Raw genomic sequence first — 271,453 nt, 5'->3', positions numbered from 1 at the left:
TGATAAGTGCGATCATAGCATTGTGGTTAAGTTTAAAAAAGTTTTGCTTTCTTCTAAAAATAAAAAGTGGAAGAAAAATGACGTGATGTTCTCTGATTTTCTTTAAAAAAAAAACTCAGAAAAAAAAAAAACCTCAGTGAGTAGTCATTGGATCAGACAAGAATAGATGCTAAATGACTGAAAATTTGATAAGCAATAGGATATTTACGGAATCTCAGAGTACCTCCCCACAAAATACATAAAAATTACGAAGAAGGAAATAGTAACTTTCAAGAGAACTTTGGCAAATGCCACCAAGTGATCAAAGTTAACGTTGCCAGTGATGGAACTGATTGAGAAAAAACACATTACTTCTGTGGTATTTCTGCCAAAAATGCATAACCTGAGTTTAATCATGAGGAAACATGAGAAAAACTCAACTGGAAGGACATTCTGCCAAGTAACTGATCTATATTTTTCAAAAATGTCAAGGTCACGAAAGACAATGAAAGGTTCAGAAACTGTTCCAATTGAAGGAAACTAAAAAGACAACTGAATGCAACAAGTGATCTGGGATATTCTTTTGCTCTAAAGGTCAGTAATAGGACAATTGGTGAAATCTGATTAAAGTTTATAGATTCCTGATTTTGATAATTTTACTAAGGTTATAGAAGAGAATGCCTTGTTCTTAGGAAACATAGTGAAGCATTTAGGTAGGTAGGTGGAGGGATGGATGGATGGATGGATGGCGGGAAGGGGAGAGAAAGAGAGAGAGAGAGATCAAGGTACATGGGATAGGAGTCAGGACCCTTGATAAGTGGGCATCTGTCCTTATCCAGGACCAATTTCTCTGAACCCTTTTATATGAGGGAAATCAATTTCCCTCTCTTAAGTTACTATTATTCTGTGTTTTCTTTCATCTGCAGCTGAGTCTAATCTTGGTATCATAATTAAAAGAAACATTCCAAAAATCATGAAATAATAAGTGAAAGCTACAATGTCATTCACAGTAATAATGGTGGTAAGACTTACAAATTCTTGTTGAGGGATCCCTGGGTGGCGCAGCGGTTTGGCGCCTGCCTTTGGCCCAGGGCGCGATCCTGGAGACCCGGGATCGAATCCCACGTCAGGCTCCCGGTGCATGGAGCCTGCTTCTCCCTCTGCCTATGTCTCTGCCCCTCTCTCTCTCTCTCTGTATGACTATCATAAATAAAAAAAATAAAAAAAAAAATAAAAAAAAAAAAACCAAATTCTTGTTGAAATGATGGCATCATACCAAGAGGGTTCAGTGGCTCAGAGGCTGTGGAAACTAGATCCAGAATCTAGAATTGTGCTGTTGGTAGTGTAGCCAATGGTGACACGTGGCCATTTACTTTTAAATTAATTAAAATTAAGATTCAGCTCCTGGGGATCCCTGGGTGGCGCAGCGGTTTGGCGCCTGCCTTTGGCCCAGGGCGCGATCCTGGAGACCCAGGATCGAATCCCACGTCGGGCTCCCGGTGCATGGAGCCTGCTTCTCCCTCTGCCTGTGTCTCTGCCTCTCTCTCTCTCTCACTGTGTGCCTATCATAAATAAATAAAATAAAATTAAAAATTAAAAAAAAAAGATTCAGCTCCTGTATCACACTAGCCACATTTTGCGTGCTAGAAGCTTGAGGGCCTGCATTTCACCAGGTTACTCTAGGTGATTCCAATGCTTCCTAATGGCCAACAGTCTTCATAGGGAAAAAGGAGGTCAAAGTCCTCTTGCATCCCTGTGGTTTGGTCTGTTCTGTTCTAGGCTCCAAAATTTGAGAGATGTGAGTAAATTAGACCTTCAGGCCAGGATATTGAGGAGGATCAGATGCGACTACAGTTTTCTTTTCTTTTTTGTTTTTTCTTTTGTTGTTGTTTTTTTTTTTTTTTTTTTCCGACTACAGTTTTCAACCAAGGACTTCCTGGGTTCAAATCCCCATCCCGCCACGCATGTGCTATGTGACCTTGGTTAGATTACTTGACCTCTCTGGTGACTCAGTGTTTTGTTTTATTTTTACCTGTCAGAGTGCTAGTAATAGAGTCTACAGGGTACTCCAAACTGGTGCTTTTTCTATTTTCTTCACAGGAAACAAACTTAATACTCACTGAAATGACCAGCTTTGCTTTTGCTTTAATTCACTCACAAGCACTTACTGAGCACCTACTATGTCCTCACCACTGTTCTGAGTCCTGGGGCCAAGCAGCGAACAAGACAGACACAAACCACCTCCAACCCTGCAGTCAAAGAACTGGCATTCTGAAGGGGGAGGTAGAAAATCAGCAGGATATGGGACACCTGGGTGGCTCAGCGGTTGAGCGTCTGGCTTTGGTTCAGGGCATGATCCTATGATCCCGGATCGAGCCCCACATCAGGCTCCTTGCGGGAAGCCTGCTTCTCCTTCTGCCTGCGTCTCTGCCTCTCTCTGTGTCTCTGTCTCTCATGAATAAATAAATAAAATCTTTAAAAAAAAAAAAGGGATCCCTGGGTAGCGCAGAGGTTTGGCGCCTGCCTTTGGCCCAGGGCGCGATCCTGGAGACCCGGGATCGAATCCCACGTTGGGCTCCCGGTGCATGGAGCCTGCTTCTCCCTCTGCCTGTGTCTCTGCCTCTCTCTCTCTCTCTCTCTCTGTGACTATCATAAATAAATAAAAATTAAAAAAAAAAAAGAAAGAAGCAGGATGAAGAAGCAAAATGTCTTGCATCTAAGAGAGTAAGTAGCAAGGTACGCAGATAGGACCAGACATGTACACATGGCCAGGCCTCACCCACAGTGATATTTTATCGTAGGCCCAAAGTGTGAGAGAGGATCGAGGCACAGGCATATGTGGAGGAAGATCACCCAGGCAGAGGGAACAGCAGGTGCAAAGGCCCTGCAGTGGGAACACGCCGAGTCCTATTTAAGATGCTAGAGCCACAGTGGTAAAACAGATGCCGTCCTGGGACACCTGGGTGACTCAGCGGTTGAGCGTCTGCCTTAGGCTCAGGTCGTGATCCTGGGATTCAGGATCGAGTCCCACATGGGGCTCCTGCGAAGAGCCTGCTTCTCCCTCTGCTTGTCTCTGCCTCTCTCTCTCTCTCTCTATCTCTCATGAATAAATAAATAAGTCTTAAAAAAAATAGATGCCATCCTATCTTCAAGGCGCTCACATTTTAATGGGGGTAGGAGACAGATTAGCTGATCTATAATGTCCTCCCAGGTGATAAGCAGGAGGGGGACTCATAGAGAAGGTGGTCAGGGCAGGCCTCTCTGAGGAGGTGGTATTTAAGCAGAGGCTGGAAGGAGGAGGTACAGAAAGCAGGTGTGTATCTGGGGGAAATTTACTGACTCTGGCCTGACCGGTGCCTCTTCCTCCCGTTCCTTCCACTCAACTGGAGCTCGGGTTTCCAAACAGAGGTTGTCTGTGAACTACTGGAGGGGAATTCTGATGGGGAGTGCAGACCTCTCAGCCTCTGGCTGCTGTGTGCCCCACTCCTTCTCTTACTGGCTGCTCCAATATTTGCGTTGGTGTGTTGGGTGGGGTTCTAGCTTAGGGAACTGACTTCCCCATTAAAGCTCCAAATCTGTCTTCAAAGGAGCCGCTGAGCCCTTTGCCTCTGGGCAGAAGGGAGTGTCATCCTGGAGCTGAGCTAGGAACCCACCCCCCAGCTGTGTCCCATCTGGGTTTCTCCTGATTCAGAGTGGGTCTGGCAGCGCATGCTCCCCACTCCTCCCATGGCAAAGAGGGGGTGGAGGATACTCTCTCTGGCCCAGTGGCGGAGCTGGCAGGATCCAGAGTCAGCCCAGCGAGATGTTGAAATTACTTGTACCGGGTTGTAAATTGTTGTAAATTGAACTGCCTGAGTTCACATCCAGACAAAGGCTTGCTCCAACTAGCTGTGTGACCCTGAGCAGCTCACTTACCTTCTCTGAACCCGCATCTCCTCCATAGCTCATAGTAACTCCCACCTTCTGAGGATTCACGTCTTGGGAGGTGCTTGACAAAAGTTATCCATTCCTTTGGGGAATACTGAGCCCTGGAGGGTTATCTGGAGCCCATGTCCCCCAAGACCATCTCCCAGGGAGGAACATGCATGTGAGATGAAGTAGGGAGCCTCCCCACACCCGCTGGGCTATCTTTGAAGGGAGGCAGGGAGGCCTGGAGTCTAATTAATCACTGGGAAGGGCCAGACAGATGCCCTAGGGGAAAGGTCAGCATTTACCCTGGTCTTCTCAGAAGTCACTGCAATCCTAGCTTGGGCGGGACTTGGGGTTGGGGCACAAAATAGGAAGGCTGGCAAAGTATGAGTGGCCTGGGCAGCAGCCACCCTCCCCATCCCATCCACCCTCCAGCCACCGGGTGTTGTTAGGGGAACAGTTAGTTAGGGGAACTGCTGCCTTAAAGGCTCAAAACACAACCACCACCAGAATGAGAGATTGAACCGTTTATTGGCCTGGGCCCAGGTCTCAGGCACGGGGGGCATCTGGGGAGCTGTATGGGGGAGACAAACCCCCGACTGGCTCCTTGCCCCCCAAGACCCCCTCCCCCAGCCTTTGCATTCACAAGAAATCACTTTGAGGCGTGAGGTTTCCGTCCCCAAGAGCTGTACCCCAGCTCCCAAGGGGGAAGATGAGCCAGCAATTACAAAGGGGGCCTGTGCAGGGACCAGACCCCTCTTTGGCAGCTTCAACACACATGTGAGACCACAATAGCATCCATTCTGGGGGAGCATGGTGGGGAGAGGGGATCACACACATCACTGACACACACACATGCACACAGACACACATAAATATTCATTTGTACCGCAACGTCCCTTCCATCTATCCATGGAATTTAGCAAAGTCCTTCTGGGGCAGCTGAGGGGAGAGTACCCCACAAGTGTCCTTGGCACCCCCACCCCCATGCTCCTCCATACAATACAACTAGAAAGGAGATACAGCGGGCTCAGCTGGGCTCGAGGTGGAAGTATCTTGGGGAGGGGGGTTAGGAGTGGGGATCCTGTGCAAACAGCTCCCCTAGAACCTTCTCAAGTTTCACCCTTTCCCACCAGGAGGCCCAGAGTCCTACTCGGCCCCCCAGGCCAGTTTTTCCAGCCCTTGGTGATGCTTCAGTGCCCCCAAATAGTGCAATTGGACAGTGAGGTCTGAGAATGCCATCCAGCGCCGCCTCCACCCTGTGGTTCCCCAGCATCTCGTGGAGAGAGAGAGGAAAGGGAAGAAGTAGCCAAAGTGGCAGCTGGTGAAATTTAAGGAAGCTGTGGATTTGGGCCTTGCAACTGTGAGCCAGAGCCACCCAGAACAGTCAGGGAGGAGGCCTCCAGCGCCTGGGGACAGTGGTTCTGGGGAAGTGGCCTAAGGTTGCCAGAAGGTGACAGGGGGTCTAGACTCGGAGAGGGAAGTTTTGTACAGGGCGAAGGGCCAGAGAGTGGTGAAATGTTGAAATCCCTTGGACCAGATTGTAAATTTTTCCTGCCCTGAGTTCCCCCTGAGTGCTTGTCTGCTGTGCCACCTGAGTGTCTGCCTGCTGTAACCCAGGCCCTTTCCAGGTCCTCCAAGCCTCCCCACGATCCAGTTCTAAGGTGTCACAACAGTTACCGCACTAGCCTCTGACCCTGATGCAGCTCTGCCCGGTGTGAAATATTTTCAATATCACCCAGGTCTGCGGAGTGGGGGCATCTTGCTTGGCAGCCCCACATCTCTGTCCAAGGTCCCCTGTGCCTCCCCACAGAGTCCTCTGCCATGGTCTGGTGGCCCACTTGCCCCTCAGACTATCGTGTTGTCCTCCAGAAACATGGGCGACGTGGGCATGTGCGTGCCCCTCTCCAGTGAGCTGGAGCTGCGGAGAGGCAGGAGCTGATGGCCTGGGGTCCCACCCCGCCGTCCTTGAACCCCTGCCGCCTGCTTGCAGCACTGCAGTGGTCGCAGTACCTCCCGCCGCAGGTCCCGGCTGCGCCATGTGTAGATGACAGGGTTAAGCAATGAGTTCAGGGTGGCGAAGGCAAAGAAGTAGTGGGCCTTGTAGAGGATGGGGCAGGACCGGACAGGACAGGCATAGTCCAGGAGCAGGATGCTAAAGGCAGGCAGCCAGCAGACGATGAAGACCCCCAGCACAATGGTGACCGTCTTGAGCAGGGCCAGCGTCTGTGGGCCAGCCACATCGGCCTGGCTGGAGCGGACCACACAGTAGATTCGGACATACAGAGCGACGATGGCCAATAAGATGACGGAGAAGATGGTTACCACGCAGAGCACATAGTGCTTGGTATAAAGCGGCAGAACAGTGGAACAGGCCTCGAGATGGCCCAGGCAGTTCCAGCCGAGGATGGGCAAGCCCCCGAGAGCAACCGAGATGAGCCACGAGGCTCCGATAAGCAGCAGCATGCGGCAGCTCTTGTCGCTGCCGTAGAGCTTGACCTTGGCAATGGCCACGTGCCGCTCAATGGCAATGGCCAAGAGGCTGAAGACGGAGGCGGAGAGTGTGATGAAGGCGGAGCCCTCTCGGGCAAACCACTGTATGGGTGTCAGCCCCAGTGTGACCGGACCCGAGAGCAAAGTATTAGCTACGAAGGCCACTCCAGTCAGCATGTCCGAGGCAGCCAGGTTGCCCAGAAACAGGTACATGGCTGAGTGGAACTTGCTGTTGCGAGCAACTGCAATCAGCACCAGCAGGTTCTCTACTACGATGGCAAAGCAGAGGATGATGATGATGACCAATGCCGCCTGGCGGGAGGCCGTCTCCTGAGTGTCCAGCGTCTCCTTGGTGTAATTATAGTGTTCCCGGACCTTGTTGGGGCTTAGGTACTCTGAGTACAGGTTGCCCATGGTGGGGCTCAGTGGCCGGCCAGGGCCATGGGGCTGTCAGAGCTGCAGAGAGGAAAGAGAGACAGACAGACAGGTCAGTGCTGTGGCTGCTTCCCTGGGATGTGACTCTGGATGGCTGTGGTTTGAATCCCAGCTCCCTCACTTCGCACGGAGTAGCCACATGAAGTCAGAAGTATTATCGTCCCTAGTTTACCAATGGGAAACTCAGAGAGGTCAATTCACTTACTCTAAGTCTTACAGCTAGAAAGTGGCAGAGCCAGAGAACCACTCCAAAGCCTCTATAACCTCTAAGCTGCACAGTCTTTCAAAAGAACATAAGCTCCCCCCAAATAGTATGAGGGACACAAAGTAAACTCCCAGAACTCTTGCTCACCTACCCAGACCCTTGGACAGTGCCTGGAGGGCTCGTCTCCCTTCTGGAATACACTAGAGCCTGGGACCTCATGCCACCTGCCAACCTGGGTCAGCAAGATGCTGGCTGCTGATAGAACCATCCCCTGCTCATTACCACCCACTGCCCTGGGTTTCAGGCTGGGTCTAAGCCTTGCGGCCAAGAGTGCTCCCAAGATAAGGTCTTGGGGAGACACCAAGGTGGCCCTGAGGTTTAAACATTTCAGAGGTCAAGCACCTTCAAGGACAAAGACCTTGGAGGCAACCCAGGGTTCAACCCTCACTCCTCCTGACATGCTGTGGGACCTTGGGGAAGTCACTCAACACTCGGCCTCTCGGCCCCAATGTCCTCATTTGTGCAATGGGGAAAAGGCCAGTCTATGGGGTAATGGGAAAATCCTGTTGAATGGTCCATGAGGTACCCTTAGCACATAGCAAGCACTCAATAAATACTAGCTAATGTATTAGCTCCCCTCTTTCTGCCACACACACGCACCTAGGGACTAAGTGCCCTCCATTCAGTCTCTGAGGAGGGGATGCAGACTGAGCTAGGCAGGCAAGACTCCCAACATCCTGTTCTCATCAGCATCATCTAGCCCTGCCCTGAGACAGAGGGTCCCAGCGGGGTGGGCAGGGCGCTGGCACCCCCCTCCCTCCCCAGCCAGGATGAAATCCAGATGTGAGGCCCCTGGAACAAACAGGGTGGAGTCCTCACTTCCCGGTCACATCCGGTGTGGGAAGGGCTGGGAAGGGGTGATGGGCTGGGGGAGCCACAGGAGACCAGTCTGGGAGGTCCTGGCTGGGAGGGATGGGGCAGCTGCTGCAGCGCTGAAGTCATGTGAGCCAAAGAGGGGGCGAGCCGCACCGCGGGGGAGGGGGTTGAGGGGAGGAGGGGGGACGGCATTTGTTTCCATGAAAGACTGAGTCACCCCCCTCTCAAGGAAAACTGAGCCGTGGGGGGAGGGGGCGGGAAGCAGCGTGGGCAGAGAGGCCAAAAGGCCAACATCACGGCCCCTTCTTCCCGGCCTGGTGGTGGTGGGTGTCTCAGAGGAGCTGGTGCAGGGTCTGTCTTTCCCGAGGGGAGCCCGGAGGAAGCCCCAGCCTCTAGCTAGAGGGGGGAGGGCGCGGGAAGCCCTCCCTCCCCAGGTCCCTGGAAACATGCCTGGCAGGGACCACGTGCGCTCCAGGAGTATCGTGTGGTTCCAGCAAAGGCTGGTTAGGCCGGTTCCTAGTGAGCCTGGGAATTATGGGGGGCTTCCGGGGTCACCCAGCCATGTCAGTCCCCGGACGCCCCCTCCGAGGGGCGCCCTGGCCCCGGGCCTGACAGAGCCAGCTGCTCCCCTCGGGTGAAGGGGCATCCGTCCTAGTTTGGAAACAGAGAAAGGCTTGTGCGCATCCCTGGAGACTGCCGCCCCGCCCAGATCGCCACACAGAGGCCCCTTGTTCCCCTGCCGGGCCGGGCTCTGGACGCCCCGATGCCCTCTGCCCGACGCAGGCTGCAGCCGGCCGGGAGCTCGCCTGGCCCTGGCCTCGGCCTCACCCGACCGGCCTTCGGGCAGAAACAGCCCGCGCCCTGATTGGCTTATTTTCAATCCCCGGCCTTGAGCGATTCGCCCATTGGCCGGACCGTTGCATCCTCCACCTTTGATTGGCCCGCTTGGGGGCGCTCTAAGGAAAGCGCTAGGGCCCCGTCCTTCACAGGCCGGCCACTTCTTTCAGAGAACAGAGTTAGGGCTGTGTGGATGTCCCTGGGGAGAGTATGAACCGCGGCCTGACCGCCGGGTCACGCAGACCAGACGCCCCCAGGCTGCCCTGGCCTACTGGGCCCCTTTTGGGGTTCATGACTGCGAATCAAGGGCCCCTTGCAGGCCTGGGAAGCATCGTTGCTGGTGGGCTAAAAGCCCAGGGTGTGTCCGGTGGTGACCCCCTTCACCCCTCCCTCACATGGGGCCACCAGCCTTCTGGCCTGGCAGCCCAGAGTAAGATTTATGGATGCTTCCCGGAGACATAAAAATTGAGTTCGGTCCTCATACCCCAGAAACCCACGGAAAAGTCTGTCTACTTGGGGGAGGGAGGGGGTGCAGCGGAGGAGGGGGGGTGGAGGAAGCCCACCCGCTCACTTTCTGCAGCCCTCAGCCCTTGGAGGTTGATCCTCAGAAGGAGAGGTAGCTCAGCTAGTTAGAGAGGGAGAAACTGAAGCCCACACTGCCCCCTCCTCTCATCCTCCCCAGGAGGATTTTGCTGAAGATAGAATTTAAGGCAGATTCATGCTTCCCAGAAAGAGGAAGCGGGGCCTGGATGGAGACTGACAAAAGAGGCACACTCCCAGGCAGAGACAGGCCTTGGTGGCTTCCCCTCCCTGTGTCGGCCTCCCAGACCTGGCTAAACACAGGGCCTGTCTCCTGCTCACCTTCACCAAGGCCATCCTAACTTCTTCCCAGAGGCTCAGTAAGAGGTCACTGGGCTCAGAAACCGGGAATGGCTAGGCCTGAAATGGAATGAGAGGGAAAAGTGACAGGGTTTGGAGGGAAGGGAAGATACACCAAGACTGTGCAGGAGGAAGATTAGAAGAGAGGAAGGACAGAGGAAGCCTCAGCGGCTTCCAAGAGCCCTACTCCGAGTTCCACTGAGGCAGGCCCTGTGTTTACAGACCCATGGCCACTCACTGATCCGCTCCACTTACGCTAGTGCAGCGCCTCCACCCTTTCTTTTGGTTTCCCTTCGGGGGTCAGGCCCACCCTTCGCTGCCATTCTCCATGCAGCGGCCAGGGGGAGCCATATAATTCACAATTCCAACAGCGCGTCACTCCTTGAGCTCCAAATCCATCCATGGCTCCCCACTGCCCAAAATGACCTGGCCCCTGCCGGGCTAGCCCCCTCTCCCCAGGGCCTCTCAACTCTAACCACACTGGCCTCCTAGGTTGCCACCTCCATCCCTACCTCGGAGACTTTGCTCTGGCTGTCCTTCCACCTGGCATGCCGTTCCCTCACATCAGGGAATGACTGTCTCCTCCTCTTTCGGGTTTCGGTTTTAGGATCACTGGCTCGGAGGGGCGGGGGGTCTCCTCTGACCCTCAGTCTATCACAGCCACTTTCTCCACGGTCTATTACAGCAGCCTGCTTTAGTATCTTCACACAACCCGCCAGCCTCGGAGATTATTGCTGTATTTTTTGCTTTCTGTCTGGCTTCCGTAGAATAAATGAGTGTTGGGGGCCAGCGACCAAGTCCGTTTTCAGCCCCTTGGGCATGATGCCTGTCATTCAGAAGGTGCTCAGAAAACTTGTGTGATGGATGGATGGATGAATGGATGGATGGATGGATGGACAGACGGACGAAACAAACGAAGCCCCGTGGGCCCCCAAGGGTCGAGGCACCTAAACTCGGCCTAGCCCCCAAACAACAGCCAAGGCTGGAGACCCCTCTGGTGGCCGGCAGCCCTCGGCCAGGCGAAGCCCAGCGCGTCTCCGTGGAGACAGCGGCAGGGCCCGCCCCCGCCCTCGGCTGCAGTCTAGGCCTCCTTATCTGGCGGTGGAATGCGCGGTATCCGCACTCGCTCCCGCTGGGGCCGCGCCTCCTCTCTCGCGACAGCCACACGCGAGGAACCCCTACGTCTCCCGTGGGGGCTGGGGACGCCTCTGCGGCCCGCCAGGGGCTTCTCCGGGTATTCCCGAAGGACTTAGCGGCGGGAGTGTGTGTGTGTGTGTGGGGGGGGTGATCCCAGCAGCAGCCGCACCGCCAATACGAAACCCGCCGTCGCGCCACGCGGGGGGACCGTGGGCTCAGCGCGTGGCGCCCGGGGCATCTGACTGCGGCAGAGTCGGGGAGGGCATGGAAATCCCCGGGTGAGTCAACTCGTGCCGGAGGAGGGGGCGAGGTTCCGACGCTCTGCTGGGCAGGAGACCACACGGGGTCCGCGCCACGGGTGACTGCACCCCCGCCCTGTCCCTGGGCCCCAGGTGAAAGGAGAGGCGCGGGACTCACGCACTCACGTGCCCTTTCCTTCCAGAACAAAGCCACGCCCCCGAGGGGGTGACTGAAGACCAACTACTCGGGGAAACTGAGGCACGGAGACCGACCTGCAGGCGGTGGGCAGACTGCCCTCCCTGGGGACCCCGCCCCTTGGCTTAGAAGCCTGGCGGCGCGCGGCACCTTTCGCTCTCTCGCAGCCGGAGTCGGCCAGGGGGAGGGCCCTGCCCCTCGGACACCCTCCCCCCGAGCCCCCCGGCCCGGACCACGGCGTTCTGCCGCTCGGTCTCCGGCCGAAAACGTTCGGATTCCGCCTTCTCTTCGGCGCCAACTTCCTGCCGCCGGGGAAGGCGGGGAGCTCAGTCTCGGGGTTCGCTGCCGAGGCTGGAGGGGCCGCCTGGAGTCGTGGGGAGGGCGCGCGGTGACCACTCCCTCCGTGCAGCAGGAGCGCGGGCGGCGCGTGCGCGCCCCGCTGCGCCCCCGACCCCTGGCCTGGCCCCCGCAGCTCCGATCCTGCGACTCGGAGAACCCCCGGGCCCGTCCTTTCTGCCTCCCCCGTCGCCCGGCACACTCACCTGGCTGGGCCGGCCCGGGTCCCTGCCCTGGCCGGAGGAGCTTTGGTGGCGGCGTCCCCGGGACGGCATCGGCAGGGGCTGGGGCTGCCCGCCGAGCTGGGACTGCGTCCCGGGGATCGGGACCGGGGACGGAGGGGGCGGGGAGAGACACCGCCTAGGCCCCCCACTCGCCCCGCCCTCCTCTCCTCCCCTTTCCGGGCGGCTGAGGCAATGAATTCCAGATGTGGCGGGTCGGGCCGGAGCGCGCGCTGCTACGGCGGGGGAGGCGCGGGGTCCCTTTGTCCGCCCCCCCCACCCCTCGCCCTGTCCCTCCCAGCCCCCACTCGTGAGAACCTGCCGGCGAGTGACGTCACGCGGCTCCGTGACGTCGCGTCTCTCCTAGCCAGGTGGCCTCCACCTGAAACAACTGTCTTTGTATATCTTTGTAGATATACCCTTGGCCCATCCCTGGGACCCTGGAATTGGAGGAGAGCATAAGATCCCCTTTATTTACTCAACAAGGAGCCACCGAAGCACCTATGTGTCAACGCAGCAAATAAGTATGAAGCGCCTACTCTGAGTTCCTTCCAACAAATAATCAAGTTCCTACCATGTGCCACGCCCTGTCCCAAAGACAGGATTCGTTTTTTGCCTTGATAAGACCTCAGAATTCAGAAAAGACCCCTACAAAACTGGGAGCACCCAAAAGTCTACCCTGCCTCTACTGATGGATGACTGTCCCGCCCTTGCTGCAGTCAACCAGACAAGAAGGCCCAGTTTTATCCTGCCTTCCAACCTGGGGCCCCATCTTCTCTACAATTCTTTGGTTTCCCTCTCTTTTCTTCATTCAGCTTCTCCTAGGCATCTCTGTGTGCCTAGCTGCTAGGATGGAAGGACACCTTCATTTACTGATGCACATACATGTGTGTGTGGTGAGAAATTTGTGGCTGGACAACATGATAGGAGAACCTTTCATTCCTTCAACAAATATTTTTGGTATACCTACTGGGCACAGCAGGGAACCAAATTGGAAAAAAAGTTCTCACCCATGGAGCTTATGTTCAGGTGCAAGAGACAGCCTTTTAGGAGGGTACTATTTGTGAAAATGCATACATAACCTTCTTATATGTCTACCAGGTACATTAAGCACCTACTATGTGCCAGAGAGTATCCTAAAAGGCTGGAGGTAGATCCGGAACAAAACAGAAAAAACCCCTGTCCTTATGGAGCTGTGGTTCTACCACATGAGCTCAAAATATCCAGAATATTGCAGGAAGAAAAACTAGTGAATTCCCTAGGAGATGAAGTCAAAGAAACAAGGCATGGGAGGGAGGCCGCTTTCATTCTAAGCACACTCTCCTGCCTCGTGATTTTTGTAACATGTGCATGTGTGTCCTATACCAATAATAAATTAAATAAAAAATTAACTGCTGGAGGGGAGCCTGGGTGGTTTGGCCGGTTAAGTGTCTCCCATTGGCTCAGTTCATGATCTCTGGGTCCTGAGATTGAGCCCCGCATTGGACTTCCTGATCAGTGGGGAGTCTGCTTCTCTCTCCTTTTTTTTTTAATTAATTTTTTTTCTTTCTTTCTTTCTTTTTTTTTTTTTTTTTTTGGAGAGAGAGCATGAGAACACGAGCTGGGTGAGGGGCAGAGGGAAAAGCAGACTCCCTGCTGAGCAAGGAGCCTGATGCAGGGCTCAATCTCAGGACCCTGGGGTCACGACCTGAGCCGAAGGCAGCTGCTTGACCAACTGAGCCACCCAGGTGCCTCGTCTCTCTCTCTCCCTCTCCTCTGCCTCTCCCTCTCCTGCACTGCTCATTCTCTCTCTCAAATAAGTTAATAAAATCTTTAAAAAATTATTAAAAAAAGAAAATGTGATACACACACAATGAAATATTATTCAGCCACGAGAAAGAAGACAATCCTGCCATTTTCAACAGTGTGGATGCACCTGGAGAGATTATACAAAATGAAATAAGCCAAGCAGAGAAAGACAAATACTGTTTGGTATCACTTATGTGTGGAATCTAAGCAAAACAAAACAAGGTCAAACTCAGAGAAACAGAGAGTAAGGAAAGTGGCGGGGGAGGTGGGGTGGGTTGCCAGAGACTGGGGTGGGTAGGTAAAAGGGAGAGTTTGGTAAAAGGGGACAAACTTGCAGCTGTAAGATGAATAAAGTCTGAGGATCTAATGTAAAATGTGGCAACTGTACTTGCTGACACTGTATTATATAATTGAAATTTGCTAGGAGAGTAGAACTTTAATATTTTCACACACAAAAAACATAAACATGTGAGATGACGAACGTGTTAATTAATTAGCTTGTGAGCCCTTTCGCAATGTGTACATATATCAAATCAGCATGGTGTACACTTTAAATGTCTCACAGTTTTATTTGTCAACAATACCTCAGGAAAACTAAAATTAAAAAATAAAAAAACAAGGTGTCTTGCTACCAATGAAACCAATAGAAGAGAGAGGTTTGTTGCACTCTTCTGTATGTATATTATATTTCATAAAGAGTGTTGAAAAGCAAAATTATACAAAAAGAAATTAAAATTGATCCATTTATGCCTATTAAAAAGTAAAAATGGGTTAGTCTTGATGTGAAACTGTCTTCAAAGTGTTAAGGTGAAAATAAGCATGATGTAGATCAGTTTGCATTGCTTGCCTGCATTTCTGAGTGTATTTTTAAGGGCTGTATAAATACACACACATTTGCCTGTGGGCTCACAGACCATCTCCGGGAGATGGCACAAGATACCAGTCACAGCGGTTACCCTCTGGGAGGGGAACTGGGGACAGGGGAACAGGTGACAGGGGGCCAGATTTTTATGGTGTACCCTGGGGGACTGTTTTTGAGTTCATATTCCCAATTTTAAAAATTGACAAAGATATGAAAAATTAAATAATAGGTAACAAATCATCAGACTTCTAGTCATAAAATTGTTCTTATAATAAAAATAATAACAGGGAACCCTGGGTGGCGCAGCGGTTTGGCGCCTGCCTTTGGCCCAGGGCGCGATCCTGGAGACCCGGGATCGAATCCCACGTCGGGCTCCCGGTGCATGGAGCCTGCTTCTCCCTCTGCCTGTGTCTCTGCCTCTCTCTCTCTCTGTGTGATTTATTTATCATAATAAATAAAAATTTAAAAAAATAAAAAAAATAATAACAAACATCAGTAATATCAACAATAACATGACTAATAAACATATAAGTATTATTTAACATGTTGCTATTAAATAAATTGATGTTAATAATAAACATACTATTAAAAAGAATAAACAGGGACACCTGGGTGGCTCAGTGGTTGAGCATCTGCCTTCAGCTCAGGGCGTGATCTCGAGGTCCTGCAATCAAGTCCCGCATCAGGGTCCCTGCAGGGAGCCTGCTTCTCTCTCTGCCTGTGTCTCTGCCTCTCTGTGTGTATGTCTCTCATGAATAAATAAATAAAATCCTAAAAAAATAAAAATAATAAACATATTTAAGTTATTCATAAAGAAATGAACATTAAGAATCAATATATTCGCACACCTGCCTAGCTCAGCGGGTACAATTCTTGATCTCAGGGCCATGAGTTCAAGCCCTGCATTGGGCACAGGGCCTACCTAAAAAGGAAAGAAAAGAAAAGAAAAGAATCAATATATTAATGCTACCTATAGGTACACAGCACATATATTCATGTATTACTCGGTGCTAGCTCTGGTTATGTCTCACTGGTTTCTGTCATCCGAAAGTGACTGTCTGACGGAAGAGAGAAGAAATGAGATCATTCTAACATAGGTAGCAGGGCTCCGATGGGGAGATAAGAAAAGTCAGATAATGACTGCTCTTTTTCCGGAGCCAGATTATAGAGTCCACTTAGTTCCAGGCCAGATCTTGGGGTCCAATTGGACCTACAGAAAACCTTTGCTGAATCCTCTGCCAAGTGAAGCGTGTTGTCTGGACAACCTCTACAAACCAGGTGTTCAAACCACAGAGTACAAAGCAAAAGAAAATTGTGTCCTCCCCTCACCAGGGAGCTATCAAGCGGAAATCTCAGCCTTCTGTGGGGACCTGAAGGCTGGGGAGGAAGTGACCCCCCCCCAACTCGCCCTGGCTGGCTCAGCAGTTTACCATCCCTCCAGAGAACTGGGGCAGCATGGAGGTGACAGCAAGGGCACAGACATATCCGGGCTGTCTGTAGGGGGACCAGGGCTCTTAGACAAAGGTGATGTCCCCAGGGGCACACAAATACACCAACAGACGACTTCCGTCTCCCCCCACCCCCAACCCCCCCACCGCCTACTTTTGGGTCAACACAAGGTCTTGGCGGTCAGCTGAGGGAACGGGTTCTAAAAATTGGAAAACACTGCAGGCCTAGACTTCCTGATGGTGTGGGAGGTCAAGGGAAAAGCTTAGCCCTGCCAAAGAGGGCCCCTGAGTGAGAGAACATTGGAAGAAGGAAAAATGGCCCTTTGCTTGAGGAGCTCCCAGGCAGAAGAGGAGAAGGTAGGGCCTTCACTAATTACAGGGCCACTGACAATAATGGCTAACGCTCACACAACACAAGGGCCGGGGCTGGGTGCGGCTCTACCATTCTTCACAACTTTGGGGCGGGGGTCATTATTATTATCATCATCCCATTATTTTTAATAGACTTTGGGTTTTTTTTTTTAAGATTTTTAAAAATTTATTTATTCATGAGAGACACAGAGAGAGAGAGAGAGAGAGAGGCAGAGACACAGGCAGGCGGGGAAGCAGGCTCTATGCAGGAAGCCCTATGTGGGACTCCATCCCAGGTGTCCAGGATCACACCCTGGGCTGAAGGCGGCACTAAACTGCTGAGCCACTGGGGCTGCCCTAGACCTTAGTTTTTAGAACAGTTTTAGGTTCACAGCAAAACTGAGGGGAAAGGACCGAGATCTCCCACATACCTTCTGCTCCCACACAGGCACAACCTCCCTACTATCAAATTCCCAGCAGAGGGGTGCATTTGTTCCAACGGATGACCACCCGGGTACCCAGAGCCCATAGCATACGTTGGAGTTCACTCTCAGTGTGCATTCTGTGGGTTTAGACGAATGTATAATGAATGATCCACCATTATGGTATCACCCAGAGTAGTTTCACTGCCCTAAAAATCCTCTGTGCTCCAGCAATTCAGCCCTCCCTCCCTGTTTCTCCCCACTGGCACCACTTATCCGTTTACTCTCTCCAGAGTTTTGCCTTCTCCTCATCACCTCATTTTATTTTCTTTAATATTTTGTTTATTTATTCATGAGAGACACACAGAGAGAGGCAGAGAGAGAAGCAGGAGCCCGATGTGGGACTCAACCCCAGGAACCCAGGATCACACCCTGAACCAAAGGCAGATGCTCAACCACTGAGCCTCCCAGGTGTCCCATCCTCATCACCCCATTTTAAAGATGAGGAAACCCAGCACATAGTGGTGGTGGTGAGATCTGAACTAGAACTCTTTGCCTTGTTGTTCATCCTGAGTCCCCATCCTGGTCGGGAGGCGGTGGCCTCCATCCCTGCCCAGTGGGTCGGAACAGGAGGGCAGTGCTTACCACTCAGGACCCCATCCATCCCTGGTGAAATGTGGAACATTCTTCTCCTTAATCCCTCCATCCTCCCTGGGCCTCCACTGTCCTCCCCAACCCCCAGCTCTTGGCTTTTGGCAGGAGGAACTGCACGAGCAGAAGTGTCTGAGACAGGTCCCAAGTTTCTCTTCATCATCGCAGCACTGGGGGAAGGGGCCCCAGCTGCAGAGAAGCTTTCCAGATGCTGATCTTGGCAGGCAGTGGAGCTGCAGCCGCCTCGTCTCGCCCGCAGGCTCGGGGCCCACTCTCAGCTTCAGGGACGGGGCAAGAAGGCTCCTGGTGGAGGCCGTTCCCTGACACATCTGCAGCAGATATAGTCTTGGCCCTTCCAGCCTAGGAAGGGTGAGCTTTCTCTGGATGAGGGAGGCACGCAGTCGGGGGAGCAGGACACATCGGAGGCCCACTTCTCAGCAAGCCCACTCCAGCACAAATAATAACAGTTGACATATATGTAAAGTGCTGGTTACTGGCATAAAGCTCCCAGAGGTTCCCTCAACTAGAGAATGGGTAGACAAACTGCAGGCCATCCTTACACAGACCACTCAAGGATGGAGTATTTGTAATCCCTAGTTCCGAAAGTAAGGAACTAGTGACATGTAACAACATGGATGAAATCTCCAATGCATTATAAGGAAGGAAAGTAGCCAGGCCGAAAAGGTGACTTAATGAGTGACTCCATTTCTATGACATTCTAAAACAGGCCAAACTACAGGGATGGTGAACAGACCAGTGGTTGGGGGGAGGGGGCTGGGGACAGAGGGAGGGACTGACTAGGAAAAACAGAGCGGTAGAGTTTTGGTGATGAAACAATTCTGTATCTTGATTGTGGTGGCAGTTACGTGACTATATATGTTTGTGAGAGCTTGCAGAACTGTACGCTGAAAAGGGAAGACTTTATTTTACCTAAATTGTAGCCTTTATTTAAAAAAATATTTTATTTATTTATTCATGAGGGACACAGAGAGAGGCAGAGACACAGGCAGAGGGAGAAGCAGGCTCCATGCATCGGGAGGAGCCCGATGCAGGATTCGATCCCAGGACCCCGGGATCACGTCCGAGCTGAAGGCAGATGATCAACCACTGAGCCCCCCCGGGTGCCCTAACCTAAATTGTGCCCTAAAAAAATAAAATCAAACAACCCAAACACAAATGCCTCACAGCTGCTTTACATCAGTCAGGGTCTACAGGGAAGATAGACACATCCCCGACAGAGGGCATTCAGCACAGGGGTTGGTTACAGAGATGAGAAACTAGAGTTGGGGAAGGGGTTAGACTATTTAGAAATTAGCAAATAGAGACCATGCTCAGTGGGAGAGGCCGCCAGAAGCAGATGGGGAGAGATACCCTGGCCCCTTCTACCCTCCAGCCCTCAGTCAGCCCTCAGTGGCTGCCATTGGCTAAATTTGGGCAGAAGCCAGTGGGCAAGGAGGTGGCCTATGCAAGGGTCAGCCCCTCACCGCGGGGCAAGGCGGAGCAGGGAATGGATGGCCCCACCATTACCATGTGAGGGCAGGATAATTATACTCCCATTTTACAAAAGAGGAAACTGAGGCCTGGAGAGTCCAGGTGCCCTGCCCCAAGGGGTTCAAGCCCTTTTTTTCTGCTCTACTTCCCATCTGGGCCGACCTGAAGGGAAGTCAAAGGGAATAGAAATGTCTATGCAAATCAGGCCCATCCCCAGGGGCTCTGAGGGGTGCTGCGATGGGAGACTCCTCGTCCTCACGTGTGGCGGTCACCCACAAACAGAGCTGCAAACAAACATGCAGCAGATGTTTTGGTAGCGATGAGGGAGCAGCTCTCCCCAGGAGGTCAGTGGCCCCTGGTCAAGCCTGCACCTGTGCCCTGTACCTCCTCTCCAAGGGCTGCCCCCAATATTCCATCCTTGACCTGTGGCCTTTGTGAAAACCCTTGCACAGTGATGGGGGACAAGAAAAGACCAGATGTTGGAGGTCTTCCAGCTCCTGATGTGTGCTTCCTACGTGGTCAGCAGAGATCTTCTCTGGGCTGCAAAGCTGACATTTGCCACATGCCATGGGGACAAAGGTCACCTGCAATTGAGCCTTTGATCCACAGGAGTGGGCTAGACACATCAACCTTTGACCTCCACCCTGCCTTGGGCCAAAATGGTCAAAGTTTGAGCCTTGCAGTATGCAGGTCTCAAGGTTCTTACTGCCCTTTCATTAAGGCTCACTCACAATCAATACGCCAGTAGAGTACTCCCGTGCAAACCTCTTTCTCTACATCCCATTGGTTCAATTACTGTATACTAAGAACCTATTAGGTGCCTGGCACCTTTCTTTTTTCCTTCCTTCCTTCCTTCCTTCCTTCCTTCCTTCCTTCCTTCCTTCCTTCCGTCCTTCCTTTCATATGAGCAGGGAGCCTGATGTGGGGCTCAATCCCAGGACCCCAGGACCATGACCTGAACTGAAGGCTGGCACCTTTCTTAGCAAGGAAGCTCAGCAAGAAATAAAGACCCCCTTCTCCAGGAGCTGACATTCTAATGAAAGAGACAGTCAAGAGTCAAGATAAATAAGAATGACATCATCTGTTAGAATGCGGTAAAAGCACCGGAAACAATGACTGGGAAGGCCTATGAAGGAAGGAAGAGTGACTCTAGACCCAGTGCCACCCGGGGAAGGTAACATTTGAGTAAAAACCTGAAGGAGGTGAGAAAGTGAGTCATGCAGATATTTAAGGGACAGAGGTCCAAGCAGAAGGGAAGCTCCAGTGCAAAGGCCCTGAGGCTAGCATGGGATTGACCAGTTTCTGGTGAGAAGACCAGTGTGGCTTAAACCACAGAGTGATAAAGGGGGAGGGTCGGAGGACATGAGGCCAGGTCCTGCAAGGCTTTGCAGCCTGCAGTGAGGGCTTTGGCTTTTGTTAAAAGTGAAATGAGAGGTGTGGAGTGTTCTGAGCAAGGGAGGGATGTGATCTGACTCCGGTGTTTGCAGGCTCCTTCTGTGGAGGGAGAATGACTATGGAGGGGGGGGTGCGTGGTGGAGAACTTGTGTCCGTGTGAGTACAGCGTCATTGGGTAAAAAAAAATCCCTTTTTAGTACCTTATGTGCCCATGACATCAGGGGGGTAAAGACTTACGACTCAGGAGACAAAGGGACAGCTTTCTGTTTCAGGATGATGACCAAAGAAATCCACTCAAGAAACAGGTATTGAATCTCTACTGTATTATAGCCACTATCCTGGGTGCTAGATCTACAGCAGGGAAGGAAACTGAGCAAAATTTTTGTCCTGGGCGAGTTTATATTCTAATATGGGAGACAACAAAAAGCATTAAAAAACACAAAATTACATAGGATATTAGAAGATGAATACTGAGTACTGATGGGGAAAAAAAAAGTCTAAGGGCATCAGAAGGGCCAGGAGTGGGGATTGCAATTTTATTTTATTTTATTTTTTTGAAAGATTTTATTTATTTATTCATGAGAGACACAGAGAGAAAGAGGCAGAGACACAGGCAGAGGGAGAAGCAGGCTCCATGCAGGGAGCCCGACGTGGGACTCGATCCCAGGTCTCCAGGATCATGCCCTGGCTGAAGGCGGCACTAAACCACTGAGCCACCCAGGCTGCCCGGGATTGCAATTTTAAATAGGGTGGTCAAGACAGGCTTCTTGGAAGAGGTGCCATTTGAGCAAAGAACTGAAAGAGGTGAGAGAGAGAGCCATGTGGAGCTCTGGGAAAAGTATGTTCCAGGCAGAAAAAACAGTGCAAGTGCAAAGGCCCTGAGGTGGGTCAACTTAAATGAATGAGATGCCATCAGGAAGGCCCAGCCATGTGCTTGCTTCAGCAGCACACACTAAAATTGAAACGATACAAAAATAAATTATAAATAAATAAATAAATAAACAAATAAATAAATAAATAGAAACGATACAGAGATTAGCAGGAAGGCCCAGCCACCCCTGACTCCTGCCGCTCTCTCCCCACTTCTGGCCTTTGCAACCCCATTCTTTCCATCTGGAATAGTTTTTCTTCTCTGGACAAACTCCTGATGGACCCTCAAAACCTGAACTCTCAGGTACAGCTTCAGGAAAGTCCCCTCTGAGGCCCCTGCCCCCAGGGGTTAAGAGTTCTTCCCCTGGGCTCCCCCAGACCCTATATACCTCCTTTCCCCTATTCTGATTCCTCAGAATTCCTATTCTGATTCTGCACTGCACTGAGTATCTCAATGTTATCTGCTGGAATTCCCTATGCAGTACATAGTAGGTGCCTAATAAATCATTAAGCAAGTGCTATTCCACCATTTGTTACATAAACCCCAAACTTCCTGGCACAGGACAAACTTGCAAATCTGCCTATAAAATCATAAACTGGGGATCCCTGGGTGGCGCAGCGGTTTGGCGCCTGCCTTTGGCCCAGGGCGCGATCCTGGAGACCCGGGATCGAATCCCACATCGGGCTCCCGGTGCTTGGAGCCTGCTTCTCTCTCTGCCTCTCTCTCTCTCTCCGTGTGACTATCATGAATAAATAAATTTAAAAAGAAAAAAAAATTAAAAAAAAAATCATAAACTGGGGCAGCCCCAGTGGCGCAGCGGTTTGGCGCCGCCTGCAGCCTGGGGTGTGATTCTGGAGACCCGGGATCGAATCCCACGTCGGGCTCCCTGCATGGAGCCTGCTTCTCCTTCTGCCTGTGTCTCTGCCTCTCTCTCTGTGTCTATAAATAAATAAAATCTTTAAAAAAAATAAAATAAAATCATAAACTGGTTCTGGGAGGAGACATATAACTGGTTGTGGTGGTAGCTTTTAGAGAATGGAACCAGGGAGGGGCAGAGTCAGAGACTACAGGAGACATTTAACTCCAGCTATACTTTTGTAGTTGTTGACATTTTCTTTACCCGGGTGTGTGAATTACCTATGCAAACATAAAATGAATAAATAGAATGCTACAACATAAAGAATTGAAAGACCTTTCTAAATTGCAAAGTGGGTGGAGTTTTAAATAGGCATCCACAATTATTCTAGCAGGGATAGAATACACAATGAAATACATCATAAATTTTTATTAATACTACACAAAAAATACATGTTATACATCAGATACGAACACACACAAAAAAAGTGCCCACATCTTTAGTGCAGTATTAAAGTCCTTCAAGGTTCACTCCATCCCTGCTTTGGCTCTTGACTTTTTTAAAAATTTAATTAATTAGGGCAGCCCTGGTGGCTCAGTGGTTTAGCGCGGCCTTCACCCCGGGGCCGGATCCTGGAGACCCCGGATCGAGTCCCACGTCGGGCTCCCTGCATGGAGCCTGCTTCCTCCTCTGCCTGTGTCTCTGCCTCTCTCTCCCTCTCTGTCTGTCATAAATAAATAAAATCTTTAAAAAAAATTTTAATTAATTAATTTATTCATAAGAGACACACAAAGAGAGACAGAGACAGAGGCAGAGGGAAAAGCAGGCTCCCCGTGGGGATGAGGGGCTTGATCCCAGGACCCCGGGATCATGACCTGGACAGAAGGCAGACACTCAACCACTGAGACACCCAGGTGTCCTTTTTGACTTGTTCTCTTTTTTAAAATATTTTATTTTATTATTTATTCACGAAAGACAGAGAGAGAGGGAGAGAGAGAGAGGCAGAGACACAGGCAGAGGGCAGGCTCCATGCAGGAAGCCTGACATGGGACTCGATCCTGGGACCCCAGGACCACACCCTGGGCCAAAGTCAGGCGCTCAACTGCTGAGCAACCCAGGGATCCCCTTTGACTTGTTCTAAAGCTAAAACTCACCCTCAATAAAAATAAAAATAAAAAATAATAATAATAATACCATTACATTAAGTGTTCACTTTGTGCTATGCATGACTTCATCGCATTGAAGTCTCACGACCTCTCCATTTTCCAGATGAGGAAACTGAAGTTGGCTTCCAGACCACGATCTAGGTGGCTGAGCTCCTCCTGGTCCAGGCCAATGAGTGGGGTGGGGGTGGGAGAGTTGTCAGGCTCTGGAGGCAGCGAAGGCTGCTATGCGTTCATGCCGCCCTCTGGAGGCCACGCGGGGAACGTGGCAAAAAAACAAAAAACGAATATTTGGACGTCAGTTGTAAGGATGCGCAATGAGGGAGGCGATCCAGGGTCTGCGGTCTCCCCAGCTTGCTCTGTGCTCGGAGAGCGGTCTAAGCGCGGACAGGACCGTGCCTCGGAGGTGGAGAAGACCCAGACCCCTCTGTGGTTCCAGGGGAACACGGCCCTCTGCTTTGGGGGATCTGAGACGCACGGTCCCATAGACTCGATCCTAAGGGCTTTCCGCGGGAGATGAGGCCCTCCACGTAAACACACACACAAAGCCACTTTATTGGAAACCGAAAAACCACCGCGGAGGGTTTAGGGGAGCTAGACGGGGGCGGGGGACGGGGCCTGGAGGGCGTGACCGCCACCCAAAGCGTAACCGCGGGGGGTCCTAGTGTCTTAGGTCCCGCCCCCGAACCGCCCCAGCCATAGGCGGGGCCGCTTTTCCACACTTAACGCTCATTGGCTGGACGAGGAGCGTAACCTTCGGCAGGGAGGCCTTATTGGCTGAATTCCTGCACAGGCGCTTCGGGGGCGGGGCCCAAGAAACGCGGGGCCTACGCTAGGAGCGCGCCTTTTTGCTGCGAGGTCGCGTTTCCAGGTGCTGCTGAGGGTCCCTGCGGCCAGGCGTGAGGGTCGGGGGCTGGAGGTTGTTAGTCTTGGGCGGAGATGGGGGCACCCTGGGCCAGGCCCCGCCGTCTTCGCTCTCGCACGCTCAGCTTTCCCGCGCGGATCCGAACGGGGTGGGCGGTGTCGCGGGCGTGATGTCATCGCTAGGCGACGCGCGCAGCCCGAGGCAGCCGTGACCTCTCCGCGTGGGGAGCTGCGCGACGATGCTGCGGCTAGTCCGGCCGCGGCGCGGGCCTGGCGCCGGCCCACGGGCTGCCGGGTGAGGCCGGAGGCTGGGGACGGGGTCTGAGGACAAAGGTTGGCGGTTCCGGGGGTCGACGCTCACTCTCGGCCGCCGTTTACAGGGCTTGAACGCGGTGGCGGAAGAGGCGGTGCCGCAGGCGGCCAAGCCGGAGGCCGTAGGGAGCGCGGGTGAGGCTGCCGGGGTCGCCCTAGGAGGGACGGCGACCGGGAGCCCAGACGCGCGGCCCTGACCGACGACCTCCCAATCGCTTCAGGTCCCCAGGAGCCCGTGCTGCGCAGGTGCGAGCTCCCGGTACCGGCGCCCCGGCGTCCGGTGCAGGCCTGGGTGGAGTCCCTTCGGGGCTACGAGCAGGAGCGCGTGGGTCTGGCCGAGCTGCACCCCGAAGTTTTCTCCACAGCGCCCAGGTGAGTGGGAGTGAAACGGTGAACCGAGTGCCGGAGGGACGAGAAGCGGGGCTTCAGGGATCAGGATGACCTGGGCTTGAGCCTCACTTTCTCCACCTGCCAAACGGGGATGATGGTTTTCCCTCCTGCAGAGTTGTGTGAGGTTGAGGTCCCCCAAGAGTTAAGGACGCAGAACTCTGGAGCCTGAGTGACTGAGTTCAAATCCTGCCTTCCCTCTTCTTGTGTTCCAGTGTCCCCCATTGTGTCAAACCTCAAGAGGTTGCTGTGATGGTGACATGAGTTAATTGTGGCACGTGATTGATTCTGTAGATATGTTGATTATGATTGCTGTTACCGGGTTTTGCGAAAATAAGCACTTACAATGGTTAAGCCCTTACTGAGTGCCTAGCATAGCCTATTTACATTTTGGTTAAGTAGATCCTTATGGCAACCCTAGGATAGGATCCAGGGTTGCGGGGGGTTGTTTGTTTGTTTGTTTGTTTGTTTTGCTTTGCTTTGTAGATAAAGAAACTCCGCACAGGGCACCTGGGTGGTTCAGCGGTTGAGCATCTACCTTTGGCTCAGGTGGTGGTCCCAGGGTCCTCGGATGTAGTCCTGCATTGGGCTCCCTGCATGGAGCCTGCTTCTCCCTGTGCCTGTGTCTCTGCCTCTCTCTGTATGTCTCTCGTGAATAAATAAATAAATTTAAAAAAAAAAAGAAGAGAAAAGAAAAGAAACTGAGCACAGACAGGTTAAGGAATTTGCTCAAAGTCACACAGCTTCTAAGCTTTAGAGCCAGGATCTCAACCTTATGTGGGCCAACTCCTTGGGCTGGCTTATTGCTCGCTTGCCAAGGCATATGATGCCCCTCAAGTGCATTGTATCTGGCACTTAATAAGTGCTGTTAGTTCATTACTATCACTACTCAGTAGCCCTCTCATTAGTCCCCTGCTTTTACAGAGTCTCAATCTAGTGGAGTGACAAAAGAAATTAAAGACAGGATCCCTGGGTGGCTCAGTGGTTTAGCGCTGCCTTCAGCTCAGGGTGTGATCCTAGAGTCCCGGGATCGAGTCCCATGTCGGGCTCCCTGCATGGAGCCTGCTTCTCCCTCTGCCTGTGTCTCTGCCTCTCTCTGTGTCTCTCATGAATAAATAAATAAAATCTTTCAAAAAAAATTAAAGACAACATATACAGAGTCCCAATCTAGTGCAGGATGACAAAATAAATTAAAAACAACATATTTTGTGTATTTGGTAAATACTTAAAAAGCATCTGCTATGTGCCAAATTCCATTCTAGGTGTTGGGACTACAGCAGTGAGTGAGCACCAAGGTTGCTGATGTTGCTTATAGTTAAGAGCGAGGGTCTGCAAGCTTTTTCTGTAAAGGGCCGGATAGTAAATATTTGCGGCTTTGCAGGGTATAATGTAGCCATGGCAACTCCTCATCTCTGCTGATGTAGTGCAATAGCAGCTATAGACAGTTTGTAAGCAGAAGCATGGCTGTGTTCCAGTAAAACATATTTACAGATACAGGCAGCAGGCCAGATTTGGCCTACTAGCCATAGCAGTTTGCCAACCCCTGGCAAGCTACCCTGGAGTCATGTCCAACATAGCCACATAATGTGAATCACGTGTATAATTTAAATTTTGCTAGTAGCCACATTTAAAGAAAAATAGGAAGAAACAATCTATTTTATTTAAACTGATATATCTAAAATATTGTCATTTCAACATGTAACACTGGCCACATTTCAGTTGTTCAGTAGCCACATGTGTGGCCAATGTCTACTGAATGGGATACTGCAGGGCTAGAGAAGCAAACCAGTCCATAAAGGAGGTGGCAATAAGTAAGTTGTAAGAATAGAAAGAGAGTAAGATACTGTGAGAAGGAGGATGAAGTGGCTATCGTCTTAGCAAGGAGGCTCCTCTCGGAGTTGTTGTTTGGGCTGAGAAGGAACCAGCCAGGGGAAGAGCATTTCGGGCAGAGGGAACAGTGAGCACAAAGGCATTTCACAGAATGGAAATGGAATGGGACTGGAGGTGGTATGAGATGGGGCAGCGAGGGGCAGGGACAGATCACATAGGGCCCTGGAACAAGAATGGGGGAGCCCCTGTTTTCATGTGGTGCGGTGGGAAGGGCTTTAACTGGAGGTAGGCCTTTCACGTCCTCTTCTTTCTCCATAGGTTGGATATCTTGCACCAGGTTGCCATCTGGCAGAGGAACTTTAAGAGAATTGTGAGTGCCCGAATTGGGTGACGTTGGTGGAAGGAGGCAGGGAGGGCTCCTCAGTTTGTCTTCCCTGGACTGCTAGCCTCAGGCCTTATCTTCTCTCTTCTGAACTATTCACTGATGGGTGATTTGCCAGGTGTTCATTAGGCATTGTGCTGTGGACAAGACCGGCAAGATCCCTGCCCTTCTTGAAGTTCAGAGTCTAGTTAGCTGAACATGAATCAAGTAGTCATGCCTGTAAAAATATGATGAGGGAAGTTGTGCCAGGAAAGGGGATAGTTATCCTCAGGTGTGTAGGAGGTGCTGACTTAGGTAAAGGGGATAGTGGCGTGAGGGTAGAGGTAATGGGAATAGCACATGCAAAGGTCCTGCAGCAGGGACGACAGGGAGCCAGGTATGGCCACACAGATCAGCAGGAACAGTGGTGAGTAGTTTGGATTTTTTGCCAAGTGCATTGAAGAAGCCAGTATCGGTCATGTCTCTTTTGCTTTCCATCTGCTTACCTCACGTCCAGGGAGTCCTCCCCCTGCTCACACCCTCCCTGGCTCACCATGGTGCTAGGAACGAAGTCTTCAGCCTGACATTGGAAGTCCCTCGTCACGTCCCCACCTGTCCCTGATTTTCTTCACTCTCTACACACGTTTCCCCATGCCACACCTTCCTTTCAGTCGCCACCGTATGAAAATCACTCAAAAAATACTGAGTGCCTACTGTGTGCCAGGCAGCAGCGCCCCTGCCTTTCTGAGGCTGTGAGTGAACGAGGGAACTCTCGATTTCTTCAGCCTTCTCTCCCTCCCCAAGTGCTGTGTGCTTGTCCCGATGGAGCCCTAATCTCTGTGCCTCTTGTCAGGCTCCCCAGTGGCAAGGGTTCCCAGGCCTGGGGCCTTTCGGCCGTGACCATGTCTGCCTCGGGAACCTGACCGTCTCCTGCCTTTGCACCTGCAGAGCTACGCCAAGACCAAGACCAGGGCGGAGGTGCAGGGTGGAGGCCGGAAGCCTTGGCCACAGAAAGGCAGTGGGCGCTCTAGGCATGGCAGCATCCGTTCCCCCATCTGGCGAGGAGGTGAGTGGGGGGCGTCTGGGTGTTTAATCGCACATACACACCTACGTCTGTTGTGATGCCTCGTCAGTCCCATTCCTTCTACTTGGGCAGGGGCAGCAGGACTCAAGCCCAGAGACCTCACTGGCCATGTGCGAGTCAGAAAGTTGTCTACTTTCCCAGCCCCCACCAGCCCTGGCTCTAGCCTGCACTCCCCCATCCCCACCCCTTTTTAAAAAATATTTTCTTTAGTTGAGAGAAGAGAGACAACAAGCAGGGGGAATGGCAGAGGAAGAGGAAGAAGCAGGCCACCTGCTGAGCTGGGAGCCCAATGCGGGGCTCAATCCCAGGACCCTGGGATCACGGCCTGAGCCGAAGGCAGATGCTTAACTGACTGAACCCCCCAGGCGCTCTCTCTGTGTGGCCACAGCCCCTTTTGACCCTGACTCCTGTCTCAACTCTCCTGGACCAGACTTCCTGCTTTTCCTAAACCGCCCAGCTCCCCACCTTTTTGGGAAGTCTGAGCTCCTTACCTTGGCCTTCCAGGCAGTGGAGCCTACAGGCTGCACCCCCCACCTGTTCCTCTACATCCTCTCTGACCAGACACCTCTCCCATTTGCCTGGCTGACTCTTTCCATCCTTAGGATGTGTTTGGCCTGTGCCTCTTCCAGGAAGCCCTCCCTGACCTCCTTTGGCTGTGCTGCCCCCAAGAAGACAGCCCTCATTCCCTGGTTCCTGTGTCTGAATACGAATGACATGAGGGCATTCATCTTGTTCTGTGTTGCACCCCCAGGGCCCAGCAGAGGATGGACACAATAGGTAGATGGTCCTCACTCAGGGTTTGACAGCTGAGAAAACAGGCTCAGTGAGGCAAAGTCATCTATTGCAGGTGATGCTGGACCTGAGGCCCTACCTCTTTGCTGATTCTGTTTGGTGCCTCTCTACACCAGCCACTGTGACAAATTTCTGACCTCTATGCCCAGCTGGGGTCTTTACCTGTTCACACCTCTGTCTCTGCAGGAGGCATTGCCCACGGCCCCCGCGGCCCCACCAGCTACTACTATATGCTGCCCATGAAAGTGCGGGTGCAGGGCCTCAAGGTGGCGCTGACGGTCAAGCTGGCCCAGGTACAGCCCTGATCCCACCAGGAGCTGCTGGGGTCCTGGGGCCTGGGCTGTGGGGGCTGGAGAATTCAGGCGGCTCCCGGGAGGCCTTCACGGGCTCAGACTGCCCTTTCTTCCCAATAGGATGACCTGCACATTGTAGACTCCCTGGAGCTGCCGACCTCGGACCCCCAGTACCTGACAGAACTGGCCCGCTACCGCCACTGGGGTGACTCTGTGCTCCTTGTGGACCTGTGAGGGTGCGGGACAGAGCAGGGGTGGGGGTGCTGGGTGCCAGGCCCTGGCCTCTGCAGCTGCAGCATTCCCCTCCTGGCCTCGGTTTCAGAGCATACGAGAACATGCCTCAGAACATCGTGGCAGCCACCACTGGGCTCAAGACCTTCAACCTAATCCCAGCTGTCGGTGAGCAGAGGGCCCCGCTTCTCCCCAGGTCCCCAACAGCCCACGGGCCAGTTCCACTTGTACACCTGCCACTCTGTGCCCTCATCAACCCAGCCCTCAGCTTGGCCGAACAGGGCATCGGGAAATGCCATCCTTAAAGGCTTTGTGCGACCTCTGGTCTCGGTGCTGGGCACGGAGTGATTGCGCGGGCTGCCAACTATCCTCATCTGGCTCCTCGCTCAGACAGGCGGAGCTGTGGGGTCCTGTCTGGCTGGGCCAGGTCTCAGCCATCACCACATTGATTCATCCCTAAGGCTCTCTCTCCTGACTGCGTGACTGGCTGCTTCTCCGACAGCTGCACCTGGGGTTCTCAGGAGCACCTTGTCCTATAAGTACTCGGAATTCCACCTGTTGTACCCCCCAGCGCCCCCCTCTCCTTGGCGGCCCCGTCCCCGGGTTCCTGTTCTCTTCTGCAGCCTGTTGTCCCCACCACGGCCACCAGAGGGCGCCTGTGAGCCCCGGAGCCCCAGCGCTCCCCTCTGCCCACAGCCTGGGGGGTTCCCACTTCCCTCTTTTCAAAGCCCAAATACTCCTGAGGCCCACAAGATCCTGCACAACTTGCCCCATCCTCTCCTTCCGGTGTGTCTGTCCCACTGGAGTGTGAGGTGGGAATCACAGCCGCAGCGCAGGGCAGAGCCAGGCTCACAGGAGGCTCTCCATCTGCGGCTGACTGGAGGGTAGTCGCTTGCCCAGGGTCTTGCCGTCAGTGAGCAGCTGAGCCCAGGTTTGAACCTAGCCTGCAAGATCTGGGACCCCATGCCAGGCCATGTGTCTCTATAGGAGGGGAATGTGGGGAGGGGTTTGCTCCCTCCAGGAGGAAAGGGGGCTCCAGATGTGGTAGGCAGCCCAGCCTGGACTGCTTCTCTACCCCCACCCCCAGGCCTGAACGTGTACAGCATGCTCAAACACCAGACCCTGGTTCTGACCCTGCAGACCTTGGCCTTCCTGGAGGAGAAGCTGCTCTGGCATGACTCGCGCTACACACCCCTCTACCCCTTCCGCCTACCCTACCGCGACTTCCCCTGAACCCGGATCCTGTGCACTCTGGGGCCCCATCAGGCACCCTCTTCCTGGACCACTCCATGCCAGGTGCCTGCTGTGAGCCAGCCTGAGCCCCTGGCAGGCTTGGGAACCATGTGCCCACGCAACCCACTCATCCCAACAGGAAGCGAATTCCACAACACACAGTAGCCAGGCAGGCATCACTACCAGGAAGGGGCAACGCAGCAAGAAAGCTGGACTGAACTCTGGCCCCAATTTTCTCTTAAATTTTGAAGATAGATTTTATTTTTTAATCAAGGAAGAGAAACAGAACAGCTCATTCCCATTTTGTAAATACTTCTACTTGGCAAGTCCAGCTCTCCTCAGTGCTAGGTGCTTCTGGGTACCTCTCTCAAGGGACAACCTCAGGGCTGTTTATAGCAATGACCCCACCATCAGCTTTCCCAGGATGAGTCCAACTCCAGTAGTGTGCAGAGGAGTGTGGGCACTGCTGTCCCTAGGAACCCATTCCCAAGCCCTGTCACCGAGAATTCACCTCCCTGATGGTGTCTCGGGTGCCCTTGATTATGGTCCTTCAGGCCAAGCAGTGGGTTTGATTCTACAAATAGGAAGTGTAAGCCTGGGCTTTCACCATGATTTTCCCCTAAGCAGAGTGTGAAGCTACGTCAATACACGAGGAAATAAACACATTTGTAAAAGCACCTACCTGGATATCCTCATTTTTTTTTAAGATTTTTTATTTATTTATTCATGAGAGACACAGAGAGGGAGAGGCACAGGCACAGGCAAAGGGAGAAGCAGGCTCCATGCAGGGAGCCTGATGTGGGACTCGATCCCCGGTCTCCAGGATCAGGCTCTGGGCTGAAGGCGGCGCTAAACCACTGAGCCACCCAGGCTGCCCGGGTATCCTCATTCTTAAGTCTGCTGATGTTTGCTCACCATGTTCATTTTTTTCGGTAATAGTCATAACTCAGATTATAATGCAGTCAGTTTCTTTAAAGTCATCCAGACCTGACATCTGCATGTGTAGGCCCAGCCAGGCCAGGCAGCCACAGTGACCACCCATGGCTAGGCTGCCCCTTCCTTGACAGAAACATCTCTGGAATGCGTCTCCAGGGAGTGCCTTCAGAGCTTGCAACACATTCTTTGAAAATCCTCAAAGATATCCTTAAAGCACCAGATTCAACTAAGTAAAAAAGCCATTTGGAGCCAGTAGTAAGAAGGGGAGCAGAGGGTAGGTAGGAAATGGGGCTGGGGCTGAAGCCAAATGTCCCAGTCTCGCTTGTGCCTCTCACCGGCCCCACGGACACGAGTGAGACCCAGCTGTTCTGACGGCGCCCACACCAGTCTAGGTTTGGCTCCGAGTACCGCTGCTTAGTGGTCCACTTCACGGCGGACGGGAAACCAAGCCCAACACCGCCCTCGCCGCCAGACTTTCCAAAGAAATGTGTCAGAACCTGCTCCACCGTCCTGGAAACCCTCAGCCAGACTAAGGACGCAAAAAAGCATTAGGAAAAAAATGATCTGAGGGCACCTGGAGGGCTCAGTTGGTTGAGCATCTGACTCAGTTTTGGCTCAGGTCGTGATCTCAAGGTCATGGGGTTGAGCCCCCTCCCCCCACAGCTCTGCGCCCAGCCGGGAGGCTGCTGGAGAGTCCCCCTCCTGCTCTTCCCCCCCATTCGGGCTCTCTCTGTCTCTCAAATCTTTAGGGCATCTGGGTGGCTCAATGGGTTAAGCATCTGCCTTTGGCTCCAGTCATGATCCCCGGGTCCTGGGATCAAGCACCCCTGCTCAGCAGGGAGCCTGCTTCTCTCTCTCCCTCCGCCCCTCCCCCCGCTCATGCACACGGCTCTCTCCATCTCTCTCACACACAAAAAAAAAATCTTAAAAAGAAAAAGATAAAAATAAGTCTTAAGAAAAGATCTGGGACGCCTGGGTGGCTCAGCAGTTGAGCATCTGTCTTCAGCTCAGGGCGTGATCCCGGAGTCCCGGAATCAAGTCCCACATTGGGCTCCCTGCATGGAGCCTGCTTCTCCCTCTGCCTGTGTCTCTGCCTCTCTCTTTGTCTTGAATAAATAAAAATTTTTTTTAAAGATCTGATAACTAGAATGTGCTTCCAAATAATCAGGAGGCAGTGTGTGTATTAGTTTCCTAGGGCTGCCTTAACCGAGTACCACTGGCTGGGGCGCTAAAAGAACAGAAATGCATTGTCTCACGGTTCAAGAAGCTAGAAATCCGAGATCAAGGTGTCGGCGAGTTGGTTCCTTCTGAGGCTCTGACGGAGACGTCCCATCCCTCTCCCCTGGCTTCTGGTGGTTTGCTGGCAATCCTTGGCATTACTTGGCTCGTAATCACCCAAGGTCTTCCCTCACCTTCGAATGGCCATGTTCCTGGGTATGTGCCTGTGTCCAGATTTCCCCTTTTTATAAGGACACGGGTCATATTGGGTTAGCCCTTGCCCGGATAACTTCATCTTACTCATTTACAACTACTAGGGTTAGCACTTTTTTTTTTCTCTTGCTGGGAAGAGCAACAGTTGATCCCATGACGCGGTGTAAGGTGAGATCTGGAAAAAGAATCAGCTGTGAGAGGGGTGCCTGGGGCGCTTGGCTGGTTAAGTGTCTGCCTTTGACTCAGGTCCTGATCCTAGGGTCCTGGAATCGAGTCCCACATCAGGCTCCCTGCTGATCAGGGAGTCTGCTTCTCCCTCTGACTCTACTGCTCACTCATACTCCCTTTCTCTCTCTCTCTCTCTCTCTCTCTCTCTCTCAAATAAATAGATAAAATCTTTAAAAAAATCATTAAAAAAAAAAAAAAGCATAGGGATCCCTGGGTGGTGCAACGGTTTGGCGCCTGCCTTTGGCCCAGGGCGCGATCCTGGAGACCCAGATCGAATCCCACGTCGGGCTCCCGGTGCATGGAGCCTGCTTCTCCCTCTGCCTGTGTCTCTGCCTCTCTCTCTCTCTCTCTGTGTGACTATCATAAATAAAAATTAAAAAAAAAATCAGCCATCAGACCTGTGGAAGCTGGCACATGTGGCTTCATCATGTATCCTCTGCTATTGTCTGTGTTTGAAATTCTCTATAATAAACCTTAGTTTTTATGTTTTTTAAGATTTTATTAAAATCTTAATAGGACTGGGATCAGACTCCCAGAGAACAGGGCGGGGTGGGGGGTGGGGGGCGAGAGGCAGGTGGCTCTGATGGTGGAGCCAGGGTGTCTGCTTCTTGGTGGTCAGCATGGAGGCCCCCTGGGTGGAGCTGAGACAAGAGTCCCAACCCAGACCAATGATGCCCCCACTCTGGCAAAGGGGTCTCTAGGAAAGAAAGCCTCAGAGTCCCCCATATACCCCCCAAATCCACCAGGGGTGCCACTTGAACACACTGCCAGGCCATCCAAGAGGGCAAAGCCACCAGCCCAGGAAAAACTGCCCTGTCCCCCATCCTCTCCTTCCTGCACGTGGGCAGGAGGGACCCAAAGGCTAGTGAGATGGGCGACGCAGATAGAAAGGTCAAGCAGAGGGACCAGGCCCTTCTTCCTCACTGAGGCCTCCAGCCAGGCAGGGTCTGACCCAGGGCTTTCATTCAACATCAAGTCAAGGTCAGAGATCTGAGTGTGATACTGACTTCGGCCGAGTCCTGCGCGCAATTCTCAGCAAGGGGTGGGGCGAGATTCCACCACAGAATAAGGGGATGGAAGGAGAAGCAGACTCGTGTTTCGCCTGGCACGTAAACAACCTGGATTGCTTTACCCACCCCTCCCCCGCAGGGTTGCTAGGATGAACTGTGATGTCAGGATGAACCAGATCTGTAGGAAGCATGTATTTCTGCCTGGGAAATTTGAGGGGGGTATTCTCAGAGCTGGGTCCTGAGAAACAGGACAAATAGTGAGAACGACGATTCCTGCCTGCCCTCGCTCTGCGCTTGCCAAGCCCCGCACACCCACTATGTTAGTGGAATCTCACACCCAGCCTTGGAGGTGTGTGTCACCATCCCATTCTACAGCTGAGGCCATTAAGACGCCACCTGCGAGAAGTGTCTGGCTCATGGCCGCGGCTCTCAGCATCCTTGACACCTGCTGTCTCACACACAGCCCCCACCAGCTGCCAATGCTGCAGGACCATCCTGGGCTCATCTGCTAGACAGATCAGAAGGACTGGGGAACCACAATGGCACACCACCCACTAGGATGGCAATAACAGGAATAATAATAAAACAGAAAATTGGTATTGACGAGGATGTGGAGATATCGGAAGTCTTGAATGTTGGCGCATTGCTGGTGAGAATGTCAAAAGGTACAGCTGCTGTTCCTCCAAAACAGTCCACTTTTCCTTCGAAAGTTCCACCTGGAATTACCATATGACCCAGCAATTGCACTTCTGAGTGTATTCCCAAAAGAACTGAAAAAAATGTTCATGCCAAAGCTTGGACGTGAATGCACAGAGCAAGATGATTCACGACAGCCAAAAAGAGAGAAACAACCCAGATGTCCATCAACTGATGGACGGATCGACAAAATGTCATATCTACATGCAATGGATTAGTATCCTTCTATTAAAAAAAATGAGGCATGCCAAAAATAATTGAAAACAGGGACTGGAGCAGATATTTGTATGCCAGTGTTCATGGCGGCATTATTCACGATAGCCAAAAGGTGGCAAATGACTCACATGACTGTCAGTTGATGAATGGATCAACAAAATGTGATATACCATTGCAGTGGAATATTATTTGGCCATAAAAAGGAAAAAGTACTGAGAGTTGCTACAACATGGATGAACCTTTATGCTAAACATTTTGAACATTATGCTAAGGGAAAGAAGCCAGACACAAAAGGCCAGAGTGTGGGATTCCATTTACAGGAAATGTCCAGAATATGCAAAGCCATGAAGACAGTTTATCAGTGGTTGCCAGGGCCCAAGGGGATTGGAGGGGGGTACCAGGTTTCTGGGGAGGGTGATGGAAATATTCCAGAATCGAATAGCGGTGATGGGTGCAAGATTGTGAACATACTAGAAAAATGTAAAAAGGCAAAAATGTAAATTTTACATTACGTGAATTTGTCTCAATTAAACATTTATATATATATAAATGTGGCCCAACCTCTGGATATTTATCTGAAGGAAACAAAGTCAGTATCTTGAAAAGGCGTCTACACCTCCATGGTACCGCAGCATTATTTACAATACTCAAGACAGAGAAACAACCTAACTGTCCATTAGTGGAATGGATATATATACACACAATGGAATGCCATTTGGCCATTAAAAAAAAAAAAAAAAAAGGTAAGTTGGGACACCTGTGTGGCTCAGTTGGTTAAGCATTTGATTCTTTTTAAGATTTTATTTATTTATTCATGAGAGACACAGAAAGAGAGAGGCAGAGATACAGGCAGAGGGAGCAGCAGGCTCCATCCAGGGAGCTCGATGGGGCACTTGATCCCCGGACTCCAGGATCATGACCTGAGTCAAAGGGAGATGTTCAACCACTGAGCCACCCAGGCGTTCTAGCATTCGACTCTTGATCTCAGCTCCAGTCTTGATCTCACCGTTTTGAGTTCAAGCCCCGTGTTGGTCTCCACACTAGGTGTGGAGCCTACTTAAAAAAATAAAAAAAATAACTAAAAAAGGGACTCCTGGGTGGCTCAGGAGTTGAGCGTCTGCCTTTGCTCCGAGTGTGATCCCGGGGTTCCGGGATTGAGTCCCACATCAGGCTTCCTACAGGGAGCCTGCTTCTCCCTCTGCCTGTATCTCTGCCTCTTTCTCTATGTCTCTCATGAATAAATAAATAAAATCTTTAAAAAAATTTCAAATAAGTAAGTATAAATAAATGAAGTAATGAACTAGAGGGAGCTGAGATTCCTGGAGCAGAGTCTACCTATGCCAATCCTGTGCCTGGCATTAGACTGAACCTCAGTGACCCCAAAGGTAACTCCATTCATGCACACCTTTCCTGACTCCTTCCATCCCAGGTGTTTCTTGAGATCGCCTCCCAGATAAACTGCCTGAATACCAAGTTTTGTTTCGGGGGTTACTTTTGGAGGAGAATTTACACGAAAATAGCCGGTGAGTTTCAGAGCCTGGATTCAAATCCCAGTCTGCTCCTAATCCTGTTAGAAGTTTGTGGATGAGATGCTCTAAGAGCCTTTTGTAAAAATGGTAGGAAAGAAATTCTGGGCCAGGGGAACAGCATGTTCAGAATGCTCAGAGACAAAAGAAGCAGTCAGGATGGGCCATGTGGCCACGCCAGAGCGCAGACTGAAGAGAGGGCAGGCCCAATGCCACAGAGTGAGGTGTGGATACTTCTGCTCTGTGTCCACAGCCTCTGGCCTGCAGTGACCATTGATTGGCCTGCCCGAGACTGCCTGGCACCCTGGAGGAAGCCCTGCCCTTCCTGGCAACTTCAGTGAAGGCTTGAGAAGGATCTGTTTTCCTTTTCCTCAAGGAAACACAAAGGGAGGGTAAGACCAGGAGATGGATGCTCCTCTTGGCAACCTGTCCCCCATTACCACCCCATCTTCGTCTCAGGAAATGTCTCTCCATCCCTCCAGGGGCTCATATCAGGACCAACAAGCCCTCCTTGAGTATTCTGTCCTTATGTCCCAGCAAGTGCAGTTGACCCTGCCACCGAAACGGAAGCCAAATCTGACCACTTCTCCAGGGCCACTGCCCAGGGGAGGCCCCATCGTTACTCAGAAGGACCATCTCCTCTCCCGCCTCCCAGCTTCCACACTGTCTTCCCTGCTCCCAGAACATAGATCCTGCAGTCACAGGGAGGTGCCTGTAAACATTTGAGTCAGGGCTGTCCCTCCTCTACTCAGAACTCTCCATGACTCCCACTTCACTGGGAGGAAAAGCCAAAGTTCCCTGCAGGCTGACAAAGGTCCCCTGCACCACCTCCTCCCTGCCCTCCTTTCCTCGTCCCTTCCTTACTTCACTCCAGCCACACTGGCCTCCTGGCTCTCTGTACCTCAGGGCCTTTGCACATTCAGTACTGTCTGGTATACTCCCTCCCGGATACTGTCACAGCACCCTTCTCACCTCCTGTGGTCTTTGCTTAACTGTCACCTCCTCAGTCTTTCTCAGAGTACTCTACTTAAAACTTCATCAACCCTCACATTGCCTATTCCCTCTCGTTTTATTTCTCCTCAGCACTAATCACAAGCTAACACCCCATATATTTTATTTTTGCTTCTTGTCTGTCCCCACGCCCCCACCTTATAAAACCATCTCTGCACAATGGCGAAATTTTTGTCTCTTCTTTTTTTTTTTAAGATTTTATTTACTTATTCATGAGAGACACACAGAGAGAGACAGAGACACAGGCAGAGGGAGAAGCAGGCTCCCCCCTGGGAGCCTGATGCGGGACTCGATACCGGGACCCCCGGGATCACGACCTGAGCCAAAAGCAGAGGCTCAACCACTGAGCCACCCAGGCGCCCCAATTTTTGTCTTTTCTGATCCTTGTTGTGTCGCTAGCACACCTGGAAGGATTCCTGGTATACAGCAGGCGCTCAGTAAAACACTGCACAGCAGGTAGGGAGAGAGGAGAGAGATTGGCCCCTTTTCTGGCTGCAAGGAAGACTTGGGCCGCGCGGAGGAGCTCGAGGCCCGCGCACTTCGGCCCGGGGTCCAGGGACCCACCGAGGAGAGGCCGAGAAAAATCCCCCGGAAAATACTCCCCGACCCCACCCCGCACAGGATTTTCCCAGGCCCGTCGAGGCGCAGCGCGGCCCGGTTCCCCCTGCGCTCCGCTGCCCAAGTAGTCCGGGCGGGAATTCAGCACCCGCCACACCCCGCGGAGAAAGATCCCCGTGGAAATTCCTTAGGAACGATCGGGGCGGGGGGAGGGACGCGTTCCTGGCTGTCCAGTGACTCGCAGCCCATCCTCCGGAGGAAGGGCCCGAACGTCCCGGGGCCCCCTCCCTTCCCCTTCTGCTGCGCGACCTCCCTGGCCCCGCGGAGGTCTCCATGGCGACGCGGCGCGCGCCCCACAACAGGAAGCCTTAGGCGGCGCGGCCCGGCGTGGGAGACCCCAGGGCCCCCAGCCTCGCGGCGGCAGGTGCCAAGGCCAGGGGCGGGGCGCGCGCAGGCGGACCGGGCGGGCGCAGGGCTCCGCACGCGGGCAGCGCGGGCGCCCGGGCTCCGGGTTCCCCAGCCGCGCGCCGCGCTGGGGGTTTGCCGGCCTCCTCTCCCCGCCCCAGCGGGGCCCGGGAGCTGTTTCCCTGCGGCAGGCAAGGGTCCGAGCGCCCCGTCTGCATTTCAGGTCTGCTGCCTGCGTCCCCCCGAGGAGCCCGTGGACTCCGCGCGTCGGGACCACGCGGCTTCCTTCCTTTTTCTGGAAGCGGTCAAGACGCCCCGCAGCGGAGACCAAAAGGGGAAGCGAGGCCGCGGGGGTGGAAGCACCCATCGGAGGGGGCTGCAGGGCCCCGGACGTGATGACGCGGCTAGTCCTCACCCCCAGGGCTCGCGGCCGCCAGAATACGCCCGGGCCTGTTCCTGCCGCTTCTCGGGGAAATCAGCTGATGCGGCGGGGGCCGTGTCCCTTGGGGAGGGGCACCCTTGATCGAGACCGCCCAGACGGGATTCCTGGGCCCGCGCCCAAGCCGGGGCCCCTCCACTGGGCTAAAGAGGCCTGCGTGCGGCGGGGCGTCACACTTGGCCCCTCGCACCTCGGAGCCTCAGTTTACCGCTCTGTGGAACGGGCACAGCCACTGGCCCTACCGTCCAGGGTGAGTCTGCGGCCCTCAGTAAAGCTCTTAGCGCCGCGTCAACGCAGAACCCCGGGCAGCCCGGCCCCGACGCGAGCCCCAGCGCCGGGAGCTGTCCCCGGGGCGCGCTGGCAGCCGCGGCCCTCGTTGCTTCAATTCGGAAATTCCAACCCTCGAGCGGCCGGCTAGGGGTACCACACGACCTGGGCCCCCAACCCTCTCCGTCCGGAAACGCCAGAGCCCTCCTTCCGGAGGGGAAGCCGCGAGGTTTCCGGGAAATTGGCCCCGCCCCCTGTCCCCCCCAGCCGGGCCACTATAAAAGGTCCCGCGCGCGCCGGGAGCGCAGACCGCGCCGCCCGCCTCCGCCCGCCCGCGATGGCTCCCGGCCCCGCCGCGCCCGCGCTGCCCGCGCTCCTGGCCCTCCTCGGGGCTCTGCTCCCAGGTGAGTCGCGGGGGGGCTGCCGTCGCGCCGACTCCCGGGGTCCAGGCTGCGCCCTGGGCGCACCGGGAGGACCGAGTCCGGGCCGGCGCGGGAGAAGCCGGGATCGCACTCAGGGAGCGGTTTACGGGCCGCTGCGGGACAGCGGCGGTGGGTTCGGATCCAGGCCCTGCGTCGCGCCTCGCTCGGTGGCCTCAAGCTCGGCGTTGAGCCTCCCAGAGCCTCAGTTTCTCAGCTGTAGAAAGGAGAACGCAAGAGCGGCCTCCCCGGCAAGGTTGCGTGGTGGCTCGACGCCCCGTCTGGCTCCGGGACGGTCAGACGGCAGAGGGGTGGGTCTGCGCCAGGCTGAGTAGGCTGGGGACAGCACCCACCCCCCAACACATGCACATTCTGTTCCCCATCCCCTGCCCCTGGGGAAGTCCGGGACTGCTTCTGCTCAGGGGAATTCCAGGGCTGTCTTGCCCAGGGACCAGAGGCTGAGAGCAGGACCCCTCCACTGACTCCAGGCGAGAGGGAAGGGACAAAGGAGAGGGTGGGTCACTCCTGGTGGCCGGGTGCTGGGAAGCGCCGTCCTAGAAAAGGGCCCCCTGTGGTTCCCAGCTGGACAAAGGGTTCTAGTCCCGATGCTGTCTGGATATCTGGATTCTACTGCTTTTTAGGTGAGTCACCTTCCCTCTCCCAGCCTTACCGTTTCTGTGAAATGGGAACCATCACATTACTTTTGGAGAACTCACAGAGCCGCTGATTTCCCTGGGCCTCCGCCCCACCCAAAGCAGTGGACAGGAATCTTAGGAGGACGGATAGAAGGGATGGGCCCAGACAGACTTTTTTTCAGCTTCGGAGGCCCCCGGGTCTGAGGAAGCTAACCACTCCAGCTGCCCTTCTTCCCTGCAGCCCCTCACTGTGTGCCCTGTGCTATAAGTCGGTTGCATTAGCAGGGGCTGGGATGACTGTATTCATCCACTTTACAGATGGGGATATTGAGGCCTGGAGAGGGGTGACCACTTGGCGGAGGGAGTAGGGAGCCAGCTGAGTTGGAACCTCTCCCCTCCCGGAGGGCTAGCGCCCTTCTATCTCACATCTTGGAAGGGAGAAGAACTCTGACTCCATTCTCCTCCTCTGCTGAAGACCTACATGGCTTCCCATGGCCCTGGAGATGAAGAACAAGTCCTTGGCATGGCCTGTCCTGCCCACATGGTCTTCCTGACCTCATTTCTCCCAGCTCTTCCCCCTCACTCACTCTGTTCCAGCTACCCTGTCTCAGGGCTTTTGCACTTGTTCCTTATGCCTGGAACTAATTTCTCTGTTCTCTGAATGGCCAGCCCCTTCTCATCACTCACATGTTATCCTGTTGCCAAGGCACTGTCCGTTCTGTCACCCTGTTTTGTTTTTGTCAAAGTTCATATTAACATCAGTTATTAATTATCTTGTTTGCCTATGAATTTTTCTGTCTCCCACACCAAAGGCAGAGTTTTGTCTTGCTTAAGGCTCTGTGCCCCGCCCCCAGCACGGGCTGAGTACCCAGTGATCGGTGATCAGTTGATGAACCCAGTGTCTAATGCCTGGCTCCTCTTCCACCTTTTGTTCTAGGACTTGGAGGTGCCCAGACGTCCGTGGACCCAGCAGAAGCCATCATACTCCGAGGAGGCTCTGTGCAGGTGAACTGTAGTACCTCATGCAACCAGACCTCCATCTTCGGCCTGGAGACTCTGTTGACTAAGACGGAAGTGACCTCTGGGGACAACTGGGTGCTCTTTGAACTGACTGATGTGCAAGAAGATAGCAAGCTGATATGTTTCTCAAACTGTCATGAGCAGACCATGGCTCCGATGCACCTCACCGTATACTGTGAGTGGCTGGGTCCAGGGGCTGGATTAGGCAGGCTGGGTGGCAGAGGTGGGCACCTGGGGGTCCCTGCAGGCTGGGACAGCCCTTGTTGCTTGGTGGTGGGGCCAGAGCCGACTCACCTAAGAACTGGTGGGCCCGTCTTGAGAAAGCCTCATTGTCATTTGAAAGCCCTTCTGGAATTTTCTGGGGTGCATTTAGCACGTATTACAGAGATTCAGTACATCCCAAGCACCTCTAGGCCTCTTTAAACGTGTGACAGAGCATAGATGTGATTCTTTATTTTTTTTAAAGAAGGTACTTATTTATTCACGAGAGACAGAGAGAGAAAGGGAAAGACATGGGCAGAGGGAGAAGCAGGAGCCTGATGCGGGACTCAACCCCAGGACCCCAGGATCACCACCTGAGCCGAAGGCAGACGCTCAACCACTGAGCCACCCAGGCGTCCCTAGATATGATTCTTTAAAAGGAGAGGCAATTTAAAAGTAGCCCGGAGATGGCATTTTGTCACATATTGGCAACAATCAAAAGAATTGCTAACAGCTGTGCTGGCAAGACTGTGGGGAAGCAGGCGGTCCTGAGACATTGCTGACGGCGTGGGAGGATCAGGAAGCGTAACCCTGAGCGGAGAAGTGGGTGTCAGTTCTCTAAATGACGTACGTGTGCGTGCTTTGACATAGAAATCCCACTCCTGGGAATCGGGCTTCCGTGGGTCCCCATCCACGAGGGTACTGAGGGGGGTGCAGGATGTGCTTTTTCACTGTGGTTTTATTAAGGGCAGATGTTTGCAAGCCACTCAGGTGCAGGGAGCTGGGGAGACCAACTGTAGTTTGACGGTGTGATGGAATAGTATGCAGCTATGCAAAAATAAGAAAAAATAAGAAAATAAGATAAATAAAATAAAATAAAATAGAATGAGGAAGCTACTGTGTCCCAAAAAAAAAGAATGAGCTCCAAGGGTGTACTCCAAGGAGAAGAAGGGAGGTACGCCCAGAATGAGTGGCATGCCATCCTGGGTGTTAAGGAGCAGCACCGTGGGGTGAGGGGTGCCAGTGTTGACACATGAAGGAGTCGTGGGAGGAAATGCAAGAAATGACAATATTAGCTGGCCGTGAGGACAGAAGCTGAGGGAGGGCTGCTCTGGGAGAGGGCAGAGGGTGAGTCGTCTCGATGTGCCTTCTTTGACTCTGGGCATTTTGCACCGTGAGACTTACTGTCACCATCAGCCATAAATAAGTTCAGATGAAAAAAAAACAAAGCAAACAAGGAAGAAAAAAAAAAAAGGAAGAGCTGGTCGATTGGTTTTGGGATTAGCCAGCCTCCGGTTCCAATCCCTGCATGGCCCTAACTAACTGGGTGACTGTGGGGGACATGCCTTGTTGAGTGACTTTCCCCTGAGACCTCCTTGCATGGGTATAATTTTGCTGTGAAGGCAAAAAGGACATTCCACCTTCATGGTGCCTGGGCAAAGGAAGCCTTTGGGAAAGTAGCAGCTTTGCTTGTGACTTAGAGCATGCTTGGGCAGCTCCTGGCCAGGTGAGGGGAGTCCCCAAACATTCCAGGTGGCCTGTGAAACCCCAGGCAAACCTCCCCGAAGGACTTCTCCATTTCGGCCTGATAGCGGAGAGCCCAGTGCTCCGAGTGTGAGTCCTGTCTCTGCCACATTTCTCCCTGTGACTCTGGATACCAGACTCTGCCTTAGTTCCCAGCTCTGCCAAATGGAACAGATGTTACGCAGTAGGGGGGTCCCCCAGGAGACACTCCATCTAGCTTGACCTTGCCCCCCCCCCCCCCAGTGTAAAGATGAGGCAAGATCCCCAGGGTGGCTGAGCTTTCTCTGGAAAGAATAAAGGTGTTAACTCCTCTAGGACGTGACCTCTAACTGGGCCTCAAGGGTGAGTAGGAGTCCATAGACACACAGGACAGAGGGAACAGCCTAGACAAAGGTTTGAGTGGGAAAACATGCTGGGGGCAGGGGAGGGGGGCATTAGGAGGAGCTGATTACCAGCAGATTGGTGTGGCTAGAGCGGAGGTGAGCAGGACCTCAAATGCCAGGTTGAGGATCTGGGACCCTCTCAGGGTGATAGGGAGCCATGGAGGGTGTGTGAGCAGGCCAGGGATCTCGATAGTGGAAGGCTGATCTTATGGGAGGCCAGACAGCAGTTGGCCTGGACGTCGTCCAGACCACATGTGTGGGCAGTGGCTGGGTACAGGAAGGGAGGGCAGACAAATATTTGAAGAGTGAAGTAACCAGGACCGAAGGTTGGGGATCAGGGAAGGGTACCAGCAGGACAGACCTCCTCCCCCAGTCTGGCCTTAAGAGGCAAAGAGCTGGGCTCAAAGAAGTGAGTTTCATTTTGGGCCTGGGGGGTGGGGATAGGCCGAGGTTTGAGGTTTACCGCAGTTCTACAAACTCATTTTCGCAGCAGGTGCTTAGAGGTAAGCGCTGGACGTCTGAGGGGTTTCTCACCCTTTTATTTCTTCAAACAGCTTTACTGAGATGTCATATACACAGCATCAAAGTCTGCCCTTTGAAGTGTACGATTCAACACATTTTAACATATTTATAGAGTTGTACAAGCATCATCACAATCTTAGAACATTTCCATCACCCTAAAAAGAAACCTCATGCCCATTTATAGTCATTCTTTCTACCTCTTAAATGGATCCATACAAGTCTTACCTCCAATAACCCATTTTACAGCTCAGGAAACGGAGGCTCGATTTCTAAAACTATTCCAGAGGCGAAGTCACTCGCGTACAGCTCATGGCACCAAGGCCCCAAAACTAGGACTCAAACACAGACCCCGGACACCTTAACAGCCTTGCCATGAGACACTGTGGGGGCTCTTGGGACAGGAATGGTGGACTTTCCCAACTTTCACCAGCAGCCCAGGCTTGAGATTTTCTTACCTCACTGGGAGCAGAGACCCTGGCGTGCAAAACCTGAGCCCACGTGTTGTGTTTTCAGGGGATATTCAGAGTTTCATTTTGAGTGCCTGTGGGTTATTCTTGCCTTTTTTTTTTTTTTTTTTTTTTGACATTTCCAGGGTTCACATGGCACATTCAGGAACTTCTTTCCCTTTATATTTTTTAAGATGTTATTTATTCATTCATGAGAGACACAGAGAGAGAGAGAGGCAGAGACACAGGTAGAGGGGGAAGCAGGCTCCATGCAGGGAGCCCGACGCGGAACTCGATCCCGGGTCCCCAGGATCACACCCTGGGCTGAAAGCAGCACTAAACCGCTGAGCCACCGAGCTGCCCCTTCTTTCCCTTTAAAGGGGGCTTCTGAAAGGCCTCGAATCTGTGTGGGCAGGTCAGACTTATTCTTTCTGTAAATGTAGAGAGCTGCTCTGCAAAGCAAAGACCCCCACCCTCCTGGGCTGACAGGCCTCCTGGGGGGTGGGGCATAGGAGGGTAACAGGTTGAGTAGCTATGTCACCTGCAGATGTCAGCTGGTGCTGGAGGTGAGAGGAAGGGGGAGCAGGGGACTTTAAAAAAAAAAAAAATCTTTACTGGACAAGGAAGCTTACATTTTCTGATTTATTTGTCGGGACTCCTGGCCATAGATTTTGAGTTTCTTTTCCACTTCTCACTCTCAGATGCTGCAGTGGATAAAGAAATGTTTTGCCCCCTTCCCAGCCACCTGGGGACTTCCCACGGGTTTATCCTGAAGCTCTTAACATTCCTGTCTGGCTTAGGTGGTTTGGGGAGTGTTTGTGAAGAGAGGAGAGTGGCGGGGCTCCCGGAACAGGTGCAGCCGGCGCCCCAGCGCCCCCTGCAGCAGGCAGCTGTCCAGCTCACACCCCCCACCCTTGCCCCCTCAACACCCAGGGTTCCCGGAGCGAGTGGAGCTGGCACCCCTACCCCGCTGGCAGCCCGTGGGTGAGAACCTCACCATGACCTGCCAGGTGGCAGGCGGGGCGCCCCGGACCAACTTCACGGTGGTGCTGCTCCGCGGGGAGGAGGAGCTGAGCCGGCAACCGGCCGTCGGGGAGCCCGCCGAGGTCACGTTCACGGTGGCGGTGGGCAGAGAGGACCACCTCGCCAACTTCTCGTGCCGCACGGACCTGGACCTGAGGCACCGAGGGTTGGGATTGTTCCAGAACAGCTCGGCGCCCAGGCAGCTCCAAACCTTTGGTGAGGCCCTGGGGAGCTGCCAGCAAGGATGGGCTCAGGGGATGTTCCTGCTTGGGGTGTGGGGGAGAGAGGCCTCTGGTCGTGGGGGCGCCAAGGTGGTGACCTAGATTACAAAGCCTTCTGGGAAGAGCATATACTTGGCCACTGGGGTGGGGTGGTCTGGGATGGGGTGCCCCAGCTGCAGGATCTTCTGAGAAGGCTGGAACCAGCATGTGTGCCAGGATAGGGGTGACCCAGGCCAGAGTCTTCTGGCAAGAGGATGTCCCAGAAAAGGGCTTCAGCTTGCCTGTCCCCTGTGTTCATACCCACCCTCTCTCTCCAGTCCTGCCAGAGACCCCCCCACGCCTTGCTACCCCCCCGATTGTGGAAGTGGGCACACAGTGGTCTGTGGACTGCACTCTGGATGGGGTGTTCCCAGCTTCGGAGGCCCAAGTCCACCTGGCGTTAGCAGAAGAGAGGCTGCACTCCACAGTCCTGTACAAAAAGGACTCCCTCTTGGCCACGGCAAATGTCAAAGCAAACCCAGAAGACGAGGGTACCCAGCAGCTATGGTGTGAGGTGACACTGGGAGACGAGAATCGGAGGTGGCAGGAGAATGTGACCTTCTATAGTAAGTAAAGACAGACAGGGCGGGGCTTCCACGGGGTGGGACCAGTCCTAGGGGTCGTGCTCACTGTATGCCTGTCCCCAGGCTTCCCGGCACCCAACCTGACCCTGAGTGAGCCAGAGGTCTCAGAATGGACTACGGTGACTGTGGAGTGTGAGGCCCCTGCTGGAGTCGTGGTGTCGCTGAGCGGGCTCCCTTCGGGGCTTGCAGTACCCAGGGCACAGTTCCAACTAAATGCCAGCGCTGCCGACAACAGGCGCAGCTTCTCCTGCTCTGCTGCCCTGGAGGTGGCTGGGCACATGCTGCAAAAGAACCAGACCCGGGAGCTCCACGTCCTGTGTGAGTGAGGCCACTGGACAATGATCCTTAGGGGTTACCCTAAGACTCCATGAGCTCCTGCCCTCTGAGGGCCCCCCCAGCCCTCTCCCTGGATTCCTGAGTCCTCCAGCTGTAGGTGGCAAAGGGTGTCCTGGTCCCTCACCCATCCTTTATCTTGCTGTATTTCTTTAGATGGTCCCCGACTAGACCAGAGGGATTGTCCGGGAAACTGGACGTGGGAGGAAGGCTCCCATCAGACCCTGAAGTGCCAAGCTTGGGGGAACCCGGTTCCTGAGCTGAAATGTCACCGGAAGGGGGATGATGCTTTGCTCCCCATCGGGGACCTGAGACCTGTCAAGCGGGAGGTTGCTGGCACTTACCTGTGTCAGGCCCGGAGCCCCCGTGGTGAGATCACCCGAGAAGTGGTCATCAACGTGATCTGTGAGTGTGCGGGTGTTTGGGGCTGGGCGGAGCAGGGGTTAGTGAGCCCAGCTCAACCCTCTGTGTCTTCCCTACAGACCACCAGAACAACATTCTTATCATCATCCTGGTGACAACCATTGTCATCTTAGGAACTGTGAGTGTAGCCGCTTACCTCTATAACCGCCAGCGGAAGATCCAGAAATACAAGCTTCAGAAGGCCCAGGAGGCAGCTGCCATGAAGCTGAACACACCGGCCACGCCCCCCTGAACCTGGGCCAGGACCCAGCCTCCTCCTCTGCCCCCGACTCGGTGGCAGCAGTGTCACACTGGCAGCGGTGCCATAATGAATGGTGGTCACAAGCCACTCACCTTCCCAGGATGCCTGAGGACAGGGTAGAGGCCTCAGGATACAGACAGCATTTGGGGTCCTGGCACCTGCACATTAAGGGTCCTCAAGCCTCACACCTGACCTGAAGCCTCAGGACTGAGCCACAAGGAAGGGGCAGGACTTGGGGCATGACTCTGATGGACGTCTAAGCCTGACCTGTGTAGAGGGGGTGTAGCGGAACACTCAGCATGGGATGCCCAACTGGGAAACCCCGAAACTTCACCCTTACTGCATGTGCTGAGGCCCTACAGTCCTAAGAAGTGGCCTGCACACACAGAAATAGCACAGAAACATATATCCCTATACTTCCTCTGATCCATGCCCTGCTGTCCACTGACTGTCCTCAACTTTTGATAATGACATATTTATTAATTTGTTCTTTTACCAGCTATTTATTGAGTGCCTTTTATGTGGGCTAGAACGGTAAAGGAAGAGGAACGTAGGTTCCTGTCCTCAGGGAGCTCTCAGTCTAACCTAATTCAGGGTTGCCAGGTACAGTTGTACTAGTTGTGCACTGCACAGGAGTGCCTGGCAAAAAGATCAAGCAGAGCTGGAATTTCCCATTCCATTGGCTAAGCTGCTTTCCTCCAGAGGAGGACTGGCAATGGTGATACAGTTTAGTTGGCGACATGCCCAGGGACAACCCACTGAGCCCATACTCCTCCCCCGTCACTGACACTGACCTCTGTTAGCCGTCTCTCTCCCCATACGCATCTCTGCTAGTGCTCACGATGACATCGCGGCATGCCTGAACACGAATGACCACTCACTGGCAGCTAAACTGTGGAGTCCCATGAAACTGCCCAACCCCTATGTGTCCCTGCCTGGTCCTGTTTCCATCTCGGTGGCACCATACAAGGACACAGCACTCTGGCAGCCCCAAATTCCTGCAGAGACGAGGGCCCTGCAGGCAGTTGGCAGAAGAGGCCGGCGAGGATTCCTGTCCCAGCTCCGGAAGCTTCTCTCTTGTAGTAATAAAGCTTGTCTGTGGGCGCTTGTCTTGTGTGAGTGGAGGGGAGGTGTCATGTCCAGTTGGGAGTTCTTTCCAGCCACAACCTCCCACTTCCTCCCCCAAGAAAAGGCTGCCGGTTCAAGGCCCACCCCTGAGGCTCTAATCCAAATTTGGGGCTTGTTAGGACCTTTTGAGACTCCAGCGAAAATTAAAGATCCCTCTCTCCAGAAAACTCTCTGACGTTTGCTTTTACAAAGGTCTGGAATCCCGTTCTTGAGCTGAGGGAGGGGCTGGGGGGCTCACACGCCGCGGGCTCCTAGGCCCTGGGGGGCGGGGGGGCCTCTGTCTCTGGGTGGAGCCGCGGAGGCGGGGCTGCAGGCCTGCTTATCTCCAGAGCCAGCCTTGGCTCCCTGGCGCGGGGCCCCTCAGTCTGGGCCCTTTGCCATGGGGTCTCTGCTCCCCCTGTCGCTGCTGCTTTTGCTGGCGGCCGCCGACCCGGGAGGCGGGAGCGCGCGGCGGCGCCGGGCTGCGGCGGCGCCAGGCCCGGGAGGCAGCTCCCCGGCGCCCTCGGGGACCTCCGCGCCGTTCTGGGTGCGCATAAGCCCCAAGTTCAAGGCCGTGCCGCCGGGGGGCTCAGTGTGGCTCAACTGCAGCAGCAGCTGCCCCTTGCCGGAGGATTCCGGCCTCAGCACTCGGCTGCGGCGGGGCGGAACGCTCCGGGGGCCCGGCTGGGTATCCTACCAGCTGCTGGACGTGAGGGCCTGGAGCTCCGAGGTGCACTGCTTCGTCACCTGCGCAGGACAGACGCGGGGGGCCACCGCCACGATCACCGCCTACAGTGAGGGACCGGGCTTCCGGCCCGGCTGGGGCGAGGGGAGGGGAGCGGAGGGGGGCACTTACCAGTTGCGCTAGGGGGCGCACGCGGACCTGGCTCAGAGGCCCCCTCTTGCTCTAGAACGGCCGCAAAGAGTGATCCTGGAGCCGCCGGTCTTAGCGGGCAGCGAGTACACGCTGCGCTGCCACCTGACGCACGTATTCCCCGTGGGCTTCCTGGTGGTGACTCTGAGGCTTGGCGGCCGGGTCATCTACTCTGAGAACCTGAAGCGCCACACCAGCCCTGATCTGGCCAACGTGACGCTGACTTACAAGTTACCCGCCAGGCGCCGAGACTTCAGGCAGACGGTGACCTGCCACGCACGCTTCAATCTTGACGGCCTGGTGGTCCGCAGCAGCTCGGCACCCATGACGCTCCCAGTCCTCGGTGAGGCCCGTTTGTGATCCTGGACACCCGAGGAGGGGTGGGGCAGGGTGTGACGCCAGTGGGGCGGTCGAGCCACGCACGATCTCCAGGCGGGCGGGGGGGGGTCATACCTCCATGTGCCCCGTTCCTAATTCTCATCTCCTGTCCCCAGCTTGGAGCCCTGCGCCCAAAGCCTTGGCCTCCACCTCCATCGCAGCCCTGGTGGGGATCCTTCTCGTCGTGGGGGCCACCTACTGCCGAAAATGGCTATTGATGCAGTCCCGGGGTGCGTAGGCGGGTGGTGCAGGCCAGCCGAGCCGGAGGAAAGAGGAACCTGAGACAATCTGGAGAGCCCTGACTGATTCAATAAAGCCCTCCTCAGGGGGCATCTGGGTGGCTCAGGGGTTGAGCAGCTGCCCGGGATCCTGGGATCGAGTTCCGCATGGGACTCCCCGCAGGGAGCCTGCTTCTCCCTCTGCCTATGTCTCTGCCTCTGTGTGTGTGTCTCTCATGATAAATAAATAGAAATCTTTAAAAAAAAATTAAGCCCTCCTCAGTTAGCCTCTATCCCACGGCCTAAAGGTTCCCCCACTAGTAGGAAGTGGCCTTCGTTTTGGCCTTGCCTCGATCACCTTCTCCAGGTCCCTCGTTGTCATCCACCTGGGGACCCGGGCGTCCCGGTCCCTCGGCATCCCAGCCCAGTGTGGTAGCGTGCGTCCCCTGCGGTCATTATCAGTGGGGTGCAAATGGGCCTGGCTGGTGCCCTGGAGGGCTTCGGGCTGGGCGAGGGTTGGCTCTCCGCAGGGTTTTTCCCGATTGGCTCCGCCGCCGCCACGCAGCAGCTCTGATTGGATATGAAGTTTCCTTTCCCATCCCCCGCCCCCCCCTTCAGACCCAGCACTTTCCTGGAGGACAAGGGTGGAGCGACAACTGACCCCCACAGTTCACCATTAGCGCAGGCGGTGGGAGCGCCATTGGACGGGGTCGCATGACACCCTGGGGGACGTAGATGCGAAGAAAAGGTGCCCCTGTGCTGACTGCGGGGAAGGAATAACCCACGTGGGGTGTCACAGACTCGCGTCCCCGCAACGTCTTGACAGTCACCGGGCCTGGTGGGCACTTGCGGGGGGTGTCGAAGCTTGGGGCCCGGATGCAGGGGTCGAAATGTCATCGCTGGTCTCTCGGTCTCGCGTGGACACAGAAGCCGGGCCTGCACTGCCTTTCTGGGAGGGCTGGTGCGGTCCGGAGCCCCGCCCACCGCGCGGAAGGCGGGTTCAGGGGCGCTCCTCCGCGGCCTGCGTTCACACACGCCGCGTAGACACGTGCCCGCTGCACGCTGGGTAAATACAGACCCAGAGCAGAGCCGACCCTAATTTAGACGCCCGCGAACGCTGCGCGCACGCACACGTGTTCCCGACTCGCTGACACTTTCGTCCCCACCCCCTCTGTCGCGTGCGGGGGCGGAGCCGGAGGGGGACCAGGGGCGTGGCTATAACCCTCGGCTCTCCGGGTCAAAAGGAGAAGGATCGGCGAGGGAGGCATCCCCACACCCTTCCCTAGAATTGTGCCTTCCCCCATCGGGCTCTGCAGATCTCTCCTAGCGCACAAACCAATCCCCTGCCCGAGGGGCGCGGGGGAGGGGAGGCAGGGGGTGGAGGAAACTAACTATGGGGGCGGAGCTCTGAGTCCAGCTCATTACCACAGCATCCAAGCCCGGGGTAGGGTGGGGGGTTGAGAAGGGCCACCCAGCATCCCCCGACCTCGGCTTCGCCGCCGAGGATGACGCGGGAGCGCGCGGCCGCCCCCAGAAGGCTCCGGGCGATGGGGCGGGCCTCGGCGTAGACCCCGGGGGTCGCTCGCTGCTGCCAGCACGCCTTCGCCAAGGCCGGGAGCCTGGAGCACGCTCGCCCTCCCGCCCCCCAGCCGCCTCTGCCGCCGCCCCCTCCTTGGAAACCAAGTTACCAACGTTAAACCAATCCCCGAACGCAACTCTGCCTCCTCCACAACCCACCCGCCGCGCCGTCCTCTCGCCCAGCTCCGCGCTCGCGCTCTCCTCGCCTCCTGCGCTCCCCCCGCGGCGGCGATGCCGGGGCCCTCGCCGGGGCTGTGCCGGGCGTCGCTCGGCCTCTGGGCTGCCCTGGGCCTGGGGCTCCTCGGCCTCTCAGGTAAGAGCCCGGTCCCGACTCGGGGTGGACAGGGCGGGGGCGGAGTTCCCGGACCAGCTAAGCGGCCGCAAGCCCCTCCCGGCTCCGCCCTCGCCTCGCTCCACTCCCACGCCCCTGCCCACCTTGCGCCCAGGCCTCTCCCTCCATCCCTCTTGCCACCAACACACACTGGAGACCCAGCTGCCAGACACCTCGCTCGCCCAGGTCTCTATCCTACCCTCTTCGAGATCCTGGGTGCTCTTCCGCACCCATCTCATGCCCCGGAGACCCCGTGTCTCCCTTGTCCCCTTCCGGGGTGCCCCTCCACGCTCCGTTGTGCTCCATGGTCCACGGACTGACATCCTCTTCAGTCGTGGTCTGGAAAGACCCGATCTCCCCAACTGCTGTGACTCAGAGGCGCTATTCCCGCTCCATCCGGAGCCCTGGCAACCGAGTCCCTCAGCTGTTACCGCGGTTCCTTCCAAGAGTCCAGCCTCGAGTCTTCTTTCCGTGCTCTTCTCCCGGGTTCGGGGTCCTCACTTATCCTTGACCCAGCCTCATCTCTTCTTTGCCCTCGCCTCAACCTGTCTCCCCCTCCCTGGCTAAAGCCTTGAGAACCAGTTCGTTTTCCTCCCTCCACGCGAGGTCCCCTCCTCCCATCATTGCTGTGTGCGTCAAAGACCCCGTCTTACATCTCATCCCCCCTCCCCCTATGGTTTCCCAATACTCCATCGGCACCTTGGAGATCAGGGCTCTCTGCTGCCATGTCCCAGAGATGCCCTCGAGGTATGAACCCGGGGAGCGCGCCTCCGAACCTGGGGTAGGACGCGGGACTCCCGAGTTCTTCCTTGGCTGTGGCCTCCGCTAATTAATTCCCCAGTAATCCCTGATTCGACATAGGGGCACTAAGATCCCAGGAAGGTGGCTCCCCAGGCTGAGCCCACGTTTCCCTGGGCAGCGGTCGCGCAGGAGCCCTTTTGGGCGGACCTGCAGCCCCGCGTGGCGCTCGTGGAGCGCGGGGGATCTTTGTGGCTGAATTGCAGCACCAACTGCCCACGACCTGAGCGCGGTGGCCTGGAGACGTCGCTGCGCCGGAATGGGACCCAGAGGGGCTTGCGCTGGCTGGCGCGGCAGCTGGTGGACATCCGCGAGCCGGAGACCCAGCCGGTCTGCTTCTTCCGCTGCGCGCGGCGCACACTGCAGGCGCGTGGGCTCATTCGCACTTTCCGTGAGTTCTCAGCTGCCAAGTTCTCACTCTACTATTTCCCTTCCTTCCAAGCCCCGCCCCCTGGGTCACAGGGTCCTCCCCTTCTGGCTCCACCCCCTGAATCCCCACGCTCTCCGCCTCTGGGCCCCTGGGTTCCACGCCACCTCGGTGCGAGCCCTGGCATTTCCAAGAGCGGTGGTTCCCCCCTTGCAGAGCGACCGGATCGTGTAGAGCTGGTACCGCTACCTGCCTGGCAGCCTGTGGGCGAGAACTTCACCCTGAGCTGTAGGGTCCCAGGAGCTGGACCTCGTGGGAGCCTCACATTGACCCTGTTGCGGGGCGCGCAGGAGCTCATCCGCCGCAGCTTCGCGGGGGAGCCTCCCCGAGCACGGGGCGCGGTGCTCACAGCTACCGTACTGGCGCGAAGGGAGGACCATGGGGCCAATTTCTCCTGCCGCGCGGAGCTGGACCTGCGGCCGCACGGCTTGGGGCTGTTTGAAAACAGCTCTGCCCCTAGAGAGCTCCGTACGTTCGGTGAGTGGGTGTAGGAAGCAGAAGGGCACGAAAAGGGGTCGGGCGAATGTTTAAGTTTGGAGGCAGAGAAATCAGAATTCCGGTTCTCACTCCAACATACAGCAGCTGTAAGTTGTTTTCCTCTCTATGCCTTGAGGCTAATACGATAAGACGGTGCCTGTAAAGCATTTAGGACTTTTCTGGTGTTAGCGCATATGCTCAAGCTCTGTTCTTCGACTCCCAGCCCTGTCTCCGGACCCCCCGCGCCTCGCCGCCCCCCGGCTCTTGGAAGTGGGCTCAGAAAGACCCGTGAGCTGCACCTTGGACGAGCTGTTTCCAGCCTCGGAGGCTGGGGTCTACCTGGCGCTGGGGGACCACAGGCTGAGTCCCGAGATCACGCTGGAGGGGGACGCGCTCGTGGCCACCGCCACGGCCACAGCTAACGCAGAACAGGAGGGCGCCAGGCAGTTGGTCTGCAGAGTGACCCTGGGGGGCGAGAGCCGCGAGACGCGGGAGAACGTGACCGTCTACAGTAAGAGCGAGTGAAGCGCGGCCGCCGCGGCTCAGGGGTGGAGCGGGAGGGGCGGGGAGGCGGGGCAAAGAGTAGGCGGGGCTTAGTGTGGGAGTCGCCGGGTCCGAGAGTCCCCAAGGGGTGCGAAAGTTGGAGGACCCCGGTTGAATAGCTGTAGAGGCGGAGTCTGAGCCGCTGGAAGGGGGAGGTCGCAAACCCAGCGAGGACCCCGGGAAGAGGTGGCCCGGACACCTCAAGGGGGCGGGGCGAGCAGGGGGCGGAGCTTTAGGCAGCCGAGCCCGGAGGGTTCAGGCGGATCCCGGGCAGCCTGGACCCGCAGGAGGAGCGTGTCAGCGGACGCCTGGCCCCCTGCCCGGTCCCCAGGCTTTCCCGCGCCGGTCCTGACCCTGAGCGAGCCCAGCGCCCCCGAGGGGAAGGTGGTGACAGTGACTTGCGCGGCTGGGGCCGGAGCCCTGGTCACGCTGGACGGAATTCCAGCGGAGGTCCCGGGGCAGCCCGCCCAGCTTCAGCTGAACGCCACCGAGGACGACGACGAGCGCAGCTTCTTCTGCGACGCCGTCCTCGAGGTGGCAGGGGAGACTCTAAGCAAGAACAAGAGCGCCGAACTCCGCGTCCTATGTGAGTTGCCCTTTAACCTCGTGACTTCCAAGGGCCTGTCGGATCCCTGGTCGGGGCCCTCCCTTGACGACCGCGTCTAGCTTCTCAGTATCCCACGCCCCTGCCTGCAGACGCCCCTCGGCTGGATGATTCGGACTGTCCCAGGAGCTGGACGTGGCCCGAGGGCCCAGAGCAGACGCTGCGCTGCGAGGCCCGGGGAAACCCCACGCCCTCCGTGCACTGCGAGCGGCCTGACAGCGGGGCGGTGCTGGCGCTGGGCCTGCTGGGTCCGGTCACTCGCGCTCTCGCCGGCACTTACCGCTGCACTGCGGCCAACGTCCAGGGCCAGGCAGTCAAGGATGTGACGCTGACTGTGGAGTGTGAGTGGGGGTGGACAAGGCGCATGTCTGTTTCTCAGGGTCTGGGGGAAACTAGCCTACCGGGAAGAGTGGGAACAGGGTGGGAAGTGAATCTTTGGGCAGGATTTTGAGAAAGGGAAGAGGCTGGTGAATGGGATTAGGGGAAGATCTTGGAAAGGGAGGGACGGGGAGGGATAGACGTGTCCATAAGGGTCTGGGGTGTGGCGTTTGGACAGAATCTTGGGAAGATGGGCTTTGCAAGCCGTCTAAGAATTTTTAGGCCAAGGACTTGGGGCCGATCGTGTGGCCACTTTGTGGGAATGAGAAAAAAGGGTTCAAAACAGCTCACCCCTCCACCAGTGTAAAACCACTTTGGGTCAGCATTGTCTGTGAAAGGCACAGCCTGCCCAATCCTCTGTGGCCGCCCTCATACAGAAAGAGGATCTAGGGACATTAGGCCAGTCCCCAAACCTTAAACCCATCAACACTTCCTCATCCAGATGCCCCAGTGCTGGACAGCGTGGGCTGCCCAGAACACATTACATGGCTGGAAGGAACAGAGGTCTCGCTGAGCTGTGTGGCACATGGGGTCCCTCCACCCAACGTGAGCTGTGTGCGCTCTGGGGAGGCCAGGGTCCTCGAGGGCCTGCTGCATGTGGGCCGGGAGCATGCAGGAACCTACCGCTGTGAAGCCACCAATCCTCAAGGCTCTGCAGCCAAAAATGTGGCTGTGACGGTGGAATGTGAGTGAGGACACAGGGCAAGGTGGGGTGTGTCATGATAACCCTGGCCTGATTTCTAGTCCCTGTGTGACCTTCTGCTCCCCAGATGGCCCCAGTTTTGAGGAGCCGAGCTGCCCCAGCAACTGGACATGGGTGGAAGGATCTGGGCAGCTGTTTTCTTGTGAGGTGGATGGAAAGCCAGAGCCAAGCGTGGAGTGCATCGGCTCAGAGGGCACGAGTGAGGGGATGCTGCTGCCGCTGGCATCCTCAGACTCCAATCCCAGAGTCCCCAGCATCTCTAGTGACCTGGCTCCTGGTATCTACATCTGCAATGCCACCAACCGGCATGGCTCCACGGTCAAGGCAGTCGCCGTGAGCACGGAGTGTGAGCGGGGCCGAGGCTGGCGGGAAGGAGGGGTGCCTCAGGGTCCGGGCCCCTCCCTGACGTCCCCCGTGGCTGCTTTGCAGCGCCGCCGCAAATGGATGAGTCCACCTGCCCAAGTCACCAGACGTGGCTGGAAGGGGCGTTGGCTGCTGCGCTGGCCTGCGACGCCCGGGGTCGCCCCTCCCCACAAGTGCGCTGCTCCCGGGAGGGCGTGCCCAGGCCTCAGCGGCTGCGCGTGTCTCGAGAGGATGCGGGTACCTACCATTGCTTGGCCACCAACATGCATGGCACGGACACACGGACTGTCACCGTGGGCGTGGAATGTGAGTGGGAGCAGCACCAGATGGAGGGCACTCGGTTCCCCAGTGACTTGCGCGGTGGGATTGCCCAGGGCAGGTCAAGGGCACCTCCCTCAGCCCCCTTCCTGGGGACAAGGATTCCCGCTCTAAACCTGAGTGAAGGCTCTAGGGAACAAGAGCCCGGCCCCCTCAAACTCTCGGTCAAAGGGGTAGATAGATGTCCCCGCTTCCTCTTCGTCAGTGAAACAGGGTACAGGATTTTAGCGCAGACGGCAGCCCGATTTGTAGGGGGAGGTGGCTCTGATGGGGGCCGGATCCTTGCCTGCCCATCGGAGGAACGGTGCCCGATTGCCGTGGGTGGAAGGGCACTTGGTCCGTGGCTGGACCGGCTCTGAGGGGCCCCCCAACCTCCTGTCCGCTGCAGACCGGCCGGTGGTGGCCGAGTTGGCAGCCTCGCCCCCCGGAGGCGTGCGGCCCGGCGGGAACTTCACGTTGACCTGCCGCGCAGAGGCCTGGCCCCCCGCGCAGATCAGCTGGCGCGCGCCCCCCGGGGCGCTCAACATCGGCCTGTCGAGCAACAACAGCACGCTGAGCGTGGCGGGCGCCATGGGCAGCCACGGCGGCGAGTACGAGTGCGCAGCCACCAACGCGCATGGGCGCCACGCGCGACGCATCACGGTGCGCGTGGCTGGTAAGTGGCCGCGGGGGCGGGGCCAGGGAGCTGCGGGGGCGGGGCCTGCGCCTTGGGCACCGCCCCCCAGGCCTTGCTTCCCTCTCCCTCCCTGCGGAGGAGACTGAGGTGGTCCAGGGCCGAAGTCAGGGGCGCCCTGAGGAGGGGGCTGTGATGGCGGGTTGGGGGTGGAAGGTGGAGGAAGAGGGGAGGGGCTGGAGCTCAAGGGGGAGGGACCCCCCGGGGCTGTGCCGGCTGTGGGAGGGGCCTATTGACTTGGAGCTGGTTGGGTGTGGTGGAGACTTGATCCAACTCAGCCATCACTGTGGCGCCGTGGAGGAGGGGTGTCGGAGAGGGACCTAGGGCAGAGGATGGGGTGAGGAGGCCCTACCAGTCTCCCCATCCCTCCCCTCTCCCCGCTTCGTGTATCTCTGGGGTTTTCCGGGGTGAAGGGATGACTCGATTCCCCCTACCTTCATCCTTTTGGGGGTGAAGACTTTTGGTTGAGCTGTGGGTATCCCTGGGGCCGGGGGCTTCTATCCTCATGCAGGGGTGACGTGTAAAGTGGGTCCGGGGTCGCACCAGGGCTGGGGTAGCCTTTGGAGGCTTTCTCCTCCCCCACCCCCCCACCCCATCCCCCCGCGCAGGGAGTTCCCCGAGGTTCCCCGCCAGGCGGCTGAGCGCTCATCTCGTGCCTGTGGGGAGGGAACCCAGGTGGCCGGCTGGGGGGCCTTGAGCTGCCCCACTCTGAGGGTGTCCGCCCCGCAGGGCCGTGGCTGTGGGTCGCCGTGGGCGGCGCGGCCGGGGGCGCGGCCCTGCTGGCCGCGGGGGCCGGCCTGGCCTTCTACGTGCAGTCCACCGCTTGCAAGAAGGGCGAGTACAACGTGCAGGAGGCCGAAAGCTCGGGCGAGGCCGTGTGTCTCAACGGCGCGGGCGGCGGCGCCGGCGGGGGCTCGGGCGCCGAAGGTGGAACCGAGGCTGCGGGCACCGCCGAGGAGCAGGCGGGGGGCGAGGTCTTCGCCTATCCAGCTGACGTCAGCGTGAGCCGGTTCCCCAATCCCCGCGGGCCGGGGGACGCCCCCCAGAGGCACACGGGGGCTTACTTATTGTTCTATTTATTTATGTATGTATTTATTTATTTATTCATTTATTCAATTCCAGGGGCGTCACCCCATTTTCTACCCCCCCCCAATAAAGTTTTTATAAAGGACTCTGGGTCCGTCCACTTCAGTCTCTGTGATGTGGAAGCAGCCGAAGGTTCCAATACCCATCCCGCGGGTTATTCAGACACAAACTATTTTTCCTTGTTTTTGAGGGCCTACTACGGGTGGGCCGCGGTCCAGGCCGCCCTCACGCGGTGTGACCTGGAGAATGATCTCTCTTCCCGTCCAGCTTCCTGCTCTCAGCCAACCCTTGGGCTGGGGTGGGGACCATGCTCCTTCCTCCTGTTCCCTACCCCTTATCTCTTCCGCCCAGCCTTGCCTTCTAGCCTGGCTAACTCTTGGGGGTGGGAGCTAGGTGTTTCCCCCAGGCCTGGTTCCAGGCAGAGCTGAGGTTGCCTTCCCAGGGTGGGTGGAGACCCCTCCCCGGGGTCTGGGCACTGAGCCCCTCGCCAGCAGGAATAAATGCAGTTCTGAGCGTCAGTCTTCAAGACGCTCTCCTGTTAAAGGGTGCATCCCTGCCCCACCTTCAATGCCTCCTCCATCCTATGGAGGACTTTACCCCCAACCTGCCTTTTGACTGCCTCTCACGATTCAGAAGAGACAGTATCAGCAGCAACCCCCTCGGCAGGCGACCCGTCTCCCTCGCCCCCTACAGCATAAGGAGAGAACAGCTGGACCTCCCCCCACCCTGGCAGTCTCTGCCTCCCTCAAAAGCAGGAACAGAGCCTGAGGGGAGGAGGCAGTCCTGGACAGCTCCCACTCCATCAGCTGCCCTAAGCAAATATTTCCTGAGCTAAGGTAAGAGCAGGAAACAGGGGTTGGTGGGGGGTTGGGGTGGGGAGGAGTAGCCCCTCCTGTCACACCCTTAACCACCTCTCTCCACCAGCCTCCTCGAGATTCCTTGGGTCCCACAAAGTCCAGACTGCCATGAGGCCTTTGCTTTTGCCATTCTCTCTGCCTGGACTATCTATTCCTCAAAGTCCCATAGCTGGTTCCTTACCCTCAGGTCTCTCTACAAAGAACCATCACTAAGGTAGCCCTCCAACCCCTTATCTCCTTGCAGACTTTATTTTCTCTGTAGCATCAATCATTACTTGACATTCTATTAGATAATCATTTTTTTAAAGATTTTATTTGAAAGAGAACACAAGCAGGGGGCCAGCAAACAGAGGGAGAGGGAGGCAGAGGGAAAAGCAGGCTCCCTGCTGAGCAGAGAGCTTGAGGACACAGGGCTCAATCCCAGGACCCCAGGATCATGACCTGACCTGAAGGCTGATGCTTAACCGACTAAGCCACCCAGGCACCCCTCTATTAGATATTTAATTGAATATTTGTTTACTGTCACTTTAGAATATTGGCTTCACTTGAGCAGGGATCTTTGTTCTATTCACCGTAAATGTCCCCATTGGGGCCTGGCACACAGTAGTTGCTCAATAAATGCTGAATAGTGGTAAAAACAGCTGTGAGTGACACCTGGGTGGCTCAGTGGTTGAGCGTCTACCTTTGGCTCAGGGCGCAATCCCCATTCCGGGATGGAGTCCCACATCAGGCTCCCTGTGTGGAGCCTGCTTCTCCCTCTGCCTGTGTCTCTGCCTCTCTCTGTGTGTCTCTCATGAATAAATAAATAAAATCTTAAAAAAAAAAAAAACAGCCATGAGTTCACAGGGACACAGTCTGAGACTTGCACATGCAAGTCTTAATGTGTATCCCCCAAAGAACTTCATGTTGGGCACTGGGGTGGCCTCTTAGGGTCAGGGACACAGTTGTGGCCTTGGATCTCGGAAGTTATGGTCCAGGTGGGAAGATGAACATGAATGAAATAACCTCAGAGCAATAGAGAGACGACTTTTTTTTTTTTTTTTTTTAAGATTTTACTTATTTGAGAGAGAGACCATGAGTGGGGTGGAGAGGCAGAGGGAGAAGCAGACTCCCCGCAGAACAGGGAGCCTAACATGGAATCCCAGGAACCTGAGATCATGACCTGAGCTGAAGGCTGCTGCTTATCTGAGCCATCAGGTGCTCCCGAATTCTGGTAGGTTCTAAGAGGGAGACCAGTGAAGAGCTGAACTCGAGCCTGACATAGCAAGGGAGTGAGGTATCTACTTTAGACTGGGTGGTTAAGGCAGGCTGCGCTGAATATGTGGTGTGGGGCTGTTCCCCTCCCCCCACCAAAGAATGAGAAGGCAGCAGCTATGAGAGACATGGGGGAGGGTGTTCTGAGCTGAGGAATACTGGAAGTAAGTGGGTCAGGGATCTGAAGGCTGAGAAATCTGGACCCAGGCCTTCCCCACAGGCTCACCCAAGAGAGATGAAGGGGGCTTCCCAGGGGCTCACCCTCTGGCGTAGGTGGCCAGGCAGGTCTCACTCAGGGCCATGGGAGACCAACCCCACCCTGGCTGCATCCCACCAGTCCTCCCAGTAAGCACTGGTACCCTGTGTGTTCTGGTGACAGTGGCAGAGCTGAGCTCTGGCCAGGACCTCCTTCTCCCATGTGGCTTTTGGCTTCAGGCTACGCACACCTTTTGGTGGGGTTAGAGAGATCTTGAAAGAGGGGGAGCGGGACACAGAAAGGACTGATATGCATGAAGATGGAGGAAGGTGACATTTTGCAGGCAGGGGTGGAGCTGACAAAGGGACCAGTGTGTGTGTGTGTGTGTGTGTGTGTGTGTATCCCTGTGTGCCAACATGTATTACCTAGGTGTGTTTCCTGTGCGTTGACATATGGATCTGTACCATACACGTGTATCCGTCATGCGTCCATTGACACACATGTCTATCAGATGTGTGTCCGTGAGCGCATGTTTCTGGCTAGTGTGTGGTCTGTGTGTCTCCTGTGTCAGCACATGAGAGTTCGTCAATGTGTCTTGCATGGATGTAAATGTGTGTCAGCTCACACATGTGTATCTGTTTTGTGTCTTTTAAGATTTTTTTTAAAGATTTAATTATTTACTTGAGAGCTAGAGAGCACAAGCGCGGGGTTGGGGAGCTGAGGGAGCGGGAGAAGCAGGCACCCCACAGAGCTGGATCCCCGATCCCCCGGAGCCTGGGATCATGACCTGAGCGGAAGGCAGATGCTTAACCGACTGAGCTATCCAGATTTTATTTTTTTAAGTAATCTCTACACCCAAGGTGGGGCTCAAACCTACACCCTGAGATCAAAAGTTGCCCACTGTACTGACCTAGCGAGCCAGGCACTCTGGGTGTCAGTCTTACCTGTTATTTGTCCCCACCTGTCCCCAGCTGTTGCCCTGTACCGGCTGCGGTGAACATGGCTAACATGGCTAACTCTCTGCAGGGAGAGGGCCGGTCCCTGTGCATGTCCCACATGCAGTCGCATGTGTGTCCCTTGGAATCCTAGTGAGAAGACACCTGCCCTCATGTTCCTGGCGCCGGGGAGAGGGGTCTAAGTGTGCATGAGGTGGAATCCCCAAGTCACAGCGCTCTTTCTCACAGTTTTGTTCTTTATTGTTACTGCTGTTCACAATATGAGTGTCATTGCTGAGGACGTTTTCTGAGGGGAGGCTCAGCCAACCCTGATTGGCCCAGGGCCCAGGGAGGGGGACAGTGGCCCCCTGAGATGGGGACTCTGGAGCCTGATGCCTGGGTCTTCCACCTGGGATCCCTGAAAGGGAGGGGGCAGAGAAGAGGCAGGCTGGACCCCCGAAGACCCCAGCTTCATCTTCACTCCTCCCGGAAGGGCTTCTGCCCATCTCCCCCCTGGAGAAACTGAGTCAGGACAGGCTCAGCTGGGTGAGGAAGGGCTGGCTTACCCTTCCTGAGTTGGGCCTTGGTGGGGGCCCAGGGACACCCCACATCTGCCACATAACTTCTTGGGCTGGACACTTTTCCTGGGTACTAGCCAGCAGCTGGAGCAGCGGGTGCCGTACTTCTTGTACCTGGGGTGGGGGTACGAGAAACCGACATCAGAATGCAGCAGAGGCCCAGAAATGACCACACGGGAAGCCACTTTCCCCAAGGGTGCGGGCTTCCCCACCCTGGCTAAGCATCCAAACTCCTCCCTCCATCCTGAGGACCTGATACCACAGGCATTGCAGAGAGGGGTCCCATCTTCTGCATCTCTCCAGAGTGGGGTCCTCTGGGTTCTACAGGAAGCACAGCACCGTGGCCCTGAAGGGGGGAGAGGTGAAAGGGTAAGGGGGCAGAGGCCCAGGGTCTGGGCTCAGGAGGCCTGTGCACGTGGGGCATTTTGCTGGCATCTCTGGGAAGGCCCCGCCTGGCTCTGGGCCGGCCCTGGGTATTAGCAGAGCTAAGACGGAGGAAAAGCCAGCAAGGGAGACAGATGGCAAAGCTAAGCAGAGGAGGAAACCGGGGGTGGGGGTGACTCAGCCCGAGTGGAGGGAGGGAGGTGCACCATGACTCCTTCTGGATGGGTCTAAATGGGGAAGCAGGATGGGAAGAAAGAGAGAATGGGAAACTGCCCCCCCTTCCCCAAATATTTATAGCTCTTCAGTCACCAGGACTCACCCAGGGCCTCGGCGCCTCCTGAGTTGACCTCAGGGCCCCCGGCAGGGCCTGTAGAGGGAGCCTGAGCGCGGCTACCGCAGGCCAGGCTGGAGAGTAGACAGGAGTTAGCATTGGGGGATCTGTATTGGTCCCAGGCAGTGGCCCCTTGGTGGTGATTTACTGTCAGGATCTGGAGCATTCCCCCCCCCCCCCCCAAGGAGGCATCTGACATCTGAAAGGCCTGGCCTTGCCTCTTGTTAGGAATGATAACAATGGTTATCACGTGAAGAGGTGGGAAGTCTGGGCCAGCCTGACGGTTTGAGATCCTATTTCTCCCAAGTCCTCGCTGTGTGACTCTGACCTGGGCCGGTTCACCCCTCCTTAGGCAACCTGGTAGTCCCCCGCTCCCAGGAGGTCACCATATTGATGCCGAACTTAGTGCGGACACCCGATCGGCATAGCGCACTACAGCCCAGAACTCCTGGGGTCAAGCGATCCTCCTGCCTCAGCCTCCCGAGTAGCTGGGACTACAGGCGCGCGCCACCGCGCCCGGCTCACTGTGTGACTCTGGACAAGCCATCTCCTCCTCTGCACCTCAGCTTCCGAATCTGCAAAATGGGCTTCACAAGGCTTCAGTGAGCCCAGATATATCCAGTGCTACCTGTTACCTCTCAGTTGTTCCTGACAGATGGTGGTCATTATCATTACTGGGAAAAATAACAGTGGCGGCAGCCCTCTGCATGTATGATCAGGCCCATCTCATAAAGAGGACCTACGCCCAGACCAGGACGTTGTTGGGTCATGGCAGCAGGGCTGGGGCCGGCACCAGCCTGAGGGATTGCTCAGAGACGGGGTGCTACTAGTGAGCAGATGCCTGGAGGCCCCGGGGGACCCAGGCCCCTGCCCCCACCATTATCACTGTAACTTGCAAAAGGGCACCCTCCTCTGGGCCAGCCCCTACCTGTAGCTGGGTATGATCTGTAGGCTGGAATCCGGCTTTATCTGGAACTTCAGGGTCACCCCCTCGAACCGGGGGTCCACTTTCTCAGCGCCCTGGTGGGGCTTTGACTGCTTCCGGGGTCTCCTCCGGGGTAGGGCTGCGGGGGCTGGGGGAGCCTCCGGGGACCCCAAGCTGCAGCTCGGCTGGCTGACTGGGGTCAGCATGTTCTTGGCATCCCTTGCCAGAGGCGAGGGTCCCAGAGTCTCCAAGGCCTTCAGCTCCCAGCAGGGCCCCAGGGTGTGGGTGTCCCAGGCAGGGGTCTGGACCAGCCCCTCTGCTGTTTCTTGGAGGAAACGCAGGGCAGTGACCGAGTCCTGGCGTGCAGGCCAGAAGGACCTGGGGATAAGGGACAGTGTGGTCACCCCCTTCCCAGGGCAGCACCTACGTAGTCCTCAAAGACCTGGGCTGAGGGGAATTGCGTGGCCTCTGAACCCCAGCTGACCCCACGGACCTCTGAGGACCAGAACTTCTTCTTTTTAAGTACCAGAAACTAACACTGTGACCCCTGGATAACCCCAGGAACCAGGGCCCATGACCCTTTGACCACTGGGTCAGGTTCGGGGAAGGGGCCGCTCCTTAACGCACCTGCCATTGGTTCTGGGGCATCCTGGGGTCCTTGGTGCCTGCTGAGCGGGGGACGCCCCCCGGGGCGACTTAGGGTCCAGACACGGCGGCGCCAGCAGCTCTTGCAGCTTCGAGAAGTCTGAGACGGGCGCGGCCTCCATCGCGCCCGGCCCAGCCCCACTTCCCTAACTGCGCCGGCCCCGCCCACCCCAGCCCACCGATGAGCCCCACCTGAGTGCAGCGGGCGTGCCTGGTGGGGGCGCTCGGGCCGAGGCCGCGACGAGCCCCACCTGGGCGGGGCGAGTGGGGTTGGGCGTCCGGGTCCCGGCCCCCACCCTCCGGCGGCCTGGCTCCCACTCTGGCAGCCTTCGCACCCCGGCGGGCCAGCCCGGATCCCTCCAAATCCCTCCGCCGGGGGGGCGGGGCCAGGGCTGCACGTGCGCTCCGCTCGGCTCCCACGGCCTCTCCTCCCGGGAGGCGCCGGGTGTGCGCCCGAGGCGAGGCGTCCTCCCCCCACCCCCGCGGCCCCGTCGCTCCTTGGGAGGGGAGAGTTGGGGGTGCAGGAGACGCAGGGCCTGCCCCCCGCCCCCCCAGGACAGTCGAGATACTGGAGGTGTGCGAGAGTTTTATTGTCTTTCCGGGCAGATTCCACCCTTCTCTACATACTGATTCTCAGGAGTGTGGGGGAGGCTGCCCCAGCACGGCTGGGTCCCCCCACCCAACCGGCGCCGGGGCACGGGGTCTCTCTGAGGCAGGGGCTTTGGTCTTCTGGTTGCTTCCAGCATCTCTGGGGCCTGTCCACGCCCTGGGCTGCGCTGGCCCCGTGGCTATTCCTCCAGTCCTGGCCCTGGGGCCGCGGGCGTCGGGGTGGCCCGGCTGCCCGCGTCAGTGGGGCTTGGGGACGTGGCCGTCCACGTAGAAGTTCCTGGTGATCTTGGGCAGGGTGAATTCGGCCCCCTCCAGCTCGGGCGTCAGCACGATTTGGCAGCCCAGCCGGGAGTTCTCCTGAAGAAGGGGTGCCATGTCCAGCATGTCCTCCTCCCTGGAGCAAGGAGAAGGGCGGTTCCGGGGTGGGGGACGAGCGAGCACGGAGGGGGCACCCCTTGGGCCAGCGCCGCCGCCAGCAGCTGCAAGGGGGAGAGAGGCTGCTGGCAAGCCCTGCCGCCCAGAGCCCTCGGAGCCGGGAGGGGCCGCCCTGCTCACCTCTCCTCGGGAGGAGCCAGAAGGTCCAGGTGGTCCTCGCTCACGTACACGTGGCAGGTAGAGCACGCCAGGGAAGCTTCACAGGCCCCTGGGGGCAGCAAGTGAGGAGGTGCCAGTGAGGGGGGTCAGAGACAGGGAGAGGAGGCCCTCGCCTTCCCCAGCGCCCCGGCTCTCCTCCCAGGCCCACGCCTCTACCCTGTCATGGACTCGGCTAGCTGTTCCCGGGCACCTCTGAGGTTTGCAAAGGGACGTCCAGGGTGCTCAGTCTCCCAAGGACCCCCCAGCAGACTGTGGACCAGACTGTGTACATGGAACTTGAACGTGGGCTTGACTTTGGTGTAGCTGAGAGGGGGAAAGTCAGGCAGGGTCCCTGTAGGCCCTTGCCGGGACCCTGTCGCTGTGCAGGGCAAATATGTTCCTGTCTCCCTGTTGCTCCTGAAGATGGCACCCGCTTCCTCCAGACTAGTGTGGCAGCGGCGGAGGTCAGAAAGTACGGGTTGAAAGACACAGGAGCTGTGGCTTCCTGCTTTTCCCCGCATGCATCCCCACACTTTGGATTGCTCCAAGACCTGTGCTTTGGGGGATAATGTCCCTCCTGGTCTAAAACCTTCCAAGGGGTTTTCACAGCCAGAATAAAACCAAACTCTTCCACTCAATCCTTGAGATCCTCCCGACCTCCCTCATTGCATTTCAGCCACACCGACCCCTCTGCTCACCTCAACGCACCAAGCTCGTCCCCACCACGGACCTCTGCACTTGCTGTACTCTGTGCCCTGGAATGCTCTTCTCTCTACTCTCACTGTGGCTAGATCTTTCTTGTCTTCAGGGACTGGAATCAACTGTCTTCCAGTTCCCCCATCTCCTTTTCCTTATCCTCTCCCCACTCCCCAACTCCTTACCTGGTCTTGGTATCTCTAATTTCTGCACGGCATTTACGGTAATCTCAAATTACCATCTGAATCTCTGGGTTTACCTGTGCTCCATCAACCTGGCCTCCTCTCTCTTATTGGCACTGAGCCTGGCATGTAGGTGCTCAAGAGACATGTGTTATAAGTGAATGGGACAGAATTCTCTCCTACACATGTTGGATAATGATGAAGCAGCAAGGTAGCCTCCTGACCCAGAAGAACCTCCCCATCTCCTGGGGATAAAATGCCTGGACCTTGAAGCCCTGTTTCCCACCTCATTAGCATCCTCATCCCATGAGATAGAGATTATCTAGCACAACAGTCCCACTAGGCACTGCACACTAACCATGTGCCACACATTAAACCATCTGTTTAATCCTCCATGGCAACCCAATGAGATAGCAGCTGAATTATCTATCCATTTTATAGATGAGGAATCAGGCGCAGAGATGTAAAGTACCTTGCTCAGGGTCATACGGCTGGTAAGAGGCAAAATCTGAACAGAAGCCACTTGCCTCTAAAACTCACATTCCAATCTCTGCCCTGGACTCCTGGTGATTGGATTCCAGAACAGAACTTGAGGTAGGCCTGCCATGACCAGCCCCCCAACATCCCCACCCTCAATAATGATTAAATCAGGCTCTGTATTATATTTACCCAACAAATAATCCTGTACATTTTTTTTTGACTGCCCTTTCCAGCTGCTCATGATATAATTACATGATCCCCATTAAGTTGAAATTGACATGAAATGACAGGGGCCGGGAGGTCTGGGTGGCTCAGCGGTTGAGCGTCTGCCTTTGGCTCAGGGTGTGATCCCAGCATATCGGGATCGAATCCCACATCTCCCTGCATGGAGCCTGCTTCTCCCTCTGCCTGTGTCTCTGCCTCTCTCTCCCTGTGTCTCTAATGAATAAATAAATAAAATCTTAAAAAAAAAAAAAAAGAAATGACAGGGGCCTTATCTGTTTTGTACAATGCTGCCTGGCACACAGTAGGTGTCTGATACACATGGAAAGGAGCACAGATTAGTAGTGAGAATAAGCTGGCTTTGAATCTAGTTTTGTCACTTATTTGACCTTGGATCCTGTCAACTTAACCTGGGGCTGTTTCCTCACCTATAAAATGAGACAATGATCTCCCCTAGCACATAAGCTTGTTATGAAGATTCAATCAGTCAATAGGTATTTAATGCACTCAAAGTAACATCTGCTTTTATTATCTTTCATTTAACAAATACCGATTTAATACGTGTTACATCTAAATACCATGGCAGGCAACCGTAAGTAGCAACAGGCTTTCTGATCTCCTTCTCAGGACAGATGACAAAAAGAAAACAAGACACTGAGAAGTGCTATGAGGACAATACAGCACACTGAGATGGCAGAGAGGCCAGGGATGGGGGCTTTAGCTGGGCCGAGGGGAGGGGATTGTCAGGAAGATGACATTTACACTGAGACCTGAAGGATGAGATGGAGCCAGAAGATCTGGTGGTAAAGTACTTGAGATATCCAGAGCAGCACATGCAAAAGCCCCGAGGCAGGTATGCACTTGGCTTTTTGTTTGAGGAACAGCAAGAAGGCCAGTGTGTCTAGACTAGAGAGAGGAAGGAGGGAGAGAATACAAGCTCCTGGAGGGCAGGAATTTTAATAACCTATATAAATGCTCACTATATAATTGCTGAATGAATGAAGGTTTAGAGCCGGTCGGAGTTTGAGATATTGGAAAGGAGTCTGGATTTTAGCCACGGTTTATGGGAAGCCATGGGAGGAGTTAAGTGACAGAGAATCATATCGGATTTACGGGGTCTTTTAAACAATGAATAAGGGCGTCCCCAGTTCCCAGTGCAGGGTTCCCACCTTCCAGGTCTATTCCATGGCGCTGGGCCAGGTGGAGAACATTGTCCCCCACTCTGCCGCTCACCGGAATCCGCTGGCCTGACCGGTCTACGAACACCACATTCACCCTGGGGACAGAGGAGGGTGCAGATGCCAAACCTGATGATGGGCGCGGTGGCCAGGTCACATCTAGGTTTAGGAGGCTTTGATGGCAGGGGAATAGGACGGTGTCGAAGGGGGACACAGGGCAAGGCGGGGACCAGAGAAACCTCGTGGGATAAAGAATAGGGGGCTTGGCCCCTGCACTCACACGTCCCCAGGCCGCTCGGGGCCGCCAGCTTCTTCCTCCCCCGCCGGCCGCGAGCCTGGAAAACACGGTTGGGTGAGCGGCCGCGCGGCGCCCTGAGGGGTCCGACGGACCAACGCTGTCCCCCAAGGCGTCCCAGGTACCTGTCGCTCGGAATCTTCTAGCTGTCGCTGGCGCCGCCGCCTCCCCAGACCCCCAAACGCCCCCAGGCCGACTCCACCAGGCTCCCCTGGCCGCCCGCAGGAGAAACCCGGCACTCACGCCTCCCCGGGCCACGGAGGCGGCCATGACAGGCGTCACGTGACCCGGGCCTGGGCATGCCCAGTGGCAGCCACGCGACCCGCGGGCTCGTAGCTGCCCGAGTATAAGCACCGTCGTCCGAGCTGGGCGCGCCAGGGGCAAGACCCCAGGAAGGGGCTGCTGGAGTGGGAGGGGGCCTGGCAGGCTCACCCCCACACACCTGCGGGGCCATCCCGGACCTCCCACCCAGGCCCGCTGTGTCCCAAGAACCAGCCAGCTCTGCTTTCTTTAAAACCATTTACTTACAAACTTTAATTCAGCAAAGGAAGGTCTGTGAGAGAGGACTGGGGAGACGACACCCCCCTGGAGTGGATGTGGACCCCCCCACCCAGAGTCAGAGGAGGGAAGCTGGTGGCCCAGCCGGCCAGGGGGAGGGCCCAGGATCTCCTCAGGCCGACAGGTCCCGCTGGTGGGCAGGGGGCAGAGCTTATCTGCATGAAGTTGCTGGACTGGGCACTGGGCCAACAGGCGGCCAGGAGGCCAGCTCCAGGTTATGTAGCCTGGGGATGGAGAGGCAGAGCTCATCTTCAACACGGGGGCGGGGTGGGGAGACAGCAGAGGCTCAGTGAGATGCACAATACCTGACTCCCACACACTGACATGACAGCCGGACTGGTTTAAGCTGGCAGAGAAAACCTGTCTCTGCACCTAGGCCTGGGCAGGAAGGATGATGGGGCTTGTTTGCCAAGACCAAGGCTTTGGCCTTCTACTGTCCTTAGAGTGGGGACCCTGGGTGGAGGTGCCCAATCCCCAGGCCAGAGCCATTTGGTCCTGAGTCAAGCTTCCGGAGCTCGGCATCTAAGAGGCTCTGACCACAGGGCCTGGGACCTGGCTTTAAGGCATCAGAAGGCGAGGGAACTGTGGCAGGGGGCTGGGGACCCCAAACTGGACTACAGGCCAGAGTGGGCAGGCAGGGGCAGGACACAGCCATGCCTGCGGCAGACACGAGAGAGAAAAAGGGCTGAGCCATTTCAAACCCAAGAGTGTGGAATGAAGGCCCAGACATGCTGGACCCTGAAGGAATCAGAGCTGGGGGTCGTCCTGGATTATTTAAAAAATAATACAAATTAGAAAAGGAAACAAAAGTCAATTGTCAAAGTTAAAAAAAGGGGGACAGTCTCTGATCCTCACGGGAGGTCAGGGGAACCTCCAAGGCACTCGAAAGGCCAAGATACAGGAGTGATGAGGCAGGAGAGGACTCCCAGAGAGACAGACACAGGCGGGTACAGGGTGGGGAACAGAGAGCAGGCCAGGGCCCCTCTCTCTTAAGGCTGTAGTTTCCATGCCGGGAGCAGGCCGGAGGTACACAGTGGCCCCCAGATGCCCCCACACTCCTTGGGTTCCGGCTGGTTGGTCAACGAAGTCTTTCAGAGATCTATTACTGAAAGGGGGGGAAAACACAAACAGAACACCAGAAAACCCAAAAGCGATTTGGTGCAGGCCCTTGAGCATCTCTGGCACTGGCCCCTTAGAAAATCCTCTTGCGCTTCAGGTAGGAATCTGCGTAGTGGCCGCCCAGGCCCTGGGAGTGCTGGCCCACGTAGCTGCCTTCTGGGCTGGGCTCAGGTGAGGGCAGCAGGTGGGCAAAGCTGCGTTTCTGGCCACCCAGTGGGGTCTAGAGACAGAGGGGACGGGGTGGCAAGTCAGAGGCCATCCAGGGGCCACCGCTCCCCAGTCCTGTGTGGTCCTGCGGCCCCCCATCCACTCACCCACTACGTACCTTCAGCAGGTGGCTGTGGCCATTGGGCCCAGGGCCGAGGCCCAGGAGCCCTTCTCCAGAGCCCAGTGGAGAGGAGCCAACCGCCTGGGAGACATGGGCGAGAGATGGAATGGGAGAGAAAGCAGCCCCCGGGGCAAAGGCAAGGGGTTTCAGGCTGGAATCCTGCCTCTGCTACTCATCAGCTAGGAGACTGGGGGGAAGATGATTTCTCTTCTCTGAACCATTTCCTCATCTGTCAACTGGGGCTGATCTCACCCACACTGTGGGCTACTGGGGAGGGAGTAAAGGTGGCCAGGAAAGCTGGGCAACATGAGGTGCAAGAGATGTAGGCATGGGGAGGGCAGTCTGTTTCAGTTCAGCCCTGAGCAGAGCTGGACGCCCACTCTGCCACCACTCCAGCCTTGGCCCAGGCACCAAGGGCCACAGGGGCTCCTGCATCCTGGCTGTCCCTGGGGAATGGTCCTCAGCTGGGGAAGCTCCTCACCTTGTTAAGGTGGCTCTGCTTGAGGCCAGCCTGCAGGCCACTGGTGAAGTAGGAAGTGGGCGAGCCCGAATAGAAGTGGGAGAGGGGCCCCCCACCGCCTCCACCACTCCGTTCTCCAAAACCACTGGGCGGGGGTGACATCTGCAAAGAGGGGGTGGGCTGAGTAAGACAGATTATGAAGAACCCAACCCCTTTTATAGACCCTCCCAAAGGCACCCCTCCACTCTGCCAGGGGCTTTGTCACATGATTAGCTTTGGCCAACGGGATAGCATGACAACAAATAAAGGCAGATGTGCCTGCCCTCCCTTCTTCCTGCTGGGAACCCTGGAACCACCTGGGGCCACCACATGCAGGACAGCATCACAGGGTGGTCTGCTGGAGAATGAGCTCCATGTGCAAGAGGTAAATTGTCCCAGCTGAGGCCCCTTCACCTGCTTAATAAGTGCCAGGTCATAAGTGCTAGAACCACTGCAGACTACTGAGCCCCAGCCGGGCCGCCTGGGTGACTGCAGGGAATCACCACCCACCTGCCACCTCGAAGATTGGTGAGAAATAAAATATTTGCTGTTCTAAGCTACAAAGTGGTGGGGCTGCTTGTTATGCAACAAAAGCTAACTGATTCGCCCAGGAGATGATGCAAAGGTCGGGCAGCTCTTACTTTGTGTCGGCTGGGTCTGTGAGGCCCTAGAGCTGGTTCCCGGGGGTGGGAGAAGAGCCGCCGAGGTCCCACATCCTGAATGAAAGTGGGAGAGGCATATTGGGTTAGAGGTAGCACCAGCCTCACCCCCGGCTAAATTCCAGGACACGGCTGTTACCGAGGAAGCCTGCCCCCTCCAGCAGAGGGCACACTACTGTGTGGAGGCAACTTTCAAGTGCAGGGTGGGGCAGCTGAGATGACAGTGTTTGCCCTGTGGCAGGGAGTGGTTATACCTTGGCCCCAGAGACAGCTGCCATGAAGGCACGTGGCCCCTGTGGGGTCGGGTGTTCACAGAGTTTCAAGGCCAGCTTGGCATCTGGGTTGTGTGAACTCTTCTGTGTGTTAGTATTGACATTTATTTCAGTTGTAATTTTTTTTTTTAACCCAGTGTGGGCTGAACAGAACACAGGGGGCCTGTTGGCGGCCTGGCTCCAACATCGGCTCTGGGGGAGGTTGGAATCACAGGAGTAGCTCTCCAGGCACAGAGACAGGAGTCAGAGAAGAACAGAGACCAACAGGACACCAAGCCTTGTCTCTGAGAGGGAGAAGCACAGCCTAAAACCTCTTGGGAGATAGAGACAGGAAGCAGCTCTGATGTGCAGAGACAAGCAGACATGAGATTTAGGGTAGGGACTGTGTCTGGCACCTTCCCCGCTATCTCCCTAGCATCTGCCTGGCAATCAGTACTAGAAGAACAATGGTTTGAAGAATGATCTGCTCTAGGGAGGTCACCGGGTCACAGCAGCAGCCCTCGGGAGGGCTGACCACATGGCAGTGAGGTACTCACCGAGGGGTAGTCGAAACCATAGCTGTCAGGCAGCCCTGGTTCAGGGGGCAGGCGGGTGCTGGCGAGAGGGCTGAGCAGGCGGGACTTGAGCTGGAAGGCTTTGCTGCTGCCACCACCTCCACCACCAGCTCCAGGGGCTGGGGGGTTAGGCAGGTGGCTCTCAGCTGGGCGGCGGCTTCTCCCTGTGCCTCCCCAGCCCCGAGCCTCCTTACCCGCCAGGTTGCTGGCTGGGAGTAGGCTGTGTAGGTTCAGGTAGGGATTCAGGGGGATCCGGAAGTCCTTTGGGGGTTCCCCCAGCAGCGAGACCTGTGGTGGGAGGGCTGGATTCGTGAGGACCCCTGGCAGGCAGGACCGTGCAGGGCAGAAGGCTGGGATGGTACTGGGTGCAGAGAGGAGCCTTACCCCAGAGGGTGCTGGTAGAGGCCCGCTGTCTTTCTGGAGGCTCCTAAGGCCAGTGCCTCGGAGTCCCACTGGGGCAGGGGGTGGAGTGAGCTGGGCTGCTGGGGGACCCAGGCCTATGGCTTCCCGGTCACCCCCAGAGGGGCCAAGCAGTGGCGGCAGCAGAGGTGGTGGCTTCCCTCGCCGGGGTGGCAGCTCCGGGGGCAAGGCCCCCCCTACAGAGAGAAGGAGGTGTTGGTGTCCAACCACATAGGACCTGTCTTCCTGGGGCCCCGAGCCTCTGCTTGAACCAGGACCAGGAGGTATGTGGTAGATACTGAGCAGAGCCCTTTAAGCACATTAACTCCCAGGATGCTCCCGGCCACCCTAGGGGTAGGGGCCCACTGACAGATGGAGCCACTGAGACCCAGAGAGGTTAGGTCATGTGCCCATGCCCAATAAGCAAAGAGGCTCAGAAAGAGGAAGTGGGAAGGGGTCCAGGAAGATGAGGAGGGGTGGGGTCTGTGTTACCTGCAGAGAGCTCCCCAAGAAGGGGGTTGGCCGGCTGGGCCCCAGGCTGAAGGGTGCCCAGGGGAGAGTCTCCCAGGATCCCTGGCTTCTGGAGACAGAGCACAATCAGCTGGAGATGGGCCAGTGTGGCCTGGACAGCAGACAGGGGTCACCACACCCAGTACACCCAGACTCCAGGCCACAGCCAGTCATGGGCAGACAGGAGTGTTCCCCAGTGTCTATAACACCCTACCCATCACCCATCCGGCCACCCAATGGTGACAGAGGGCCTCCTGCATCCCAGGGCTCATCTGAGGCCCTGAGGAAACCCAGGGGACATGTCACCATATGATCAGCATGTCAGGACCCCATACTGCTAATTGCTGTCAGACATACACAGAATGACCGTCCTTCCTACGCACACCCAGCCCCCTTGCTGATTATCATGGAAGCACAGTGTCCAACACAGTGTAAGAGCCACACATGGATCCAGTCACTTTTAGCCACACAGAGGTGCAAGCCCCTAATTCCATCAGCTACTGTCAGACATACCATGTCACTGACTTGGCCCTAATGACCTATCCAAACCGGATAGGTCAGTGGTGTGTGCGTGTGTGATTTATCTACTTCTATGTGTGTTGTACCTATTTGTGTGTGTGTTCATATGTGTGTGTCTTGGTCTGTACGGGTCTCCACGTATGTGCGCTGAGGTGAGGGCGAGAGACTACACTACTCCTCTGTGAAGCCTGGACTTTCTCTTCCAGACTGAATCACTACCTGAGTCCTAAGCACCTGTGACAGACCAGGACGTGTACTGAGCCCCACAGACATAACCAGATGTCCCATAACCCCACCAACGGCAAGCCACTGGCAGATGCAAGTGGGGTGTGAAATGGCCAAATGAGGGGCTGGGGAGTACATGTGGATGCGGAGGTCTCGGGGGCCCAGGGCCAGGCAGTTACCTTCTGACTCTGGGTCTGCAGGGCGAGCTGCAGCAGCGCCGTGGATAGCGCAGGCCCGTTGAGCAGCGGCATGGCTGGAGGTGCACCCAGGAGGCCTGGGGGGGTACCAGGAAATGAGCAGTGGACCCTGGATGGAAGCACCTGCCCTAATTAAGCACAACCCTGGGCCCAAAAGCTCCCAGAAAGCAAGTATGCCCCCAAAAGAAGGCCCAGGAAGGGTCTGCTGCAGGGAGGGACAGTCCCTTTCCATTACCCCGCTTCACTGCAGGCAGCTCTGCTCCCCCACTGAGGGGGGCTCAGGGCACCAGCTCCCTCTGGTGACTGCCACACTCATCCCAGCCCCTGCTTGCAGGCTCAAGTCACCTACAGCTTACATGGGAAAACCAGGGAAGCGCTGGCTTCTGAGAGTGCTGGGGACCCTGGCTGCCACTTTGCCTGGCCCCACCTTACCCTGCTTGCCCCCTGCATTGCCGTGGAGCAGGGGGTTCAACAGCAGCTGGAGGGAGGCAGAGGGCCCCAGGTTGTTGAGTAGCTGCAGGATGTTAGGCTCCGGCAAGAGCCCTTTGCCCCGATTGAGGGCCTGCAGAGAGAAATGGAAGAGTGGCTTAGAGCCCCACTAGGCCACAGGGATGTGGGCTTACCCTCCCTCACCCCCAGAATCCAGTGGGCACTGTGACTTTTCAAGAGAAGAGGGCCTGGCCCCTAGTTCCCCCACCCCCATCCCCGGGAGCACACCTCCCAGGCACTCACCGTGGCCTGGGCAGCGATGAGCGCGGCCAGCATGCTGCGGCCAGGGGGCCCTGGGGCACAGAAGGAGACGCGCAAGTGGCTGCCCCCCAGGGCCAGGCCGTCCGCCCGCTGCTGCGCCTCTTCCGCCATCTCTGCTGTCTCGTACTCCAGCACAGCGAAGCCCTTCAGCTGCCCATCCTGGCCATATGCTAGCTGGCATGGGGGTGGGGGGAGGCAGACATGAGCACCCAAGTGGCAGGGGCTGCCCTCACATGGCGGTCACAACAGTGACCAGACTCTGATCCTGATGATGACAGTGAACTCCCAGAGAGGGTGGGTTTTTAGCCCTACACCCTTCTGAGCCCAGTTCTTGCATTAGCTCATCGAATCTTGTCAATGGTTCTAGGAGGCTGCATCCTATCCATTTTTCAGAGTGAACAGCTGAGGTTTGGAGAGGTCAACATGCCCAAGATCACACAGCTGGTAGGAGTGCAAAGCTGGGACCCACCTCGCATGGGTCAAATCCCCAGGGCTTCCTGCCAGCACCACTTTGGGACTCTGATGGGGGCTGCCGAGCACACAAAGGGGCAGGGAGGTAGAGTGGCACACTCAAGCTAGAGAGCTGGGAAGAGGAGGCGCTGGTGGGAGACGAGATGGGTGGCTCTGAGGCACTGCTCAACGGAACCTCAGGCTGAAGACACAGCAGCCAGGGCTGGGAAGGACACAGCTTGGGAGTGAGACAGGTGGCCTCCAAGCTGGGGTTCACGGCTGCAAGTGCCAGTTAGGAGGGAAGTCACATAGCCAGTGAGGCCCCTCTGTGTCCCCTGACCCTGGGGCCAGATGTGTTCCAGGATTGAGACGTTTTGGAGAAAGGGAGGATGCCAGGTGTCAAGTCGGGTCAGGCTCTGCCACCAACTCAGGAAACTAATTTCTTGGTTTTCAGGGTGGTGTTGCTGCTGGAATTGTGGGTGGGTGCTGTCCCAGGGCACCCCAGATCTTGGGAGAGCGCCCAGCTGGACCTGCGTGCTCATAGGCTCACAGGAGTTATTTCACTGTTATCGCAGAGCCAGGCACACTCAGCGTATCCACTCGGCAGGGGAGGACAGGCTCAGAGAAGGGTGGTCCTTTGCCCAGGCCACAGAGCTGAAGCTGGAGCTGGGAGCAGACAAGGCTGCGCTGATGCCCTTAAAGAAGCTAGTCACCTCCATGTGGCTATGGCTGTTTCAAGAACCAATGATGCTTCTCCTGGTCCCCGGTGACACACAGTATGTTTTGGAATCAAGACAATGTCCACCCATGAGGACAGCAGAGTCCATGAAATGGAATATGGTGCAGTCACAACAGGACTGAAAAAGCTCTGGTGTCTGAGCACGAAGATATGCCCAAGACAGGGTGGAAGAACCAAACCGAAGCAGGCACGGCATATCTGGGTCAGGAGAAGGGGAATGCAAGGACATACACACACGTCTGGTTAAAAGGCATAATAAGATCTTGCTGGAAAGAGACACCACAACCTGGTTTGAGCAGGGGCTGCAGGCAAAGGCATGGGAGGGGGAGGGGGCTTCACTGCTGACCTTTCCACACCTGCTGAATTCCCAAACAGAGCTGGATAGCCCATTCACAAAAATATATAAAAAGAAAAGGTTTCTTAAAACACACAAGGCCTTGTGATACCTGTTTTATTCGTGCCCACATCATCAAGATATTATGAAAACTGGCCTGTGAGTAAATGGCAAAGCTCACCAGAGCGAGCTGCCATGGCCTTTCCCGGATGTTCTCATCTCGGTGATGCTGAAAATAACATTCCCCACCACGACAGCCAATTCCCAGCTCGGCCTCCAACCTTCTTGGAAGGTGAGATTGCTGACTTAAGAGTGCAGGCCCCCAGGGTCAGCTGCCTGACCTTGACTCCCAGCCCCCTTACTGGCAGCCTGGTGTGGGCACATCACTCACATGCGCAGCCTGGGGCTTGTTTTCCTCACCTGTAAGGTGGGGCGAGCAAATGAACCCACCTCAAAGGGTGGTTGTGGGGATTCAATGAGAATCCAGTGAGAGTTCTGTAGGTGTGCACCTGCTCGGGGTGCCCAGGTAGGTGGCTCCAGCCGTCATCCCACCTCTACCGCACACTTCCCCTTCGCCTGACAAAGGCCCTGGTGCAAGTCTCCCACAATGTGCTCCATCTCACAGATGAAGAGCAGAGGAGTCAAAGGGCAACCAAGGCTTCACAGCCCCCACCTAGGGAGATGAAGGCTCAAACCTCAACCTGCCTGACTTCCTGAGCCCGGCCTCCATTCAAGCAGGGTAAGCAGAAGAATGAACAAGTAGCTACTCACAATAACCCAAACAAAAAGCGCTGCTAGCCTCATTTCCAGATTGGGAAACCAAGGCTCAGAGCGAGAACTTATAGTTGGTCACGGCCCTGCTGTCCTACCTCTACAAGATAGGATGTGGCTGCCAAGCTGAGGCATCTGTGTCCTGAGTACCCCCACCTGGGGCCTAGCACATGGTCGGTACACCACGGAAGGCAGCAGTATGACCAAATGCAAAGTGAGTGTGGCGCAGGGTTCGTAAGATGTTGGAGGCCCCAGGTCCTGGCATGCTGTTTGCACAAGGGAAGCAGGACCCACCCATGGCCACAGAACTGGGGTCAGAGCCCATCTACCAGCCTCGGTCAGGCTGGCCTGGGGCCCTGGAGCCAGGCTGCAGCGTTCCCATTCCAGCCCTGCCATGCCCTGGCTGTACAGCCCTGGGCAAGGCACTTGGACTCTGTGCCCCATGAAAATGGGGTATTACTTGCCTCTCTGGGCTGTTATAGGATGAAGGGATTCTAAGTAATGTGCTCAAAGGGTGCTGAAGGAATGTCCAGCCTGTAGGTAAGACTACCTGGGGGCTGAGGACTGGGTCTGGCCTGTTCTGACCCCACTGTGCCTGTCACAGGGCTATGCACGTACACAGAAGTATGTGATAAACGTGACCTGAATAAACCAGACTGTCTTGCCAACCCAGTGTGTGAGTGTTAAATCCCTTTTTGTCGAGGAGGAAAACCAAGATTCAGAGAGTGAGTGACTTGCCCAGAGTCACAGAGCAGGGCTGGAATCCAGCCAAGCCCACTTCCTGACCTCAAGGCTTAAATGGACTGTGGGTTCTCTGGACAGCCTCCTTAACACCAGGCCTAGGGACAGAGGGCCACTCAGCAAACATCTGATGAACACAGAAGCGGGAGCAAGAGGTGAGCAAGCCTTGCACCGAGCTTTTACAAAGGCAGTCTCACCTGAGTTTTATAGGAGGACCAAGGCTACCGAGGTTAAACAAGTCGCTAAAGGGTGTACAGGGATCTGAACCCCGGCCATCTGGCTCCTAGCTGGGCTGTCACCCATAATACCACGTGGCCTTCCTAACAAGAACCCCATTCAAAGTGGCATTGCGGCTGCTTCCCTAAAAAGGGACCCAGGAGATTAGAAAAAGCAGGTGACTCCAAAGGGCCCCTCTGAGGTGCTCTGGCCCTGGCACCCGCTCCGCCAGGCTTCTGCACCAGGCACAGGGCTCACCTGGCAGAAGGTGGGTGTGTGGACCGCCGACAGTGCCCGGCGCAGGGCGTCCACGTCGCTGAAGCCGGGTGGCAGGTGGTCAACGCAGAGGCAGCGGGAGTGGAGCAGGACGGGGGTCAGCTGCCCAGCATCTGTCCAGTGCACGTAGAGGGTGCGAGGGCCCAGCGGTTTGCCCAGCAGGTCCGACTTGGCCCGGGCGGCCGAGTCCTTCTTCATGTACTCAGCGAAGCCGTAGCCCTTGGAGTGGCCGGTGCGCTCGCTGTAGACCAGAAAGCAGCGCTCCAGGCTGCCGAAGGGCCGCACCAGCTCCTCGAACTGCTGCTGTGTGAAGCTGGGAGGCAGGTTGGCCACGCAGAGCAGGGCGTCCGTGGGCTGCAGCTGCACGGACAGCTCGCGCTCCCGCAGGCGGCTCTGGTGGAAGGCGCCGATGGCCGCCTCGGCCTGCTCCCCGTTCAGCAGAGTCACAAAGGCTGCGGCAGGAGGGGGCGCAGGGTCAGTGGGGACCCAGAGGGCCCCGCCCTTCACCCCAGGCCGCCCACCACCTCCCTCGAAACCTTGCGTGACCTCAGAATACCCAACCACCTGGACATCTCAGGTAGTGGCCGAGTGAACGGCTGCCGGCCTTGAGCCACTGCTGCGGGCAGGCGTCTCCCCCCTCCGTGAGCCCCGCTCCCCACCCACAGCAGCGCTCACCTACTGCTGAGTCCCAAATGTGACTAACTAGGTGACGCATGGCAGTGGTGAAGCTTGTGGTCACTGGAGCCTGAATTTCAATTCTAGCCCCTGAATGGCTCTGGGGTCTCAGTTTCTTCACGTGAAATGAGATTAACACACTCCTCACAACCCCTATGTTGCCAGCAAAGAAACAGATCCAGAGCAGCACCCTCTGTCCCCTGCCTCCGTGGAGAAGCCTGGACTTGAACCCAGGCAGGCAAGCCCAGTGCCTTGCTTTGCACCCCTTCTGCTCCCCTCCTTTCCAGGCCACCCACTCCTCTCATATCCAGGCCCACAGCCACTCCCGGAGCCTTCCCAAAGGCTAATCAGACTGTGCCAGTCCTTGACTAGGGGTTTCTCATGATGAGGGCCAGTGGATCTTGTGTGGCTTGGCTGACCTCCTCTTGCATCTCTTGCTGCTACTTCCTGGACTGTGCCGGACACACTCCACCTCAGGCCTTTGCGCCTGCTTTTCCCGGAGCGTGGAACCCTGACCTCCATGCTGCTTTACCTGGTTAACCCCCACCCACCCTTTAAGCTGCCTACAAACATCACATCCCCCAGAAAGCCTCCCTTGGCTTCTCCTGTCTCAGATCCCAGCTCTGTGCTCTCACAGGGCTCTGGAGCTTCTGGCCTAATGCGTGTAGGGTACAAACTTCCATGTCTGCACCTGTCTGAATAACATCCTTCTCCGCAGATTAGACTGTCTTAGCTTGGTTAACAGTTATGTACCCAATACCCAGCACACAACATTCAATAAACATTGTTGGAAGACTATATGAATCAGAGTGTCAGTTAACCTCTGGATCCTCCATGCCTGGCACATACGCACACTAGGTGCTCAGTAAATACTTCTGATTCGCTGCCCCTGCCAACATTTACTAAGTACCTACTAGCACTTTACATACCACAGCTTTTTAGGTTTTTAATTTTTTTTTTTTTGCTTTTTAGGTATTTTAATGTGTTCGGCCTCATGGCTAACCCAAGCAGGTCATGCTTAATATGCTGGTGAGAAAACTGAGGCTCTGGAGGGTAAATCATTTGCCTGTGGTCACAGAGTGAGGAGAGACCAGGACTTGAACCCAGGTCCATTTGCCTCCAGAGCCCAAGATCTTAAACACCCTAACCCATCAAGTAGGTCTCGAGGGGTTACCTGTCTTTAGCTTCTTCTCATCCATCTTACAGATTGCAAGAAAAGGCCCTAGAAGATTTAATCTGGCACAAATCAATGCCTGGCAAGTGTAGACAGCCGTAGAGAGCTTCCCATGCCAGGGGTTGGGGAGTGCCAAGGCTGAGAAGACCCATCCCTGTTCTCACAGAGCCAGCCACTCAGTGCAGGAGGCTGGTGAGTGAGAGACCGACCATAGCCCCGGGTGACAGTGCTATGATGGGTGGGGCTGCCTGATGCCACCTGGACGGCATAGTGGACAACTACGGGCACCGGCAGAGGGAAGAACCTGGAACCTTATGGGGGCCCGAGGGGACAGGAAGGCTGGGCCACATCCCTGCAAGATAGTATCAGGAGGAGCCTCAGAGAGTTTTGGAGAGAGAAAATAATGAAGGTTAGGGCCAGATTTGATCAGATTTGTGACTGGATCAGAGCTGGCTACTGGGGGGAGAGCAAGCAGGGGCGTGAAATCCAGGAGGCAGATAAGCCAGAGGGAGGCTGCTACTTTGGAAGAGATATAGGGGGCATGGATCAGATGGAAGTTGAGGGAATGGAGGGGCACCAATTATTCTGGAGGACTTGAAGGAGAACACCAGACAGGCCTGGGTGGCTGGCTGGCTGGGGGAAATGGTGAGGGAGGTGGGGAGCCCAATGCCCAGGTATCTGGCTGGGCAGCCCTGGGGAGGAGCACCAAGCCCTCCCACGATGCCCATTCCCATGATGGGCACCCAGGATGAGACAGAGTGGGAAAACAATCTGTCCTGCATGGCCTAGGGGACGATGCTGGGCCCCAAGTTCAGGAGAGGAAACACCGGGCCTGGACCCTCCCAGTTTCACGGACTATCACCTCCTGCCACTAGCCCAACCCACAGCCCCACAAACCTGTCCCTTTGTATTTGTCCACAAAACAGTACTTGAGCTCATAGTCGCTGAGCAGGTCGTGCACTTCCTGCGGAGATAGAAGCCAAAGGACACGGAGTCACCAGGGGCTGAAGGGAGCAGCCCAGTGCCACCTCCACATGGACCAGCTACGGAGGCAAATCAATTAGTATCCTCCTTTTACAAATGAGGAAATACACGCAGAACTGGGGTTCAGAGCCCAGCTGCAGACTCCAAGATTTGAAATAACCCAACACGCCCAAGAGTCAGATGGGTCTGAGTTCAAGTCCCAGCTCTGCTGAATGCCCTTAGGGAAGTAATTTCAACCCGTCTGAACCTATTTGCAAGTCTGACTCTTTCCAACATCCCAACAAATCAGGTATTAACCCATTTTGTAGATGAAGAAACTGAGGCTCAGAGAGACAAGGAAACATGTCCAAGGTCATGCAGTTGGCTAGGGCAGCAGAGGGAATGCCACCCAGGGGGTACCTGACTGGGGACCCTGTGTACTTAATAAGCCCACATTGCATGGCTTCATGTGCCTCCTAATTCCCTCCTGCTGACAGAGCTGGCCTTCTGGTAAGCTAGCTTGGAAGGCCAACTCTGGGGCCCCCTATAGCCAGACACACCGTGCCCCGTGAAAGAGAGTTCCCAGCTAAGAGATGGTAGGCACTAGGAGAGGCAGCCCTACAAAAAAAACAGATGGTGCTTAGTGGCATCTGCCTCAGGTCTGTCCCCAAGTCTGCCCCTCCCAACAGTTTGAGACCCCCCCCCCCCCCCCACACACACACACAGCTATGTGCCTATTTATGGGCAGGGAGAGTCAGTGGCAGATGTGTGGGTGGGTCAGAGAGCAGAGATTTTTCAGCAGCAGGGAAAAAGAACCCATCCCACTGTGGCAGGGCAGGGCAGACTAGATGCAATCTCCCTGGGTCCAAAGAGCACCGGGAAGCCCTGCCCCATGTAGGCCCCAAAAGAAGGGCACCCCTGGCCAGATCAGAAAAAGGAGAGAGCACAGAATAGTGCCCCCCCCCCCTTTTCTGCAGGTCTGTGAACTGGGGGCAGGAGACTCCATTTTTCCAAGTTAATCCAGAGGCACTGGGGGAAGAAAGACCTCGGGAGCTACCACAACTTCCGGATCTCGCAGAGGAATAGATAAACGCGTGCTATGGAAAGGCATACTCTAGTCAACCCTGAAACTTCTGGACACAAGGTCCCGCCACCCCAGGGTAGAGGGGGTGGGGAAAGACACTATCAGAGCAGGGAGCAACTGGCATCCCTACTTCCACAGTCCCAATATAGCAGCCCATTCACAATCCCCCAACAAGGCCAAAGTTGCCCGCCCCCTCCCAGTTCCCCGCCCCTTTCAATCACTTGGTTTCGTCCAAGCCTGTGGTCGCCCCTAGCAACGTCCTCCCTCAGCCCAAGGTTGGTTTCTCCCTCCATCACTGCCCAGCCCCCCCCCAAATCCTGCTCTTGGTTTCTCCCGATCCCGCACTGATCCCGCGCTTGGACTCTCCCGCCGACGCCCCCCAGCGCGGGCCAGCGTTGGTGTCGCCCGGTTCCCCCCGCGCACGCGCAGGGTGGTATTTCCCGCCGTGCCCCCCCCCCCATACCTGGTTGGTCACGTCCCCCGGGAGGCCCCGGATCAGTATCTTGCGGCGGTTACGGAACTGGCGCTCGGTATGTTCTAGGCGTTTCTGGATCTCTTCTGGATCTAGGGGCGGGAGTTCTTCTTCGGGCGCCCGGCGCTCCGCGGCATCCTCAGTTTCAACCTCGGCCTCAGCCTCCGGGCTCAGCGGGGGCCGGTGAGTAACGGACACGTCGGCCGCCATCTTGGGGAACCCGGCGCCTTCTGGGACCAGCGAGCCTGGGCGGAGCGGCATAGAGCGGCAACGAGTGCGCGCCCGCCGATTGGTCAGAAGAAGCCCCACCTCCTTCTCCACCCCCTCAGCCCATTGGCTAAGGCCCAGCCCGCCTCTCAGAGTTCAAGCCGCGTCTGGGGGCCGCAGGCTCCTCCCCTTTCTGCCACAGAGATGTCACTCAAAGGACGTGAAGCGCCGCGGGTGAACTCGGCGCGTTTGGAAACAAGCCACAGACTCCGGGGTTTGAGGGCTTTATTGGTGTGGAACCCCGGGATACAGCCAAACCCCCATCCTCCCAGCTGGAAGCTCAGGATGGATTCTCCCCCACAGCCTCTTCGGGCTGCCTAGACGTCAGGGGTAACCAAGTGCTCCCCTGGTTCACACGGTAGGTGTCACTCCGCTTCTGCACCCCGAAGACGTGCAGTAAGGCTGCGACGGTAGTCACCACGCCCAAGATCGCTAACACCCCCAGGACGATGTTGACAGCGCGGAGGTTCCGATCTATGCAGAGAAGCAAAGAATAAATACACACGTTCTGCCGCCCCACCCCCGCCCTGGCTTTCCCATCTAGACCAGCCCCGTCTTGGCTCACCCTGAACGTTCATCACCACAGTCACAGTGTGTACGCCTCGTGAGCTGGACGCCTTGCAGGCATAGGTACCAGTATAGTTTAACCTGACGAAGAATGGGACCCCGATAGGCAGCTCGACGTGGGAGCCTTCGTGAAAACAGTGCATCTGGGGGTCCGGGTTGCCCCGAGCCTGGCACTGCAGGACATGGGTAGTTTTCTCTTTCCACGTCAAGCGCTGGGGACATTTGGCTTGGTCAATCTTGGGACCGTCTGTGGATCGGTCAAATGATTAGACACACTCGAGGCACCATGGCGCAAAGGGAGCAAGGGTTTAAAGATCATAGGGACCCACTCACACAGGACACGCAACTGGACGCTGCTGTTCCTGTGTAAGGTCTCCCCATCCACCTCGAGGGTGGCATTGCAGAAGAAGCTGCGCCTGTCGTCCATCTCGGTGGCGTTTAGCTGAAACTGGGCAGGCTGTCCAGGGGCCGCGGCCGGAAGTCCCTCCAGCATGACCTGGACGCGGGCTCCGGCCGCGCAAGTCACAGTCACTGCAGTCCCCTCGGAGGCGTTGGGTTCACTCAGGTTTATGGTGGGCCCCCAGAAGCCTAAAGAGGGGGCATTGTTCTGGAGCTTACTGACCACTCCCTTCACATGCGTCAGACCTCACCCTTCCATCTGCCTTTTTCCTCTGGGGGTATCCGACCCATGCCTTTACGCTACTCGGCACCACCCTCAGGTCCCACTCCAATTTGGGATACTCTAGCTACACCCTTCGGGTAATTTAGGCCCCTCCCACACGACAATCCCTGCAGTCGCAGTCCCTCTCTGCAGGCTCACGCCCCACCTCTCGTTTAGTCCCCGCCCACATGTCCCCAGGGACACCGAAGCCCCGCCCCTTGCCCTCCGGGTCTGCCTCTTGGCTCCGCCCCCTCTTACTGTAGACAGTCAATTTTTCGCGGGCCTCCCGGCCGTCGTTCCCCAACGTTATGTTGCAGACTATCTCCTGTGCGCCCTCCTGCTCCGCTCTCGCTACGGCTGTGGCTGTGGCACTGATCGTGTCCCCGTGGCTCTCGACTGTAGAGTTCAGCGTCTGGTTCCCCAGCGCCAAGTGGACTTGGGCCTCGGAGGCCGGGAACAATCCTTCCAGGATGCAGTTCACCGACCGAGTCGTTCCCACCTCCAAGATCCGAGGGACAACGAGGTGCGGAGCCGTGATGGGCAGTGCTGGGGAGAAGGGTAGGCGTGAGCAGGAAGAGGTCCCAGAGCCGTCGGCGCCCCTTTACCGCCTGAGACGTTCGCAGCCCCGAGCCAGGCTTCTGCCTTCCCAGGACACCTGTTCCTAGGACGCACCTGCTCAGGCTTCTTGTCAGCTACCGCGGCCGCGAGGCTCCCAACTGAGGCTGCACCGGCCTCAGGGGCCAAGGGCACGCCTTCCCCGGAGCCGCTGAGGGTCCAGTCCACTCCATTGTCAAGAAACCTCCCGGCCAGGGCGCCCCTGCGCTGGCTCAGCTCATCACCTACCCTCTGCAGTCCCGTGCCTCACCAAAGGTTCGGAGCTGCCTGGGCGCCGAGCTGTTCTGGAACAATCCCAGCCCTCGGGGCCTCAGGTCCAGGTCCGTGCGGCACGAGAAGTTGGCGAGGTGGTCCTCCCTGCCCGCCGCCACCGTGAACGTGACCTCGGCTGGCTCCCCGACGGCCGGTTGCCGGCTCAGCTCCTCCTCCCCGCGGAGCAGCACCACCGTGAGGTTGGTCCGGGGCGCCCCGCCTGCCACCTGGCAGGTCATGGTGAGGTTCTCACCCACGGGCTGCCAGCGGGGTAGGGGTGCCAGCTCCACTCGCTCCGGGAACCCTGGGGCGGGGGTAGGGAGGGGAGAAGTGTACTTATCAGCCGGCCCTGCAACTCCTACCCCCACAGAACAGGGAGGAGGCTGAGGGTGACCCGGTGCAGAACTGAACTTTGGGTTAATCAACTCGAAGGGCTTAATACTGTGTCTGGAGAAGTGTTTGCTATTGTCATTAGTATTATGATTGCTATTTCCTGTTTTGTGGGATACTCTGCCAGACTCTGAAATAAGTCAGATTTTCTGTTCCTGAGAAAATCACAGTTAAAAAAAAAAAAAAAAAAAAAGGAAGGAAGGAAGAGGACTAAATTGGAACTACTTACAATGTTATTAGTACTCATAAAAGTTCCTGTTTATTTAGAGTTTTCCTTAGACTTTCCAAATGTCATTCACCTTCGTTCACACAGCAACCAAGTGAAATCTCTATTATTCTTCTCCTTTATAGATGAAGAAACTGAGGCCCAGAGAGGTGGGGTTGAGGTGATCCACCCAAGAACAGACACGTAGCCAGAAAGAAGCCCTGCTGGGGTTAGAAGGTGAGTCACCCAGACTCCAGACCAGTGTGTACACCTGCCTCCTTGATGTCACATCCAGGGACTCCAATGGCCCCTCTCCCAGCCTCTGTCCTGGACTCTGCCTTTGGCCTCCTCTGTCAATCCCAGGCGCCTGAGACTCTTACAGGGAAGCCTCTCAGGGTGCTCAGGCACAGTCTTGAGGGACTCCACACTGCCAGGCTGGATCTGCTCCCAGCTGCAGCTACAGTGCCCCTCCCAGGCATGTATACCAAACCCTGGGCCTCCTTTGGGAAGCATCGTATACCCTCAACAACTCAAACCTTGATCTCAACTATGACCCTGGCTACTATGAAAAATCTTTAACATCTTACTGTAGGAATCCCCTGCTTTCCAAAAATACCATTACACCACTTCATTTTTATGAAAGACCTACATTAATTGTTAGTACCTGTTCTCACTAAGTAAAAGAAATGCAAAGAGGATTTTTGCTTTTAAGAAAAAATGACAAAGGGTGCCTTGGCATAATTGGTTAGGCCTCTGACCCTTGGTTTCAGCTCAGGTCATGATCTCAGGGTCATGAGATCAAGCCCTGTATTGGGCACTGCGCTCAGCTCAGAGTCAGCTTGAGATTCTCTCTCCCTCTCCCTCTGCCCCTTCTGCTTATGCTCTCTCTCAAATAAATAAATAAACCTTTAAAAAAAAATTTGGTGAGAAGCAAAGATAGCACTCAGCATTGGATTTGCAATGAGGAGTTACAAAGACAGCAGGCACCCTGTGCAGTGACAATGGCGGTCAAGCTCCTTCACCAGGATCACACTCAGCGTCTCTAGCAGCAGATGAGCTTTGACTTGTGTCTGCGAGCATCGGTGCTTTAGCTCCATTTATTTGGTACATCCATCAGCAAGATGTATCCTATGGTACCAGAAAAGCCTAGGAGAGGTTAGTTTTTGGGTCTGAGAATACTCAAGGTTTTTTCGATATAAATTAATTACTTCTTCACTTTACATCATTTTGTTTTTTAACAATTTTATTTATTTATTCATGACAAACACACAGAGAGAGGCAGAGACATAGGCAGAGGGAGAAGCAGGCTCCCTGCAGAGACCCTGATGCGGGACTTGATCCCAGGACCCCGGGATCATGACCTGAGCCAAAGGTAGACACTCAGCCTCGAACCATCCAGGTGCCCCTACATCATTTTGACTTACAAAGGTTTTATAGGACTGCTTTACTTTGGGATAGTTGGAGAAACCTGTATTTATAATTTCAGAGTACTTAACAAAGAGGCCCCCATCTCAGTCTCAGGCACCACTGGTCAGAGATGATGATGTGCTGGCAAATGCTACTAATGCTCAGGAACTAGGGGATGGGGTGTGGTGGGATAGCCCCAACCTGGAGGACTTGCCAATCTCTAAAGTGTACATAACTCCCACTCTGGCTGCTTTTTTTTTTTTTTTTTTTTTTTTCCTGGCTGCTTTTAAGCTACAATGTGGCCCAGGGTTTGGAAGAGATGAGTACCATTGGCTCCTGTGAGCCAGAACCATGTCCTGACACACCCACATCCAAATCGACTCACACACAGACACCTATTGACACAGAAACAGGCACTCACACACAGTCCTGGATCCTGACATCAACGTACTCACTTTCACATTCACGCACACACACAGAGACTCATAGACACCCACACAGGCACACACAAATAGGCAGACAGATGCTCATGCATCTGTAGGTACACATGTACACTCCTACAGACATACATAGACTCACAGACACACACACAGGTACACAGACAAACACAGATGCTGGCCCGCAGCAGGAGCATACACATGGTCACATCCGTATACCACACTTATCTATGGAGGCTTCACGAAACAGTAAGAACCATGAGTGACATACTCTATTTTCTGATCATCATATTCCTTTAAATGCAAAGAAACTCTGGCAGGAACCATAAGAAACTGGTAGCAATGGGAGCTGGGGAGATAGACTCATCTGTTAGGAGCAAGGACTTGAGAGCCAGATGACTGGCTTCTCCACTCATGGACTGTGAGCCCTGCCAAGTGACTTTACCCCACTAAGTTCTGTGGTCCTCATCTGTGGAGGGAGGCTCCTAAGTGTACCTCCCCAGCCTGGAGCTTTTTAAGGATTGGATGAGCACCTAGTGCCCACACTGAAACAGTGAGCACTCCCAGCCAGCACTAGGAAATGAGGAAATGGAGGTTGACTTTTATGCCTTGTTATAACTTTTGATTTTGGAACCACATGCATGAATTATTACCTGCCATAAGAATAAAATAAATAGGGGCACCTGGGGGGCTCAGTTGCTTAAGCATCTGCCTTCAGCTCAGGTCATGATCCCAGGGTCCTGGGATTGAGCCCCGCATCAGGCTCCCTGCTCATCAGGGAGTCTGCTTCTCCCTCTGTCCCTCACCCTGCTCGTGTTCTCTCTCTCTCTCTCTTGCTCTCTTCCTCTTTCAAATAAATAAAATCTTTTTAGAAAAAAGAATAAAATAAATAACAGACATGAGACATCTTTGAAAAAATGCTTGTTGGGACCAAGTAAATTGATCTCACAGCTGTTGCCTTGGCATATGGTTGAGATGCATCTCTCTCTCTCTCTCTCTCTCTCTCACACACACACACACACACACACACATTCAGGTTCAGACTCTGGGTCAGAGGACTGGTCCATCTCTGCAAACTCGGGGTTCCCTGCTCCCCCTGCACCACTGGTCATCTACCCCCACTACTGCCCAAGGCCAGTCCCAACTCTAGGTGCCATCACTCACGGTATACTGTGATCTCAGAGGAGCCTACCATCTGGATGTCATTGCAGAAGCCGGAGCAGAGGACCTGGCTGTCACTAGTCACATTGCTTAGCAGGAAGGCTGCCCAGCCCAGGCCGTTGCCCACTGGCTTCTTGGCTAGGGATGTCTCTAGAATGATGAGTCGAGGATTGGGGCAGTCTGTACTGCAGTTTACCAAGAAGGACCCTCCAGCAGGCACCAGAGTGTTCTCGACCTCCAGCCTCATTTGGTATTGCTGTGCCCGGGCACCTGTGGAAACAGAGGGACACTCTGCTGATTGTTCGGGTACCCCTACTTACCCACCTGCAGGCCCCACCTTTCAACATGACCTCGCTGCCTTCACGGTGCCTCAGTCGAGTGGGGAAGACAGATGATGGATCAGGAACTGGGGGAAAGCCCAGAGAAAGACTAGGGGAGACCCTGATGCAGCCCGTGAGCCCTCCTTCCAGAAGAAGGAGACAAAGCCAGTTTTGAAGGGAAAGTAGAAGTTATCTGAGTGAAAGAAAAGTGATCCTGGCAGAGGGAAGAGTAGCGACAGAGGTCCAAAGGGATTCTGTGTTGGGGTGGGAGACAAGTCACATGCAGGAACTAGTCCTCGGGGAGCCCCAAAGGCTGAGGTGAAGAGCCAGAACTTTCTATTGAGGCCACTGGAGAGTCCCTGTTGATGTGAGTTTAAGGAAGTGTCACTGCAGCCAGGGCAGCAGGGGGGTGCTCTTCCCTGCCTACTCCCCCAGCCTCTACCAGCCCCCCATCTCCAGCCCTCTCCAGCCTGACTTGCCTCACCTGAGGGCGGCAGACAGCAGACCAGAAGCAGGGAGATGAGTGAGTTCCCGTAGGCCCCCAGCAGCAGCCCCGAGGGCAACATGGTGACCAAGCTGCAAAAGGAAGTTGCCTTAATGAGGGCAGGGGGAAGCAGGCAGAGCACTCGGGGACGGAACCACAGTCACTGTCGAAATTGCAGAAGTTCAGGGGTTACTTTTTTGCCCAGAGCTGGGGAGGGCAGGAGAGATATTCTGTGGCCCAGGGGGTCCAGAGTAGGGCACCCGGCCAGCTGGACGTGGTGGCTGGTGAGTCTTGGACAGGGAAGGCCTGACTTCAACTGCTGAGCCTCCAAATGAACCAACAGGAAATGTTCACGCGGTTATCTTTGTTCTCTGAACTAGGAAGACTGGGGTGAGGTGGAGGAGGTGAGACACCTCCTTCCTGCTGAACTTGGGTAAAAGAGGGGTGTTCTGTTTCAGAGAGGAAGTTAGCAGGGGATCTCCAGACCGGGACTGTCGTTGAGGTGATAAGGTGGGATTTCAAGGCAACGTTTCAGGAGGACAAGGAGGGGACGTCTATGCGGGGTGTAAAGGCATCAGCATGAGCTCTCCATATTCCTGGGATGAGGCAAATAAGAGGTGTGGGGGCGATGAGGGACCCCTAAGATGAGTGAAGACATGGAAATGAGCAGAGTCCACATCGATTGGGCCCTTGTGCCTGGCTCTGTGTTGACCTGTCTGCATGGCTGCTATGGGGCCCTTTACCTTTGAAGATCTCCAACGGTCTCCCCCATTCCCTGTGGTCCATGCTGAGGTGGGGTGTTTGGAGCACAGCTGAATCCCGAACCACTGACTGTCGAAGATGCCCCTTATAACTGGCCCTCAGCACCGTCCTTATGACCTCCTTGCATGCTACTCCAGGCAGCTGGCTTCTCCACACCCCAAAAATGGACTGGGGGGCCAGATGGTTACACCAATTTCCACTTGCTCCATCTCTCGAGTTTTGACCTTCCTTTGTGCCTCTGATCCGAGCTCCAGAAAGAAACCTCGTTGAGGTCCCCGATGGCACCCAGCATCCAACCATCTCCCCATCCTAAGGCCATGCCCCCTCCTCTCTGAACTGGACCATCCCCCCATCCCATGTGGCCTCTCCCCTGCTGCCCCTCCCAACCACCCATCTCCCACAATATCCTGAGAGAGTGACCAAAACCCAAATCAAAACTATTTGTAAATAATACTGGTCTCCCTCACTTTTCTAAAGTTCCGTTACGCCACTTCACTGTTATGAAAGCCCTCCATCAGTACCTCTTTTTTGTTAGCCAAAAGAAAGGTGATGATAATTTTCCCTTTTATGAGAAAAGATGAAAGCAAAAATAGTATTCAACACTGGTTTTACAGTGGACATTATAGAGGAAGTGCCCCCCGGGAAGAGTGGCGCCACCAAGGCTTCTCCACCAGTCTATTGGTTTTTTTAAAAAGAGTTTATTTATTCATGAGAGACACACAGAGACAGAGACACAGGCAGAGGGAGAAGCAAGCTCCACGCAGGGAGCCTGATGTGGGACCCGATCCTGGGACCGAGGGATCACATCCCGAGCCAAAGGCAGATGCCCGACTGCTGAGCCACCCAGACGTCCCACTTTATTTAGGCTGTTTTGACTTACGAAAGATTTCATAGGAACGCTTTACCCACGCGTGGCTGGGGAAACCTGTATATCTGTCAAGGGCTTATCTCCAGGTTATAGAAATTCTTGGAAGTTACAGAGGAAGTTAACAGGGGATCTCCAGCACTGTCCTTGAGGTGATAAGGTGGATTTCCTTTTTTTTTTCTCTAAAGATTTTATTTATTTATTCATGAGACACACACACACACACAGAGGGAGAGAGAGAGAGAGGCAGAGACACAGGCAGAGGGAGAAGCAGGCTCCATGCAGGGAGCCCGATGCGGGACTCAATCCTGGGTCTCCAGGATCACACCCTGGGCTGAAGGTGGCGCTAAACCGCTGAGCCACCTGGCTGCCCCCAAGGTAGGATTTCAAGGCAACATTTCAAGAGGATACTTGGGGGGACTTCTAGGAAGGGTCTAAAGGCATTAGCACAAGAGCTCGATATTCTTGGGGGTGGGGGAGACACAAATACAAGACCACAACTCAACAGCAAACAATAAATAAAATAAAATAATGGGCAAAGGACTTGAATAGACATTTCTTCAAAGACACTATATAAATGGCCCATAAGCACACACAAAAAAAGATGCTGAAGATTACTAGTCTTTAGGGAAATGCAAATCAAAACCAGAATGCAATAGCACTTCACAACTATTAGGATGGCTATCATCAAAAAAATAAACCAAAAAACCCTGCAGAAAACAATTGTCAACAAGGATGTGTAGGAGTTGGAACTCCCCTACTCTGCTGGTGGGAATATAAAATGGTGCAGGCACTGGGGAAACCAGTTGAGCGGCTCTCTTCAAAAAGTTAAACATAGAGTTATAAAACAAACCAACAAAAATGTAGAATTATATTACCCAGCAAACCAACAAAAATGTAGAATTATATGACCACTCCTAGGTAGGTATATCCTAAAGGGACTCAAACAAATACATATATGTACACCGATGTCCACAGCAGCACTCTTCACAAAAGCTGAAAGGTAGAAGCAACCTGAGTGTCCATCAGCAGATGAATGGATAAAAAAAAAATATATGGTATATACATATGCATATACATAGAGTCAAATATTATTCAGCCCTACAAAGAAAAAGTTCTAACATGTTACAGCATGGCTGAACCTCAAAAACAGTACACCAAGTGAAATAAGCCAGGCACAAAAGGACAGATAGTCCACTCATGAGGTAGGTACCTAGAACAGACAAATTCGTAGAGAAAGTAGAATGGTGGGACACTAGGGGGCCTCAGCGGTTGAGTGTCTGCCTTCAGCTCAGGGCATGATCCCAGGATCTGGGATCGAGTCCCATATTGGGCTCCCTGCGGATAGCCTGCTTCTCCTTCTGCCTATGTCTCTGCTTCTCTCTCTCTCTCTCTCTCTCTCTCTCTCTCATGAATAAATGGATAAATCTTTAAAAAAAAAAAAAGTAGAGTGGTGGTTACCAGGGGCTGAGGGAGGAGTGGAATGGGGAGTCCGTGTTAATGGAAACAGCTTGGGAAGATGAAAAAGTTCTGTACACAGTGCTGTTGGTTACACAACATTGTGAATACATTTAATGCCACTGAACCATACACCTAAAAAATGGTTAAAATGGTAAGATTTATATTTCGTTGGGTTTTTTTTTGTGTGTGTGTGCTTTTAAAGATTTTGTTTATTTGAGAGAGAGCAGGAGTGAGAGTAGGGAGGGGCAGAGAGAGAGGGAGAACCAGGCTCCGTGGTGAGCAGGGAGCCTGATATGGGGGTCAATCCCAGGACCCTGGGATCATGACCTGAAGCTGAAGGCAGGCTCTTTTTTTTTTTAAGATTTTATTTGTTTATTCATGAGAGACAGAGAGAGAGGCAGAGACACAGGCAGAGGGAGAAGCAGGCTCCAGGCCGGGAGCCCAACACAGGACTCGATCCCAGGTCTCCAGGATCATACCCTGGGCCAAAGGTGGCACTAAACTGCTGAGCCACCTGGGCTGCCCTGAAGGCAGGCTCTTAACCAACTGAGCCACCCAAGCACCCCAAGAGTTATATTTTGTTTATTTTACCACAGAAAAATAAAAGACATATGCTTATTTTGATTTGTATCCAAGACATGAGATGGATTGCTGGATGAATAGAGGAATGGATAGATCCAGTATGATCAAGCACATTTAAGCAGGTAAATTTGGCAATTCAGGTAATTATGGAAGCTAAAGGTATTCACTGTATTGCTCTTCTAACTTTTTATTTTAAGGTTTTATTTATTTAAGAGCGAGCAACAAGTGCATGCGCACATGAGTGGAAGGGAGGAGCAGAGGGAGATGGACAAGTAAGCTCAACACTCAGTGTGGAGCTGGACATGGGGCTCCATCTCATGACCCTGAGATCATGACCTGAGCTGAAATCGAGTCAGATGCTTAACTGACTGAACCACCCAGGCGCCCCTTAACAATGCTTCAGTACAAAAATGTTGGAAAATAAAAACTGGATCCTTGATGGATCTGAGTGGCTGCTTGAGTCTCAAAAGGAGCGACAAGCTGACTTCGAGTGCCTCCTGCTGAGAAGGCACAATGCCTTTTGTAAAAGTCTACCCAAGAAATGGAAACTGAACCTGACCATTGGTTGGTCAAGGTGAGGACAGAGGAACATGTTAAACTACACCACAGGGGTGACATGGGACTGAGAATCCCTACAGGACGAACAATCCAGTATCTTTTTTTTTGTTTTTAATTTATTTATTTATGATAGTCACAGAGAGAGAGAGAGAAAGAGGCAGAGGCACAGGCAGAGGGAGAAGCAGGCTCCATGCACCGGGAGCCCGATGTGGGATTCGATCCCTGGTCTCCAGGATCGCGTCCTGGGCCAAAGGCAGGCGCCAAACCGCTGCGCCATCCAGGGATGTATTGCAAGGGGGAAAAAAAGAAAAGAGGAGCCTAGAACTTCAAGGAGGGTGCCCTTAATCCACTGCAGGACCATGGGCCTTGTTTGCATTTTTATTGGAACCAACTGTAAACAAACACTAAATATTTAAGAAATCATTGGGGGAATCCAAACACCTACAGGCTACACAAAAATATTGAGGAATTATTTTGAAGCTTTTTAGGTGTGATAATGACAGTACTGTTTGTGGTCTGTCTCTTCAAGATGCATACAGGTGAAATGATGTCTGCGATTTGCTTCAAAAGTCTCCAGTGGCTGGGGTAGGGATGGGGTAGAGCTGAAACTAGACTGGCAATGGGTATCAGAAACTGCTCGTGTTGGCTGTTAAGTTCAGGTTTGTTACATTATAATTCCCTGTTTTGCATATGCTGTAAATGGTCCATATATATTTTTAAATAAGTAGCTACACAAGAATAAGCATGATCATTTCTTAAAAAAAAAGGTGTTATTATTTATTAATGAGAGACAGAGACATAGGCAGAGGAAGAAGCAGGCTTCCTGTGGGGAACCTGATGCAGGACTCAAACCCAGGACCCTGGGATCACAACCTGAGCCAGAGGAAGATGCTCAACCACTGAACCACTCAGGCGCCCAGCAAGAGCATATATATTTTTTAAGATTTTATTTATTCATGAGAGACACAGAGAGAGGCAGAAACATAGGAAGAAGGAGGAGAAGCAGGCTCCCTGCAAGGAGCATGATGTGGGACTCAATCCCAGGACCTTGGGATCACACCCTGAGCCAAAGGCAGACGCTCAACCATTGAGCCATCCAGGCATCCCAAGATCATTTTTTAAAAAGATTTATTTAGGGGGATCCCTGGGTGGCTCAGCGGTTTAGCGCCTGCCTTTGGCCCAGGGCGTGATCCTGGAGTCCCGAGATCGAGTCCCACATCAGGCTCCCTGCATGGAGCCTGCTTCTGCCTCTGCTTGTATCTCTGCTTCTCTCTCTCTCTCTCTCTCTCTGTATCTCTCATGAAGAAATAAATAAAATCTTAAAAAAAAAGATTTATTTATTTGAGAAAGAGAGAGAGTAAGGGGAGGGGCAGAGGGAGAGGGTCTTCATGCAGATACCCCACTGAGCACAGAGCCTGAAGTGGGGCTTGATCTGACAACCCTGAGATATCATGACCCTGAGATTCTGAACTGAGCCACAACTAAGAGTCAGATGCTTAATGGACTGAGCCCCCCGCAGCGCCGCAAGAATAAGCAGGATAATTTTGGAAAGAGACTGCCCTATCCAATATCAAAATATATTCTTGGGGCAACATCTTTTACCAGGTGGGCAATTACCAGGCCTGTTCCTGCAAGCATCTATTCCCATTGAGAATTTGTGCTACAGATACTCTTGAACCTGGGTAAACCACCATATACTAGAACAAGGAAACACTATAGGCCTGGATATGTGAGACCATCTCAAAATTACCTGTCAGATGAGGAAGAGTTCTGTATAGTGGCACATGGTGCTATTAAAAAAAAAAAAAAGTTTAAGTAGGTTCTATGCCACGTGGGGCTGAATTCATAACCTCAAGATTAAGAGCCACATATCCCGCCTACTGAGCTAGCCAGGTGCTCCACATGCTACTATTTTTGCAAAAGATGAGAAAATATAGGGATCCCTGGGTGGCGCAGCGGTTTGGCGCCTGCCTTTGCCCCAGGGCGCGATCCTGGAGACCCGGGATCGAATCCCACGTCGGGCTCCCGGTGCATGGAGCCTGCTTCTCCCTCTGCCTGTGTCTCTGCCTCTCTCTCTCTCTGTGACTATCATAAAAAAAAAAAAAAAAGATGAGAAAATATAGTATGTTTACAGATTTCCTTATATCTGGATGAGGTGTCTCTGGAAGCAAAAACAGGAAACCGGTGACATTCGTTGCCTTCAGGGAGATAACAGTAGTGGCTAATAAGATATTTCACTGCTTATGTCAATATTACCCACCCTCCACCAGTTTATAATTATAATGCATATTTAATATGAGAACTGTTCTAAAAAGTAAATAGGCAGCCCCGGTGGCGCAGCAGTTTAGCGCCGCCTGCAGCTCAGGGCGTGATCCTGGAGACCCTGGATCCAGTCCCACGTCAGGCTCTCTGTATGATGCCTGCTTCTCCCTCTGCCTGTGTCTCTGCCTCTCTCTCTCTCTCTCTCTGTCTCTATGAATAAATAAATAAAATCTTTAAAAAAAAGTAAATAGCAGGGATGCCTGGGTGGCTCAGTGGTTGAGCACCTGCCTTCGGCCCAGGGTGTGATCCCGGGGTCCTGGAATCGAGTCCCACATCAGGCTCCCTGCATGGAGCCTGCTTCTCCCTCTGCCTGTGCCTCTCTGTGTGTGTGTGTCTCTCATGAATAAATAAATAAAATCTTAAAAAAATAAAAAGTAGGGATCCCTGGGTGGCGCGGCGGTTTGGCGCCTGCCTTTGGCCCAGGGCGCGATCCTGGAGACCCGGGATCGAATCCCACGTCGGGCTCCCTGCATGGAGCCTGCTTCTCCCTCTGCCTGTGTCTCTGCCTCTCTCTCTCTCTCTGAATCTCTATGAATAAATAAATAAAATATTTTAAAAAAATAAAAAAATAAAAAATAAATAAAAAGTAAATAGCAAATACATCAGTGTGGAATTATCTAGATAAAGGGAGCTGCAATGCACAAGGTCTTGAGAAATCCAAAGAGAAAGAAAAATATTTCACTGCCTTTCACAATGTGGCTGACACACATCCTGCCTCCACGACACCTATTTAGTAAAAGCGGTTTGACAGGGGCACCTGGGTGGTGCAGTGAGTTCAGTCTGACTCTTGGTTTCGGCCCAGGTCCTGATCTCAGGGTCTCGAAATCAAGCCCCATGTCGGGCTCCATGTGGGATCCACTTGGGATTCTCTCTCCCTCTGCCTCTGCCCTTCCTTCCTCCCTCCCTCAAATAAATAAATCTTAAGAATAAAAGCAAAAATTAAATCATTTCCTTTAAAAAAAAAAAAAACGCTTTGGCAAATACCGGATTAACAATAGTATAAAATGTTTACTAAGTACATTGTTTGCATGTCTTCCTGCTAAGCTTCGCACAAAGGCCCTCTTGAGCTATTTACATTAGTCCTCTGAGGTAGCAAGCATGACCACTTCATAGTTGAGAACTAAGGTGTGGGAAAGCCATTGGCTTGAAGTCACACAGGGAGGAAAGGGTGAACCTGGCAAGATTCAGTCACTACGTGGTGTCCCCCTGCCCAAGTCCTCCATCCTTCGTTGAGGAAGTAGTCACTGAGAGTCTTCTGGTACTGGCCCGCTAGCTGGTGATTCAGGGGTGAGCAAAGGTTGAAGAGTTCAGCCTGGCTTCTTCTGCAGTATCTTGCTCTAGGTGCTATCCCCAGGAAAGCAAACGCTTGCTGAACAGGATCACAGCCCCCAGCGGAGAAAATATGAGTTTATTACCAGCTAATGGAAATGGTGGGCCCTACGGGTAGGAGCTGGAGGGGGAGGCAGAAAGATGGGATTAAAGGGCCTGATTAGGTCCTTGCTTATCTTGGGCCTCTCAGGCTCATATTGTGGAAGGCACTACAGTTTGAAGGTTTGCATCCCTTCAAAGTTCTTTTTTTTTTTTTAGATTTTATTTATTTATTTGAGGGAGAGAGGGGGAGAGAATGAGGAGGGGGAGGGGCAGAGGGAGACAGAGAGGGAGAAGCAGACTCCCTGCTGAGCAAGGAGCCTGATGCAGAGCCAATCCCAGGATCCTGGGATCATGACCTGAGCTGAATGCAGACACTTAACCGACTGAGCCCCACAGGTGCCCTTCTGCTCAAAAATTCCTCCACTGAAATCCTAATACCTGATGTGATGGTATTAGGAGGTGGGCCTTTGGCAGGTGCTAGATCATGAGGGTGGAGCCTTCATAAGTGTCTGTATAAAAGGACTCCAGAAAGATCCCCAGCCCCCTCCCACCCTGGGAGGACACGGCCAGAAGGTGTGGGCTATGAACCAAGAAGACAGCCTTCACCAACACGTGACTACGCTGGCGCCTTGCTCTTGGTCTTCCCAGCCTCCAGAACCGTGAGAAATAAATTTCTGTCTATAAGCCACCCCATCTGTCGTATTGTTATGGCAACCCAAGGGGACGAAGACAGGAGGAAAGTCAGTTCACAGATGTGGGGTCTCCAGACTGAAGGCACGGGGAGTGGTGAGGCCCAGCATCTCCCTCTTGGTTCCTTGGGGGATGAGGAGGCCCTCGGGGCAGGGGAGGGGGGCATCCTGCTCCAGTCCCCCTGGGAGCTGCAGGTAGGCTTCAGCAGACATTGAACACTGAGGCGGCCTGGCCTTGGTATTTCTCCTGGACCGTCTTGAGAATGGGTATGAGGTTCTGGAAGGTGGGGCGGAATGAAGCTTCTGCCTCCCAGCAGTTCTTCATGAGGAGATAGATCTGGGCAGGAAGACACTGGAACTGTGGTGGCTGCTCTCTCTGCAGTCCAACAGCGGGGAGATGAAAAGGGGGAGGGAGGTCTCACCTCATAAGGACATTTCTCTGGCCGGGGCAGCCTCTCCCCTCGTTCCAGCAGCTCTGTGAGCCTCAGCACCGTCATCTGCCCCTGGGTGAGGCCTATGAGCTCGATGAATTTCTACATAAAAACAAGACAAGCTCTTTTCAGGAGGCAGGTCTACCTGGGTAGAGGTCAGGAACCTGCAGGAACAAGGGGTTTTGGTCCTGTCTCTACCACTTCTTGGTGCATAACTTTAGATTTATGGGACTCCTGGTTGGCTCAGTGGTTGAGCATCTGCCTTCTGCTCAGGCTATAATCCTGGGGTCCTGGGATCGAGTCCTGCATTGGGTTCCCCATGGGGAGCCTGCTTCTCACTCTGCCTGTGTCTCTGCCTCTCTCTGTGTGTGTCTCTCATGAATAATCTTTTGAAGAAAAAAAAAAAAGAACTTTAGATTTATGACTTAATCTCTGTGGGCCTCGGTTTACTCACCTGTAAAATGGGGTAGCAACACCTACCACGGAGTTACTGTGAAGCTGGGTAACTAATATTCATAGAGTAAGTCTGAAACTGGGGTTTGCTATTAAAGCCTCTCAACAAACCGTTTTTATCGGTCCAGAAACCTTTCCCACCAACTCCCCCACCCCTCCACACCTTATGCTCTGATTTGCTCTGGAAAATAAACCTCCAGGGATCCCTGGGTGGCGCAGCGGTTTGGCGCCTGCCTTTGGCCCAGGGCCCGATCCTGGAGACCAGGGATCGAATCCCACGTCGGGCTCCCGGTGCATGGAGCCTGCTTCTCCCTCTGCCTGTGTCTCTGCCTCATTCTCTCTCTCTCTCTCTCTATGACTATCATAAATAAAAATTAAAAAAAATAAAAAAAATAAAAAAAAATAAAAAAGAAAATAAACCTCCAGCCTAGCCTTGGCTCCTCCCCCAGCCCTGGCTTGGCCAACGAGCGTGGCTCATGGCTACCCAGTGATTGGCTCCGTGACGGACACAGGCGGCAAGCTGGCCAATCAGAATGCCCTCAATCATGCGTGGGTGGGGTGGGGGAGAAAAGAGACCCCCTCAGCTGGGAGCCGGTGCGCCTGAACCGCTAGGGAACCGCGTTCCCACAAGGGGCGGGGCTGAGAGATGCTGCCACAGAGCACAGCTGAGCGGGGATGGAGAAGAATGGGTCTCCTGGTGACATCTGAGGATCGAAGTCAAGCTGTGCCTCCCAGTCTGCAGCAGTTGAACAAGCTGTTTCTATTTGAGTGGCTTCTATACAATCAAAGCCCCCTACCCTGCAAGTGGGCAGTTTACATACCGGGGCCAGGAGGCCCAGGCGGATCAAGCACTCGCTACAGTGGGAGGGCTGGGAATCCACTGCATGGCTAACTCCTCCGAATGGGGTGGGGCTGAGGGCCTGCGTCTCACCGAGGGGGGGCTCTGGCTGGAGTCACAGTAGGTCAGTAGCTCGTACAGGGTGACCCCGAAGGACCAGACGTCCGATGCATAGTAGAATTTACACTCTTTCAGGCACTCTGGAGCATACCTGGGGGGATGGGGCACTCAGGCTTCACGCCAGACCAGACTGGAGTCCTTACCTGGGGCTTAGGGGCTCTCTGGTCCCAGTTAGGGCCCCACCCTGGGGGGGGGCAGTCTCACTGGGACCAGGCCCTGACATCTGAGACCCCAGTATCTATCTCCTTCACCCTGTCTGCTCCACATGACCCGGACACCCCACTCCAGCTGGGTCCTGTCTGGTCACCAGAACACGGGGCTGTCCCCATCTTCGCGCACGCGGTAGTACTCGTGGCCTTCGGGCACAGCCTTGGCTAGGCCAAAGTCCCCGATTTTGACCAGTCTGTCGTTGTCCAGCAGCACGTTGCGGGCAGCCAGGTCTCGATGCACGTAATGCTGTGCGTGAAGGTAGGCCATGCCCTAGGGGAGGGGGCGAGTCAGGATCAGTGGGGCAGGATGGAGGCTGGGGAGTGCTCCTAACCAGGATTGGAAGGTGGGGGGTTGGGGGGGCAGGCAGGTTAGGACTGTGGGGACCAGGCAGGCGCAGGTACTGGCAGGATGGCAGGTGGCCCAGCAAAAGGGAGGGTGGGGATTGGGAGGGACTGGGCTGTTGGGCATGGAAACAGGCTGGGTGGAAACAGGCTGGGTTGGGGAGCCGGCCCAAGAGTGGGGAGCGGTGAGCAGACTGTGTGGGACCACCAGGCCCGCTGGCCCACCTCACAGATCTGCTGAGCGAAGAGAAGCAGCTGGGCCAGTCCGACGCTGTGCCGGGGCAGGTAGTCTCGTAGGCTTCCCAGGGGCACGTACTCCATGACGAGCTGCACCGACTTCTCTCCTGATGCAGGAGAGGGGTGGCCCAAGCGGGCAGTGGAGGCAGGGGCTAGAGGCTTCTCCCGATTCCCCAGGGTGGGGCTCTGACCCGCCCCCTCCCACAGTAAGTCCAGTTCTCAAGCGGAGCAGCCCATCCTCAAAGCTGACCCCACGTGCCCAGGTGAGGGAGTTGACTGTCCGTCCCAGTTATCCTGGCCCCAGCAGAGGCCAAGGAGCGGGAGGGGAGGGAGGAGGCAGCCCTGGCACCCCCATACTCGTGTGCCCCCCAGCCTGCAGCTCTAGCCAGAAGTTCCAATGGGGCCCTGGGCTCCGCGCACCTTGGTCCTCACAGCAGCCCTTGTATTTGACGATGTGCTTGTGATGGAGCGTCCGCAGGATGTCTATCTCCCTCCTCCAGCAGGTGCGGAGCTGGGGGCCGCAGCCGGCCTTGATGGCCTTCACCGCCACCATCTCGCCAGTGCCGTCGTTAGTTGGGTCGTAGCAATACAGACTGACCTTGCCGAAATGGCCCTGGCCCCGGGACATGCAGGAGGGTTGGCCCTACCAGGGCTCCCCAGGCCCCACCTCCAGTGGGGTCTGTTTGGAAAGTCCTAGGCCCCACCTACTCTGTGTTAGTGGGTCCCCCTGGGGGCTGGGACTCCCGTTCAAATACTTAGGGCCTCCCTTGAGTGGAGGGTCTTCTAGGCCAGGCCCCACTCATGTTTCTAGAATTAAACTCAGACCCCAAGTATTTAGCAGGCGGGCCTTCTGACAGCCCAGGGCCTGCCCCAGACCCTTAGGGCCCTCACCTCGCCCAGATCCCGGATCTTTTTCAAATAGCGCTTGTGGAAGACGGTGGGGTCTGATGCAGGTGAGTCGGGGTTCACAGCCAAGACGTCAGCAAGATCTAGGAGGGCCACAGTGGGTGTCACTGGACCCCTGCCTCTTTCCCAGCAGGCCCACGCTTGGGGACCTGGAGAGGGGGCCACTGCTCCCCCAGCATCTGATCTCAAATATAAGGAAACTGTTTTTGTTTTTGTTTTGCAACAGCTGGAAAATTCTACTTGTCCAAAATGCAGAATGGGCTGCATCAAAACCGACATCTGGGGTGTTTAGGTTGGGTAAGGGTGTTTCATCCCAAGAGAAAACAAAAGCCAAAAAAAAAAAGAAAAAAATCACAAGGGCCTAATTTGTCCAAGGAAGTTGTGGCTCTTGCCAAATAAAACATTAAGAAGAGCACAGGCGGGCAGCCCTGGTGGCTCGGCGGTTTGGCGCCGCCTTCAGCCCGGGGCGTGATCCTGAAGGCCTGGGATCGGTCCTGCATCGGGCTCCCTGTGTGGAGCCTGCTTCTCCCTCTGCCTGTGTCTGTGTCTGCCTCTCTCTCTCTCTGTGTCTCTCATGAATAAATAAATAAAATCTTTAAAAAAAAAAAGGAGCATAGGCATCTGCACGCCCTTAAGGGAATCAGAAACTGACACACATGACATGAGTCACTGTGCAAAACCGAAGGGGCACCATGCTGGCACTAGCAGGGGTCCCAGTGATGGTGGTGGGGGTGTGGGGGGAGCTCACTCTGGGGCTGCAGCTGAGTGAGGTCACGCAGGATGGTGCGGAAGGAGGGCCGCTGAGCTGGTTCGTAGGTCAGGCACTGGCTGATGAGTGTGGCCAGCTCCGGGCAGGAGGGCTGAGGAAGCAGGTGCTGCTTCTGGTAGAAGCACTCTTTCTGCCAGGGAGGGAACCCACAGGAGTCAGGGCTCTCCCCCTCCCCCAGTCCCCTTCTCCAAAACACAGTCAAGCTCCCTGAGCAGGCTAGGTCCCCATTCTAGTCGTTCCCATTTTACAGATGACACAACAGGCTTGGCGTAGGGAAGTGGCCTTGGCCACCCCCGCAGAGCCAGGGCTCCATCCCAGGTCCAGTTGACTCTTGCTGTGCTCCTGGCAGCTCACACTAGCCCTCCCCTCCCCTGCCCTGGCTCCTCCTCTCTCTGCCTCCAGGAACCTCCAGCAGCAACCTGAATGGACCGGAGCCTCAGGACCTTTGTACGTGCTGTGACCTCCGCCTAGGGTGCACTTCCTAGCTTGGGTCACTGCAGCATTTCTGTACTTTAAAACCTCCTCTGGGAAGCCTTGCCTAAGCCCTCAACTGGTTCAGGGGAGGCCTCTGGTCCTCCCACGCCCCCACAGGCTGTGGTTCTCCCATTGTGGCCCTGGTCGCTCTGCTGAAAACCAAAGCATATCACCTATTTGCTATGTGTCACAGACACCTTATGAGGTGGGGACTGTTACCAGAACTGACAGATAACCGGATGGAGCCCCAGAGAGCTGAGGCCACATATATACATGAGGTCACACAGCCAGAGGGGAGGGGAGGCAGCTCCGGATCCTGAATGTGCCCCCTAGACTCCTTGGAGGTGTCAATCCCCTTTGTCGGAAGGGCCCAGGGATGCCCTAGACATACCTCGGAGGGGCCACGGCCCTGCAGGGGGGCCTCCCCGTCGAAGCAGATCTCCAGGAGGGTAGCACCGAAGCCCCATTTATCGGCAGCAGTGGTTAGGCTGTTGGCTCCGCCAGTCAGGCACTCGGGGGCTATCCAGGGGATCCGCTCGATCCGCTCTGGGGACCGGGGTCAGAAGTCCTTGAGGGTGAAAAGAGTGGGGGGAAGCCTGGCCCTACCCCCAGCCCTGCCTGGGACCTCACCCTCTCTGGAAAGGGCACCCAAGCCCACACCGGGGTCACTCAGCTTGATGAAGGGGCTGGTGCCCTCCTCCAGCCCCAGCCGCGCCAGCAGGATGTTCCGACCACACACATTACCGTGAACCAGGCTCTTGTCTTCCTGTGGTGGGGTGGAGAGTGGGGGGCGTGACCACCGGAGGGGCTGTACATGCTGCCCCCCACTCCCATCCCACATGGCCTCCAAAGGGACAGCTCATGTGAAAAAATATAATCACGGCCAAATAAAACAAAACCAATCATGGGGATCCAAATACATTGTCATTGTGACCGGGCAGCACTGGGTACCCAGTAGGTCCTTCCTGACCTCCCAGAGCTGGTGGCCAAAGCTCTCAGTCAGGTCTGACTGCTGTCCTCAAACCATGCCTGGCAAGCTCCTTCCTCGGGGCCTTTGCACTGGCTATTCCCTCTGCCTGGGATGTACTTCCCTAGATGCCTCCGGCTCCTTCCCCCCCTCTAGGTCACCTTAGCGGGGCCTTCCCTCACCCATCTATTTAAAACTTCACCTCTTCCCCAGGCTGTAGCAACTCCTTATCTCCACCCCTGCTTTTCTCCCATACTTGTCACTATTTTCTAAAATTCTATGTAGTGTAGTTCTTATTTGCTTGCCCCTCCCAACTAAAATGCCCGCTCCCCAACAACAGAGACTTTGGTTTTGTTCTCTAGTGTGTCCTCAGGCCTAGGACAGAGCCTGGCACACAGAGGTGCTCTGGAAACTGGGGTGAAGGGACCAGGAGGAGCTGGAACGAATGGCAAGCCAGAGTGACAGAGGAGCTGAGGTCAGGCCCCCTGCGACCTCAGACACTACATGGAGGGGTGAGGTGTCCTCTTGAGGGCGATGGGAGCCACAGCGGTATATAAGCAGAAGAGGTTCGTGGAAAGATCCCCGGTGCCAGCGTCTAGATTAATGTGTTGAGGCCTCCACACCCCATGCTGAGGCCAGCCTGGCGCTCCCCACCCACCCAGGCCCCACCTGCAGGCCACGCACCAGGTAGCTGAGGGCGCTGGCCAGCTGTTGGGCCACTGCCACCTTCCAGGCCACGGGCACATGGCCCTTCTCTCGCCGCAGCCACACGTCCAGGGGCCCGTGCTCCACGTACTCTGTCACCATGATGTCTGCAAAGGCCCAGCCACTGCAGAGGCTGCCCACCTGCCTCTGCCCTCCAGGACACCAGGGACAGGACATGGGGCTGGAGACTGTGGGTGGGGAAGGTGCTGGGGCAGAGATGTGGGGGGCAGCTTGCAAGTGACCCTGGGGTGAAAGGAAATGCAGGACAGAGTGTAGGCAAGGTGGGTGCAGAGTGAGGCAGAGGTGTATGCTGGCATTTGAGTCCAGGCTAGGGCTGGAGAAAGCTGACATGTACATGACAAAGGGGAAGATGCGACGGGGGAACTAGGGGTGGGTGGAGACAGTGGAGGTGCGGAGCTTGAGGCTGGGACATAAGTGGTGAGAGGATCCCACAGGCTTTGGGTGCTCCTGCGGTGTAGACCAGTGCTGGAGGGAAAGCAAGAGGTGGACACGGGATTGAGGACCTGAGGACTACTGGTGGGGGTCACCTGGGACAAGAAGTTTTGAGGTACATGCAGAGTAAGCATAGAGCAGTAAAGTGAAGCAGGGGCTGAGATCTGGGAGGACTGGGGTGCCCAACAGCCCTAGCATGCCAGTGGGGGTCAGAGGGTAGACAGAGGATGGGTAGTAGAGGTGTTAGGTGGTCGATGGAGAGAAGGAGACAGCCAAGAGTCAGGGTGTAGGTCAAGGGTTAGGGTGGAGGTTAAGAGTCAAGGTGTATTCAGGTAGGGACGCAAGGTGGGTGTTGGAATACAATCAGCGGTTGGGGTATAGGTTGAAGGTCAAGGAGTCAGAGATCGAGGTGTGTAGTCAGGGATCATGGTATAGGTCAAGGTGGAGCATGCAGTCCGGGATGAGGACACAGGCTGAGGGTTGGGGTACCACCCGGGTGTGGGTATAAGTGGGGGGTGGTCTGCAAACGGGGGTGGGCGTGGTGGGGCTCACTCACTCTCAGAGCCATACACGCAGATGCCGTGTACGAAGGCCAGGTGCACATGGGAGACCTGGCTCATGAGGCTGGCTGTCTCGTAGAAGGCCTGTGGGGATGGGGCAGGTCAGGTGGCCACGGCCCCCGGCCCCCCCCCCGTCCTTCCACCTGGCCCCTGGCTGTGCTCACTCACCAGGGCGATGTCGTGGTGACTAGGGTCTAGCACCTTGAGTACCACTCGGAGCTCCAGCCCAGAGTCCTCACTGGGTGTGGGGGGGTCCTCACCGTCCGCCGCGCCCTCCTTGGGGGCTCTTGCCCCCACTCGTAACACGCCCTCATACACATTGGTCCTCGTGCCTTGGCCCAGGTGGGACAGCTGGAGGACCAGAGCACGGAGCGTCTCTGGACGAGCCCTCAGAGCTGCCCCCGCCCCCGTTGCGCCCCTTCCCTGCCCCCCCCCCCCCCCCCCCCCGGGCCCAGAGAACACACCTGGGTGACATCAGCCTGGCAGATCCGGTGGAAGCTGAGCTGGCTGACGTTGGGTGGACTTGTGACAGCCCGGGGCCCCCGCATAATGATGAGGTTGGAGATCTCTGGGGATTGAAGTAACATCCCTGGGGCTGGCAGAGGGGTGGGGCGGGGGAGGTGCCGCCCCCAGCCTCGGCCCCCGTGGCCTACCTCCGGGCCGAGGCAGGCAGCAGCGGCGCAGGGAGAAGCAGTCATCCCCGGCGCGCAGGGAGCAGCCCTGCAGGGCGGCTCGCAGCTCCCGCACGCTGGGGAAGGACCGGTCCCAGCCCTCCAGCCTGAAGACCCCGGCCTGCAGCTCAATGGGGAATTTACGCAGGTGCAAGCGCTGTGTGCCCGGGCTCTGGAGGGTGGCAGGGCAGGGGGGCGGTGAGCAGGGGTCCAGGCAGGGAGCACGGCCAGCCCCAGCCCAGGACCCCCGCCCCAGGCCCACCTGGTCCCGCTGGGCCACCGTCAGGATGAGGCGGTTGAGGTGGCTGGTGCTCCAGTGGATGAGGTAGAGGCCATCCTCAGACCGCAGCTTGGCCAGCACAAAGGGCTCCCTGTAGGGGACAAGGGGGCGCTGTCGGGGAAGCTGGGGGTCCCACTGGACCCACGCCTGGCAACCAGGAAGGACACACAAAACCTGCCCGTAGGGGAGCACTCCTAGCTGCAACATGTGTCAGACCCAGGCATTTACGTGGTGACACTGGGTGTGAACACACACACACACACACACACACCAATGTAACACCGTCGTGCACAGAAAAATGCAGAGGAGGGAAGAGGCACATGCTCGCATGTGACAACGGTCAGGCAGCGCCACCAACAAGGTAACGTGCACACAGGGACAGGAAACGGCCATCAGATACGGGACGGGAGCACACCTGGCCAGCTGCTCTGACACACAGCTACTGGACAACAATCACAGACACGGCCGCTCACCCAGTGTAACACGGCGGCAGAGGGGGAGCGATGTCCCAGGCCCTGAGGTGACAACCATCATGGGCACAGACAGGCACTGCACGTGATACAGCCACCCGGGCCCAGACACCTACACGTGTGGGGGGTCACGTGCAGCCATCGGCCAAACGTCTGGGTCTCCCCAGAGTTCCTGTGCCGAAACCTAATGGCCAACGTGCTGGAACGAGGAAGCGACTGAGTCAAGAGGGTGGAAGCCCCGTGAGTAGGATCAGTGCCCTTATATAAAGGACTGCGGAGAGCTCGCTCGCTCCTCCCGTGTGAGGACCAGCCGGGGGCCGGCCGTCTGCAGACCCGGAGGTGGGGCTCTCAACCAAACCCTGGACCTGTCTGCCCCTTGAACTTAGACTTCCAGCCTCCAGAATGAGGAGAATTCACTGTCCGCTGTTTCTACATCACCAGCCAATGGTGATGGGCGTCCGGACACATCAGGACTCGGGTGGATGGGGCCTGCAGACCCCTGCCCGGGTGGCCCCCACCTAGCTGTGATGTGGCACCACCACAGCTCCCGAGAGGAGGAATGGCCACTGTACCCTCCTCTAGCGTGGAGACGGGCCAGACCTCGATGCCCGGTCCCGGTGTCACAGGTAGGACAGGGGACAGCCAGGCACAGGTATAATGGCCACACAAGCTAAGTCACATGTCCTGACCCTGCAGCATGCAGGATGGCCACACACACATCTGGGGACCCCTGAAGCCGTGACACTGCACATTCTTAGCTCCACGTGTCTGCACGGAATTGCACAGACCTATAGTGACCAGGACAGACACACACCTGCAGGAGTGCAAACAGGTGTACGTGCGAATGGCCACCAGCCTTTGTGCGACATATGGCACCACAAAAATCACCCATCCCATAGCAGCAAACACAGACAAGGACAGTTGTAAACGCAATCACAATACACAGTCACACGCCATGGGGCTGGTAAACATGCAGACATGCACGGTGACCATCCCAAACCCAGGTACCGTCAGGACATGGCCCACACCACCGCAGACACCCTCTCTCCCCCTACAGCCCCTGGGGTGCATGTCTGCATGCATGTACATGCAAGTACATGCATTCCCACACATGCACACACACAGGTGAACACACGCACACACACAAGTGCGTGCACTCCCACACGGGCACACACTGACATAAATGCACACATACGGAGTGTGAGTGAATACTCACATCCGTGTGTGTATAAACACATGTACACCCCAGCCACACATGCTTGTACACACATGTGCTCACATAGGCACACACACCTATACTCATACATGCAGGCACGCACTCATGAGCACACACGCAGGCATGAATGCTTGCACACATGTGTATACTCTCACACACGGGTGAACACACACACCGTGAATGCACACAAAGATATGAATACACACAAACACACGCACACACCTCTCTCCAGCCTCACCGTCCCTAGAGCTCACAGTCTAGCTGGCAGCCACCCCCTCGCCCCATGTCACCTGTGTGCCTTTCCTAGCACTCACATCAAGGGTCCATGGATACCGTCCTGGATGCTCATCACTAGCCGTGGAGGGGCCACCTCATGGCACAGGTAGTGGCTTGAGTCGGCTGTCAGGCGGAAGTAGCCGTCCACCAGCGACACCCAGGACAGGGCCATAGCCCGGGAAGGCAGGGTCAGCTCCTGCAGGCCGGGGGGACATCAGGCAGGCATCGCGGGCTACAGGTGCCCCCAGCCCCTGCTAGGCCCCCAGCCCCAGGCCCCACCAGGCTCTTGTTGTCCTGACAGTGGATGCTGATGTGGCGTTCCTTGAGCACCACGTGGGTGATATCCTGGAAGTCACAGAAGTAGACCCATGGCTCTTCCTGAGGCCTGTCCACTGGCTGGTCGCCCACCTCTCCGGCCTTGGTTTTCTTCCTAAATGGGTCAGCATGGCGATTCCTGCTGCTGCTGTCGCCTCTGGGACTCTGGAAACCCAGCACATAGGGCAGATGGATGAAGCGGGGTTATGCCTATTTATTTTTATTTTCTTTTAAAGATTTTATTGGGATGCCTGGGTGGCTCAGCGGTTGAGCATCTGCCTTCGGCTCAGGGCGTGATCCCAGGATCAGAGATCGAGTCCCACGTCAGGTTCCCCGCAGGGAGCCTGCTTCTCCCTCTGCCTGTGTCTCTGCCTCTCTCTCTCTCTCTCTCTCTCTCTCTCTCTCATAGATAAAATCTTTTTATTTTATTATTTTTTTATTTTTAAAGATTTTATCTATTTATGCATGAGAGACACAGAGAAAGAGAGGCAGAGACACAGGCAGAGGGAGAAGCAGGCTCCCTGCGGGGAACCCGACATGGGACTCGATCCCACGACCTCAGGATCACGCCCTGGGCTGAAGGCAGACGCTCAACCGCTGAGCCACCCAGGCATCCCAAGGTTCTGCCTGTTTAGTCTCCTACACATTCTCTCTGCGGGGAGAGGCAGGAGCCGGAGAGGCCAGGGATACCCCTCAGGCACCCTCCTTTGAGCACCAGTATCATAGATGGAATGGGGACCCTCCCCCAAGGGATACACATGCCAGAAGCCAGAACCTCAGGGAGAAAGAGAGGAAGAGCCGGACCCTCACACCTCGATACAGACCCTCACACCTCGATACCAGACAGGGGATCCTCACAGGTACAGACCCCAGAAATGAGGTCCCCAGGGGGTAGACAGAGCCGGAGGGCACTCCCCAGAAAACCATCCCAGGGGATAGACAGACACACCCCAGAGCCATGCGGGGGAAGGGTGCACGGCAGCCACCCTCGGAGGCCAAGGCGGAGGTAGAGCAGGAGCCCCAGCCCAACCTGGACGCCCAGGTGCACCCTGCTCACCTCTGCCTGTACCGGCCGCCACTGGATGCCACCAGTGCCTGTCACCAGCACCTCATGAGTGGGGGGTCCGGTGGCCAGCTCAGGCTCTGGAGGGGCCTGCCCGCTGTCCCGGATGTAGCAGGACTCCCCCACGGCCTGGGCCAGGAGCTCCAGGTGGCACACAGGCACGCGCTCCGTGCCGAAGCGGGGCGCCAGCTGCTCGAGCGTGGCCAGGTATTTGACCATGATGACCTGCTGCGAGATGTGGCCCGGCTGGAAGGCCCGCACGAACCTGCGGAAGATGCTCCGCAGACGCAGCCGGGTCAACGCATTGTGCCGCCGGATCTGCAGCCGGAAGGAGCGTGGAATGCAGTCCTTGAAGCTGGGGGGCAACCAGGAAGGGCTGGTCAGGAGCCCGGGTTGCAGGCCCAGCTGGGTGACACTGGGCAAGTGGCTTAACCTCTCCGAACCCCAGCTGCCTCGTCTAGCAAACAGGCAGGCTGTCACGCAGGTGGAAAGAGAACACGATAAAGGTCTGGCATAGGGAGGCTGGGTGGGGTCAGAAATCCGGAGGAGACAGGGTGGCTAAAATTCCAGCTGTGGGACAACTTCCTGAGGCTCTAAAGGGCCCTGTCTTCTCACCTGCAAGGTGGGATCAGAGAGGGCGCACCTCCAGGGCTGAGATAATCAGGGCTGCCGACTGGCAGGACTACGTGACCGTCGGGGGCTGTTATTGCTGGAGAAGTCACTGTTGCTTTTATCACCAGTGTTAGGATTATCTACAAAAGGCCCCTCTGCCCCTCACAAAGCCCTGGCCCTCACCCCTTTTCTCTCTGCCTGTCTGGCATCTGACCGCCAGGATATCTCGCTCAGAGAACAGATTTCTCCCGGTCCCAAGCCCTCTCTCCTACCCCTTGACCAGAGGGATCCTAAAACTCAAGGTATTACCTGCCTCTTAACCCCACTTCCAATTTTCCTTGGGCTCCCTACAGCCCCCTGACTAGAGCCTGGTCGACTCTGGCTCTCCGGCCCTGGTATTCCAAATTCAGGTCCCCCCAAAAACGTAGTCTCCATCTGGATAAAGCTGACTCAACCTTCAGGTCTTAGCAGAAATGTCACCTCCCCAGGAAGCATTCTCTGACATCCAGGCTAGAGAGGGTACCAGCACCCTGGACTTGACTGTCCCAGCCCGAGTCTTTCAGAGTATAACACATCAGGGATGCTTTAAGGAGAACTGCTGGTCCTCAAAGATCCGTTTCTCCCACTGCCTCCTGCAGGCAGTGTACCCTGATTGCCATGCCCTCACAGCAATGGCGGTGCACACAGCTGGCTCCCAGCTCCCCATACTCCTGTGTCCTTCCCTCCCTAGAATCCTGTGGAATTTTCCAAGCTCACTCTGCTCTAGCCACACATCCTTCCACACATCAGGCCTCAGGACCTTTGCACTGGCTGTCCCCTATATCTGGAATGCTCTTCTCCCAGACACTCAGAAGCCTCCCACCTTCATTTCCTTCACACCTTTGAATTTGAATGCTATCTCAGTGAGGAAATCCCAGACTGCCCCGTTTTAAACTGTACACCCCTCACTCTCTGACATGCTCCTTCTTCCTTTCCTGTTTAATGCTCCCCCTTCTCATTTATCACCGTCAGAAACACTGAACCTTTCACTTTTGTATTCTGTTTAATGCCTGTCTCCTTCACCAGATGTGAGCTCCAGACGGGCTGTGATTTTTGTCTGGCTTGTTCACCGTTGTGGCCTCAACGCCAGCATACAGCAGGTACTGGCTAAGTGCTGAAGGAAGATATGGCAGTAGGGGAGGCCTCCCGTGGCTCCCAGGTACCTGTCCCCGCCCCATCCCCAGACACCTGATCTTCTTGGCCACCTTCTCCAGGGGGATGCCATGGGAGAGAGCAAGGTGGCAGAGGTGCAGAAAGGCCATGCCCAGACTCTCGTTCTTAAAATGGTGGATCTCCTCCTCGCTCGACAGATCCCACAGTGACGCCACGTCATTCACAAACTCATGCTTGCCCTGGGGAGGGGGGAATCAGGCAGAAAGGGCGGCATGAGAACCCGTTCACTCCCCAGCTCTGTCCTCTTGGGGGAGGGGAGGGAACCCCCATTTTCACGTGTGCCTCCTATGTCCAACCCTCGGCCTGTGGCAGACATCACTAATTGATCATAGCACTCTCTCCCCCACAATCCTGTGTCTCAGAATCCTCTGGTTCAGGCAGCCAAAGGATCAGAGATGGCATGAGTTGAAATCTGTTTACCTTAGTGAACTGGGGAGAGGTGTGGGGCTCCTCAACTAAGTCCCTCACAAATTGTCCCGCTTCCCCCGCCCTACACACACCTGCTCAAAGAGGTATTCAAAGGAGGCTGGGTCCAGTAGCTGCACCCCCTGCTCTGCTTGTTCTGAGGAGGACTTGGTCCCTGTGGGCCCACAGCGGTACACAGCCGGCTCCTGAGAATTTGTGCCATGCCAGTTCCGGAAATAAAACCTGCAAGAGGGGAGGCAGAGGTCACAGCTGGGGCTTCGCATGGACTCAGACCAGCTCCAGGAAGGTGGGGTGCAGGGGAGCAAGGGGACAGAATAAAAGTGGACAAGGCGGGGATCCCTGGGTGGCTCAGTGGTTTGGCGCCTGCCTTTGGCCCAGGTTGTGATCCTGGAGACCCGGGATTGAGTCCTGCGTCGGGCTCCTTGCATGGAGCCTGCTTCTCCCTCTGCCTGTGTCGATCTCTCTCTCTCTCTCTCTCTCTCTGTCTCTCATGAATAAATGAATAAAATCTTAAAAAAAAAAAAAAAGCGGACAAGGCTTCCAAGGGGCCATGACCCACCTCATGCGGAAGTACAGGGTCAGGTTCATGTCTCCGGAGACCTCCAAGATGTGGTTTGGAGGCAGCCAGACCTGGGCCTCGGCATCGAAGAGAGCAAAGAGATTGAAGCAGGATGGAGTAATGCCTGGAACAGGGGAGAAAGGTCAGGAGGCTGCATCTGCTGCCATCTGCCTTGTCGACCCCCAGACCTGCTGTTTCCCCTCCCAGGTCCTCCCTCCCTTTGCAGCTGGGAGGGGGCCATAGACTGGTTTCTGGCCAATGGGATGTTGGCAAAAGGGGTATGCAGATTTCTGGGCCTGGAAATAAACTCTCCTGCAATCTCCTCTGCCTCCCGGATGTTGGAGACGCCATGTGCCAAAGCCACAAGACAGAGGTGAATCATCTGACCTGCATTAGATTTTAGGTAAGCCTTCATTGTCTCGACCCAAGAAAATTTGGGAGGCTGCTTGTTACTGCAGCAAGAACCTACCTTAGACCAACCAACCCAAGTCTACAGACTGCTGGCAGGTGCCTAGTCTCTCTCTGAACTCCAATCCTGGAGGAATATCCAACCCTCCTGGCTGTCTCCCCCTGGACATCACAGCCCCCTTAGACGTGCCTTGTTCCAAAGAGACCTCATCCCATGTTCCCAAACCTGCCACTTGCCTGCTTGGTTCTTTAAGCTATGACTTGGTTCTTGTCCTCAACTTCACCCAAAACCCCATCAATTCAGTCACTAGGCCTGCTCTTCCTGCTCCTCCATCTCTGGGATCCTTCAGATCCAAAGCCCAATCCTAATCCAGCCTCCAGACTTGCTGTCATTCCCTATACCGGCCACCCAAGGCATCCTTTTTATGCAAATCACTTGAAAATTTTATCTAAGATAGTTCATTCAGAATAATTTATCATTGGGGCACCTGAGTAGCTCAGTGGTTGAGCATCTGCCTTTGGCTCAGGTTGTGATCCCGGGGTTCTGGGATCAAGTCCCACAGGGAGCCTGCTTCTCCCTCTGCCTAGATCTCTGCCTCTTTCTGTGTCATTCATGAATAAATAAATAAATAAAATCTTAAAAAAAAAAAGAATAATTTATCATCACCAAAGTACAAACTTGACCTTGCCGACATCCTCCTCCTCTTCCTTCCCACAAAGAGGTAACCATACTCCTGAATGAGACTTTATTCCCATATCCTCTAGTTTCAATGTTATGAACTCTAAATGCAGTATTACACAATAAGTGTCCTTCTACAGTTTCTTTTTTCATGTTACAACAGGTTTTAAAACTTCACACACAAGGGATACCTGGCTGGCTCAGTTGGTAGAGCATGTGACTCTTGATCTTAGGGTTGTGAGTTCAAGCCCCACGTTTAAAGTAGAGATTACTGGGATCCCTGGGTGGCGCAGCGGTTTAGCGCCTGTCTTTGGCCCAGGGCACGATCCTGGAGACCCGGGATCAAATCCCACATCGGGCTCCCGGTACATGGAGCCTGCTTCTCCTGCCTGTGTCTCTGCCTCTCTCTCTCTCTCTCTCTCTCTCTCTCTCTCTCTGTGTGTGTATGTGTGACTATCATAAATAAATAAAAATTTTAAAAAATTTATTAGAGATTATTATTTTTTAAAGATTTTATTTATTCATGAGAGAAAGAGAGAGAGAGGCAGAGACACAGGCAGGGGGAGAAGCAGACTCCATGTAGGGAGCCTGATGCAGGACTTGATCCCAGGACCCCAGGATCACGCCCTGGGCCAAAGGCAGGCACCAAGCTTCTGAGCCACCCAGGGATCCCCAAAAGTAGAGATTACTGTAAAAAAAAAAAGTTAAAATTGGGACGCCTGGGTGGCTCAGCACCTGCCTGCCTCAGCTCAGCTCCCTGCATGGAGCCTACCATGAATAAATAAATAAATATATAAATTTATATATGTGTGTCTCTCATGAATAAATATATAAAATCTTTTTTTTTTTAAGATTTTATTTACTTATTCATGAGAGAGAGAGAGAGGCAGAGACACAGGCAGAGGGAGAAGCAGGCTCCATGCAGGGAGCCTGATGAGGGACTCGATCCCGGGACTCCAGGATCATGCCCTGGGCCAAGGCAGGCACTGAACCACTGAGCCACCCAGGGATCCCCTAAATATATAAAATCTTAAAAAAAAAAAGTTAAAATTAAAAAACACAAAGCTTCATACAATATGGGTAACTTCAGTGAAATTCCTTTTTTCCTGACTATATAGCTTTCCAGCATTCACCCTTACTGTAATTTGTGCATTCTCCTGTAGAGTACTTTGAGATGGTCTCCCGTTTTTCACTAAGATAAATGAAGCAGGGGCAACTGGGCGACTCAGTAGGTTGAGCGTCTGCTTTTGGTTCAGGTCATGATCTCCAGGTCCTGGGATTGAGCCCCACATCATCATCATCATCATCATCATCATCATCGAGCTTCCTGCTCAGCAGGGAGTCTGCTTCTCTCTCTCTCTCTCCCCCTCTACCCATTCCTTACTTGTTTTCCTCTCTCTCTCTCTCAAATAAATTAAAATCTTTTATTGATTTTTTAAAATATTTTATTTATTTATTCATAGAGACAGAGAGAGAGGCAGAGACACAGGCAGAGGGAGAAGCAGGCTCCATGCAGGGAGCCCGACGTGGGACTCGATCCAGGGTCTCCAGGATCATGCCCTGGGCTGCAGGCGGCGCTAAACCGCTGCGCCATCGGGTCTGCCCCAAATTAAAATCTTTTAAAGACAAACAAACAAAAACTAAGATACATGAAGCAGCTCTGAACATTCTTGATGGTGTCTCCTAGAACACATGAGCTGAGTGTCCAGTGCATATCTAGGTCTGGAACTGTGAACTGTGGGGCCTCAGGGAATGTATGTTTCAACTCTATTGGATGATGCCAATCACTTTCCAAAGTTGCTGTGTCCAAGTGTACTGCCTCCCAGAGAAGGAGAATGCCTCCTTGAGAGACAACTTCCTAAAGGACCAATCTACCTGTTTCACTCTGGCTTAAACATTCCATGGTTCCCTACGGCCCCATGAGAAAGCCCAACCCCCTCAGCACACAATAACTATGACCTGGGGGCGCCTGGGTGGCTCAGTCCTTTAAACATGTGACTCTTGATTTAGGCTCAGGTCACAATCTCAGGGTCCTGAGATGCAGCCCCATGTCAGACTTTGCGCTCAGCGGGGCATCTGCTTGGGATCCTCTCTCTCCCCCTGCCCCTCCCCCTTCACTAAAATAAATACATCTTTAAAAGAACAAAACAAAAAAAAAGTGTAACTATGCCTTGGGCCTCTGGCAATTATGCTCCACTTTCAATTGCTACTTCCCTTTTCAAATTCTTGAAACCGACACTCCAGTTAGTTTTCAAGTCTTTTGCTTCCTCAAACAGATTAGGCTGTCTGGGACCTTTGCACACACTGCTCCTTCTGCTGGACACCTGTCTGAGCTCCTGAAGAATCAGCTACCAATGGGAAAGTACAAGGTGTGGTAGCAATCCACCATGAGGCCTCCATCCAGTTGTGGGGAAGGCGGCCTGAGAGGATTTCCTGGGGGAAGGGGCATATAAGCAATATCCAGTCGGACACACCTTCTCCTCCTCTGGAAGAAGAAACTATACTTTTGGAACCTCTACTACAGCCTCTCTCAGCCATTCCATAGTTCTTACTGGTCTCAGGAGAAAGCATAAACTCCTCTTTGGCATTGAAGGCACCGTAAGATCTGGCCCTGGCTGACCTTCCCTGCAACTCCTACCTGGAGGTCACTGCCACCCGGGTCTCCTGCTCCCACCCTCACCCACCACAGTCTCTTCCCCGCACAGCAACCAGACAGCATCAGTGATGCCTGAGTCCAGTCACATCCATCCTTTGCTCACAGTCCTCTGTGGCTCCCACCTGACTGGGGAGTAAAATCCCAAGTCCTCCCTGAGGTCCTGCTCAACCTGCCCCATCGCCTCCCTGCTCTCACTTACTCCTGTCTCCCCTTCACTCACTCTGCTCCAGCCACCTGGACCTCCTTGCTATGCCTGGGCAACTTCCCCCCCTTAGGGCTTTGCACCTGCTGTTCCCTCTGCTAGGTATCATCTCACCCCAGATATCCCTGTGGCTCTCCCCCTTATCTCCTGAATTCTTTTTTAAGCAATCTCTACATCCAACATGGGGCTTGAACTCATGACCCTGAGATCGAGTCACATGCCCTACCAACTGGGCCAGCCAGGTGCCCCTCTCCTGAATGCTTAATTTTTCTCCATTATCTATCTCTGCTCTCCCACATAGTTTTCTTCTTCTTTTTTAAGATTTTATTTATTCATGAGAGACACAGAGATAGAGAGGCAGAGACACAGGCAGAGGGTCCATGCAGGAAGCCCGATGTGTGACTCGATCCCAGGAATCTGATCATGACCTGAGCCAAAGGCAGATGCTCAACCACTGAGCCACCCAGCCGTCCCTCTCTCCTGAATTTTTAATTTTTCTCCATCATCTACCTCTGCTCTCCCACAGAGTTTTCTTCTTCTTCTTCTTTAAGATTTTATTTATTTATTTAAGAAAGAGCAAGTGAGTGAGCACAAGTTGGGGGCAGAGGGAGAAGCAGACTTCCCACTGAGCAGGGAGCCTGATGTGGGGCTTGATCCCAAGACCCCGGGATCATGACCTGAGCCGAAGGCAGACACCCAACTGACTGAGCCACCCAGGTGCCCCTGCCACAGTTTTCTTATTTATTGTGTTTCTTGCTGATTTTCCTACTGGAATATAAGCTCTACAAAGGCAGCAATTTGGGACTGGCGCACTGTAGTTGTTCACTCGATGTCTGCTGAATGAACAGGCGGACAGACGGACAGATAGATGGGCAGGCCCAGCTGCTGTCAGCACCTCCACCCCTGCCATGGGGCTGATGCCCCAGACTCACCGACTTTGTGTGCAATGTGGATGCAGACATCCTCTGCGGTCAGTGTGGCCTCGCTGAAGGTGACCCATGGGTCCCCGCCACCAGGGCCAGCCCAGTGCAGAAGGACCTTCAGGCCTCCCCTGGTGGCCAGGGGCTGAGCTTCATCGCCATCAGGCCTGCTGTCCCTGGTGGTGGCACCCGAATGGCACAGAGGCATGCTTTTGACAGCTGGCTTGGCTGGGAAAAGATAGGCCATCAGCCCCCAGGTGTTAGGCCTGAGGGGAAGATTCTAGAAACTCCTCACTGTGTGACCTTAGGCACCCAATTCCCTTCCCTGAGCCTGTTTCTACATGTTTGATGGAGTTAGGATACAATCCACACCTGTTAGATCTGTCATGAATGACACTGAACCCCTTTACTCGACAAAGCTGCACCAATAGTAAAACCTGCTTTGAACCCACCTTCCCCAAACCACCAGGCAGGCACGTGTGGTCAGACAGACCAGGGGACGAATCTTGGCTCTCCCCGTGTCAACTCAGGCAAGTCACTTAGCCGCACTGGGCCTCAGTTTCCCCGTTGGAAAATGAAGATGCTGAGAGCATTGCCACGCAAAGAAGGCTGTGACATCCCCACAGCACAGCCCTTAATGCAGGCATGAAAAAAATAACAAATATGACAAAAACAAAAATAAAATCATCACTATCGATTCCATTGTCCTGATGGTCTTTCTCTTGCAGGGCAAGATTCCTGCCTCCCACATCTTCCCCAACGAGTGACCCCAGGCCCTGCTGACTCACCCGCGCCTAGGAGGGGTTGTGTTTCCACTCTCCCCTCAATCCAGCTGTGGGACTTTTCCAGAGCCAGGCCCAGGGCTCAGGCCTCCATGATCTCCAGTTTTAAGATAAACAGTGATGGGAAGAAGAGAATGTCGTCATGCACAAGGTCAGATTCCTCAGGAATCAGCTCCCCTCTGAGTGTTTCCTCGTCTGGAAAGTAGGCGTATAGCAAGCAGTCTCTCCCTCAAAGGGGCGTTGGGAGGATTCAGTAAGACGAGGCAGGGAGAGCGCTCAGCTCGGGTCTGGCGTGCAGTAGCTACTTTGTTAGGTTTTCGCTATTTTTATATGTTAGCATTTGAGAAAATACTGTGGGGATGGGATTGGGGTGGTGCCCATTTCCTCCTTCCTTCTCCGCTGGGTGCAGAGCCAGCTTTGCAGTTGCAGTAGGAGCGACGTCTGCACCCAGGAGGCCAGCACCAACCCCACCCGAAACACCCCCCCAAAACCTCGAAACCTCGCTCGCAGGGGGGCAGGAGCGGCAGCCGCGAGGCGCACCCACCAGGCATCGACCAGTCACGAGGCAGCGGGTGTTCCTATCCACCCCTGCCAAGCGCACCTCCCGCCGGCCGCTTCCCTCCAGGGGACTTCCCGGGGGTTCCAGGCTCACCCTTTTCCCCCCGGGCCTCTGGCTCGAACCTGGGACCCCGCCCCGCAGTCGCGGGCAGCCACCGCCAAATCGCCGCCGTGACGCCGCCTCCCATTGGCCGCCTGAAGAAGCCCTGTCGCCCGAAACCATTGGGCCTTTCGTTACAATAGCGGCGCTCCCATTGGTTCTCAGCTTCATTTTTTCCTGTGCTCAACCGCGATCGGCTGGGTCGGAGCCCGGATGCGCCGCAGCGTCAGCGATTGGCTGCTGGCGGCAGCGGGCGGGGATGCGGGGTTCGTCCGTGAGGTTCAAGAGTGCGGCCTAGGAACGGCGCGGCGGCCTCGATTCTTTACGCTGGCGCCGGGCCCAAGTGAGCCTTTCGGCCCTGGTGCGGGCTTCTTGTCCTCACTCCGGCGATCAAGGCTGCAACCAGGCGCCCTTCAGTCTTCCAACCCCCAAGCCATGTGACTCCATTCCGTCCTGCCCCCCTTCCCTGGTTTTGCCTGGCCAGCTCCATGTGGCCGGATGAAGACTCCCCCTCCCACCTCGCTGGATGAAGACACCCCCTCCCACCTCGCTGGATGAAGACACTCCCTCCCACCTCGCTGGATGAAGACACCCCCTCCCACCCAGCCAGATGAAGACACCCCCTCCCACCTCGCTGGATGAAGACACCCCCTCCCACCTCGCTGGATGAAGACACCCCCTCCCACCTCGCTGGATGAAGACACCCCCTCCCACCCAGCCAGATGAAGACACCCCCTCGGACACTGGGGAGGCATTTGCGGCCCAACTGCTCAGATCCTTTTCCTGATCACCTCCAGCCCAGTCCTCTGAGGCCAGCAAAGTAGCAGCTTGGACATCTCACCTGACCTGAGTTCTAATCAACATACAGCAAGTCGCTGTCATTTACTGAGAAGGCTACGCACTGAATGTTTTCATGCATTATCTCATTTGATCCTGGCAGCAGTCCTCTGGAGGCTTATATTGTCCCCAGTTTTCAGAGCAAGAAACTGAGGCAGAGAGGTGACAAAGACTCTCTCCTTGACTAAAGTAGTCTGAGCCTACTTGACTAGCACTCAACCTTGGCCTGAGCCTATTTTTAGCCTGCTCATCCATCTGAGTAAAGAATCCTTTGTCATCCTTATATCACCGCACCTTTGATATCTGATCACATTCCTCCCAGTTGGTGTCCACAGAAAACCAGAGTTGTTCCGTGTGGAAAACCCACGTATTGGATATCAGAAGTGTTGTAGGTAGGGAAAGTTTTCCTTTACCATGCTTTAAAGAAAGCTTTTGTGGGCTTCTCCTGTGGGCCCAGTTTTGAAGAACAACCGCAACAAACTACTCAGGCCAAGATATAAACCCTCACCGCTCCCCAGAAGTACCTAGATCTAAATCAGCAAACCCATCTTTTTCTCTTTGCCTGCTCTGTTTTTTTTTGCAGTCTTTATGACAATCTGACATTTCATTGGAAGTTTCTTTGAGCACTGAGTTTAATGCCTCTCTTCCGCTCTAGAATGTCTGTGTGGTTCTCCACTGTATCCCCAATACCTGGAATTATACTTGGCATCCACTAGCTGCCTAAGAAGCTGGTGGGGGGACATCTGGGTGGCTCAGTAGTTAAGCGTCTGCCTTTGGCTCAGGGCGTGATCCTGGAGTCCCATATTGGGCTCCCTGCGGGGAGCCTGCTTCTCCCTCTGCCTATGTCTCTGCCTCTCTGTGTCTCTCATGAATAAATAAATTAATAAAAATCTGAAGAAGAAAAAGAATTTTTAAAAATGAAAAATCTGAAGAAGAAGAAGAAGAAGAAGAAGAAGAAGAAGAAGAAGAAGAAGAAGAAGCGGCTGGTGGGTGCATGACCTGAGGAGACTTATGGGCCCTAGCTGCTGTCCTTGCTGCAGAAGGGTTGACCACGGCCTTCCGGCCTTGGCTTCCTCTCCGCCCCCAGAGGCATAGCTGCAGGAAACCAAAGGTGCCAGATTCTTCAACAGCCAGCTGGGTGAGATGGGGCAGCCTCCAATGGATATGGAGGCTGGACCACAGAGCATGGGGTGAGCCTGGGACTGGGTGTCCAGAATCCCAGGGGCAGGGGGTGCGGGGACGGGAAATGGCAAGTGACTATCATGACTAATAATATTAATGATGGTAATAACCTCTGTAATGAGAATATAATAATAACTCAGAGTGTCCCAGACTAGATGCCAGGCCCAGGATTGGGTGCTTAGAATTCACTGAGGTTCTCTCACGTTCTTCTTTTTTTTTTTTCTTCTTTTTTTTAAGTTTTATTTATTTATTAACTTATTTGAGAGAAAGAGAGAGTGAATGAGTGAAGGGGGCGGGCAGAGGCAGAAGGAGAGGGAGAAGCAGACTCCTTGCTGAGCAGAGAGCCCAACATGGGGCTCAGTTCCAGGACCCTGAGATCACGACCTGAGCCCAAGGCAGACTCTGAACCAATGGAGTCACCCAGGCACCCCTTTCAGGTTCTTTTAAAGTGAGACCAACACCCCCACCTGACAGCTAAAGAAAAAAGAGACCAGAGAGGCTGCTGGTGAGGCTAATGTCCTGCCTCCAGGGCACAAGTCCTCCTTTGCAAACTCCTCCATCACAGACCAGATGGTACCAGCAGGGAGGCTCCAGCTCACCCCACCGACTGTCCAGCGTCTTGTCGAGCATTGAGCATTGTGCGTGGTCGTCGTGCGTGGTCGTCGGGGTTTGCCCAAGATTGAGGGAGATTCCCAGAGGGGACTTTCAGGGTTACAATTGGGACAGTCCTGAGCAAACTGGGACAATTGGCCATCAGTCCCTAGTTGGTTTTCAGGAGGAAGCTGAAATTGGGGGGTTCCCCTAACCCTGCAGGGAGGGGCCTCCTAGAGCTCCCACCAGACCAGGCAAAAGCCAAGGGTGGGTAAATTAAAAACAAAATCCCTTTGTGCTCTTTTAAATTGGAAAGTTCATGGAACAGTCAGCCCCTTCCTCCAAACAGCCATGAGTTTGGTCAGTTTTCTGGGAATCTTTCCAAGAAAGGGCAATACACTGTTGAGCACATGTAAATACATGCTTCCAGGAAATTCCTAAGAGCAGCCTCAAACTGGATACTCTATGCTGGTCTCAGGAGGAAATAGAGGAGTTACACGAAGGCGGGAACCAGAAGGTCTGGGTTCAAATCCTAGCTCTGCCACTGTGTGATACTGGGCAAATGCTTAACTTCCCCATGCTCAGTTTCTTCCTCTGGAGAATGTGGCTAATTGGAGTCCCAAGCTCAAGATGTGTCAGGAACCTCAAATGAGCTAATACATGTAAGAACTTGGAACCAGGTGCAGAGTGAGTGCTATTATCTTTTTTATTTCTTTTTATTTTTAATTTTTATTTTTTTTAAGATTTTATTCATTTATTCATGAGAAACACACACACAGAGGCAGAGACACAGGCAGAGAGAAGCAGGCTCCATGCAGGGAACCCAATGCGAGACTCGATCCCAGGATTCTGGGATCATGCCCTGAGTCAAAGGGAGACACTCAACTGCTGAGCCACTCAAGGATCCCTCTTTTTATTTTTTTTAAAGATTTTATTTATTTATTTATTCATGAGAGAGAGAGAGAGAGAGAGGCAAAGAATAGGCAGAGGGAGAAGCAGGCTCCCTGCAGGGAGCCTGATGCAGAATTCGATCCCAGGACCCCAGGATCACGATGGGAGCCAAAGGCAGATGCTCAACCACTGAGCCACCCAAGAGTCCCTATTTTTTCATTTAATGATATTTTTTGGTGATCTTTCCTTTCCACTGCATCTAGTTCTCTTTTGCAGAATCGTTTGACTAGGACATATTTCAGGCACTCGAAAAGGGGTTGGAAATACATTAAAAAATCAGCTAGGCAAAAGGTGGGAACAACCCAGGTGTCCATCAATAGGTGAATGGATAACAAAATGTAGTATAGCCATAAAATGGAATATTCAATCATAACAAGGAATGAAGCTCTGACACATGCCACAATCAACCTTAAAACATTATGTTAAGTGCAAGAAACCATATATGAAAGTAGATTATTCCAATTTATATGAGGTCCCTAGAGGAGTCAGATTTATGGAGAAGAAAAGTAGATGATGGGGGCCAGAGGCTGGGGGAAAGGGGACGGGGAATTAGAATTTAATGGGGCAGAGTTTCAATTTGGGAAGAAAAAGGAATTCTGGAGATGGATGGTGGGGATGGTTGCACAACAATGTGAATGTCCCTAGTGCCCTTGAACTATGCACTTAAAAGTGGTTAAAATGGAAGTTTTACACTGTGTTTATTTTATTTTTATTTATTTTAAAAAGATTTATTAATTTATTCATGAGAGACAGAGAGAGAGAGGCAGAGACACAGGCAGAGGCTCTCCACAGGGAACCCAATGCGGGACTCAATCCCAGGATCACGCCCTGAGCCAAAGGTAGATGCTCAACTGCTGAGCTACCCAGGTGTCCCTACACTATGTTAATTTTAACATGATTAAAAAAAGAAAACAAATCCACTCAGGAAAATAAAACAGCATAAATACAGTGGAGAATCTATGCTTTCACTCCCTGCTCTTAACCTGGGAAGGAGCAGCTGCTGTCCAGAGGTGCCATCCACTCCTGCCGCCTAAGCAGTGAAGAAGGCTGCTTTCCATTTACACAACACATATCTCTCAAGCATCTGTGGTGGATTTGGCCCTGCTCTAGATCTCAAGGAACATCGCAGAGAGGAGAACAAATAAAATTTCCTGCCCTTGGGATGCCTGGTGGCACAGTCCGTTAAGCATCTGACTCTTGGTTTCACCTCAGGTCCTGATCTCAGGGTCATGGGATCGAGCCCCAGGTCTGGCTCCTCCCCCAGTGGGAGTCAGCTTGAGATTCTCTCTCCCTCTGCCTTTGCCCCTCTCACTCATTCTTTCTCTCTCTCTAATAAATATATCTTTTAAACAAAATTAAAGTCTGGGCACCTGGGTGACTCAGTGGTTGAGCATCGGCCTTTGGCTCAGGTTGTGATCCCGGGGTTCTAGGATCAAGTCCCCGCATCAGGCTCCCTGCAGGGAGCCTGCTTCTCCCTCTACCTATGTCTCTGCCTCTCTCTATGTCTCTCATGTATAAACAAACAAACAAACAAACAAAATTTAAAATTCTTTTAAAAAATTCTCTGCCCCTGTGGCATGGATATTCTAGGTGAGAAGATAGCAGAGAAGAAGGATAAATAGGTAAAATATGCAGTGTGGCTGATGGTGACATGATACGGACAAAGCAAAGCAGGGAGTTAAAATTTGAAATTGGGTGGGAATGGGGGTCTGCAACCCCTTTTCTGACCTGAGGGAGCTGGGGTGGAGCCATAGTGATATCCAGGGAAACATATACCAGGCAGGGAACAGCCAAGGCCAAGACCTAGGGAGAAAGCCTGTCCTTGACCTTTATGAAAATTCTATCCATATGCTGGACTCTGTAACTTGCTTGCATATATATTCCATATACATATATATTAGTATATATAATTTAATTTTTGTAATTTTGATATTATACTGACCACACAGTTCTGTTTTTTATGTAGTTAATGCTTTCATTAGCATTTTCTCATGCTATTAGAAATTCTCCGTAAGCATGAAGGTAAAAAATGTAGGTCATTACAAGAAAATAGGGGTGAATTTGTCTTTTTTCTTTTTTCTTTTTTCTTTTTTTGAGAGGCAGGGAGGGGCAGAGTGAGAAGGAGAGAAAGAATTTCAAGCAGACTCCACGCCCAGCATTCAGCCTGCTGCCAGGCTTGATGCAGTGGGGCTCCACCTCATGACTCTGAGATCATGACCTGAGCCAAAATCAAGAATCATACACTTACCAAGTGAGATAACTTTGTTGAATAAAGACCTTTATCCCCAAGGTTAAAAAAAAAAAAAAAAAAAAGTCATATGCTTAACTGACTGAGTCACCTCTTTTTATTTTTTTAAATGGAGATATGGGGCAGCCCGGGTGGCTCAGCGGTTTAGCGCCACCTTCAGCCCGGCCATGATCCTGGAGTCCCAAGATAGAGTCCCACGTCGGGCTTCCTGCATGGAGCTTGCTTCTCCCTCTGCCTGTGTCTCTGCCTCTCTGTGTGTGTCTCTCATGATTAGATAAATAAAATCTTAAAAAAAAAATAAATGGAGATATGCCATCTATATTTCTGTTCATAAATTTCACCCACGTTGTGGGGGGCACTCTATTTCTCTTGGCTTCACTGCTCTATCCATGCAACATTTGCACATTAATAGGCTACAATTTATCTGTCTCTTCTCCCATGGATGGACAATTATGTGGTTTCCAAGTGGTGCCAAGAAACATTCCTATACTGTCATTCTTCCTTTTTATAGAGTTACTTCTTTTAAGTAGTGATTCATTCACATGGTTCCAAGTTGAAAAGACACAAAAGGATTTTGAGGACAAGTTCTTACTCTCCTTCTGGGCCCCTGACATTGGATTACTGAATTCAAAATATGTTTATGCTTCAGTGGTTCCGAAAGTTAAATGCAGATTACCATACAATCCAGCAACTCCACATCTAAGTGTACATGCAAAAGAAAGCAGGACTCAGAGAGATTTGCACACCCATGTTCACAGCAGTATTATTCACAGTGATGAAGAAGTGGAAGCAATTCAAGTATCCACTGATGGATGAATGGTAAACAAAATATGGTATATCCTACAAAGGAATACTTTTCAATTCTAAAATAAATGAAACTGATACATGCCACCGCATGGATGAACCTTGAAAACATTATGCTAATCGAAATAAGCCAGTCATGAAATTACAGATATTTTATGAATGGGGGGGTTAAGTGTTTTAACGGGAATAGTTTCTTATACTTAAAGCCACTGAATCACACGCCCCAAAACAGTTAAAATGGTAATTTTATGGCACGTACATTTTACCACAATTTAAAAACACACACTTATAGAGCACCTACTGTGGCTGTGCTCTAGGACATGAGGATTTAGCCATGAACAAAACACCAGGATCCCTGCCTCCAGGGAGTGGACATAAACCAGATAAATACGAATAAGCAGGTTTTATGATATATTGGGAGATGGTCAGTGGTAAAGAAGTTAAAAGTTGGGCAGGTAAGGGGCTTCAGGGGGCTGGAGTAACTTCTAGATTCTGTCCCCAGCATCCAGTATATTTGTTGCCTATGAGCAGCTTTGTATTTTTAAAAAAGATTTTATCTATTTATTCATGAGAGACACAGAGAGAGGCAGAGACATAGGCAGAGGGAGAAGCAGGCTCCATGCAGGGAGCCCAATGTGGGACTTGATACTGGGAGTCCAGGATCACAACCTAAGCTGAAGGCAGATGCTCAACCGCTGAGCCACCAAGGCAGCCCGAGGAGCTGTGTGTATTGAAGCTTCCTCCTGTGGCCACAAGAAAAAGTGCTTTACCCAGCTTCCACATCCCTGGCTTCAGGTGGGTACTTTTGATGGGGAAGCCTGGCCAGAGACCAGAAGTGGGAGACCCAGGAGGGGTTATCTATTCCACTACTCCCTCCCTGCTGGCTACATTTTGGGTAGTGGCTGTATCTGTGACCACATATTCTGCAAGGAGTGTCTCCCTCATGAGTTCTGCTAATTCTGTGTCCTGCCCATGCACCTGAGCCCTGGATGTGGCTCCTCCCTGTGGTAGGCAGAGTAACAGACATCCCCCCCACACACACACATGGCCATGTATGAACTAATCCCTGGAATCTGTGAATATAGGATTCATTAGGGATCCTTAAAAGTGGAAGTTGAGGGATCCCTGGGTGGCGCAGCGGTTTGGCGCCTGCCTTTGGCCCAGGGCGCGATCCTGGAGACCCGGGATCGAATCCCACGTCGGGCTCCCGGTGCATGGAGCCTGCTTCTCCCTCTGCCTGTGTCTCTGCCTCTCTCTCTCTCTGTGACTATCATGAATAAATAAATAAAATCTTAAAAAAAAAAAAAAGTGGAAGTTGGGTGGGGGGACGCCTGGGTGGCTCAGTCGGTTGAGCCAGCACCAACTCTTGGTTTTGGCTCAGGTCATGATCTCATGGTTGTGAGATTGAGTCCTATATTAGGCTCGCACTGAACGTGGAGTCTGCTTCAGATTCTCTCTCCCTCTCCTTCTGGCCCTTTTCCCACTCTCTCTTAAAAACAAAACTAAAAATCTTAATTAAAAAAAAAAGTAGAAGGGGGGGCAGAAAAAGAAATCAGAGCGATGTGATATGAGAGCGACTTATCTTTGCCATTTTTGAAGATAGAACAGCCATGAGCCAAGGAATGTGAGCAGGCTATAGAAGCTGGTCATGGCAAAGAAATGGATCCCACCCAGAGCTTCCAGATTGCAGCTCTCCCAATGTCCCGATTTTAACCCAGTGAGACTCGGGTCAGGCTGCTGAGCTGCAGAAGTGTAAGACGATAAATTGGTGTGGAAGGCACTAAGTTTGTGGTTATTTGTTATAACAGCTGTAGAAGATGGATACACTCAACACACATTCGTTGGTTCTCCAACCCCACTCAATTGATGACATCAATCCTTTCATTACAATTTGCTCAGTTAAACCCTTTTGATTTGAATTCTGTTTCTCAAACTTAAGACCCAGCAATCCTGTCTCTGGGAATTTTTCCTACAGGTAGGATGCCTGCACTCATGGGAAGCGGTGCACAGGGCTTTTTCTGGCTTGAAGAAACAGAAACTGGAACCCCCCCCCCAATGAAACCAATGCTGAGATAGGCACCCCAAGGAGCTTTCCACACAGGATAGAAAGAATGAGGAAGTGCTGATGGAACGATAAAGGAAGGTCTGCAGGTCCTAATGGCTCAGCAGAAAAAAAGCAAGATGCATTTCAGACTGTAAAACGAGCTAAGTTTTAGGCAAAGAAGAGAGGCAATAAGAACACATTCAATTTTACAAAAAAAAAAAAAAAAAACACCTTGGAAGGAGTCACGAGAAACCGTGGACAGTGGGTTCCCGTGGATTCCCATGACTGGGGGCAGGGAACCACTTGAGTGGAGGATGAGCAGTCAGAGCTACTCCTGCTAGTATCTGATGTTTTAAATCCTTAGGACAACCGACACTAGGGTAAGAGAAGTGAGGCATGAAAGCAAAGAGGGCGCCAAAAAAGCTCAGTAACCAAGATAAATACTTTAATGCAATATTTTTTAAAAAGCACAATTAATGTGGGAAAAAAAAAACCATGAACAAAATATTGAAATTTTAAGAATCAGTAACAGTGTTGTTACATTGGAGCCTGAGGCAAAAGGAAAAACCAGTAATATGGATTCTATCTTTGAAAGTTTTCACAGTAAATAATGAAGTTGCCAATCCTGGATGGATCCTGGATGGGCGAGGTTTATCCAGGACTAAGGATGCCTTCCTCCTCCCCAAGCCCTCCAGATCAGATCCCTGCCTGCCATTACCATCACATAAAAGCTTGAGGTGATGCCACCAGGGTTTGCAGCTCACCACTGCCCCCTGGTGGCAATCAGTTTGGACACAACAGCATCTGGGGGTGCTTTGCTTTAGATGTTCGGAGCCCTCACCACGGAATGCAAAGATCCCCTGAGGGCACTGTTGAATACTGCAGGACCAAAGACTGTGCCCTGCTGGTGCTCACAGCACAAGGGAGAGGACTACGCAGGGTGGCAAAGCTTGGCACACATCAGGTGAGGCAAGCTGCCTTGGCTGGGTGTGCAGGGCAATTCAGGTGGGTCAAGGAGGGCCCTGGGGGAAGAGGGGGCACTGAGCTCTAGTCTGAGTGACAAGCAGCTGCCTGGGGTGGGGTCTCCTGGGATTTTGGGCAGAGGGCTTCACTGCTTCATCTTAAACCCATGTCCTTGTGCATCTTATTCTTTAGGCCCTTTTGCCCCCAATATTTTGTTACTTAAAGGAGCCCCCAAGGGCTGCAGGCAAGGGTGTTTGGGTAGAGGAACAGGTATACACCAAGGCCCACATTTTGAGAATCTACGTGCCAGGTGCCCTGCTTGTCTGTGGCATGATCTCATTTCAGCACTACCCCAGGAGAAAGGCACTAACATTACTCACTGTGCGGGGAGGGGGGGCACAGAGACAGTCAGTTGCCCAAGGTCACACTGATAAAGAGAAATTTAAAGTGCTCCAGAACCCGCAAGGAGGGAAGGCAGACAGGTGGATGTGAGATCAGGGCAGAGAGAAGACTGGGCAGACGGTGCAGGCCTTTATGAGCTACAGAGGACTTTGGGCTTCTGCTGTCGGGGGGGAGAATGATGTGCCTTGACTCACATGTTTATGGCTACCCTCTGGCCACTGCCTGTTGAGGTCTGATGTGGAACGGGGGTGGGAGACAAGAAGCTGGGGCAGGCTGCAGGCCAGAGGTGTGAAGATCTGGACCAGGGTGGAGGCCATGGATGCAAAGGGCAGTGACCAGAGATAGGGGATCCTCCTGAATGGGTGATGGCAGGGGACTTGGGGGGCCAGCCAAAGAGTAGGGGATTGGGGACAAGAAGAACTCTGATGTAAAGGAATCCCAGGGATGAATGTTCTAGGCAGTGGAATAGCATGTTCAAGAGCCTGGAATCAGAATAGAGGGAGCTGCCCAGACAGCTGGAGGATAAAGCCTGAGGCATCACAGGTCAGGCCTCTCAACACTCACTGGGTTTCCCTCCCATTCCAAGAGAAGAGCTGTGTCAACAGCCCTTGAGACGCCCCCCTGAGCATCTGAAATCCTTTATTGGAAGATCATTGCTGTTTACCATATAGAAGACTCACAGCAGATGAACAATGAGAACAGAGCCCAGAGTGACCAGAGCAGGCCTCTGGGCTGGGGACCCTCCCCACCCCACCCCATGGACCAGCCTAGCGACCTCCGCCCCTCCCTGGACCCCCAGGCCTTTGGCATAATGCTGATTGGGGGGAGGGAGAAGGAAGTAGCAGCCTGCAGGCAGTGAAGCCCCTTGACTCAAAGCAGACTTGAATGAGCAATGGAGGTGGGGGCAGTGGGGGTGGGGATAGGCCCTTTCCTAGCCGCAGGCTGGGCGGGAGCAGTGAAACTGGAAGAAGCCAGGAGCTGGGGAGATGGCATCTATTTTTGTATTCTGAAAAGGGGCACACAGGGGCCTGCAGGCAGGAGGGCAGCAGCTGGGGCGAGTCAGGCGCTGACATCCTTCTTGTCGCCTGCCTTGGGGCCAGCTTCCAGCAAGGGGTCCCCAGGGCCCGCCTCCTCCCCATCCTTGGCCTCGCTGGACTTGGAGTTGGGGACCCAGAGGCCGGAGTCGATGCAGCGCTGCATGTGGTACTTCGCATCCTGTGGGGAGAAGGGTGGCGAGTGAGGCCAGGACTGCCACCCCTGGTGGCGCGTCCTTAAACCACGTCCTTAACCTTGCTTACTACTCATTCTAGATCAGAGCTGTCCAAAGGACTCTGCAATCATGGGAATTGTCTGTAATCTGCAGTGTCTAACATGGTAGCCACCAGCCATGCGTGGCTGCCAAGCACTTCAAATGTGGTTAGTTCAAGTGATGAACAGAACTTCACATTTTACTTAACTTGAACTCAAATTTAAATAGTGTACACCCAGAATAAAAGCTGCATGCCAATAAAACTGATAAACACAGGAGTGAGCTTATAAACCATAGTGTGAAGACTCTAGGTCTAGATATCCATTCTCATGGAAGCTTCTAGAAATCCAAGGCCAGGTCCTGTGACTAGACTTGTTTCACAGATGAGGAAACTAGTGTGGCCGACCAGTGAGCCAAACAGCAGGAATGGGGGCGAACCAAGGTCTGTAAAGACACAAAGTCCCATCTACCAGCACCCTTGCTGTTCCTAGTCACAACAGCTAGGGCCACCTGGCTGGCTCAATCAGTAGAGCATGTGACTTTTGATCTCGGGGTCATGAGTTCAAGGCCCACACTGGGTAGAGGCTTACTTTAAAATACATGCACACATACAAACAACAGCTGACATTTACCATGTGCTTAGCACCCCCTCACTCCCAGATTTTCCAAGTTAGTATCCAGAGAAAACTGGGTAACCAAGGCTGGGGAGGAGCACTCTTTCCTTGGACAAAGGTAGGATCAACCTGGTGTGCCCATTATGCTCATAAATGGCCCACGGGGGCAGTGACAGTGGCAGGGGATATGCTCAAAGTTCCAAGTTCACTGCTGGATGTAATCACACGGTAGATCCTCCATAGGCTGGCTCATGTGCTGGCCACACGGTTGACATGACCTCCCTTATTGCTCCGTGAAGCCCACAAGGGACACTTCTACCAGCGATGTGGGGAGCAGGGCTGGAGGGGGGGCAGGGGACATATCATTTGCCCCCGCCACTCAGCTGGGCTGGTGGGTGGGCCTGGGGAGTGGTTACTCACGGTAGGGTCCATCTTGCTGATGGCATCTTGGAGCATCTGCACATCCTTCACGTCAAAGCATTTCTGGAGTTCCTGCGGGTACAGATGGGCCGGGGTCAGGGCCTCATTTCCTGGGGGTCCTGCCTGCTGCCCACCCAGGGCCGGGGAGCCACACCTCAGGTAGAGACTCATAGACTTCAACAGGGTCCAGGCCACCAGGACCCAGCCGCTTCTTGCGCTCCTCCTCCTCGTACTCCTTCATGGCCTTCTCGATGCGCAGCTTGGCGCGGCCCCGTACGCGCTCCTTGAAGGCCTCGAGTTCATCGTTGAAGCCCTCCATGTACTGGCGGTCAGCTGTCTGCAGGGTTGGAGGGCCGAGATCTCTTCAGAGGCTCGGTCCGTCTCTCCCATGGGCCCGCCCCCGAAGGCTGGTTTTACTGCTGACGTGCTAATGACCACGTGCCTGCCTTGAGTCACAGACCTGTGAATGCTCACCTCACCTATGTCTTCACCCAAGCTCTGATCGCTCCCCGCAGGCTGCCCTGCCCTCAGCCTCCCAGGCCTCATCATGGGCAGCTCTGTGCTTCCAGGTGCTCAGGTGAGGGAACCCTAAGGCATCCTTGACTCTGTCCCTCACCCCACGTCGGGACTGTCCACACACCCCGTCTTTCAAACCGGGGGCTGACTACTGGCCCCTCCATGTCTCCAGCCTCCCCTGATCGAACAGGTTCTGATCCCACGGCCCCAAGTCTGAATGGACCTTTGTATATACCCCCTGTAGATGGAGGCTGGTGCCTTGAAGAGGCCCACACCCCACCCGACCCTGGCTCCTCGGGGACACTACCTTGATCTTAGTGAAGAACTGCCGGAAGCAGGCACGGGGATCCACCTTCAGGCTCTTAGCCAGCTCCAGGATGAACTGCATGACAATGGTCTGGTGGGCCACTTGCTCCATGAGTGCACATTTCTGCCAAGGGAGAAGAGGTAGGATGTCACCAAGTGGTGGCCTCAGGGCAGGGCTTTCCCCTAGTCCCGGGGTAGACTCCACTCACCTCCTCCACCTCTAGGTCAATGCACCAGATGACCAGGTAGTTGGCTGTCTCCTCGCACACCAGGTGGACATTGTCTGATAGGTACTTCTGGCTGTCATCCCAGCGGCGGAGCATGCCTACGAGAAGGTGTTGGCAAGGTGCTGAGGGGCCCCAGAGGCAGAGGACCAGCCCCTGTCCTGTGTAACCTCCTAACCTTAGCCTGCCGGCCCCCTCCAACGGCCCAACTCACCAAAGTGCTTGATCTGTTTCTCGTACTTCTCCACGAAGGTTTTGTGTTTCTGCTCCCTCACCTCCTCCGACTCCTCCTCCGCCTGCTCTGGTTTGGTATTGACCATGCTCTGTGATGGGGCGAGAGGGGGAGTGGGCTGGGGCGAGGCCGCAGAGCGCCTCCAGCACGGCCGGGTGGGCCGAGGCCGCAGCGCCCATCCCTTCCACGGCGGAGGTGGTGACGGCGCCATGAGCATCAGTGTGGCGGGAGCGTGGGTGTGGCAGGTGTGGCCTCGAACTAGGGCCTTCGGGCAGATCAGAGGGGGGTACCAGTGGGGTGCTTCATCCACCCAGCCCCACACCTGTCCCTCCACCCTCTCCATGCCAGGGCGTCCCTCCCTTGAGCTGTCCAGGCCTTACCCCCACCTACCCCACCAGCCCCTGCATGGGGGGAACCCTGCTGGCCCCCTCCCACCTTGCTGAAACCGTCCTTGCTGAGCGTGTCCACGTTCCAGGGCATGCTCTTCTCCTTCTTGCGCATCTCCTCCAGCTTCTGCTCCCAGCTCCGCTCCTCCTTGCGCAGCTGCTGAGCCTCGGCCTGCAGCCGTTCCAGCTCCACCTTGCTGCCCTCGCCCTCGGCCACCTCCAGCTCCTTCAGCTTCCGCTGGCACTCAGCCACCTTGCGCCTGCACTCGCGGCAGCCCCTGTCCAGCTCCTCCTTCTCCTTCTGGAACTGCTCCATGCGCTCCACCCGGGCCTGCGGGCAGACACAAGCCCTGCACTCCGGGGAAAGGCTGGTCCCTTGACCTCGGCCCTGCCCCACCCAGGGCTCCCACCCCCTGCACCTGGGATGGCCTCAGGGAATGTGTGCACCACCCTCTGTGCCCCCCTGGGGGGGCAGCTTCCATCCCACCAGGATACCTGCACACACCTTACTTTGTGTGTGTCCACCCCCAACCCTGCTCAGAAGGCTCTGTGGCATCCATGTCACTCAGAGCAGAAAACCAAGTCCTATCTATGACCTACAAGGCCCTGCACAATCTGCCCCCTCCCTCCAGTCACAGTAGCTGCTTTGTCTTTTCTTGAACCCACTTCTAAACTCAGGGCCTTTGCACTAGCTGTTGCCCCAGCCTGGAAAGTTCTCTCTCCAGACTCCCCCCACTGGCACCCAAACCAGCTTACTCCCTCACATCCTTGCCATCTTGGCTCAAACATCACTTTACAGATGAGGCCCTTCCCTGACCACCCTGCTGAATGAAGATGGCAACCTCCCCTTACTTGTGCCCTGTTTCACCTTCCTCCTCAGCACTCATTACCTGCTAGCATCTGGTGGCAACCTGGTGACAATTATTTACTGTTCTCAACACTGTCCCTCTCTGAGGAGTGGGGTCCCTAGAGATGGGGGATCTGCTCACTTGTGTCTCACACACAAGTGCACAGTCAAGGCTCAGGAGACACTTGTTGGATGAATAAAGTAAGGAAATACTGGATGGGGGTCTCAGGCCACTCGTCCACCCCGGAGCCGCCCTCAGTGACACTCAGGTGCCCTCCCTTGCCCAACAACCTCCGATGCCCCCCACTGAGGCCTGTTCACTGGTCCTGTCCTTTCCTCCCTCTTTCCTACCCAGTCCTGACAGCTTTCGCTTCTAGAAGTCTCTCCAATTTGGTCCACCCAGAGAACTACTCCTGGATGGCTGCCCAAGGCCCCATCAGCTATGTCTCCGGGCCAGCACACCCACCCTGAGCCTTAGCTCGGTGCCCACCGGCCTCCTGTCCCCCCTACCCCAGCTGTTGCTCCCCAGACCTCCTCTGCTGTTGCACCCCAAGTTCAGATGGTGCCCTCGTTCCCCCTCTCGCTCCGGTCCCCACAAGACTCTCTACAACATGACATGGCCCTGTCTGTCCTCCACCCTTGCTTTGCTCCATCATCTCCCCCAGCTCTCAGCAGTGCCTGCTCAATCCAAAGCCCCTGACTGAGCCCTGAGAGGTGCCACCACCTTCCACAGCTGTTCCAAGCTAGACTGCCAGTCTTGGAAACTCGCACATCTGTCTGCAGCCCTTCTTGCCACCCCAACCTGGAGCGTCTACGCTCAGATGGGATCCCAAAGCCTTACTCCAAGCTGCCCAAGTGGCACCAAGGCCCCAGGGGGCCAGGGTCCCATTCTCCTTTCCCAATTCTAGGTTGCAGGCAGATCCCAAATGCACCAGCTCGCTCTTGACTCTTGGACTCTGCAAAGGCTGCTCCTTCTACCTGGAACTCTCTTCCTCTCACTCCATGTCCTTTGGCCCCAGGTCTCAGCTTCTACAGAGCCTTCCCCAAGGGCCCCCCATTCCCCATCACTGTGCCTCAAAGCCCCCTTTAAGATCATCAGACAGCATGATAAGACACTGGAGAACAGCCTCAGGGCCCCAGATGTGGAGTCATAAGCCGTGGCTACTGAGTATAGGCTGGGGTCCTTGGGTCAATCCCCTGACCTCTAGGGACCTCCGTTTCCTCATCTGTCAAAGGCAGACAACAGTACCGACCTCACCGAGCGGCACCAGGAGAAGCAAAGGAGATTTAAGTCAAAGTAGACAGTCCAGAGCCATGCTGGATGCTCGGCAAGCACCATTCCCGTGGTGGCGACTGCCATTACTATCCAAGGGGACAATCTCTCTCTCTCTCTTGACCATTCTGGGGCTCAAACAAGAAAGCATACTTCGAGTGTTTCCATCAATTTCCAACCCAGAGCACATGCTCAATACCTGGGAGTGGTTGTTACCGCACTGTCACATCACCCAGCTCCACCGCGTACTGGTGACGTGACCTTGGCTAAGACACTTAAACACTTCTAGCCTTGGAGTTAGTTCCTCTTTGGGAAAAACGCAGCATCAAAGGAGTTACTCCCAGGAAACTGCACGCAGTCCTACGTAATGAACACATTCCGCTGTTAGCGTCACCATCCTGGCCACTGGCCCCAGAGTGGTTCACTCACTCACTTCTGGGCCTTCTCTGAGGCTGTATCTCCAAGTTTGAGCAGAGTCAGGCACGCAGTAGGTGAGAATGGGGAAGCCTTGAGCCTTCTCTAACTTAGCCCCACAGGACTGCTGACAGTCCAGAGTCTCACTTTCCCCAGCTGTGTCAAGGCCGAAAGGGCCCTTGCCTCCTGGAAGAGTAAGAGAGAGGCCTGGGGCTCTGCCATTTTCCCCTCTGGGGCCTGGGGTGCCCTGGGGGCTTCCTGCTGCGGGGCTCTCTGGGGTTGGCATTCTAGCTGGCCTCGGGTGGCAGCAGGAGCCTACCACCCTGCTGGCTTCTGCTGGGTGGCCACTGAGCTCTTCTCGATGTCCTCTGAGTGGCCGCCAGGGAGACTGGAGCTAAATAAAGGCCTCCTGGAGCTGGTGGGGGCGGCAGCCTGCCCAGCACGGGCTTTCCACCTCTGGGAGGGGCTGTGGCAGCCTGGGTGTGACAGGGGCCACAGCAGGAAGCTGGGACCTGCAGGTGTCACCACCTTCCAGCCTTACAAAGAACCTGACGCTCACAGAATCACAGCGCCATAGTTTGATGAAAGGAGTCCCAAGAAACTAGTTTAACAGTAGCTGTATCTGGACAAGGGAGGTGGGGCTGGGACACTCCCTTGTCTCTTTCTGGCACCTCTGGAATCTTTCTTTCCCGGAGCACGGATTACCTAAACAATAACAATGACGGTAACTGCTAAAGTTTACAGAGAGCTTATCACGTGCCACGTGCTATCCTTAAGGACATCACACGTACTCAATAGAGTAACCTCTCATAACAACCCTATCGGGTGGATACCCTTAATATTCCCAACTGGGGAAACCAAGGCACAAAGAGATCAAACAACTTGCTGGAGGTCATGCAGTAAGTCAGTGATTCAGGAGCCAGGACTGGAACCCAGTTGTGCAGGCCTGTGCTCAGAAGTGCAGCAGGCTACCTTTTTCCTAATCTTGCCTCCCCCTCCTATATGCTTACTCCCTCCCAGGCCCGGAGCCAAGTTCTTGTCAGGCCTAATCTCATTTCATTCTTCGGATGGTCTCTAGGGGCAGGAAAAGTAAAGCAGTAAGTGGTAGGGCTGGGATTAGAACCCAAACTTGCCTGTCACTGAAGCTGGGGCTAGAGATGCTTCTCTCCCCTCCCCCCCGCCCCACCCCCACCTGATTCCACTACAGCCATAGGGTCCTCAGCAGGACAAGAAAAGGTTCTGTTCCAGGAGGGAGGAAGGCAGGGTCGGGAGAACTCTGCAGGAGAGGGGGCACTGGTTTCCCACCCAGCAGGACCAAAATGCTCTCCACATAGCTGTATAGATTAACCTCTTTATGTGACAAAAGTAGGTACTCCCAAGAACAGTCTTTAGAGCTCTGTGTTGAGTCTTAAGCATTTCATAATAAAATGTTACACATGGCAAAAAATGGAAGTGCTAGAACTTTCTTCTTACATTCTCCGTGGCTTGCCTGGTAGGTATGTTACCCAAGAGTGCTGCTTTAAGGTAAGGGTTGGAAATGGTACTGGAGACCAGATGTAGGGACTAAAGACACCACAGGATGGGGAAGGGCCCTTCTAGGAGGTTCTGGATAAATGACTGGGAGTTGCCATATGCGAGGGTGGAGTGAGGAATTCCTAACTGGAAGGTTCTGAGAGGTATACGCCCTCAAAGTGAGAGTATAACACGCACAAGTATGTGGGTGTAGAAGCTCCGATTTGGGGGAGCAAGAGATTAGAATATTAAGTCTTATGAGAGCTGCTCTGTTGTCCTGTGAGCACTGCTGGGCAGGGAGATGGGACAACAAGCAGACAGGATTCTGGGATCTGGATTTGGGGGCAAACAGACAAAAAAAGAAGGGGCAGTAAATCTGGAATCAAATTGGGAGGGTCCTTAGAGCAGGCACATGTGGGTGTCTGAGAGCAACAGACCAAGCTGGGGTCAGGAGGAAGGTTGGGTGGGTTTGGGTGCTGGACTTGAGTTGGTAGAAGGCATTCCAAGGCTGCCAGAGGCTTCTACAGGAAACTGTTGGGGGTGGGTGGTGCCTGGGCCTGCAATACCAAGGAGGAGCAGGGGCTCTGGAGGGGCCGGAAGCCCTGTGGGGCAGGGTTTCCTGGTATAATGAGAAACAGGGTCCACAGTAGGTGACGCTAAAGAGTGGCTGGAATTCGAGACTCCATCAGGGGGACCTGGTGGTCCGGTTTGGGCAAGCGGGTTCCAAAACTCCATCCTAGATGAGACCGAAGGCCCTGGTGGAGCATCCAGCTACGTTCTACAGAAGGGGTCCGGGTATGGGTTGGACTCTCAAGCCAAGAGCAGAAACCTCAGGGGAGGGCAGGGTTCCTTGTTCTGTTTGGAGAAGGAATGGGAATCCCTGTCAGGAACCAGGGAGGAAGATCTCCGAATAAATTCAAAGCACCGAAGACTCTAGGATTTGGGGAGGGGCAGATGGTACATCCAAGATCAGAAATGTCTCCCGGAACAGGATCAAGAGTCCAGCTCCGAGGCAGAGTTTTGCGTGTTAAGTGGAAGGTCCCAGAAAGGATTGGGGGGACACCCCCAAAGCTTCTCTTAGCAGTTTAGACTCGGAGGAAGGTGCTCTAAGGGTCAACTGGGAGCTCCACGCAGAAATCGGAGGGGAGGCCGGGGACCTCTGGTAGGGACTCAGCGCCCTGGCAATTCTGAGGTCTGGAGTCGAATCGAAGAACCCCAAGCGGTACTGAAAGCCCAGACTATGCGCTGGGAATCCCAGGTGTCAATGGCGGGGTCCCTGGCAGTACTAGGGGTCAGAACTCTGGAGCGGAGTCCCGGGCGGGGGGGAGGGGGGAAGGGGACGGGCGCGCGCACCCTACCTGGTGCCGCCAGCGGAAGAGGCTGGCCGTGTCGATATTGGGGTGCGTCTCGTCCTCATCGTCAGACACCTCGATGTGGTCCCACACGCTGTAGTCCACCATCTTGCCTCGGCGGCTCAGCCCGCTCCGGCTCCGGGTCCGACTCTGGCGGCGGCAGCGCTGGAGACTCGGCCTGCGGAGCCCCGCCCCTTCCGCTTCCGCCCTGGCGCGCACGTCCCCGCCCGCGCATGACGTTACATCCCTAGTAACCGCGGTGGCGGCTGTGGAGACCCGGCTTGCCTTAAAGGGTCCCGCGCACGTGTTCCGGCCCCCGGGAATCCCGGCAAAGACCCCGCCTCATTGGGCACCTCGTGAGGGTATACGGGCTGGCGTTCCAACCTCGAGCCCCCCTCATCTCCAGCTGTCCCCCCGGTGCGCGTTTGCGGCGGCCTCGGGAGGCGGGGCCGATGGCGAGACTGTAGCAGAGGATTGTCCCCTTAGCCACGCCGCAGTGACGTCAGCCGGAGCCCACTGCAGGGGCGGGCTTCGGCGCGAAGACCTGTCCCTCTGCCCCTGGAGAAGAGGACCTAACCCTGTGCTGGGGAGGGGTGTCTGATGAGAGCACTTTCCCAGTCCTGGGGTACAGAGCCCTTCCCAGGAAAGTTCTAAGTGGAGGAGGGACGTGGCTCCGCCCTTGGGGGGTCGGCTGTGGGGGCGATGTGGCCCTGCCTTGGGAGCTGGTGTTTCCCTAGCTCGGACCATTCTCCCCCTCGCGTCCCCGGCCTGTGACATTCCTGAGCCGGGATTCGCGCACACACGCCCCCTCTAAAATCACCCAGATCCACCCCGGCTCCTCCCTACCCGCCCCCGCCCGAGTCAACGGATCTCGGACTCCTGTCCGAGGCGTCTCCCCGTGCGGCCGCTGGGTGTCACTAATGTCTAGCCAAAGGGGGCCTTTGCTCCTGGCCCCGCGCAGCCGGGGGGCTGGAAGGGGATCGTGGAGGTGCGGATGGAGGCTTTCCTCGTGGTGGTACTCTAGAATCGTTCGTAGCCCCTCCCCTTTGGTCTGGAGCCCCCTTACTCCGCCGGGACTCTAAAGACTCCATTACTGTGAGCTTGGGTGACCCCAGCTGCACACTTGCGTGCATCCCCACCCTCGTTTTGATACTGGGATAAAAGGCCGTGTTGCAGCCTAGGGCCAGGATTATCTCAGATTAAAGGGCGTTCCGTGGGGGCGGGTGGGATGGGAGGAGCTCCAGCCTCTCGGATGAGGGGCGTTTTTCCCAGACTACCCCCCAGAAGGTGTTTGCAGAGAGCGGGCTGGAGGGAATGGATTAAAGGGCTCAAAATGGGGGGATTCCCCAGCCCAGGGAAGGGGAGGGGCCTTCCGGACAAAAGCGCCCGCCCGCTGCCTCCCCTCCCCCTCGAGCATCTTTCAAACCCGCGAGTGGGCGGGCGGGGGCGGGGGAGTCCCCCCTCCTCCCCCCCTCCCCCTTGAGCCCAGGCAGTCCAGCATCTCTGCGGCCGTCAAGGCCCGGGCGCGCGCGCGCACGGACCCACACCCCAGCGGGTCTCACAATCGCGCACACACACATACACACACAACAGCAAACAAAGGGTCTGGACACCCCTGTCCCCTCCTGCCCTCAGGCCGGAGAGGGCGGGGCATTCCCTCCCCAGCCCCTCTCTGCAAGGTAAGCTTCGCGGCTGCGAGCTGCGGTGGGGAAGGGGACCCGGCACCCCGGAGGGAGGGGACCAGGACGCTGTGGGGTTTCCCGCTCCCCGAGAAAGCCGAGGCCCTGCGGTACGCCCTTTGGGGCCGGCCTCCCGGCTGTGGATGTGTGAAGAGGACCCCAGATGCTAGAGATTCCCGGGTTTCCGCGGAGCTCTTTCCGTGGCTTCCGAGACTGGAGCCGACCGGCCCCAGTGAAACGGGGTCCCAGGAGCCCTCCAGCTCCTAGAATTGGGGACAGGGCGCCGGAGGCTTCCCCATCAGCGCCAAGACTTTCCTAATCTGCCAGCACAGCATGTCCAGCTGGATACAGAGACAGAGCCCTCTGAGTTGCTTTGCACTGCCACTGGGTTTCTCACAGCACCTCCATCAGCGCATCTTCCGCCGTCTCTCTCTCGTACCTGCGAGGTGGGGGTGGGCGACTGGTAGTGGTCCTGTGGACTATCCAAGCTTTCTCTGCTGCATCCCACAGCCACACACTACTTAGCAGGGGTGGGACCCCGGCATCGGCTCTGCCTCCCTGAGCCTCGATTTCCCTCATCTGCTAAGTGGGTAATGACACCGAGGATTCCGTGAGGTCATGCATGGGAGCCTGCCTTTGCTCAGTCATTGATTTCTCTTAGCTCATTTGACACATATTTCCCAAGTGCCTACTACGTGCCACAGCACTGTAGCCAGGTGGTGGGGCTGTAGCAACCAATAAAAACAGCCAGCATTTGCTGTGCTTATATTCAAGGCTGAATGAGGGAGCAAGATCTGTGTGTAAAGAGAAGACTACCCACTGGTGAATTCAGAATCAGAATAAAGTCTAAAATTTCATAGGGCATAGAAAGGGACTGGAAGTAAGGGTGCTCCTGATGAAATGAGATTTCTGGCTGATACCTGTCTTCCTCATTCACTTAAGCTCCTCATATGAGGGCAGGGCCAGGTCCAGAACAGTGCCTGGCACACAGTGGGTGCTCAATAAAAGACTATTTCATAGTGCCTTAGGTCAGGAAGGAGGCTTATCATGAACCAATCCATCCTCCTTCCCATTTTACAGATGGTAGGTGAGTAGGTGAGTTCCTAAGACCCAGAAAAGGGGAAAGAGCTTGTCAAAGGCAATACAGGCAGTTGATGGAGTATCATCATTCCCATAAAGTGAGTGTGGCTGAGGGAATGGGAAAGAAAGAAAGTCAAGACCAGGTTTGAGCACAGGACCCTCCAGGAACCCATGATCCCCAGCCAGCTTCCACCTCTTTATACCCACAGACACAGCCATACTGTGATGAATAGCTACTCAACAAGCATTTATTCAGCACCTATGACTATATGCCAGGTGCTGGGGACACAGCAGGAAACAGAACAAAACTCTCTGTGCCCACAGGGGTGACATTTAATGGAGAAGCCAGAAAAAGAAACAACACAAACAAATATATAACAACAAATTCTGATTGGGACTGTGATAGAAATAGAAGGCTGTGTCAAAAGAGAAAAATGGAAGGGCCCACTTCAGGTTGGGTATCCAGGAAGGCCTCCTGGAATTGTTGAATTACTCTTCAAACATACGCACTTAAATCCAGACAGATAAAAATCATACTAACACCATATTTGGGCTGGAGCCAACATAGCTAAATAATGTGCCTGAGGCCACATAGCTAGTGAGTGACTGAGTAAACACTTGAACCCAGAACCTGCATTTCTAACTACTGTGAAATTCTGCTTCCCACTGCATCCACATGTGTGTATTCCCCACCCCCTCTTTCCCCACATATGCATTCATACCATGATGACACAGAGGCACATCCAGTCTCATTCCTACGTAGGCTGATGTAGCTTCGCCCTGTCACTACATACACTGCTGCAGGTATGCTCTGGTTTCAGCTCTGCGACACACACACTCATAGAAAGTTCCACTTGCTCAGCTGTAAACTCTCATGCACCCACACATGCATACACATACACATGCCTGGGGCCCCTGACAATCCTTCCTGGCCCTGCTTTATAGCTCCAGGAATAGAGCTGGTTAGTAACTATTCCTTCTCAGGCCTGAATGCTCTGGGCCAAGATGTGGATAAGGGGGCATTTGTCCTCACTTCCTTCCCTCTTGTTGGCCATCCATCCCTGCATCCTTCTCCCAAGGATGGTGGGCTTGGGCTTGGGTGAAGCCAGTGCTTTACTGTCAAGCGAGGCCAGGGGCTCCCAGGCTGGGCCACTAGCTGATTGTGCTGACAAGCTGGGATAAGGGAAGCAAGCCTCTCCCAGCCTGAGCCTGGTGCCAGCTGCCCAGAGCAACCTGCTCTGCCATCTGGACCCCCGTCCCCAGCCGGCCTGCTACCCAGGGGAGGGGAAGGCAGGCTTAGAGGCACCCCTCTACCTTGGGGACTCAGCCAGTTTGTGATGCCCTGCCTTCCATGCCTGGGGTTCTTCCAAGACTGGTTTCTGCAAACATGCACTGGTGTCCGGATAGCGGTGGTGTGTCTCTGCCCCTCTTCCCTGCACTTCAGGGCTCTGCTGGCCATCCACTCCTTCATTCTTTCCTTTATTCTGCAAATCCATGTGCTGTTCTAGGCCCTGGGGATCTGGCTACAGAATTTGAAGAGCCAAGGGCAAGGGGAAAATGCAAGGCTCCTGGTCAAAGTAATGAAGCATTTCAAGACAACAAGGGTGGTGCATTAAACCTAAGCGTGGGGCTGTGAGTGACTGCACAGGTCACATGTTTGTGAAGTTGGTTCTCGCTATAGATAAAACAAGACCGAAAAATCCCCTGCCCTCGTGGAAATCAGCCTGAGGACAGAAGAAATGTAAATATATGATATGCCAGGGATGACAGCTGAGAAGAAAGATAAAGCTGAGTGAGGGCGAAGGGGTGGAGGGAGGCATTTATGTCAGGGAAGCCCTTTGGAATGAAGTACCTTTGAGCAGAGGCCTGAGGAGGTAAAGGCATCAACTGGTTATTCAAGAGATATATGTGGAGCACCTACTGTATGCCAGCATTGTCCTGGGACTGCAGATCCAGCTGGAGACAGAACAGGCCAACAGCCTGACCTCAGGTCCTAATCCAAGGAAGGGCAACAGCTGATAAAAATAGTAGGTAAATTCTTTATCTTGTTAGAATGTTATAAGTCTAAAAGTAAAAGAAACAAACAAAATGAAAGCAGAGTCAAGGAGATGAGGAAGTGAGAGGAACACAGGATATCCGAACCTGGTTTTCTGGGTCAAGAGAACTGCAAATACAAAGGCCCTGAGGTCTGAATATGTTTGAAGTCTTTGAGGAACAGTGAGTCAGCTGGTAGGTTTAGGGGGTGGTTGGGGGGAAGTGAGGCTGCTGTCTTCCATGTCTGTCTATAGCTCCATGCAAACCAACAACAATGATGATCATTGTTATTATTACTAGGAAAGCGGGTACTGTTTTGTGAGCATCCACTGTGAACCAGGCACTGTGCTCAGAACCTTACATGCATTGCTTCACTTCATCCTCACAACAGTGCCCTCAGATAGGTATGGATATTATTCTCATTTTACAGATACGGGAACTGAGGCTCAGAGAGGCTGGGTGACTTGCCCGAGGACATACAGCTAATAAATGGCAGAGCTAGGATTTGAATGGAAGCCTGCCAGTGTAAATTTTTTTTTTAAGATTTTATTTATTTATTCACGAGAGACACGGAGAGAGAGAGATAGAGGCAGAGACACAGGCAGAGGGAGAAGCAGGCCCCATGCACGGAGCCTGACGTGGGACTCGATCCCCGGTCTCCGGGATCACACCCCGGGCTGAAGGCGGCGCTAAACCGCTGAGCCACCAGGGCTGCCCTAAATTTTTTTTTTTTTTAAGAAAGAGGGAGCACCCATGCTGCTTGGGGGTGGGGGTGGAGGAGAGGGAGTGAGAGAATCTTTTTTTTTTTTTTTTTTTGGGAGTGAGAGAATCTTAAGCAGGCTCTATGCCCAGTGTAGGGCTCGATCTCAAGATCCAGAGATCATGACCTGAGCCAAAAGCAAGAGTCGGGTGCTTAACCGACTGAGCCACGTAGGCACACCTGTCAGTGTAATTTTGGAGGCTGGCCCTTACTACATGGCCCTTTCTCTGTCTGAATGCATGTATCTGACTTCATACAGAGAGAGGGAGTGCCTATTTTTCCCTGTGTCTATCTTATTCATTCCTTTATTCGTTCACCATTCATTGAGACCGTGTGTGGGGGACCATGATGAATGGGTACCATTTTTTTTTAATTTTTATTTATTTATGATAGTCACAGAGAGAGAGAGAGAGAGAGAGGCAGAGACACAGGCAGAGGGAGAAGCAGGCTCCATGCACCGGGAGCCCGACATGGGATTCGATCCCAGGTCTCCAGGATCGCGCCCTGGGCCAAAGGCAGGCGCCAAATCGCTGCGCCACCCAGGGATCCCGAATGGGTACCATTTATACAGATAATTACAACTCAGAATGATGAACACTTTAAAGGGGACAGAATAAGCAGCAGTGGGAGCTCAGAACACGGACTGGCTCATTGGGCTGAGACGTGGAGGTGACCTTTAAGCTATTTTTATACATTCATCCATTTGCTCAACAACTGTCTGTCATAGGCTTGCCTAGGTTGGTGAGACAGTGTTTACACTCATTTCTACTAGTTGACACTGAACTAAAGTGAAGGATAGTGCAATAAGGCAAGAAAAAGAAAGAAGAGCCAAAGTAGGGGGTAAAGTAGCTAGTCTGTAGTGGATCTCACTAGGAACTTTATAATTATGCTATTATGTCCTCAAAATAATAACCAGACATTGAACAAATACTAAGAGCCTACTATGTTCCAGATTCAGTTCTAGGCACTGGAGATATGGTAATGAATAAGATAGATAAAATATTCTTGCCCTCCTGCAGCTGATATTCTAATGTGGGAAGAGACAATTAATGTAATAGATAAATTATATAGTACATTATGAAGTGATAAGACCTGTTAAAGGGGCACCTGGATGGCTCAGTGGTTGATCCTCTGCCTTCAGCTCAGGTTGAGATCCTGGGGGTCCTGGGATCAAGTTCCACATCAGGCTCCCCACAGAGAGCCTGCTTCTCCCTCCGCCTATGTCTCTGCCTCTCTCTGTGTGTCTCATGAGTAAATACATAAAAATCTCAATTAAAAAAAGAAAGACCTGGGACGCCTAGGTGGCCGCAGCGGTTGGGCGTCCGCCTTTGGCTCAGGGTGTGATCCCGGGGTCCCAGGATCAAGTCGTGCATCAGGCTCCCTGCATGGAGCCTGCTTCTCCCTCTGCCTGTGTCTCTGCCTCTCTCTCTGTCTCTCATGAATAAATAAAATCTTAAAAAAAAAAAAAGACCTGTTAAAAATAGAGCCAGATAAGTTAGGAGTCCTGAGGGGCTAGCAACTTTGAACAGGGATGAGATGGAGAGGCAACTCCAGGAGAAATGCCTGAAAAGGTGAGATAGGCGCAAAGACCTAAAGAATGTGAGGAGCCTGTGGATATCAAAGGGAAGAGTTCCAGGCAGAACCAGCAGGTGCAAAGGCCCTGAGGTTAGAGCGTGCCTGGTTTGTCTAGAAACAGCCAAGAGACCAGTGTGGATAGAGCAGAGGCTCAGAGGGAGTGGTAAGAGGTGAGGACAGCGAGATGACTGGGCATATCATTCAGGACTGTGTGGGCCTCCTCTGGACGACTTTGACTTTTCCTCTGAGTGAGGTAAAAGCCATGGAGGGCTCTGACCAGAGGAGGGACATGATCTGACTTGGGTTCTAACACCCTCTCTCAGGCTCAGATGTTGGTAGTATTAAGCACTTACTGAGTGCCAGAAGCTGACCTGTGCGCATTCAGCATGGTCTGGTCTCATGTCATTCTCACATGGACCCTGTAGGGATCGTCATTCCATTTCACAGAGGAGGAACTGAGGCTCAGAGAGTTTGTCATTGACCCATGGCCACACAGCAATAAATTCGCCGCACCTGGGGGCGAAGGTGAAGTGAGCCAGCCCCCCCCCCCCCCCCCGCAGGCTTTTAGACCAGGATCGCCGGCAGCAGAGCGCGCTCATCCTCGGGAGCTGCGTCTGTGTCCCTGTCTGTCTGTTTCTATTTCCACGCGTCCCTGTCTGTCTCCGCGCGCCTCTGCTTGTGCGTCCCCCATCTGTGCCCAAGCCGCCGTCTCGCTGCGCCCGGCCCCCGCACCTCGCAGCTATTTCGGGTTTAGGCATAAAAGCCCAACAGCTCGGAGGAGACGCTTCCTCCGGCCCCCGGCTCGGACCACGCGCCACACGCGGCCGCCTCTGGGAGCTCCCGGTCTTCTCCGAGGGATCCCCAGGCCGGGGGAAGCCCCCGCGGGAGGGCGGGGTGGGGGCTGGGGCGACCCGGTCCCGAGGCTCCCGGCCCCCCAGTGGCCAACCGGGGCACTGACGCCGTCCAGACCCCAGCCGTGCGTCAGCTGTCGCTCTGGCAACGGGCGGGAGACGTCACCGGACGGGCAGTGCGTCAGCCACCTGCTGACGTCACGCCTCGGGAGAGCAAACTAGCGGGGGGGGGCAGGATTCAGGCTCAGCCGGCAGGGGGAGCCCCAGGGCACTAATGGCGAATGCCTTCGGCTTGGTCCTTCAGGAGGCGCTGGCCCGGGCGGATATGACCCCCGCAGCCGCAGCAGCGCGCTAGGTTGGCGGGATGAAGAGGAGTCGCAGTGTCCTGTCGGTGGCTGGAACCGGGGACGAGGTGCGAGAGGCGGGGCCCGGGCTGGGGGCGGGGCTTGGGCCGCAGGGGACACGGGCGCCCTCTGTGTGGCTCACCAGGTGTGGCTTCACAGCCTCAAATCTGGGGAGGGTCCTCTCCTTGGCCTCAGTTTACTCCCTTGATTCCGTTATTTTCCTGCTGCCTGGATTAAGAGGTTCTCAGGCCAGCGACAGAAGGCGGGAGCTTCCAAGGGGCTGCCCAGGTGGGGAGAGGATTGTAGGGTGAGGAGGGGTGCTGGGGGTAAGGTCTTGAGGGCCTGGGGGGAGGGGCACAGGCCATAAGGCCAGGAGGGGCCTCCTAGACGTGCAGGGTGACAATGTGTTAGAGGGTTCCACAGTGAGGCACAGACTGTACAGGCATGAGGGCCCAGAGCCCCAGGGCCAGAACATCAAAAGGGAGCCCTATAAGAATTAATGGCTGAGAAGGGACACCCCTCAGATGTAAGGGATGAAAAGCGCCCCTTGTGGGAGGGATCACCGAGTGGCTAAGATGTGAAGGGAACACAAGGAGGTTATATCCCCATCAGTCACTTTCTCAAGTGGCTAAGAAAGGGTGTTACTGGAGGGAGGGCCTCAGGGCCGCCTGGTCAGGCCATGCCCCCATCCAGTCCTTGGTCCTTGTCCCTCCTCAGAGGCCGTGGGAGACCCCCGAGCCCACCAGTGCCAACATGCTGGGGGCTGACCTCCGACGCCCTCGTCGTCGCCTTTCCACGGGGCCCGGGCTGGGCTGGGCGGACACGGAGCCCTCGGACCCTGGGGTCCCTCTGCCGCCAAGGCCCACCACGCTGCCACTGCTGGTCCCTCCTCGGATTTCCATCACCAAAGCAGACAGGTAGGCAGGAGGGGACGAGGCTCGGGGGTGGGGTGGAGATTCAGGGCCAGCGGGGATTGTGTCCAGCCACCAGCCCTTTCCGCGCTCCAGGCCCCTGGCCTTTCCCAAAAACCAGCCGAAACTTCTGGAGCCTTGTGGGTCAAGCTGTAACATCCCTTCCCCCAGGCTCCCCTTGCAGCCTCTAGGAATCCCTTCTTCCATTTTGCAGCCTCCTGAGTCAGCAAGAGGCAGGATTGTGGAAAGGGTTTCAGCCCTACAGTCCCCTGCCATGTCCTCACAATCAGACAGCTGGGACAGGTTAGGGAGTCGGTCTCCTACCAGGCAGCTGTGTGCCTCTATCTCCCCTCCTGGGAAGATCCACTTCCTCCCCCACCTTAGAGGGGATGGTGAGACCCTACAGGAGAGCTGGACTGGCAATTTTCTTTCTCTTGGGGGTAGATGGAAGAGATACGTGGGGGCTCCAGCTTGGCACACTTTCTTGCTCTTTCTCATTTGGGGTCCTCTGAGCCCCCATCTTGGTCGGAGGGTGAGTTCGAAAGCTGGACAGCTGAGCTTGCCCTGGCTGCTGGCCAGGCTCCTGCCCGCACTGCCCTCCTCAGGTCCCTGCTCTATGCAGCCTCAATCTTCCTCTCCCCTCACCTACTCAATTGGAGGTCTCCAGGGTCTCTGCTTGGGTCTTGGGATAATGCTTCATTTCCAGATGGGGAAAGGAAGTGACTGCCATTCCCCCCTCCCTCGGTCTAATGTATCTCCCTCCAACTCCCCCTCCCCCCAAATCCTTCTACCCTCTTCCAGGTTCAGGTCCAGCCTGGCCTATCCCGGATTCAGACCAGAGTTCCAAACACCAGCCCTAGCCCACAGCCTTGCGGCCTTCTTCTGCAAACCGCCCCACCCCCACCCCGCTGTGGTCCACCCCTCTCTCCTCCGCCCCCCCATCCCTTGTTACCCACCCTGAGCTGCGGCCAATCCTATAGTCTCCACCTTCCCCCAGGAATTTGGTCCAGTCCAGGACCCTCAAATGATCTGGGTGGGCGGGGGGGGGGGGGGAATCGCAGTCCTTGCCAATCCCCTAGAAACCGTTTTGAGTCTATACTGCGGGGGGAGGCAGAGGGTCCCCGAGAGAAGTGGGAGACACAGCTCTGGCTTCTGGGATACCCCGCGGCTGCTAATGCGGGGCCGGTTCTTGCTCCGCGTTCGCCCACGCCCGGAGCCCCCTCGGGCGGGGAGAAAAGCGGCTGTGGGGGTTGGAAACGGCCGCTTTTTTTTTTTTTTTTTTTTTATAACAACAGTGCTGGGGGTGCGGGAGGGAGGAGGGCGGTGGCAGACGGCACGGCCTGCCCTGGGGAGTCCGTGGAGGGGGCGCGCGGGGGCGGGGACCTGGTTCCGGGGACGCGCATCAGAGCCGTTTAGAGTCCGAGCGCGCGTCGGCCCCGGGGGTGGGGCGCCCCGGCGATCGCGCTCCCAAAGCCCGGCCACCGCCAGGGCTCCGTCGCGGCCGGGGCGGCAGAGATGGGGGGAGGGTGGCGCTCGGATCCCGCTCGCTCTCCGCTCGCTCGCTCGGCGCGGCGCTGGGGGAGGCGGGAGCGTGAGTCACGGCGACTCCCGATTTAGGTGCCGGAAGGGGGGCTCTGCTGGCGGGGGCCGCGGGGAGGAGGCGCGGCTGTTTACTCGCCTGAAAAGGGCATGGGGGTGCATCCCGCGGCTGCCGGAGACCTGCCTCAGTTTACCTCCTGCGGAAGCGCTCTGCAAGAGGCAGCGACGCACAGAGCGGTGGGCGGCAGCCGCGGTGTCCTCCTGGAGCCACACGGGAACCAAAGGGACACACCCCAGAAACACCCCAAAGCGGCCCTCAAGCCGACCACACACACACACACACACACACACACACACCAACACATACAGACTCCCTCAGACACCACAGTCAAACAGCCAAATTGCCTGCACAACTCCGCAAGCGCGGACCGACCACAATACACACCCAAACGCGTGGGTACACATGCACAGCCCCAGGCCGCCAGAACAGACCCCACAGCGGCGCACACCCTCCAAACAAGCAGCACACGTGCGCACACATCCTTCACCCACAGACACACAGATACACACACAGCGAAATCCAGAGAAACAGGCAGACCGCAGCAGCCAACCACGTGCGCGCACACACTTCCAGCCGACACCAAAAACACAGACAACCCTCGGAAGGGGCCACGTGCGCGCACATCCCGCCCTGGGCACGCGCCATCACCACCCTCCGACCCACCAACAGGAGAATCCCCGAACGTCGCCGCTGCCAGCCGCAGAGCCCGCGTCGGCGGCCCCGGGACCACTCCCCACGCGCTCCCCCCGGCCTGAGGCAGCCGCGAGGACACGCCAGCATCGGGCTCCGCCCCCGCCATGATGGACGGACTGACTGACACACCGGCAACCAGTCGGGTGTCTCCTTCCTGATCGGATTAACCGTTTAACTCCTTCTTTCCCGTGCACGCCGCGGCTAGGCAGGGCGCTCCGGAGAGAGCCGAGTTCCGGCGCCCCCTCCCCTCCGGGAGCGGGGCTCTGCGTGGGCGGGAGGGCCCCCCTCCTTGGGTGGCTGCCCCCCACTGGCCCGGACGGAGGAGGAGGAGGGGGGCGGCGCTGACAGAGCGGCGGGCGGGGGGCGGGGAGGGGCGGGACGGGGCGGGGGAGCCGGGGCTGGCGCGGAGCGGGGTGCCGAGCGCGGAGAGCGCTGCCGGGCGCCGAGCGGAGCGCCAGCCGCCGACAGAAAGCCGCGGCGCCCGGCCCCGGGGGCGATCGGCCCGTAGCGCCCCCGGGTCTGTCCCCGGGGCGCCATGGCCCCACCGAGGCCGGGCGCACCCGCGGGCCCTCGGGCGCGTCGGCTAGCGCGCCGCTGAGCAGGGTGAAGCTCGGAGAGGCCGGGGCCCCCCGGGGCGCAGGAGGGGGTCGGCGCCATGGAGCCCCCGGCCGCCCCCTCGGAGAGGAGCCTGTCTCTGTCTCTGCCTGGGCCCCGGGAGGGCCAGGCCACCCTGAAGCCGCCCCCCCAGCACCTGTGGCGGCAGCCGCGGACCCCCATTCGTATCCAGCAGCGCGGCTACTCCGACAGCGCGGAGCGCGCAGAGCCCGAGCGGCCGCCACACCGGCCCATAGAGCGCGCCGACGCCGTGGACACCGGCGACCGGCCCGGCCTGCGCACTTCCCGCATGTCCTGGCCCTCGTCCTTCCACGGTACCGGCACCGGCAGCGGCGGCGCGAGCGGAGGCAGCTGCAGGCGGTAAGACTCCGGGCTGCAGACGCGCGTGGAGCGGATAGGCGCGCAGAGAGGACGCAACTCGCCCCGCTGACCGCAGGGGGCGCTGCGCTGCGGGTGGAGTCCGAGTGACTGGCGGGGGTGTGGAGGTGGGGGGAGTTCTACCGTGGGGGCGTCCGGGACGCGACCCTGGTGGCTCCTTGTGTACGAGCACCCTTCCCACTGAAGCTGGTCCTGGGATCAACTTAGGGGGCGCCATGCTGCGTGTTGTATTAACGGCGGCTTGGTTGAGGGCTGCGGCTTTGGGAGTCTGTACCATAGTTGTTGACAGCGCAGGGTACTTGAAGGGACTTTCCCGGGGGCACTGTACTGGCAGCTGGATTCACTATGTTTGTCGACGACCTCGAGGGCACTGTCGGTGGTGCCTCCTAGGTTCACGATGTTTCCTCCAGGCCGAAGGGCTCTTGGAGTTCTTCTAGGGAAAGGAGGACTGTATGGGGGGGGGGGGGGGGATGGAAGACTCACGCTTGAGCAGCTCGGGTCAGAAATCTAGGGGGAGCCTCTTCAGGGAGCACTGAGGTCTGTGTGCTGGGTTGGGGCTCCCTCTGTGGGCAGGAGTGTTAGGGTTCAGTAGCTGCCCAGAGGGAGGTAACAGTGCCCAGAGGGTGCACAGTCCTCACACAGGGTAAGGGAATCCCTGCCTCTAGGAGCAGACAGTGTTAGTGAGGGGTGGTGTTGGACTGGCTCTGATGGCATCCTCTCACTGACCTGGGTTGGCTCCCGCTGTTGGGGTAGACTAGCTGTGTCTGCCTTAGCTACATGCTCTGCCTGGGTTTCTGGGGTCCTGTGACTGTGACATGGGATTATGTGTGCTCCAGGGACAGTGATTATGGCAGTGGAACCATATGTGCTTCTGAGACAGTGATTGTGGCAGCATGACTGTGTGCTTCAGGACAGTGTAGTTGTGACACAGTGTAGGCTTCCAGGACAGTAATCATGACAATATGACTTGTGTATTGAAGGGCCACAGGAATTGTGACAATATGACCATGTGAGCACCCAGCACCATGATTATGTGACTGTGCTTCCGGGACAACGATTGTGACAGTGACTGCGTGTGCTCTTGAGGCACTGATTGTGACAGTATGTACTCCTGGAAGGCAGTGATGGTGGCTCTGTGATGTGTACATTCTGGGACAGTGGTCATGTCAGCGGTACTGTCTGTGCTCCCAGGGATGCTGATAGAGACACTGGCGTGCTCTCAGCTGCCTCTGTTCCCTGTATCCGGGAGTCGTCTGACTTCTGGGGTGTGCTCCTGGCTGCCTGGTGTACTGTCCTCTAACCACCCCATGTTTCTCGTTACAGATCTGCTCCAGTGTTGCTTGGGGGTCTGTGTGTGCTCTGGTGACATGTGTGACTGAGAGCTTTGACTTTGTGCTTTGTCTGACCCCCATGGGTGCCCCTCTGCTTGGGATGTCGCTAAGACGATCAGATTCCGGCCTCTCACTCCCGGAGTTCCCCCTCTAGGCTGTGATCCTACAGTCCTTGCTCTCTCTAGGGGTTTCTAGCCAGCCCTACGACCTCACAAACCACTCCCACCCACTCCCCAGCTCCAGCCTCAGCCCCCAGGCAGGAAGCATGTGCCGGGGCCCAAAACACACGGCCTGCTATCTCCCAGAGGGAACTGGAGAGAAGCTGAAGAAAAACAAAAGCTGGAATCAACAGGAAATGCCAAGACCGGGGGCTGCGCCAAACTGGCTCAGGTCACTGTCCTAAGAGACCAATGAAGGAGTGGGGTACTGCAGGGAGGAGCTGGGCCCGCTTCCTTTTAAAGGCCTCAGGGACTCCCCCTGCCTTGGTCTCTGGGGTGCTGACTCCCTGGGGACAGTGGCTGAGTGGTAATAATCATCATTATCTTAGTGGTATCCATCTTCTAATGGCTCACTCTCAGGCTCCCCTCATCTTGGGTTTCCAGTGCCTCAGGAGGTATTCCTGTTGGACAGACTGGGGCCCAGAGGAGCAAGACACCCCTCCTTCATGCCCAAGCTCACACAAGCAGGAGATGGCAAAGCTGAGATCCCAACACCCGGCTATCTGATGCCTGGGGTCCTGGCACATGTCTTGCCCTCTCCTTGCCTCAGTTTCCCCATCTGTAAAGTGGGGCTGTTGGCACTGCTCTGTTGCCCGCAGCAGAGGTGGTGGTGGTGGTGGTGGTGGTGGTGTGTGTGTTTGTGAGTTCTGTGAGATTGGGGATGTGTGTAAAGGGCTTAACACAGTGAGTGCTCAGTAGATAGTCACTCAGGGACCTGGACTCAGGAGAGGAGGTGGGGCTTGCATAGACCCTGCTCCTCCACGGTGGGAAGAAAAAAACGGAACCTCAACCACATCCCTTCAGGGCTCAGGTTTCTGTTTCACTGTGGGCCTGTGTAGCCTCCAGGGGCTTCGTCGGGAGGGAAGGCATGGGTGCCAGCGTCCTCCCCCCACCCTTAGACAGAAGGAGGAAGGGGGAACTGAGAGGCCTCCAGTGGGAACCTTGCTGCTTAGAATGGGCTTTCTGCCAGCCTGTTTCTCCAGAAAGGGGGTTCTCTGAGTGCACACAGGGCGTTCCAATGCTACCCACGTTGCAGTTCCTGCAGCCACCAAAAAGGGGATCCAGACAGCCCTAGACTTGAGTCACAGGAACCCCCAGAGAGAGGGCACTGCCCTCCATCTGAGATGGCATCCACAACCCCCCTCCAGACCTGGGGATGTATGAGCCTGTGCTCCTGGCGCCCTGCGGGGCTGAGTCACGGCACCACAACGATCTGTCAAGAGGCAGATGGAGCTGGAGGAAGAGAAAGAGTGCGATGGTAGTGGGGGCGGGGGGGGGGGGGCTTGCCTGAATTGGGGGCGGGGCCAACGTACCAGCCTCTACCCCCCACCCCCAACCCCGCCCCGTGCCCCTCTGTCTCCGCAAAGTCTTCCCGCCCGGGGAGGCGCCGCGGGACCCCAGGAAGGGGCGGAGGCCGCCGAACTGGGGTCTGTCTCTGGCCGGTGGCCTGTGTCTCCACTCGGGTCCGCGCCTCCCCTCCTCTCTGGCTCTCGCGTATCCCTGGCCTTGCTTGCCCTGGGAGCGGGTCCCTCCGCGCGCCCCTCCCTCCGCGCGCCCTCTGCTGGGGGACGAGAAAGGCACAGGCTGTGTGCGCCTTCCGAGTGCGGACCCGCCTGGGCGGGACTCCAGTCCCCGAGCGGGGCACAGTCGCCGCCGCCACTGCCGGGCGCCCCGGGTTATTATTTCCTGCTTATCGAGCGCCTCGGAGAGTGGGCGCCAGGCCGGCCGGCCGCAGGCTGCGGGGGAGGCCCCGGCCCTCCCCGGGCGGGACCAGGCGGCTCTCCCCGTCCAGCCGAGCGCAGTGGAGACGGCCGCCTGGCGGACGCAGAGCAGCTTGGCGGAGAAGTTGCGCACGCGGAGTTCCCGGCTCACCTCCGCGCTCCTGGCTGCCGCTGCCCCTGTCCCTGCCAGGGCCTCGCAACACCGACCCGCGTGCTCACCCCCAGCGTCTCTGGCTCGCTATTCCTGCCGAGGAAACAGAAGTGACTTGCCCAAGGTCGCACAGCGAGTTGGGGTTAAAACCCAGGTCTCCTGGACTCCAGATGGGTGGGTGAGAATCAGGTTGTAGCCCTGCCCCCTGACTCGCTGTGGGACTAGGAGCCCACCATCATGCCCCCCTGGGCCTCAGTGTTCTTACTAAACCCGCGTGCATAAGATCTGCCCGCCCCCCGGGCTGTGGTAAGGCTCAGATGGCTGACGTTGGGGCCGGGCAGCCAGGAGCTGGTGTTTGGAGAACTGCGCTTCTGCAAAGTGCATCTCTCTGACGTCGTCGGCAGACAAAAGGGGGGTGTCCTCCAAACCACAATCCTGGGCTCTGGCTGCCAGGGCACACCCCTCCTTCCTTCACTAGTCACAGATTGACTGGCAGGCTCCTCTGAGTTGGAGGTAGGGCTTTGGTGCTGGGGGACAGGGTGAGGACAGAGTTTGGGGGGGCATCTGAGCCCACTATCTTCACTCCTGAGTAAGAGCTCCAATCCAGCCTTGGCCCTTGACTTGCTGTGGGCCCTGAGGAAAGGATTTGCCTACCTGAGCCTTTGATTTTGATTCCACGGGCAGTGATTGAGCCTCTTCAGGCTGTGGCAAGGAATGAGACAGACCCACAGTCCCTGCTGTCCTGGAGTTCTCAAGCTAGTAGATGAGGAAGAAATAACAAGTAAAGGCATGTGATAATTCTGGTGACACATGGGACAGGAAGAAAAGAGGGACCCTGAGGTCAAGGAAGGGCTCTCTGAAGAGGTGAAATTTTAGTACAGACCTAAATGAAGTAACATCAGATGCGAAGTGAGCCTAAGGGAAGACGGTGACAAGCAGAGGGAACAGCCAGTTCAAAGGTCCTGGGGTAGGAGCCAATCTGTTATGTTAGGGGAAAAGCAGAGGGGCGGCAAGTGTGGCAGAGGCAGAGTGAGCAAGAGATGAGTGGAAGGAAATGAGGCAGGGAAGTAACAGGGCACTCGCGTAGGGCCTTACAGGCTATGGTCAGCATTGGCTTTAGGCCTTAGGTTATCTCTGCCTTTTTAGGAAAGGACAAAAGTCACTGAGCTGGGAGGAGACTGAACCATGAAGGGCCTGTGTAGCCTAGTGGCTAAAATCCCAGTCTCGGGATCCCTGGGTGGCGCAGCGGTTTAGTGCCTGCCTTTGGCCCAGAGCGCGATCCTGGAGACCTAGGATCGAATCCCACATCGGGCTCCCGGTGCATGGAGCCTGCTTCTCCCTCTGCCTATGTCTCTGCCTCTCTTTCTCTCTCTGTGTGTGTGACTATCATAAATAAATAAAAAAAGATTTAACGATTAAAAAAAAAAAATCCCAGTCTCTGGAGTCAGAGAACTGGACTCATCATCTAGCTCTGCTTTTTCCAGTTTGGGTGACCCTGGCCATGTCATTTCCCCTTCCTGGGCCTCAGGTACCCTGTCTCTGAAACAGGTCAATTCAGAACCTTATTTCCAAATTCTGTCCTGAGGAGTCAGCGAAACAATGGAAGGGAGCCTAAGGGCAGGTAAACAAGAATGCTCTTCCTTTCTGTTTTGTACCTGGACCTAGGGGTCCCAGTGGCCAGTGCAAGGGTCTTAGTGCTTTTAGACCAGGAATTTTCACTTGAAAGTGATTCTGGCCTCCAGGGACATGTGTGACACAATGCCTGAAGACATTTTTTTTGAGAGGATTTTATTTATTTATTTGACACAGAGAGTGAGAGAGCACAAGCAGGGGGGAGCAGCAGAAGGAGATGGAGAAACAGGCTCCCCACTGAGCAGGGGCCCGATGTGCGGCTCCATGTGAGGCTCAATGTGGGGCTCTGTCCCGGGACCCTGGGATCATGACCTAAACCCAAGGCAGACGCTTAACCAACTGAGCCACCCAGGTGCCTCGGCTGGAGACATTTTAATGATTGAGGGGGGGTGCTACTGGCTACTACTGGACAGGATTATCTGGCCTTAAATGTCAGTAGTGCCAAGATTGGGAAACCCTGCATTCCCAACAAGGTGTTATCACCACAAAGGGGCGAAAATTGGTTCTTGGGTGGATGTATGTAGGAAAAATAAAACAACTTACATTTATCTATAAAGCCCCAAATACAAGCAGATATGCAGTACAGGCATACCTCGCCTCTTTACACTTCACAGATTCTGCATTTTTTACAAATTGAAGGCTTGTGGCAACTCTGCGTTGAACAAGTCCATTGGTGCATTTTCCCAATAGCATTTGCTCACTTTGTTTCTGTAGGTCACATTTTGATCATTCTTGCAAGTTTCAAACTTTTTCATCGTTATATTTATTGTGGTCATGTGTGATCAATTTGATGTTACTAGTGTAGTCATTTGGGGGTACCATGAACTGAGCCCATAGCAGTCGGCAAACTAAATAGATGCGTGTCGTTGTGTGTGTGTGTGTGTGTGTGTGTGTGTGTGTTTTGACTGCTCCACCATCCAGCTGCTTCCCAGGTCTCCCTTTCCTTGCGCCTGAGACGCGGCAATATTGAAATTAGGCCAATTAATCACCCTGATGGCCTCTAAGTGTTCAAGTGAAAGGAAGAGTCACACAAGTGTCTCGATTCCAATCAAAAGCCAGATATGATTAAGCTTAATGAAGAAGGTATATTGGAAGCTGAGACAGACCAGAAGCTAGGCCTCTGGTACGTACGGGTTAGCCAGGTTGTGAATGCAAAGGAGAAGTCTTGAAAGAAAATAAGGGTGCCGCTCCAGGGAACACAAGGATGTTAAGAAAGCAAAACAGCGTTATTGCTGATTTGGAGAAAGTTCAAGTGGTCTCGATAGATCAAATGAGCCACAACACTCCCTTAAGCCAAAGCCTAATCCAGAGCAAGGCCCTCACTCTCTTCAGTTCTGTGGAGGCTGAGGGAGGCGAGGAAGCTGCAAACCAGTTTGAAGCTACCGGAGGGTTGATTCGTGAGGTTTAAGGAAAGAAGCCATTTCTATTATATAAAAGCAAAGGTGCTGATGCAGCAGCTGCAGCAAGTTATCCAGAAGCCTGGGCTAAGATAATTAGCGAAGGTGGCTGCCCTAAACACTTTTCAATGTAGTCAAAGCAGCCTTCTATTGGAAGATGCCATCCAGGACTTTCATAGCTAGAGAGGAGAAGTCAGTACCTGGCTTCAGAGCCTCAAAGGACAGGGTTAATGCGGTTAGTGACTTCAAGTTAAAGCTAATGTTCAGTTACCATCCTGAAAATCCCAGGGCCCTTAAGAATTATGCTAAACCTCTCCTGTCTGCTTTGAAAATGGAACAACAGGGCAGCCCTGTTGGCTCAGTGGTTTAGTGCTGCCTTCAGCCCAGGGTGTGATCCTGGAGACCCCGGGATCCAGTCCCACATTGGGCTCCCTGCATGGAGCCTGCTTCTCCCTCTGCCTGTGTCTCTGCCTGTCTCTGTGTCTCTCATGAATAGATAAAATCTTAAAAAAAAAAAAAAAGTAAATGGAACAACAAAGCCTGGATGACAGCACCTCTGTGTTTTGGGTTTTTTAAAAAAAATTTTAAAAGATTTTAAATTGATTTATTCACGAGACACACAGAGAGAAAGGCCGAGACACAGGCAGAGGGAGAAGCAGGCTCCCTGCAAGGAGCCTGACGTGGGACTCAATCCCGGACCCCGGAATCACACCCTGAGCCAAGGGCAGCCACCGCTGAGCCACCCAGGTGTCCCAGCACCTCTGTTTAAAACATGGTTTACTGAGTATTTTGAACCCACTATCGAGACTGATTGCTAAGAAAAGAAAGGAAGAAAGAAAGAAAGAAAGAAAGAAAGAAAGAAAGAAAGAAAGAAAGAAAAGAAAAAGAAAGAAAGAAAAAAGAAAGAAAGAAAAGGAAGGAAGGAAGGAAGGAAGGAAGGAAGGAAGAAGAAAGAAAGAAAGAAAGAAAGAAAGAAAGAAAGAAAGAAAGAAAGAAAGAAAGGTTCCTTTCAAAATATTACTGCTCACTGATAATACACCTGGCCACTGATGAGCTCTGACAGAGATGTAGTGAGATTAATGTTGTTTTCATGCCTGCTGACACAACATTCATTCTCCAGCCCACGGATTAAGGAGTAATTTTTGACTTTCAAGTCCTATTATTTGAGAAATACATTTCATAAAGCTATAGCTGCTGTGGACAGTGACTCCTCTGATGGATCTGAGCAAAAGGGATCAAACACCTTCCGGAAAGGATTCACCATCCTAAATGCCGTTATGAACATTCTGACTCATGGGAAGAGGTCAAAATGTTGACAAGTACAGGAGTTTGGAAGAAGTGGATCCCAACCCTCATGGATGACTTTGAGGGGTCCCAGACTTCAGGGGAGGAAGCAACTGCACGTGTGGTGGGAACAGCAAGAGGAGTAGAATTACGAGGTGAGCCTGAAGATGGGTCCCCATTGCTGCAATCTCATGATCAAACTGGAACGGAAGACGAGTGGCTTCTTATGGATGAACCAAGCCTGAGGTTTCTCCAGGTGGAATCTGCTTCTGGTGAAGATGCTGTGAAGATTGTTGAATGATAAGATTTTAGAATATTACATATAGTTGATAAAGCAGTGGCAGAATTTAAGAAGATTCACTTCAATTTTGAAAGAAGTTCCACTGTGGGTAAAATGCTATAGAACAGCATCATACACTATAGAGACCCTGCAAATGCTCCTAAAAGCAAAACTCAATCCATGTGGCAAACTTTATTGTTTTCTTATTTTAAGAGATTACCACAATCACCCTGATCGGTCAGCAACCATCAACATTGGGGCAAGACCCTGCACCAGCAGAGATTATGACTCGCTGAAAGCTCAGATGATGGTCAGCATTTTTTAACAATAAAGTATTTTTAAATTAAGGTATGTACACATTTTTAGACGTAGGGCTATTGCACACTTAGTGTAGACACCAGTGTAGTATAAACATGACTTTTATATGCACTGGGAAACCACAAAATTCATCTGGCTCGCTTAGTTGTGATGTTCACTTTATTGGAATGGTCTGGAGCCAAACCTGCAATATTTCTGAGGTATACCTGTGTATGAGTGGCTGTGACATTTCATAAAGAAGGCTATTTCATAGAGAAGGGACTGTCCAAGCAGGCTATTCCTTGGGGCAGTGTTGGGGATAATGAAATAAAGGGTGGCAAACACTGGTGTAGAGCCTGACTCAGACACTCATTGGCTGTGTGACCTTGAGCAGCTTGTTTCTCTCCAAGACTCAGTTTTCCCATCTGTAAAATGGGGACAACAACATATCACTTTGCAGGTATTTTATGAGGAATAAATGAGATCAGAACTAGAGGTGCTGAATGTCCAGGAGGCATTCTGAAGGCTAGTTGCTGTCATCACCACCATCGTCATCATCTTCCTCATCATCATCATCATCTGTACCCTGTGGCGAGTACAGTGGCTTGCACATTACAAGCTCTCCAAAAAAATGTTTTGTCAGGTAATCATAGCTAACATTCAGTGAATGCTTTACTATCCCCAAATGCTTTGTGAGCCTTTTTTTTTTTCTTTTTTACATGTCCACCCATGAGATGCATAGTATCATTATGCCAATTTTACAGGTGGGAAAACTGAGGCTTAGTGAAATAACTGGCCCAAAGTCAAATGGCTAAGAAGTGCTGGAGGCCTGACTCAAACCTAGGCCAGCTAATTCTGGAGCCCAAGACAAGGGAGCCAACAGGTAGAGAAAGAAAGGTATTTACAGAGGTAGGGCCCTAAAATAGAGATTTGCTCCAATTTTCTTATCTAAAACAAGTTTCTCCCCCTTCCTAACCCCAAAGAGCCACAGGTAGGTTGGGGTAGTCTCTGAAATTATAACCAGCTGGCTAGCTTTGTTCTAGAATCTTCAACTCCTCAGTCTCATTCTTCATCTGTGAAAGGCGGTAATGTGCCCCTCACAGAGTCACACTGGCTGGGTATGCAGTGCCACCCCAGGAGCCCCAGAAAGTCCCTATCGGCCTGTACTGCTCTGCTGAGGGGAGGTCAGCTTCTTGGGGCCACCTCATGAGCTGAGGAGGGCCCCAATTCTAAGATGCCTCAGAGACTAAGGAGTGGCAGGACTGGGGGAACCTTAGGAGTGTCTAGGGGCTGTGAGCACCCTCAGCTTCTAGCGGTGTCTCTGAGTTATAAGGTATGTTTCAGAAGCTGTGAGGGGCATTCTGGAGGTATCCCCAAGAATTGTGGGTTCATCTTGGTTTTGGAAGGTAGCCTAGGAACTGCGGAGGGATCTAGTTGTGCCCTTGGTGCCTATGGGGTATCCTAGGATTTGGGGGGCAGCTACATAGTTATGGGAACAGTCCTTGAGTCCAAAGAACCCCTGAGGTTATTTCAGTGTCTTTGAACTTATGGGGGCACCTCAGGAATACTGTGGAGCCATTTAAGGATTGGGGGACATCCAAGGGATTGTGGAAACGTTCTTAGGATCTGTGAGGGATCCTAGAATTTGGGGGGCACAATTTATGGTCTGCAGGAATACTCTGTGGCTGTGGGAAATTCTTTTTTTTTTTTATAAATTTTTTTTTAATTTTTTTTTTATTTATTTATGATAGTCACAGAGAGAGAGAGAGGCAGAGACACAGGCAGAGGGAGAAGCAGGCTCCATGCACCGGGAGCCCGACGTGGGATTCGATCCCGGGTCTCCAGGATCGCGCCCTGGGCCAAAGGCAGGCGCCAAACCGCTGCGCCACCCAGGGATCCGGGCTGTGGGAAATTCTTAGGGGTGCTTTGGGGGTCTCTGCCTGACTCTGGGATGGTGGGGGTGCTCTAGGAGATTTGGGGGACATCTGAAGAAACCTGATGATCCTGGGATCTGAAGGAGTTTCATTTGTGGGTGCATCCTGAGATTCTCGGGGTGACCCTGGGGTTTGTGGGGATATATCAGTAACAATGAGGACACTAGTAGGGGACATTTGGGGGGCTAAGGGATTGTCCCAGAGTCCATGGGGCCTCTCAGAGCACCTCTAGCTTTTGAGGGAAACTCAGGGATTTGGGGTACCTTGGGGTTCTGTGGGGACACCTCAGGGATAGTTGGGACAGTCTCTGGAATCGTGGGGACATCTGAGGGACTTTGGGGACGACACTGAGGTTTGGGAGAGCCACAGCGGTTTGTAAGAGCACCCCAGGGATTTGGGGGACATCCCAGATGTTTGTAGAGACGCTTCCGACGACTGTAGGGACCTCAAGGGGACTGCGGGTGCCCCTGCGGTCATTGGGGCCATTGGGGCGTCCCGCCGCAGCCGCGTGGCGCCCCGGCCCGCTCCGCCCCGGGGGCGGCCCCAGAGCGAAGCCGGAAGGGCCGAGGCGGCCGGCGGGGTGGGGCCCGCGGGCCCCGGGGCTGGGCGGCCGGCCTGCGTGGGCTGCGCGGGGCTGGCGGGCGGCGCTGCTCCCCAGCGCCCGCCGAGGGGGGCCGCGCCCCCTGTGGCCATGGCGCGGCCGCACGGCCTGGGCCGCATCCCCGAACTGCAGCTGGCGGCCTTCCCGGCGGCGGCGGCCGCCGAGGACGAGGCGTTCCTGCCTGAACCCCCGGTCCCGCGCGCACCCCGCCGCCTGCGTTCGCCGCCCTCCTCGCCAGTCTTCTTCGCCATCCCGTCCCCAACTTTCCGCAGGCGTCTTCGGCTTCTCCGCAGCTTCCAGGATTTCGGCCGCCAGGCGTGGGCCGGGTAAGTGCGCGCCCGTGGCGGTGGGTTCGAGTCCCCCCTGACCAGCTGGCACGGGCCGGGGCTGGGGTTCCTCGCTGGCTCTCCCCAGCCTGACTTCCCCTCCTCCGTCACAGGACGGCGATAAAAATCATCCCTGCCCTCCAGGGTTGCCGTGGAGACATCTGATAGGGCATGCAGTAGGCACTCAATAAACGTTAGGTTCCTCCCACTTCCTGTGCAGACCTGAGGCTGCAGTCAGGCTCTGGAGGGGTGAGGCCAACCTGCCATCCAGGGTGATCTGGGGTCGTGTGTTCAGGTCTGCCGGCCTCAGGCTAACGGCCTGTGAAATGGGGCCAGCGCTGCCACCCCGGGGTTGCCTTGCCAGGAGGCTCGGTGACGTTACTGGGCGCACCGGGCACGGAGGGCAAATGGACTTTCTCTTCCTGGCCAGACCCGGGGTGGGGTGCGGGGGGCTGGAAGCTTGGAGACCACACCCCGTCTCGCTTGGAGACGGAGATCGGAGATCGACAGCCGGGAGGTGGGAGCCGGCCGGGTCTGGGGGCTTCTCCAGGACCAGGGGACGATCCTCTGCTTACCCCCTTAACCCCAACTCTCCGCACGCACTTGTTTGGAACCTGAGTCCAAAGACGTGCCGGGGGAGGGCACTGCGGGGACAGGCTCAGCGTCTGGACCCGGGAAGAGCCTGGGAAGGGGAGAGAAGATGGGGAGGGGTCGGGAGCCCCGCGTGGCCTCGGGGACGGGGTGTGTGTGTGGGGGAATCAGTCCCTCCCAAGTTGCTCCCTGTGTCTCTGTCTCCACTTCTGTCTTTCTTGTCTCTGCCCCTCCCCCTTCCCCGCATCCGTCGTCCCTCCCCCGGGTTTTTGTCACCGGACCCCGAACTAGGCCCCCGCGGGCCAGGCTCTTCCCCCAGGGGCGCGCGGCTCAGAGGGCTCCAGCGGCTCCAGCGGGCCCAGGTTGGCGTCAGAGTGGGGAGGGGGGAGGGCGGGCCCAGAGGCAAGGCGCGGCGGGAGCGGGGGAGAGGGGGGCCGGGGCCAGAGCCCGGGAATCGGGAGCCCGGGGCACACCCCTCCCCGCGCCCCAGGCCCGGAGGGAGGGGGGCAAGCGGGAAGTGTGCTCAGAGTTCCGCAGGAGGCAGGCGCTGGGGACACGGAGACGCCCGAACGCCCGGGGCCGTCCCTGGGGGGGTCACCGGGAGGGCGGGTGTGGAGGCGGCGCTGCCAGTGGCCACAGACACCTCGGGCCTGCGAGCAGCGCGCGCCACACAGCGTGCCGCTGTCCCCATGCTCGCCCCGACGGTCCTTGGCACCCATGCGCTCGGGTACAGCGCCCCGGGCTCGGCCCCGGCCCCCTGACCTGACACTGCCCCCGGCGGGCCCCGAGTCCCTGGTCCACTTCTCCTTCAGCGACGAGGACACCTGTTGGCACCCTCCAGGCAGATCTGTCAGGTGGGTGGCCTGTGGCCAATTCCCTCCTTTGCCATGGAGGGCTCTGGCTGGGGGGAGAGGGTGCCCAGTCTGCCTTGGGGAGTCCCCCGAGTGGCTTCCAGGGTCCGCCTGGAGCCCCACCCCCTTCCCTGGCCCTAACATTCTTGGTGCTGCTGGGGGCTTCCTGCAGGTGATAGCCCTCAAAAGGAGTGCTAGGTCCTGCCCCCTTCTTATTTAAGATGGGATCCCTTCATCCACTTTGTGCCCCTAAACCTGGGTTTCTGGCACTCATCCTGGCAGCAAATATGGGTGTCCAGCGTCACCTGGGCTCCACTCCCAGGCCACCGGCCTGGAGCCAGGTCCCTCTGGCCCTGCTTGTGACTCCAGTCCTACCCACCCCCTCCTGGCTAGTGCTGCCAGGCTGAAAACCAAGCTGGGGTGGAGGAGGGAGGGTAGGTTGGAACTGCTGGAACTCCTGGAGGTTATTTAGAATCAGCTGGACAGTGCTGGAGAAGAAGAGTTCTCAGAATTCTCAGGGTACTCCAGCCTTGTTCCTGCTTCCCTCCACCAGCCCCTTCAGACACCTGGACACACACATAACACAGACACGGACACACACACACGCTACATCCACAGCTACACATGACCGAAACACGGACACACCCACACACAGGGTATTTGGGGTCACCTGGTGTTTACTATGTAAGGCATGGTTCTCTTCGCCGGTAGGGACACAAAGAGAATCTCACAGTTGACTCATGGGTGCAGTGACACACAAGCCACAGAAATGCTGGTTTCACACAGCATCATACACGACACTGCCTGCAGGAACACACTTTCACCTCGGCACACACCCAGGCCTGGTTCCCACCCACACATAGCCACACACAGGAACACACCTCATGCCCACTCAGGAGTCAGGGACGGTCACAGCATATATGCATGGCACACAGGAACACTCTTACAAGGTCGCACAGATTTCACAGACATAGATAGAGACACACAGATCCACGCAGGCACTCATGAACACCCAGACCCCACTGACATACTCGGATGTACAAATCCACACGGAGAGCTATATACACACAGGTACCCCTGAGCACACATATACTCTGACTCACACATACACAGACCCTCTGTGCACACCCAGCCCTACAAACAGCCATGTCACCTGGCACCACGCGCCTGCCTGGCAGACACACACCAGCGCCCGCCCTCAACCTCTGCATGACCTTCACAAAGCAAATGCCAGGCCTTTCCATAAAGGCTGCCTGGCACCTCCTACGAAGGAGTCAGGTGGAGTGGGGCAGGGAGCCCAGGGAGATGCCGGGCCTGCCTGGGGAGAGATAGACACCCGTGATTTAGTGTCCAGGTTTGTAGTCTGGCTGCCCAGGTTTTAAATGCTCCTTCTGATAGTTGATAGTCAAGTTGTTCGTCCTGTCTGTACCTCAGTTTATTTCTCTCGAAAATGGGGCATTAGTACATGTCCAGACACAGCACAGTGTCTAGCATGTGGCATTTAATAGCAGTTGACTACTTTCATTGTTGTTATGATTTTTACCAACCAGGACGTCTCCTTTCCTTTCTGCTCCCCTCCCAACTTGTTTGTTGCCCATTGGCCCCTGCAGCAGAACTCTCTGAAGCCTTGATCTGCTCCTGGGCTGCACAGCCCTCCAGAGGCCCAATTTGATGCTTAAAGAGCCCAAGTGGGCAGGCCTAGGGGCCCTGGGGGGATGGGGGGGGCGGGTGGAGGCAGGTAGCAACTTCACTTGATGATGCCACCAAGTGGTCAGCCTCTCTGAAGGGGACCCTTGAGCAGATTATTTCCCTTATGAGGAAGTGTCTGGCTATGTGGCTGTGATGTCAAGGCCTTTTGGCTGCCCTTGACTCCACTTTATGGCCTTGGGTCCCGTTGGGACATTAATGGAGCAGCCTCCAGCCTGACTTTGTTTCACCCTGAGCAGTGGCAGGCCAGGGAAGGGTGACTCCACATAGTTCCAGGGTACAATTCTGGAGGGTAGCTTAGACTCCCCACAACATACACACACACATACACACATTCTCAGTCTGTACAGCAGGCCTAATCCCCTTTCCTCTGCCATTCCAAAGCCCAGAGGACAGCAGCTCCTGGAAGCGCAAGCAAACAGCAGGGCCCCCGGGAGCCTCTTCGCATCCTGGCCTCTGGGCTCCTGCTTACGTGAGCTGAGTCCCCTGGGGCTGCAGTATCTGCCAGCCATGCTAGTTGGCGGCCCTCTGGGACTTGGGTCTCATCTTCCCTAAACTGGCTTCTGTGTCTGGGGCGAGGGTGGGGTCCTGAGTATGTAGGTATGCTCCTCTGTCCTCCCCAGTGGCACTCAGCAGAGCCACAAAATCCAAGCTGTGCCTTGGGAAACAGGACATAGTTCTCAGGTGATGAGGCCTCCAACCCCTGGCCATCGCTCTATGCCTTACTCTCCTTGTTGAACTGGGATGTTAGCACAACTCACAGAGTTGGTGGGAGACATAACTGTGTTTGTGTGCCCTTTGACAATGCCAGACACGGCAAATATTCAGTAAGTATCTTGTTATTATTGCTCCATACTGAAAAGGATCTAACCTGGCACCCGGTACACAGCAGGTGCTCAGTAAATGGACATTATCATCAAAGGCCCAGCTCATGATCTAAAAATATTCCATCTTAAGAGTTATTGTTGTTGTTGTTAACTAGGCTGTATACCCAGCATGGAGCCCAACATGGGGCTTGAACTCACAACCCTGAGATCAAGACCTGAGCTGATATCAAGCGTAGAGGCTTAATTGACTGAGCCACCCAGGTGTCCCTTAAGAGTTTTTAAACTTACTTTTAAAAATTAACATACAGTAAAAATTTACCTGTTTTAGTATATACTATATGAGGGTTTTTTAGTGTAGTAAAATATGCATAACATACAGTTACCCATTTTAATCACTTTTGGAGTGTACAATTCAGCATCATTAAGTATACTCACATTGTTGTGCAACTATTACCACCATCCATCTCTGATCTTCCCACACTGCAACTCCGTCCTCCTTTTTTTTTTTTTTTTAAAGATTTTATTTATTTATTCATGAGAGACAGAGAGAGAGAGAGAGGCAGAGACACAGGCAGAGGGAGAAGCAGGCTCCATGCAGGGAACCTGATGTGGGACTCGATCCTGGGTCTCCAGGATCACACCCTGGGCTGCAGGCGGTGCTAAACCGCTGCACCACCGTGGCTGCCCAACTCCGTCCTCCTTAAGGGCTAATTCCCTGCATCCCCTTTCCCAACCCTTGACACCCACCATTCTACTTTGTCTCTATGAAAATGACTGTTGTAGGGACCTCATGTAAGTGAAATTTTACAGTACTTGTCCTCTTGTGTCTAGCTTAGTTCATTTAGTGTGTTTTCAGAGTTCATCCATGTTGTGGCATGTGTCAGGATTTCAATTTCTTTTTAAGACTGAATAATATTGGGATCCCTGGGTGGCGCAGCGGTTTGGCGCCTGCCTTTGGCCCAGGGTGCGATCCTGGAGACCCGGGATCGAATCCCACGTCGGGCTCCCAGTGCATGGAGCCTGCTTCTCCCTCTGCCTGTGTCTCTGCCTCTGTGTGTGTGTGTGTGTGTGTGTGTGTGACTGTCATAAAAAAATTTAAAAAAAAAGACTGAATAATATTCCATCGGCAATATATGCTACATTTTCTTTTTCTGTTCACCGGTTAATGGACACTTGAGCTTTTTCCAGCTTTTGGCTATTGTGAATAATGCTGCTATGAACATTTTGAGTCTTGCTTGCAACTCTTTAGTATTTAGAACTTCATTTTTTAAAATGTTTTATTTATTTTTATTTTGAGAGAGAGAGAGAGAGAGAGCAGAGTTAGGGGCAGAGGGAGAGGGAGAAGCAGACTCCCCGCCAAGCAGGGAGCCTGGCTGAGGGGCTCCATCCCAGGACCCTGAGAATCATGACTTGAGCTGCAGGCAGACGCTTAACCAAGTAAGCCATCCAGGTGCCCCAGTACCAAGTAAGCCACCCAGGTGCTCCAGTATCTAGTATTTCAATTCTTTGTATCTACCTAGAAGGAAAATTGCTGTCGTAATTCTATACTTAAGTTTCTGAGGAGCTGCCAAACTATTTTCCACAGTGACCACACATTTTACATCCCACCAGCACTGCACACGTATTCTAGTTTCTCCACATCCTCACTTGTTATTTAACCTTTTTTTTTTTTTTAAAGGATTTTATTGGGATCCCTGGGTGGTGCAGCGGTTTGGCCCAGGGCATGATCCTGGAGTCCTGGGATCGAGTCCCACATCAGGCTCCCTGCATGGAGCCTGCTTCTCCCTCTGCCTGTGTCTCTGCCTCTCTGTCTCTGTGTCTCTCATGAATAAGTAAATAAAATCTTTAAAAATATAAAAATAAAAAGGATTTTATTTATTTGAGAGAGAGCGAGAGAGAGAGCACGAGCAAGAGAGAGCAGGAGTGGGGAGGAGAGAGATAAGCAGTCTCTCCGCTGAGCAGAGAGCCCAACACGGGCTCGATCGCAGGACCCCTGAGATCATGACCTAAGCTGAATGCAAACACTTAACCAACTGAGCCACCCAGGCGTCCTTTTACCTTTTTTTTTTTTTTTTTTAAAGATTTTATTTATTTATTCATGATAGTCACAGAGAGAGAGAGAGAGGCAGAGACACAGGCAGAGGGAGAAGCAGGCTCCATGCACCGGGAGCCCGACGTGGGATTCGATCCCGGGTCTCCAGGATCGCGCCCTGGGCCAAAGGCAGGCGCCAAACCGCTGCGCCACCCAGGGATCCCCTCCTTTTACCTTTTTTAAATAAATATTTTATTTTCATTTTTATTAATTTTTTAAAGTTTTTAAAAATTAAAAAAATTAATTTTTAAAAAGATTTTATTTATTTATTCATGAGAGAACAGAGACAGAGGCAGAGACACAGGCAGAGGGGGAAGCCTAATGTGGGACTTGATCCAGGACCCCGGGATCACAACCTGAGCCAAAGGCAGATGCTCAACCATTGAGCCACCTAGGTGCCCCAATATTTTTATTTTTAAGTAATCTTTATGCCCAACATGGGGCTCAAACTCATGACCCCTGAGATCAAGATTCACACAGTCTACTAACTGGGCCAGCCAGGTGCCCCTTAAGATTTTATTTTTAAGTAATCTCTACATACAACGTAGGGCTCAAATTTATAACCCCAAGATGAAGAGTCACATGTTCTGGGGCCCCTGGGTGGCTCAGTAGGAGCATCTGCCTTTGGCTCAGGGCATGATCCCAGGGTCCTGAGATCGAGTTCTGTATTGAGCTCCCCACGGGGAGCTTGCTTCTCCCTCTGCCTGTGTCTCTGCCTTTTTCTGTGTCTCTCATGAATAAATAAAGAAAATCTAAAAAAAAAAAAAAAAAAAAAAAAGAATTGCTGTGTTCTACTGACTCAGCCAGCCAAGAGCCCCTCTTTAAAAAAGAAAAAAGGGACACCTGGGTGGCTGGCTCAGCGGTTGAGCATCTGCCTTTGGCTCAGGTGTGATCCCGGGATCTGGGATCTGGGATCAAGTCCCACATCAGGCTCCCTGCAAGGAGCCTGGTTCTCCTTCTGCCTGTGTCTCTGGCTCTCTCTGTGTTTCTCATGAATAAATAAATAAAATAAAATCTTTAAAAATAAATAAATAAATAAATAAATAAATAGATAGATAGATAGATAGATAGATAAAAGAAAATAGCCATTCTAGTGAGTGTGCGGTGATATCTCATTGCACCTTTGATACGCATTTCCCTAATGACTAATGGTGTTGAACATCATCTCATGTGCTGATTGTCCATCCGTATGCACACATACTTTATTTATTGTGCTTTGCTTTATTGTGCCTCACAAATATTGTGGTTTTTACAAATTGAAGGTTTGTAGCAAACCTGCATCAAGCAAGTCTATCCATCAGTATCATTTTCCCAGTAGCATTTGCTCATTTCGTGTCTCTGTGTCACATTTTGCTAATGCTTGCAATATTTCACTTTTTCATTATTATATTTGTTATGGCAAACTGACCAGTGACTCACTGAAAGCTCTGATGATAGCATTTTTTAGCAGTATTTTTCAATTAAGATGAACTTTTTAGACATAATGCTACTGCACACTTAACAGATCACAGTGTAGTGTAAACATAACCTTTATATGTATGGGAAAAAGAAAACATCTGGGGATCCCTGGGTGGCGCAGCGGTTTGGCGCCTGCCTTTGGCCCAGGGCGCGATCCTGGAGACCCGGGATCGAATCCCACGTCGGGCTCCCGGTGCATGGAGCCTGCTTCTTCCTCTGCCTGTGTCTCTGCCTCTCTCTCTCTCTCTGTGACTGTCATGAATAAATAAATAAAAAATCTTAAAAAAAAAAAAAAAAGAAAACATCTATCTGACACTCTTTATTACAGTGGTCTAGAACCAAGCCTGCAATATCTCTGAAGTATGCCCATAACCTCTCTGGAGAAATGTTTATTTAAGTCCTTTGCCCACTTTTTAATTGGGTTGTTTGTATTTTGTTGTTGGTTGAGTTTTAGCTCTTTATATATTCTAGGTATTACTCTCTTATCAGATATGTGATTTGCAAAAATTTTCTCCCATTCTGCGGATTGCCTTTTACTCTTTGGATAGTGCCCTCTGATGCAAAAAACTTTTAATTTTGATGAGGTGCTGCTTATTTTGTCTTTTGTTGCCTGTGCTTTTGGTGTCATATCCAAGGAATCCTTGCCAAGTCCAATTTCATGAAGCTCCTAAGAGTTTTATAGTTTTTAGTTCTTACATTTAGGTCTTTGATCCATTTTGGGTTACTTTTGTGTATGGTGTGAGGTAAGAATCCACCTTTATCCTTTATCCTTTTTTTTTTTTTTTTTTTTTGTTTTTTTTTTTTTTTAAATTATTTATTTATTTATGATAGTCATACAGAGAGAGAGAGGCAGAGACACAGGCAGAGGGAGAAGCAGGCTCCATGCACCGGGAGCCCGACGTGGGATTCGATTCCGGGTCTCCGGGATCGCGCCCTGGGCCAAAGGCAGGCGCCCAACCGCTGCGCCACCCAGGGATCCCTCCTTTATCCTTTTGCATATGGATAACCGGTTTTGCCAGCACCATTTGTTCAAGAGACTGTCTGTTGCCTATTGAATGGTCTTAGTGCCCTTGTTGAAAATCATTTGACAATATACGTGAGGGTTTATTTTGGGGCTCTTTACTCTATCTCATTGGTCTGTGACTCTGTCTTTATGCCACCACCACACTGTTTTGATTACTGTAGCTTTGTAGTAAGTTTTGAAATTAGGAAGTGTGAATCTTCCAACTTTGTTCTTCCCTTTCAAGATTCTTTTTTTTTTGTTTTTAAGATTTTATTTATTTATTCATGAGAGACACAGAGAGAGAGAGAGGCAGAGACTTAGGCAGAAGGAGGAGCAGGCTCCATGCAGGGAGCCTGATATGGGACTTGATCCTGGGACTGTGGAATCATATCCCGAGTCAAGGGCAGACACTCAACCACTGAGCCACCCAGGCGTCCTGTCTTCTCATTCTTGAATACAGGATGTCTTTTAATTTATTTGTTCCTTCTTTAATTTCATCCGGCAACATTTTTGTTTTCCATGCACTTATTTAAAAAAGATTTTATTGGGATCCCTGGGTGGCGCAGCGGTTTGGCGCCTGCCTTTGGCCCAGGGCGCGATCCTGGAGACCCGGGATCGAATCCCACGTCGGGCTCCCGGTGCATGGAGCCTGCTTCTTCCTCTGCCTGTGTCTCTGCCTCTCTCTCTCTCTCTGTGACTATCATAAATAAATAAAAATTAAAAAAAAGATTTTATTTATTCATGAGACAGAGAGAGGGAGAGGGAGAGAGAGGCTCTCTCTCCTGCGGGGAGCCAGGTGTAGGACTTGATCCCAGGTCCCCGAGATCACGCCCTGAGCTAAATGCAGATGCTCAACCCCTGAGCCACCCAGGCATTCCTGTTTTTCATGAACTTTTGTTCCCTTGGTTGAGTTTATTCCTAAGCATCTTATTCGTTTTGATGCTATTGTACCTGAAATTGTTTTCCTAATATTCTTTTGGGATTGTTCATTGTTAGTGTACAGAAGGAAAAACAACCAATTTTTGTGACTTTGTATCTTGCAACCATGCTAGATTCATTTATTAGTCAGTTCTGTGTTTTGACACAGGTAATCCCCACTGCTGGCTTTCTCTTCCCAAAATTCATCCGAGACTCACTCAAGTTGTTTTGTGCATCAGTAGTTAAAAAGGAAACTGCTGTTTCTTTCCGTTCTTGCTGACTCTTCATTTCTGATACCAAATGCATGTGGTTTCCCAGCCTTCCGCGCGCCCCCCCTTCCCTGCAACAACTCTTTGTGACACCAGCTGGGTGAACTACATCCTGATTCAGTTCTGACACTAACTGCCTGGATTTAGTATAGATCCCCCAGGTTAAGGGCTCAGTCCCGTAAGACTGCCCCGACTTTAGATTAAGTCTCAAGTCTAGAGTGTTACCTGTGCTTCTGACCAACCAGCTATACCTCAAGGTTCTAAGGACTCCTGCCTCAGGTTCAGCTGATTTCCTAGAGCTGGTCACAGAACTTAGGAGTACAGTGCACTTACTAGGTGACTGGTTCATTGGGTGCCTGGGTGGCTCAGTTGGTTGGGCATCTGCCTTTGGCTCAGGTCGTGGTCCTGGGGTCCTGGGATTGAGCCCCACATGGCTCAGGCCCACTCAGAGCCTGCTTCACTGTCACTGCCTGCAGCTCCACCCTGCTTGTGTTCTCTGTGTCAAATAAATAAATAAATAATCTTTAAAAAAAGATTATTGGTTTATTATAAAGATACAACTCAGAAACAGCCATATGGAAGAAATGCATAGAGCAAGGTCTAAGGGGAGGCGCATGGGGCTTCATGCCGCTCCCCAGGTGCACCACCCTCCCACCACCCACAGCACCTGATGTGTTAGCAACCAGGAACTTTCAGAGATGTTGACAGAGGCTCCATTTAGTAGGCACATCTGATTAAATCATTGGCCATTCCATTGGTGATTAACTCAACCTACAGCTCTGTTCCCTTCTGGTCGGGGGGCGGGGGGGGGCATTGCAAGTTCCAATGCCCTAATCCTATGGTTGGCTCCCCAGGCAAGCAGTCCCCCCCCATCTTGAGGCTCTCCAGGTGTCCCCCGCAGATAGTCATCTCTTAGCATACAAAGACACTTTTTACTGCAGAGGTTCCTAGGGTTTTAGGGAACTGTGTGACAGGAAACCAGGGCAGAGACCAAATATATATTTCTTATTATTTCACAGTAGTTCAAAAAAAATTTTTTTTAAGTAGGCTCCATGCCCAGCACTGGGCTCAACGTGGGGGGCCTGATCTCACAACCTCAAGATCAAGACCTGAACTGAGATCAAGAGTTGGATGCTTAACCAACTGAGCCACCCAGGTGCCCCTCCCCCCATTTTAAAAATTGCTGGATAGTATTCCATGGTATGGATCTGCCACAAATTATCCATTCACCAGTTGATGCTCATTTGTTTTGGTTGTTTCCAGTATTTGGTGATTATGAGCAGAACTTAAATATTATAAATATTTGTCTGCAGGTTTGTTTTTTTTTTTAAGATTTTATTTATTTGAGAGAGAGAGTGAGAGAGCATGAATGGTGGGAAGGGGCAGAGGGAGAGAAGCAGACTCCCTGCCAAGAGGAGAGCTCAATGCAGGGCTCGACCCCAGGACCCTGAGATCGTGAGCTGAACCAAAGGCAAATGCTTAACTGACTGACCCACCCAGGCACCCCATATCTGCAGGTTTTTGAATGAGCATATACAGTTGACCCTTTGACAACATAACTTTGAACTGTGTGGGTCCACTTAGATGCAGACTTTTCTCGATATATATAGAACATGACTGGAAATGAATTTTCTTTATGATTTTCTTTTTTGAAAAATATTTTATGTATTTGAGAGAGAGACCGAGAGAGCCCAAGTGGTGGGGAGCGGCAGAGGGAGAGGAATAAGCCGACTCTATATAAAATAGGGAGCCTGATGCGGGGCTTGATCCCAGAAACCTGAGATCATGACCTGAGCCGAAGTCAGTTACTCAACCAACTGAGCCACACAGGTGCCCCCCCATATGATTTTCTAAATAACAGTTTCTCTAGTTTACTTTATTGTAAGAATACCGTATGTAATACTTATGCAAAATATGTGTTAATCGACTGTTTATGTTATTAGTAAGGTTTCTGGTCAAAAGTAGGCTGTTAGTAGTCAAGTTTTGGGGGGGAGTCCACAAAGTTATCTGCGGATGTTCAACTTCATGGGGGGGAGCATCCCTAACCCATTTGTTCAAGGGTCAACCGTATTTTCACTTATCTTGGGTGTAAACATAGGAGTGGATTTTGGATCACACAGTAAGTGTATGGTTCATTTCTTAAGAAACTGACCAAATGCTTTCCAGAGTGGCTGTACCACTTGGCGTTCCCTCCAGCAATGAATGAGGGGAGTTCCAGTTGCTCTAAATCCTTGTCACCACTTGCCAGGATTGCCAGTTCTTGTTTGTTTCTTTGTTTGAACCATGCTGATAGGGATGAAGGGATGGTTCCTGGTTTTAATTTGAATTTCCCTAAAGAGCAATGGTGTTTCCTATGCTTATTTGCCATCTGTATATCTTCTCTGGCAAACTGTCCAGACCTTTGCTCATTTTTTTAAAGACTTTATTTATTCATGAGAGTCACAGAGAGAGAGGCAGAGACACAGAGAGAGAAGCAGGCTCCCCACGGGGAGCCCAATGTGGGACCTGATCCCAGGACCCCGGGACCACGACCTGAGCCAAAGGTGGACGCTCAACCACTGAGCCACCGAGGCGCCCAGCCTGTGCTCATTTTTAAATTAAATTGCTTGTCTTCTTTTTTTTTTTTTTTTTTTTTTTGCTTGTCTTCTTTTTATTGAGTTTTGAGAGTTCTTTATATAGTCTGGATACAGATCCTTTGTCATGTATTTTTTCCTAGCATGAAGCTTGTCTTTTTATTCTTTTGACAGTGTCTTTTGCAGAGCAGAAGTTTTCAGTTTTTAAGATTTTTTTTGATGTTTGTTTTTAAAAGAAGTTTGGATTTTTGTTTAAAATTTCTGATTTCTCAGGAGCCTGGGTGGCCCAATCAGTTAAGCATCCAACTCTTGAACTCAGCTCAGGTCTTTTTTTTTTTTTTTTTTTGAATGTCTTTTCTTCTTTTTTAATTTTTTTATGATAGTCACACAGAGAGAGAGGCAGAGACACAGGCAGAGGGAGAAGCAGGCTCCATGCACCGGGAGCCCGACGTGGGATTCGATCCCGGGTCTCCAGAATCGCGCCCTGGACCAAAGGCGGGCGCCAAACCGCTGTGCCACCCAGGGATCCCTCAGCTCAGGTCTTGATCTCAGAGTCATGAGTTCAAGCCCGGGTTGGACTCCACTTTGGGCATGGAGCCTACTTAAAAAATAATAATGATAATAAAATTTCTGACTTCTTTCCTAAAATTGGAATAGCTGGTTGCTCAGGGCCCCCAGCACCAACCTACCTGTGGTGTCAGCTGCCTGGCCCCTGGGGACATTTGCTTTGATGGCAGGAATGTTCTCAAACAGGGCTCAAGCAGGCAAAAGGCACCAGTTCACATTTTGGTCTGAGGAGTTCCAGGACTTGAGTTTGAATTCTGACCGCACCATGCTCTTGCTATGTGACCCAGAGCTAATCATTCTCCTCTCTGACCTTAGTTTCTTCATCTGTAAAATGGAATCAGCACAGTGTCTTCCTGCACCCCTACCCCCAGGCTGGTCCAGAAAAAAAGGCTAATATATGGATCCTGGTTTGGCTATCCCACTCTTAGAGATTTTAGACTTAGTCATTAGCAGAGGACCATTCAGATAAAATCTTATACTGACTCTCTGTAGGTAGGATTGGAAAGGGGAGGATTCCATTTCATTCCCATACCCTCTTGCACCCACCAGAGCATATCCTGAAGTCAACTGACCACTCTAACTCCCGTCACTGTAACAACAGGGTAACAGACCAGAGAGGGCAGTGGCCTTCCCAAGGCCACACAGTATGCTGCAGGCACATAGCTCCCCACACCCATCCTCGGTTCTCCATATTGATTGCCTTGCTGATTCCACTGCCTGAGTGGCATGTATGGGGCTGATTGACTTACAGTTGCCAGTGTTTCCTGAGCTCTGTGCTAGGCACCACCCTGAGTGTCCCCAGGCCAGGGTTCCTCCATCCTCCCCTCTCTCTCTAGCTGTGTCTCCATTACAGTCTGTTTGTATTTCCACTCTAGCCACATCTCAAACAAAACCCAAATCCTGCCACAGGGCTTTTACACTTGCTGCCCACCCCCCCCACCCCCACCCCCAGGAGTGTTTTCTCCTACCTCCTGATTAGTGGTCTGCTCCTTCTCATCTTTCAGACCCTGCTCAAATGTCACCTCCTCAAAGTGGCCTGGCTCAACTACAGTAGCTAAAATCACCTGTCCAGTAACTTTCATCTACCCACTTGTTTTTTTTTTTAATATTTTATTTATTTATTCATGAGAGACAGAGAGAGAGGCAGAGACACAGGCAGAGGGAGAAGCAGGCTCCATGCAGGAGCCCAATATGGGACTCGATCCCAAAACCCTGGGATCATGCCCTGAGTCAAAGGCAGATGCTCAACCACTGAGCCACCCAGGCGTCCCAATACCCACTTGGTTTTAATTCTGTGCATGGCACAATCCAATTTGTATATTTATTCATTACATTTTATGATTTATCCAGTAAACATCTATTGGGTATCCACTGTGTGCCAGGCCATGTTCTTGGCTCAAGGGACAGAGCAGTGAACAAAGCAGACAATCCTTGCTCTGCATAGCTAAGTTGTAGAAAGGAGGGCAAATAGTAAAGAAGTAAAACATAGAATATGTCAGATAAGTACTATTTCTTTTTTTTTTTAAGGAAGGGAAATAGGGCAGCCCAGGTGGTTCAGCAGTTTAGCGCCGCCTTCAGCCCGGGGTGTGATCCTGGAGACTTGGGATCGGGTCCCATGTCGGGCTCTCTGCATGGAGCCTGCTTCTCCCTCTATGTGTGTCTCTGCCTCTCTCTCTCTCTCTCTCTCTCTCTCTCTCTCTCTGAATAAATAAAATCTTAAAAAAAATAAAGGAAGGGAAATATAAATTATTAGGGCAGAGATTCAGATCTTAGATGTGTTGGTCAGATGAGGCCTCCTAAGAAGATGGCATTTGAGCTGAGGCCTGAAGGAAGTGGAGGAGGAGCCAGTGGGGATTTGGGCAGGGGAAATAGCCTTGCAAAGGCCTGAGGCAGGAATGTATCTGGAATATTTAGGAAACAGCAAGAAGGCCATTGTGGCTGGGGTAGCGTGAGTGAGGGGTAGACTGGGAGGCCATTGGGCAGGGCCTTGTGGGCCACAGTGAGGACTTTGCCTTTGCTCTGGGTAAGCTGGGAGCTATAGAAAGATCTGAGCAGAAGGATGTAGCCTGATGGAGGTGTTCACAGCCTCCCTCTGGCCACAGTGGAGGGCAACAGACTGAGGGGCAAAGGCAGGAGCCTGGGACCAGGACAGAGGCAAGCAATGGTGAGGGGGTGGGGGGCTGACCAAGGAGGAGGTGAGAAGTGGACAGATTCTGAATAGACTTGGGCATCGAGAAAAGTAGAGTCAAGAAGGCCACCACACTTTTGGGGTGTGCACTGCTGCTAGGTTAACCTGTTTATAATCCGGTCCTCCCCATGCCATCTCTGTGAGGGATAGATGGTGGTTACTCTTGGTCACTGCTGTGTCCCCGGCACCTCAACAGAGCCTGGCTCACAAAGGTGCCCAATAGTTGTTTGATCTCTGCAACTCCCTATCTCCCATCTCTTTTGGGGGTAACTGTCTCTCTTTAATGTCTTCCATCTGCCCCGCATCTGTGCCAGGAATTTCCTTGGCACCTTACTCCTCTTGACCTCCCCAGGGTCATCTCAGCCCCCCTGACCCCTCTTCCGCCCATCCCCTTACAGCTTCGAGGCAGAGAATGGGCCCACACCATCTCCTGGCCGCAGCCCCCTGGACTCGCAGGCGAGCCCGGGCCTCGTGCTGCATGCTGGGGCCGCTGCCAGCCAGCGCCGGGAGTCCTTCCTGTACCGTTCGGACAGCGACTACGACATGTCCCCCAAAACCATGTCACGGAACTCGTCAGTCACCAGCGAGGCGTGAGCACCCCATTCTCACCCTCCAGGCCTGCTCCCAACACAAGCTGCCCTTACCAGGAGGGAGTGGGGACACTGCCCAAGCCCCGGGCCACCTCTCCTTCCCAGTGAAAAGTAAACAGCCTCCTTGCCCACATCAAGGGCTCAGTCCCTATCTAGCATGTCCACCCTGTGATGTTTGAGTGTGCACCCCATCTCTGCTCCCTACCTAGCTACACCGGGCCCCTGCTCAGGCCCAGCCTCCACCCATCCCTGCAATCCTGCCCATCCAACCTGCCCAAGCCCACTTCTATCCACTGGTAACTGGGGCTTGGCCCCACCTGAGGCCCTCCCTGCTGCCACTTCTTCCCACAGATTGTCCACTTTGGCTCAGCCCCCCTTCCATCCCCTCCCCCAGATTTCCCTAAGCTAGCCCCCCTTGTCACGACCACCTGTTGAGATCTGAGCACCCCCAGACCTGCTCAGCCCCCTCCCCTCTCAATGGATCCTCCAGCCCTTCGCCCTGCCCATCCACCTCACTCCCCTAACTTCTTCCTGCTGCCCCTCCTAGCCACTGCTCCCACCAAGCTCAGCCTTGGCCATATATTTATGACAGGCCCCTTTGTCTCTGCACACCCCTCACTAACACCCACTTGAGCTCCTCTCCCTGCCCATCATTTCCTTCGGGACCAGCCCCTGCAGGGGGTCTACCCTTGGGAGGTATAAGTTCCCTCTCCCCTGACTTATTGGAGCCTCCCCTCCCAGCCCACCAGCCCCCACAGAGGGTCCATTCTAGAGAATTGCTTCTCTGGCACCCTAGCCCCTCTTCACCCAGGCCTGTGAGCGTCCTGACCTGCCCCTGTCCTTGATTGCAGGCACGCTGAGGACCTCATTGTGACACCTTTCGCCCAGGTAAGACCCCTCTCCTAAGGAGGGAAGGGACTCCAACACTTCCCAACCCTTGGGGACAGGGACCTAGCCCCAGCCGCCTGTCCTCACAGCTGCACCCTCTTCCAGGTGCTGGCCAGCCTCCGAAGTGTTCGCAGCAACTTCTCACTCCTGACCAATGTGCCCATTCCCAGCAACAAGTAAGTCAAGGCTGGGCCCCAACACTTATAATCACAAGGCAAAGCACACCTGGGTTCAGCTCTTAGCTCTGCTGTGTGACTTCAGGCAGGAACTTCACCTCTCTGAGCCTCGGTTTAGGCCACAGCTCCCTCTGAGCCAGTAAACCATTGCAATTTGAATGCCTAAGACAGAAACTTTTAAAAACAAAGACCAAGGGGTCTAGACACACAGTGGTGAGACCAAGGGTAGCTGGTCATCCCAGCCTTGGGGTCACTCCTGGCCCTGACACCAACTTTCTGGGCAAATGGCATCTTGTGGTACCTTTGCACCCCCTCCATAAAATGGGAATTTAATAGCACCTCCATTATATGCTGCTGTGGGGAGTCTGGCAGATGATACCTAGAAAGTGTGAGAACATTGCCCAGCACATAGTTAAGAGCTCACTAAATAGCATTGGTTATTATGCGGTAGCAGGAGCATGGCTGAGAACTACTGGCCCTTCTGGGAGTTAGGGGAGAGATGGTCAAGGAAGCAGGAACTTTGGATACGAAGGACCAGTCCCTACCGCTGATCAGCGGCCTCACTTCTTTGAGCCCATTTCCTCATCTATAAAATGGATTCTTACGAGGCTTTCTGAGGGGCTGCAGGCTGAGTACATGGGACACACTGAGCGCTCAGAAAAAGGAAAACTGGCATTATTCATGCAAAGGGGGAGGCAGGAATCTTGGGCACACAGGCTGATGTTGGAGCCCCATTTCTTTGCAGACGGTCCCCACTGGGCGGCCCAACCCCTGTCTGCAAGGCCACGCTGTCAGGTAACAAAGCCCAGGGGGTGGGAATGGGCCCCTCTTGGTGCTCCAGTGTGTGTGTGTGTTTGGGGGGGAGCCCCTCACCTGGGGGTGGCTGTCTTAACCTTTCCCAGCACCCCTCTCACCTGGTGCAGCCTCAACATCACAGGCTGCGGCCCCTGGCTAACCACCCGTGCTGCCCCTTCCCTAGAAGAGACATGTCAGCAATTGGCCCGGGAGACATTGGAGGAGCTGGACTGGTGTCTGGAGCAGCTGGAGACCATGCAGACCTACCGTTCCGTGAGCGAGATGGCTTCTCACAAGGTGAGACTGTGTCTGGCCCTAGGCCGGGCCTGAGGATGGGGTGGCCACCCATGTTGGGTGAGACCATCCATGGGGTGGGGCCAGTCTCTGGGGCCCCTGGGGTGGGACTAACTTCTGGGTGGGGCCTGGGGTGGAGCTAGTGGGGGCAGAGCCAGTTTGCAGATGGGGCCAACGGGGTGGGAGTCCATCCCTAGGTGGGGCCAACCCCCTAGGCTGCCTATTCCTGTGGATTTTGACTTCTCCCAGGGGTGGGGCTAGCTGGGTGTATGGGTGGGTGTGGGTGTCTGTACATCTGTATGAAGGCAACCATCTCAGGGGGAGGTTGTCCTATGCTAGAGTCTACAAGCATATATGTGACTAGGTCTGTATGGCCGTCAATTTGTTGGCTACACATTTGGAACACAAGGTGGGGTGTGAGGGGATGTTTCAGGCGGGCACATCAGGTCAGGAGTGATGTGCAGATGTGTACCTATGGAAGATGTATGGGTGTGCACAGGCAGTTATACTGGGCTGTAAGTGTGTGGGCTTGTGCCAGAGGAATATGTATATTTACAAGTGTGAGTCGGTGTGGGTATGAATCTGAGTGTGTATCTCCATGTTTGTGACTGTGTGTGTGTGTGTGCGCGTGTGCTTGCAGGGCTGCAGGGGAGGGTACAAGGCTTCTGTGTACAGCTGTGTAGATTGTATACTGCACAACTCCAGAGGGCACCATTCAGAAAGCGGGCACTATGAATGATGTTTCCTGGAGTTGCGCAGCACAGTGGTAGCCCTCGTGGGAGGATGTCTATCAGGAAATGAGTATGCAGGTGGAGGTGTCTGTGTTGGGGGGGTGCATACACCTGTGGGTGGAGATTTGTCTGGGAACATTCGAGTCTGAGGATGATTGTGTCTCTGAGGGTGTGTTGAGCATCTGAGAATGTGACTGTCTCTAAATGTGGGCCTGCAGGTGTGTTGCTGAGATGGTGTGTGTGTGTATTTGTGGGTGTGAGTATGAGCATGCCCTTGTGGATTTCTGGGGGTATGCTTGTGCATATTTGTGTTTGTTTGAAAGTATGTCTGTGGGTGTGTTGAGTGTATGTGAAGTATGTCCAGCATATCTGGGTGTTTGTTCCTAGGTGTGTGTCTCCACGTCTGGGTGTGAGTCTGTGTTCTTGAAAGGGGTGTGTCTGAAAGTGTGTATATCCTGTGAGCTCAACTGTATACCTATAAATGTGTTGGACATCAGAGTTGTGACTGTGTGATGTGTGTTTGTGTGTGTGTGTTGGTGTGGAAGGTGTGTCTCAGAGTGTTTGTGCGTCTGTGAATGTGTAGAGTGTCTGGGTGTGGGTCTTTGTCTCTGGGTGTGTCCATGGAGGGTGTGCATGCCTCCCTGCCCATCCCTGGCAGCCCCCACTGGATCCTGGCTTAGGCCCGTGGGCACTGATGCCCCTTTAATGCCCCCCCACCCCCGGCACCACCTGACGTCGCATGCAGCCTGCCAGTGCTGCAGTGAGCACGCACACGCACACACAGGCGCACACACGGAGCCGAGAGCCTCCGAAGCCACCTCCCGGGACCCTCGCCCTGCCCCCTCATGGGCAGGGGTCCCAGGCCGCCTCCAGCCGCTGCCGCGGGGGGGCCCACCAGGGCCGGGGGCTGGCAGACCATGTAACCAGGGCTGCTGTCGGGAGCGCGGAGGGGAGGGGAGCCCCCAGCCCTGCTGGGCCGGCCCAGGCCCCTCCGCGGCTCCCCCTTGCACTGCCCACCTGCCCAGAACCCCCCCACCCCCACCCACAGTGGCTGTTAACCCCGGGACTCCCCAAGCCCAGCCTCTCTGTGCGGCAGCCCCGAGCGGGGCTAAGATTCCAAGATGCCCTTGGTGGATTTCTTCTGTGAGACCTGCTCCAAGCCGTGGCTGGTGGGCTGGTGGGACCAGGTAGGGGAACTCGGAGTGGAGGATGGGCAGGAGACTGGGCCCTGGCCCTCCCACTCTGGATCCTCCAGCCCCCGGTCTGGGCTGGTGTGTGCAGCTGTGCACGTGTGTGGCCTGGACATGAAACCTTGTGACTGTCTCTGTGTGTGGCCCAGGGCTGGGCGGGGATAGTGGATGGCTGGGGATGTGGGTCTCTTGCTGGGTGTGACTGTCAGTACTCGCCGGTGTGTGTGTCTGCAGTGGTGTGGGGCTGTCTGACCATATGCTGATTTGCCTGGGTCATGATGTGGCCCTCTCTGAGATCAATCATATGGCTCTGATTGTGGTGGTGTGTGTTGGGACATGTTGTGAGCGCAGGGCTGTGTGATTTTTCTGGGGCATGTGACTCCAAGTGTCGGTGACTGCCTTATTGTCTGTGCCCTTTGATTTACGTGTCTGTGGCTGTGTGGAACTGTGTAAGATGGTAGTCTGTGACTCTGTGTGTGGTTGTGTGACTTTGTGGGTCCATCTTATGTGTGGTTGTGTATCTTTCTGTGCAACTGGGGTCTCTGGCAGCACTGGGAGGAGTAAGTGCCCCATCCTGGTGTGGGCTGTGTGAGCTCACCCTTCCTGTCCAGTGTCCCTCCTGCCTTTCTGGACAGAGTCTGCTCCTGCTTTGGGGGTGCTCTGGTGGAGCTTGGGGGCGGGGAACCAATGCCCTTTCTCCTGCATGCACAATGTCACAGCAGACGCTTGTGTGAAGTGGCACAGGGGGACCAGGAGGGACCTCTAAGCCTGGCTCTGGGTATACTCCATTCGTCTGTGCATCCATCCAGCCCTCTGAGGTTGAGGGAGAGGGGGCTATGATGGGAACCCCTCTCCCCTGGGTGACCCAACAAGGTTTCCTCAGCTCACTATTCGCTCCTGCCCCTGCCAAACCTTCTCTTCACCCAGAACTTGCATGCTCTCCTGTAAAGGAAACACTGTATTCTCTCCTTCCAAACTGGGCGGTTGGGAGCTGGGGGCCAGGATGCCTTGGAAGTGGGGTCTCTATCTGGGAAGACTTGGGCCAGGGTAGCTCTGGGAAGGCAAGGGTTAAGGGGCCTGCGGCCTGCCCCCTTTTCCCCCAGCTCAGCAGCTGGTTGGAGGGGGAGTTGCTAAGGAGACTCCCATCACCATGGCGACGGGATTCTCCTGACACCCAATTGGTTCACTGGCAGGCAGGAGCCCCTCCCTTCCACAGGTGCCCCTCTGGCTCCTCCTTTGGGCCCTGGGGAGGAGGAAGTCTCGGGAGGGGTGCCCCCCCTTCCTTAAGAAGGAGGAGTATGCTAGCTGAGTCCTGACTTCTAAGCCTGGGGTCCCCCTCCAGACCTGGGAGGAGAGGAAAGGCTGACCCCTCCCCTCCAGCAGCTTGCTGAGGGCTCTGTTGGCTAAATAGCAAAGTAGGAGGGACTCATGGGGTCTTTAGAAGTTTCTTGGGAGGGGCTGACCTCCCCCACCCTCTGATGCCCTGTCTCCCCATCATTCCTTCCTTCTTGCCTCTTTCACTTTAGTTCAAGAGGATGTTAAACCGTGAACTTACACACCTGTCAGAGATGAGCAGGTCAGGAAACCAGGTCTCTGAGTACATCTCCACCACATTCCTGGGTGAGTGAGGGGCAGCACTTTGTGGGGAGGCTGTGTGCCAGGACTGGAGGGGGACTGCCCCAGACCACAGGTCCTACTGCTGACATCTGCCCAAGGGACTCTGCCCCTTAATTCCTCAAAGATCAAGGTTACCATGCTCTAGATACTCTTGATGCCCCCACGCTCAGAGGGATGTCAACTTTTATTGAACCTCCACATAAAAATATCTCTCCAAGCAGAAAAGCCCCTCTACACTCAGTGGAACCTCAATGGAACTCTCAAATTCAAGACCTCAAGAAACCCACAAACTAAAATAGAACTCTTAAACTTTAAATGCCTCCAGGCTGAAGCCTTCCCCAATTCAGCAGAATGTCCAGACTCAGATTTCCCTCCCACAAACTCAAGAGAGACGCTTACACTCAGTAAGTTCTCAGACTTGGGAGAACCGTTGAGATGCCTACACTCAGTAGGGTTCTCAAACTTTTTTTTTTTTTTTTTTTTTTTTTTTAGGGTTCTCAAACTTAAGAGAACTGCTGTCCTTAAGAGCCCAGAAAAGTCCCCCAAACTTTAAAAACCCTCCAGGCTGAACAGTCTCCCAAACTCAGTAGAATCCCCCACCTTGATATGACCCCCAAATTCAGTAGAGCCCTCCTCCAGACTTTCCCATACCAACACAGTTATATGGAACACCTCAAATTCATTACAAACCTCAAGCTCGTGGGGAGCTCCAGCTCATCCTAATCTCTGAACCCAAGAGCCCAAGCTGAGACTATCCCCCACGAACTCAGGGTAATTTCATCCTCTCAGTTGATCACCAGAGGTTTCCAAATTCTAGAGACCAGCCCTGCTCCCGAGCTCAAGAGAAGGGTTCAGAGTTTCAAATGGTCCCGCCGGTGGGGGTGTGGCCATGGAGAGTTCTGAGATCCAGCCAATGGGAGCATGGCATGCAAATAACCCCTATTAGGCCTTCTTGGGGACTGGCAGGGCCCCAGGTCACAATGGGTGGCCCGGGCTGGGCTCTGGAAGCCCTTGAAAGCTCAGGAAGAGGGCTCCTGGGGCTGGCCCCCAGGCAGGCTGGTGGCAGAGGGGTGGGCTGGTGGGGGGAGTTCATGGAGCCAGAGACTACCCTTCCCTCCCTCCTCCCAGTGCTCTCCACCCCCACCAGCGCTCTTGGGCACCACGAGGGTGTCTCCCCTGCCCGACAAGTTTCCCTGCCTACACAGAACAGGCAGCGACTCTCTCTAGCATCCCCACCCCGCTTCCTGGCTTCCCATGGCACCCCCCTGCCAAACCTGGCGATTCGACTGGGGCCACCCCATAGCTCCGGACCAGCTCCAGGGTCCCCACTCCAGCCCACCACCTCTCAGAAGAATTCATCCCTTCCTTCTGGCTTCCAGCTTATAAGTAACACACAGCATGACCCAAAGGGGTCTGCCCTCCCCAGTGAGGCTTCCCAGGGCATTGGTGGGGAGCAGGGGAGGGGAATTGAGGGCCAGATGAGGGGGTCTCTGCGGGCTACTCATGCTTGCCTCTCCTCCATCTTCTGCAGACAAGCAGAACGAAGTGGAGATTCCATCACCCACAATGAAGGATCGAGAAAAACAGCCAGCCCCACGTCAGAGACCCTCCCAGCAGCCCCCGCCCCCTGGGCCGCAGTTCCAGCCCATGTCTCAGATCACAGGGGTGAAGAAACTGATGCACAGCAGCAGCCTGAATGATTCCAGCATCCCCCGCTTTGGGGTGAAGACAGATCAAGAGGAGCTCCTGGCCCAAGTGAGTGGCGGCTCAGCAGGGGCTGCACTGGAGAGGGACAGGACAGGCCCAAACCATGGCTGGGCACTGGGTCAGTCTGAAATGAAGATTCAGGTATCCTGGTTTATGAGACTCCAAGGAGAGAGGAGAGTAGAGGAAGCAGGATGGGAAGGAGCTAAGTAATAAGACAGTGTCAGCTAGAGTCTGGCCTGAGCCTGACCCCATGAGGAGCTCTGGAGCATGCACAGCGCCACAGAATTGAGCCCACCTTGAGGCAAGAGTGCTGTGTCAGTCATTGGTGGTGGGCTGCCCCCAGAGCGGACAGCATTGCCTCCTCCGTGTAGCTCCTGTGGGGAGGGGCAAGAGCAGTTTTCTGGAGAACGGAGCAGCATGAGTCTTGCTAAGCAACAGTCCCAGCAGGTGGGGAAGCATACTCTGGTCAGCGAAGGGGATCTCGGCAGATGCCCCATAGCATCCACTACAGGCCAGATCTGGGTTCAGCCCCTGGCTCTTCCATGATACCTAAAGCCAAGAGGCTCTCACACTGGTTCGTATGGCAGGACGTGGTGCACTCTTCTTGTTGGCTCCCTCAGCTGACATCTATTGTAACGTGCAAGCCAGCAGTAGCCAGTGCCACATTCACTCACCCAGTGCTTATTGAGCACCTACTACATGCTGGCACTGTTCTGGGTTCTAGGGAGACATGGAAAACCAGCCCATGTTTCTTTCCCCCTGAGCAGTTTAGCTCAGAGGTTAAACTGTGCTTTGGGACCAGCCAAGCTGAGTGCACGTTTCAGCTTTGCCACTGAGATGCAGGGTCTTGGGTAAGTCTCCTTGTTCCTATGAGCTTTAGGTCTCAAACCAAGTGAATGAGATCAAGCAGTGTAATGCTTGGCAGATAATCATCACTCAGTCCACAGTTGCTGTGGTTGCTTTGTTATCTTCTGGCCCAGTAGGACATGGACAGTAACTTCTGTGCTGCTGAGCATGTCACCCACTGGGTGAGCAATAATGGTGCTCTTTTCAGACCAGTGCTCTGAATTTCTAGGAAAGAGTCAAGAGGGGTGAAGATCACCCAAGTGGGTAGGGGCTTGGCCCTGGGTCTTGTGACCTCTGGCCTCCGATTCCACCAGGAACTGGAGAACCTGAACAAGTGGGGCCTGAACATCTTCTGCGTCTCAGAATATGCTGGAGGCCGTTCACTCAGCTGCATCATGTACACGATATTTCAGGTAAGATGGGCTGAGTGGAGCAGAGCATGAGGGAGGGGGCAGGGTGGGGAGCAGAGAGCCAGCAGGAATCACTGCCCCCCCCCCCATACCTACTTACCCTCAGGAACGGGACCTGCTAAAGAAGTTCCGCATCCCAGTGGACACCATGGTGACTTATATGCTGACCCTGGAGGACCACTACCATCCCGATGTGGCTTACCACAACAGCTTGCACGCGGCCGATGTGCTGCAGTCTACCCATGTGCTGCTGGCAACACCCGCGCTAGATGTGAGCACGGCCTGGCCCCCGAGTCCCTCCCCACTCCATCTCCCATGTCCTGTTTGTCTGTCTGGCCCCCGAGTCTCCCCAACCCCATCTCCCATATCTTGTTTGTCTATCTGGCCTTAGGTCTTTGACCTCCATCCCTCTCTGATCCTGTTCCTCTTTCTGATCCTTATTTCACTCTCCTGATCCCCCCTTTGTGACACCCCCATCTCTCTCTTATCCTGTCTCTCAGACCCCTCCCTAATCTTTCTAACCCATCTCTCTCCGACCCCCACTCTCTGCCCCTAGGCTGTGTTCACGGACCTGGAGATTCTTGCCGCCCTCTTCGCGGCTGCCATTCATGATGTGGACCATCCTGGGGTCTCCAACCAGTTCCTCATCAACACCAGTGAGTGGCCCCCCCACGGGGGTGGGGCCTGCCGGGTTGGAGGCGGGGCCTTCGCTGCCCCACCCCACAAGGCTCCCGGTTGGCTCCTGCCCTCCCCTGACCCCCTGCCTGGGCCTGGGCTGCAGATTCGGAGCTGGCGCTCATGTACAACGATGAGTCGGTGCTGGAGAACCACCACCTGGCCGTGGGCTTCAAGCTGCTGCAGGAAGACAACTGTGACATCTTCCAGAACCTCAGCAAGCGCCAGCGGCAGAGCCTGCGCAAGATGGTCATCGACATGGTGGGCGGGGCCGGGGGAGGGGACGATGCCTTTGAGGCTTGGGGAGCCGCAGGGTCTGAGTACAGAACTGGTTGCCCCAAGGAGAGGCATCCCTTGGTGGGGGAGGAGGACTGTGGCGGCTGCAGATGGGTTGTGTAGAGTGAAAACTTGAGAGGCACAGGGCTTCGGCAGCCCCTGTGACACCCCCAAACCCGCAGGTGCTGGCCACGGACATGTCCAAACACATGACCCTCCTGGCAGACCTGAAGACCATGGTGGAGACCAAGAAAGTGACCAGCTCGGGGGTCCTCCTGCTGGACAACTACTCTGACCGTATCCAGGTGCTCGCCCACACACCATAGAAGGAGTCTAGGCCTCCTCTCTTCCTCTCTGCTCTTTGGGTCTGGGTGGCTTCCCTCCCTCAGCCTCTGGCTCCCCTGTTGCCCATCTTCCTGTCTCTTTCTTTTCTCTCTCCCTCCCATCTCTCCCTCACAACCACCATCTCCTGCCATCCCTCCTCATTTCTTCTTCCCTTCCTTCATTAACCGTTTCCTGTCTCCTCCTCCCCCAACGCAGCCTTCTTTCCTCTCCCCCTACCTTTCTGTCTCCTTTCTTCATTTCCCCTCCCTCCCTCCATATCCCCACTACCCCTTCACACTCTCCCCATAAAGGGGGTGGTAAGGGAGCATGAGCCCCCACACTGGAATAGGGGCATGGCCTCTGAAGGCCCCCCACCTCATGCAGGTCCTTCGGAACATGGTGCACTGTGCAGACCTCAGCAACCCCACCAAGCCACTGGAGCTGTACCGCCAGTGGACTGACCGCATCATGGCCGAGTTCTTTCAGCAGGGTGACCGTGAACGTGAGCGGGGCATGGAGATCAGCCCCATGTGCGACAAGCACACAGCCTCGGTAGAGAAGTCTCAGGTACAGTTCTGTAGCCCCTATGGAAGGCAGCAGGGTGGCCCTTCCCTGCCCATGCTGGCCAGGAGCTTCAAGGCCTAGAAGCTCCTCCTGCCCTGCCTCTCTACAAAGTCAAGTTTTTCCATTTGCTTTTTTCCTTTTCATCTTGATGGGAAATTTGTAGCATGTTCTCTCCTACAGAACAAGCAAACTGTGGACTCACAACTTGGAGACCTGAGTCACACAGATCGAACTCATTTGTAGCCACCAAATAGCATTAATGATAATACTTACCCAGTTCTTAGTTACAGATCTTACATCAATGCAGCCTCTCAGCTTCCCTGTAACCTGGTCACTGATCTTGTCCTCGATTTTTGGTGGTTGTTTTTGTTTTTGTTTTTAACACGTATTTATTTATTTGAGAGAGTTAGCACCAGTGGAGGGCTGGGCAGTAGGGGTGTTGGGGGGAGGGACAGAGGAAGAGGGAGAAGCAGACTCCCCACTGAGCAGGGAGTCCCATGAGGGGCTCAATCCCAGGACCCTGGGATCATGACCTGAGCCGAAGGCAGATGCTTATCCTTGATTTTTGGTGGATTTTGAAATGAGATGCAATGATTCGTCATCGTGTGCTATTTAACTTAACAAGAGGTACAGAAACACAATCTTGTTTGTAAAGTGTGAACGTGAAAGTTTCTCACCCTCCCTACTTCCGGTCTCTTCCCTGGTGAGACCTATTTTTCCCTAGTTCACTGCGCATGCCTTTCCAGACCAGCGTTTACCCAGTGTTGGTACTGTAGACATTTGGGGCCTGCATCGTTCTCTGTCCCAGGGGCTGTCCTGTGCATGGTAGGGTGTAGAGCAGCATCCCTGGTCTCCATCCTCCCCTTCCAGTTATAGCAACCCAAAATATCTCTAGATGCTTCCAAATATCCCCTGAGCATGCAGATCACCCCCATCCTCCAGCTCCTGGGAAAACCAATTTCATACATTTTATGATAGAGTTCTGTTTGTGCAACTTAATAGTAATAAGTTTTGCTTTTTTTTTTAAGATTTTTTATTTATTTATCAGAGACACAGAGAGAGAGAGACAGACAGACAGAGACAGAGAGAGAGAGAGAGAGAGAGAGACAGGTAGAGGGAGAAGCAGGCTCTATGCTGGGACCCTGATGTGGGACTCGATCCCTGGTCTCCAGGATCACTCCTGGGCTGAAGGCAGCGCTAAACTGCTAAGCCACCAGGACTGCCCTGCTTTTTTTTTAAATATGAATTTTAGGGGATCCCTGAGTGGCTCTACAGTTTAGCGCCTGCCTTTGGCCCAGGGCGCGATCCTGGAGTCCTGGGATCGAGTCCCACATCGGGCTCCCTGCATGGAGCCTGCTTCTCCCTCTGCCTGTGTCTCTGCCTCTCTTTCTCTCTCTCTGTCTATGAATAAGTAATAAATAAGATCTTAAAATAAAATAAAATAAAATAAAATAAAATAAAATAAAATAAAATGAATTTTATCAACATATACTTATTTTTTTGCAGCTTGCCTTTTTTCCAAGCAATGACTTGGAGATCTAAGTTTCTACACATAGATTTAGCTCATCCTTTAAAAAAAAAAAAAGATTTATTTATTTGAAAAAGAGAGAGAGTATGCACATGGGGGGAGGGGTACAGGAAGAGGAAGAAACAGACTCCCCGCTGAGCAGGAAGCTTGATGCAGGGCTCAATCCCAGGACCCTGAGATCAAGACCTGAGCCAAAGGCAAGCACTTAACCTACTGAGCCACCCAGGAACCCCTAGCTCATTCTTTTTTTTTTTTTTAGATTTTATTTACTTATTCATGAGAGATACACAGAGGCAGAGACATAGGCAGAGGGAGAAGCAGACTCCCTGTGGGGAGCCCGATGCAGCACTCGATCCCAGGACCCTGGGATCACACTCTGAGCTGAAGTCTGGTGGTAGCAAACACTCAATAAACGTTTGCTTTGTAAGTGTAACCATTCCCGCTAGCAATCTTCTTTATACTACTGTTACTTAAAAAGTTTTGTTTTCATAGATCACACAAAGATAAACGTCCCTCTTGCCTCTGGCCCAGTGATCACAAGTGCTAAATTTAAAAAAAAATATTTTATTTATTTACTCATGAGAGAGAGACACAGAGAGAGGCGGAGACACAGGCAGAGAGGGAAGCAGACTCCCTGTGGGGAGCCCGATGCGGGACTCAAACCCAGGACCCCGGGATCACCCCTTGAGCCGAAGGTAGATGCTCAACCACTGAGCCACCCAGGCATCCCCTAACTCACTCTTTTTGACTATTGTATGGTATTCTCACAGATATGGATAGGTAGTGGTTTCTGGGAAGACATGGTTTTTCTCCTGTGGCTGGACATTGAGGTGTTGAGGAGTTAAAATTCACAGTGACTCAAACAAGATAAGCCTTCATTTTTTTTCCCTCTTATGTAAAAAGGCCTAGAGAAAGAATTTAGCTCCCTTTGGCTCCATGAAATTGTCAGGTACCTAGGAGACTTCTATCATCCGAAGCGTGGGGCCTCTGTCCCCAGAGATCCGTCTCATGGTCACAGATGCTGTTGAAGCTGTAGCCATTCTGGCTACGTAGCAGGGAGGAAAGGTCTCTGCCAGCTGAGGCAGCACCCCTACCCTCTACTCCCACCCCAGCTCCCATCTTCCATCTACCTGTGGTCACATTGCCACCCCTTTATTTTTTTTTTGCAAAAGTGGCTGGGAAATGTAGTTTTCAGCTGTATGGGGGGAAGCATTGCCTCCACCAAGAAAAATCAAGATTCTGTTAACAAGGAGGAAAGGTAATATCACAGTGAGTTAACCAATACTTTGCCGTGGAGTTAAATTTCTAGTTTTTCTTCATTGTAAAAAAATGTCATTATTACTATCTGTGGGGTACCACAATTTTTTAAAACTAATTGCCAGCCAACCAATATCTGAAGGTTTCCAGTATTTGTTTGCATCTCATGTGTAAAGTTTTTTTTTTTTTTTCTTATCAGTGCAAGAGTTTTTCCAGGGTGGATCTGGAGAAGCAAGACTGCTAGGCTAAATGCTGTCAACATCTTGCAAATTTTACTAGATCCCACAGCATGGCAGGACAATCTGCACCAGCGGACCACCAGTTTTTATCTTTGTTCCTTCTCTTCCAGGTGGGTTTCATCGACTATATTGTACACCCACTGTGGGAGACGTGGGCTGACCTGGTCCATCCAGATGCACAGGAGATCCTGGACACATTGGAGGACAACCGGGACTGGTACTACAGTGCCATTAGGCAGAGCCCGTCACCACCTCCAGAAGAGGAGCCAAGAAGGCCAGGCCACCCACCCCCACCTGATAAGTTCCAATTTGAGCTGACACTGGAGGAGGAAGAGGAGGAGGAGGTGTCTACTGCCCCAGGTGCATTCGAAGTACAGGGATTGTCCATGGCTCAGGATCCGTCCCCAGCCGAGGACCTGTTGGAGGCTGATGGCCAGGATATGCCCATGGAGGTGAAGGTAGAGGAACCGTGCTTCACACAGCAAGCAGACTCAGCAGATAGTGTGGCTGCAGGCAAGGACAAGGCCAGGTCCCCAGATGCATCCGTGGATGCTGTGGGCTGTGGTGGCCCCCTGGCCCTGTCTGTCAAGAGCCCCCCTCTGCCTGCTTTGAGGACCCTGCCCCCTCCAGAGGAAGCCCCGGGCCTCCCGGGCCTCCCCTCCATGGCGGCCGAGGTGGGGGCCCAAAAAGAGCAGGCTGCCAAGAGGGCGTGCAGTGCGTGCACGGGAACATCTGGCGAGGACCCCCCGACCCCCCCAGCTCCTGGCGGGTGGGGATCAGCCGGAGGTCCTACCTGAGTCCCAGGCCCTACTCCCTGTTGCTCTCCCTGCCTCCCTCCACCACCACCATCACCCCCCGACCACCTCCGCCACTGCCTCAAAGACTCTTGGGCCTCCCAAGAAAAAAGAAAACAGAAAAGTGGGTTTTTTTCTCTTTTCTTTTTTTCCTCTTTCCCCCCACCCCCACCCATGGGGCCTCTTTTTGGAGGTGGGGGCTGGGGAATAAGGGGCGGAGGTCCCGGAAGGGATTTTATTTTTGGAATTTTAATTGTTACATTTTTAGAAAAAGAAAAAAAAAAAAAACCAGGATAAAACACAGCCACTGTAGACGCTCCTGTTCCCCCCACCGACTACACCCCTTGTGTCCCTCCCAGTGCGTCCCCCCCTCCCCAGGTCCCAGGCTCAGTCTTCCGGCCTCCTAGGGCTCCCTGCCTGGGCCCAAGCAGGCATCACGCCTCCCTCCAGGTTTTTCTTCTGAATTTTGGAGGGTCCCTGGAACCCCACCAGGAATAGCCATTCTGGGCAGGGTGCTCAGAGGGGGCTGTCACCGTGGGAGGCCCCAGCTCCAGCCCCTCTCTGGTTCACCGCCCACCCCACTCCCCCAAAGTCTTCCACCTCATTTTGCACAAACCTGGCAATACTAACTTGGGGGACAGGGGAAGCTGTGTGCTTTAAGATGTAGCAGAGGGGGGTGTTGGAGGGACGTTCACACCACCAACCTGGGGTCTGAGGTTTGAGGAGAGCCTGATCCCCCCCTTGGCTTGCCATCCCTTTCCCCTTCCACTTTGGGTTCTGTTTGAGTTTTCTCCATTTTGGGGGGGTGGCTCTGAACCACACCCCTCCTTCCAGCTGCTTCTCCTCTTGTTTCTGCCTTAATGATGCCCATGGCTGTAGGAGAGGGGTTTGCAGTAGCTCCCACCTTCACGTTGTGTGGGGTGCGGCCAGGCCCAGAGCCCCCCTCCTGGGCACCCCCCCCTCCAGCATCCTCCTGACCCCCTTCATGACCCTTTGCCCTAGGAGGAAGCAATAACAGTGTACATGCACATCCCCTTTCTGGGCAGCCCTTCCCACCCTGGCACCAACCAAAGTCATTTCTCCTTCACCCCCACCTGGCCACACTACCCCACCACCCTTAGCTATTCCTGGAGCAATACAACAGACAGATGCAAGGCTACTCTTCTCCAAGCCATGGGGGACTGTTTGGAAGGAAAGACCCCCCCTCCCTCCCCATCTTCCTCCTCTTTTATGCCCCCCCAGCCCAATTCTGCAGCTGGGCAAGGCAGGGCCTCTCTCTCATTCCCCCGCCCCCAATTCTGAGCACACGGTACTGTAGCCCCCAGCCGCCCCCAGCCTTCCATCTGTCTGTCCGTCCCCGTGGGATGTACCACCCACCCCCACTCCCACAATGCTGTACAGGGTTCATTTTTGTAGCAAAAGTAGTTTCTGTCCCAGCCAGTGACTGGAGTGGGACTTCTTTGGGTTTTCTTTCTTTTCTCTCTCTCTCTCTCTCTTTTTTTTTTTTTTGTACATATTGTATGGTTGGTTTGTAAATTATTCTACAGAGGCAAAAAGGGAAAATAAACTTGCCCTTCCCCAGCTGACCCAGTCAGGGGAAGGAGGGGTGGGGTCTCCCAGAGAAAGAGTACCCACTCCCACTGTATTATACAAACTGTACCATAGACCCCAAATGGGTGGATTCGGCGCTGCCGCTTGATGGGAAGTCGTGTCATTGTAGGGGGCGAGGGCTGAGCAGAGCCTGCCCCTTCCCCCTTACCCAGGTGTGACTGGTGAGATGGAACCCCACCCCCAATCAGGGCTCCTCTCCCCAGCGGGGGCACGGGACCCCCGCCCTGTGCTGCTCTTGTGTTGTCCACTTTGACGATCAATCAGTCGGTCCGTTGATCGATAATCAATCCTTTGATCTTGTCTCCAATTAAACCGAGGCTTTCACTGATCTTCCTGTCTTATGTGACTTCCTTTCCCACCCTGTTTTTGGTGGGTGCACCTCTCCTGCGCTGTCTGCCTGGGGTGGGGATAAGGCAAAAGGAAGGTTCTGTCCCCATCTCACCCCAAGCAGATAGAACTTGAACGGAGTGCATTGTGTGGCGGGGGGCAGACCCCCCCCAGGCCTGGGCCAGGTGCTGCCTCAGGGACTCCAGGTGAGGTTCAAACCAGTCTTCAGAGGCCAACAGACGTAGGTAAACCCTACTTCCCCTACACAGCGTATCTGACATAACTCTTGGGTACTTCTGGAATCTCAGAGTCATTCCTGGAAACCTCAAGGGGGCCTGATTGATAATGCCTCCACCATCTGGCTGCCAGGCCATGATAAAAGGTTCTCTGGTCAAATTCTGCCGTGCAGACATTAAACTTGATAAACTGGCACAAGAGAATTTATTTACCTCTATGAGTTCTATGAATTCCCAGTTTCCTGGCCATTTTTTTTTAAGATTTTATGTATTTATTCATGAGACACAAAGACACATAGAAGCAGAGGGAGAGGTAGGCTCCCTGTGGGGAGCCTGATGCAAGACTGGATCCCAGTATCCTGGGATCATGACCTGAGCCAAAGGCAGATGCCCAACCGACTGAGCCACCCAGGCGCCCCAAGATTTTATTATTATTTTTCTTTTTTAAGATTCCATTCATGAGAGACACACAGAGAGAGGCAGAGGGAGAAGTAGGCTCCATGCAGGGAGCCCGATGTGGGACTCGATCCCGGGTCTCCAGGATCAGGCCCTGGGCTAAAGGCGGCACTAAACCGCTAAGCCACCCGGGCTGACCACTCACAGTCATTTGATCAAGAGTGGTATGATCAGCTCTATTGGCTGAGCCAGACAAGTGCCCCCAAACCTGAACATCTTAAGGGCAGGGCTCTGTGTTGCTTTGAGCCTGTAAGTCTTGTGATTGGTATCAGGAGAGCCGAATCCTCCCAAATTTACCCACCAGACTGCCTTGGGATGGAAGCTGTTCTACTTGCATGTTCATTCAAGGTTGGGGAGTGAGTGACTTTCAGATATTTTAACCAATCCGCATATTTGAATACTGTTAATTCCGCTCAAGGGATCCTGTTTTTTCCAACCTTTATCAGCCTAATTGACAAACCCTTGATCTCACCGATGTTTCTGACATTCATTTATGCTAATGAGAATTTCCCAAGGGGATAAAGATATGGCTAACAGAATCATTTGTGATTTGAGCTTTTGGTTTAGAATCCTGGCTGCCTCTGCGGTGTGATAAATTGAGATCCACACATACACAGCACTTAAGTGGTTAAGTGCAGTGCGGTCAAAAGATATATATATTCACAGCATGTGTGTTTTGAAACAAATTGAGGGCAGCTTCCTTGGATCTAAGAAGAGGTTGGCTTGCCTACTCTACTATTCCTGTCTAGTTATCAGGGAGTACTTTAGATCCCAGCTCCAGCTGTGTGACCTTGGGCATGATCTCTGACCTTCCATTGTCTCATCTATAAAGTTAGGATAACAAAAATCCCAGTCTAGAGCAGAGCTGTCCAGTGAAACCTAAGATGATGGGAATGTTCTATCTGTGCTATCCAATGTGGTGGCGACTAGCCACAAGTGGCCGTTAAGCACTTGAAATGTGGCTAGTGCAACTGAGGAGCTGGAGTTTTCATTTTCCTTTTACCTTAAGTACCAACATGCAGCCAATGACTCCCATCTGAGACTGTACAGTTCTGGAACTCTAGAGGGCGAATGTATAGGATTTAGCAGGTACAAAGATTTGCAGGCTTCACTGTGGTTTGAAGACATTATAGTATGTAGATATCCTGACCCAGAAGAGTGGGGTCCAGCCTGCACCCAGAAAGGGGAGAAAAAAAAAAGGCTGGAAAACTAGGTAGAAGTTTCCAGGGAATCTGAACTTTGTGCAAGAAGTAAAGAAGAGACAGACGTTTTCCCGAGAGTGTTTCAAAGGGAGGCAGAGTCGGGGAAAGGGTGTCGGGCTGAGGGTCAGGAGGCGACAGCACCAATCTCAGGCTTCAGGGGAGGGCTGATGAGTCTTCTTGCTCTGGACCTCGGTTACCCTAAGTGTAAGCATGATGTCCCAAATGCCTCCTCCGTTGGGACACTGTGACAATCTGAGAATGTGAGTCAGAGGGCAGAAGTGGGCATGTGACCACCAGCTGGCTCTTTAAAATCCTCGTGGTGGGGAGTTCATCTCTCCTCAGGCGAAGGTGGCCTAGGGCAGTGAGGCACAGCACCAAGGCCTTGTAATCTGAAGAAGACAGGGAAACCTGGGGAAGGGGTGGAGTCAGATCAAATTAAAGTTGACATCAGCCACCTCCAAACAAGCTATGTGGTCTGGGACAAACGGTTCTGGCTCTTCCAGCCTTTAGAGGGTCGTGCCCTGTGCCAAACTCATTAGGTGGATTGTCTTATTGGCCCTCCAGCAGTCCTGGAGATATATACTATTATAGGAAACTGAGGCCTGGAAGTGATCTAACGCCATTGAGGGAAGGCAGAGACCTCACTTCACCTATTGTCTGTTCCACAATGATAACTACTAGATAATGACCTGATACTTTCATTATCATCGCTCCTTTTTTTTTTTTAGCCCAACATGGGGCTTGAACTCCCCACCCCGAGATCAAGCATCACATGTTCCACCAAGCCAGCCCGCTGCTCCTATTATTGCTACTTTATTCCACCTGCACAAAATCCTGAGACAGATAATATTTCTCCCTCTTTCACGGAATAAAAATATAAAGATGTACAAATTAAAACACTTGTTTTTATTTTTAAAATTTATTTAGTTTTGGGGATCCCTGGGTGGCTCAGCGGTTTAGCGCCTGCCTTCTGCCCACGGCATGATCCTGGATTCCTGGGATCAAGTCCCACATCAGGCTCCCTGTGTCTCCCTCTGCCTGTGTGTCTGCCTGTCTCTCATGAATGAATAAATAAAATCTTAAAAAATAATAAAAAATAATAAATAAATAAATAATAAAAATAAAAATTATTTAGTTTTAAGTAAGCTCTAGGTCCAAAGTGAGGTACCAACTCAAAACACCAAGATCAAGAGTCATATGATCCACTGACTGAGACAGCCAGGGGCCTGTAAGTAGATTATATATATATATTTTTTTTGCCAGTATATTATATATATTATATATTTATAATTATATATATTATATATACATATACAATATACTGGCAAATAATGAAAAAAAAATGGACCATCCTGGGGTGGGCAAAGAACTTTCATAGCTCGTTAGTGTTGGTAGAAGTTGGCACATAAAGCTTTCCAAGAATGGTCTGACAATACTTATCAAAAATGTAACTGCATGCATTTTGACCTAGCCATTGCAGTTTTTTAAATATTTACTGGGTGATCAGGGAGCCCACTTCTCCCTCTCTTCCCTGCTCAAGCTCTCTCTCTCAAATAAATAAAATCTTTAAAAAATTGTTAAAATATTCATCTGATAGAAACAGTTGGATAAAAACCTAAAGGCACAAAATGCCCATTCCAGTATTGGTTAGAAAAGTAAAGAATGGGGATCCTTGGGTGGCTCAGCGGTTTAGCGCCTGCCTTCCACCCAGGGCATGATCCTGGATTCCTGGGATCAAGTCCCACATCAAGCTGCCTGTGTGGAGCCTGCTTCTCCCTCTGCCTGTGTCTCTGCCTCTCTCTCTCTCTCTCTCTCTCTCTAATGAATAAATAAAATCTTTTTAAAAAAGAAAAGAAAAGTAAAGAACTATTAAAAATGTCCAACATGGGCACCTAGGTGGCTCAGTCCGTTGGGTGTCTGCCTTAGGCTCAGGTCATGATCCCAACGTCCTGGGATCCAGCCCGGCATCAGGCTCCCTGCTTGGTGGGGAGCCTGTCTTCTCCCTCTCCCTCTGCTGCTCCCCCAGCTGGTGCTCGTTCTCTCTCTCCGTCAAATAAATAAATAAATAAATAAATAAATAAATAAATTCTTTTAAAAATCCTTAAAAAAATACATTTCCTCCCTTAAAAAAATGTTCAACATTAGAGGTCACTAAATTATACTTTCTCTGAACAGTGGAAGAACATGCAGCCATTAAAAACAATGAAGTAGGTCTACATTTATTGAAATGACAACATATTTACAATGAGAAGAGCAGATTTCAAAATGTTCTGCATTAAAAAAAAAAATGTTCTGCATTACATGATCCTACTAAAAGATTAAGTGCATAGAAAAGGCAGTTTGTCCATAAAAATATTAACAATGTCTCCAATGGTAGGATTCGGAGAGATCTGTGTTTTCCGTTCCGTAGACTTTGATTTCTGAACTTTAGCAGTGAGCAGGTATTAATTTTATAATCAAGGGTAAAGTTATTTTATAATCAGGGTAAAGAAATACCCGGTGTTTGTTATCTGGGAGGCACAAAGCATGGTAGATAAGCACACAGAGTCTGGGTTCAGCTTGCCTGGAGTCTAGCTCCCACGCCTCCAGTTAATGACTGAGTTCCTGGGAGCAGGTTATTTACTTGTTCCGTGCCTCAGTTTCCCCCGCTGTAGAATGCAAATAATAACTGCCCAGGTTACGAGGTGCCAGACGCTGTTTGTTTTACGTAAGTTATTGCACTGGATTCTCACAACAGCCTTACGAAGTATTCTACTGTAAATGGGTCACGGGCTGGGGAGAGCGGACGCGGAGCTCCAGCCCTCAAGCGCCACCCAGAGCCGAGCTGGGGAACTGCAGCGGGTTCGGAAATGCACGCACGCGCAGACCGAGACGAAGGCGTGGCGAGGGCACGCGGGAGATTTCCTCCTGCGCTACGATTGGCTGTCGTGGCTGTCATTAGCCGAGCAGGCCGCCAATGAGGGGCGCGGCCGCTTCGCCTTGGGAGCCCCAGGGCTGAGCGAGCTGAGGCGCTCGGGCGGCTGCAGGTGCTCGAACCTCCAGGTGGGTGAGGGGACCTGGCGTCACTCTCTGAGAGTGACCTCGTGCGTCGTGGTTCCCACTTGTTAAGGGGACCCCAGCGTCAGCCTCCCTTCCTGAGAGAACTCTGGCGTCGTTTGCACCCCTTTTCCCGGAGCCATCAACCCTTTTACCCAAGAGGGACCCCTGAGATGTCCCCTCTTCCTGAGGAGGACCCCGGCGTCGTCTTTCCTTCTGGAGGTGAACCTTAGCATCGTCCCTTCCTCCTGAGAAGGACGCCAGAGCCATTCATACTTCCTTAGGTGGACTCCCAGCTTCATCAGCCCTTCCTGAGGGAACCCGGTGTCAGTCCCCTTCCCTGAGGGGCCCCAGCATCGTCTTTCCTAAGGGACCCAGGCGTCACCCTTTCGTCGAGAGGTCCCCTCTCCTGCCATTCCCCCCTCCGCAAGTGTCCCCAGTGTTCCTTGCCGACAGAGGGCCTGGGGTCACGCCCCCTTGGCTGAGGGTTTCCTGTCACTGCCGTCCCCACAGCCCCAAGGAGCATTATCCGGCTTTTCTCTGCAATTTGAGCCGTCCCACCCCGTGCTTTCCTGCCCGCAGCTTTGGAGAGGGACGGGGGAGACTCAGCTGGCCCGCAGTGTGTGGGCCTTCACAGGGAGAGAGAGAGAGAGAGAGAGAGAGACTGGCTGACACAGGCACTTACTGTGTCCCCTGAGAAGTTCTTTAAGGAACTGGGGCTGTTTCTCCCAAAATGGAAGCCGCAGGAAAGATCTAAAGCTGCCTTAAAATATCAGGGGCTTCTCATGGTTCCTGACATGGTCAGCAGGCACTTAATTGAGTCACCGGGTATGTGTAGGACCGTTGCCTGGAAGAGGAATTACTCTGGCCCATGAAGTCCCAAGAGATCTGATGGTGAGGGTTAGACGGAGGTCAAGAGGGCTTCCTGGTGTTGAACTGAAATCCTGAAAGACTGAGCACAGAGTTGGCAAAATCTGCAGCCTGGAAGAGCTGGCCAATTCCATTCAATCCCACAGCGCTTCAGCGCCCCCGCCACGGAGGTCAAGAATTGTCTCGTCCATATTCAAATACGTGTGACATTCCTGTTGTGTTCATCAAGTGGTGAACAAGATGGAAGAATAGAGGAATAATTCTGAATACGAGGCCCACAAATACTGTGCTTCTGAGTTCTGCAGGCTACTTTTTCCTCAGGGTTTGTGGTGGTTCATCAGGGAACAAAAAGTCTGTCTCCTGCCTGGTTGACTACAAGCTGCAGGAGGACAGAAACTGCCTGCTCCTAGTCATCTCTACCCAGTGCCTGGGACAAGGTAGGCACCGAAGTATTTGTTGGCCCTGCCCTGACTCTTCACTTGGTGAATCCTTAGTTGGATTGAGAGATGACCAGGGAGATATGATGCATAACGACAAGACGTGCAGTAGACATGAAAGAGATGTACCTGCCATAACTGAGATTTAAACACCACCTCCTTGGCTAATGAGATTCATCTTTCCTGACCCTGAAGCTAAGAGAAAGTGAAGGCAAAGAGGCAGCTGAAAGCAGCATTGGGCAACTCGGTTTAAAATCTCCCACCAGTGCTTGCTTCGGCAGCACATATAAAATCTCCCACCAAAGTTATTATCAGCTGATTTAATTAGGGCAGATCCTGGAATGTGTAGTCTGAAAGATGCTCCTGAGTGCCCTGCGTAAGGTGTGGCCTTAGAAAATCAAAGTTATGGCCCTGAGGTGTGGATGTGGTGCTGGGGCTCATAGGAGAGTTCTTTAAATAGGGGGAGCTTCCTGAGGCATTTGCAGTTGTTTCATTTACTATAAATATAATTTACCCAGAAGTTTTGAAGAATGCTAATTTTAAAAAATAGGAACAAGCCAAGGTCAGGTAATTTTGCACCCTGGGCCCCTCCAATCTTGTTCCTTTTCTAGCTCTCCGTCTCTGGCAATACTTCCTCTTTCCGCCTGGAAGCCCACAAGAGGGTGCTGCCTTCCTTTTCGACCACGCCTCCCGAATTAGCTCAGAGAGTTATGGGGAGCTACAAAACCATCACAAAATAAGGCAGATGGGTTGGTGGAAGCACTGAGTTTTCACGGGTTACAAGAGCCACTGAGGGATTTTAAGTAAAACACGTGAAGTGCTCTGAGGTCATTAAATGTTATACCATTAGCATGGTAATGGTAACAACCTCGATAATCCTGATGAATGTTAGCATTTCAGATTTCCAGTACTTACCTCATTCCCTTCTGTGAGACTACACTTATTGTATCTTACTGTGTGCCAGGTGCTAGGTGGTTATTATCCCCATTTTACAGACGAGGAAAGCCAGGCACAGAGAGGATTTGCACCAAGTTGAAGTGCCAGATATGGGTCTCAAGGCTAATCTGTTGATTCTAGTGTATTCCCCCCCCTTAAGTTCTATCTTCTGCAATATTTAGTTCCACTAACACTTATTTTTTAAAACCAGAATGCACACCCAAGGGAGAAGATATTCATTGAATCGAAGGCATGTTGTATTGCACAAAGCAAGGGGCTCTAAGCATCCAGTACTACAGTGCCCTTCACAGAGCTAAAAGTTACCTTAGACACTGTCCACTTGATTGAGAGCAGGAAGTTATTTTTACCATCACTATGAATCCACCCTCTTTCACCTTCATCTTTGATAATCTTTCTATATGGAAACTTCCCCTCGGCTTATAAACAGGCTCTGTCTTTCAAATCTCAAAAACAAAACCCCAAACCCACCCTGAACTCTTTGTTCTGCTGTAGCTTTTTTTTTTTTTTTTTTAAGATTTTACTTATTTATTCATGATAGTCACACAGAGAGAGACAGAGAGGCAGAGACACAGGCAGAGGGAGAAGCAGGCTCCATGCAGGGAGCACGACGTAGGACTCGATCCCGGGTCTCCAGGATCAAGCCCCGGGCCCAAGGCAGGCGCCAAACCGCTGTGCCACCCAGGGATCCCTTTTTTTTTTTTTTTTGCTGTAGCTTTTCATCCAGTTTTTTTCGCCTCTTCTCATCCTAATGCCTCAGAAGAGATATTCATATTCCCTTCCTCAGTTTCCTGCACTGATTCAGTGTTGTCTTCTCAGCAACAGTACCTGTTGCAAGGAGGCACTCCATAACCATTTACTGAAGGAATCTGCTGCTCTACTTTCATTATTCTACCAAAAAGGTTCTCAGTTAACTTTCCAGTCACCAGATCCAGTGGGCATTTGAAGGGTTCTTTCTGAAGTCCTTTGTGCCTCATAGCATTGTTCCTTAAATTTTTTGTGCTAGGGCAGCCCCGGTGGTGCAGCGGTTTAACGCCACCAGCAGCCCAGGGCGTGATCCTGGAGACCCTGGATTGAGTCCCACATCGGGCTCTCTGTATGATGCCTGCTTCTCCCTCTGCCTCTCTCTCTCTCTCTCTCTCTATGAATAAATAAATAAAATCTTTAAAAAAAAAGGGGGGGGGATATTCCCTAATATTAAAAAAAATTTTGTGCTAGATTTTTTCTCCACTTATCTTTTGTGACACTATACTTTTCTTCATTTCTCTCATGCTTTTCTGCTGCTGCTGTTTGTTGGGGCTTTTCTTCCATTTACTCTTTAAATGTTTCTCAGAATGTGTCTTTAACCCACTGTTCTTGTTCTACACCAGTAAGTCTTCCAGTGTGGTCCCTGGATGAGTAGTAACAGCATCAACTGGGAATGTAAGAAATGCAATTTCTTGGGACCCACCTATTGAATGAGAGACTTCTGGAAAATTCAACACCCACTTATGATTAAAAACAAACAAACGAACAACAACAACAAAAACCCCAAACACCACATAGCAAACTAGTCATAGAAGAAGAACTTGAAAAAAGTTCCAGCAAATCTTAAAGTATAGCTTACAGAAAATCTTTTGGCAAATATCAGACTTAATGGTAGCACGTTAGAAGCACTCACCTTATTATTGGGAATAAGACAACTATTCCCATTATTCCCACAACTAACCAACATTTTGACAGAGGGTCTTAGCTAATGCTATAAGGCAAGAAAAATAAATGAGTGGTATAACTACTGGAAAAGATGACATTCCACTACTATTTGCAGATGATTTAACTATCTGCTAAAACAAAACAAAACTAGAAAGAGGCTGGTGGAAGATTGGGATATCTGTATCAACAACTTTCCCATATACCAGAAATACTTTTTTTTTTTTTTTCAGAAATACCAATTGTAAAGGATTGAGAAGTAAAGATCTCATTGACAACAGCAACCAGACCAATAAAACCCCCATGAATAAACCTTTTGCAAGGCCTATGTGGAGAAGTTATAAAGCTTTCCTGAGCCAGCAAAGACGACTTCATTAAATAGATACATAAAGTTCATGAATGGAGAGACTTATTATTGTAAAAATATTATTACTCCCCAACTCGACAATTTTAATGCAACCCAATTAAAATTTTCATTTTTCATGGAATTTCATCCATGAAGCAAAGAATAAATATACAGTAACAGTTCAAGGTTTTGTTTTGTTGTTTTTTTTTTTTTTGTTTTTTTTTTTGGAAGAAAAGGGAGAAGGAACTTATTCTGATACTAAGACATGTTATAAAACTGTAGTACTTGAAATGATGAAATTGCTGCAAAAATGGATATTTAGGTAAAACAGCAGAAAGCCAAACAGAATTGAGATCCTGTGCATTCATGAGAAGTTTGTATGTGATTGGGATAGCATTTCAGAACCATAGGTAAAGAATTAGTCAAGAAATGGTTTGAAAAATAAATGGTCGAGCAGCAATACCTATCCATACAAAAAAATTAAATTCCTACTTGATACCATACATATAAACAAATTCCTGTTGGATTTTAAAACAGTACAAAAACAAAACTTAATAATATCTGAAGAAAAAAGATATTACAAAAATTTATTGATGTCAGGATTAGTCAGGATTAGTCTATTAGTCAGGATTCTTGGTTTCAACAGAACCATCAAAACTCAAGTCTGGTTAACCTCAGCAGAAACAGCGTACGGCCAGGAGATAACTTCACAAATGGGTAGGAAGCTGAGGAAAATGGCAAGAGCCAAAAGTCCTTCTTAAATATGACATAAAAGAGAAGAAACATGAAGGAAGAGTGATAAATTTGACTGTGTTAAATTTATAAAGAACTTCTAAAAGCAGTAAGAACATGGTTTGTTAACAACCACTTTGGAGGGCGATCTGGAAGCATCTAAGGAAAGCTGTGCTTACCTAAGATCTAGTAAGTTGCACGTCTTAGTATTCCCCTGGAGAACTATACACATTTGTGCCCGAGGAGACATGGTTAAAGTAGGCATTTCACCCTTATCTGTAATTCTGAGAAATGAGAAGACCTAAATGTCTGTCAGTACTGGAAGAGATAAAACAGAACATGGGTAATTGGCAAAAGGAATGTGATGTCACAAATAGAAAGATCTAGAAGTCGGGGGGGGGGAGCAAGTTGGAGAATAATATGGGCAAAATTACGCCATTTTTGTAAGGAAATACATAGAACATTATTGCAGTCTGATTTAAATTGAGAGGGGGCTGGAATGAAGAGATAGTAAGATTTCAGCTTTATCTATAATGTTCTTGTTTTTCTTTTTAAGCTAATACTTAGGTACTTAACAGAGAGAAATGAGCATGGTCCACAGGGCTTCTTCTGACCCCATGTTCCTCCTCCCTCTCAGCTTCATCTAGATTGTTCCCCAGTACCACTGGACCTTTGAATGTGATGCTTCTGTCCAGAAACTTGCCCCTCCTTTCCTCACCTAGTTTACTCTATCAGTTCCTTTTGGTTTCTGTGAGAAGACCACCTCCTCAACAATGCTTTCTCAGGGCCTCTGACCTTGGTCAACCTCCTGGCCTTCAGAGGACTTACCTTTGAACTTAATTACATATGCATCTTGTGATCCTTCACTCTAGCTCTACTGTTTCATGCCTGTTCCTCACTGTGTCTGAACACTTCCCTTCGGGTCTGGTAAAATAGTCATTCCAGAACTACTTGTGGAAGCATTAAAGCCTGAAGGCTAGAAAAATGACTGTGCACACTCCTAGAACAATTGTATCTCGAGGCCTCAAACCAGACACACCCCCAAACATTGTCACTTTCCTTCTATACCTGCAGCCTCCTCAAAGCTTCTCTACCCCCAGGGTGTTCCCCCCTCTTCCCCCCCGGCCCCAGGCTGTTTTAAGGTTGAAGCCACCCAGGAACATTCCTAATTCTCTGCCCTTTTGTCTCATCAGTCTCTTCACCTGTAAATTTGACCTCTCTCCATTCCCACAGCCTAATCCAAAGGGCCATCCTCTCTCACCTGGCTGATGCAACAGCTGCTTCTCCTTTCCCAACGCACCCCAATCTGCAACCAAGCCACGTCCACATAGCTTCCAGAGCCACGGACTTTCAAGGGGGTATTTAACCATGACCCTCAGCAGCCTGTCACTCAGCACACTTTTAATATTGTTTCACCATCAGGCTTACCTGTAGAGTTGGCCTGGTTTACTCCAGGTCTGAGGGGTTCTGGGGTGCCAGACTTTTCATTGTTCAAATTGGGAATTTCCTGGGCAAACCAGGACAGGCTGGTCATTCTACTCCGTGAGGCTGTAATTTCCACAAGGGCTCATTTGGGGTCCGTTCACTAGCACAGTGAGGTCTTTTTTAAAGTTGTCTTTGCAGAATTAGAAAGTGAATGTAAATACTCACCTTGCTTGGTCCAGCAGCTTACATGGGGCCTAATGCCCAGTCAGTGCCCAAGTACCATTTTTGCAGATAAGAAACTTCACAGGGCCGATACCCAAACTGCTTTACTGAATTGGCTGAAAACTGACCTCAAGACCAGGGTTCTAACCCTTGTAGAAGGAAACATCACTCTGGGCTAGAATGTGTGGCTTCTGGCAACCGAATTACCTGCAAATTCCTCGACTCTAGATAAGATCCCTGTTTCCGGAATGTTCACTGATATACACACTGACCCCATGAGACCTCCTTGTATCCCCTTCTCACAAACATAGTGGCAGAGCGTGTTGTGGCTTCTTTGGTGTCCGCTGCAGTTGAACCTGAAACCTACCACTTGGTGGCCACGTGACCGTGGGCAAGTCATTTCTCTGAACCTCCATCTTTACAGAATGCAGGCTTGCCCTTCCTAGCTCCCAGCACTCTTGAGGATCAAATAATGTGCAAAGACACTGCAAGTGCTAAAATGGCTATCCAGATATTGTGCTTCCAACTCCTAGTCTTCCCCCTGTCCATTTCATGCAGCCAAGGCAGATTTATTTTCTTGTTCCAGTAAAAACCTTGAGAAGAGGACCAAGGAAACAGGACAATTATGACAAGCTTCAGGTGAACTGAGTGAATGAAGCTGTGGGGATGGGAGGTAAGGTTTTCCCTGGAAGGGAAGGAGTCAAATATTTCCTCTCTAAGCTACTTGGGAGAACCTATGACAGGCCGGATAGTTGAGACCATCTTCATTCCTCTTTGCTCTACTCTCCCAATACAAGTAAGAGTTAATTGGCCTAAAAAGAGATCCAGGCCATATACTGCCTTCACATGAATTGTTCAGAAGAGGGCAGGTTATACTGAGCCCTTTGCCTGAGAAAATCCCCAAGGACCCCTTTATCCTTTAATACCCAGGCCCCTAGATAAAAGGCTCAGTTTGTGTTATTGAAGCGCAGAAAAATGACTGGATAGATTTTCACCGATTTGGAAGGCATGTTGGGGATGGTTTGCCTTAAAATAGAACTCCGGGGAGCCCTAAGAGAGGCGTCAAGGAGTTAGGTCATTGTCTTCAAAGCAGCCACAAGTGACAAAGTGAGCCCTGTGTGGTTTGCCTATGGGGAGAAAGATGCCCTACATGTTAAGATGCGATGGGCAGAGAAAACGAACTGGTTTCAAATTCAAACTCGAAATCAAAGACTTGAGTACGTTTCAGAAGAGTCCTTTCTGTCTCCAGGTTCGAGACCTCCAGCTGAGAGCCCGGGTGGAAGACACTAGTTAGTTTGTTCTTTATTTTCATTGGAAAGTTATATGGTTACTTATCGACAAAAAGACTGTCCAGGGCAGAGATATCCAGTGGTTTCTATGTACAGGCCCATCCCTGGGGTCCACACCTCCATGGGAGCCTCACCCTCGAGGCCTCAGCTGGCTCCTTCCCAGGCCTCCAGGAACCAATCACAAAGACACAAGGAACAAAAACCGGCCTGACCTCGGCATCTGCTTTTGCCCCAAAGGGAGGTGGCGGCTGCTGGGAGGGGACCCAGGCCTATTGTCAGGATGGCGGGTGCAGGGGCTCTCTCCTTCATACACCCCCCTCCCAGGAAGGGACTACTCTGACAGGCTCATGGGTTCCCACTCTGGCCTTCTTTTCCTTCTAGTTGTCATTTTAACACCGAGGCATCTCAGCCTCCCGTCTTGGAGGGTAAGCATTTGCTCTGTCGCCTTTTCTTTTGTCCCTGTTTTTGTACAAAAACAACAATACTCTCAATCAGACCATTTTTTTGCCCAAGAAACAAAAGTGGCTCAACAGGTACAGTTCTGCTGGTCGATCTGCTTCCGGCAGGGTTCCATGGTGACAGCGACACCCACCCCGCTCCGGCCGGATGTCATGTGGGTCACCTCACTCCAGGTGTCTGTGTCTGGGTCATAACACTCCACACTGTCCAGGAATGTGTGGCCATCGTAGCCTCCTGCAGGGAGAGCAGAGTCACCCCCTTTGAGGGCAGGAGAAAGAAAGAGGGAGAAGGAACCCCAAGAAGCCTTCCTACTGGAATTTGAGCCCAATCCCCCAAAGATGGGGTTAAACAGTGCTCTCCACCCAGATCCCCACTCCCAGGGCCTCACCCAGAACGTAGATTCTTCCCTGGTGCACAGTAATCCCTAGGGCACTTCGCCGATGCTTCATGGGAGCTACAAAAGTCCACGTTTCCGTCTCTACATCATAGCGCTCCACGCTGTTCAGCTGGTCCTGACCATCATAGCCCCCCGCAGCATAGATACAGTTGTGCAGGACACAGACTCCTAAACCGTACCATGCAAACAGAGTGATTCCAGGGCCTGGTGTTGAGAGCCCCAGCCACCACCTTCTTGGGGGCACCCTCCCCTTCTCCCTCTCCTGGGGGACCCTTTAGAAACAAAGCCAGAAGAGAAGAGCTTGGACTTTCGGAATCTAGCTCTCCCGTGTGTGCCTCAGGGTTTAAGACCAAAACAGGAAGCCTCCCCCAGGCTTTGCTAAGTTTCACTCCCAGGGGTGGGACAGTGTTCCTCCTCACTCCCCTCCTGGCAGCCCCCATACCCACCTGCCCCACTTCGGATGGTGTTCATGGGTGTGATCATTCGCCACTCATTTCTCTCGGGGTAGTAACACTCTGCTGAGCTGAGGCGGTTTGTTCCATCAAAGCCCCCGACGGCATAGAGCAAACGGTTGAGGACAGCCACTCCCACCCCGATCCTTCGAGTCAGCATGGGAGCCACCAAGTGCCACTCATCCCGTTCTGGCTCATACCTGCAAGGGCATAGTAACGGTAACAATGGCAATCACAGCTGACCTGTGTGGAACACTTACTATGACCCAATATGCTGCTAATTCTTTATGCACCTGAACTCTTTACTCCTCAGAGCTTTTCTCTGAGGAAACAGGTTCACAGCCATCATCTGCTCAAGGTTACACACGCACCTGTTGGACGCTGGTGGTGGCTCCACCATATAGCACTGCCAGGCCCTGTGCTGTGTTGTATGTTAGCTCAGCAAAACCCACTTTGACCATTGGGCAGGTAGTCCTTACTATCATCTCCCACTTCCCCCATCATCTTTAGATAACAAGATAGAAGCACGGAGGGATGAAATGGCAAGACCAGGGTCACCAAGGAGCTGGAGGTTTGACCCAGCCTTCTAGGACACAAGAATCTGGGCAGCCCGGTGGCGCAGCGGTGTAGCACCGCCTGAAGCCCGGGGTGTGATCCTGGAGACCCGGGATCGAGTCCACGTCAGGCTCCCTGCCTGGAGCCTGCTTCTCCCTCTCCCTCTGCCTGTGTCTCTGCCTCTCTCTCTCTGTGTGTCTCTCATGAATAAATAAATAAATAATTCTTAAAAAAAAAAAAAAAAAAAAAAGACACAAGAATCTTAATTCTAACAACTAGGCTGCCACCCAGGATGGTTTTCGTACAAGTGTGCTGTTTGGTTATAATTCCCATTCCCCAGCCTCGCTCCAAACCCACCAGTACCAGATCTCCAGCAGTGGGCTAGGGAGTTTAACAAGTTCTCCAGCTGAGAACTGTATCCTGGATCAAGCTTCTGAAAGAGGAGAAGGCAGAGAGGACTGTCTGGCAAAAGTCAAAAGCCAAAATTGCTTAGGCTCTAAACACAGGGTCATCATGCAGTTCTGCATGTTGTACACTGCACAAGAGTCCCACATCCAAGGGGGCACCTTCCACACAGAAGACCTCATACATCAGTTTATTACAGCAATTTTGGGGCAGATGGCAGTGAGGTGTCATGTCTTAATAAAATTAGCATTTTATAACAACTTCCAACTGATAGAACTCTTTCCAAATCTGCAGAAGTTGTATGGGTTTGGGACAGCCCTGTAAGCAATTCCCAGGCCCAGACACATCATCCAAGGTCACTGACCATAAATCCCCCATGAATTCAGCTTCACCTGAGGCTTCCCCTCCCTAAAGCCAGGACAGAGACAAGCACTCAACAACAGGGGGAATCCCCAAATTCCAATGGCTTGGGGCCTGTCAGCAATGGGAACCTCCGAGCCCATCCCTCCAGGCCCTGCCACTCACCTCTCCACACTGTTGTGGTGGATGCAGCCGTGGGAGCCACCGACAGCATAGATGTGCCCATCAATGACCCCAACCCCAATCCGATTGCGTGGTACACTCATGGAGGCACAGGGCGACCACTGGTTGGTCATGGGGTTATAGCAGTCCAGGGCGCTGGAGTCGGTGTTGCCGTCTGGCGAGTTGTTCCGGCCGCCCACAGCATACAGCAGCCCACCCACTACGCAGCCCGCCAGGCCACTACGAGGCACCTGCAGGTCTGCCAATCGGAGCCAAGTGCCATCACTGGGGTTGTAGGCCTCTAGGTAGCTGAGTGACTGGCGGAAGTAGCCACCAGCGGTGTAGATGAGCCGGCCCACTTTGGGCGCCCGACAGGGCATCACCTGCGTGGGCTTATGCAAGGTCAGCTCCTGGAAGATCTTGACCAGGTAGTCCTTGCAGCGGGAGTCCGACTGCAAGATCTCACACTTCTGCAGCTGCATCTGCAGGAAGTGGGGTGTGAGCGAGTGACATCGCACAGCCCGGAGCAATGCCTGGACATAGAAGCGCCGCTGCTCACAATCATACTTGACCCAGTTGATACAGGCGTGGAAGACCTCGGACTCGCAGCGCACATTCAGATCGTCTCGGCTGATGAGAGTCACCAGCTGGCAATGGGACAAGTTGAAGAACTCCTCTTGCTTGGCCACCTGCAGAGGGCATTACTGTGACAGGCTGACTCCCCTCAACGGCGGTATGATCACGGCCAAGTCACTCAACCTGCCTCTGACAATCTCAGTTTCCTATTTTGTAAAACGAGGATTCGAATAGTGTGAACTTCATAGGTTGTGAAGAAGATTAAATGAGTTAATGCTACAGGCATATGGTACCTAAGTACTCAGGTAGATGGGTGAAGGCACTACTATGTACCTTTTTGTATCATTGTGTGCTTGAACTACAAGATTGTTACCTCTATTTTCAACAAAATTACTTTTTCAAAAGGGTAGATGGACCAAAAAGGAAAAAGTAATGGGGACAGAATATTCTAGAAAAAGTGTAGGCTCTAAAGAAAGAAGGCTGAGCTGCAACTTGGCCCACTACTTTCTAACTAGGTGATCTTGGGCAAATATCTCTAACACTCCATGCCTTGTTTTTCCTCCTCTGTAAGAGCAATTGTATTAGTAGCTACCTCAGAGCCGGGGCTACTCCTCGGGTGTACAGGGTCCTGGGCAAATATTTCTTGTCAGGCACTAGTCTATATAAATAACTCAATTACCAATATTGGTAGGTCACAAATGTCCTGGTACCTCAAGCCCACACGGTCCCTTTAAAGAAACACTGCAGGCCTGTGGGAAAGCCCTGCTCACAGACCACCCTCACCTTCCAGGAAGCCATGGGCCTTAGGACAAACGCCAGCGCTCCTCAGGGCATCTGGTCGACCCCAATGTGGGGGAGAGGGAAGGAGAACATCCACCCCTTAAGAAAAGAGATGGAAACCAGGGCAGTATCTACCCTAGCTGATCCCAGCCACTGGAAGAGGACTTTTAGAATTTCCAGGAAGGCACACTAAAGCACAGAACTCCCTAAAGCGTGGGGCCTGGGGTACAGCCCTGTTGGGCCAGGCCTAAGGGTGGTACTTCCTCAAAGGATAGTGGGGGAAAATCCAATGATTTAAAGAATGGAAATCACTTAGAACAGGGGGTGGCCCACAGCAAATGTTCAACAAACACTTATTATTATCATCATCCCAGGGGCACAACCTCTAGTAGCTGCTACCCAAGAATTTGGGCTCATCATTGTGATTTACAAGGCATCTGTTATTTTCTGCTCACAACTTCCTCCACTTAAAACCGAAAATGAAACCAAGTACAGGGTAAGGACAACACAGCATGGACCACAGGAAACATGTCTAAGGGTCACATTTGAGATAGGAAGCATGTCATGGGTGTTCAATAAATATTTGCAGACTGTCTGAAATATTAGGCCCCCAATAGCGTACCCTAAGGTTGAGCTGCACCCTGTCCCCACCCCTGACCCCAGAGAAGTCGGGGATCCCAGACATAGACCCATGAAGTTCTCACTTTCCTCAGCTGTTTCCCACAGTCACCCCAGATGTGCAGACTAGGACTTCAGAAGCCCATTTCTCTCCAGCTCCCCGATCTGACCCTTCTCATCTCAAGGGAAGACAGGGATGACAGGGATGTCCATCCATCTATCCCTGGTCCTTCTGATACCACCGTCAAGCCCTGGCTCCCTGTCTCTTCCCGTCACTCACCTCTCCGAAGTGCATATAGATGTACTCGCGGGCACGCTGGTGCAGCTCAGCGCAGCCGATCTGTTCAGCGAAGTTGGCAATGCCAATGGCATTGCTGGGGTCCAGCTGCTGCACGAGGAAGTCACTGCAGGCACGGACGACGCTGTCGATCTGGTACATGACGGCGCCATTCATCACGTGGAGCACGCACTTCTCACCCATGGAGATGGAGGCCGTGTAGGCAAACTCAATTAGGCGCTCCATGACCTTGGGGTGGATGCCCTCAATGGACACCACCTCCATGCCCTGCTCCCGTAGCCCATTGGTGAACATGGCCTTGAAGACGGGGCTGGATGAGGCCAGCACCACCTTGTGAGCCATGAACTGGGCAGCTGGCGCGTCCTCGTATTTGACCTGCAGCGTGACGTCACACAGCTGCTGGCTGAGCCGCAGCTCGTTCATGATGCCGAAGGCCTGCTTGGTGTGGTCCTCCAGCGTGTAGCTGAAGGTGCGGTTGCCGTGCTGGGAGGGCGTCACCTCGGCTTTGCACTCGGTGGAGGCGTACATCACCGTGTCCCCTGCCCCCTCGGGGCGCTGTGACCTCAGGGGAAGGAATCGAGTGCGGGCCCCAGCCCCGCTAGGCCCAGGTTCCGGCTGCATGGGGTTCCAGGTGACAAGGGACAACACCACCACTGGCACTCAGAGGCCTGGAGGAGGGAGAGCACAGGGCTGGGGGCAGGGCCTGGGGGCAGGCCTCCTCTTTTACGATAAAACGACTCCTAGACCAGTTTTCCTTCCCAAGCCCAGGTGAAGCAATGTCCGTCTGTGCTCACTCAGCGCCACATGGCTTCACCAGCCCAAGAGTCCAATTTAAAACACAGGTGAGATGATGTCTTTCCCTTGTGCCGAATCCTCCCACAATTCCCTACAGCACAATGAGTGAAACCAAACTCTTCAGTGTCCTACTAAAGCCCTACACAGTCCGCCTCTGTCCACCTCTTCCCTTCCTAGACAGAGCACATCTAGCTCATTCTTTCATTGGCCTCACCAACATTTACTGATTATCTACTGTGTACCAGGAACCGGAAACATCCCAGTGGAGACAGGCAGACATAAACTGTGCCCCCCTGGAGGACACTTGGCGAGGGATGGGCCATAAGTAAAACAAACAAGACCTGAGTAGGAACGGGGGGTTATGAAGAAAAGGACCACAGCACTGCGACAGTGTGGCCTGGGGCAGTTACTTTAAATCGGGTAGTCGGGGGCTCTGTTAGAGCGGAGACAAGAAGGATGCACACACGGAAGGGGTTTTCCAGGCAGAGGGAATAGCAAGTGCAAAGGCTCGGAGGCAGAGCGAGAGAGACCAGCTGGAGCATCAGGGAGGAGTGTAACAAGAAATCCTGCTAAAGGGAAGGTTTCCGTGAACCCTGAGGAGGCTGGAGGGCCAGGGCACGAGCTGTTTTGAAAGGTCCTGTCGGGAGAAGAGGGGCATCTGCAAGAGGCTCCCCGGGTTCTCCCTTTATCTTTCCCGGACCCAGCGCAGTCCTCTCCTCCCTGTCTTACTTCTACCACCGCACTTGTCGGAAACGGCGATGAGCTCGGCCGCTGGCTTGTTGAGGGCGGGCGGGCGCCTCCGCCTCTCAGCCCCGCGCTTCGGGAGGCAGGGAGCCCCGGGTCGGTCAGGGTCGCGCCCACCCTAGCATGTGCCTCCCCAACGTCCTGCCTGGGGCCTGGCACTGCTCAGGGGTCAGGACGCGGTGGCTGGCTGGCCGGCTGCCCGCCTCACTGCCTGCCGGAGCACCCTCCTCCACCGGGCCCAGGGCCGCTCGCCGCCTCTCCCCGCCCGAGGCCCGTGCCCAGCCTCTTGGTCTCCGGCCAGGCGGCCGACGGTGCCCCTTGGACACCGGGCTCTTCCCCACCGAGCGGTGGGGGGACTGCGCATGCCCTGCCCGAGCCGCCAGCGAGGCCCGGAGAAGGGAGGAAGTGACCCTGCCGCGGCCTTTCCGCTGGCAGCCCCGAGGCGCGCTCCCAGCTCCCCGGCGCGCCGGGCTCCGGGGCCCTCGGTCGCGGGGCGCTGCCTGGGCCTCTCGCCGGCTTGCGTAGCCCCCGGGCCAGCCCTCGAGTCGCGCCGTCCAACAAAAGGCCAGGACTCGGGCCTCGCCCTCCTGGCCCCCCGCGGGGCCGCGGGAACCCCAAGGCGCCCGGGCCCGCGGCGCCCCGTCCCCCGACCCCCGGGGCCGTCCCGGCCCGCCGTACCCACAGCCCGGGCGCAGGCCGCCTCACTCACCCCGCCATGGCCGCGCTCGAGCTCCGCCTCCGTCGCCCAGGCCCGGGCGCCTCCATCGCTGCGCGCCGGGGGGAGGCGCGGAGCGCGCGCAGGTCACCATGACTAAGCAGAGCCGGGCGCCGGCCGTGTCAGAATAAGAGTCCCCGCGGCCCGGGCCTCCGGCGGCGGCGGGGCTGACGGATGCGCCGCGCCCCCCGCCCCGCCCCGCCCCCCCCGCCGCCGCGGGTCTCGGAGCTGCGCAGCCCCGGCGGGGCGACCACTCGGGCCCGTCACTGCGGCGCGCCCGGCCGCGTGGTCGGAGCCGCCGGGAACCTCAGCCCGGGTTCGAGGCCCGGCGCCTCCCTGCCTGCACTGGAGGTGGATGGGCAGCCCCCCCGGCCGCGCGCTCACCTCGGCCCCCGCGCAGCCTCGTAGCTCCGGCCGCGGGGCGGGGATGCCCGGGGCACCGCAGTGGCTCCGGGCACAGGGGTGCCCCCGTGCGCAGAGCTTCCCGGAAACCCCCAGAGCAACCCTCCGCGGCCCGGCCGGGGGCGGCTCCCACCTAACTTTCGCTGTGGGGCGCCCGCGGCCGCCGTTGGGGGGACCTTGGCTCTGGGGCGTCAAAGCCTGCGGGGTCTTGGACGTCGGGTGGGGGGGCGACTTCGGGTCGGCGGGGAAGGAGGCGGGGAGAGGGCGGAGAGGCGCGGCGGGGAGGGAGCCGCGATTCCCCGCCCTTCCCGCAGGTGCCCGGCGCCCCTGGGCGCGGAGCGGGCGACGGCGAGGGAGCAGGGCGGCGGCGGGGGGGGAGGGGGTCCGTCCCCACTTGCGCTGGCCCCTTCCATCCCCCGGATCTCAGCATCTCAGCGTGTGGCTGCTCTCCCCGACCCTCTCTTTTCCCTTTAACCCCACGCAGCTCTGGGTCCAGTGGTGAAGGATCCGGCTAGATTTATTTACCTAGCTGGCTTTTCTTTGTTTTTATTTTTATTTTTTAGATTTTATTTATTTGAGAGACAGTGAGAGAGCAAGCTCCCGCACGAGTGGGAAGGGGCAGAAGGAGACAGAGAAGCAGGCTTCCCGCTGAGCGGGCAGCCCTATGCGGGGCTGGATCCCAGGACTCCAGGATTCTGACCGGCTGAAGGCAGAGGCTTAACCAACTGAGCCACCCAGGCGCCCCTCCTTATCTTTATTTTTTAGTTACTTCCGGTCTAGAGGTGTGTGAAGTTCGCCTGCAGGGGTTTGAAGCCCGGCTCCGCCACTGTCCAGCTCCGAAGGGATAGGTCCCTACCTCAACCTGTTCACGCTTCAATTTCCTCCCTGTAAAACCTACCTGCAAGGTGATCATAAGGGTGAAATGGGAATGCTAGTGCCCAGTGGATATGAACAATTGTTATTTTTCTTTTAAGATTTTATTTATTATTTATTCATGAGAGACAGAGAGAGAGAGAGAGAGAGAGAGGCAGAGACACAGGAGGAGGGAGAAGCAGGCTCCATGCAGGAAGCCTGATGTGGGACTGGATCCTGGGTCTCCAGGATCACACCCTGGGCTGAAGGCGGCGCTAAACCGCTGAGCCACCAGGGCTGCCCTAATTGTTATTTTTCACTGCAAGGGATACTGATTTGCCATTCATGCTGATTATGATATAAAGTTAATTTTTAAATGTATTTATTTTAACAAGAGCCCATCTAAGCCAAACTATGGAAGCAGCCTAAGTGTCTATCCATAGATGAACAAATAAAGAAGATGTATATATTTATATTATTCATAAAAAAGAATGAAATCTTGCCATTTGCAAAAACATGAATGGAGCTAGAGAGTATAATGCTAAGCAAAATAAGCCAGTCAGAGAAAGATGAATACCATATGATTTCACTCATATGTGGAATTTAAGAAACAAAGGATGGGGTGCCCACCTAGGTGGTTCAGTTGGTTAAGCTTTGACTTTGATTTCGGTTCAGGTCATGATCTTAGAATTGTGAGATGAGCCCCACAATGGGCTCCATGCTGGATGAAGATGGTGCTTTTTTAAAAAGATTATTTACTTATTTATTCATGAGAGACTCACAGAGAGAGAGGCAGAGATGCAGGCAGAGGGAGAAGCAGGCTTCATGCAGGGAGCCCGATGCGGGACTCGGTCCCAGGATTCCGGGATCACACCCTGGGCCAAAGGCAGATGCTCAACCGCTGAGGCCCACCCAGGTGTCCCGATGAAGATCCTGCTTAAGATTCTCTCCCTCTACTCTCCCTCCTCTAAAAGAGAGAGAGAGAGAGAGAGAGAGGAGGAGGAGGAGAGATAGCGAGAGATAACCCAAAATAGACTCTTAACTATAGAGAACAAAGTAGTGGTTACCAAAGAGGAGGTGGATGGGGGATGGGTAGAATAGGTGAAGGAGATTAAGAGTACATTTATCACAATGAACACTGAATAATGTACAAAATTATTTAATCACTATATTGGACACCTGAAACTAATATGACATTCTATCTTAACTACACTGGAATCAAAATAGAATTTTTAAAAAGATTTTATTTATTTATTTATTTATTTATTTATTTATTCATGAGAGACACAAAGACACAGAGAGAGGCAGAGACACAGGCAGAGGGAGAAGCAGGCCCCATTCAGGGAGCCCAACGCAGGACTAAATCCAGGGACTCCAGGGTAACGCCCTGGGCTGAAGGCAGGCACTAAGCTGCTGAGCCACACAGGCATCCCCCAAAATAGAATTAAATTTTTTTTAGAGAGACTGAGCAGAAGAAGGGGAGGGGGTCAGAGGGAGAGAGAGAGAATCTTAAGCAGGCTCCATGCTCAGTGAGGAGGCTAATGCAGGGCTCGATCTCATGACCCTGAGATCATGACCTGAGCTGAAATCAAGAGTTTGAAGCTTAACTAACTGAGCCACCCAGTTGCCCCTAAAATTTTTTTTTAGAAAGACTGTATCTTTGAAGAGACATAATCAAGGATACGATGCTTTCAGTTTTCTGATGAAATGACTTCATAAGAATTCAAAAATTTGGGTACCTGGGTGGCTCAGTGGTTGAGCATCTGCCTTTGGCTCGGGTCCTGATCCCCAGTCCTGGGATCGAGTCCCACATCCGGCTCCCCGCAGGGGGCCTGCTTCTCCCTCTGCCTATGTCTCTACCTCTCTGTGCTTCTCTCATGAATAAATAAATCTTAAAAGAATCCAAAAATTAAAAAAAAAACAAGTACCTCATTGGAATGCCATATGTGATATACATTCATTCCTAAAAAGCTAGATGATAAGCTGACCCAAATTTCAACTGCACTTGGGAAGTTTGTTTCCTAAAGATATTCTATATTAAATCTTTTTAAAAAGAAAAAAAAAAAGAGTCCATCTAAATGAAAACTAGGTGAATAATCGAAGGAAATGCCAGGCTAAAAAGATGTTGGTCTAAGAAAAGATTTTACCAGCCTTAGGAGTGAATTTTAAAGATTCAACATCCCTGCTCAGTCTAGGATTAAATCCAAGCCAGAGGATGGTGGGGGCGCGGGGAGGTGTTGTTGCGTGAGCTGCAGTTCCGGACTTCTCCAGAAGGGGCGCCATAGCCCAGCCAGCATATGCACAGTGGCCCAGGCGAGGCAGAAAGTCAGCACTTTCCTACACGGTGTCGGAAGGTAATCTCTCATCTCAAAATCAAGCCTATAGGCCCTGTGATCCGGTGATGCCACTTATATAGATTTATCCCAGGTATACTTGCACACGTGCAGGAGGATGTATGTACACGGATGTTATTGCAGTACTGTGAATAAAGGCAAAGGATTGGACCCCCCGCGCCTGGCTGGCTCAACCGTTGAGCATGACTTCTGCTCAGGTCATGATCCCAGGGTCTGGGGATTGGGTCCCGCATAGGGCTCCCTGCGAGGAGCCTGCTACTCCCTCTGTCTATGTCTCTGCCTCTCTCTCTGTCTCTCATGAATAAATAATTAAAAACTTAAAAAAAAAAAAAAAAAAGGATTGGACTCAACCCATGTGACCCTCCATAGGATCCTGGTGTAATACTTTGTGGCACATCCAGCTGTGAATATTATGCAGCCAGTGAAAGGGATTATAACATTTTCAGTGTGAATGTTTGTCTTGATTTGAAAAAAAAAAAAATTTAAGTGCTATGGATTGAATTGTGTCACCACCTTCCTGACAAGTGGTATCATATGTTCAATCCCTAACTCCCAATACGATGGTATTTGGAGATGGGGCTTTGGGAGGATGAGGCCATTAAAGGCGAGGCACCATGACTGGATTAGGGCCCTTATAAGAAGAGACACGAGAGAACTTTTTGGTTTCTCTACCCTGAAGACACAGCAAGAAGGTAGCCATCTGAAGTCTTCACCAGCACCAGATAATGCTGGCTCCCTCATCTTGGTTGGAATCCAGCCTCTTAAAAAAAAAAAAAAAAAAAAGGAATCCAGCCTCTAGTACTGTGAGAAATAAATTTCTGCTTATCCTGCACAGGTAGGGTCGCCTGGGTGGCTCAATGGTTGAACATCAGGTCATGATCCCAGGGTCTGGCAATTGGGTCCCGCATAGGGCTCCCTGCGAGGAGCCTGCTACTCCCTCTGCTTATGTCTTGCCTCTCTCTGTGTGTCTCTCATGACTAAATAAAAACCAAATCTTAAAACAGACAAACAAACATACTGCACAGGTAATGGTGTTTTTTAATGGCAGCCTGAGCCAACTTAAGACAATAAGTAAAAAATCTGTGGGTGTACAATTCCCAAGATACACTATTAAGTGAAAAGCAAGACGCAAAGCAGTGCTGAAGTTGTATAAAATGAGAGAAGTATTTATGTGCCAGTTCATTTATCCACAGAACAGCTCTGGAAGTTTCCAAGGAATCCCAACAGTGATCACATCCAAAAGGGGGAACTGGTGCTTTTCGAAATTTGTAAAATGTGAACAAGGGAATAAATCCCCTACCGTCATACTATCAAACAAGCAAACAAAGGAGTGAGCTTCAGGTTCCCTGGAAAATAAAAGAGCCTGGGGTTAGGGGCGCCAGGCCCAGGGGAAACTCTGTCCCGTCCTGGGAGTTCCCGGGTTTCAGTGTGTTTGTATTCCAGAAAATAGGTTGGTTTCCCGTGCCTGTGGCCTGCAGGGACTACCTGAGCTTGGCGGGCAGATGCTCAGGCCCCCAGACTGGGTCCGTGGTCCCCAAAACACACTGCTGTCCTAGCACTGCCTGCAGTTGCACGGGTCTCCCAGCAAGGGGCGCGCGGTAGTCTGAGCCCCAAGCCCTCTGCCTCCCCAAGCAGGGCGGTGCGGCCCTGGGGTCCGGAATGCGTCTAGGGACAGCGGGTCCCCACAGCCAGCGTCCCTGGAGCCTTTCATGGACACAGACGGGGTCCTGGTATCGCCCCCCGGAGAAGAATGCAGACCGCGGAGGGAGGGAGTGTCAGGCCGTGCCACACCCCTCCGGAGGAGCCACACGCTAGACCTGCGCCTTCTTAGGGCCTGGGAGCCTGACAGTCTGGGCTACTGTCCTGGCTCAGACACCGGCCAGGTACTCACTGCTTGCAGTTTCCTCATCTGTCAAATCGGGGTGAGGAAACCTACCTTGCAAAGTTGCAGTCAGGGTAAGAAAAAAGGTGTGTCCTAGGGCAGCCCCCGTGGTGCAGCGGTTTAGCGCCGCCTGCAGCCTGAGGTGTGATCCTGGAAACTCAGGATCGAGTCCCACATCGGGCTCCCGGCATGGAGCCTGCTTCTCCCTCTGCTGTGTCTCTGCCTCTCCCTCTGTGTGTCTCTATGAATAAATAAATAAAATCTTAAAAAAAAAAAAAAGGTGTGTCCTAGACCGAGCACCGTGGGATGACCAGCCAGACACGATTAGCTATAGTTATTCTTATTATTTTATTATTTTAATTTTTTTGAAAGATCTGACGTCACACTCAAATCTTTTTTTTTTTTTTTTTTTTTTTCAAATCTTGTTTCAGAGAGGAATCGGCTAAGTCTCTCCCACAGTCAAATTTCAGTTTAGGGGGCCCCATCTTTGGCCTTGTCTCCTCTCAGCTGGGGAGCTGTCCTTGATTCCTTTCTTTTTGTCCCATCTCCACTCAATTCCTCAGTAATTCTGTCTGCTGTCTCCAAAATCTATTCAGAATCCACATAGTCTGAGTCCCCATCATTGCTCCCCTGGGCCAGTGCAGGCACTTTCACCTTGTTCTAGCTTCTACCTTCATCCTTCCAGAGATCTGTGAACATTTCAAGCAAATCAAGTCCATCCTCTGCCTCCCACTTGACCAAGAGTAGAAGCAAAGTCCTCCATGAGCCCCACAAGGCTCTGTCCCTTCTGCATCATCTATTTCCTGCCTCTGTTTCCTCCCACCACTCTCCTCTATTACTGCTCCAGCCAGAAGGGCTGCTTTTCTCTGTTTTCAGAGAACACACAGGCATGTTCCAACCTCAGGACCTTTGCACTGCTGTTCCCTCACCCTGAAAAACTCTTCTTTCAAGTGTTCCCAGGGCAATGATGTCTCAGCTTACATCGTATATCACCTCTTTGGCAGAGAAGCCGCCCCTGACCACCATCGCATCACTGTATTGTAGCCAGAATTATCTCCGTGATTTCTTCACTCTGCTGTTGCCTGTGTCCCCCATCAAAATGTCGATTCCACAAGGGCTGCGTTGTCTCATTCACTGCTGTGAGGTTTCCCATCTTCTGCCGCCACCATCTTCAGCAGCTTTTCCTACAAATTCCTTTATTTAAAAAGAGAAAGTCTGCAAAAACAGCACTTAGGGAGGGCGATGGCAGGCCAAAGGGCGTCAGTCTGCAGCCGGTGCGTGTACCAGGGTCCAGGAGGCTGTGGGCGCACCAGGGCCGCCGGTGGAGCCGCTGGTGTCCAGCCCGTCCGGCTGGGGGGACAAGCGCCCCAAGTGGCGGCAGCTGCCGTCCAAGCCAGGGGGCAGCCAGCGGTTGAGGCCTTCCGAAGCCCCCGCGGGGCTCCCGGACCCCTGGGAGGCGTCCTGCTCTCTGGTGCAGGGGCGGCGGCCGCAACAGAGGAGGCGCACGAGAGCGTGGCGCAGGTCGCGGTTGGTGAACGTGTAAATGATGGGGTTCAGAAGCGAGTTGGCCATGGCCAGGCCCAGGAAGGGGTCGGCCTGCAAGAGCACGGGGCAGGCGCGCGCCGGGCACGCCACGTCGAACAAGAGCAGCAGGAAGAGGGGGCCCCAACACATGAGAAAGGCCAGCAGCACCAAGCTGAGCGTGCGCAACAGCGCCAGCGAGCGCGGCGGGCGGCGGGCCCGGGTGGAGGCGCCCCCGGAGGCCCCGGGGCGCTCCCGCAGGCGCCGCGCGTTGGCGCGCACCTGGCAGTAGATGCGCCCGTAGAGCGCACAGATGGTGGCCAGGATGCCGAGGAAGGCGAGCACGCAGAAGAGCACGTAGGCCTTGGCGTAGAGCGGCAGGACCGTGGAGCAGGAGTCCAGGCGGCCCAGACAATTCCAGCCGAGCGCCGGCAGGAGTCCGAGGAACAGCGACACGCCCCAGGCGGCCCCCGCCAGTGCCAGCGTGCGTCCCCGACGGGAGGCGGGCGCGGGTCCGCGGCGGGCCATGGTGAGGCGGCGCTCCAGCGCGATGGCCAGGAGGCTCAGCACGGACGCGGCGAGCGCCACGAAGACGCCACCTTCGCGGGCGAACCAGAGCGCGGGCGACAGGCGCAGCGTGAGAGGCCCCGACAGCAGGATGTTGGCCGCGTAGGCCGCGCCCGCCAGCAGGTCGGACAGCGTAAGGCTGCCCAGGAGCAGGAACATGGGCGCGTGGAAGCGCGGGTGGCGCGCAAGCACGAACAGCACCGCCAGGTTCTCGAGCACGATGAGGGCGCACACGGCCAGGGACACGACGGCGTCCGCACGCAGCCCCGCGCCGGGCTGGTAGCGCGCGCCGCGCAGCTTGCCGGTGTAGTTGTAGTGCAAGACGATGACCTCGCTCACCGGCGCCGGCCGCAGCAGCCCCGACTCCATGCGCCTCCTGCCCCAAGGCTGCGGGAGGGGTAGGGTGCGGTGTCAGGCCTGGGGGCGCGGGCTCGGTGGGGCGGGGCCTCGGGGAAAGGGGCCCTAACCCCCCCACTCCACACTCCCCCCGGGGCCCAAAGGGAGCTCGGAATGAAAACGAGGTGGCCGGGGAGACAGGCCGACACAAAGACACGCAAATAATATCACGAGGGGACGTGGTGACACAGAGTCCTATGGGAGAGGGACACTAATAATTCACACATAATCAGGGATATCCGGGGCTGGATTCAATCAGAAATAGACAGAGACACACTGACAAAGACATGAACACACAGTCACAAACTAGGGCAAAAATACACAGTCACACCCCATCAGGGAAACAAGAAAATAGTCACACATGAACAGAGCAACATTGAGACATACAGGGACCTAACTTAAGTCACAATCAGAAAGGGTCTTGCCCAGTCCTACAGGCCACAATTTCACAACCTCCACCCACACCCAGCCTGGAGCCCAGAACCCCACATTCTACATGCCTCGCTGCACACAGAGCTTTTTCCTGTCCAAACCCCTTCATCCACCACAAAAGAAGAAAAAACAAAAAAAAAAAAAACCTGTGAGATAGCTAAGTCTGTTCTCCCATTTTACAGAGGCAGAGCCTGAGGGCAGCAGACAGGACCCAAATTGCACCAAGGGACGTTTGCAGAGAGGCACACGTGTCATTAGGGTATAATAATACTTCCCGCCTGAGACTTCACCCTTTCATCCCCTCCACAGCTCTCCTCTTAATCCCAATTTACAGACACCAGTTGTGACTCGAAAGAAGTCCCTTACATAAAAAGTGGACACAAAGGTGTTCCTCTTCTTGCATAGGTGCGGCTACTCAGAAATGGTTATGCGAGTCAGAAAAGGTCCTGAGAGTCCCACTTAAGAGATGAGAAAACCGAGGCCGAGCAAGGGCCACGGGCTTATTTATTTGGACGCGGCAGGAGCAAATGCATCCCAGACGCCTCGGCTCCGCTCAGGGAACCTTGCACAAATACAGACCCAGGGAGTCACGGCCTCAGCCACGCAGGGGGAGGGAGGCATCAAATCCACGCAGACACTGGTGACACTCGCTCTGATGGGGACACCGAGCAGAGGCTCACAGCCTCTGCATCTCCCGCCTGGCCTGGGATTCCCTGGCAGCAGGACCGAAGTAGCGAAACGCAACGGTGGCGCAGCCAGGAGAGGGCGAGGCCAGGGAATTCCTGGAGCCCCTACCCCATCCTGGCCCCGCGTCCAGCCCGGGAGTCGCCGGCTTCCCCGCCCCCCGCACCCCCCACCGAGGCCAAGGGGGGGACCCAAACAAGGGGACCGGGGAGGCGATCAGGGCCACCCACTGCGGGCACGGCTGAGCCCCGCGCACCTGGAGACCCGGTGCGGTGCACTCACCCCTGCGCCCTGGTCGTGCGTCCCCGGCAGTCGCGCAGCGGGGAGCGGAGTAAGCCACCAGGGCTCGGGGGGCGGGGCTGGAGCTGGCAGGCGAGGGGGCGGGCCCGCAACGCGGACCTCTGGCGGTCGCCAGCCGTCGCCCCCTCCCTTTGGGGCCCGGGCACCCAGCCCATGGCTGCCAGCCTGTGCCACCCGCCGCGGCACCGGAGCGCGCCCCGGCGGCGACTGGCACCGGCGAGCCCTAGGCTCCCCCCTCCGGGCCTGAACCGCTCGCCCCGGGACGCTCCGTCGCGGTGGGAGGACTGGGAGGCGCGGGAAGAGGAGGTTGTCAGCCCGGGCGGCCGTAGCCTGAGCCTCTTCCCGTCCCGTCCCCCCTCCCCCAGCAGAGCGGTCCCGTCGGTCCCCGGACGCCGGTCCCTGCCCATTTCCCCGCCTGCCGTCCAGCTGAGCCTCTGGGCTGCACCCCAAGAACGCCCCGTCGGCGAGAGACCCCAGCAGCGCAGGTTAGAAGTCTTCAGGAAGGGCGGCGGCAGCCTGGGTGCCCACCCTCCAGCAGTTAGGTCCTGGTGGCTCCTCGGGGCGCAGGCCACTTTCCATCCTCCCGCCCCACATCCTACCCCCCTCCCGCCCCCCACACACACCTGGCTTGGAGGGAGCTGGGGAGGCGCAGGTGAAGGCAGGGTTCTGGTGGGAGCCTCCTTCTCCCCAGATGAGGAGGATCTGGTTCGAAAGCCTTCCTGGCCCCGCCCCGCACCCCCCCCCCCCCCCGCCCTTGCTCTCCTACTCTTATTGCTCCCAACGACGTGATTTGCTCATTTAACATGTTTCTGGGGGGTGTCCCCACCAGACGGTCAGCCCCTCGGGAGGCAGGGGTTCACGCCTGTTGGTGGCGCAGCGGGGACACAGCCCAGGCCCCGTAAGTTACCGCTGACTGAGTAAATAAATGAATGAGTGTGTGTCTCTTTCATCGGGTCTCTCAGGGTCTGGCTCTCTTTCTCCCCGTCTCTCTTGCATCTCTCTCAGTCGTTGGCTGTGTCTTTGTCTATGTGGCTCTCCCACGCCTCTCCCAGGCCTCTGCTCCTCCAATGGGCCAGTCTGAGCTGGCCCCACACCCCCACTCCCAGTTCCCAGGAGTTTCCTGGCCAGGCCCAGCTCTCCCACCCTCAGACCAGAGGCTACGGCCAGGAAGGGGGACTAGGCCTGGTGGCCACTACTTTCCCCAGGATTGGTGCTCTTTGACTAGCCCCAGTGGGGTGATGGTGTCCCAGGGGACTGAGGGGAGGCTTGGGAGAGTGCCCCCAGGCGAGGGATCACAAGGGGCACCCAGGCCTGGTCACATCCCCGTGTACCCCCTTGAGGAGTCCCCGAGGCTTCTCGCCCTGCTGTTCCTGGGGGAGACAGAACGGTTCCCGCCTGCTGGGACCAAGGACACATGCAAGGCAGTGCCGCCAGTGGGGGTGGCGTGGGGGCTGGGGAACGCTTGGGTGGTGGTGCTCCACAGCCTTGTCTTCCAAGCTGACAGAGAGGAGCCCTGGAGATTCCTCAGACGTGGTGGGGCCACCCAGGTGCTGGATAAATGACCCCCTTCTGGGAAGGGGAAGCCACGCCCCACGTGGGAAGGTGGCCTCTTCACACCTCCCAGGCTGCAGTCTCACCTCCCTGGGGCTCTATGCTGCAGAGGGAGGCTCTTCCTGCCACCCATCCAGGGCCCTCCAAACACCCCCACCCTTCCAGTGCCTCTTTTCTCTAGACTGAGACCCTGACTTCTCTGGCAGATGTCAGGAGCCTGGGCATCTCTGTGCTTCCACCCCTATCCACCATTCCACACCTGTGGCCACAGTCCTTAATACTCGGATGAGGTTCCCCTCCTGCTCTAAATTCTCCCATGGCTCCCTAGGTGACTCAGAAGAACCACCAAAGTCTTCACCCTGGTCCACATGGCCCTGGGTGTCTCCTTATCACTTACTTCACTATTTCCTTGCCTCCAGCTGTTTACTGCCCTCCAGCTCCACTGGCCTCCTCCCAATTCCTCACACAATTGAGGACCTTTGCCCTTGGGGATGGGTCTACCTGGAACACTCTTCCTCCAACCCTTCCCAGTTGGTCACCTCCTCAGAGAGGCCTTCCTTGATCTGTCTCCCTCCTCCCCAATCTCACAAGACATTTGACATCATCTGAAATTACCTTGATTATTTATTCACTTATGTGGCCTATTGTGTGTCTGTGCCCTAGACCCTCAGATCCAGGAAGGCAGAGACGTCTGTCCCTCTGCCCAGATGTCATATAAATAAATATAAAGGGTTCAGAGTCTGTTGCCAGGCTCACCTACTTTGTCTAGGACCATGGCAAATGATGCCCTCTCTGAGACTCAGTGGCCTCATCTGTAAAATGGACTTAATAACAGTGTCCACTCTGAGGGATATTGTTGAGGATGAAAGGTATGATTAGAACAGAGCCAGGACCAAAAACAAAGACAAAAACAAAGACGAGAGCCAGGACATACAGTGAGAGGAGAGGGGCCAATGAGTAAATCGAAAGAGAAATGAAAAAAATACCCAGAGACAAATGAAAACACTACAGGTCAAAATCTTTGGGATGCAGCAAAGCAGTTCTAAATGTTGGGTACTGTTGGTCACCACTGTATGCTTGAGGAGGATTTAGGATAGGACTCAGCGGGCAGCCCCGATGGCCCAGCGGTTTGGCGCCGCCTTCAGCCTGGGGTGTGATCCTGGAGCCCCGGGATGGAGTCCCACGTCGGGCTCCCTGCATGGAGCCTGCTTCTCCCTCTGCCTGTATCTCTGCCTCTCTCTCTCTCTCTGTCTGTCATGGTTAAATAAATCTTAAAAAAAAAAAAAAAGGGCAGGACTCAGCTCAGGCTCTACGGGCCTCAAGCACCACCCCCCAAACACCCCCTCGCAAAGTCAAGCCCGGTCTCTTCCCAGGGGAAGGGCATCCCTGGCCTGCGCTGTCCTGCCACAGCCCGCCCACCTGATGCATGCCTGGGCGGGCACACCCACCAAGCAGGTTCTGCTACCTGGGCCCTCACACAGGGGCCGCCCTGCCCACTCTGCACCCACTCTCAGAGCAGAGTCAGTGCCCATGAGAGGACAGCAGGCCTAACATGGTCTCCTCAGACCCCCACCCACCTGAAGATTTGGAGGACCACAGCGGGGGTTTCCATTCTTCCCTCTCAGCCCCTTTGGTCCGATCCGAGGCATGAATGTGGTGCAGAGAGGTGCAAACCAACTTTCCCACTGGCCAGAGACCAGAGCAGTCATGGTTTGAGGGACCTCAAACTGGAAGCCCGAGCACCTGTGGCCCACATCCACAGGCATGTTTGCTTAGCTCAGAGGCTTCCCATTCAAACTGTCTGAACTGGCCAGAAACGCTGCACTTTAGCTGGTAAATGTGTTGCTCACAGGCGTACAGGTTAACAGCTCTGGAACTATTTATATGCTAGTGTTGAACAAATAAGTACATATGGTAGATTCTTCTGACAGCCAGGTTTCATGCTGTTGCAGAAGGAAGTTACAAAAAAGTGATGTGGGGGCGCCTGGCTGGCTCAGTCCGTGGAGCAGTGGAGCATACCCCTCTTCATCCCAGGGTTATTGGTTTGACCTCCCCCTCTTTGGGCGTAGACATTACTCAAAAATAAAATAAAATCTTTTTTTAAAAAGATTTTATTTATTTATTCATGAGAGACACAGACAGAGAGAGAGGCAGAGACACAGGCAGACAGAGAAGCAGGCTCCTTGCGGGGAACCCTATGCGGGACTCGATCCTGGGATTCCAGGATCATGCCCTGGGCCGAAGGCAGCGCGTTTACGCTGAGCTACCCAGGGATCCCCTCAAAAATAAAAAAATAAAAAATAAAAAAAAAAAAGCAATGAGATGCTGGATTGTGGTTAGCAAGATGGCATGTTTAATAGATAGCTAAGAAAAAAAATATAAATGTGTGTATACATGGCCTAGTAAACACACATATATTTCCTAGTGCTGTCTGCTGAAGATTCAGAATATTGGCACACTAGAAAAATGAGTACACTCAGCCCCAAGGTCTTGGTTTCTAAATACCTTTTTCCAAAAAAGGAAAGAAGTAGCCGATCCTAGGGCTAAGGAGAGAAAATACAAAACCAGCCTGGAGCGCTGCCTTCAGCCCAGGGCGTGATCCTGGAGACCTAGGATCGAGTCCCACATCAGGCTCCCTGCGTGGAGCCTGCTTCTCTCTCTCTCTCTAATAAATAAAATCTTAAAACAACAACAACAACAACAACAACAACAACAACAAAAACAAAAAAAAACAGCCTGGAGACTTTTCCAGGGCCAGAAAGTCAGAAAGTCCTAAAACAAAACCAGCCCAAAGGACACAGGAGCCAACCGGAAAGAACACCCCCAGGCCAAAGCTGGAACAATCTGAGCCACCTTGGTGGCTCAGTTGGTTGAGCCTCTGCCTTCAGCTCAGGTCATGATCCCGGGGTCCTGGGACGAGTCCCACATTGGGGTCCCCGCAGGGAGCCTGCTTTTCCCTCTGCCTGTGTCTCTGCCTCTCTGTGTGTGTGTCTCTCATGAATAAATAAATAAAATCTTTAAAGAATATGTGTGAGAAACAAAACGAATAACCATAGTATTGGATTATAACCCAAACAGTGAGATAAATATCCACAAGCCCATACTGATTTGAAATACATGATTAGGGGGATCCCTGGGTGGCTCAGCAGTTTGGCGCCTGCCTTTGGCCCAGGGCGTGATCCTGGAGTCCCGGGATCGCATCAGGCTCCCGGCATGGAGCCTGCTTCTCCCTCTGCCGGTGTCTCTGCCTCTCTCTGTGTGTGTCTCTTATGAATCAATGAAAAAAAAAAATCTTTAAAAAAATCATCCTGATGGGCCTTAATCTTTGTCCACAAATTCTTTTTTTTTTTAATTTTTATTTTTGTCCACAGATTTTTGATACTCCTCCCCATACAGAGACCTTAAATGCAAGGACCTTAAATGCATATCACTAAGTGAAAGAAGCAGTCAGAAAAGGCAACCTGTGGGGCGCCTGGGAGGCTCAGTTGGTTGAGCTTCTGACTCTTGGTTTCAGCTCAGGTCATGATCTCAGGGTCCTGGGATCAAGCCCCATGTCAGGCTCTGTGCTCAGCACGGAGTCTGCTGGAGATTCTCTCTTCCTCTCCCTCTGCTCCTCCCCCTGCTCTCTCTCTCAAATAAATAAATAAATAAACAAAATCAGAAAGAAAGAAAGAAAGAAAGAAAGAAAGAAAGAAAGAAAGAAAGAAAGAAAAGGCTACATGCCGTTTTAATTGCAATTCTATGACATTCTGGAAGGTCCAAAAGTGTGAAGAAGACAGTAGAAAGATCAGTGGTTGGCAGGGGTCAAGGAGTTGAGAAGGATGAAGATGAGCTCAGAGGATTTTAATGATAGTGATGGCAGATTTATGTCAATGCACCTTTGTCCAAACCTATAGAATGTAGCACACCAAGAGGGAAGCCTAATGGACACTGTGGACTCTGGGTGGTAATGATGAGTCATGGCAGGTTCCCTGGTTGTACCCGATGTACCACAGTGATGTGGCATGTCCACGGGGGGGAAATTGTGGGGCAGCAGGGTATATATGGGGACTCTGTCCTTTCCACTTATTCTCCGTGCAATAAAACTGCACTGAAATATAAGTCTATTAATTAAAAACAGAACAAAACAAAACAGGGACGCCTGGGTGGCTCAGCAGTTGAGCATCGGCCTTTGGCTCAGGGCGTGATCCTGGGGTCCTGGGATTGAGTCCTGCATCCGGCTCCCTGCAGGAATCCTGCTTCTCCCTCTGTCTGTGTCTCTGCTTCTCTCTCTGTGTGTCTCTCATAAATAAATAAATGAAATATTAAAAAAATAAAAATTAAATTCAAAACAAAGCAAAACATCTGAGGCACCTGCGTGGCTCAGTGGTTGAGTGCCTGCCTTTGGCTCAGGTCATGATCCCAGGGTCCTGGAATTGAGTCCTGCATTAGTCTCCTTGTGGGCAGCCTGCTTCTCCCTCTGCCTATGTCTCTGCCTCTCTCTGTGAGTCTCTCATGAATAAACAAATAAAATGAATAAATAAATAAAATGTAGGAAAAAAAAGGAATTCCACATAGTGATGTGTGCTATTAACTAATAAAATATCATGGTATGATAGGAGAGTGACTGGGAACCACTTTGGATCCAGACAGCAGGGGATCCCTCCTTGAGGAGGTGAAGGAAGCTGAGGTCAATGGAAAGGGGATTCCTGGCAGAGAAGTCTTCATGAGTAAAGGCCTAGCATACTCCTTTTATTTTTTAAAATCGAGGCCATATTCACGTAACATAAAATTAACCATTTTAAAGGTACAACTCATTGACTTTGAGTACATTCACCATGGTATGCAACTGCTACCTTGGTCTAGTTTGAGACATTTCAGGGGCACCTGGGTGGCTCAGTGGTTGAGCATCTGCCTTTGGCTCAGGCCGTGATCCTGGGGTCTTGGGATCGAATCCCACAACAGGCTCCCTGAAGGGAGCCTGCTTCTCCAACTCTGCCTATGTCTTTGCCTCTCTCTCTGTCTCTCATGAAGAAATAAATAAAATCTTAAAATAAAAAAGGCATTTCAAAAAAAAAAAAAAAAAGAGAAGAAGACATTTCGTCACCCCAGAAGGAAACCACACCCATGAAGCACCCACTTCCCTTACCCAGACACTTCACATGAATGGAATCGTGCAATCCGTGGCCTTTTGTATCTGACTTCTTTCACTTGGCATAACATTTTCTGGGTCCTTCCAGTGGTTGCAGGCATCGGAAGTCCATTCCATTTTGCAGCTGAATAGCATTTTATTGTATTTGTGTACTTCTTCTTACAGGTTCTAAGAAGAGACTTTTGGGCTGGTGGAGCAAGGGAGGAGAAGGCAGCTTGGCAGTGGCATCAACTGGTCCCAACACGATGGGCAGGACTTGGGTGGAGCCGCATCCTTCTCTCCTCACCTGCTCACCCCAGGCCTGGCAAACAGCCCAGTGGAAAAGCTGACCTCACCCCCCCCCCCCCCCCCAGTTACAGCTTGGGTTAAAATCAGGCCAAGGATTTCGAAACCTGTCCCCATGGGTGAGGGCCAAATCCTCAGGGAGATGGAGGAGGCTGGCCCTGATCTTTCCCCCAGGCCGCCCCTCTAGTACCCACTTCCCTGCACCTCTCACTTCCCAAGCCCTAGGATTGGAAACTGGGAGTCAGCACCCCCTCCCTCTCTCGCCTGCTCACACTTAGATATTCATTTGGTGGATTAGATAGAAGAGAAGGGAAGAAGAAAAAAGAGCTGGGCAGAGGCAGTAGAGCAGCAGATGCAAAGGCCTGAAGGCTGCAAAGCATGAGCGTGTGAAAGAAACTGAAATCGGGTCAGTTGCGCAGAAGCTTAGCTTAGGGGGAGGAAAGAACAGGGGGCTGGGAGCAGACTGGGGGTCGCGCAAGGCTCGGGTCTGGTGGGGCCTGGAATGCCAGGCTCTGCAGTCTGACCATCACCTCACTATATGGCTTGCCAAACCTCTCTGATCTGTCTCCCCCCTGTAAAATGGGGTCTTCCAAACAGTGATCTTGTGAATATGAATGCAGCCATCGGTGCAAAGTGTTAACACCTTGCCTGTCAGAGCAAACCACTCTATAAATGTCAGGTATTATGTTTTCACAGCTTTATAGAGAGATAATTCGCTTGCCATACCATTCACCCAGCGAAAGTATTTTATATTTCAAAGTATTTTATAACCATTATTTCTAAGGTTCTTAGCATAGTCGCAGAGTGTGTAACCATCACCATAACCAATTTTAGAACACTTCATCACTCAGAAAGGTAGACTTCATACTTACTGGCAATCTCAGAGAGAGAGAGAGAGAGAGCATGAGTGGAAGAGAGGGGCAGAGGGAGAGGGAGAAGTGGACTTCCTGCTGAGCAGAGAGCCTGGTCTAACATAACACCCTGAATGCGCCTGAGCTGGTCTGAGAGAGCCTGATGTGGGACTTGATCTCAGGACCCTGAGATCATAACCTGAGCCGAAGGCAGACACTTAACCAACTGAGCCACCCAGGTGCCCCTTGTCTTTTTTTGTGATAGCCATCCTTGTGAGGCTGAAGTGGCATCTCATCGTGGTTTGGATAGTTATTACTTTTTGTTACTATTTTTTTTGATCCACTCTTCACACGGCAGTCCATGCTTCCTCCCGTCCTTCTGCTCACAACCCTCCATTACTCCTCGGTGCCCTTTGAAGAAAGTTTAAAAAGTCCTGGCCATTGTTGTTGGCTCTCCCTACCCTTCACCCCCACCCACTTCACCCTATACCACCGTTCCTGCCTCTGAATCTCCAAATCTGGCAACTGTTCCTCATGGTCAAAGAGAGGCAGGCTTTGGGGTCAGGCAGACAGGGGGTGGAACCCTGGCTCTGATGATCTTGGGTGGATGGATTACCCTCTGTAAGCCTCATTTGGTCATCAGTTAAATGGGAATTAGAGGATTCCCTATCTCCTAGGGTTCAATGAAACTATTCATGTCAACTCGTTTTTTTAAAGATTTTTAAAAAATATTTTTAAAATTTATTTATTTATGAGAGACACACACAGAGAGACAGAGACACAGACAGAGGGAGAAGCAGTCTGCCTGCAAGGAGCTGGAAGTCGGGACTCCATCCCAGGACCCTGGGATCATAGCTTGAGCCAAAGGTAGATGCTCAAGCACTGAGCCACCTAGGGGTCCCTAAGATTTATTTCCTTCCTTCCTTCCTTCCTTCCTTCCTTCCTTCCTTCCTTCCTTCCTTCCTTCCTTCCTTTCCTTCCTTCCTTCCTTCTTTCTTTCTTTCTTCTTTCTTTTTTAAGATTTTATTTATTTATTCATGAGAGACACACAGAGAGAGGCAGAGGCACAGGCAGGGGGAGAAGCCAGCTCCTTGCAGGGAGCCCGATGTGAGATTTGATCCCCCGACTGAGGCTCACGCCCTGAGCCAAAGGCAGACACTCAACTGCTGAGCCACCCAGGTGTCCCAGATTTTATTTCTTTAAGTAATCTCTCTACCCAACATTGAGCTCAAACTCACACCCCTAAGATCAAGAGTTGCTCACTCTACCCACTGAGCCACCTGGGGCGCCCCTCATGTCAACTCTTTAGTACAATGTCCAGTATTGAGTAAGGGTTGTATCAATCAGAATTTGCTCAGTTGGAAGTTCCAGAAAAAAAAAAAAGCAAACAAAACAAAACAAACAAAACTAAGTTCAACTAAAAAAAAAAAAAAAAAAAAAAAAAAACAAACCACCTCAAACTCATCTGAGGAAAAAGAAGAAACCAAGTGACTCCTGTAACTAAAAATCTAGGGGCCTAGGAGTTGGGTTGACTTTAGGCATCGCTGGATGAAGAAGCTCCAGTGTCACAGGACTCTAATTTGTCTCCTGGCTCTACTGGCTTTTATCTCCTCAGGGCCCCCTTTGGGTGGCACGGGTTCTGTCTGGTACTAGAGATCCATTATTTCCCCTCAGCAACTACTTGAAAAGAGATATCCAACTGCCCCCAAGGTTTCAACAGATGTCCTAGTACTGCATTTCATTGGTCCAGCTAGGATCACATGACACAACCAAACCAATGACCACGCCTAAGGGTTGGACTGCTCTGATTGGCCGGGTCAGAGGATCATCCCAAATTGGCGGTCATCCCAAATTTGTAACGCACCTCTATTCGAGCCAATATAAGTCCTTGAGCCTTGGTAGGTTGTTTCAGGTGTCTGAGGTGGGAAGGCGTGGAGTGTCAGAAAGGTGGAGTTCACTTTGGGCCAGTTGAGTGTGAGATGCCTCCCAGCCATCACATGTTGCCCCTGAATCATCAACTGGATAGAAGACCCCATTCATCGGGTGTCTTGGTGGCTCACATTCTTTTTATTGCTTTTATGGAAATGTAATTTCATTTCCCTTTGAAGGATACAATTGGAAAGTGTCATTATTATGATGTATGACTTCTCCACCTGGAGATAATTGCCCACTTTTTTTTTCTCCTTCTTTTTTTTTTTTAATTTTTATTTATTTATGATAGTCACACAGAGAGAGAGAGAGAGGCAGAGACACAGGCAGAGGGAGAAGCAGGCTCCATGCACCGGGAGCCCGACGTGGGATTCGATCCCGGGTCTCCAGGATCGCGCCCTGGGCCAAAGGCAGGCGCCAAACCGCTGCGCCACCCAGGAATCCCCAGGGATCCCTTTTTTTCTCCTTCTTATAAGTTCTGGCAGTACATCTCAATTCAGCTTTCCAAATGATCACACCATCCAGATAATCTATAGGTAACATTCTGTTTTCCTCCTGAGTTCTTTCCGATGGGCAGTTTGTCCTGCCATCCTCCCAGGAATTATCTTCAGTTTTCATATTGGGACACCTGTTTTCCTCTATCTCGTGTCTTCCTTTTTTCTTCCCAGTTTGCCCCCTTGTTTTGTTGGGGTGCATCCTCCAATAACTTTCTAAGAATATGAGCATAGGCGATAACATGTTTTGAACCCCTCTGTATTTGGAAATGTCTTTTTTTTTAAGATTGTATTTATTTATTCATGAGAGACAGAGAGAGAGAGAGAGAGAGAGAGTCAGAGACACAGGCAGAGGGAGAAGCAGGCTCCATGCAGGGAGCCCGACGCGGGACTCAATCCCAGGACCCCAGAGCCATGACCTGAGCCGAAGGCAGATGCTCAACCACTGAGCCACCCAGGCATCTCTGTATGTCAGTCACTTCTGAGAAGAGGCATCGGAAAGCCCAAACGCACTTCTCTAGTCTCCCTCTTGTCTCTCTGTGGCAGTGAGTTCAACATGATGCAGCCACAAGTCAGTGGGTTGCCTCATCAGCCTGAGCCCCTGGGTGACTGTGTGGAGCTGAGCCCCTGTCAGCTGGTAAAGGATGAGTAACACAAGGGAAAAATAAACTGTGTTTGTGTTAACCTACAGTGCTTCGGACTTGTTTGTTACTGCAGCAAAACTTGACTTATGCTAACATAGAATCCACCTTCAATCTGGCTTCCTCAGAGAAGTCCTCCTGGATCACAGCTGCTAAACTAGCTTACTTCCCCCTGTTGTCAGCTTGTATTTTCCCACATGACCCTTGCGGTAATCATAACTGTGAAATTATTTGTGTAATGAGCTCATCATCCAACTCCTGCAACCCACTTCCAAGACCCCAAGAGGAGAGAATGGTATTTGGGTCACCCAGTGCTGCAGCCCTGAACCCAGGACAGAGCCTGGCCCAGAGTAGATGTTCAGGATACATTTGCTGAATGGAAGAAGAGTTTTACATCCTTTCTGCCAAAAAGGTAGCAATGAGCAGAACTTATTCCTGGAGCATTTTTTCACACAACTCTTGACGTAATAGAGGTGTGAGAGGCAGCATATGATGCCTCAAGGAAGCAAAGGCAGTTTGACCAGGAGAGTGGTTGATGGTGAGGAAGCATCTATCTTCATATTTAGTTTTCTTCAAGAGTGTGTAATTTATTCTAGCAATGGCTCAGCCTGGGAGGGATTTCCAGGGCCTGATGTATTTCAGTAAGGGGGCTGGGAACGGGGTGGAGAGGCATAGAGGCATTCTTGGAACTGCTGAGAGACCCAGGAGAAAATTCATGCACTGATGCCAAGATACAGTCACCAGAAGACGATCCTACCTTCCTGAATTCCACTCAAGTGCAATTTTGCATCTGTGCCCTCACGTTAGCACATCACTTTGTTCCTTCGACTTTACTGAGCTATGGCTGACATACGACAAACTGCATGTACTTCCAACATTGCAGTTCTTCCACAACTTCTCCAGCACTGGGCATGGGCTTTCTATTCTTTTTTTTTTTTTTTAAGATTTTATTTATTTATTCATGAGAGACATAGAGAGAGATAGAGGCAGAGACACAGACAGAGGGAGAAGCAGGCCCCATGCAGGGAGCCCGACGTGGGACTCCATCCCGGGTCTCCAGGATCACACCCCGGGCTGAAGGCGGCGCTAAACCGCTGAGCCACCCGGGCTGCCCAGAATGGGCTTTCATTTCTTTCATTTTAGCTGTTCTGGTGGGTCTGTAGTAGTGTCACGCTGTTTTGCATTTCCCTGATGGCTGATGATGTTGAGAATATTTTGTGTGCTTATTTGGCATCCATTTCTTTCTGTAAAAAAACATTTTATTTATTTATTATTTGAAAGACACAGAGCTTGAGCACAAGCAGTGGGGAGGAGGAGAAAAAGAGGCAGAGGGAGAAACAGACTCCCTGCTGAGCAGGGAGCCCGATGTGGGGCTTGATCCCAGGACCCAAAGATCACGATGTAAGCTGAAGGCAGTTGGTCAACCGACTGAACCACCACAGCACTCCCATTTATCTCCTTTTGTGAAGTCTATTCAAAGCTTTTTGCCAGTGTTTTTATTGGGTTGCTAAGTTTTTATTTTTTATTTAAGATTTTATTTATTTATTCATGAGAGACAGAGAGAGAGAGAAGCAGAGACACAGGCAGAGGGAGAAGCAGGCTCCCTGCTGAGACCCTGAGGCAGGACTGGATCCCAGGACCCCGGGATCACACCCTGAGCTGAAGGCAGATTCAACTGCTGAGCCACCCAGGCGTCCGTGCTAAGTTTAAAATGCATGGTGGCTATGAAGATTATCACTGGGGATAAGAGTAGCTCCCCTGCTGTATGACCTCCATACCTGAGCCTCTCCTTCCTCATCTGTAAAGAGGGAAGAAGTGCACCTACCTTATAGCGTAGTGCTGAGTGTGAAGTACTTGAGACAGATAAAGTCAGGGGGGCGCCTGGGTGGCTCAGTGAGTTAAGTGTTGTTGGACTCTTTTTTTTTTTTTTTTGGATTATTGATTTTGGCTCAGGGTTGTGATCTCAGGATCATGAGGTTGAGCCCTGAGTTGGGCTCTGTCTCAACAGGGAATCTGCTTGAGAGTCTCTCTCTCCCTCTACCCCTTGCCCCATCTTCTCACTTGCTCTCTCTCTAAAATAAATCTTAAAAAAAAAAAAAAAAAAGACAGGTAGGGCACCTGGGTGGCTCAGTCAACTAAGCATCTACCTTTAGCTCAGGCCATGATCCTGGGGTCCTGCAATTGCACCCCGCATGGGGCTCCTTGCTCAGCAGTTTCTCCCTCTCTGTCTGCTTGCCACTCTCCTTGCTTATGCTCATTTTCTCTCTCTTTCCCTCCTTGTCAAATAAATAAAATCTTAAAAAAAAAAAAAAATGGGGCCCTGCCCTAGCCCGGGGGAGGTCAGGACAGGCCTCAGAGCAGATGACGGACAAGCTGAGGCCTGAAGGGGAGGAGGCACCACAGGCAATGTTAGTTTCCCACGGCTACCGTAATAAATTACAGCAAAGAAGTGGCTTGAAACGGAAATGATTCTGGAAGCTAGAGTCCAAAGTCATGGTGTCAGCAGGGCCATGCTCTCTCCGAAGGCGCTGGGGGCCGGAAGAGACTCCTTCCTTGCCTCTTGCCCAGCATCTGGTGGCAACTGGGGTCTTTGTTTCGTAGGTAAATAACTCCCATCTCTGCTGCCATGGTCCCTTGACCTTCCTCCCGGTGTCTATGTCTCTGTCTTTTCTTTTTCTTTTTTTTTAATTAATTAATTTTTAGTTTTTAAAGGCTTGATCTATTTATTTGACACACAGAGAGAGAGCACAAGTAGGGGGAGTGGCAGACACAGGCAGACGGAGAAGCAAGTTCCCTGCAGGGAGCCTGATGCGGACTCGATCCTGGGGCCCCAGGATCATGACCTGAGCCAAAGGCAGGTGCTCAACCGCTGAGCCACCCAGGTGTCCTGATGAGACCTTTTAAGATCCATTCTCTCAGCAACTTTGAAATATATAATACAATATTGTTAACTATAGCAACCATGCTGTACATCACATCCCCAGGATTTATTTATCTTTTCTTTTTTAAGGTTGTATTTATTTATTTGAGAGAGAGAGAGAGCGTGAGAGAGAGCACGAGCAGGGGGAGGGACAGAGGGAGAGGGAGAAGCAGGCTCCCCGCTGAGCAAGGAACCCAACACCACCGGATCCCAGGACCCTGACATCATGATTCAAGCGGAAGGCAGACACTTAACCAACTAAGCCACCCAGGCGCCCCAGGACTTATTTATTTTATAACTGGAATTGTGTACCATTTGACTCTCTCTACCCATTTCCCCACCCTCATCCCTTGCCTGTGGCAATTACCAATCTGTTCTCTGTATCTATGAGCTCATTTTGTTTTGTTCTCTTCTGTCTTGGTTGTTCAGGCCCTTTTTCCTAAAGATTCCTTATTATTGTTTAAAGATTTTATTTATTTATTTATTTATTTATCTATCTATCTATTTATTTATATTTTTAAAAAGAGATTTTACTTATTCATGAGAGGCACAGAGAGAGAGGCAGAGACACAGGCAGAGGGAGAAGCAGGCTCCCTGTGGGGAGCCTGATACAGGACTCAATCCCAGGACCCCAGGATCACTCCCTAAGCCAAAGGCAGACAGATGCCTCAACCACTGAGCCACCCAGGCACCCGCTCCTCTGCCCATTTTCTAATTAGATCGTATTTTTCTTTCTTTTTTTTAAATAAAGATTTTATTTCTGAGAGACACACACACAGAGAGAGAGGCAGAGACACAGGCAGAGAGAGAAGCAGGCTCCACTCAGGGAGCCCCATGTGGGACTCGATCCCAGGTCTCCAGGATCACGTCCTGGGCCAAAGGCAGGCACTCAACCACTGAGCCACCCAGGCGTCCCATGATTGTATTTTTCTAACATAGCTACTAGAATTTCTAATATTATATCTCATGTATCTACTGAACAGTGCTGCTTTAGGGTTTTTTTTTTGGCATTCAGAAACTGTCCATAAAAATAACTTGATGGGGCACTTGGGTGGCTCAGTCTGTTAAGCATCCAATTTATTTCAGCTCAGGTCATGATCTCAGGGTTGTGAGATCAAGGCCTGCCTCAGGCTCCAAGCTGGGTGTGAGCCTGCTTGGGATTGTCTCTCTCCTTCTCCCTCTGCTTCTCCCCCTTCCTCTCTAAAAAAAGAAAAAATAAATAGCTTGATAAATAGGTTCTTCCAGCTGTTGTGTGGATTAGAGGCATCAGAGTTGGCAGCCAGCCGCTACTGATGGGGGCCAGAATGAGAGGGTGGTGGTGACTAACAATGTTAATAGCGGTGGGGGGGGGGTACCTGTTAAGCATCTGCCTTTGGCTCGGGTCATGATCTCAGGATCCTGGGATCTAGCCCCTGCTCAGTGGGGCGTCTGCTTGTCCCTCTCCCTCTGCCCCTCCCCACCACATTACACTTTCTTTCTCTCTCTCTAACAAATAAATAAAATAAAACCATTAAAAAAAAAAAAAAGAATGTCAATAGCAACACTTCACAGTGAAGTGGTGGCTGGTGTGAGCGTGGCCCTGTTCTTAGTGTTCTGTGTATTCTTTTTTTTTTTTTTTAATTTTTATTTATTTATTTATGATAGTCTCACAGAGAGAGAGAGAGAGAGAGGCAGAGACACAGGCAGAGGGAGAAGCAGGCTCCATGCACCGGGAGCCCGACGTGGGATTCGATCCCGGGTCTCCAGGATCGCGCCCTGGGCCAAAGGCAGACGCCAAACCGCTGCGCCACCCAGGGATCCCTGTTCTGTGTATTCTTTTCATCCTTCTTCCAAACCCTAGGAATGAGGCACTATTACTAAGCCCATTTGGCAGATGACAAAACTGAAGTGTAGAGAGGCCTGGCTGCAGCGTCTGCCTAGGTGGCCATGACTGCTGTGCTGCTTAGGGAGTATGAGGACAACCGTAGACAGACAGACAGACTCTGGTAAGGGAGGTGAGGGAGGCCAGGGGGTGGGGGTGGGGATGGGGCAAGGCTGTGGGAGGAAAGGCCAGTGCGACTGAAATGCAGGATCAATTAGGGGCATACTGCATCTGGGGAGCCTGAGGAACATTCCAAGGGGGACACCTATAGGCTGGACTCCAGTCTGGCACTGGAGACCCAGGTAGTGAAATGATGTGGTTGTGCTCATTCATTGGCAAGGGGGGTGAAGGCAAGGACTCCAGGGCCCCACCATATCCCCCAATGAACCAGCTTGCCCAGGGAGGGGTGGTCAGCCACCAGATCAAACAAAAGAGGGTCGCCTGTGTCCCCCCACAAACCATCTGTCCCTTGCAACAAGTTCCCCTTTCTGTTCCACATGTTATTTGTTGCACTTACTGTGTTGTTGAGCACCTACTGTGTACATGCAGGCCACATGCTGAGTGTGAGTAGCCAGCAGTGACCAAGATGGACAGAGTCCCCTGGCCTCTTGATGTGGTGAGGACAGAGGTTATATACTTTTATGATCTGTGCTCTGGTCTGAATGTTTGTGTTCCCCCAAAGGGCATATATTGAAACCTATCCCCCCTATCCCCCTCACATCCCCAACCCCCCCATACCACCCTGTGTGATGGATGAGGAGGCAGGGCCTTTGGGAGATGATCAGTGATTAGATGAAGTTATGGGGCTGGAGACTCCGTGATGGGGTTAATGCCAAGAGGAAGAGACAGGAGATCTCTCTCTTTCTCTCTTTCTCTGCCTGCATATACCAGAGAAAGGCCATGTGAGGACATGAGCAGGAGCAGGGCCCTCACCAAGATCTTGGCTGTCCTGGCACCCTGATCTCACGCTTCCACCCTCCAGGATCATGAGAAAGAAATGTTTGTTGTTTAAGCCACCCAGTCTGCAGTATTTTTACAGCAGCCTGAGCTGACTCAATCAGGTTGTGGTAACTGCTCTGGGGAAAAAAAAAAAAAAACAGGGACCAGAAAAGGAGCTCAAAGGTGGGGGTGGGGTGGATTTTGAGCACTGTCAGCCTGCGGGAATGACATTTGAATAAATTCCTGAAGGACGTCCTGGAGGAGCCAGCCATGCAGACATCTCAAGGATGGGAGAGCTAGGCAGGCAGGGGGAACTGTAAGAGCAAAGGTCCTGGGGTGGGATTGCACATGTTGGGTTTGGGAAGGGAGACAGGTGTGGCTGCAGGGAGGTGCAGTGAGGGGAGAGTGGAGGGAAAGCCAGGGAAGTGACTGTCTTTTTGAGCCTTATTCACATCGCACACTCTTACCGAATCCTCATCCTATTTCCTTTAGCTGGCTGAGGACAGTGCCTTTGGGCTGGCCACTAGGGGCCACCCTCTCTGCCATTCACAGGGTGGCTACACTGTCACTCGCCTTTGAGGTTGTGGTGGGTTTTTTTCTGAGCCCTGACTGTGCCTCAAATGCCATGCTAAAGCCCTTTACCCGGATGAGCTCAGCTCGTCCTCCTAACATTCCTGAGTCAGAGGCAATGAACATTTTTTTTTTACAGCTTTATTGAAGTATAACTGACATACAACAAACCACACACATTTCGAGTGTACAATCCGATGAGTTTTCATATCCTGGAAACCAGCACCACCATCAAGATTCTAAACATATCCACCACCTCGAAAAGTATATTCTAGCCTTTTTTTTTTAATCCCTCCCTCTAGCGTCTCCCCACCCCACCCCCAGACACCCCGAAATTGGTCAGAGATGAGACTGCATTTTCTGGAGTTTTAGGTACACGAGACCAGAAAGGGTATATACTCTTTTTTAATCTGGCCTCTTTGCCTCCGCAGAATGATCACGAAGATTCGTCTGTGTTGTTGTGTTTGAGCCCCTTCTGCTCCTTAGGAAACTGAGGCACAGAGAGGCGTGGCCGGGGTGGGGGTGGGGGTGCGGGCGTGAGGAGGAGGAGGTGTCACACAGGCCCGGCCCCAGAGCGACGCGAGTCCCGGGCGCGCCGGCCGCCGAGGGGCGCTCGGGCGGGCGGGCCACCGGCAGGTGCACTCACGCGCGGCGCCACCCCCTGGCCCCCCGGCCCCCCTTGCCCAGCGCGGCGCCCGGGGGCGGGGCGGGGGCGGGGGCGGGGGGCGGGCCTGGGCGGGGCGGGGGCGGGGCCTGGGCGGGGGCGGGGCCTCCCGGCTCTGGGGCCTCCGATAAGGGCCCGCGGAGGGGGGCGGGGGGTGGGCTCGGGCGCGCCTGGGCGCCGCGATAGGGTGGCCGGGCGTGCTCGTGGGGCGCCGCGGGGAGGCGCCGCGGCCGAAGGTCCCGGCGCGGCCACCCGGAACCGGGGCCGGCGACCCAGGCTGGGGCCGGGCCGGGCGGGGCGGGGCGTCCGGCCGTGTCGCGCCCGCCTGGGCTCCCGGGGCCAGGGCCGCCAAAATGGCGGCGGCGGCGGTGACAGCGTCCCGCGCGGGGCCCGGGGGCCTGGCCGCCGCGTCGGGGGCCGACTAGCGCCTTCCGGGCGCCGCGGCGCCCCCGCCCCGGGCCCTGGGTCCGCCCTCCCGGCGCGCTCATGAACTCCGTGTCGCCGGCCGCCGCGCAGTACCGGAGCGGGAGCCCGGAGGACGCGCGCCGCCCCGAGGGCCGCAGGCCGCGGGGTCCCCGAGTCCCGGACCCCAACGGCCCGAGGCCCTCTGGAGCCAGCGGCCCCGCTCTTGGCTCGCCCGCGGCCGCCCCTGGGGAGCCGGACGAAGTGGACAAGTTTAAGGCGAAGTTCCTGACGGCCTGGAACAACGTCAAGTACGGTGAGGAGGGGGCGGGCCGGGGGTTGTGTTCCGAGGGCTCGGCCGGGCGGGGCTCGGAGGTCCACCCCGGCTCTGCCCACAGTCCCACCATTTGCCATTTGCGCTCCCCTCGAGAGTCACCTGCGGGTCCCCCGCCCTGCCCGGCCCGGCCCCGGCCCCGGGCGGACCTGCAGCAGGTCCGAAAAGGAATGTGTTTTTTCAAGCCTCGTCCATTCCCGTGTGACCTTGGGCAAGGTTTTCAGGCTGCTCTGTGCCTTCGTTTTCCCCCTTTGTTAAACGGATACAATAATCAGATCTGCTCTGTTCATCCTGAATTGATGGCAGACACTCACGTGGCTGTTCCTAGGGGTCCCTGCCTCCATCTGAGAGGAATATGGCCCGAATTGCCCAGTGCCAGCCCTGAGATAGGACCCAGGATGGTCTCCATTTCACAGGCGAGGGGGATGGAAGCGCTGTCGCTGTCATAACTGTTAGGTGACATGTCTGTCAAGCCAGTGCTTCATCTGGCTGGGTGCTACTCCGCGTCTCCCCAGGTTGGGCAGTCAAAAGCCGGACCAGCTTTAGCAAGATCTCCAGCGTCCACCTCTGTGGCCGCCGCTACCGCTTCGAGGGCGAGGGTGAGCTGGTGGCCCCAGGCCAGGGTCGAGGGAGGCTTGGTATTCCTGGTGGCAGCTGACCAGTCTGCTCTTGTAGGTGACATCCAGCGTTTCCAGCGGGACTTCGTGTCCCGCTTGTGGCTCACTTACCGCCGGGACTTCCCACCCCTCGCTGGAGGCTGTCTGACCTCAGACTGTGGCTGGGGATGCATGCTGCGCAGCGGGCAGATGATGCTGGCACAGGGCCTGCTGCTGCATTTCCTGCCCAGGGGTGAGTGCTGGAAGGGAAGACACCCTAGAAGTGTGGTGCCAAATACACAGGCAGCAGTGTTCGAATTGTTTATAAACTAAGTTTAAAGGTATGTTAGATTGTGTGTTGAGTAAGTTTTTTGGGGGAGTGAGAGTCGATAAAATAAGTTTCAGCAATGTGGAAATTGTTGGTAAACCTGCCGTCTCAGGAGCATTAGAATTGTACATAAAGGATGAGCAAATGGGAACTGTGTCCCCCTGGCCCACTGGCACCCTTTGACTTTGTACTCCATCCCCACCAGACTGGACGTGGGCTGAGGGCCCAGGCCTGGGCCCCTCTGAGCCAGCAGGGTTGGCCTCTCCCAACCGTTACCGTGGGCCTGCACGCTGGATGCCCCCACGCTGGGCCCAAGGCACCCCAGAGCTGGAGCAGGAACGTCGACACCGGCAGATAGTGTCCTGGTTCGCCGACCACCCCCAGGCCCCCTTTGGGCTACACCGGCTGGTGGAGCTTGGGCAGAGCTCAGGCAAGAAGGCGGGTGACTGGTATGGGCCATCTCTGGTGGCACACATACTCAGGTGAGGGCCACTGCAGGGAACTTGGGAGCCACTGGGTTCCCCCAGGAACTCAGGCCTTCCCTCTCACCCCCAGGAAAGCTGTGGAGAGCTGCTCAGAGATCACTCGCCTGGTGGTGTATGTTTCTCAGGACTGCACAGGTAAGAGACTGGAAACCCAAGATCACAGAGCTCTCATCCTGAACCAGCCGCTACTCAGCCACCTCTTAGGACCTCCCTTCCTCAGAGGCTGAAACAAGTTGTGGGGCAGAGGAAGCCTTGGAAGGGATTCGGGGCCCGCACAGTGGGAGGTGCCCAGGATCCCTCCACTCCCTCTGGAATCGGTAGAGGAAACTCTAGGGGCTTCTCTGCAAGTGATAGAAGAGAGGACATAAGGGGACACCAGCATTCAGACCCTAACAGCTGTGTTTCCAGAAAGGGTTGAATCTGCTTTTCTGGGAGCCAGGAAGGGGCTTAGCTAGCAGTAAGGGAGGAGGGGGAGAATGGAGACCGCCCGATTGGACTTGAGGAGGAGGGACATGCAGGGACGACTGCTCGGTGCTCTATTTCCATACTGGCAAATGCATGCGCTGAGTCAGTAAAGACTAATCAGGCCTAGAGCTGGGGAGGTGCTCCATGCTGTGCGGAAGGCTCTCTGTCTCCTCCTGGTTTTATGTTCTTTATCTAAATCTCAGGGCCTCAGCGGCCCTCTCTGGAAAATAGGGATGTCTACACCTGCCCAGAGGCCCTGGAATTGTCGGTGTGGGGAGAGTTTGGGCATGGGGCACCAGAAAGGTCTCCCTTTCTGCTGACAACAGGAGTGGGACCCTTTGAGGTGGCACAGGCATGTGGAGGGCCACACTCCGAGGCTTGAATGGGGGTGTACGGATGTGACTCGGCTGTGCCGCCTTTCCAGTGTACAAGGCAGACGTGGCACGCCTGGTGGCCAGGCCCGACCCCACAGCTGAGTGGAAGTCTGTGGTCATCTTGGTGCCAGTACGGCTGGGCGGCGAGACTCTCAACCCCGTATACGTGCCCTGCGTGAAGGTAAGGTCTGCCAGGTTCCACCAAGCCTCCCCTGGGAACTGCCGGGGCTCCTTGAGCTCCGGCCAGGTATGTCTGCTTCTTCCTGCATCTGTCCACCTGTTGACTCGGTAGTTAGGGAGCACCTACTACACGCCAAGCTGCTGGGTTTCAGCGGTGAACAGGCAAACATTCGTGCCCTCTGGGAGTGGACATTCTAATGGGGGAAGGACAGTGGATCTGAAACCAAACTGATGGCTGTGGCATTATACCTTAGAGTCAAGAGGAACTAAAACTAAGGCTATAAAGGGCAGATGGGGGTGGCTGCAGGCTAGGCAAGCCCTTCTCCAGCCAGGGCAGGAGCCAGAGTGTTCCAGGCTAAAGGAAGGGCAAGGCTGGAAAAACTCCGGTGTGAGTGAAGGCCAAAGTTCTCCCCACAGCCTGCAAAGCTTTGTACCATGTCCCTGCCCATTCCTTCACCTCATCTGCCCCCACTCTCCTTCTCACTTGACTCTGCCCCAATCACTTGAGCCTCCTCACTGTTTTCAGAACACACTGGCCTCAGGGCCTTTGCACTCGCTGTTCTGCTTGGAGCGCTCTTTCCCCAGAGATTCACTCCTCCCTCCCTCTCTAACCTCCTTCAGGTCTTCGCTGAGATGACACCTCTCAGTGAGGCCTTCCTGACTCCTCTACTTAAAATTCTAAAGCCTTTTCCTTCTCTTTTCTTCTCCCAGTGTTACCGCCTACTGACATGTGACAGAACTTATTCATCACGTTCCTTGTTTACCTCCTACACTAGAACGTCAGCTCCCAGCTCCGTGAGATAGGGCTGGGTGTGCACACATTGGGGTTTTGCTACGTGTTTACCAAGGGATTGTCTGACGGCACCTGCCCGGAGCATACTCCTCTACTTGCTTTTCTCCCTGCAGGAGCTTCTGCGTTCAGAGCTGTGCCTGGGCATCATGGGGGGCAAGCCACGGCATTCACTGTACTTCATCGGCTACCAGGGTAGGCCCACCCCGTCCCGCTCCATCCTGCCCCACCCTGCCCTTCCCCAGCCCTGCTCATGCCTCCACTCCTGCAGATGACTTCCTGCTCTACCTGGACCCCCACTACTGCCAGCCCACTGTGGATGTCAGTCAGGCTGACTTTCCCCTGGAGGTGAGCTGGTGGGGGGTGGGTGGCGGGATCCCTGGGGTGGGCTTTTGGGGCACATGGAGGAGGCTGGGGCTCCAAACTTGCCTCATTCCTACGCCCCAGTCCTTCCATTGCACCTCACCTCGAAAGATGGCCTTTGCCAAAATGGACCCAAGCTGTACGGTGGGGTTCTATGCTGGAGACCAGAAGGAGTTCGAGACACTCTGCTCAGAGCTGACCAGGGTGAGCAAGGAGTGGTGGAGGGTAAGCAGACAGGGAGGGTCTTGAAGAGGACCAGAGAGACCCTGAGTCCAGCAGACCCAGGGAGGCTACTTGCAGGCAGTGCTGCCAAGATTATTATCCTGCCCACGAGCTACAAAAGCTCAGTTATTGCTGATTAGACCAAATGAAGGGCGTAAAACAAAAGGCGAGGGACATCACTGCTTGGACAGCTGCACCCGGGAACTCAAGTGGTGGAACCTCTCCCTTTCTCCTGGCTCTACTGTCCCATCAGGGCTTTACCCTTGTAGTTGCAAGAGGGGGCCATCAGTCTTTCTGGGCACCCACCTCCCTTTTCAGTGGAAAGGGAGCCCCACTTTCCCAGGAGATGCAGCAAAAATCCTAGGGTTACTGTTCATCAGTCACGCCCATCACTGGCCAGTCACTGTGGCCGAGGGAATGGGAAGTGCTGATTGGCTGGCCTGGGTCATTGCCCTGGAGGGATGAAAGTTGAGCTCAGGAGGCACCTGATAAATATACCTATTAGGATAATTATACTTCTAGGACAATTAATATGGTTTGGAGCTAAGCCACTCTCCTTCCTCCTGCCAGGTCCTCAGCTCCTCCTCAGCCACTGAGCGCTACCCCATGTTCACCCTGGCTGAAGGCCATGCTCAGGACCACAGCCTGGACGACCTCTGCTCCCAGCTCTCCCAGCCAACACTGCGGCTCCCTCGCACGGGGCGGCTCCTCAAAGCCAAACGCCCAAGCTCTGAGGACTTTGTGTTTTTATAACGCGTGGGGTTGGGGGAGAAGATGCGCACTATTTATTTTTTTATTTATGTCATGCTGGGTGTGGGAGCTTGAAATCTGGAGGTGATGGGCCTTTTCCCATCAACCCCTTGACAACTGCAGCTGAGACCAGTCCAGGAAACCTCTGAACTGGGGCAGAGCCTGTACACCTGCCTCCCGCCAGCTGGGCCTCCTCACAGGGCGAGGAGGGAGGGTTCCCGGACACCCACTCAGGGCCTGACTCAAGTACTGTAGTTTGCACTGGACCACCTGTGCCCCTCACTGGTCCCAAAACCCCTACCCTGCTGAGATCTGGGGGTGACGGGGGAAACTGTGGCCACCAGGGGCTAATAAAGCCGTTTAACTTGACTGTGGCTATGGCTGGGGTCCGAGGTGTGTCTCAAAGTGAGATGCTGGAGGAAGCTGGGTAGGTAGGCCTCAGCTGCCACATCTGTGAGACAGGAAGCCTTCTCTGCCCACAGAGTCCACACAGTCCATGAGGGAGAAACAGTCAGGAGCTTGACTGGAAGAGAGGAACCCCAGGGCCCCCACCTGCTGCCTCAGGGGCGACTCTTGGGACCCCGGTGCTTCCTCCTTTGCCGGGCCAGCTGGCGGAAGTGCAGCCGTTTGGGATTGAGGCCAAAGGCCTGCAGTCTCTGGCGGCTAAACTCATGCCCACCAAGTGTCACAGTGGGACCCAGGAGACGTGCCTTCTTGCCCCTCCTCCGCCCCTGGGGCTTCTGGGTGTGTGGCACAGGGCTTGCTTCTTCCTGCACTGGGGGGCTCCCAGGCTGGGGCTGCTGCCCACAGGCCCCATCAAGTGCCAGCAGCTGCCCCTGTGGGCCGGCTTTGTCTTTCTGTGGCTTCCCTGTGGCTTCCGTGAGTGTCTCAGTCCTGAGGAGAAAAGTGGGGGCTCAGCCCAAGCTGGTCACAATTAGGCCTATTCCTGAGTACACATCCCCCATCTTACAAATGAGGAAAGACGAGGCTCAGAGAGGCAAGGCTGCAAATCAGGAGCCTGCCTGGGGTTCAAACCCAAGTCAGACACCAAAATTGGGCCTCTTCTACTGAACTCAGAGATTCAATTGTATTGCTGATAATTCTGGCATCTTGAGCCTGGGCCTATACTTAGCTGTTCATGGAAATTGATTTATTGCAGCTTTAAATCAGCTCCGTGGGCTTCTATCACCCCTGCTTTACAGATTAGGAAGTACTGAGCATGATGATAACGCTAATACCTATATGGTTTTACTATGTTTTAAGCACTTTACATAAATTAATTCACTCAATCCTTAAGAACCCAACAAGAAACAAGCCATCTTTACCCCCTACCACCCCCATTTAAAAAATGACACAGGCCCAGAATGGACAAGTGTCTTGTCCAACACCACACAGCTGTGGCCCAGCCAGAATTTGAACCCAGGTATTGAGAAAGGAAGCCCCATTCCCAGGGCCATGCAACAAATGGCTGACAGAGCAAGACTCAAACCCAGGCCCAGCAGGCTCCAAGTCCACCCTCCTCCAGCCAGTGACACTTACTCCTCTGTGCAAAGTGACTTGAAGATCTGCCTCTTTTTCCAGGAGTTCTGGGCCTTCTGGCTGTACGCCCTCTTGTCCTGCAGCTCCTCCTGCTCTGACCTGCGGATGCCCGGCAGACATGCCTATCGCCGGCTGCTTTGGGAGGTGCCCATGCTTGCTTGCCTGCCCGCCCACCCGCCCCTCCTCCTGGCACACCTGGCCCAGCCATGTCACCTGTACATGCAGGTTTTCTTCAGGGAGCACCACCGGTTCAGCTCCTTGTCATCGGCAGCGAGGATCTACATAGGAAGGGAGGGTGGGGTCCTGCTCTGTGAGCCCTGGGTCAGGGGTGCAGGGGGCCTGGCTCTCTAAGCTTTAGCCATCTCGCTGGTCAAAACAGGGAAACGCTATTACCACTGGGCAGGGTTGTCACCATTGCAGGAAAAGACTGATCTCTGTGAAGGTCACTGGATGTTTTTGGCAGGGGGCATCAGATGGGGAAACAGGCTCAGCAAGGAGATCCGTGCCCCAGTCACGTGGTCAGGAAGTGGCTGAAGTCAGATTCCAGTTTGGGCCCAGGGACCCTAGAGCCTCACTTAGGCACCATGGTCCCAGCAGCCTCAGGACAGGCAAGGGGCTCTGCGCCAATGACCAGGTCTGCTAATTACAGATGAGGCCTAGGTTCCCAGCTCAGGCCCCAGTGTCCTCATCTATGAGGCGGGCAAGCCCCTTAGAAAATACTGAAAGGCTGCCGGGAAGATTGAATGAATGCAGAAGGTATAAGCTACATAAATGTTGGCTTTGCTGACCATGAACAGTCAAGCCACCACGGCCACCACGGCTACCAGGCAAGTACCGTCGCAAGAGCCACACACGTTCATTTCAGCTCTACAGCTGCAGTGGGGCTGTTATTAGGCCCATTTTATAGATGGGGAAACGGAGGCAGAGTCTTCTAGGTCACAGCTGGTGAGCGGCCATGGCAGGATTTGAATGCAGGCCATCTGTCTCCAGAGCCCACCAAGCCACCCAACTGCGGATATTTGGCAACAGAAGTAAAAGTACTATTTGCAGGGTGTTCTGTGGGCAAAGCGCTGTCTGAGGCAGGTAACCTTGTCAGTACAGTTGTTAGCTCTAACGTTCCCTCCGAGATGACGGAAGGGGGAGTGGGGGGAGTCGCAACATCTGCTGGCTACACACTCCTCTTGCCGAGGGGGCGCCCCCTACCCCAGAATGGTACCCCACCTCCTCAGTGCTCAGCCCGAAGTCGCAGGGAACCACGGTACGGTACTTGAAGCGACAGGGCAGGTCATCGATGATGTCCTCGTAGTCCAGCCGGTAATACTCGTCCAGGTACTCCTCAAACGTCTTGTCTCCTGTGCAGGGAGGGGGCCAGGCTGCCAGGGTTGCCAGGCCCCTTGGAGCCCCTGCCCGCCCACCGCCACCGGCCTGGGACCTCACCAGGGTCGAACACCGGCTTCTCCTGCCCCACGGCCGCGGCAAACGGTGACTTGCGCTTCTTCTTGCCCGTCAAGGGGGCCTCACGCTGCCTTTTCTGCGGCTGACTGGGGTCATAGTCCGCGTCCATCTGCCAAGACGCAGAGGTCAGGCCAGCCCTCTGGGGGTGTGGGAGGGGGGCCACTTACCCCCCGGGTCTCCCCTCCACCCATGGCACCTACATTAAAGTCGGGGTCCTCGCAGTGCAGCTCCTGTTCATTCCAAGCTCCACCCTGCTCAGGCCCAGCCCACGTGTCCCAGTTCCAGTCATCTGATTCCGGAGGACACAGAGGTAGGGGGTCAGGGCGGAAGTCGCAACTTCAGACCAAGCAGCTCCCCCAGGCCGGTGCCCTGGGTGACCTCACCTTCAAGCCCTGCCTCTTCCTCAAACTGCGGCTTCTCCTCCTCTGTGGTGCCATAGTACTCGTCCCCAAAACATCTCTGCAGGGTCAGGGTCAGGGCCAGGAGGATCAGCCAGACTCACTCCCCCAGTGTTACTCCTACACCTTACATGGCTCCCAGCACCCCCCAGACATAGCTGCTGACATGAGGGGAACTCTGTGTGTCCTCCCTGCCCCTGCACCCCCATGCTGTGTTGGTTACCATTCTGTTCCACAGAGCTGGTTCTTTCCCTCCCCGCAGAACTCTGCCCCTGGGCACCCCCCCCCCCCCGGGTCCACTCCCTCCTTCCCTCCCTCCTTCTATCTAACTGCTGCTCGGGCCTCAGCCACCGCCCTAACCTGCTCACCACCACACCTGACAAAGTCCAGTCTCCTCTAAGACCCCACCACCCCTGCACATCCCTATCAGCACTCTGATGCCTGGGGGTTGTAAGTGCACAGTTAAGGGCCTGCCATTAGACTGGGAGCTCTGGGAGGCCGGGACCACTAAGTGACCTGGTGCTCAGTGACTACCAGACTGATTCTCGCCATTCCGTGAGCTCCAAGAAGGCTGAAACTGTTGGGCACTTGATGTAACGCCAGCACCCTGGGGGCACCTGGCAAGGCAGACATCGCTAACTATGTCATTTATTAAGTGCCTACTGTATGCCCAGCACTGGGCTGCATCTCACTGCATTCTCACAAGCACCCCGAGAGACAGAATCTACCTCCACTTTACCGAGAAACTGAAGCCTATATATCCTCAGTTTCCTTCCCTGACCTCCTGGGCTTGGTCAGGGGTCTCTTTGGGGCCCCAGAGGCCCCCACTGCTTTCCCCATAACACTCTATTGCCTGTTTCCATGGCTTGATGCTACTGCTATGTCCCCTCAAGCTGAACAATGACCATCAAGAAGTTTAAAGGAGGGATCCCTGGGTGGCGCAGCGGTTTGGCGCCTGCCTTTGGCCCAGGGCGCGATCCTGGAGACCCGGGATCGAATCCCACATCGGGCTCCCGGTGCATGGAGCCTGCTTCTCCCTCTGCCTGTGTCTCTGCCTCTCTCTCTCTGTGACTATCATAAATAAATAAAAATTTAAAAAAAAGAAAAAAAAAAAAAAAAAAAAAAAAAAGAAGTTTAAAGGAAACACAGCAACCTGTCTTCCTCGAGTATCACCAATTTTTATGCATCTTTCTCTCAGGCTATCCTTACAACAGCCCTAAAGTGGACAGTATGGTTGACCCCAGTCTACAGACAGGGACACACACGCTCGGAGAGGTCAAGTCACTTCTCTGAGGCTGCATAGCCAGGAAACAAGCACTGATCTCAGAGCCCTGTCCCAAGCTGCGCCACCTAGCTGGGGTGGGTGCACGGGCGTACCTGCATGAGCTGGTCATGCTGGGCAGGGTCAAAGTCGTCCTCGAGGTCCCGCTCCTCAAAGCCCAGCGTCTCGTTGCCGGTGACCTGCCGCAGCCTCTCTAGCTTGGCCAGGATCTCCTTCCTTTTCAGGTTCTTCAGCTGCTTCAGCTCTTCCTGCTTTTTTGCTTTCTCCTGCGGATGGCAGACCAGGCAGGGAGCGAGGGTGTGGGCTCACCCCGCAGGCTTGGCAACCCTCCCCAACCTGGCACTCCCCACACTCACTCTCCTCTTTCGCTCTCGAGTCTCCTCTCTCTTCTCCTTCCTGCGCTCATCCTTGCGGCGCACGGAGGATGCGATGCTTCGAGGGTAGGTCTTGACCTGGGGAGAGCAGGGGAGCCCGGAAGGGTCACAGAGATGATTCTGGGTTCTCTCGGCCTGGGGCCCAAGGTCTGGGTCCCCCGTCCCAGCCCAGGTCACGCACCAAGGCCGAGTCCGGCTCCTCGAAACGGAAGTTGTACTTGTGCTCAAAGTCCTCCTGCTTCTTCAGAAACAGCTCCCCCTCGTCTGAGGAATCATCCACAGTTAGCTGGACCGGGAGGCCAGGGCCCCTGAGGGACAAAATGGGGCAGAGATAGGGGTGTTAGTCAAACCCCTACACTCCTGTGTCCCAGCAATGTTAACTCACTGAATCTCCACAAGAGCCCTACTTTTGGGGACACCCCCATTTTACAGATGGGGAAACTGAGGCACAGGCTGGCAACAGGGCCACCTAGCTCCAGAGCCCACACACCGCGGCTCTTCCTCATGCAACAATAACTCTGCAACCATCTGTGTGAAAAAGTAAACGCCTGGTGCCCTTTGCTTTCTGGCCAGCACTGGCTCCAGGCCCCCAAGGGACACTGCTCACCCTTCCTCCTCCCCTTCCTCCTCTTCTTCCTCTTCCTCGCCTTCCTCCTCCTCCTCCTCATAGCGTTTGTTGAGGATATAATCCCGCAGGAACCGCTCTCCTTCGTCCAGCTCTGGGTTGTTCCAGTATTCCTTGAGGTGGGTCTGGGGGTGACGGGGTGATGGGACCCAGATTAGGGACGGGTGGGCATGGGCACCACGTGGACCTAAGTAACCGAGCCTTCTAGAGGCTGCCATCAGACTAAGTGGGATAACCTCTGTTTCACAGAAACAGAAACTGGCGCCCAGAGAGGGGCACACCCCCTCTTCAGACTATGTGTTCTTGGCGACCCCCTCAAGGACTGGTTTCCAGAAAAGGGCTGGAGACAGAACAGACCCAAGAACTCACCAGTTCTTTCAAGGCGTCAGGGTTACAAATCTCCTTCTGCCCCTTTAGCCACTCCACGTAGTCCGCCTCCTCCTGGGCCTGAGGGTAGGCCAGCACTGAGGGTCTGGCGACCCCTTCCTGCCACCCACCTCCAGCCAGCCAGCCAGTCCAGCACCCACCTTCTCCTCCTTGGTCTTAGCACGTTTCTGCAGCAACCCAGAGCCACCTTCCCCAGCACTATCATCCTCGCTGTCTTCCACGAACGCCCGGAAGCTGCCCATGTGAGAGCGGAAGACTCAGGATACGCAGGCTGGTCCCTGCCCACAGTCCTGAGATGAAGCCTGTTTACTAAGTCCTGAGCTCTCCTCACCAAGTTCAGGGCAGTGCTGTGGCACAGGGGGCACCATCAACCCCACTTAACAGATGAGGAAACTGAGGCACAGAAAGACTAAGTGATGGGCCCAAGGGCACACAGCCATCAAGTAACAGCTGGATTTGAACCCAGGCCTGTCCAACCCCAGAGCCTCAGCACTGATCCATCTGGCCATTCAGCCAGCCCAGGCTCACCTTTCCTTCAGCTGTTTCTGTTCTTCTACATAAGTTTTCGACGAGATCTGCTGCAGAGAAAGTGATGCTGGCCTCAGGCCCAGCCCCAGGCCCCTCAGCCCCCAACCAGGGTTTCCACCCCACCTACCTGGAATCTCTGATTGGAGGTCTCTGCATCTGAATTTTCCTCATCGACATATTTGCTGTGCAAGGAAGGGTGGGGGCTTCAGCCTAGACTCCCCACAGCTCATCTATCCCCACAGGGTTCCAAACAGCAGTTGTAGGGGCGGTACAGGTAGATCACTGACACTCCTGTTCTCTGGGGTCCCCTCAACCCTGGTGAGTCACCACCAGCTGCTTCCCGCCCCTTCAAAGAGTCTCATGTATCCACTTGCCCGGGGAAGGCTGCGGGGAGGATGGGGCAGGGAGTCAGGACCTCTCCTCACCCTTCTTTCTCCAAGATAACCTTCCTCTCGTAGTCCTTCAGGTACATAGGACGCATCTTCTTTTGCTTCTCTTTGGCTGTTGGCACTTCTTCAGCTTCCTCGCTCTCCGAGGACGATACTGTCAGGTTGCCAGAAGACACCTGCCATCACCCACAACCCCCCACCTTCCCCAGGCCAAGGATCCCACAAGGCGGAGCCAGGGTCAGACGGCGGTTTCAAATCCCCGAGCCACCAGTTCCCAGCTGTGAAACAGGTATCACACTTGTACTATGTGTTAGTAGCTGGCTGTGCTCATTCAGTGAGTAACTCCTGCTTTGAAGAGCGCCAAGCACAATAACCTAAAACCCTCCGCTAAGCACTCTGGACATGGAACATGACCTGTGTGTTAAAAGGCTTCATTCAGAAGTCAGTAAAACCAGTAAGGGAACGAGGAACCTGGGCCGAAGGGAGGAGCAGCCCCAGACCTGTTTTCTGATAGAAGGTGGCATCTTTCTGATAGATGCGGGGGTCCTTCTTCTTCAACAAGGAGAGAGTCCTATAAAAGTCACGCTCTTGCTGGGGGTCAAACTCCTAAGGCATGAAAGGATTGCAGAAATGGTGAGAGCCCTGGTGGAGGCTGGGGGGCACTAAATAATAGGGGCAGGTGGGCTGAAAGGGTGTGGAAATTAGGGTGGAGGGAGGGGCATACATTAGGAGGAAGGAGAAAGATCTATCCAGAAAGATAGGGGGAACAGAAGCAGGTTGGGGGCTGGAGGGTGGGTAAGAGGGGCGGTCCAAAGATGCAAAACAAGTAGAGGAGGACGAGGGGCCCTCTTGGGGTGGGGGGCGGGCAGGGGCGGGCCTCACATAGGTACAGGATCTGACATAGAAGGTAGTGGGCAAGGGGAGGATAGTTACCCGGAGAAAGGATTAACACGGGGGCAGGTGAGCAGAGAGGACACAGATGGGACAGCAAGCAGGGGCTGGGTTGCACGGTGAGGCCCCAAATCTGGGCTGATGTGAGAAGCTGTGCGCCCCACGTGGCAGAGGGATGTCCCACTTCGGGGACTGAGTCCGACACCAAGAAATGGTTAAACTCTTGGGGGTGAAAAAGTAGACGCGGCGGTCCCATCGTCGCACCTCACACGATGGGAGAAGCAGGTGGATGGTGGCGGGAGAGGGGAAGTAGACGGGAATGTGGCCGCCCCCGGGGGAGGAGCGCTGTGCCCTTCATGGGATTAGGAAGAGGAGGATGGCAACTCGCGTGGGGTGAGGTGGGGTTGGGGGTGAGCCGCCCTCTGTATATCGGGGTCGGGATGCGGTGGGGGGCTTGGATGCTTCCCGAATGTACGGCGCCGGGGTGAGAGCTCACCACGCGCTCGTCGCTAGAGTCCGACTCGGAGCTGGAGTCGCCGCCGCGGTCCCGGTCCCCGTAGCGATCTTTAACTGCGGAGCGGAGATGGGAGCCCCCCCAGATGAGCGCGGAGGACCGGATCAGCCCCCTCTTCCCCACGGCCCGGCACGCGCCGCCGCCCCGCGCGCATGCGCCCCGCACTCACGCCGCTGCAGCTCCTCGCGCTCCCGGTAGCGGCCGTACCGGGCCGCAAACGCCGCGTTTACCCGAAGGGGCGAAGAGCCGCGCGGCTCCGGCATGGCGGCTGCGCGGCCCACTGCGCACGCGCGTGGCGAGCGGCCCCCGGGGAGGCGGGGCTACTCCCGGCCCCGCCCCGGCGAGCCTGGAAGGAGGCGGAGCCTCGCGGGCCGCGCCTAATCCCGTCCCAGTCTTTCCGGGATCCCTGACGGCGTGCGACCACAGTCCCCGCCCGCGGGTCACGCCTTTGCGGGTCAGACTGCAGCCACCGCCCACTACGGCCCCCCCGGGGCTCCCGGCACCCAGCTGACATCTGGGGGCCCTTTCTCCACTCGCGGTTTCCTGCCTCCCTTCCGTTCCGACAGCGTAAACCGCTGCCCCACCCAGCTCACTCACCTCTGGCACCCTGGGAATTACCACTCTCTCCCCTCCCCCAAAGTGTCCACGATCTGTCCCCCCGCCCTGCGCCCACCCCCCACAAACGTACTGGACGCGCGACACTCCATCGCAGACTCAAAAATCAAAAGCCACCAGCTCTGTGATCATGCACAAGTCTTAATTTAATGGGTAAAAACATTAAGTTATCACACAACAATTTTTTTTCCACAAAGCTTAATAAATAGAATCTCTTTTTTTTAAACGCTGTACAAGAGACTGGAAAACAAGCTTCCAACAAAATATGAATGAACTGATACTACCCTTTTATTGATTTGAAACACTCCCCCCCTCCCCCATGCCTGAAAGCAGTGTGCACACTTGAGGTCTCTCTCTGGGTACAGCCAGCCAAGGTCGCCAGGTTCCAGGAGCCCTGGAAGCGATGACCTCACTCGGGCTGGGGCTTTAAATGCTCTGCCCTTGGGCGTTTGCAGCCCCAGCAATCTGAGGCGCAGAGAAAACTGAACCGTTTAGATGGCTGATGTCTGCAGGAGCCCTTCTCTGCTCAACACATCAAAAGGGGTGAGAAAAACAAATTGAGAAATACCCCTCAAACACACACACCCCGCAAATCAACACCAACAAGCCACAAACTGGTGCCCCTTCCCTTTCGACGGTGGGCAGGAGTGAAAGAAGAAAGTGTTTCTTCTCTCCTCTTTTAACATAGAACCTCGCTGGGTCCTGTTGCTGGAGGGGGTGGCCCCAGGTCACAGCAGTACCACAGTGTGCCCCTGCAGTATGTCCATGAGATCCTGAGCTCCTATCCCCTGTGCCAGCTCCAGGGGTGTGAGCCCCCTGGCATCCCTGTGATGGAGATCAGACTCAGTAGCCAGGAAGCTGACCACAGCTGTGTGGCCCTCTCGCACTGCCAGATGGATGGGGAGTGCCCCAGTGCCATCGGGAGCATTGACATCAGCACCATGCTCTACCAAAACTTTCAGAGTGTCCAGGAATCCAGTGCGTGCTGCATCATGGGCTGGAGTAGTGCCGGTGGCATCCTGGACATTGGGGCTGGCACCTTGCTTGAGGAGCTCCAAGGCAATGGTGGGGCTGCCAAACATCATGACCTGTGTGGGGGCACAGAGTAAGGGGCCTTCAAGGGAGAGGTTCCTTGAAAAGGAGTCACTGAAGAGAGGGGTCATGCAAGAATAGGGAACACTAGAGGTCTTCTCAAGAATGGGGAAGCCCCAGGGAACACAAGCTCTCAGACAGCTGTTTGATACCCCAGAGAAAGGTATCTCCTGGAAATAGGAACCCCCAAGAAACTGGTCATCACCTAAGGATAAGATGATCAACTAGGGAATAGCCTCTATGAAAAATTTCAGGGAACTTAAGACCCTCACCAAGGAATCAGACACTTGCCCCAACCCATACGGGAAATCATTAGGAAATATGACAACCCCCCCCCCCGGGGAAATAGACCTTATAGAATGAAAACTGCCCCCAAGGAACTTGCCTACTCAAGGTAAATAAGATGCCCAGAGAATTTGAAACCCCCTTCTCCAATTAATAGCTCCTCTCATATAATGAGGATGCTCCCAGGGTACTTGACTCCCTTAAGAAATGGGGTTCCGCTGTAAAATGGCCCCCAAGGAATAAGGACGCCCATGCCATCTGTAACTGTGCCCCCATCAGGACTTCCCTTAATATACCAGCAATCTGGGGGAAAAAAACCAACCCAGAAATTGAGATCTCCCCAAATAACTGGATACCTCTCAGAGAACTCTCCAGAAAATGGGGATCCCCTGGAAACATGAATCCTTCCTTCCAGTGATTGGATCCCCCCACAGAAGCTCCAAGAAACAAGAGCCATCCCTATGAAACCAGGACCCAAGGAAGCTGAACTCACACCACGGAATAAGAACCTCCCCCGAGAAACTGAATCCTCCGCACCCAGAGAATAAGAAATCGTCCAGAGAAGATGCAAAGTCCTCCCCTCCCCCAACCTAACCCATCCACCCCCCACCCATGAATACGGACATCAGGGAGCAACACCTACCCAGGAAAAAAAGGACCGGATCCCCAGTCTGCCACCACGACGGGCGGCCCGGAGACCTAAGGGAAAGGGTGTGGGGTCCCCGCCCCGCCCTCGCCCCGGGCCGGCCGGGCCTCACCTGCAGCGCCGTCTTGCCGAAGCGGTTCAGGGCGTCGGGGTGCACCAGCTCGCGGTGCAGAAGGCGGCGCACCTCCTGCACGTCGCCTCGGGCCGCGGCCCCGCTCAGCCGGTCGCCGGCGCGGACCTCCTCCAGCAGCATGTCGACACTGGCAGCCTGCAAAGCCCCCCGCCCCACCCCGGCGCGGTCAACGCGGGGAAGACGCCGGCCCGAAGATCCCCTCCGAGGCGCACCTGGCCTGTGCGAGGCTCCCCGCCCGGCTCCCAGTCTGCACTCGGGCGCGACCCCCGCCCTCCCCGGGCTCCTCCCCCTGCCGGCCAGCGGGTCCCCGGGGGCTGGGAGCCCGGCCCAACCCTCCGCCGCCCGCCCGGGCCGGCGCCCGCCCCTTGGGGGCCGGGTCTCCCCCCAACTCACCCTCCCTCCTCCTCGACGGGCGGGGTCTGTTCTGAGCCTGCTACGCCGTCGCCGCCGAGCCGGCCGCCAGGGGGCGGAGCCAGCGCGCGCGAGGCCCCGCCCCGAACGCTGCAGATTTGTTTTCTTACGAACTCGCTACACTGTAGCCCAGCAGCACTGCCCCGCGCGCGACCCGGCGGCGCCCCGCCCACCCGGGCAGCGCAGCCAATGGCCACGCGTCGCCGGGGGAGCTCGGCCCTCCGGCATGGGCGGCGCCGCTCCTGATTGGCCGAGCCGCCGGCGACCGGTGGACCGCCGGCAATGGCGGGGTTTTCGGTTTTCAAACTCGCCAGGCGGGCGGGAAAGGGAGCCGGTTTAACTGACCCGCGGGAGAAAGGTCAGGGGCAGGGTAACGCGGGCTGCTCCCGAGCCTCGGCACCTCTGGGAGGAAGGGAGGCAGGGCTGGGGCAGCTCGGGCCGGGGTTTCACCATCCGGTCACGCGATAAGGATTTATTAGCCCTTTGGGCACAGCGCATTATTTCATTCGCTCCCCCACCGCGTGCTGGAAGCCTTCCGGGCGCTGGGGCGCGCACATAAGGGCAACTGCGTAATTTTAGGTAGGGTTAAGCGCCGTCGAGAAAATAAAACGGGGTGGGGGGCGGTTGGGGTGGGTGAGAAAGAATCACGGTCTGGCTCAGACTGAACCAAACCTGGCACTTGCCAGGGCGAGGACAAAACTCGCCGCTGCAAGCTGCAGCCGCCACGTGGACGAGCCTGGGAGGCGAGAGGCGAGGTCCGAGGCGGCTCTTACAGGTGCCTGCATTCACTTAGCGAGCACCCTCTGTGTACTAGGCGCCGAACTGGAGAGCGAGGCAGCCCGGTGGCTCCCGCTGCAGGACCCCCCCCCCCCCCATCATTTGGGTTGGGAGAAGACAGAAATTAAATCTTTGCGGAGCGGTAAACGCTCCGAAGGTGATAAAACAGGTAAGCGAAAGTCTCTTGGGAAAGGAAGGCCGTTGAAATAGGGAGGTCAGGCAGGGCCTCCCCGAGGAGGTGACATGTGCGACTTGCAGGTGAGGGAAGGAGCCATGTGACTATCTGGGGGAAAGCACGCCAGGTGAAGGGTGTTATGGATGCAGTGGCCCAGGAGCAGAAGCGCTGAGGACTGGGACCCCTGGGTGGCTCAGCGGTTGAGCATCTGCCTTTGGCTCAGGGCAGGATCCCGGATTCCCGGGATCAAGTCCCACATCAGGCTCTTTACATGGAGTTTGCTTCTTCCTCTGCATGTGTCTCTGCCCCTCTCTCTCTCTGTGTCTCTCATGAATAAATAAATAAACTTTTTTAGAAAAAGCAAGCCCTGAGGACTAAATGGGGAGAGTGGGAGGAGGTGAGGACCGGTAAGTGGAGGGAGGGGTAGTGCACATCAGGCTTGTGGACCGCAATAAGCCACTAGCCCTTGAGTTTTTAGTTTTAACACGGGAGCCCTGGGAGGGATCTGAGAGAGCCAAGACCTAGGACTTAGCAGTTAAGAGGCGCCCTCTGGCTGCTGCAAGGGGAACTGATGGTGTGAGAGCCCGGTTGGAGCCGGTTGGGCCTGGGGCCCAAGGAGCAAGGGGGAGAGGGGCAACTGCACTGCCACAGACCAGCCAGGACTAGGGCTGAGAAATGGATATGCATTGCCCACTCCTGTCCCAGCACTTCAGGGGTGTCCCTGGCATCCCCAGTCCCCAGCCAAGAATATACACAGCAGCTAGATTCATTCTTTTTAATACCATCCTAAAACTCCAGGTGGGCCAGCATGGCCTCTGGGCTCAGTAGCTGTGAAGGAGAGGCCCCAATACCCCTAAGGCAGGTCACTGCAAGAAGGCACTCATGAGGGGGGCTTTGAGGCCCTCCTCTATTTCTTCATATAAAACTGTAGGAGGGAGGAGCCCCGAGGCAAGAGGGAGGTGGGGGAGGCAGGCCAGTTCCTCCCAGCCTGTGGATTGAGGGAAAGGCAGGGAGGAAGCCAGGAGCAGAAACTGCTAAGTCGGGGGCCTTCCCTCACACACATCCCCCATCTTCCTCCCTCTCAAGTCGACTGCCCAGCCCAGGGAGAGGGAAGGCCCCATGTCCAAGTCCCCACCTCTTCTCTCTCCTAGCTGGTACGAAGTTGATAATCTGCCAGGAAACAAGGAGCAGAGACCATCTCAGAGTTGGGGAAAGAGAAGAGAGGGGAACCTACCCCCCCCCATTTAATCCATCCCCACCCTAGTGCTCATGATCAACCCCATGGGTACATAACAAGGCTAAGAATGGGGTTCAACACAGGGATAGTAACCATAGCAACAAGCAGCTCCTTTCTGGGTACAGATTGAGTGCTGTGCGTTCAGTCCCTTGTCCAAACTCTATCAGTACCTTAGAACTGGCAACTGCCCCCATTTTGAAGATGGGCAAACTGAAGCCCAGCTGGCATGGTGATAAAGACAGGGTAGGCCTGAGGCCAGGCCTGCTGAATATGGGTGCCCTCCAAGCCAGAGTGTGATCAAAGCCCCGAGACCATCCTCTTGATTTCCTTGACCCCACCGTCTGCCTTACCGCCACTTTGGGTGATATAGCGAACCCATGGCAGGGCCTGGTAACCGCTTTTCTCAATGATCTTCATGTATCGGACCTGAAAGGGAATGAAGAGAGGTGGCCCAGGTTGTGGAGAGAGACTGGCTGTGGTGAGAGAACCATATGTAACACAATTGATGGGGGAGGGAATAGGATGACACAGTCTGTGAATAATGAGGTGATGGGTTGGGGCAAAGGCATGACATGGGCTGTGGGAAGAGGGGAGCAGGGAGACAGTCCAGGACGCTGGGAAAGAGATGGCACAGTGTAAGGGAATAGACACAACGTGGTTTTGGGGAAACAAGTGGCACAAGCCGGCTACAGAGGAGAGGTCACCCAGGCCAGGAAGCAGAAGTGACCCAAGCCAAGGGACAAGAGAATGGGAAAGCCACTGAGGCCAAAGAGAGAAGACACCGGCTCGCTACACTCACCTGGATCCCAGAGACGGTGAAATAGGGGATCTCAAACTTGACCCCAATCGGGGGCCGGCCCTCCACCTCCTCCTTCTCCACGCTGGGGAGGCCAAAGTGGGCACGCATCAGGTACTCCTTGCCCCCCTGAGGGCACATGGGCGCATCAGACACACCAAAGGCCTCTGTGTGCCCCAGACCATCCTCACGGCAGCCCCCAGTGCCGGCTCTGTTCCTTGACCATTTCAGACCAGAAATGAAAGGCTCATGGCTGAGACACAGCTGAAGCTTCTATCTATAAAGCCTGCTCTGAGAGCTTCTAATGGTCATCCCCCACTTTCCAGGCCCTGATGGACCCTCCCAGATTACAAGGACTGACCAAATCCTGCAGCAAGCAGCCCAAGGAAGAGTGGTCCTATTTCACAGATGGCAGACAGAGGCTCCATGAAGGGAAGTGGGTTTCCCAAGGCTGTCTAGCTCACAGAGGAAAGGGTGGAGAACCTGAACCCCAGGACTGGTTTCCTTAAGACCTGGGAGGCGGGGCGCTTAACCACCATGCTGGCCTGCTTTCCAGCCTTATTACCCTCAAAAGATAACCCTGTGCACACACACAGGTCTCTGATTTATTCTCTGCCTTGCTTGCAAGCCACAGGGGCAGGTCCCTCAGATCCCACACCCATCCCTGTACTCACCGGGAAAGACTTAATACTCCAAATAACGACATTCTTTTCCGGCACGTACTTGGCACTGCCTACACTGGTCTTGAAGCGAGGGGAGTCGGCATCGCTGGGGACGGGCACAGATATCTCCACACCATTGGCCACTGACTGCTTCTTAAACTGCCCCTTGGCCTGTTAGTGGAGAGGGTATGGGGTGTGAAGAATTCACTCTTGCATTCTGCAAATATTCAGCAACCTGAAGTGGGAACGGTCATCCTGCCCATTTTACAGAAGAGGAAATGGAGACCACAGGGACGCTGAGGCATTTGCCTGGAGATGCACAGCCAACAGGTGGCCGGGCTGGGGGGTCACACCCACAGGAGACTTCAGAGGCTCTGTTCTTAGTGACTTTCCTTTTGGAAAGCATCCTACGCCTTTGCCTGGCCCAAAGTGCCAACACTGCCCATCACAGAGGAGTTTTTATTTGATAATGGGCATTTAATGACCCCCTACGGGAGGCCTGGGTGGCTCAGCAGTTGACTGCCTGCCTTTGGCCCAGGGCATGATCCTGGAGTCCCAGGATCGAGTCCCACATCGGGCTCCCTGCGTGGAGCCTGCTTCTCCCTCTGCCTGTGTCTCTGCCTCTGTCTGTGTCTCTCATAAATAAATAAAATCTTTAAAAAAAAAAAAAAAAAAAAAGCCCCTAACGTGCTGGGCCCTGAGCCAACTACTTGGCCCTCTCACTAATTCCCCATCCCTAAGGTCCATTTTACAGATGAGGAGACTGAGGCACTTTGTGCGAGACAGTAAGCTGGTACCTGGCACAGCAGGGACTTGAGTCGAATTTGTGTTGTCAACCATCGCTGGCCTTCCTTACAAATAAATGAACAAGTTACCTTATCTGTATCTAGCACATGACACGAGACAAACTTTGAACACAGGGATTTTAAGTGTTCTATGTGCTAGCATTATGATTACTACTACTGATGAATTTGGGGAGGGATATCTGAGAGGTGGGATCGGGGCAGAGGACCTAGAAATAAACCAGAAGGGATATTCTTTCCGGGAAGCACCAGTATTAACAGCCCCTTCCCCTTTTCCCTGCGCACAGCGATGGGGACATTGAGGGGTGTCAAGACCCTGCCTGGTGACCATTCACCCTGCAGTCCAACTTCCCTGACACCCCAAAACCAGGGAACAAGGTCAAATATAAAAACACAGACTCTTGGGGCACCTGGGTGGCTCAGTGGGTTAAGCATCTGCCTTTGTCTCAGGTCATGAGCCTGGGGTCCTGGGATGGAACCCGTGTCAGGCTCCTTGCTCAGCAGGCTCCTTCTCCCTGTGTAGCCACCTCCACCCCAAGCTCAGTCTCTCACTCTCTATCTCAAATAAAATCTTTAAAAAATAAAAATACATAATAAAAACACAGACTCTTGAGCCAAGCAGACCTAAGTTCAAAGTAGCTTCCTGCCCTTGCTAGATGGTGGCATCTTCATCCCTCCAAACCTCACCTTACCCATCTGTAAAAGAGGGCTCACTCTAAGTTGTGTAGGAGCTCTTTGGGACACTGGGAGACATGCACAGAGCTGTTCATGGCAACAACTAGAGGAGCCAAGAATTAGGACAACTCCCGCAGGAGAAGGGATAGTTGGAAAAGATCCCCATGGTGGAATATTCTACAGCTATAAAAAGGGCCATAGGTACAGTTCCTGTGACTTGTGTTCAAGTCAGTCTTACACAGGGACGCCTGGGTGGCTCAGAGGTTGAGCATCTGCCTTTGGCTTAGGTCGTGATCCCAGGGTCCTGGGATCGAGTCCCAGATCCAGCTCCCTGTGAGGAGCTTGCTTCTCCCTCTGCCTATGTCTCTGCCTCTCTCTGTGTGTTTCTCATGAATAAATAAAATCTTTGAAAAAAAATCAATCTTACACAAAGCAAGTCAGTTCACTGATAGGATCGGAAACCAGCAGAACAAAATATTTATGGTAAAAATGTGGGTGGCAGGGCGCCTGGCTGGCTCAGTCAGTGGTGCGTGCAACTCTTGATCTTGGGATTGTGAGATTGAGCCCCATAATGGGTGTAAAGATTGCTTAAAAATAAAACTTAAAGATAAAAATAAAAAGTGAGGGATGCCTGGGTGGCTCAGCAGTTGAGCGTCTGCCTTTGGCTCATGGTGTGATCCTGGGATCGGGATCAAGTCCCACATTGGGATCCCTGCTGGGAGGCTGCTTCTCCCTCTGTCTGTGTCTCTGCCTTTCTCTGTGGGTCTATCATGAATAAATAAATAAAATCTTTAAAGATTAAAAAATAAAAAGATCTTTTAAAAAATATGGATGGCACAATTATAAAGAAAGGCAAAGAAATTATTTACATAAAATTGAAGATCATGATTACCTCTGGGGAAGGGGTGAGCAATAATTGGGGGAGGGCCATGTGGGGGCTCAGAGTCTGTGGTCAAGCACATTTGAATATGCTGAGTACTTTCTTTTTTTTTTTTTTTTTAATTTTATTTATTTATGATAGTCACACAGAGAGAGAGAGAGGCAGAGACACAGGCAGAGGGAGATGCAGGCTCCATGCACCAGGAGCCCGACATGGGATTCGATCCCGGGTCTCCAGGATCACGCCCTGGGCCAAAGGCAGGCGCCAAACCGCTGCGCCACCCAGGGATCCCTGCTGAGTACTTTCTTTAAACCACATAAATATTATGTATGTATATATATAATTTGATATGAAAGTAGATAAGTAGGGATGCCTGGGTGGCTCAGCAGTTGAACGTCTGCCTTTGGCTCAGGGTGTGATCCTGGGATCCGGGATGGAGTCCCACATTGGGCTCCCTGCAAGGAGCCTGCTTCTCCCTCTGACTATGTCTCTGCCTCTCTCTGTGTGTCTCTCAGGAATAAATAAATAAAATCTTTTTTAAATAAAAGAAAGTTAATAGGTAAAACATGTCAGTTGGTGTTAAGTCATAGGGGAAAAAATAGAGCAGAGAGGGAGGTGGGGAATGATAAGGGGTTGCAATTTTAAATAGGGAAATCAGGAAAGGACTCTCAGGAGGTGACATTTAGCTAAAAAGCTGAAGGGGATGAGGGAAGGAGCCATGTGGGGTACCTGGGACAAGGAGGTGGTATGATCCAAAGAAAGGGAATAGCCAGTGCAAAGGTCCTGAGGTATGACCTTGCTTGGTGTGAATAGAGAAAGCCGATATAGCTGAAATGGAGTGAGGGAGGAAGACAGAGGAAAGAGGTAAAGATAGGGAGGTGAGAGGCACCTGGGTGGCTCAGTGGTTAAGCACATACCTTCAGCTCAGATCAAGTTCTGCATAGGCTCCCCTCGAAGAGCCTGCTTCTCCCTCTGCCTATGTCTCTGCCTCTCTCTGTCTCTCATAAATCAATCAATCAATCAATCAATCAATCAAATCTTAAAAAAAAAAAAAAGGTAGGGAGGTGACAGGGAAGACTGTCACGGGGCCTTGTGGGCTGCCAGGACTTTGGCTTTTACTCTCAGTGAAGTGGGAGCCATGGAAAGTTCCAGGCAGAAGAGAGACACAGCCAGACTGATGCTCATAGGTGCCCTGTAAAGGAATAGACAGTTGGCAGCGGTGTGGGTAAAGGCAGGAGCTGGGAGACCAGGGCATATGCAGTGGAGGGAGTGTGAAGTGGGCAGATTAGGGATCTACCTTGCTGAAGGTTTGTCTGTCTCTCCAGCTGGCCTCAAGCTCCTTGAGGACAGCATATCTTTTATTTCTTCCCTCCTGTCCCTTAGTTCCCTTACAAGGTAAGAGGCTCAGTTAAAATCATAATAGGGACAGCTAATACTTTGTCCATCATTTAGACAGTATTGAGAACCTGCTATGTGTCTGCTGTGTGGAAAAGAAATCCACACAGGAGAGAAGTAGTTGTGATGGTCAGTAGAGCAGAGACCAGAGGGGGCGGGAGAGGGTGGGAGTCCAGGCTGTGAGCCTGCTGCTGGAAAAGCAACTCAGGTAGAAGGAACAGCCAGTGCAATGCCCCTTCAGGGAACTGTGCCTGACGTGCGTGAGAACAACCGGGGAGACCAGCGTGGCTGGAGGGCGATGGGGAGCCAGGGAGGACGTGAGAGCTGGCAGATCAAGCGCTGAGTGTTGCTCCCCTGGGCCTACCTTGACCATGATCTCCACGCGGCTGTGGGAGAATTTCTCAATGACGGACTCAATCCAGATCAATGGCTTGACCTGCAGACAGCAGAAGAGGAAGTTCTTGGAGGTTCTGGGGGTCGGCCTTCGCCCCTTGCAGTGGGGCTTTACCCTGCTTCACCTGGGTGCTCAGACGGTAGGACATGAGCTCGAAGTCGCCGTCGGGCGGGATGAAGGAGATAGTGCGGTCATTGTCAAAGCGAGAGAGCCGCACGCACTGGTGGAATTTCACGTCCTCCAGCTCCACGGACTTGTTCTTGCTCCCTGAAACTCGGAGCCGAGTGGGTGGGTGACCCTGGAGGCCTGGGATAGGGTCTCTAGCCCCGCCTTTCCCGCCTCCCAGGCACTGTTACCTGCATCGCACAGGTAAGGAGACTGAGTCCCAGGAAGGATGAGGAGCAGGCCTAGGGCCGCCCAGCCGGCCAGGGGCAGAGCTAGGATCTGAACTCAGGGAATCTGGCTCTTGCTGCCAGGTTTTTAAATGTGATGCTATTCCGCCTCCTACGCCCACTGGAATGTCAGCTCCACGGGGACAGAGATTTGCCTCCCCCCTCCCGGTGCGTGGACCAGGCACCCAACAATGAAGCCCTGTGGGCGCCGCGGAGCCAGCAGCTGCAGCACCGGCCAGGACCAGCAGAGGGCGCTCCAGTGCCGAGTGGAAAACCGGCTGGCATTCTCTGGGTCCCCAGGAGGGGCAGGGTGGGCTCCCTCGTGCATCCCCCTCCAGATGCTTACGGCCAGTGAGCTCAAACAGGACGCGGTCGTTGAGGCCAAGCCGCAGCTCTGGCATTCCCGACAGAAACACCTTGAGCTTGATGGTGCCCACGATCTCGCTCAGAAGGACGCTGCCATTGGCATTGACCTGAAAATGCACATATGGGGGGGAGGGGTGTCAAGGAGCATCATCGGGCCTCCTCTCCTGCCCCCCAGGCCACGGAAGGAGTGCGGGCTCACCAGCAGGTTGACAGACTCTATGACATCGATGAAGACCTCATTCTTCTTGTACTTGAGGCCCTCAGAGCGCCAGGACACGGCATTGGTGACAGTGGGTGGCACCCGGGATTTGCCAGTCACCAGCTTGTTGCCCTGCTGCGTGATGTACCTGTCAGGAGGGTGGGGGTGACTAGCAGCTGGACCCAGGGACACTCCCCTCTCCTCTCCCCCCCCCCCCAAGTTCCTTCCATCAGTGGCTCACCCTGGGGCTGCCCCCAGGGCCCACTCACTCTTGCAGGATCTTGCTGTCCGTGGTCTGTGGGAAGCCAAAGTCCATGAGCTCATCCAGCAGCTCGTAGACGATGACGAAGTTGTCTCGGATGCTCTCCTCCTCCAGCTCCTTGAAGTACTCAGAGAAAACCTGGGGGTGCAGGGAAACACACACCAGTAGAGGCGTGGCTGTGGTACAGCCATACGACGGGCTGGGGCCCCACTCAGCCAGCCAGCAATCCACCAAGCAACTATTGAGTGCCTACTATCTACCAAACGCTGGGACATTAATGGTGAGCACAACCAACAGTGTCCGTGGTCTCATGGAACAGTCTAGTGGGGGAAATGGACCGGTAATGGGACCAAGAGAAATACAACATGTAGAGTGTGAAAATGAGGAAACCACAAAGTAGGAAGCCAGAGGCAGGGAGGTCCAGGAAGCCTTCCTGGAGGAGGGATTAGAAGGGCTTAGAGACTTTTTCTTTTCGTTTCTTTTCTTTCCTGTGGACCACGGAATGCTGTGTATCTGGTGCTGTTTACAGAAGGGTTTTAATGCATAAAATATATGAGATGGCCAAGGAAATCTGTTATACAGAAATACGTCTAAGTTCGTGGAACCCCTGAATTCACAGGGCTTTAAGGGTTTGGGTCCCCAAGTTCAGAGCCTCTGGGAGTTTTGTAGGCTAAACCACAGCAGAGAACCTATCAGTCATCTGACAGTTTGAGAAACCCTCCATCCTTCATTCTGCTCCGGCCCCACTGGCCTGCCTTCCGTTCTCACCTCTTTGCATATGCCGTCCCCTATGCCTGGGACAATCTTCTCACAATGGACTCCTTGTCATTCAGGCCTCAGCTCAAATGTCACCTCCCCAGTGAAGCCACTACATCCCTCCTCCCCTCTGAGTATCACAGTGAGACTAGCACCCTAGTCACTGGTTCTCATGATGTCCTGTTCAATCTCCTTCATGCCCTTTAACTCCTCGGGACAGGCAGGGACTGCACCTGCCTTGTGCATAGCTGTGTCCCCTCTTCGCCTGGCAGGAGACAAATCAATACATATTCCTTGTTTGTTGTAAAGTATTTACTGAGCACTTTCTCGGTCACTGAGAATGCAATTTAGCAAGCACTCAAATTATTATAAGATTCTCTAGCCGTGCTAACGCTAACACCACCACCAAACCTTTACTGAGCACTCACTGTGTACTAAGCCCCTGTTTGAAGCACTCATAAATATGAATTTGACTAATTTGTACAACACCCCAAGGTGGGACTTGTTGTAACCCTCAGTTTAGACACTGAGAGAAGTGACTTGCTCAAGGTCACACAGCCAGGAAGAGTAGGGGGCTGGGACTGCAACCCAGTATTCTCTGGCCCAGGATTGAGCAGTGCACCCTCTTGAAGACCTGCTTGGTCCTTGCCCTATAGGGAGAGATGATCCCTTAGCAGCTAATGAGAACACAGAGATGGAGTTTCAATGGAGGTCAGGGGAAGCTTCCTAGGAGAGATGGATCCTGAAAGAGAAGAGCAAATGGGGTGGAGGGGGGTGGACAGACAAACCAGCTGGCCAACGGGAAGCCAGAACCTACCTCCACCGTCTTGTAGAGGAAGGAGTACACGAGGGAGGCGTTGGCATTCTTCAGCGTGGTAGCCACCACTATGTGCAGCAAAGTTAAGGAAAAGGTGCCGTTTTGGAGGTCTCAAATGGAGCCCAGATCCTAAATCCTCTGGCTGTCCCCCCACCCTCACCTCATTTCTGTCCATCCCCTCCACCCCAACCCGAGCCCCTGATGTGCTGTGCAACTTCTGCCCTCAGTCTACTCTCTCTGGGCCCAAGCTGCTACCACCCCAGGCCTCCAGGATCCCAGCTGGGGGCTGGATACAGTAGAGGTTGCTATGTTTGATCCACAGAAAATGCACCCGGCCATGGCTCAGTAGGGGGGCCAGGGCGCCCTCCTCTTCCCGCTGCATGAGCAGAGGCATGAAGTGCTCAATCTCACTCATGGCCACGTCGCCCTTGTAGTTGCGGCTGATTAGGGGCTAAGGGTGAGCAGAGAAGGCCTGGTCACGGCTGGAATCCGGGACCCTTCATCCAGGGGCGTCAGAGGGCCTGGTTCTGACTCTACTCCCTGGCTGACAGGCAAGGGCAAGACTCTGCTGCTCTCTGCCTCAGTTTCCTCCTCTGTAAAACGGGTGTGTGACCAGGGCAACGTATCCAGGGTCCTCACTGAGGACCAGGCCGCGTCCTACCAAAGACTGGGTGTTTGCTAACTGATTATGTCCTCACTACAACCTGTGGGGCGGGCACCAGCACTATCTTCATTTGAAAGCTGGAGAAAGGCAGGTGTGAACCAGGTCTCTAAGAGGTGCGGAAATCAGGGGATGGGGAGGGGAGAGGAGGGGGAAGGAGGCAAAAAAAAAAAAAAAAAAAAAGATTATAGAAAGAGAGATCATACATCGCACAGAGCCGCCGGCTGGCAGGCAGTGAGCCCTGGATGCTAACAGTACTACCTCCTAGGGTGGTTTAGTCCAGGGCTGAGAACCAGGACCTCGCAGAGCCCGTCCTCAAGCACTTGAGCTTTCACCACCACCCTGGTTTTTTATTTATATATATTTTTAAGGATTTTATTTATTTATTAATGAGAGACAGAGAGAGAGAGAGAGAGGCAGAGACACAGGCGGAGGGAGAAGCAGGCTCCATGCAGGGAGCCCGACGCGGGACTCGATCTCGGGTCTCCAGGATCACGCCCTGGGCTGAAGGCAGGCACCAAACCGCTGAGCCTCCCAGGGGTCCCCAACCACCGTGGTTTTTTATATGAAATGACAAGGCGCTTGAGAGGGGACTTCAGGAGGGGACAAGGCAGCCCCAAACGGGAACGAGGGTCTCCCGCCCCTGCCGTCTTCCCCAAATATTAATCATGTGGATGATGAGGGTGATAAAAATCCTTTCAACCGACCGACCGACCGAACCCCTAATGTTTGCAGCGGGGCTACAGGGCCAAGCAGTCGACGCTCAGCGAGTTGCAGTCACTCCCAGCGGGTGGGGACCTCGTTCTCCCCATTTTTCCGGACAGGGAAACTGAGGCTCCGAGAGGCAAAGGCCCTGCCCGCGCGCGGCGCGCTGAGGGGCAACAGGGGAGGTGGGCTTCGAGCCGGGACTTCCCGGGATTGGGGGAGGGGTGTTCCCACGCTCCCGGGGCTTTCTGGAGCCCCCCCGCCCGCGAGGAGGGGCCGCCCCCGGGCGCAGGGGCGCGCGGCCTCACCTGTCCTGCCCCCGACACCCCCCGCGCCCGGCCCACCTTGCCCTTGACGTCGAGGATGAAGACAGCCGAGGCGGACATGGTAGCGGCCGGCGGACCCGGGAGGCGGGGAGCGAGCGCCGGGAGGCGACGGCGGCGCTGCTTCCTTCTTCCTGCGGAAGCGCCCGCGCGCAGGTGAGCGCCCAGGTGAGAGCGTCTTAAAGGGGAGGCGCGCAGGTGAGCGGCGCTGTCGGCCGACGCGAGGACTGCAGCAGGGCGGGGCTCCGGAGGGGCCAGCTGCCCCGCCTCACTTTCCCTCTGCTCCCGGGAGTGCGGATGGGAGGAGTCTCCAGGCCGACCAACCACCCATTGGTCCACCCAGCCAGCAGCCAGCCAGCCTTCGACCCACTCACCCCCACCCATTCATCCCCCCACCCATCACCCATCTCCATTTATGCACCCACCCACCCAGCAGTCCCTCCACGCACCTGACCGTCCATTCGTCCACCCACTCAGCCCCCACCCATTCACCCACCCACTGACCCATCCTTCCCCATCCATCCACCCATTCATTCACTCATCTTGTTTTTCTTCTGTCTCTCCCACATGCACGTCAGCCCCAGTGGAGGATTTTGCCCTGTTCGTATCTGTGTCCCCAGGGCCCCACGCTGGGCACTCAATAATATTTCCAGGCCCGTGGGGAGGAGAGGGAAAAGAATAAATTTGTCCAAACCATGCATGCATGCATTCATTCATTCATTCAATAACTATTTACTAATTAATTTATTCTTTCACTCAGACATTTTCTGACTAGTAAATTTTTTTAATGACGAACTGTGGGTAGCACTCTGAGCAGAACAAACGTCGCTGCTTTTATTCTTATTCCTAATGTTATTC

At 53.8% G+C, this 271,453-nt stretch overlaps 18 protein-coding genes and 2 long non-coding RNA genes across 59 annotated transcripts; 7 read left to right on the top strand and 13 right to left on the bottom strand.

Annotated features, from left to right (window-relative positions):
- Positions 1-4,400: 4,400 nt before the first annotated feature.
- Positions 4,401-11,899, bottom strand: S1PR2 (sphingosine-1-phosphate receptor 2). 3 transcript variants are annotated; one of them, XM_025457466.3, is made up of 3 exons: positions 11,728-11,899; positions 10,126-10,439; positions 4,401-6,837 (listed from the first exon to the last, which is right to left on the bottom strand). In XM_025457466.3, exon 3 carries the CDS (start codon positions 6,793-6,795, stop codon positions 5,737-5,739), a length of 1,059 nt encoding a protein of 352 aa, XP_025313251.1. In that variant the 5' UTR covers positions 6,796-6,837; positions 10,126-10,439; positions 11,728-11,899; the 3' UTR covers positions 4,401-5,736. The 3 variants fall into 3 exon arrangements, with proteins under 3 accessions (XP_025313251.1, XP_048953528.1, XP_025313250.1); XM_049097571.1 differs by lacking the exon at positions 10,126-10,439 and adding an exon at positions 9,596-9,673; XM_025457465.3 differs by lacking the exon at positions 10,126-10,439 and having other exon boundaries at positions 11,728-11,895.
- Positions 11,900-23,821: 11,922 nt separating this feature from the next.
- On the top strand, positions 23,822-31,104 carry MRPL4 (mitochondrial ribosomal protein L4; the record flags this gene model as incomplete). Its single annotated transcript, XM_035702760.2, has 9 exons — positions 23,822-24,199; positions 24,285-24,351; positions 24,438-24,588; positions 26,752-26,803; positions 27,743-27,860; positions 28,857-28,963; positions 29,084-29,193; positions 29,286-29,362; positions 30,282-31,104. Coding segments are annotated over 9 exons (1,206 nt in total), but the record flags the coding sequence as incomplete, so codon positions are not given.
- Positions 31,105-39,428: 8,324 nt separating this feature from the next.
- ICAM1 (intercellular adhesion molecule 1) lies at positions 39,429-48,459 on the top strand. Its single transcript, XM_049097689.1, has 7 exons — positions 39,429-39,554; positions 41,142-41,399; positions 45,234-45,539; positions 45,862-46,149; positions 46,231-46,485; positions 46,657-46,905; positions 46,983-48,459. The coding sequence occupies exons 1-7, from the start codon at positions 39,488-39,490 to the stop codon at positions 47,153-47,155; spliced, it is 1,596 nt and encodes a 531-aa protein (XP_048953646.1). The 5' UTR covers positions 39,429-39,487; the 3' UTR covers positions 47,156-48,459.
- Positions 43,846-45,235, bottom strand: LOC112666494 (uncharacterized). The gene is made up of 2 exons (XR_004807326.2): positions 44,933-45,235; positions 43,846-44,794 (listed from the first exon to the last, which is right to left on the bottom strand). It is a non-coding gene; the product is annotated as an uncharacterized LOC112666494 (long non-coding RNA).
- Positions 48,460-48,671: 212 nt separating the features above from the next.
- Positions 48,672-50,037, top strand: ICAM4 (intercellular adhesion molecule 4 (Landsteiner-Wiener blood group)). Its single transcript, XM_049097692.1, has 3 exons — positions 48,672-49,065; positions 49,183-49,488; positions 49,640-50,037. Exons 1-3 carry the CDS (start codon positions 48,672-48,674, stop codon positions 49,759-49,761), a joined length of 822 nt encoding a protein of 273 aa, XP_048953649.1. The 3' UTR covers positions 49,762-50,037.
- A 1,132-nt stretch (positions 50,038-51,169) lies between these two features.
- ICAM5 (intercellular adhesion molecule 5) lies at positions 51,170-57,954 on the top strand. Its single transcript, XM_025457468.3, is given in 12 exon segments — positions 51,170-51,632; positions 52,570-52,839; positions 53,032-53,352; positions 53,576-53,863; positions 54,227-54,481; positions 54,592-54,840; positions 55,320-55,562; positions 55,648-55,926; positions 56,010-56,249; positions 56,650-56,916; positions 57,664-57,917; positions 57,919-57,954. Coding segments are annotated over 12 exon segments (2,769 nt in total). The 5' UTR covers positions 51,170-51,550; the 3' UTR covers positions 57,940-57,954.
- A 3,547-nt stretch (positions 57,955-61,501) lies between these two features.
- ZGLP1 (zinc finger GATA like protein 1) lies at positions 61,502-64,619 on the bottom strand. Of its 4 annotated transcripts, none has more exons than XR_004807324.2 (6): positions 64,108-64,619; positions 63,484-63,858; positions 62,544-62,629; positions 62,100-62,186; positions 61,829-61,954; positions 61,502-61,680 (listed from the first exon to the last, which is right to left on the bottom strand). XR_004807324.2 is itself a non-coding variant. In XM_035702759.2 (6 exons), exons 1-6 carry the CDS (start codon positions 64,245-64,247, stop codon positions 61,582-61,584), a joined length of 960 nt encoding a protein of 319 aa, XP_035558652.1. In that variant the 5' UTR covers positions 64,248-64,619; the 3' UTR covers positions 61,502-61,581. The 4 variants fall into 4 exon arrangements, 3 of the variants coding, with proteins under 3 accessions (XP_035558652.1, XP_025313258.1, XP_048953648.1); XM_035702759.2 differs by having other exon boundaries at positions 62,053-62,186; XM_025457473.3 differs by having other exon boundaries at positions 62,093-62,186.
- A 75-nt stretch (positions 64,620-64,694) lies between these two features.
- On the bottom strand, positions 64,695-68,880 carry FDX2 (ferredoxin 2). Of its 4 annotated transcripts, none has more exons than XM_049097693.1 (5): positions 68,604-68,880; positions 68,346-68,400; positions 68,057-68,163; positions 65,290-65,377; positions 64,695-65,128 (listed from the first exon to the last, which is right to left on the bottom strand). In XM_049097693.1, the coding sequence occupies exons 1-5, from the start codon at positions 68,878-68,880 to the stop codon at positions 64,972-64,974; spliced, it is 684 nt and encodes a 227-aa protein (XP_048953650.1). In that variant the 3' UTR covers positions 64,695-64,971. The 4 variants fall into 4 exon arrangements, with proteins under 4 accessions (XP_048953650.1, XP_025313266.1, XP_048953651.1 ...); XM_025457481.2 differs by having other exon boundaries at positions 68,486-68,770; XM_049097694.1 differs by having other exon boundaries at positions 64,954-65,091.
- Positions 68,866-83,109, bottom strand: RAVER1 (ribonucleoprotein, PTB binding 1). 2 transcript variants are annotated; one of them, XM_025457475.3, is made up of 14 exons: positions 82,836-83,109; positions 81,223-81,289; positions 78,459-78,928; positions 74,932-75,123; positions 74,632-74,761; positions 74,182-74,276; positions 73,241-73,328; positions 72,734-72,945; positions 72,544-72,637; positions 72,332-72,468; positions 71,506-71,580; positions 70,847-70,987; positions 70,363-70,446; positions 68,866-70,257 (listed from the first exon to the last, which is right to left on the bottom strand). In XM_025457475.3, the coding sequence occupies exons 1-14, from the start codon at positions 83,103-83,105 to the stop codon at positions 70,111-70,113; spliced, it is 2,202 nt and encodes a 733-aa protein (XP_025313260.2). In that variant the 5' UTR covers positions 83,106-83,109; the 3' UTR covers positions 68,866-70,110. The 2 variants fall into 2 exon arrangements, with proteins under 2 accessions (XP_025313260.2, XP_025313259.3); XM_025457474.3 differs by having other exon boundaries at positions 72,332-72,637.
- Positions 83,110-83,319: 210 nt separating this feature from the next.
- On the bottom strand, positions 83,320-90,397 carry ICAM3 (intercellular adhesion molecule 3). Of its 6 annotated transcripts, none has more exons than XM_035702756.1 (8): positions 90,354-90,397; positions 89,611-89,702; positions 88,810-89,076; positions 85,205-85,510; positions 84,598-84,885; positions 84,012-84,266; positions 83,677-83,925; positions 83,320-83,585 (listed from the first exon to the last, which is right to left on the bottom strand). In XM_035702756.1, the coding sequence occupies exons 1-8, from the start codon at positions 90,380-90,382 to the stop codon at positions 83,392-83,394; spliced, it is 1,680 nt and encodes a 559-aa protein (XP_035558649.1). In that variant the 5' UTR covers positions 90,383-90,397; the 3' UTR covers positions 83,320-83,391. The 6 variants fall into 6 exon arrangements, with proteins under 6 accessions (XP_035558649.1, XP_025313261.1, XP_035558650.1 ...); XM_025457476.3 differs by lacking the exon at positions 90,354-90,397 and adding an exon at positions 89,804-89,949; XM_035702757.2 differs by lacking the exon at positions 90,354-90,397 and having other exon boundaries at positions 89,606-89,951.
- Positions 90,398-97,148: 6,751 nt separating this feature from the next.
- On the bottom strand, positions 97,149-119,227 carry TYK2 (tyrosine kinase 2). Of its 11 annotated transcripts, none has more exons than XM_049097676.1 (26): positions 119,084-119,227; positions 118,438-118,626; positions 118,102-118,282; positions 117,662-117,877; positions 112,785-112,908; positions 112,300-112,447; positions 111,815-111,978; positions 109,970-110,330; positions 108,877-109,077; positions 108,636-108,793; positions 106,618-106,726; positions 106,338-106,527; positions 106,149-106,252; positions 105,853-106,035; positions 105,681-105,768; positions 104,651-104,778; positions 103,630-103,765; positions 103,391-103,545; positions 102,505-102,655; positions 101,742-101,839; positions 101,271-101,463; positions 100,839-100,957; positions 100,370-100,542; positions 100,036-100,153; positions 98,643-98,753; positions 97,149-98,557 (listed from the first exon to the last, which is right to left on the bottom strand). In XM_049097676.1, the coding sequence occupies exons 4-26, from the start codon at positions 117,855-117,857 to the stop codon at positions 98,423-98,425; spliced, it is 3,543 nt and encodes a 1,180-aa protein (XP_048953633.1). In that variant the 5' UTR covers positions 117,858-117,877; positions 118,102-118,282; positions 118,438-118,626; positions 119,084-119,227; the 3' UTR covers positions 97,149-98,422. The 11 variants fall into 11 exon arrangements, with proteins under 11 accessions (XP_048953633.1, XP_048953636.1, XP_048953638.1 ...); XM_049097679.1 differs by having other exon boundaries at positions 119,113-119,221; XM_049097681.1 differs by having other exon boundaries at positions 118,438-118,528; positions 119,084-119,187.
- Positions 119,228-128,170: 8,943 nt separating this feature from the next.
- On the bottom strand, positions 128,171-138,671 carry CDC37 (cell division cycle 37, HSP90 cochaperone). 2 transcript variants are annotated; one of them, XM_049097690.1, is made up of 8 exons: positions 138,463-138,671; positions 133,108-133,389; positions 132,655-132,937; positions 132,426-132,541; positions 132,218-132,340; positions 131,549-131,731; positions 131,395-131,466; positions 128,171-130,326 (listed from the first exon to the last, which is right to left on the bottom strand). In XM_049097690.1, exons 1-8 carry the CDS (start codon positions 138,562-138,564, stop codon positions 130,171-130,173), a joined length of 1,317 nt encoding a protein of 438 aa, XP_048953647.1. In that variant the 5' UTR covers positions 138,565-138,671; the 3' UTR covers positions 128,171-130,170. The 2 variants fall into 2 exon arrangements, with proteins under 2 accessions (XP_048953647.1, XP_025313282.1); XM_025457497.3 differs by having other exon boundaries at positions 132,655-132,763; positions 138,463-138,670.
- An 8,113-nt stretch (positions 138,672-146,784) lies between these two features.
- On the top strand, positions 146,785-194,032 carry PDE4A (phosphodiesterase 4A). Of its 5 annotated transcripts, XM_035702392.2 has the most exons (16): positions 146,785-146,847; positions 147,497-147,696; positions 177,591-177,782; positions 178,634-178,670; positions 178,776-178,846; positions 179,592-179,641; positions 179,826-179,938; positions 183,383-183,476; positions 185,005-185,228; positions 186,341-186,439; positions 186,543-186,707; positions 186,993-187,092; positions 187,218-187,372; positions 187,570-187,692; positions 188,096-188,278; positions 191,410-194,032. In XM_035702392.2, exons 1-16 carry the CDS (start codon positions 146,800-146,802, stop codon positions 192,094-192,096), a joined length of 2,541 nt encoding a protein of 846 aa, XP_035558285.1. In that variant the 5' UTR covers positions 146,785-146,799; the 3' UTR covers positions 192,097-194,032. The 5 variants fall into 5 exon arrangements, with proteins under 5 accessions (XP_035558285.1, XP_025313283.1, XP_025313285.1 ...); XM_025457498.3 differs by lacking the exons at positions 146,785-146,847; positions 147,497-147,696 and adding an exon at positions 150,593-150,958; XM_025457500.3 differs by lacking the exons at positions 146,785-146,847; positions 147,497-147,696 and adding an exon at positions 161,834-162,148.
- A 4,092-nt stretch (positions 194,033-198,124) lies between these two features.
- On the top strand, positions 198,125-207,389 carry LOC125753102 (uncharacterized). Its single transcript, XR_007404120.1, has 2 exons — positions 198,125-200,268; positions 203,145-207,389. It is a non-coding gene; the product is annotated as an uncharacterized LOC125753102 (long non-coding RNA).
- On the bottom strand, positions 204,649-214,904 carry KEAP1 (kelch like ECH associated protein 1). 2 transcript variants are annotated; one of them, XM_049097687.1, is made up of 6 exons: positions 214,626-214,904; positions 211,970-212,655; positions 209,719-210,404; positions 208,228-208,433; positions 207,773-207,949; positions 204,649-207,618 (listed from the first exon to the last, which is right to left on the bottom strand). In XM_049097687.1, the coding sequence occupies exons 2-6, from the start codon at positions 212,606-212,608 to the stop codon at positions 207,452-207,454; spliced, it is 1,875 nt and encodes a 624-aa protein (XP_048953644.1). In that variant the 5' UTR covers positions 212,609-212,655; positions 214,626-214,904; the 3' UTR covers positions 204,649-207,451. The 2 variants fall into 2 exon arrangements, with proteins under 2 accessions (XP_048953644.1, XP_035558284.2); XM_035702391.2 differs by lacking the exon at positions 214,626-214,904 and adding an exon at positions 214,236-214,393.
- A 3,960-nt stretch (positions 214,905-218,864) lies between these two features.
- S1PR5 (sphingosine-1-phosphate receptor 5) lies at positions 218,865-224,357 on the bottom strand. 4 transcript variants are annotated; one of them, XR_004807170.2, is made up of 3 exons: positions 223,614-223,717; positions 219,786-222,206; positions 218,865-219,195 (listed from the first exon to the last, which is right to left on the bottom strand). XR_004807170.2 is itself a non-coding variant. In XM_025457507.3 (2 exons), the coding sequence occupies exon 2, from the start codon at positions 222,186-222,188 to the stop codon at positions 220,992-220,994; it is 1,197 nt and encodes a 398-aa protein (XP_025313292.1). In that variant the 5' UTR covers positions 222,189-222,206; positions 224,255-224,357; the 3' UTR covers positions 218,865-220,991. The 4 variants fall into 4 exon arrangements, 3 of the variants coding, with proteins under 3 accessions (XP_025313292.1, XP_025313293.1, XP_025313294.1); XM_025457507.3 differs by lacking the exon at positions 223,614-223,717 and adding an exon at positions 224,255-224,357 and having other exon boundaries at positions 218,865-222,206; XM_025457508.3 differs by having other exon boundaries at positions 218,865-222,206.
- Positions 224,358-241,840: 17,483 nt separating this feature from the next.
- ATG4D (autophagy related 4D cysteine peptidase) lies at positions 241,841-247,125 on the top strand. 4 transcript variants are annotated; one of them, XM_025457512.3, is made up of 11 exons: positions 241,882-242,185; positions 242,719-242,802; positions 242,879-243,052; positions 243,333-243,609; positions 243,683-243,747; positions 244,502-244,632; positions 245,343-245,426; positions 245,538-245,616; positions 245,693-245,769; positions 245,869-245,988; positions 246,577-247,125. In XM_025457512.3, exons 1-11 carry the CDS (start codon positions 241,954-241,956, stop codon positions 246,757-246,759), a joined length of 1,506 nt encoding a protein of 501 aa, XP_025313297.1. In that variant the 5' UTR covers positions 241,882-241,953; the 3' UTR covers positions 246,760-247,125. The 4 variants fall into 4 exon arrangements, with proteins under 4 accessions (XP_048953503.1, XP_048953504.1, XP_025313297.1 ...); XM_049097546.1 differs by lacking the exon at positions 245,869-245,988 and having other exon boundaries at positions 241,841-242,185; XM_025457513.3 differs by lacking the exon at positions 245,343-245,426 and having other exon boundaries at positions 241,915-242,185.
- On the bottom strand, positions 246,786-255,457 carry KRI1 (KRI1 homolog). 2 transcript variants are annotated; one of them, XM_025457511.3, is made up of 19 exons: positions 255,308-255,457; positions 255,121-255,194; positions 254,234-254,339; positions 253,770-253,887; positions 253,472-253,526; positions 253,345-253,394; positions 252,957-253,050; positions 252,799-252,876; positions 252,412-252,554; positions 251,986-252,112; positions 251,787-251,882; positions 251,526-251,696; positions 250,134-250,209; positions 249,951-250,039; positions 249,733-249,859; positions 249,517-249,647; positions 248,509-248,573; positions 248,296-248,394; positions 246,786-247,650 (listed from the first exon to the last, which is right to left on the bottom strand). In XM_025457511.3, the coding sequence occupies exons 1-19, from the start codon at positions 255,399-255,401 to the stop codon at positions 247,317-247,319; spliced, it is 2,127 nt and encodes a 708-aa protein (XP_025313296.3). In that variant the 5' UTR covers positions 255,402-255,457; the 3' UTR covers positions 246,786-247,316. The 2 variants fall into 2 exon arrangements, with proteins under 2 accessions (XP_025313296.3, XP_035559003.2); XM_035703110.2 differs by having other exon boundaries at positions 253,345-253,391.
- Positions 255,458-255,878: 421 nt separating this feature from the next.
- Positions 255,879-258,452, bottom strand: CDKN2D (cyclin dependent kinase inhibitor 2D). 2 transcript variants are annotated; one of them, XM_025457514.3, is made up of 3 exons: positions 258,303-258,452; positions 257,889-258,044; positions 255,879-256,841 (listed from the first exon to the last, which is right to left on the bottom strand). In XM_025457514.3, the coding sequence occupies exons 2-3, from the start codon at positions 258,027-258,029 to the stop codon at positions 256,482-256,484; spliced, it is 501 nt and encodes a 166-aa protein (XP_025313299.3). In that variant the 5' UTR covers positions 258,030-258,044; positions 258,303-258,452; the 3' UTR covers positions 255,879-256,481. The 2 variants fall into 2 exon arrangements, with proteins under 2 accessions (XP_025313299.3, XP_025313300.3); XM_025457515.3 differs by lacking the exon at positions 258,303-258,452 and having other exon boundaries at positions 257,889-258,260.
- Positions 258,453-260,033: 1,581 nt separating this feature from the next.
- Positions 260,034-270,769, bottom strand: AP1M2 (adaptor related protein complex 1 subunit mu 2). Of its 2 annotated transcripts, none has more exons than XM_025457516.3 (12): positions 270,617-270,769; positions 269,201-269,357; positions 268,907-268,974; positions 267,341-267,471; positions 267,072-267,219; positions 266,853-266,979; positions 266,239-266,387; positions 266,085-266,156; positions 261,980-262,138; positions 261,309-261,434; positions 260,860-260,935; positions 260,034-260,442 (listed from the first exon to the last, which is right to left on the bottom strand). In XM_025457516.3, the coding sequence occupies exons 1-12, from the start codon at positions 270,656-270,658 to the stop codon at positions 260,420-260,422; spliced, it is 1,278 nt and encodes a 425-aa protein (XP_025313301.1). In that variant the 5' UTR covers positions 270,659-270,769; the 3' UTR covers positions 260,034-260,419. The 2 variants fall into 2 exon arrangements, with proteins under 2 accessions (XP_025313301.1, XP_025313302.1); XM_025457517.3 differs by having other exon boundaries at positions 266,239-266,381; positions 270,617-270,768.
- Positions 270,770-271,453: the final 684 nt, after the last annotated feature.

Source organism: Canis lupus, chromosome 20 (assembly GCF_003254725.2).
Source record: "Canis lupus dingo isolate Sandy chromosome 20, ASM325472v2, whole genome shotgun sequence".
In the NCBI taxonomy this organism is placed as follows: domain Eukaryota; kingdom Metazoa; phylum Chordata; class Mammalia; order Carnivora; family Canidae; genus Canis; species Canis lupus.
This window is presented reverse-complemented; position numbering and strand designations above follow the sequence as displayed.

Bases quoted from the DNA above. Each gene is read 5' to 3' on its own strand.
- S1PR2 (XM_025457466.3), bottom strand. From the start codon at position 6,795: ATGGGCAACCTGTACTCAGAGTACCTAAGCCCCAACAAGGTCCGGGAA.
- CDC37 (XM_049097690.1), bottom strand. From the start codon at position 138,564: ATGGTGGACTACAGCGTGTGGGACCACATCGAGGTGTCTGACGATGAG. The intron at 133,390-138,462 runs GTAGGGTGCGCG...GTCTGCCCGCAG, and splicing joins TCTTCCGCTGGCGGCACCAG to GCCCGGGTGGAGCGCATGGA. The intron at 132,542-132,654 runs GTGAGTTGGGCC...ACCTTCTCGTAG, and splicing joins GAAACAGATCAAGCACTTTG to GCATGCTCCGCCGCTGGGAT.
- PDE4A (XM_025457498.3), top strand. From the start codon at position 150,639: ATGGAGCCCCCGGCCGCCCCCTCGGAGAGGAGCCTGTCTCTGTCTCTG. The intron at 183,477-185,004 runs GTGAGTGAGGGG...CATCTTCTGCAG, and splicing joins CATCTCCACCACATTCCTGG to ACAAGCAGAACGAAGTGGAG. The intron at 187,093-187,217 runs GTGAGTGGCCCC...CCTGGGCTGCAG, and splicing joins CCAGTTCCTCATCAACACCA to ATTCGGAGCTGGCGCTCATG.
- ATG4D (XM_025457512.3), top strand. From the start codon at position 241,954: ATGAACTCCGTGTCGCCGGCCGCCGCGCAGTACCGGAGCGGGAGCCCG. The intron at 243,610-243,682 runs GTGAGGGCCACT...TCTCACCCCCAG, and splicing joins CTGGTGGCACACATACTCAG to GAAAGCTGTGGAGAGCTGCT. The intron at 245,427-245,537 runs GTGAGATAGGGC...TTCTCCCTGCAG, and splicing joins GAACGTCAGCTCCCAGCTCC to GAGCTTCTGCGTTCAGAGCT.
- CDKN2D (XM_025457514.3), bottom strand. From the start codon at position 258,029: ATGCTGCTGGAGGAGGTCCGCGCCGGCGACCGGCTGAGCGGGGCCGCG. The intron at 256,842-257,888 runs GTGAGGCCCGGC...GCCCCCACACAG, and splicing joins TCGGCAAGACGGCGCTGCAG to GTCATGATGTTTGGCAGCCC.
- S1PR5 (XM_025457507.3), bottom strand. From the start codon at position 222,188: ATGGAGTCGGGGCTGCTGCGGCCGGCGCCGGTGAGCGAGGTCATCGTC.
- AP1M2 (XM_025457516.3), bottom strand. From the start codon at position 270,658: ATGTCCGCCTCGGCTGTCTTCATCCTCGACGTCAAGGGCAAG. The intron at 266,157-266,238 runs GTGAAGCAGGGT...TGCTGTCTGCAG, and splicing joins CCTACCGTCTGAGCACCCAG to GTCAAGCCATTGATCTGGAT. The intron at 260,936-261,308 runs GTGAGTGTAGCG...ATTCCCTTTCAG, and splicing joins TCACCGTCTCTGGGATCCAG to GTCCGATACATGAAGATCAT.
- TYK2 (XM_049097676.1), bottom strand. From the start codon at position 117,857: ATGCCTCTGTGCCATTCGGGTGCCACCACCAGGGACAGCAGGCCTGAT. The intron at 108,794-108,876 runs GTGGGGCCTGGG...CCCGGCCTGCAG, and splicing joins GTCAGGACAACAAGAGCCTG to GAGCTGACCCTGCCTTCCCG. The intron at 106,528-106,617 runs GTGGGCCTGGGG...GCCACCCTCCAG, and splicing joins CGGTGGCCCAGCGGGACCAG to AGCCCGGGCACACAGCGCTT.
- RAVER1 (XM_025457474.3), bottom strand. From the start codon at position 83,105: ATGCCGCTCCGCCCAGGCTCGCTGGTCCCAGAAGGCGCCGGGTTCCCC. The intron at 74,277-74,631 runs GTAAGGTGGGGC...GTACCCCCCCAG, and splicing joins CAATGCAGGGGGCAAGCAGG to GCCTCCTGGGTGCACCTCCA. The intron at 71,581-72,331 runs GTGAGTACCTCA...ACTTTCATTCAG, and splicing joins ATGGTTTCGACTACCCCTCG to GATGTGGGACCTCGGCGGCT.
- ICAM3 (XM_035702756.1), bottom strand. From the start codon at position 90,382: ATGGGGGAGACCGTTGGAGATCTTCAAAG. The intron at 89,703-90,353 runs GTAAAGGGCCCC...TTCCTTTTGCAG, and splicing joins ACCGTTGGAGATCTTCAAAG to CTTGGTCACCATGTTGCCCT. The intron at 83,586-83,676 runs GTGAGCCAAGAC...TTCTCTGCATAG, and splicing joins TGTGGTGATGAACGTTCAGG to ATCGGAACCTCCGCGCTGTC.
- ZGLP1 (XM_035702759.2), bottom strand. From the start codon at position 64,247: ATGGAGGCCGCGCCCGTCTCAGACTTCTCGAAGCTGCAAGAGCTGCTG. The intron at 63,859-64,107 runs GTGCGTTAAGGA...CCTTATCCCCAG, and splicing joins TGCCCCAGAACCAATGGCAG to GTCCTTCTGGCCTGCACGCC. The intron at 62,187-62,543 runs GTGAGTCCTGGT...TCCCCCCTTCAG, and splicing joins AGGAGGCGCCGAGGCCCTGG to GGCCACGGTGCTGTGCTTCC.
- KEAP1 (XM_049097687.1), bottom strand. From the start codon at position 212,608: ATGCAGCCGGAACCTGGGCCTAGCGGGGCTGGGGCCCGCACTCGATTC. The intron at 207,950-208,227 runs GTGGGTATGGGG...GGTACGGTTTAG, and splicing joins CACCATCCGAAGTGGGGCAG to GAGTCTGTGTCCTGCACAAC. The intron at 207,619-207,772 runs GTGAGGCCCTGG...CTCTCCCTGCAG, and splicing joins GGGAAGAATCTACGTTCTGG to GAGGCTACGATGGCCACACA.
- KRI1 (XM_025457511.3), bottom strand. From the start codon at position 255,401: ATGCCGGAGCCGCGCGGCTCTTCGCCCCTTCGGGTAAACGCGGCGTTT. The intron at 253,888-254,233 runs GTCTGGGGCTGC...GCAACCTGACAG, and splicing joins CACCTTCTATCAGAAAACAG to TATCGTCCTCGGAGAGCGAG. The intron at 247,651-248,295 runs GTAAGTGTCACT...TTTTCTCCTCAG, and splicing joins AAGTCACTTTGCACAGAGGA to GACTGAGACACTCACGGAAG.
- FDX2 (XM_049097693.1), bottom strand. From the start codon at position 68,880: ATGGTTTTAAAGAAAGCAGAGCTGGCTGGTTCTTGGGACACAGCGGGC. The intron at 68,164-68,345 runs GTGAGTGCAGGG...CTCTGTCCCCAG, and splicing joins CCCGAGCGGCCTGGGGACGT to GGTGAATGTGGTGTTCGTAG. The intron at 65,129-65,289 runs GTGAGCAGGGCG...TCCTTGCTCCAG, and splicing joins CTGGCTCCTCCCGAGGAGAG to GGAGGAGGACATGCTGGACA.
- ICAM1 (XM_049097689.1), top strand. From the start codon at position 39,488: ATGGCTCCCGGCCCCGCCGCGCCCGCGCTGCCCGCGCTCCTGGCCCTC. The intron at 41,400-45,233 runs GTGAGTGGCTGG...CTCAACACCCAG, and splicing joins GATGCACCTCACCGTATACT to GGTTCCCGGAGCGAGTGGAG. The intron at 45,540-45,861 runs GTGAGGCCCTGG...CTCTCTCTCCAG, and splicing joins CAGGCAGCTCCAAACCTTTG to TCCTGCCAGAGACCCCCCCA.
- ICAM4 (XM_049097692.1), top strand. From the start codon at position 48,672: ATGGGGTCTCTGCTCCCCCTGTCGCTGCTGCTTTTGCTGGCGGCCGCC. The intron at 49,066-49,182 runs GTGAGGGACCGG...CTCTTGCTCTAG, and splicing joins CGCCACGATCACCGCCTACA to AACGGCCGCAAAGAGTGATC. The intron at 49,489-49,639 runs GTGAGGCCCGTT...TCCTGTCCCCAG, and splicing joins CATGACGCTCCCAGTCCTCG to CTTGGAGCCCTGCGCCCAAA.